Raw genomic sequence first — 288,358 nt, 5'->3', positions numbered from 1 at the left:
ATTCTCATTGTGTTAACCCACTAAAATATTGGGTTATTATTATTATTATTATTATCATTAGCAGTTAGCCTGACCTTTTCACATCATATCTCCTTGAGAATTCCACACATACAGAGTGAATTCAATGAAGAGAAAATTGTGGAAAACAGACTTCAGCTACTTGAGATAATTTCACAAGTAAAATTTCAGCCTGATGTTGGTGTAATGTAGTTCTTTGTGAAAACAATGACCAACCCTATCATTAGTGTCTGTTACGGTTAATTTTATGTGTCAAGTTAGCTAGAGCCCAGACACTTGGTTAACCACATCTGGATGTTCCTATGAAGGTATTTTTTAGATGAGATTAATATTTAAATCAGTACATTTTGAGTAAAGCAAATTACCGTCCGTAATGTGGGTGGGCCCCATCCAATCAGTTGAAGGAATTAAGAAAAAGAATGACCTACCCTGAAGAAATGGGAATTCCATTATACTGCCTTTGGACTAAATTTGCAGCATCAACTCTTCCCTGGATCTCTAGCCTGCTTGTCCAACCTTGCAAATTTTTGACTCATAATCATGTGAACCAAATCCTTATAATTTCTCTCTCTCTCTCTCTCCCTCCCTCCCCCCACTCCACCCCACATACTCAGAGTCTGGATGCCTGTGTGTGTGTGTTTCTGTGTGTATATTTTAAAATAGACAGGTCCTAACAGAGATCAAATGTGAAAAAACATACCATTGCCAATTAGCCAATGTCAAGAAAAATGGCATCCTAGGTTCATTTTGGAATTAATACACTTCTCACAGAAATATGTTTAGATGTTCTTTATGAGTCCTGCTACTGTTTATTGTATCTAAGTTTATCCCATATTTTCAATTACAATTATAAACAATGAGTTAAAACTGAAAAAGGCTGACTCCAGAAGGTTCAAACAGAAAAGCACATGCACATGAATTAAGAGCAATATACCTTTTTTTTCTTTGAAAATTATTTACTGGGTGCTTGCTTCAGCAGCACATATACTGAAATGATACAGAGAAAATTAGCATGTTATCTGTGCAATGATGACACAAAAATAACTTATTGGACATCTTCTCATATTGAGCAATGTGGAAAGCTTGAATAACATAAAGCTTGTAGAAACATGGTTCCTGCCTATGGTAAGTCAGATTTTCAAAAAATATTAGGAACAATTCTTCCTAACCTTCACGTTCTTTTACTATGTAATTCTGATATTCCTCCTACTGGAAGGCAGAGTCTATGTCTCCTCCTCTTGAATCTGGATGACCTTCTGCCTCAACAAATATAGTAGGTCAGAAGTAATATAATGGGATTTTCAAGAAAAGAGCATAACAATGCTATGTTCTTCTGCCTTGCTCTCTTGGGACACTTGCTTTGTGGGAAGCCAGATGCCATGCAAGCAGTCCAACAACTGTTAAGATTTCTGTACTGAACCCAAACTAATTCACAGGAAAGGAAGATGGCAGCAGAGTAGGGGGACCCTAGACTCCACATAAATACAACCAGATAACTATCAAATCATCCTAAATATCCCAGAAATTGACCTGAAGGCTGGATGAACAAACTCCACAACTAAAGGTACAGAAAAGGCCATATCAAAGATGGGAGGAAATGTGGATAACTGGTTTGGGAGAGAAATGGATTGTGGCTGCCACAGTAGACAGGGACCATGGTCACAAGGAAGTGCACAAGGAAAACGAACCCCCATAGCAATTGAATTGGAAAGTGATAGGGGCCAAATTTCATGAGTTCTTGCAACCAGTGGGGCTAAAAGCGTGGAGTTCTAAGGTCAGCAGGCTTGGCTCAGGGAGAGCCCAAAGCATTGGGGCTGCTCTTGGAGAGAAGGCAGAGCAAATAGCCCACAGACCTACACTATATAAACGGCAATCTGAAGAACACCCAGGGAACACAGCAGAGAGGTTATTTGCTCATCTTAGAGTGTGTCCCAGAAAGGCAGCATGCACAAAGACTCCTCCAGAAACAAAGGAACCGGCAGGTGCCATTTCATTTCCCCCTTCCCTCCGCATAAGCACAGGGCCACTTACAGGAACCAATGCGGCACCATTCACTTGCTACCAAAACTTGTTTATACCAAGCCCTGCCCCCACTGATCTCCAGTGGAACTGTTCCTCTCAGCAATCTTGCCTCAGTCCCAGCATAGTGGCCCTCTCCCACAGAAGACCAGCCCAAACCTCAGTCTACAATGTTTCCCAACCCAAGAGTTTTTCAGGGATTTGGGTGTAGCAGCAGAGGTGACAGGTCTCAATTCACAAGCAGACCAAAGCATACCTAGTTAAAACTCACATTCAGGACAGGGACCAAACAGAGTCCACAATAGGCAAAGAAAACCTCTGTAGACAACTGGCCTGAAGGATAAAGCAGCCAGAACAAAGAGCAGAGCACACACAGCAGCACATACTGGAGATAACTCCTGAAGCACCAGGCCCTGGGGAGCAGGGGGTACTACACTACTGGGCACTACAGGACCTCTTCTTCATAAAGACAGTATGCTCAAGAAGAGGAGTTGTAGCTAACTTTCCTAACTCAAAAGCAGGCACAGATATTTAGACAAAAGAAGACAGAAGAATTTGCCCCAAATGAAAGAACAGAGCAAGGAGCACCTGGGTGGCTCAGTCAGTTAAGCGTCTGACTTTGGCTCAGGTCATGATCTCATAGCTTGTGAGTTCGAGCCCCATATCGGGCTCTGTGCTGACAGCTCGGAGCCTGGAGCCTGCTTCAGATTCTGTGTCTCCCTCTCTCTCTCTGCCCCTCCCCTACTCACACTCTGTCTCTCTCTCTCTCTCAAAAAATAAATAAACATTAAAAAATTAAAAAAAAAAAAAAAAGAAAGAAAGAAAGAACAGGGCAAGGTCACAGCCAGGGATCTAAGTGAACTAGATATAAGTAACATGCCTGATAGAGAATTTAAACTAATCATAGAGATACTCACTGTATTTGAGAAAAGAATTGAAGACATCAGTGAGACCATTATTATAGAGATAAGGAATAACATATCAGAGATAAAGGGCTCAATAAATGGAATGAGAAACACAGTTGATGGAATAAACAGCAGGCTAGAAGAAGCAGAGGAAGGAATTGGTGACCTAGAAGACAGAGTAATGGAAAGTAATCAACATGAACAAAAGAGAGGGAAAACTTAAACTATGCAAAATAAAATAGACTTAAGGAACTAAGTGACTCTATCCAGTATAATAACACTCACATTATAGGAGTCCCAGAAGAAGTGAGTGAAAAGGGGACAGAAAATTAATTGGAAGAGATAAGAGCTGAAAATGTCCATAAAGGGAACAGATATCCACATCCAGGAGGAACATAGAACCCCTAACAAAAATCAACAAAAGCAGATCCACACCCAGACATATTATAACTAAAATGGCAAGCTGTAGTGATAAAGAAAAAATATTAAAAGCAGCAAGACAGGGGCACATGGGTGGCTCATTTGGTTGAGCCAATTCTTGATTTCATCTCAGGTCATGATCCCAGGGTCTTGGGATGGAGCCCCATGTTGGGTTCCATGCTGTGTAAAGCCTGCTTAAGACTCTCTCTCTCTCCCTCTGCCCTTCTTCCTGTCTCTCTCTCTCTCTCTCTCAAATAAAAATAAATATTTTTTTTAAAAAGCAGCAAGACCAAAACAAACAAACAAACAAACAAAAAAGACAGTTACATATGAGGGAAACCACATAAGACTATCAGGAGATTTTTCAGCAAACTTTCCAAGCCATAAGTGAATGGCATGATATATTAGAAGTGCTGAATAGTAAAAATCTGCAGCCAAGAATACTCTAGCCAGCAAGGCTACCATTCAGAATAGAAAGAGAGTTAAAAGGTTTCTCAAACAAAAACTAGAGGAGTTCATGACCACTAAACCACCCCTGCAAGAAATTAAAGACTCTTTGAATGGAAAGGAAAGAACAAAGGGGAGGTATAAAGGTAGGAAACACAAAAGCAGTAAAAATGAAAAGTTTTGTAAAATATTAGTCAAGGAAATCACAAAATAAAAGGATGTAAAAGATGACAACATATACCTAAAACATGGGAAGTAGACAAGTAAAGAATGGTTTCAAAATCAAATGCCTATCAATATAGACTGCTATATACAGAAGATGTTATACACAAACCTAATGGTAACCACAAATCAAAAACTCTTAATAAACTTGCAAAGAATAAAGAGAAAGAAATCCAAATATATCACTGAAGAAAATGAGCAAACCATGAAAGAGTGAAATACAAGAAAGAATCAAGCGAAATCTTCCGAAACAACCACAAAACAGGTAATAAAATAGCAATAAAACCATATCTGGTATCTGAAAGTAAATGAACTAAACACTCCTACTAAAAGACATAGGGTGAAAGAATGGAAAAAGAAAAAAAAATAGGACTCATTTATATACTGCTTATAAGACACTCATTTTAGACCTAAAGACAACTGCAGACTGAAAGTAAGGGGATAGAGAAACATTTATCATGAAAATGGATATCAAAGGAAAGTCCAAGTAGCAATACTTATATTGGACAAAATAAACTTTAAAACAAAGACTGTAACAAGAGATAAAGAAAGACATTATACAATAATAAAGGGGATAATCCAACAAAAAGATATAACAACTGTGAATATTTATGCACCCAACATGAGAGCACACAAATACATAAAATAGTTAATAACAAACATAAAGGAACTAATTGATAATAATACAATAATAGTAATGGACTTTAACACCCCACTTATGTCAATAGACAGATCATCTAAAGAGAAAATCAACAAGATAACAATGGTTTTGAATGACACACTGGACCAGTTGGACTTAACAGATATATTCAGAGAATTCCATCACCAAACAGCAGAATACACATTCCTTTCAAGTGCACATGGAACACTTTCCAGAAAAGATCACACATTAGGCCACAAAACAAGCCTCAACAAATTCATACCATGAAGATCAAAATCATCCCATGCATCTTTTCTGACCAGAACACTATGAAACTAGAAGTCAACCACAAGAAAAATTCTGGAAATGCCACAAACACATGGGGCAGGGGTTTAAATAACCCACTACTAAACTAAGAATGAGTCAACCAGAGAATCACAAAAGAAATTAAAAATTAAATGTAAACAGATGAAAATGAAAAGACAATGGTTCAAACCCTTTGGGACACAGCAAAAGCAGTTCTAAAAGGGAAATTTAGAGTAATACAGGCCTACCTCAAGAAGCAAGAAAATCTCAAATAAACAACCTAATTTTAAACCTAAAGGAGCTATAAAAAGAACAATAAACAAAATCTAAAACCAGCAGAAGGAAGTAAATAATAAAGATTAGAGTATACATAAATGATACAGAAACTAAAAAAATTGAATTAAATTTAAAAAAATAGAACAGACCAATGAAACCAGGAGCGGTTCTGTGAAAAAAGTCAATAAAACTGATAAACCTCTAGCTAGATTTGTCAAGGAAAAAAAAGAGAAGGAACCCAAATAAATAAAATCACTTACAAGAGAGGACAAATAATAACAAACACCACAGAAATGTAATTATAAGAGAATATTATGGAAACCTATATGCCAACAAATTGGAAACCTAGAAGAAATGGATAAATTTCTAGAAATATGTAACTTACCAAAACTGAAACATGAAGAAATACAAAATTTGAACAGAATTATTACCAGCAAAAAAATTGAATAGGTAATCAAAAAATTCCCAATAAATAGAAGTCCAGGCCCAGATGCACAGGTGAATTCTACCAAACATTTAAAGAATAATTAATACCTATTCTGTTCAAACTATTCCAAAAACAGAAGAGGAAGGAAAACTTCCAAATTCATTCCAGGGGCCAGTGTTATCCTGATATCAAAACCAGATAAAGATGTCACAAAAAAAATAGAAATACAGGCCAATATCTCTGATGAACATAGATGTAAAACCTTCAACAAAATACTAGCAAAGCAAATCCAACAATACATTAAAAAAATAATTCACTATAATCAAGTGGGATATATTTCTGTGTTGTAAAGGTGGTTCAATATTCACATATTCACAAATCAATCAACATAATACATCATATCAATAAAAGAAAGTGTAAGAATATCATATGATCATTTCAATAGATGCAGAAAAGGCATTTGACAAAGTACAACATCCATTCATGATAAAGACTCTCAACAACAACAAAAAAAACCCTCAACAAAGTAAGTTTAGAGGGAACATGCCTCAACAAATAAATATATATGAAAAACCCCAGCTAATACCATCTTTAATGGGGAAAAACCAAGAGCTTTTTCCTGAAGTCAGGAACAAGAAAATGATGTCCATTCTTACCAGTTTTATTCAAAATCGTATTGGAGGTCCTGGCCACAGCAATCAGACAACAATAACAAATAAAAGGTATCCAAATCAGTAAGGAAGAAGTAAAACTTTCACTATTTGCAAATGACATAATGCTGTATATAGAAAACCTGAAAGACTACACCAAAAAACTGTTAGAACTGATAAATGAATTCAGTAAAGTCACAGGATACAAAATCAATCTGCAGAAATGTGTTGCATTTTCTTTTTTTTTAAGTTTATTTATTTTGAGAGAGAGAAAGAGAGAGCATAAGCAGGGGAAGAGCAGAGAGGAGAGACAGAATCCCAAGCAGGCTTTGCACCATCAACACAGAGCCCGATGTGGGGCTCAATTTGTGAACCATGAGACCATGACCTGAGCTGAGATCAAGAGTCAGACACTTGACCAACTGTGCTACCTAGGCACCACATGTGTTGCATTTCTATACACTAATAATGAAGCAGCAGAAAGAGAAATTAAGAAAACAGTACGATTTATAATTACACTAAAAGTAATAACACATCTAGGAATAAACCTAACCAAAGAGGTGAAAGACTTATACTCTAAAAACTGTAAAACACTGATGAAAAAAATTGAAGGTGACACAAAGAAAGGGAAAGACATTCCATGCACATGGACTGGAAGAACAAACCTTCTTAAAATGTCTATACTGCCCAAAGAAATCTACACATTTAATATAATCACTATCAAAATACCAACAGCAGGGGCACCAGGGTGGCTCAGTAGGTTAAGCACCCGACTTCAGCTCAGGTCATGATCTCACAGTTGATGCGTTCGAAACCTGTGTCAGGCTCTGTGCTGACAGCTCAGAGGCTGGAGCATGCTTCAGAATCTCTCTCTCTCTCTCTCTCTCTCTCTCTCTCTCTCTCTCTCTCTCTCTCCCTCTTCCCTGCTCACACTCTGCCTCTCTCTCTCTCTCTCAAAAATAAACATTAAAAAACATTTTTAAAAAAATACCAATGGCATTTTTCACAGAACAAACAATCCTAAAATTTGTGTGGAACCACAAAAGACCTTGAATAAACTAAGCAATCTTAAAAAAGAAAAGCAAAGTTGGAGGAAAACTTCAAGTTATATTATAAAGCTATAGTCATCAAAAGAGTATGGCATTGGCACAAAAATAGATCAATGGAACAGAATACAAAATCCAGAAATAAACCACAACTATATTGTCAATTAATCTCAACAAGGAGAAAAGAATATCTATGAGAAAAAGACCATCTCTTCAACACATGGTGTTGGGAAAACTGGACAGCAACATGCAAAAGATTGAAACTGGTCCACTTTTTACACTATACACAAAAATAAACTCAAATTGTATTAAAGACCTAAATGAGGCTTGGAAATATAAAAATCCTAGAAGAGAGCACAAGCAGTAACTTCTCTGACATCAGCCATAACAAATTTTTCTCTAGGTATGTTCTCTCAGGCAAGGGAAACAAACGCAAAAATAAACAATTGGGCTACATTAAAATAAAAAGCTTCTGTACAGCAAAGGAAATAGTCAACAAAACTAAAAGGCACCCTACAGAATGTGATAAGATATTTGAAAATGACATATCTGATAAAGGGTTAGTGTCCAAAATATATAAAGAACTTATAAAACTTAACAACCAAAAAACAACCCAATTAAAAATGGGCAAAAGACATGAATAGACATGAAAAGTTACTCAACATCACTCATCAAGAAAATGCAAATCAAAACTGCAATAAACTATCACCTCACACCTGTCAGAATGACTAAAATTAACAACACAAGGAACAACAGATATTGGCATGGATGTGGAGAAAGGGAAACATACTCTTGGTGGGAATGCAAACTGGTGCAGCCACTCTGGAAAACAGTACAGAGAGTTATCAAACTCTCTTATAGAGAGTTTCTTATAGAGGAATTTATACAGGTTCCTCAAAAAGTTAAAAATAGAACACCCTATGATCCAGTACTCATACTCCTGGGTATTTACCCAAAGAATACAAAAACACTAATTCAAAGTGACACATGTACCCAATGTTTACAGCAGCATTATTTACAATAACAAACATACAAAAGCATCTCAAGTGTCCAGCAATTGATGAATAAAGAAGAGTTGGCATGAAAACTGCCAATCTTGCCACGTCCAATGACACGGATGGAGCTAGAGAGTATAATGCTAAGCGAAATAAGTTAGTCAAAGACAAATACCTTATGACTTCACTCATGTGTGGAATTTAAGAAACAAAACACGGGGGCGGGGGGGAAGAGAGAGGGAGCCAAAACAAGAAATAGACACTTAACTGTAGAGAACAAAGTGACAGCTTTCAGAGGCGGGGGTTGGGGGATAGATTAAAGGTACTGGAGATTAAAGAGTGCACTTGTCATGATAAGCATCAGGTGATGTATGGAATTATTGAATCACTATATTGTATACCTAAAACTAATATTAACACTGCATGTTAAACTAACTGGAATTAAAATAAACACTAAAAAAAGAAAACTAATTCACATGGACAGACCACATAGAGAGATCCTAAGAATATATGGAGAAAGAAAGAGAGAGACCTAAACAGCTCTCAGATCTTCCAGTCCCCTGTGTTTCAATTCCATCCACTGACTGACTAAACCATGTGAGAGACTGTTATGGACTGAATTATGACCCACACAAAATTCACATGTTGAAGCCCTAACCCCCAGAGTGACTATATATGGAGACAGGACAGTTAAGCAGGTAAATAAGGTTAAGTGAGGTCATAAAAGTGGGGCTTAAGCCAATAACCGGTATCCTTATAAGTAAGGAGGAGATACCAGAGATCTCTCTCTTTTCACCTCTGCACAGAGGAAAGGCCGTGTGAGAACACAGTGAGAAGTCAGCTGACTGAAAGCCAGGAACAGAGACCTCACAAGAAACCAACTCTGTGGGCATCCTGATCTTGAACTTCTTGGTTATGGTGGTCTGAGCATACTAATAGAGAGACTTTGAGTCACAACCATACAGTCAAGCCCTCTCCAAATTCCTGACCCACAAAAACTATGAGAGGTAATAAAATGGTGATCCTCATTTTAAGTCATTAAATTTTGGTGTTCTCTGTTATACAAAACAGATACTTGAGACATTGCCCTTGAGGCACTCATAAGGAAGATAAAATAAGTAATTATATATCAAAATGCTATATTAATTATGTATCAAATTCTATGAGCTAGGAAGTAAGCAGACAGAGAGCAGAAGGTTTTTTGAACTGAAAATTTTTAAATATTAAATAATTGACCAGAAGTAGACCTAGGATGAAGACCGTTTAGGTGGGTTCAAACTGGGAGAAAGGAGGTATCACTGAAGGATATTATCAATGAGGTATGCTATGAATTGAACTATATCCCCCAAATTTCATATGTTGAAGCCCTAACCACCCCCATGTAACTATATCTGAGACAGGGCCATTAAGGAAGTGACTAAGGTTAAATGAGGTCCCTGATGCAGTAAAACTGGTGCCCTTATAACAAGAGGAAGAAACAACATAGTTCTCAGAAAAATGGCCCTCATTGGAACTTGACCATCCTGGAACCCTGATATAGCACTTCCAGCTTCCAGGACTGTGAGAAAATAAACTTCTTTTGTTTAAGCCTCCCAGTCTATGGCATTTTGTTATGGCAGGCTGAGCTTACTATTACAGGTGACTTCACACTTTTTTTTCAGAACTTAATTAGCTTGAGTATCAAACCCTTAGTAAATATGGAGAAAAATAAAAATATGTTTATCATTTGTCTGATCCACATATTAGTCTATAAGCAACTTTAAGACAGGAGTTACATTCACTGAGGTACATCCCAGCACCTAGATCATGACCTGTATCTGAGTCATAGTAATTGCTGAAAGAATGGAGAAAGGGAGAGGAGTTATAAAACTAAAATCTTTCAGTGATATAGAACCTAATACCATCCAGCAGAATATCTAAAATAACCCAGAGAAAGAAACCTTCCTGAGAGAATAAGTGGAACATACCAATTAATGGAATGGAACTTGCCAAAATGGAGAAAACATCTATGAAGCTCTGGGTTAACCAGTGTCAGCAGTATTCAGTCTACAAAAGGCTGGTTTGGTTTTTTGCCTGGGCTTTAACCCACTCATTCTCAAAACTTTCTTCCTACTCATTATGCCCCAATAATTTTTCAGTGCTGGTATAACTGTCTATTGTGACCAGTCTGGGGTGCATGACCTCTTGCTAATCCCCACCTTGTTTTGCAACCTCCAAAAGCTCTTTCTCTGCTGATTTCAGACTCCCCTGAACTCACTGTTCAATTCTTAAATGTTAATCCACATCTAGTTTTGGACACTTTTAAATGAAAAGAGTGTAAATAAATGTGCACCTCACACGCATCACTTTTAAGAAGTCTAAAACTTTTAAAAGGCCAACTACATGCAAAATAATCATTGAGAAGAAAAGGCCATTTACTGTGTACTTAATGAGTGCAGAGCAGGAAGTGAAAGATAAGCAGAAAGAGAAATTTCAGTCCCAGATCTCTCAGTGTAACATTTTTCTTTGTCTTTGTGATTGTAAGCACTCATTTATAAGTGGATTCTTTATAGTAAACTTACTCTAGACCAAATTTTCACCTGGCCTTTTTACTGTAATCAAGTATCAAGGTGGGAAGACAGACTAGGCTCTCTCCTAATGCCCCTGGCTCATGCTCCTTTGATTCCATAACTCTGGGCCAGATTTGGGCTTGCCAGTTTGACTGCCTCTCAGATTTCACTGGGGGAAACAAACTGAACTAGGAGTTCAGCTTCCTTGACACTGAATATTACTTTGTAGTGGCTTCCTATTTAATCTTCGATAAAACTTGAGCTGTCATTACTCTACAGTTTCCCCCAAAGGAGTTACTTTTTACTGAGATAGGACTAGATTTCCAAATTTGCTTTTAATACAGACACATATTTCCTACTGGATCTCTTCTTAGATCTCTGAAGTAGTAAAACCTATTGGAAAGTGGAGTATGTACGAGGGATATGTATTTATTTCTGAATATGACCCAATTCCAAATATGTCATAAGAGTTGAGCCCTATGTTGAAGAATAAGCTAGTATTTTTCAGTGTCCTAACTATAAACCATATAACAACTTGCGGTACAGGTAAACCCTGAAAGAAAATAGGATTGAATCATGGATGATGAGCTGTGAAATCATTACTTCCTAGCCAGAAGGCAAGGCCCTGAGTTTTGGGTTAAAATAGGTGACATCTGTCTTATTATATCTTCCATGACTATGTGAAGACATGGGAGAGCAGAAGCATTCTGACTGAAACTTATCCTCAAAGTGAACTTCAAATACAACTAGACAACAGAGGCCATAAATATCGATTGATTGGTCTGAATTAAGAAAGCATGCAATTGGCTCAAAAGGAAAAGAATTTCTCTTAAACAACTGTACTAGATATAACTACAAAGTAATTTTTAAATTTCCACAAAGCACACACTGAAATCAATCTCTTTACTTAGCAAGTTAAATGTTGCACCATCTAATTCATATGTAACATTTAGAATTTTCTAAAGCTTACAGAGCATAAAATAACGTATAGTGTTATCTAATAGCTGGAATAATGATTATTTCAAAGTAGTTCCGAACATAAATATTTTAACATGCAACCCACTCAGTGCTGCTTCAGGTTTATAATTATTTTTGTTATTGAGAAGTTTGAAAATAGAATTGTCATGAATTTTTGTTTACACCCCTAATGCAGCTAGATTTTAGCTACTAGAAAAAACAATTTCTGGGCTCTTATGACTCTCCATGGGTTTAGTCTGTGTCTGTCAAGTACTGATGTGCTAATTTGACGGTGGATCCTTCGCCAGTTTGTTATCCCAGACTTCACGTTTACCTTGGCTTCATTTGGACTTCTTAATGCACTCCGCTAGTGTTGGGGTACTCTAGCATTTCTCTGCAACTTACATGGCAATGCTAACTCATGCCACATCCTCACTTTGCATCCTATATTCCCTGACAACCTGTGAAGAATGAGTGAGTCTTCACTGGGTGATTGCTTTGTGAAGAAAAATGAATAATTTACCTGATAATCATGGTCACCTATCAGACTATGCATTTTTTCCTAATAAGTGATTTTGCTATGTTTGTTTAAACCTTATGCTGAATTTTTCATGAGCTGGATGAGTGCTTTCCAGCATCTGTTTATAAGGTCGACTAACATTTTTTGGTATGAAATGAAACCTTGGAAGATGAGAACAGAAAAACTGCATGTTTAAAAAGATATATTACCTTTCACAATGGGGGCTCTCTGTGCTTGAGTTACAAGGTCTCCAGAGGTTTCAGAGTGATTTCATGATTTTCAAATCTTGCATTCAAATGATTACATGTTACACAGCATATTGTGTCATCTGCACACTGCTTAAAGACCAATTTGTACTTAATATTTTGAAAGACAGGAATCATAGGAGCTGAGTACTTATATCCAAGTATTCTTGATGAGTAATATCTAAAGGTCTGAACACTAAAAGCTCCTATTTAAAAACTAACTTTAAACCTTACCAAAGAAGTTCATATGTCTGTTTGAGAATATTAGAGGCATAAAAGAGTATTTTATTCACTGAGTGGTAACTACTGAGGAAATGGAAGATTAAGGAGGAGAATACACTGTATAGAGCAGAGAATTTTAAATAATTAACTTATAAAATAATTGGCTTTCAATTTATGCATTTCCAAGGAAGTTTTAAGCTTGAAAAAAAAATTATCTGCATAGTAATTTGCAGTTTCAAATGTTTTTAAATGATTATCATGTTTAATGTATTTATAAATAATTAGAAATCCAAATATTTAACTTATTTAAAAAATATATTCAAGCTAAAATACCTTTAACTTTTAGAAGCTCAGCAGAAACAACGAAGGTAAATGCATTTAGTTCTTTAGTTCACATGTAAATGAGAGTTATATTTGGTAAATTTATTTTGTTTTTGATGTATGATAATCTTTTGGCTTTTTTCATCAAAAAAAATAGAGGATCTAGTGGCACTCAAGTAATTCTATTGCTATTGAGTTATTGACTAAAATGTGAACACATAAAGAGAAGAGAAACCCCTCATTTAAATTTGTATTACCAATGACTAGCAAAGTGTTTGGCATATATCAGGCACATAATTAACTGTGGCATGAATATCTGACAATGGCAAATAGATAGAAATATACAATCTTTCCAATACAAATGGAACAGCAAAATGATAATTTAAGAATAAAGTTGTGGCTGAATAGACACTTTTCCAAAGACATCCAGATGGCTAACACATATATGAAAAGATGCTCAACATCACTCATCATCAGGGAAATACAAATCAAAACCACAGTGAGATACCAACTCAAACCTGTCAGAATGGCTAAAATTAACAAATCAGGAAACAACAGATGTTGGTGAGGATGCGGAGAAAGAGGAACACTTTTGCACTGCTGGTGGAAATGCAAACTGGTGCAACCACTCTGGAAGACAGTATGGAGGTCCCTCAAAAAATTAAAAATAGAACTATCCTGTAACCCAGCAACTGCACTTCTAGGTATTTATCCAAAGGATACAGGAGTACTGATTCAAAGGGGCACATGCACCCCAATGTTTATGGCAACAATATTGACAATAGCCAAATTATGGAAAGAGCCCAAATGTCCATTGACTGATAATGGATAAAGAAGATGCAGTATATGTATACAATGGAATATTCTCAGCAATCAGAAAGAATGAAATCTTGCCATTTTCAGCAACATAGATGGAACTAGAGTATATTATGCTAAGCAAAATAATTCAGTCAGAGAAAGATAAATATCATGCTTTCACTCATATGTGGAATTTCAGAAACAAAACAGATGAACATAAGGAAAGGGAAGGAAAAGTAAGATAAAAACAGAGAGGGAGACAAACCATAAGAGACTATTAAATACAGAGAACAAACTGAGAATTGCTGGCGGGGTGTTGAGTGGGCTAAATAGGTGATGGGAATTAAGGAGGGCACTTGTTGGGTTGAGCACTGGGTGTTATATGTAAGTGAAGAATCATTAAATTCTATTCCTGAAATCATTACTACACTATATGTTAACTAACTTGGATTTAAATTTTAAAAAATAGATAAATTTAAAGAGAAAAAAAGAATAAGGTTGTGACAAGGCTTAGTGCAAAATGGATTGGATTTCAAAAAAATGTGGGTGAAACTTAATACAAATAATAATGACCTCAATTTAAAACTAAACTCTTAGCAAAAATTTTATAATTTAGCTTAGAAAATAAAAAATACATAACATTTGCATAGCGTTTCATAATTTAGTAAACAAGTATATATTATCTTATTTGCTCCTCTTTTCCTGGCATTTGGATATTAATACTGTATTTTATTTATTCTCTTTATTTGAAGGATAGCAGAGATACATGAAAGTGCATAAATTAGACCTCTCACTCTAGTGTACAGTATGAGGGTTTTTTACATATATATGGCCCTGAGTAATCACACCAAACTCAAAATATAAAATATTTCCAGATCCCATAAGCTTTCTACTATTCTTTATTTATTATCACTGATTAGTTTTGCCTGTTCTCATACTTCATACAGATAGAACCAGAGAATAAATGTATCTTTGTGCCTGACTACTTTCTGTCAGTAGAGTACCTATAAATTTCACCCATATTATAGCATATATCGGAGTTGGTTATTTTTTATTGCTGCAGAGCATTTCATTATACAAATATACCTATATTTATTTATCCATTCTCCTGTTAATATTTTTGCTAGTATTAATAAAACTGTGAACATTTTGAGTACTACTTTTATATGTACTCATTTGTCTTTTATATGTAACTGGGAGTGGAATTATTTGGCCATAAAATTTTCCAAAGTGGTTATATAATTTTATGCTGCTATCAGCAACATATGTTCCATTTGCTCCATATGCTTGTCAACACTTCATATTGTCAGTCTTTTTAATTTTAACCATCAGGTGGGTATGTAGTAGTATTTCATTGTGGATTATTTTCATTTTAAAAACAAAAACAAAAAAACTAAATTCAGAGCAATTACATGGCTTACCTAATTACATATATAGTATAAGCTATGACCCCCAAGCTTGGTTTCCAGATTCTATATTCATTGTTTTGCTTCTTCTATTACACAATGCTAGTGTTCTTCCTTCCTTTCCCCTTTTTCTTTGGTCTTGTCTTTGTAGTTTTTGTTACGAAAAATTTCAAACATAGAGAAAAGTAGAGGAGAGTGTATGTAACTTAGATTTAACAATTGTTTACACTTTGCTATATTCATGTATTTTTTGCTAAAAACTTAAAATAAATTGCATATATCATGACATTTTATCCCTAAATATTTCATTATATGTTTCTAAAATATAAGGATATTTTCTTACATCAAATGAAAGTTTTAGCTCAACTCAAACAATTAACAAAAAGCCCCTAATATTATCTAACAACTAGTCCTCAAATTATCCAATTATTATAAGAATACCTTTTACAGCTGTTTTGTTCAAAATAAGATTCAATCAAGACTATGCATTCACTTGCTACCATTCTGTGATATTTACAATAATTCAAGTGCAAGTTTCATTCTTCTGCTTCTTCTTTTGCTTCTTATTATTATTTGGTAAAGTGTAATATTAAGCCTATATAAGGATTTTTCTCTTCCAACTAAAGTCTAAGTATTATAGAACATGGCATAGCTAAACATTCTCTTATATATTTATCATTTATTAAAACTATATGATGTGTGCAGACACCAGGTACAGCGTAAAAGAATGGACATTACACCAATATATCAAAAACTGTATCTTAAAAAAAATACCCCAGCATGCTCAAGTAAAAGAATATGAAGAATGCGATAGATATGGAGGAAAGAATTAGTAAATTAAAGAAGCAATCTTGGTCTTTGTTCTTTAAAGGATTCCTATTAACTTACACAGCTTTTTTCTCACATATAATTTCCATTCTCAGTAGGAATTGATTAACCTTTTATTGCTACTATTATTACTAATGGGTGGAATACAAGATGAAAGGAGTCTGTATCCATTCTGAATAGAAAATCAAACGAAGCACACACACCATTCTCAATGCAACACTGTGTTAGATTTGTCTTGTTGCTCCAATTAAAATTTGAGTTTGTTTAAATATTCATGGCATATCTAGAGCAAATATGTGCAATAGATGTTTACTGTATTTTTTGGTATCTATTTCCTATAAAAGCATGGGCCACTAAAAACGCCAAAAAGAACAGCCTAGATACTCATAAAACAGCACAGGCCTGACCAGCTGATTTAAGACTGCTGCGGCTTTTTACCCCCACTAGTCTTTACTATTCAATTACTTTTGGATTATTTATATTTACACAACTCTTACCTTAAAAAGGAAAAAAAAATCAGGGATTCCTACTTGCTGGATACATTTTTTCTGCATTTGGAAGAGAAAAATGAAAATTTCTTCTTAAGGAATTGATCCTGGCTCTCTTCTCTTTCTCCCAACGACACATCTGCCAGTTATCTCTGTCTAGTCCGTATAGTATTGCCAATTTCAGTTTCCTCAACATTTGCTCTTTTCTAGAGACTGTACCAGGAGCAGAACATGAGCCACCTTGCCAACCAGCCAGAGGAAGTGAGTGCTCAGCTGAGGGTCTTGAGAAGCAGGCCTTGACTTTCATGCAGCTCAGTTCTTGATATTAATACAGGGAATGCCAGTCAGACCCATACTCCAAGTTACTCCAAGAGCTGAAGACAAGTCCAAAACGCAATTGTTTTGCTCACAAGTCAGTCACTGATTCTCCACTGGTATGGAGATAAAGTCTACAAAACCAAACGCTTGTTACTAAGACTTCTGTAGCAATAACTTAAATCCAATTTTACAAAAAAAAAAAAAAAAAAAAAAGCAATCAAAACACACCACTTCAGAATCAATAGCTTTTTTCTGAAGCTACAGTAACAAATATGTTTGACTCAGATGCATAAATTTGGTAGGCTGGAACACTAATTACATTTCAACTTGCTCTAATAGAATTTCAAAAAAACAATTAAAAAATACGTCCCCTGAAATCAACACTGGACAGCTGTTAGAATAGAGTCTTGAGGTAACAAGAAATCTATTTATCCTTTCGCCCGTTTTGAGGGGTGTGTGGAATTATACCGGCAGCAGCAACCGTCGCTTAGAAGACAGTCCCATTTCTTCCCCTGCACGAACCACAAAGTGAAACAGAAGAGGAGTGCTACCTCCACAGAGAACCTTTTGGCCGCTTCAAGCCCACTTTGCTCGGCGGCGAGGGACTCCAGAACGCCTGCGCAGTACCCAGCAGCCGTTGAGCCCGCGCTTCAGAGACTGGTTCTCCCACATTTCCGGTGTCCCGGCGTGAGGTTTTCGTAGGACTGATGGCACAGCTGCTCCGGATAGGAAGCATTTTGCTTTGGGTTTCGAGTCCTTACTAGCCTACCGCCGTCATTTTTATTTCTTCTGAAACTGACACCAGCAAGGCAGAGAAAGGACTCGTCAAACACCCCGGAGAGATCCCATTGAGTCCTCCCTGGATAGGCAAGTCACCTAAGCTGTTTTCTGCATTCTTTCCGCTTTTTACCAGAACTGTGAGTTATGTTGGGAGAAAAAAACAAAAAACAAAAACCTCTCACAAAAAGTTATGAATAGCTGAACCAAAGGTTTGAAGCATATAGATGTGTTTTTCCTTTTTCCAGAGTGATAATATTTTTTATCATCGAAGTTACTATTATGTTCCTGTTGATTTATGAAATGTGTGCCAAAGCAAAGCTTTGGTTCTTGCCAGAATTTTAAAAATGAGCACTGGATGCCTGATCCTTTTGGAAAAATAAACCATAGAGAAACCATAGCGGAAAACACGGTATCTAGAAATAGAAAGTGTATTCAACTATTTTAAGTGTCGGAGTAGCCCGAAGCAGTTTGGCTTGTGATGCAATGAGAAAGTAGATTAGAGAAACATCTTTTAAACTTTAGTTTTGTCTCTCCCTGCTATCAGTTTGGAATTGGGCCTACATTCTCACTACAGAATTCAGGGAGAATGATAACATGTTGATGAAGCTGTCCATCAGAATAACATGAAGGCTGTGCAAAATTTCTCCTTGCTTAAAATGTTGATTAAAACAACCATTAGAATTGACAGTCTGGGCACTAAATCCTCTGCCCCTCCATATGTAAACAAACGCCTGGGACTTTCAGGTTACAAAACTAAAAGGACAATCTCCTCCCAATGTCATTTATTTCAAGAAAAACCCTCATCTCAGGAGATGCTTAATGGAAGGATAAATGGCAAAGATTACCCATTGCTTTGGGGGAACCTAGTGCTTCTGTCCTAAGGTTTCTCACTCCTTTATCCTTGATTTCACTAGGAGGGGAACACATTAGGGGGCCTTTGCACTTCCTCAATACATTTCATGATATACAAAAGCCATTATCTCCAAGTAGATAGGAGGACACAGGCCAACGTTGTACTGAGTACAATTATCTCAAATATTACAATCTTAAAAACATACACTCTGAAATAGAACTCGTAGAACAGATGGCCTGAGTGTCTTAAGTCAAGTTCCTCAGAAGCAGAACCTGAGGTTAAAATTCTTGTCAAACAATTATCAGAAGACACTGATAGAAGAGTTGGGGAAGTAACAAGGGCATAGTATCAGACAAAGTACTATAGATATTGTAGCTTCAGTCTGATCCTTTAAAAGTTACCACACCTCCTCCTCTTCCTGATTCAAGGCAAAGTAATGAACTTTTACACTCACATTGTTTATGGGGTAGAAGAGAGAGGGAAGAGGCAATTTTCAGGTTTTCTGGCTCTCCATAGATGTTCTCTGTAAAAGAGCTGTGGGTACTAGCTGTTGGAAAAGAAAACACACCAAATACTACAGGATCTGAGTGGAGCACTGACATTAGCAACTTAAATCTTCCAATTGTACCATTCAGATTCACTTGCATCTCACATTAAATTTACTCCATCCTGTTATGGATTGAATTATTTTTCAGAGTCCAACCACTTGAATAGGGCAAGATAAAGAATTGTTAATTATAGGGGATTAGGGTATCAAAGGATTGGCTAGTAGGAAGCAAAAGAATTCTAAATAAGCTAAGAATGCCAAAAATAAGGAAAAGCCACTACCCCCAAGACTGAGACAGAGCCCCAAAGTAAAATCTATTTAATATAAATTCATGAGTATTTGGGAGAGGATAAGGAAGAACTAGACATATTTTAAAAATGTTAAAGTTCTTGTTTTGTTAAAAGAAATATAAACTTCTAAATAGGCAAGAAAGTAGAAAAACATAGGAAGAATGGGATCAATAAAAAAAACATAAACATTTGGGTTCTCTCCATAGTTTCACTATTGATAATGCTGCTATAAACACTGGGGTGCATGTACCCCATTGAATCTTTGTTTTTGTATACTTTAGGTAAATACCTAATAGTGCAATTGCTAAATCATAGGGTACTTCTATTTTTAGTTTTTTGAGGAAACTTCATACTGTTCCCAGAGTCGCTGCATCAGTTTGCATTCCCAGCAACAGCCACTGAATTCTACTCCTGGAACCAGTATCACACTGTGTGTTAACTAACTAAAATTAAAAAAAAAAAAAAAATTAGGCGCACCTGGATGGCTCAGTCGGTTAAGCATCTGACTTTGGCTCAGGTCATGATCTCATGGTTCATGGGTTTGAGCCCCACGTCCAGCTCTGTGTTGACAGCTCAAAGCCTAGAGCCTTCTTTGGATTCTGTGTCTCCCTCTGTCTCTGCCCCTCCCTTGCTCACTCTCTCTCTCTCTCAAAATAAATACTAAAAAAATTTTTCTTTAATTAAAAGTGTGCAAATGTATAATCATTGTTAATTTACATTGATTTAAAGTTAAAAGCTCAGGCTGTCAGACTATAATTTTTAAAAATCTGGCTACATGCTATTTACAAAAGATATTGTTAAAACATAGAATATGCAAAGGTTGAAAGCTAAAGAATGAGAAAGTATCTAGAACAAAGGAACCAAATGATGTTGCTCTACTGACTTTATACAAAACAATTTTTTTAATGTTTATTTATTTTTGAGAGAGAGAAAGACAAAGCATGAATAGGGAAGGGGCAGAGAGAGAAGGAGACACAGAATCTGAAGCAGGTGCCAAGCTCTGAGCTCACAGCACAGAGCCCAATGTGGGGCCCAGCTCTTGAACCACAAGATCGTGACCTGAGCTGAAGTCCAATGCTTAACTGACTAAGCCACCCAGGTGCCCCACACATAACAATTTTAATTAAAACTTTGTTAGAGTCTCTAAATAGTACTTTTAGAAGATTTAATTCACCAAGATACTATAAAGCTATTCTAAATAAGCAGGCATAAAATACAATGCCCTCAAAATATATAAAGCAACAATTGAAATATAAGAGGAAATTTTAAAATCCATCATCAAGACAGGTGATTTCAACATAGCTCTAAATCACTGCTATGTCATAAAAAGATATATAAGGAAATTAAAAATGCATTTGTAAAAATTACATTTGTAATACATTTTGTATAGACATATACAAGTGCATATCGCATTCTTGAATGAGAATTGAAGTAGAAGTTAAGAACAAAAAAGATGAGTTTTTAAAAATATCTATATATTTGGGGGCATCTGGGTAGCTCAGTCGGTTAAGCAATTCCACTCATGGTTTCAATTCCGGTCATGATCTCATGATTCATGGGTTCGAGTCTCACATTGGACTCTAAGCTGGCAACACAAACCTGTTTGGGATTCTCTCTCCCTCTCTCTGTGCCCCTATCCTGCTTGCTCTCTATCTCTCTCAAAAATAAATATTTAAGGGGCTCCTGGGTGGCTCAGTCAGTTAAGCTTCCAACTTCGGCCCAGGTCATGATCTCAGTCTGTGAGTTGGAGCACCACATTGGGCTCTGTGCTGGCAGCTCAGAGCCTAGAGCCTGCTTCAGATTCTGTGTCTCCCTCTCTCCCTGCCTGTCCCCACTTGTGCTCTGTCTCTCTCTCTCAAAAATAAATAACCATTGGAGGCATGGGGAGGATGGTGGTGTAGGAGGACGCTGGGCTTACCTCGTCCTGCCGATCACTTAGATTCCACCCACATCTGCCTACATAATCCAGAAAACCACCAGAAGACTAGCAGAATGGACTCTCCAGAGCCAAGCATAGACAAGAGGCCCACGGAAGAGGGTAGGAAGGGCAGAGAAGCAGTGCATGCTACACGGATTGGTGGGAGGGAGCCGGGGTGGCAGAGGGGCAGCCCGCCAGGCAAGGCAGAGCCCCTTGAAAAAGCAGAGGGGCCAGAGTCCGTGAGTTCTGACTTAACATCTGGAATGTTAAAAATCAACAGAGCTCTGCTCAGAGAGCAGGAAGACGAGAGGACACCCAGAGGGAGAGTTGTTGAGCCTCGGAAGACAGAGCTCAGCCCAGCTGGGGAACAAAGGCACTGGCAAGTGCCATCTCCCTCTCCCATCCCCCAGCAGAAATTCCAAAGGGAACCAGTGCCCATCACTGAACTTGCTTGCACCATGCAAACACCCAACATTGTGCTTCTGTGGATCCATCCCTCTGACAGGTCTACCTGCCTCCCTGTGCTGCAGGGCCACTCTTGCAGGGGACCACCCACAGCAAAGTGAGCTGAGCCTGCCCCTCCCGCCCCTGTGCACCTTGCGGATCCACCCTGGCTAATACATCAGATCCCATCAGAGCAGCACCACAAGCCTGGCAGTGTGCGAGTAGTCCAGACAGGGGCCACACCACTCCACAGTGAGTCCTGCCCCTGGGAGAGGGGAAGATAAGGTACACACCAGTCTGACTGTGGCCCCAGCAGTGGGTTGGGGACAGACATTGGGTGTGACTGCGGCCCCGCCCACCAACACAAGTTACTCCAGACAGCACAGGGGAAGTGCCCTGCAGTTTGGAGCTACTGCAGGAACTACCCAAAATGATGAAATGGAAGAATTCTCCTCAGAAGAAACTCCAGGAAGTAGTGACAGCTAAAGAATTGATCAAAACCGATTTAAGCAATATAACAGAACAAGAATTTAGAATAATAGTCATAAAATTAATCACTGGGCTTGAAAAAGGTATAGAGAACAGCAGAGAATCTATTGCTACAGAGATCAAGGGACAAAGAAATAGTCATGAGGAGCTAAAAAATGTTATAAATGAGGTGCAAAATAAAATGGAGGCGACCACAGCTCGGATTGAAGAGGCAGAGGAGAGAATAGGGGAATTAGAAATGAAATTATGGAAAAAGAGGAAGCTGAGAAAAAGAGAGATAAAAAAAATCTAGGAGTATGAGGGGAGATTTGAGAACTAAGTGATGCAATCAAACGGAACAATATCCGTATAATAGGAATTCCAGAAGAGGAAGAGAGAGAGAAAGGGGCTGAAGGTGTACTTGAACAAATAATAGCTGAGAACTTCCCTGATCTGGGGAAAGAAAAAGGCATGGAAATCCAAAGGCACAGAGAACTCCCTTCAGACGTAACTTGAATTGATCTTCTGCACTACATATCATAGTGAAACTGGCAAAATACAAGGATAAAGAGAAAATTCTGAAAGCAGGTAGGGATAAACAGGCTCTAACTTACAAAGGGAGACCCATAAGACTAGTGGCAGACCTATCTACTGAAACTTGGCAGGCCAGAAAGGAATGGCAGGAAATCTTCAATGTGATGAACAGAAAAAATATGCAGCAGAGAATCCTTTATCCAGCATGTCTGTCATTCAGAATAAGAGAGATAAAGGTCTTCCCAAACAAAAAAAAATTGAAGGAATTCATTACCACTAAACCAGCCCTACAAGAGATCCTAAGGGGGATTCTGTGAGTGAAATGTTGCAAGGACCACAAACGACCAGAGACATCACTACAAGCATGAAACCTACAGACATCACAATGACTCTAAACCCATATATTTCAATAACACTTAATGTAAATGGACTAAATGCTCCAACCAAAAGACATAGGGTATCAGAATGAATAAAAATACAAGACCCATCTATCTGCTGTCTACAAGAGACTCATTTTAGACCTGAGAACACCTTCAGATTGAAAGTGAGGGGATGGAAAACTATCTATCATGCTACTGGAAGTCAAAAGAAAGCTGGAGTAGCCATACTTATATCAGACAAACTAGACTTTAAATTAAAGGCTGTTACAAGAGATGAAGAAGGGCATTACATAATAATTACAGGGTCTATCCATCAGGAAGAGCTAACAATTATAAATGTCTATATGCCAAATACGGGAGCCCCAAATATATAAAATAAAACAATCACAAACATAAGCAACCTTATTGATAAGAATGTGGTAATTGCAGGGGACTTTAATACTCCACTTACAACAATGGATAGATCATCTAGATACAGGATCAATAAAGAAACCAGGGCCCTGAATGATACATTGGATCAGATGGACTTGACAGATATATTTAGAACTCTGCATCCCAAAGAATATACTTTCTTCTTGCGTGCACATGGAACATTCTCCAAGATAGATCACATACTGAGTCACAAAACAGCCCTTCATAGGTATAGAAGAATTGAGATCATACCATGCATACTTTCAGACCACAATGCTATGAAAATTGAAATCAACCATAGGAAAAAGCCTGGAAAACCTCCAAAAGCATGGAGGTTAAAGAACACCCTACTAAAGAATGAATGGGCCAACCAGGCAATTAGAGAAGAAATTAAAAAATGTATGGAAACAAATGAAAATGAAACTACAACAATCCCAACACTTTGGGATGCAGCGAAGGCAATCCTGAGAGGAAAATACATTGCAATCCAGGCCTATCTCAAGAAACAAGAAAAATCCCAAATACGAAATCTAACAGCACACCTAAAGGAAATAGAAGCAAAACAGCAAAGATACCCCAAACCCCGCAGAAGAAGAGAAATAATAAAGATCAGAGCAGAAATAATTCTAGAATCTAAAAAAAAACTGTAGAGCAGATCAACGAAACCAAGAGTTGGTTTTTTGAAAAAACAAAATTGATAACCTCTAGCCAAGCTTCTCAAAAAGAAAAGGGAGATAACACAAATAGATAAAATCATGAATGAAAATGGAATTATTACAACCAATCCCTCAGAAATACAACCAATTATCAGGGAATACTATAAAAAATTATATGCCAACGAACTGGACAACCTAGAAGAAATGAACAAATTCCTAAGCACCCACATACTTCCAAAACTCAAACAGGAAGAAATAGAAACCTTGAACAGACCCATAACCAGCAAAGAAATGGAATCGGTTCTCAAAAATCTCCCAACAAATAAGAGTCCGGGGCCAGATGGCTTCCCTGGGGTATTCTACCAGACATTTAAAGCAGAGATAATACCTATCCTTCTCAAGCTGTTCCAAAAAATAGAAAGGGAAGAAAAACTTCCAGACTCATTCTATGAAGCCATCATTACTTTGATTCCCAAACCAGACAGAGACCCAGCAAAAAAAGAGAACTACAGGCCAATATCCCTGATGAATATGGATGCAAAAATTCTCAATAAGATACTAGCAAATCGAATTCAACAGCATTTAAAAAGAATTACTCACCATGATCAAGTGGGATTCATTCCTGGGATGCAGGGCTGGTTCAACATTTGCAAATCAATCAACGTTATACATCACAATAAAAGAAAAGAACCATATGATCCTGTCAATCGATGCAGAAAAAGAATGTGACAAAATTCAGCATCTTTCTTAATAAAAACCCTCGAGGAAGTCGGGATAGAAGGAACATACCTAACATCATAAAAGCCATTTATGAAAAGCCCACAGCTAACATCATCCTCAATGGGGAAAAACAGAGCTTTTTCCCTGAGATCAGGAACACGACAGGGATGTCCACTCTCACCGCTGTTGTTTAACATAGTGTTGGAAGTTCTAGCATCAGCAATCAGACAACAAAGGAAATCAAAGGCATCAAAATTGGCAAAGATGAAGTCAAGCTTTCACTTTTTGCAGATGACATGATATTATACATGGAAAACCTGATAGACTCCACCAAAAGTCTGCTAGAACTGATACATGAATTCAGCAAAGTCTCAGGATACAAAATCAATGTACAGAAATCAGTTGCATTCTTATACACTAACAATGAAGCAACAGAAAGACAAATAAAGAAACGGATCCCATTCACAAGTGCACCAAGAAGCATAAAATACCTACGAATAAACCTAAGTAAATTTATAAAAGATCTGTATGCTGAAAACTATAGAAAGCTTATGAAGGAAATTGAAGAAGATACAAAGAAATGGGAAAACATTCCGTGTTCATGGATTAGAAGAATAAATATTGTTAAAATATCAATACTACCCAAAGCTATCTACACATTCAATGCAATCCCAATCAAAATTGCACCAGCATTCTTCTCAAAGCTAGAACAAGCAATCCTAAAATTTGTAAAGAACCACAAAAGACCCTGAATAGCCAAAGTAATATTGAGGAAGAAGACCAAAGTGTGAGGCATCACACTCCCAAACTTTAGACTTTACTACAAAGCTGTAATCTTCAAGACAGCATGCTATTGACACAAAAACATAGACCAATGGAATAGAATAGAAACCCCAGAATTAGACCCACAAAAGTATGGCCAACTAATCTTTGACAAAGCAGGAAAGAATATCCAATGGAAAAAAGAGAGTCTCTTTAACAAATGGTGCTGGGAGAACTGGACAGCAACATGCAGAAGGATGAAACTAGACCACTTTCTTACACCATTCACAAAAATAAACTCAAAATGGATAAAGGACCTGAATGTGAGACAGGAAACCATCAAAACCCTAGAGGAGAAAGCAGGAAAAAACCTCTCTGACCTCAGCCGCAGCAATTTCTTACTCAACACATCCCCAAAGGCAAGGAAATTAAAAGCAAAAATGAACTACTCGGACCTTATGAAGATAAAAACTTCTGCACTGCAAAGGAAACAATCAACAAAACTAAAAGGCAACCAACGGAAAGGGAAAATATATTTGCAAATGACATATTGGACAAAGGGCTAGTATCCAAAATCTATAAAGAATTCACCAAACTCCACACCCAAAAAACAAATAATCCAGCGAAGAAATGGGCAGAAAACTAGAATAGACACTTCTCTAAAGAAGATATCCAGATGGCCAACAGGCACATGAAAACATGCTCAACGTCGCTCCTTATCAGGGAAATACAAATCAAAACCACACTCAGATACAACCTCATGCCTGTCAGAGTGGCTAAAATGAACAAATCAGGAAACTATAGATGCTGGAGAGGATGTGGAGAAACGGGAACCCTCTTGCACTGTTGTTGGGAATGCAAACTGGTGCAGCCGCTCTGGAAAAGTGTGGAGTTTCCTCAAAAAATTAAAACGAGATCTACCCTATGACCCAGCAATAGCATTGATAGGAATTTACCCAAGAGATACAGGAGTGCTGATGCATAGGGGCACTTATACCCCAATGTTTATAGCAGCAGTTTCAACAATAGCCAAATTTTGGAAAGAGCCTAAATGTCCATCAACTGATGAATGGATAAAGAAATTGTGGTTTATATACACAATGGAATACTACTTGGCAATGAGAAAGAATGAAATATGGACTTTTGTAGCCACGCGGATGGAACTGGAGAGTGTTATGCTAAGTGAAATAAGTCATACAGAGAAAGACAAATACCATAGGTTTTCACTCTTATGTGGACCCCGAGAAACTTAACAGAAGACCATGGGGGAGGGGAAGGAAAAAAAATATTAGAGAGGGAGGGAGCCAAAACATAAGAGAATCTTAAAAACTGAGAACAAATTGAGGGTTGATGGGGGGTGGAGGGAGGCGGGGTGGGTGATGGATATTGAGGAGGGCACCGGTTGGGATAAGCACTGGGTGTTTATGGAAAGCAATTTGACAATAAAATTCATATTAAATAAACAAACAAACAAACATTAAAAAATAATAAATAAATATTTTTAAAATTAAAATAAATTTTTTAAATTTATTTTAAAAAACAAATATTATATATTTGAAAGATTATAACAACTTTTAAACAACTCAGTAACCAAACTATCATAATGTAAATTTTTAAATCCATAGAAGTAAGTGATAATAAATACTTAGAAACTAAATCTTTAAAGATGCAATGACAAATAACCTGCAAGGAAAGATTTTAGCCTTAAATGTACATTTTAAATAAGAAGTTCTGAAAACTAATAAGTAAAATCCTTCACTTAACACTTAATAAAATAAAAATAGAATAAATCCAAATAAAATAGAAGGAAAGGATATAGTTAAGAGCACATTAAAAAAATTGAAAATAAAGATGCAATGGAGATCAACAAAATCTAAAGTTTGTTCTTTGAAAAGAGTAATACACAGCTAAATATCTGGTAAAATCTCATGAAAAAACAAAACAAAACAAAACAAAACAAAGACAGAGAAGGTACTGGTAAATAGCATTTGAATGTAAAAAGGGAACATGACTATAGAAATAGATTTTTGTTTGTTTGTTTGTTTGTTTAGAGAGAGCAAGCAGAGAAGGGGCAAAGAAAGAGAGTCAGAAACCCAAGCAGGCTTCATGCTGTTAGCAAAGGCCCAGACCAGGGCTCAAAGTCATCAATCATGAGATCATGATCTGAGCTGAAGCCAAGAGTCCAATGCCTAACCAACTGATCCATCCAGGCACCCCAGATTTTTTAAAGACAGAGCTAACTTTATGCTAATATAGTTAAATACTTAAATTTAAATGGATCTATTTCTTTAAAAAATATAACTTAACAACTTAGAAAAGAAATAATAAAAAGCCTGAGTAGTCCTATAAACATTTTTTGTTAAAAGCAGTCATTAAAAATTTTCCCACAAAGAAAATGCCCAAGGGGCGCCTGGGTGACTCAGTCAGTTAAGTGTCCAACTTCAGCTCAGGTCATGATCTCACGGTCCGTGGGTTCGAGCCCGGCGTCAGGCTCTGTGCTGACACTTCAGAGCCTGGAGCCTACTTCAATTCTGTGTCTCCTTCTCTCTCTGCCCCTACCCTGCTTGTGTTCTCTGTCTCTCATAAATGAATACATGTTAAAAAATTAAAAAAAAAAAAGAAAATGCCCAAGTTTTAGAGGCAATTCCACCAAATTTTCAAAAAAAGACCATTTCAATGTTGTATACACTTTTCAAAAAAAACAGATAAACACAAACACTTCCACTTATTTAATTAATCCAGAATAATCTTAATACAAAATTGAGAAAGCCCATTATAAGAAAGAAAAATTCCTGGCCAATCTTTCACAAAATCACAAACAATATATTGGCAAACCAAGTTCTGATACTAATTAAAGGAATAATATGTTATAACCAAGTAGGATTTATTCCAGAAATTCAAGAATGGTTTAATATTCAAAAATAAATCAACGTAATTCATCATATATACAGAATTGGGGGGGGGAGAATGACAAAATCATATCAATTGGTGAAGAAGAACTTGATAAAATGAAACATGTTTCTGGGGAAATATGACTTCTTCAACGTGAAAAAAATGTATCTATAAAATTCTATAAATATTTTACTAAATAGTGAAAGGTTAAAAAGTTTCCCTTTATAATTTGAAGAAAGACAAGGATCTCTACTCTTCCATGTTTTATTCAACATTATACTAGATATAGCAAATTTTACTACATGTTCTAGCTAGGGTGTAAGAATAAATAAAAAGTGTGAAGATTGGAAAATTAAAAACGAAATTTCAGTTCTAATCATATCAAAGGTGACTGTGTATAAAGGAAATCCAAAAGAATACATAAATAGTGTAGATTGCTGGATAGATAATTGCTTTGCATAAATAATTTGCATTTCTACATACCAGCAGCAAACAAAATTAAACTTAAAAAATTTCAGGTAGCATGAAAATATTAACTAACTAGAAATAAATATATTAAAAGTTGTGTGAAACCTTGAGCAGAAAGCAATAAAAACTACTGAGATTTTTTAAAAATAAATCCTAGAGAAATGGAGTGATTGGAAGACTCCATATTATGAGATGTCAGTTCTTTCCAAATTAATCTATCCATTCAATCCATGCCAAACAGAGCTTTATCAATTTTCATTTTATGCCTGGGAAAGGAACTGATAAACTGATCCTCAAATTTGTATCTAAATGCAAAGAATTAAAAATAGCCAAGAAACTCTTAAACAAAGTGACCTAAAATGACTTGTTGGACTCTATATCAAGCTTATTAAAATATAATAATTACATCAGTATGGCATTGGTGTATGAATGAACAAACATACAGCAGGATCAAATAGGGATCGCAGGAACAGACCTCAAACAGATTTAACACTTGATAATTCACAAAAATGTTACATTAGAGCGCAATAATTTCTATGTATCAGTAATAAGATAAGCAACCCAAATGTAAACAACCAAAGGGCAAGAGACTTTAAACCCATAATTTACAAAAGAGCATATCCAAACAGCCAGTAAATCTATGAAAAGGTTTCCAGACTCAATAGTAACCAGAGAGATACAAATTGATACCGCGATATACTATTCACATGAACTACTCACATTCCACCCTATCTCCCTTAATGAATACAGCTATAAAACCTTGGCAGAATGCATGGAACAGCTGTTTGAAGACAGACAATTAAATATCAGAGGATTGCAGAAGACCAAAATTAAAAGTGCCAGTGAATTGTCTGTGAGTTTGACATTTTATTCTTCTAGTATTCCCTGACTTGAACTCAAAGCACTGGTGACCCAAAAAAATGTCCTAAGGTCAGAGAATCCCTTTACTTCTGCCTCCAGGAGCTAGAAAGGGAACTTCTAATACTCACAAAGAGAGAGCATTTTGTTTGTTTAGGGTTTTTTTTTCTCTTTCATCTCTCTGTTGTCTGTCACCCCAGCCCCCCCGGAATTTCCATGGTGATGGTGGTGATGGTGGCAATGACTGGTAAGGAAAACCCACAGGAAACAAAATTTGGTAATGGGAAACCCTACAGTTGGTAAAGCTGGGGTTTTAAGAAGGTGAGGCCAACCCCCATTGCCTTCTGTCTTAACATCACTTTGACCTAGATGTGAGGAGACTTGAGTAATTATGTAGCAGAGAGAGTAGTTAAACCCCAGATTTCTAGTGAAAGGATGAGAAAGTTTTTGACCACTTATATAGCAAATGTAGTAGCAATTAGTAAACTGTGTGACAACATTGCAAAAAGGATGGGAGGAATTGGAAATATACAGTTGTAAATTTATATGGTAAACATTTATACTTCTTATGTGAAGCAATATAAATATAAATTGGAAGATAGGTCATATTAAAGATAAAAGATAGGTATATATATTGGCAATATATTGGCAAACATATATATACATACATAATATACATAAAACTACTGTTATGTTACATATAGTGACATAACTATAGTTACATATTTACATACGCATATATAACTAGACAGATCGATAGATATAATAATATAACGATAGCAAAGATAATAAAGCCTGGAAAATATTCAATTAATGAAAAGTAAGCAGAAAAACAGGTTAAAACAAACAACAGAAGAAATAGAAAAAGCTAGAAAGGTGATAGATTCTCATCTAATCATATCAATAATTTCATTAAATATAAAAGATTTAAACACCAATTAAAAAGAAAGATTGTATAAAAAGCAAGACTACATGCTGTTAACAAGTAACCCACTTTAAATAAAAGACATAGATAAAGTTAAAATAGAATAAGATATGCCATTCAAACGGGTATCAAAAGGTAGCTGGTATATCTATAGTAATAAAAGACAAGGTAGACTTGAGAACAAAGAATGTTACCAGGGAAGGGGCATCTGGTGGTTCAGTCAGTTAAGTGTCTAACTTTGGCTCAGGTCATGATCTTGTGGTTTGTGAGTTTGAGCCCTGCATCAGACTCTGTGCTGACAGCCTGGAGCCTGGAGACTGCTTTGGATTCTGTGTCTCCTTCTCTCTCTGTTCCACTTCCGCTCACACTCTGTCTTTCTCTCTCTTAAAAATAAATAAATATTTTAAAAAATCTTTTTAATTAAAAAAAAAAAAAAAGAATGTTACCAGGGATAAAGTTGGGATATTTTATGCACATAGTGGACTAATTCACAAAGAAGACTTAAAAATCCTAAATGTGTATGCATCTAACAACAGAGCTTCAAAATGCATGAAGCAAAAGCTAATAGAATTAGAAGCAGAAATAAAGGAATCTACAAGTATAAAGATTTTATGATTCTATCTCAGTAATTTACAAGACAAGTAAACAGAAAATCAGTGTATTAGTAAAATTAGTTAGACCTGAACAGGAATATGAACCAACTTAACTTAATTAATATTTATATTATAGTCCACCAGCAACATCAGAATATACAATCATAAAGTGTACATGAAACAATCACCAAATAGCCCTCAAATGGGCTTAATAGATTTTTAAATGATTAATATCATTTAGAAGTTATTCTCTGATCATATAAATTTAAACCAGGAATTAATAACCATAATATATCTGGAAAATCTCCAAATATTTGGAAATTAAATAGTATACTTCTAATTAACTCCAGGGTCAAAAAGGAAGTAAAAAGGAAATTAGAAAATGCTATTTCTATTTCTTGAGCTGAGTGATGGTTACAGGGAGTTTCACTTTGTGAAATTCACAAGCTGCACATTTTACTTTGTGTACTTTTCTGTATATGTGTTATATTTCTCGAAAAAATAAAATTTGAAGTGGGATAGACAAATTCTTAGAAAAATAAAACTTAGCAAAACAGAGCCAAGAAGAAATAAAAAGGAAGTTGGAGCAAGACTGCAGCTGCAGTAGGCAGCCTACTTGGGTAAATTCCACAAGCCCCTACAAAATCAAATTAATTAAGATGGCAAAGAAAAAAAAAATCCACATACAAGAGGTACAACAAACTAAAAGACAGGTTACTTCCGCAGACCCCAAAATCTAAGTCGGTGTGACAAAACAGTAATAGCACGATATGTGTGATATCAAAGTGCCCAAGAAGAAGCAAAGATAAAGCAAAAAGACCTGTGAGAATCCCAGAATCTGAATTGTTAGCAGGTATTTGCCTCTAAGGCAGAGTCGTACTCAACATAGAAAGCCCAGGAGGCCAATCTGAGAGAGTAGACAAATCTATAACAGAACTCATGGGTAAGAGTGAGAGGAAACACAAAATTCAGGTGCTGCTGGAGTGATACAGGCCATGGGAACTTTTAAAATTAGCCAACGGAAGCTGTCTTCCAGGATAAAGCCCTATAAAGAGGAGAATTTACTCAGATAATCTAAATTGAACAAGACAGGGACACACTGGCTAAGAAATAGGACAGATGGTAAAGATAAAAATGGGGAGGAAGATCAGAGGGGACATAAAAAGGTCATATTTTTGTACATCTCAGAATAACCTCAAAAAGGGGAACCCTAGAGCTTAAGCTAGGAGTGTCTCTGGGCCTGCCGCACTTGCCTACTAAGAATTCCAGAAAATCCATTTTACTGAGACTTCAGCAACAGAAAAGGGTGGTAGTCAAATCTGAACAGTTATCTGACAATGTTATTTAAACCCTCTCTTTTGTGAAGACTAGAAAAATCCTTATTGAACCAAGACCTTTATTAAGTGGTAAAAATTTATTGTGTTATAAGATTATATATATGTGAGAGACTAAGATGATGTGTTGTGTGGACCTCTTTTGCATCATTGTGTTCAACTTTTGGCAAAAAAAAAGTATACTAATATATACACAAAGCTCAGAGAGGTGGAATTTTTGCCTGTTGGTTTCTTATAGTTAAAATGCATCACTGGGTCAGTAAAGTATCTTAACACATTTAAGAAGACTTTTAGTAATAGCAGAGAAGATAGAAGATGTTTGCACAGTGATGGATGACAACATAAACCTAGATCTATTAAATTCAAGAGCTTGCATCATTAATGTCAGTAATTATTTCAAGCAGTAACTGCCCAGAGGAAAAGTGGTCTGTGCCACTACAGAAAACAACATAGCAATAGCTTTTGGCCATTGTACAGATTTACAGCTCTACAAAAACTCATTAATTTGGACTTTTCTATTCTTCCTTCAAACACCTATGGTGAGTATAATGAAATTGGACTAAATAGTCAAAAGAAAGAGGTACACACTTTTTGCAGCTATAGGTAAAGTTCAGGTTCCAATCAAACATGAAGGCTTCTGACTATGTTTCCAGCTGGGCCCTAACTGAGTTTCCATTTTTTCAGGCTCAAGTTCTGAAATTTTCAGCTTACGTTTTGTTTTCCTTTTAGATTTTGTTGGTTGTGCAGATTTATTTTAAAAAATTGTATTTCTTTTTGTTAATTGTATAAATATGAGTCTATCTGATGTGGTTGTAGGCATTGGTGCAACTGCCAAAAAAATTCTGTCGAAGTAGAAGTCTGAGACAATTATATACACTCAGATATTAAAAAGCATGTTCAAAATATTTAATATGTTATTAAAAGTATAGAATCACCAGTGACATGTCAACTAGGAAACACACATGATTCTATTAAGAAATATATTAAATCCAATGATAAAAATTCTTAAATAAAGACTCATTGCTCAGGTTTTGGTAAATTATTAAATTGCTCTTTGTAAAAGTTTCACTTCTAATTTTTCTTTGAGATGCTAAAAGGAAAACCTCTTGTTTCAAATAAAAAAAAAAAAAACATGAAAGCCAAATCTTTTGTGTTGGACTACCAAAGTAGTCTCATCTAATCTCACCCACACTCATTATGCCCCTACTCATTTGACTACCATTTCTCTGTTTCCAATATAAAGTATCTTCCTGTCACATTATCTAAATCGCATCTCAAATCCCATCAAAATGATAGAAAATAGGTTAAAAATATTTAAATCCAAGGCAAAGGCTACTTCTGGTACAGTCAGCAGTTATGGAGGGTGAAGGAATTGGAACAGAGAATTGGGGCAGAAATCAAGGTTGAGTACTTTCTGAAGACATGTAACATTATATTTCGGAAGAGTTAGGGCTCCAGGGTCAGGGGTTGGGAGGTAAAGTCAGTCAACTTGTTTGTTTCATACATGCACAAAGTAAAATCTGCCAGTGGATGAACTTAATACATATTTGTTGAACAAATTAATAAATGAATGCAGAAAGATTACTCCTATTATTTACCAGCCATGAGGAAAATCAATGGACTGAATTGTAATCCTTAGCAATTAGCTCCAGACCCACAGTTAGAGAAATTTCAACTTCACCCACTCTTCAATGAAACTAGAACAATCAGGAGAAAATCCCCAGCAACAATCTTTTCCAAGGGTTCACACCATCAATATCAATTCACTATTGTTCCTTCTACTCCCCAGCCTCAGCCATTACTGTGATAGCGGTTTATGACTCCTCTCCAGTTGCACCTGATTATTCAGTGTCATAGGTGCTACCCTCCATGTCTGACTCATCCCCTGGGAACCATAGCTCCTTCCACCTCAACAGAGAAATTTCTCTGTGTGACACTGATTTCACTCACCACAGATGATTAATTTCTCAGTGATTAAATTCCTTTGTTCCACCCAAAGTAGTTGTATTCTTTTAGGAAGTTATAGCACATTTCTCAAGGACCAGGCTGAGGAGGTATTTGTGTGACACACCCCTGCCTCCCACATTTAGACTCATTCAATAGTGTCTTGAGAGGCCACAGGTCATCGAGAGTCTATTGAAACTTGAGCTGTGCAGAGCTGCCCTGGTCTTGGCCAAATGCTATTACTCAAGAGCCATATTCCTGATACATGTATCCCCCAGTCTTCAGAAGTTTGCATTATGCCATTAATCTTTTACAAAAGACCTACATTAGTACCTATTTTCATTAATAGAAAGAAATCTGGAGGATTTTTGCTTTTACAAAAAAAGGTGAAAAGTGAAAAAAGCATTCAACGTTTTTTTTGCAGTGAGCAGTTGTAGAGGCAGTGTACCCCAAGAAGTGAGAGTGGCTCCTCAAAAGTTCCTTCTCCAAAAACTACACTCAGCATCTCAGCATCCAGACATGGGTTTTGACTGTGTCTGTAAGTATCTGTGCTTTATCTCAATTTTTTTTTCTTTTGTGCCCCTATTAGCAAGATGTCTCCTATGGTGTCAGAAAAGCCTGAGAAGGTCTGCCTATTTTGGGGGTCTGGGAATGCTTACAATTTTTTCCACATAAACTAATGGTAATTTCTTCTTCAATCTATGCCATTTTGGCTTTGAAAGTTTTCATGAGAACACTCTCCTTTTAGATAGCAAGGGAAACCTGTATTTGCACACATGATCGTAGTTCTAGTCTTTCCTTCATTGTCTCTTCAAACTGCCTAGGGAATGTTTTGCACAAAATACTTCACTGGCCTGCTAAGACCCAGATATCCTGAAATGAATGGCCCTCAAAAGTAAGCTAAATAGTCATCATTACTATTGTCTACTCAAGGTATTTAGAAGTTTCGCATTTGAAGAGCATGCTAACTACACTATTTTGTTAATCACTAAAACTATTTTAACATCACCTTTTTTTTTACTCTTGGAGAGCAATCGGGTATAATATTATGAACATAAAGTTATTAGACTGGCTTATTCACATGAAGATATATCACCTTTCTTTTTAGTCATACCATATTATTTTGACCTCAAACCCCTCATTGCCTTCCTTTGCCTCATATATCTTAATTTTTTCATCATGTTCCGAAGGTTAAGACTTGTCAAGCAAAACTGATCTGATCATTCTTAGTGGTTTCATACCAGTCAGTCAAAATGGGAATTTTTATGATTTAAAAAGTTGCAAGAATTTCTATAATAGTGAAAATTGAGTCAAAAAAATAAGAGTTGATGCTGTGAATTTTGTGTTTTTTAAAAATTTTTAGCTCCACTGCTAAAGTCTTTTTTTCTTTTTCATGTTTTTTTCCCATACACATCAGTATCCCTGCACCCTCCACAGCATTCATACTAACAATCTCATTTCTATCTCACTATATTTTTCTTTGGGCTTCTGTAACAGTTTATACACACACATGCGCGCGCGCGCGCACACACACACACACACACATTTTGTTTAACAAAAAAAAATAGTCTCATACACATATTTTTGTGTATCTTGTTTTTTGCATTCAAAAGTACTTCATGAAAATCCTTCAGGTTAGCTGATAGAGCTCTAAGTCATTGGCTTTAATGGCACATATGTGGAGGTACCATGATTTAGTCACCCCTTTTGTTATTGATGGGCATCCGTATTGTTTCCAGTTTTTCATCATTAAAAACGCTACATAAATATCCTCAAACCAGTATCTTTCATATGGGTGCCTTTATTTCTGTGGTAGTTACCTCGCAAGAGAAGGATTGCTGGGTCTTAAGGTATATGGATTTTTAATTTTAACAGATCTTGCCAGATTGCTTTCAAACACCGTTTCTCTGCCAACTACACACAAAAGTATTGCTCTAGAAGGTCTGACTTCTTTTAAAATATAAAATTTTAAATTTCTATCCTAATAAATTTCAAATGTTCGATACTTTAAAAGGATGAATTATTGTTGATAACTAATATTGCTTTTCATTAAACACTGTTCAATGCAATTTTTTATGAACCCAAGCACTGTAGTTTCTCAGTTTTCCAACCTTATCTGCACTAGCAATGTTGCCATCAAATTAAAAACAACAAAGAAACCTAAACAGATGGCCTTTCCTACTATTTTCCTGGATACTTAATACCCTTAAAACTCAATTTACTGACAATGTTACTGTAATGGTTTCAATTCTTGCTTTTGCAGTGTTCAAGTAAAGAATTAGCTCTCCTCCCTCTCTGTGCTAAAAATAGTTTCACTGTTGATTAGGGATTTTGTTTAAACTGAAATTAAAGAGAATAGGAATAAGATGAAATGAAGCTACATAATAACATCTCAGTCATAATGGATTCTCAGTATAAGGAATTTGAATAGGCAGCAGTTTTTCACTGTTGTCCATATTCAAAGGCAAACTGTTTTAAGACAGTCTTTCTCAATTGATACCTGGTTATCATTTTTGAAGTGTTGAATACATACTAAATACTGAATAATTATGATTATAGGCCAGATTCAAAAATAGTTCAGACTTGTTTCAGTGATATATCTGTAGGAAAAAGTAGGTCAAAACTATTGTATTCTCACAAATTATCTTAAAAGAATGTTTTATTTATACTGAAAGGTATATGTCTGTTTATACAGTAGTTTAAGTTTCCACTGACAACACAATAAACATATCATTTCCATCAATATTTCACATTACTTATAATTCTCACCAAGAGTCCTTTTAATGAGAAACACAAAGGTAATTCATATTTAGTGCCTTGTATGGCCATAGCCCTTGCTGATTTATAATCACATTTAATAAGTTTTGTTTTTTAACATGCCAGTGGATATGGGTAGGAGATCATCTGAGTTAAGCTTCAGTAACATGGCACAAAATATTAGAACCAAAGCTTAGACTACGATGATCCCAAGAATTTAGTTGGTTAGTACTTTTATTTTACACCAGAAGAAATGAGACCCACAAACATTCAGATGTACGATGACATGATTAGTCATTCATGGTACTGAGACTGAAATATACATTATTAACAATTCCGTCCTAGTGTTCTTGACTGCACCATGTAATACGATTAAATTTGAAAGAGATTAAAGTTAGGTAAAGCTCTACACTATAGAATATAGAACAGGGGTATCAGAAAGGATCAAAGCAGTTGGTACCCTAAGGAAATGGGCAAATGATGGAGAAGCGATACTATAACACACTTCCTAAGCAACAGCTTTCCCAGGGCCTTCGTCCATACAGCCTTTAAAAGCAGCATTAAACCCATTGTCAAGATCCCCTCACAAGTAAAAACAATGGAATTTAAATAAAAGCTAGAACAAACAATCCTAAAATTTATATGGAACCACAAAAGACCCCAAATAGCCAAAGTAATGTTGAAAAAGAAAACCAAACTGGGAGGCATCACTATCCCGGACTTTAGCCTCTACTACAAAGCTGTAATCATCAAGACAGTATGGTATTGGCACAAAAACAGACCACAGACCAATGGTAAAGAATAGAGAACCCAGAATTGGACCCCAAATGTATGGCCAATTAATCTTTCACAAAAGCAGGAAAAGAGTACCCAAAGAAAAAAAAGACAGACTCTTTAGCAAATGGTGCTGGAAGAACTGGACAGCAACATGCAGAAAATGGAACTGGACCACTTTTTTATACCATACACAAAAATAAACTCAGAATGGAGGAAAGATCTAAATGTGAGACAGGAAACCATCAATACTCTAGAGGAGAAAACAGGCAACAACCTCTTTGACCTCAGCTACAGCAACTTCTTACTCAACACATCTTCGAAGGCAAGGGAAATGAACTCTTGGGACCTCATCAAGATAAAAACCTTCCACACTGCAAAGGAAACAATCAACCAAACCAACAGGCAACCAAAGGAATGGGAGAAGATATTTGCAAATGACAAATTGTTAGCATCCAAAACCTATAAAGGACTTGCCAAACTCAACACCTGAAAAACAAATAATCCAGTGACAAATGGGCAGAAGATATGAACAGATGTTTTTCCAAAGAAGACATCCAGATGGCTAACAGACACATGAAAAGATGCTCAACATCACTCATCATCAGGGAAATACAAATCAAAACCACACTGAGATACCACCTCACTCTGGTCAGAGTGGCTAGAATTAACAACTCAGGAAACAACAGATGTTGGTGAGGAAGTGGAGAAACGGGAAACCTCTTGCACTGTTGGTGGGAATGCAATCTGGAAAACACTGTGGACTTTCCTCAAAAAATTAAAACTAGAACTACCCTACAACCCAGCAACAGCATTACAAGGAATTCATCCAAAGGATTCAGGAATGCTGATTCATAGGGGCACATGTACCCCAACGTTTCTAGCAGTGCTTTCAATAACCAAATCATGAAAAGAGCCCAAATGTCCATCAACTGATGAATGGATAAAGAAGATGTGGTTTATATATACAAGGAATACTACTCAGCAATGAGAAATAATGAAATCCTGTCATTTGCAACAATGTGGGTGGAACTGGAGGGTATTATGCTAAGTGAAATAAGTCAGAGAAAGACAGGTATCATATGTTTTCACTCATCTGTGGAACTTGAGAAACTTAAAGGAAGACCGGGGGGAAGGGAAGGGGAAAATAATAGTTTCAAACAGAGAGGGAGGCAAACCCATAAGAGACTCTTAAATACAGAGAACTGAGGGTTAATGGGGGATGGTGGGGGGGGGGGAATGGGTGATGGGCACTGAGGAGGGCACTTGTTGGGATGAGCACTGGGTGTTGTATATAAGCGATGAATCATGGGAATCTACCCCTGAAACCAAGGGCACACTGTATACAATGTATGTTAGCTAACTTGGCAATTATATTTAAAAAAACCAACATAAATAAAGTAAAAAAAAATACAACAGTATGGATGGTAGACTTTCAAGGTTATATCCTTTCATCTGCTTTCTACGGCTGTGTTATCACAGTCAAGAGGATTCTGTACAGTGCTTTATTTTAGCTTTCCTCTCATTAAGGACTCATAAACTTAATTACTTAATATTCCTTAAGAAACACAGCTTGAAATAATTACTTCATTAGAAAAATTTAGCAGTGTTCATTCTCTCTTGAATAGATTCTTGTTTTAGAGTTGCTGAAGGTTTTATTTGTCCTTTTATTCTGAATGCAAACCTCTTCACCTTCACGTCTCTTGTAGAATTGCATTTCAAATACCATTTAAGGAGAAATAAAAAAAAAAAATCCTGCTCTAAGTCATTTTCAAGGATGCCCATTATTAGCATAAATCACAGCTTAAAAAGTTCTAGAGATAGTACCAATTGGTAAATAACTATAAGATATATGGTAAATTATAGAAGAAAGAATAGAAAAATATGATTTTAAAGAAATTGTTTTCAGCATAGCATTTCAGGCATAATGTATTAATATATTTAATAAAATTTGTTGAATAAAAGGTGATTGCTAAGCTAGAAATTCTTTAAAGTCTTTAAAGAGAATTTGAAATAAAGCAAATTAGACTTAAATTAGTTACCAGAATATTCAAAGATATTTGTTTTAAGTTTCAAGATTAATTAGTAGATCATGTTCCTCTTCTGTTGAAAATTCTTCAGTATTACTCATAACCTGCAGGAGAAAATGTGAGTTGTTTGGCCAGTCAAGTTTACCTTCCAGTATTTTCCCTTAAATAAAACCTCCACGCTAGCCACAAGGTTTTACTAAGACTCCTTCATTGCTTCTTATTAATATTTATTTATTATTTATTTAGAGAAAGCATGCATGAGCAGGGGAGGGGCAGAGAAAGAGGGAGCAGCAGAATCCCAAGCAGGCTCTGTGCTGACAGCACAGGGCTTGAACTCATGAACCGTGAGATCCTGACCTGAGCCGAATCAAGAGTCAGACACTTAACTGACTAAGCCACCCAGGGCCCCTCATTCATTGCTTCTTATAGTCTTAGTCTGCTCAGGCTATTCTCAATATGTCCTTTGCTGCTTCTGCTGCTGTTTTGCTTTATTCCTATTGTTCTGGATGAAAATCCTGCTTTCTCTATGGTCACTCAGCTCAAGGTAATATGTCCTTCCTCTGAATTTTACTATCACAATTGCTCTCAAAACTGTTCACGGTTTACAAAATATGTACTTGTATGCTCATCTTTTCTTGTATAAGTTTTATCACTCTATCATAAGCTCTTTGAGGGTAGAAATTCTCATATTTGGTGTCTTAACAGAATAGACTTTTTTTTTTTTTAATTTTTTTTTTTTTTTAACGTTTGTTTATTTTTGAGACAGAGAGAGACAGAGCATGAACGGGGGAGGGTCAGAGAGAGGGAGACACAGAATCTGAAACAGGCTCCAGGCTCTGAGCTGTCAGCACAGAGCCCGACGCGGGGCTTGAACTCACGGACCGCGAGATCATGACCTGAGCCGAAGTCGGCTGCTTAACCGACTGAGCCACCCAGGCGCCCCCAGAATAGACTCTTAAATACTTGTTACCAGCTTAAAATTTTTTTCACTATCAAGTGATCATATATATATATGTTAGGCAAATAAATATGATTTCTATGTGCAGCATGTTTATGAGTTTAAATATTGATATTTATGAATTACATATATAATTGATAAATTATATATATATCAATATATATATATAGATGTTAAGAGATTATATTTGAGTGGTAGAGTTGTTGCAAAGATGAAATGTGCATACAAGTACTTTATAAACAATAATCACTATATAAAAGCAGACAGTATTTTTGATAATTTTCCTTGGAGTTATTCTTTCAATAATAATATTAGGTGTATTCTGTGTATGCAGCTAGAACTCTACTCAGTGACTTCTATTTCCTCTATGTTTGTTTTTTGTTTGTTTTGTTTTTGTTTTCTGCACTTAGCTCTTTCAAGAGAATGGGGTTTCTGAAATTCTAATGAGCCCAAGGCTGAGATACTGCTCAAGTGTCTGAGCCCTGGTTCACCTTTCTTCCTCAAGGTGGGGATGTAGCCTTAAGATGGACATTTGGTCAAGGACCAGCAGAACCAAATTCTGTAAATATTTCTTTAACCAGGGGAACATGAATAGTTTGAGCATGCTCTTTCTGAATGATGAGTTTCAAGAATAAAATAATGGTAACAAAAAAAATTGATCTTTTTTTGAATCATACACCACACTGCAAATTCCCTGGAAGATAAGCTTCCCTTGTTATTGACTTAGGGGCCAGGAGAACCTTGCTAAATATGCAGCCATCTGCTCCTGTTCAAAATGGCCTCTTTGCTTCTGCTAATATTTTACGTCCTTGGCTAAATAAGCCAGAAATTTAATCTAATCTTATCTTACCTATGTGTGTGTGTATTAGTGTTGTCTTCAACTTGAACATTCAAGTGCCTTTGCTCATTTCTATTAATTTTCTAGTCAGTTTTATGTTTATTGTATACAATAGCTTGGGAATACTTTCCAATGTACAGATCACTCTAAGTGTCAAAATTTAAGGTAGAATTAGGTTATATATGCTAAAAATTATCACATAGAATAATATACAAAATATATAACTGTGATCAAATTTGAGCTCACTGATGAGATTGGTACCCTAATGGGTATCTTCAGATGTCCCGGTCTTCATCTACAGAAACAAGCTTTCCTTGATAGTACACATATCTGCTAGTCAAATGATACCTATTGTGTCCAACAGTGTTACTAATTGCTAAACATATCAATTAAGTGCATGATAAAATCTCTTAATTGTATTAGTGCTAGACAATATACTTAGATTCTCAATATGAGATCTAATAAAGCACTATGAAATTAGGAACATGCCTATCGAGGCACATCAAAAATTATTCAGAAAGGGGGACAGAAATGGGGAAACTTCACAGGGTACTTAATGCTATATATGGTAATAAGCAGCCACATGATTTCAGTCATGTAATGCAAGACTGATTTCTTCCTCAGCTCACAGTCCAATGTGGGTTGGTAGGGAGGTTTTGCTTTTCACAAATTCAAGCATCCAGGCTCCAGGGACACCAGGAAAGAGAACAGAAAGCTCATTGGTAAGGCACATCTACTACTTTATGCCTTGGCCTGCTCACTTATCATTAGTTAAGCTGATTAAATGCCCTGCAATATACTTAGCCAAGGAAGAGGAAACATTGTTGAACATTAACCAGTCTCTGCTGTGCCCATAATCCATTCTAATACTTTTTTCAGGCCAAAATAATTTCATGATAGTAAGCAAAATATTAATTTGAAAAATATGCTCTTACGAAAGTTAAAAGAAAATGTAGGCAGTTATGTTGACATAACATGGAGATCATTTAACCAAAAAAGCAAAGCATTTTGATTTCCATTATCTGATGATTTCTAATGAAACTGTAGTTAATTATATTTGATGTTGTGAGAGAAGGGATTTTAGAGATGCTTGTAAAAAGATGAACTTTAGCATTTTAAGAAAAGGCTAAATATAAATGTGTTATTTAACAAAGAACAAATGATACTTATTCTCATAGCAGATCAAAGCCATCTAAACCCTCGATTAGATAAGATTTTAACAGCCAACATTTTAATAACTGTCTACCCCAATGTATCTCAAATGCACTCTATTAGCAAACATGACAGTCCAATTATTTCCATGGTGCTTAGCAATTCATGGTGGCCTATTGCCAACAGTAGAATATGGAGTGGGAAACATGCCAAGGAAGTTAACTGATTTTAAAGGCTAAAATATTGCTAGTGCTGAAAATTCAAGGTTTATGTGAGGCTAACTGCCCTGACCCTGTTTAATTTAAACTCATTAGATAAGTAGGTGCCAATGTATTTACTTAAGTAATAACTCTTAATATTCTGCTGAAAAAAACAAGTAGGTAAGTCAATTTTGCTACAAAGAACATGTTGGTGAAATTTTGTCACATAGAACCTTTTATTTATCACTGGAGAATGTAAAACAATTCAAAAATATATTGCTAACCTATTATACATTGATCTGTCTATATCACAAAATCTAAAGTATGAAAAAGTTCACCTGTCAAAACAGGAAGGAAAAATGAGGAAACTGAATAAACTACAAAAATATGTCTAATATTGGATTGTACAGGATTTTTCTGTAATTTTATAACCAGTAAGGAAACCATAAAATAGGAAAATATAATCTGTTACTCTTGGAAAAGTCTGAATCAAAGAGAAATTATAACCACACCTGAGTGTCTGATCCACAGTAGGAATTTAATAAAGATATACTGAGTGACTGAATAAATGAATGAATGAATGAATGAAGGAATGAATTATTATAATGCAGTTGAAAGAGGTCTGAACTTGGAAGTCACAATGGCTAGGTTCCATGCTATGCAATCACCAGTTAGCCTAACAAGAACAAATAATAATAGCTATAATTTATTGAAGTCTTGCTAAGGAGTTGTTAAAAACATGCATTAGATCATAATCCTATGACATAGCTACTACTATTATGCTCATTTTACCAAGAAGTAAAGTGAAGTACAGAGGAATTAAATAACCTGATAACAGAGCCAGGATCTAAATTCAGACAGTGTGCCTGCTGAATTCTCAATTTTATCCACTGCATTATATTTCTCCTCTATATAATCTAGGGATCACTTCTGTACTTTGAGTCATAGCTTCATTGATGAATTAAAGGTTTTGGATTAGATGTCCTCTAGCATCTTCTGTATATCTAGATAGTTTACTCCAAAGTGGATTTGGACTCATATATGCAATTAGTACTCTAAGCCAGAGTTGGCAAAAATTTCCTATAAAGGGCTAGATAATAAACATTTTAAGTTTTGTGGACCACACATACTGTCACAGTTATTCAACTCTACCACTGTAAAAAAGCAATAGACAATACACAAAAAAAATGAGCAGTGTTCCCGTAAAACTTTAACAGAAAGAGGGTATAGTTTTTTGGCCCATGTCTAAACCATCATATATAATAAAGAAATAGTGAGGATAGTTTTAACAAGAGTAATTTAGAAATATTCAACATCATTGTGCTAGGAGACATCCTGACATACAAGATGTTCAAGTCTTCTGCCATCATAACTACATCATTTAGGACATATGACTATCTGATGGTTTTTAGAAAGACAGACTATACAGATCCAAACACCAAATTTACCTGTCAGTTTTTATAAATAAAAGCATACATGGTATATTTAAAAAAGATATTTCCAAATAATGGTTAGATTTCTAGACTATGTCACACAAGCCTATCAGATGCATATTATAGCCAAAATAATACCAGTATGCAATGATACACTCACACATGCATTCACACACACACAGAAGGAAAACTTACACGTTTTAGTTATAATCATTGCTAAATAGAATTTAGTAAACTATTATTTTCATTAAAAATACATTCCATAGCAAACAGTCAGTAGAAAAAATATTTGTACCAAGAATATAAGTTATTTCCTCCCTGCTTTACCTATTAAAAGAGCTGAGGGGGAAATGTGGTCTAAGGTTTCAAAATATGTTCCTTCTGTATCATTGTGATAATTCAAAACAACTATGATATTTCATTCAGCAAATAATCTGATATTCTGCTCTTGTGCCTAGCACTAGGCCAGAATTTCTGAGAGAGAAGAATTAACCTTTGCCCCTTTTTGAAACAAACTTCATTTTGGGGAGATGACATTGCCAAACAAAAGTGTTTACTACTGATACATTTGTTGAATGATATGCTGGCATTAAATAATCAGAGTGAAAATAAACAATTCAAAATAATAAGAAATAGCATGTAAGACTATGTAATTATTTACAAGAGGATGGTTAAGAAATCTTTTATAATTTAAGAGGAATGCTTTGGATTAGAGTGACTCAGTAAAGTTTTGTGGTTTATTGATTGTAGTAAGGTTCTTATACTAAAGACAAAGTGGTGTAGGGGCATCTGGGTGGCTCAGCCGGTTGAGTTTCCGACTCTTGATTTTGGCTCAGGTCATGATCCTAGGGTCACATGCTCAGATGTGCTGCATATGTGCTGACAGTGCAGAGCCTGCTTGGGATTCTCTCTCTCCCTCTTTCTCTGCTCCTCACCTGCTCATGCACATGTTCTCTCTCTCAAAATAAATATTTAAAAAGAATAGATATTTTGAAAAGCTATGTACCTATTAGAGAAATTAAACATTTTGTAAAAACTCCTATCACAAAGAAAATTTCAGGCTTCCCTGGGAAGTTCTACCAAACACTGAAGGAGAAAATATAATATTGTCTATATACAAGCTACTAGAAAATAGATGAACACTTCTCATTTTATGAAGCTAGTATTACGATGATAGCAAAATCAGAAGACAAAAACTATAGACCAATGTCCCTTAAGAACACAGACATAAAAATTCCTAATAAAATTTTAGCAAATCAAATCTGACAATACATAAAAATGATAAAATATTATGACCAAGTAGAGTTGATCTTAGGAATGCAAGGTTGGTTTAACATTAGAAAATATTGGCAAGTTACCATATCAACAGACCAAAAAAGGGGGAAACTCAAAGATTACTTTCATATAAAATATTTGATAAAATTATTTTCTAACAGAAATTCTATTCCTGTAACTCTCAGTAAAATAGGAATAGAAAGGATCTTCCTCAGCTTGTTTAAGGCATCCACAAGTAACCTATAGTTGCTAATGTTGAAACTCTTCCATTAAAATGGATTTGTCAATTTCTCTTTGCAGTATTTTTTTTAATGTTTATTTATTTTTGAGAGAGAGACAGCAGGGGACGGGCAGACAGAGGGAGACACAGAATCTGAAGCATACTCCAGGCTCTGAGCTGTCAGCACAGAGCGTGACATGGGGCTCTCACTCACAGACTGTGAGATCATGACCTGAGCCGAAGCCGGACGCTTAACCGACGGAGCCACCCAGGCACCCCTGCAGTATTTATCTTTTGAAAAGCAGATTTATTGACATGAAATTTATAATAAAATTCATAAATTTCAAAGTACTTTTAAAAATATAGTCATGTAGCTATCACTACAATCATAACATAGAGGCCCCTCTGCTCTATGCAGAAAATCCCCTTTCTTCCTACCCACCCCCAGCCCTGGGCCTCTGGAAACCACTAACATCCTGTCACTATAGAGATGCCTTTTCTACCATTTCATGCACACGGAATCCTACATGTAACCTTTCGTGTGCATCAGTAGGTGGATACTCTTCAAGGCTGAGTTGTGTTCCATTTCATGGAATGAACTACACTTGTTTATTCACCAGTGGAGGTCTGAGTTGTTTCCAGTTTGGGACTATGATGAATAAAAGCTATATTATTCATGCATGCCTTTATATGGACACACCTTTTCTTTGGAGGAATACCCAAAAGGAATATTGCTGAGTCACAAAGTTAAGTGTGTGCTTAACTTCATTTAAAAAAGAAAGAGAAAACAAAACCCCCAAACTTCCAAATGGCTGTTGCAGTTTTTATTCCTATGAGAAATTCAGCATGTTTTTCTTTTTCTACTGCATCATTTTCACCCACATATAAAAATGCTTCCATTTCCCATCTTAAAAAAGTCTTTTGACCCCCGGCCTCCTCCATATTCTCTTTCCCTGCTCAGCAGTGCTCCTGGAAGGACCAGTCTCCAGTCTTTCCTCTCAGCATCATTTAAACCCACTCCAAACAAACCTCACTACTCCATCAAAACTGCTTATCAAAGTCACCAAATCCAGAGGTCATTTCTTACTTATCTTTAAAAGTGCATTTTCAGCTTAAAATTATTCATCTCTCCATAAAGACTGTGGACTCTGAGTAGAGGTGCTGTTAGTTCATTTATCCTATCCTGAATATTAAAAATATTTCATTGGGGCACCTGGGTGTCTCAATCAGTTAAGCATCTGACTTTGGCTCAAGTCTTGATCTCATGGTTCTTGAGTTTGAGCCCTGCGTTGGGCTCTGTGCTGACAGCTTGGAGCCTAGGGCCTGCTTCAGATTCTGTTTCTCCTTGTCTCTTTGCTGCTCCCCCGCTCACGGTCTCTCTCTCTCTCTCTCTCTCAAAAACAAATGTTAAAAAAAAATCAACCTAGAACCCACAATTTAATAATCACAAATTTGGGTAGAATTTTGTTAAGTTTAGATTAATTTCTGAGATTTATTTTACTATCACAGATTCCTCAGATGCCTGTGTATCATAAGGAGGCATAACTACAGAGATGAAATGTTGGAAACAGATATTCAAAGATTTATATATGAGCACTTACATTTTTCACAAATTTGTTTTCATTGTATGATAAAATATAGTTTCTTAAAATGAATCCTGTAAGTGTACAAGGTACCTGTTCACAAAGGAGAAATAAAGTTTGTCCTAAGGACTTATACTTTAAATAATTAAAAAGGGGCAAGGTGGGGCAGTATTTTTTTTCTATTCTAAAGAGTATTGTTAAACTAATAGGTACAAAAATAATTTACAGTGGTAGCTACACATACTAACATATTTTACATTTTATTTCACTGAATTGGTAGGTCATTGTTCATAAGACATTTCTTTAACAAATGAAAACAAAAGCTTTCCAGTTGGAACTGAGTTCACCTTTCTAAAATGTAACTGTTATTATCAAGATCTTCAGTTTCCAATCAAAATCACCAATGAATATTATAAAACTAAGTCATAGTTCCTTCTCCATTTGTATTTCTAATTACCATGTAAGAATTTTTTAAAAAAGAAATAAAGCTGCAATTTCTTAGTATCAGTAACAGTAACTCAGGAACAGAGTGGGTAGAAATGAAACCATAAACATTTTGTGAAACCATAAGCATTCTGTGAAACAGTTTTTCAAAATTAACTTTGAAAGCAGACAAAGCTTGGTATTTTGGGTAACCTAGAACTCTCTTACTTAACTCCTATCAACCACAGCTAAAGGGAGTAATATGTCAAATTAACTTGTTCAATTTTCTTTTCTCAACTTTTTCAATGCCCTTTAGGAAGACCATTACCGAGCAGCTATTGTTAGCATTTACAGCATAAAACCTAGTTCTGGAAGGTTGATAATGCAATATCCTAAATATCACAAAACTGAAAACTGTACAGTGCCAGTTGTTTCATGATACAAAAGGAAAAATGAGTTTGTGGATGAGCCATTTTCGGTTTAAAAAAAAAAAAAAGCTTGAGAACAGTCTTAATGGTTGATTTATATTTAAATATAAGCAATGCAAACAAAATGACTACTACCTATAATTAAAAAAAAACTTGTTAAAATCGCTAACTGAAAAATACTTTTGTGTATTCTTTCATATAATAAATGTGACAATTAGAGGAAAATAGACCTTTCCATATTGTATTAATAATCTCATTGGAGCAAAGCCTTCCATTTAAATAAAACATCGTGTTAGTCATTGAAAATAATTTAGAAATTATTCTCCTTAATGTTATGTTCAGTACAAATAAAATTTATCACTAAAAAAATGCGTAACAAATGCTTATCAGTATGAAATAACCAATCTATCTTTTAAATGAACCATGTAGAGACATCTCACATGAAAAATTATAACTTGATATAGGTATCACAAGCAATTCCTAGAAACACAATTATGTCTGAGGACAATAGTTTTCTTAGCATTTGCCATGATAAATATCATTTATTTCCCCCACATGTTAAATAAATAGTTGTGGCTTTGTCTATTTTTCCTTTATATGTGAAGACAAGATATCAAGAAAACAACTGTCTTCCTTGTTTCTATGGACTCTCTCTCTGGCTAGTCAAACAATTATTTACAATATTGCCACTTCATTCAAAACTCATTGGAAAAAATATTTTAATCTTCTGGTGAAGGAAGAGATGTAGGTTGGGACTAGCTTTTAAATACAAAGAACTAGAAGTAAATTAGATCTGACTCTAAAATCACCCTCAAAACAAAAAACTTACAAAAAAGAATTTACTTCATGTGACAAATTGAGCTATATCTACTTGAATATATTATTATATTCAAAAAGTCTCAGCATTGATTGACAATATACATATTCACAAAGCATATGCTGTTATAGACACAGAAAACGATTGTTTCCTTTAAACAGATATAAAACGTGGCATTCAACTGTGTGTGCCACCATCTATGTGCTCTGCACTCTAACATTGCGCATGTCCCTCAGCACCACTGGTCGGTAGTTTTGTTCCAAAATCTCCATGTATTCAAAGTAATCACTCACTCGAAACCCATGCAGTGCTTCTTCCTGTCAAAAAATACAGAGAGAAGTTAATTCTCATGCGTAAAGAAACACATTCTAAGTTAATGAATTTAAATAGTTGACTTTTTTTAAAGCTACAGACAGGGTTTTATGTTGCTAGTAAATTGTAATTGCTTTTTATGTAGTAGGCTGTGTATGTATGTGATAGCAAGAAATCATGTCCCTATGAAACAAGGTTGTCTGTGTTTAAAACCAAATATGCTTTACAGCTAAGAAAATATAAGATAAACTCTTAGTTAATGAAATCTTCCCAGTATTTTGGATAGTTTCAATTACAGAATGATTGTTCACATTTTTAGTTAGTAAAGACCCTAAAGCTTATCAAAGGATACTATAATGTTGTAAGAAATATCTTGTTCTACAGCTATGAAGGTTCATAAAACCTTCAATAGTCTGTAACTCATAATGTTGGTACTATGCATGTCTATGCTAATTCTGAATTTAATGGTTAGTGTCCCAAATGAGGCACTCAAGAATAAATTAAAACAATATGAATATTAATTTAGAATCTTAGAGACTTTTAGAGAATTGTGTCTATTTCTTTTAGCATTTCCAAATACTAGCTATGCAGTACCTACCCTTCAAAATAAAACAAAAATTCTGAAGAAAAATCATACCTGATTCAATGTAATAAGTATCATGTTCAGAATTTTGGAGATTATTTTAAAAACTGGACAATTCATGCCTTCCTAGACATTACAGTTTAAAGGTAAAAGTTACTAACAAAAACCAAAAGCAATTTAAAAAGAGTAAGAGATAATATATTATCATATACCAGAAATTGTGTTATAGACAGTTTACAGATGAGACACAGGAATGTATAACACCTAGAAAAACATCACATATGCAATTTTCAATAAGAATACTTGTAAAGGCCTCCCTCAGATGTCACTGTTCACTCCTAAGTAATAGTTCACAGCTTACAAATAACTTGGGAGAAGTTATACTAATTTTACCATGCATCACCTAAAATATGGGCAATCTGGAGGAATAGCTGGTACATTAAAAAATTTATTACTTATCTACAAGTCTGGTGTTATATCTTTTTTTTTTAATGTTTTATTTATTTTTTGAGAGAGAGAGAAAGAGTGAATGAGCTGGGGAGGGGCAGGGAGGGGGAGGGGTACAGAGGATCCAAATTGGGCTCTGTGCTGACAGCCTGAAAGCAGCAAGCCCGATGCGGGGCTCAAACTCACAAACCGTGAGATCATGACCTGAGCTGAAGTCAGCTGCTCCATCATCCAATGGGCCACCCAGGTGCCCCCACATGTCTGATGTTATATATAAAAGAACTAAATGATGTTAAGTTGTATGCAAAGCTTTACACCATTAAGGGTAGAGTTAATACCTTCCAACATAAAAATCTGAACTCTATTCAATTAACACAAATAACTGTAATGTTATCTATTCTCTTATTTCTTCATTAACTCATTCATTCTCATTGTATGTCAAGTTCTTGGTCATATCTTGAAGACACAAAGATGTCTGCAGGCCCCTGTCCTAAAACATTAACAGCTGAAGTGTATATTGTCTCCAGTTTTATGTATAAGCAACTCAAAGTGAAGATGTTCATCTTATGAATAGCAGAAACACTAGGTTTTTGTAATTTCTCTATAAAAAAATATTTCACTTTGTTCTTTGGGGAAAATAGGATTGAAGTAATGCCATTCTTACTGTTCTAGAATTCACTTTAAATAGTTACTGTTGTAGTCACAGAACTATTTATGGATTTATCCATTCTCTTAATTCAAATTATGTGTGATTTGGTACTGATCAACTCATTAAAACTATATCTCAGCTGGTGAGAAATTATAGTAATGTGTTAATCTTACCAGATAAAGGCCTCAATGCCAGAAAAATTGCTTTAGTGTATATTCATGATTTTTAAAAGAATGTCTATTGTTCATCAACTAAATCACAACAGAGGATGAAAGCATTTGAACAATAGCTCTAATAATTCTTTTCTGGGCAAACCTAAGCAAAATATATTGAACATCTTTTAATTATTGTTTCACTTAATTTATAAATAAAAACTACCTATGGAGAACCATAGCTATCACTTGTTTTAAATATATTTTTTCCTTAGAATGTTTTCCAAATTATGGTTTCAATTTTGGACAATAATTTTAAAATAAAGAGAAAATATCCTGATAACTACATTGAAGAGACACCTTTAATGCAAACTGGTGCAGCCACTCTGAAAAACAGTACGAAAGTTCTTCAGAAATTTAAAAATAGAGGGGCATCTGGGTACCTCAGAAGTTAGGAGCCCAACTCGATTTTGGCTCAGGTCATGATCTCACGGTTCCTGAGTTTGAGCCCCACGTCAGGCACTGCGCTGACAGTGCAGAGCCTGTATGGAATTTTCGCTCTCTCTCCCTCTCTCTCTGTTCTCTTCCTGCTCGTGTGTGCAAGTGCACTTTCTCTCAAAATAAACTTTAAAAAAAAAAGTTGAAAATAGAACTACCCTATGATCCAGCAATGCACTACTAGGTATTTACCAAGGGATACAACAATACTTATTCAAGGGGACGCATACACCCCAATGTTTATAGCAGCATTATCAACAATAGCTAAATAATGGAAAAAACCCCAATGTCCACCGACTGATGAATGGATAAAGAAGATGTGGTATACACACACACACACACACTAGAATATTACTCAGCTATCAAAAAGAATGAAGTCTTACCATTTGCAACAACATGGATGGAACTAGAGAGTATTATGCTAAGTAAAATAAGTCCGAGAAAGACAAATACCATACGATTTCACTCATATATGAAACTTAAGAAACAAAACCGATGAGCATAGAAGAGGAGAAAGAGGGAGGCAAACCATTAAACAGACTCTGAACTATAGAGAACAAACAGGGTTGTTGGAAAGAAGGTAGGGGGAGTGGGCTAAATGGGTCATGGCTATTATGGAAGGGCCTTGTGATGAATCACTAAATTCTATTCTTGAAACTAATATTACACTGTAAACTAATTGGAATTTAAATAAAAACTTGAAGCAAAAAATGGCAAATAATTCTTATATCGAGGTCATATTTTATAAGAGAAAAATCAAATATTCATTTTAAAAGAATGTTTTTAAATTATGTAGTTCATTATTTAAAATTCACAATTTATAACTCTGAAGAAAATCTTCAGAATCTCCAAATCTACTTTCTGTGTTCAGAGTGGCATATTTTTCATTTTATTCTAAATGTTCTCTAATGACCTTTTTACTGGATAACTTTACTTTGCAATTACAACCATCTAGACTGCCAGTTTATCAAACTATAACAGACCATTTCTTCAGAACACTGCTTTATCATTTTGTTTATGGACTTAAGTACATGGGACTCTGTATAAAAATATGAATCTCCTTATTCTTTTTTTTTTTTTTTGTAATCTCTATCTCCAACATGGGGCTCAAATTCATGACCCCAAGATCAAAAGTCACATGTTCTACTAACTGAGCCAGCCAGGCACCCCTGAATTCCCTAATTCTTTAAATAGGTAGACATATGTAATTATATCTGGCAACACTATGCCTTTTTATATAGACAATGCACTACTTCTTCAAGAAAAGCATTTTTTTTTTAAATTAGGTTACTTCTGAAGTGGTTTACATATTGGTTAGAAGTTCATTTTGAGCAAACTGCATTTTCTTTTTTGTACCTAATGGCTTTTCAACCAGTATGCCTTCAATGATTATCTCTCTTATTTCTGGGTTTCAAATGTTGAGTCATCAAAAAGCATTAAAAATTACTATTCTAAACCACAGTGTTTCATGTGCATTCAATATTACATGATATGGCATATCCACAGCTTGCCTCTCATTTGCATATAGAACTCTGTTTTCTTTTACTAATGAGAACATTTAATTAGAAGGTCCACTGAATTTAAAGTTTTTTAAAAAGGTAACCAGATTAGTCAATGAGAGACAACTTGATATACTAGAAAGAGCACAAGATTTTGATTCAGACCAAAAAAATGGTTCAAACTCCCCTGTAGTAGTTACTAGATATATACACCTGGGGAAGTTTACTGACACTTTAACCTTCAATTTCTCATGTGTAAATGTAGCACATGAACTCTTTAGCATGAACTATAAAACCTTGTATGATCTGGGTCCTGATGCCTAACTACCTCACCTTGTTCTAGCCACGGTAGTATCTCAACACTTTCTAAGTGGACCAAACTCATTTCTCCCTCTAAGCTTCTGCCCTTGCCTTTTTTCTCATTTAGAACAATTTTGTCCAGAAGTTGCTTTTCCTTGCCTCATTAAAGTCTCTGTTTCTGCTCTCAGAGTAGGCTTTGCTGGACTCTTTATCCAATAGCACCTCTGACTTCCCTTACCATGTTTAAGTTCCTTAAATTAAGATTTATCAATACCTAAAATATTGTATATTTATTTAAATATCTACCAGTAGACTGTAAGGTCAATGTGGGTAGGGATATGACCTGTTTTGTGACTATAATGCCTGGGACACAGCTCTTGTACAATAGTTGAATAAGTCAATGAGTGAATTAACAATGCGTATAAATTCCTTTGCCCTAGTGCTTGGCATTCAATAAGCACTCAAGGTGTTAATGGTCATAATAGGAACATCTTTGTTAACTGACGGTCTCTAAAATGGCTAAGATAGATTTTCTTGATTGCACTGCAAATCTATAATGTGAAACATCAATGATTATTGACTCCAGTCTGTTTTTCTTTTTTAATATGAAATTTATTTTCAGATTGGTTTCCATATAACACCCAGTGCTCATCCCAACAGGTGCCCTCCTCAACGACCATCACCCACCCTCCTCTCCCTCCCACCCCCCCATCAACCCTCAGTTATTCTCAGTTTTTAAGAGTCTCTTATGGTTTGGCTCTCTCCCTAACTTTTTTTTTTTCATTCCCCTCCCCCATGGTCTTCTGTTAAGTTTCTCAGGATCCACATAAGAGTGAAAACATATGGTATCTGTCTTTCTCTGTATGACTTATTTCACGTAGCATAACACTCTCCATCCAGTTCTATCTACGTTGCTACAAAAGGCCAGATTTCATTCTTTCTCATTGCCAAGTAGTACTCCACTGTTTTCAACCCCTTGACAAAAAAAATAAGGGAACAATCCACTTACGATATTATATTACAGTCTTTTCTTGCAACTTCTCAGGAATATGCCTATTATGGAAATCAAGCTATACCTATCCTTTCAAGCATTACTTGTACCAGCAAAGGTTTCCAAAAATAATTTCCAGCAGAAATGTTTTTAGAGCTACTGCAAGCCCTGTAAATTTGGAATCTGAATCAAAGATAAGGCTTTCAGGGTGTTAAATAGATACAAAGTACAAAAAGATCAAGTGTACTTACTTACATCTTACTAAGTAAGAAGTAAGAAGCATCAAATTATATTGTAAGAGTCACATGTGAGAAGGGGTTTTGTGAACTTAGTTCCACTTTTTACCTTTGCTAGAGATGGCTTCTTGTGTGTTGTGTTTGACCTATCATGAAAAAGGAGCTTCTTTCTCGGTTAAAGTGATAGAAAAATAACCAATCTGCAAGTAATGCTTTTTTTCTAGTACGCTTCTCCTGGGGTGCTTGGTACAATTCGAAATTCCTAAGCCCCAAAGCCCCAAAACTTCTGAATCTCTGGTTTTGGCATCCTGTATTCAAGTTTCAAAGGTGACATTTTTACATATCCTAGAAGTGTCAAGCTATTTGAGGTTTTATACTAAAACGTGACAACTCAAGCCTGTTGTGAAAATTGTTTTGGTAGGCCTGGGGAAGAGTCTAGATGTGTCAGTTTCAATAAACATACTAACGATCCTCAGGATCAGGGGAGTGTATATAGCATGTGTGGTTCTGGACAGAATGAGGCTCTTAAATATTCACTATAGTGTGTGATTCTTAAAATTTTTAACTCAGGGGCACCTGGTTGCCTCAGTCGGTTAAGCTTCCAACTTTGGCTCAGGTCATGATCTCACAGTTCGTGACTTCAAGCCCCGCGTCAGGCTCTATGCTGACAGTACCAAGCCTGCTCTGGATTCTCTGTCTCCCTCTCCTACTGCCCCTTCCCTACTTGTACTCTCTCTCTCTCTCTCAAATAAATAAATAAATAAACATTAAATTTTTTTTTTTCAGCTGAGGGGTACATGGGGATATGTGATGACTAGAGAGATGATCCTATCTTGGCTGGGTAAATGAGAGATTAGGCTTTGACCAGATACAATGTAAGAGAATGTTCCTGACATAGCTCTGAAGTACATGCCAGGTAATCTATGATATACTAAGATGTCTAAGTGCCTAGAGAAGAGAAAAATGGGAGCAAAATATATATTCTAACTGTAGACTCAGGAAAAAGGCCTATTTCCTTTGTTCTCTATACATCTTTTTCTTCAGTTAATAAGAGCAACAGGGGTGCCTGGGTGGCTCAGTTGGCTAAGCAACTTGGTTCAGGTCTTAGGGTGGCTCTTTAACTTGGCTCAGGTCATGATCTCATGACCCTGAGATAGAGCCCCGGCATTGTACGTCATGCTGGCTGTAGGGCCTGCTTAAGATTCTCTCTCTGCGCCTCCCCCACTCACACTCACTTGTGCACTCTCTCTCTCAGGAAAAGAAAAAGAAAAAAAAAAGAATAGGAGAAGGATGGGACAGGGATGTAGAAATTCAAATAACTGCTAACTTTTTTTTAAAGCACTTGCTATGTGGCAATGTTCTAGAAGTATTTTACAGATATCATCTAATTACTCCATGTAATAGGTATTATTTCACAGTTAATTATACGGATGAGAAAACCGTGGCACAAAGAGGTTAAGCAACGTGCCCAAGCTTACAGAGTGACAGAGCCAGAATTTGAACGCGGGCAGACTCGAATGATATAAGAACAACGAAAAACACATATCTGCAAACCACTGTTGACATAAAACTGAACATGTTTTATCTATTCCCTCAGATGGTGAATTATTTTTAGTACCATGTATACTTTTGTCTGTTAAAAGCTTAGCAATTCATGTGATGTTTCTGTCTGATCTCCATTCCTTACCCTGTCAACATGATCTGGTAACAGCTGCAAGAACAACAAAAACAAAATTCCTCTTGACAATTTACTGATTGGATTGAAATTAATCTGATTTTTTCATAATTATAAATTGATTTTGCCATAACATGCAGGATTTAGTTGAAGCATTCTAATTAAGTATTTTGAGCCTTCACAGCCTGATTTTCACTGGAAGGCAATCTTTTCCCAGCCTGGCATTTCAGTGAAGTTTTCCCCAAGTCGAATTCAATTGAATTCACAAACTAAACCAAGATTACTGCCAGCCTATTATCGCTAGAGAGAAATGCAATATAGCCAGTTGGCTGAAACAGTGAGTCTTCTAAACTACTATTAAACTCTTTCTAAACCGGCTTGCTTGCGTGAGTGAGAGAGATGACTCCACTTAAACAAACAAACAAACAAAACTTTACACTTCCAAGCTCACTGGAATATTTGAGAGCACTATACTTATCTTTCTGGGTGATGTTTTTCTTTCTAGTAAGTGTGATGCCTACAGATTTCCTGAACCTTTATCTGTCACAGATATCTGTCACAAGGACTAAGCTCTTCAGCATACCTTCAGAAGTTGCTTTTTAGCTCAGTAATGATCTATCAATTGCCACAGTGTGGGGATAACGCACTTATTATACATAATATATAATAACGCTGCCCTATTATCAACCTACATATTTGTTGTGTCTACAAAGATGTTGTGAAAAACTCAGAAAATACCTTGCTAATAACAACTTATATTCATGCCATTCATTAATCATTTAGTGGTTTAGTCAAAAAAGGAAAAATAAAGTGTTTGGGTTTTTTATTTTATTTTTTGGTTTTGTTTTTTAAGTAAATCAGGCCTGACTACGCTCACCACCTGGTCTAAGAAATTCCAAGTCATCTTTTTAATACACTGATCATGACGAATTGCTCAGTGGGCTATCAGAAAAGTAGGCAATGAGTCTAGACTCTCAATTACCTAATTTAAGATCTGGAGCCTAAACCAAATTAATACAAATGGGTTGATATTGTCTCAACACTATCTGCTTCAGACAGATCATTATTATTCCTAAAGCGATGCTTCTATCATGTCACTTTCTGTCAATAATTAACCAGGAAAAAACTGCATATTTTCAATCTTCTGGAACCGTCTAGTACCTGAAGTTTTCAGGATAACTAATAATAGTTGAAAACACGTTTGTGGTTTTTCAAAATTTTTGAAACATTCAATTGGGTCTGATTATTTGAACATTGTTTACAATGGATGCTTGTTTTATCTATTTTTATACAATGATTCAATATCCTCCTTTTAAAAAGTAGTTTTATTATAAAAGAAGTAAGGACCCATTCTTCAAAAATAAAAAAAAAAATAAAAATAAACCCACCAAATACCCTAAAAAGTAAGTCCTCTGTTCTACTTCACCTCTTCCAAAGCAATCATTTAAAAATACGTACAGTCAAGAAATAGCATGTAATCTATATAAGAATATTATTATGGCTGTGGTATATGTGGAGAATTATTAAGTTTTTTTTTTTCCACCCTTTGCACAAGTCTGAGATTTCTGGATTAGAAAGTATAATAAAACATAATTCCCCAGGTTTAATCCTTTAACTTCTACTTGAATGAGAATTTTTGAATCATAGAACTATTTTTGACTTGGGTTGTCTTCCAAGGGAAGGGAAAATTAAATCACTTTATTAACCAAAGTTTCATTATTGGTTGATACATGAATAACTAGAAAACAGTCTGTATGTATTTATATACATTGGAAACAACAGACCATAACAGGGCTTAATAGAGTAACAGGGTATGTAAATGCATATTTAAATAAACCACACTGGAATTTATCACACAAGAAAAATAACTGCTCACCAAAAGAGATCAGTGAACTTGAGATTTACTTGCTGAAAACAAAAAATAAAGTGAAGCCACAATATCAGAAAGATATTTCTCCTAATCCCTCAGATGACTGCTAACAGCAGAGCAAGAAGTAAGGTTAGTTCCGGGACAAGTGCTAAAATTAATTCTTTGCCAACATGTTATTCGTTTGGATTTAAACCAATTCAATTAAAATTTTAGTAATTTAAACAGGACTTGAGTAGTAACCTTTCTCCCCTCATTTAAAAATTCTTTAAACTGACAGCATTATCAAGCAGTAGAGAACTCAACAGAGATGAAACTGCAATAATCACCACCATCAATCAAAGAATTCGGTAATGTTTGTTATTAAATGTGAACAAAACTAAGTTCATCTTTCCCTTTATATTTTTTATTTGTTTATTCTGTCAACAGATATTTACTGGGCACCTACTATGTGCCAGGTACTGTTCAAGGCATTGAAAATACATTCATAAACAAGATGGACAAAATCGCTGTCCTTGTGGAATATGCACATTATACTGAGAAAGACTGACAAAAATATATATAAAACAATTTCAGCTATAAGAGATACCAAAGTGGGATAAGAGGTTATAGATTTACAGGTTAGAGGATATTCAAATATAAGCCCTTGGGAAAACTTCAGACTCTGAGATTCCTATGAATTGACCATGGCAGTGACAAAAGTGTCCCTTACTAAATAGGAACCCACATTTTTGTCCTCAGCATAATTCCCATTTGCTTAGCCATTCCTGTCCTCCAAATTACCTGTTGCAGATAACTTTTTTCTTTTTCTACCTAAGTTTTCATTTTACATGTACAACCACTGTCTTGGTATATTTTTTCATTAAAAACGTTCCTAAGATCATAATTCTAGTGATACATATAGAAAGTCTGTGACCTTCTGAATTCAGTATCTCTATGAAATAGAAATGCCTGATAGTTTGGCAACTTTGAATAATTGATGGCATTTATTTACAGAAAATCATTATTAAATCGAAAATAGCTCTGACAAGATCTAGTGGTAAAGAAAAATGACAAAGAATAATTAAAGAATTAATTAACATAAATATTATTTGTTGATCCAGAGAAAACCTAGCAAAGGACTAATGCAGGTCTGGGTGTGTGCATGTGTATGTGTGCTTTGTGGGAAGGTGAAGGTAGCATGGGGAGGGAAACATACTTCAAATTCAAGGAAAGATTTTAACGTAAAATGAATACAGTTGGATTCCCATGAAGAACTGCACACAGGGATGTATTTATTGAACATGTGTTTCCTAAAGTCCAGAGCTTCAAAAGTCCTATTACTGTGAGAAACAAACTGAGCAACTATATTGTATTTAAAACATTAACTTATGTAAGGTAGTGACTATTTAAAAAGAATGTTATGATGGAATAATCTTTCATGGAAACATTTTATAAAAATAGGTGAAAGTTTAAAAAATATAGAATATGAAGGTATAGGAAATTACATGAAATGCTTTTAAAATGTTTCAAACCTCTGTATTGACATAGTAGCTTGAACTTTTAGTGACCAAATAAGGTAGAAGGAATATAACAAAAAACAGTGTGTGGAGTAGCACGATGGCTAAAGGCCAAGTTTTGAATCCCAGTAGCTTAGCTACTTCACATCCCAGTCCCACTGCTTCTTACCGTGTAATCTTGGGCAGCTTACTTAAGTTGGTCCCTCAGTTTCCTCAACTCTAAAACGAGAATAATAGTACCTACTCTAAAGGTTGTTTTATTTTAAGTTTATTCAATTATTTTGAGAGACAGAGAGAGCGAGTGGGTGAGGGGCATAGAGAGAGGGAAAGAGAGAATCCCAAGTGGGCTCCACACGTGGGGCTTGAACTCACAGACTGTGAGATCATGACCTGAACTGAAACCAAGAGTCAGATGCTTAACCAACTGAGCTACCCAGCTGCCCTGCTTAAGGTTGTTTTTAGATGACTGTCTAGAAAAATATCTGATATTAAGAATCAAATTAAAGTTAGCTGTGAACTCAACCACCATGTTCCCCCTGAAGTTACTTACTTTTAGGAAAACCTGCAGATCTTGAGTCTGAGTGTGCTGCAGAATGTCTTGTTGTAAGTGTTTGAATATAGCTATACAGATATACACTTGGTAATCAGGACCAAGGAAAACACAAGTAGCGATATAATGGCAGATTTCTATCCAATCTAAATAATTCCAAAAACACTGAGTTATCCACTGTAGGCATATCTAGAAAAAAAGAAGTCAGTTCATTAGAAAGCTTATAAAACCATACTTTTTTTAAAAAAAAGCAATAACCACTAATTCATGCAAAAGCAATGAAGCGCTTGGCATCCAATCAAAATAGAAAGATATCCTGCACACAGGGATGCTTCATCTATTTGCTTAACGTGTGAGAAAACATTCATGGCCTAGGGACCCAGGACTTAGAGGTCACTGATGGTGTTCACACTGCTCACATACCTATTGCTAAATGCCTTCTTTATTCAATATAGTCCTCTTAACCACAACATCAGTCTGCTCTCTACAGATAACAAATGCTAAGAGACCATTTTAATTCAGAGATGGGAGTTTTTTTTCTACCCTACCTAATAATCACACATGTATAATTATGCAGATGACAGATTGCTAAATGTTACATTAATGCGAATGGACTCTTGCTGAATCAGAAAATAATTTAAATCAAACAGGATTATATAACATAAAAACTGGGAGCTAATGTGGAAAATAACTTAGAAGTGAGACTTTTACAAAAATCATTTATCTTACTTCTTGAATAACATTCAGATAATTTGGATTACAAAATGTATACATGCCCATTGTGGAAAAAAATACAAAATACCCCTTTAAAATAGAAAAGTTTAAAAAAACACACAATAACAATGGGTGGAATTGTGTCTTTCCCCTAAAAGCATGTCCAAATCCTTGGATTTGGAAACATTATTTGGAAACAGATTTTTACAGAGGTAACTGCGATAAAATGAGGTCACTAGGGTGAGCCCTATTCCAGTATGACTGGTATCAGTTAGAAAGGGAAAATTTGAACACAGAAATAGACATAGAGGGAAGATGAAAAGGCACACATGGGGAATGTCCTACGAAGACAAGAGGACTGGAGTGATGCATTTACAAGCCAAAAACCATCTGAGGTTACCAGAAATTAGGAGAGAGGCATCAAACAGTTCTTTCCCTAGGGCCTTCAGAGGGTACACAGTCTTGGTAACAATTTTTTTCTTTCAAGTTTATTTACCTTGAGAGAGAGAAAAAGAGAGAGGAACAGAGAGAATCCCAAACAAACCCCATGCTGTCAGCATAGAGCCTGACATGGGACTTGATTTTGGGAACCTTGAGATCATGACCTGAGCCCAAATCAGGAGAGTCAGACTAATTCCCCAACTGAGCCACCCAGGTGCCCTGTTAACACTTTTATTCTGGACGGCTGGCCTCCAAAACTGTGAGTCAATAAATTTCTGTTGTTTTAAGCCACCAGTTCATGCTATTTTAATACTATAGTCCTAGGAAACTAAGATACTTTCCAATATTTTAATTTTCATTTATGGTCTACAAATTACCATTGAGGGAAAATTTCCTTTATTGAACCTACTTTTCTTTTTGGAGGTGGGGAGCAGGGAATGGCAACAAATATAATGGCTTCTCTCAATTTATCATAGATGTAAAAAACAAAGGTAAACAAATTTTCCTTTGTTCTACTGTTTTGTCCTTTTAAAAATATATTCTTGAATAGTTTCTAAAACTTATTTTTAGATCTGATACAGTTTCGAGGAGTGGTTGATTCTACCTTAAGTGCCTTTAACATGGTGTATTAGTCTGCTCAGGCTGCCATAATATAAAGTGTCACAGACCAGGTGACTTAAATAAAAGAAATGTCTCTTCTCACAGTTCTGAAGTCTAGGATCAAAGGGTTGGCAGGGCTACATCTCTCTCCTTGGGTTGGAGATGGCGGTCTTCTATGTTTTCATATGGTCTTCCCTCTGGGTATCTGTGTCCAAATTTCCTCATCAAAGGACAGTGGACAAATTGGATTGTGGCCTACCCTAATGTACCTAATTTTCATGTAATTACTCCTTTAAAAATCCTATCTCCAAATACAGTCATTCTGAGGGTAGTGGTGGTAAAGATTTCAATTTATGAATTTCAGGGTTGGGTAATACCATACCAGATGGTATTATTGAATTTTTGTTTTCCATATGCCTATTTCCTTATGTCAACCATTGACATCTTAATTTCAGATATTATGGGCATATCTTTTCATTTCATTTTCCACTCATATTTCCTATTATTGATAATACTGACTATAGATCCCCAAGCATTTTTTCTTTTTTTTTAATGTTTATTCATTTTTGAGAGAGGGAGAGAGAGAAAGGGAGAGAGAGACAGAGAGAGCAAGCGAGCGCACGAGCAGTGGAGGGGCAGAGAGAGAAGGAGACACGGAATCCGAAGCAGGTTCCAGGCTCTGAGCTGTCAGCATAGAGCCCGACGTGGGGTTTGAACTCACAAACCATGAGACATGACCTGAGCTGAAGTCGGACACCCAACCAACTGAGCCACCCAGGGGCCCCTAGATCCCCAAGTATTTTTTTCTGTTTTTTAATTGTAATTCTATTTGCAGGTATAAGATTTTGCTTTATAAATATTATGTGCTTCTTCTATTATGCTCCAAAATCTATTCACAGAGCCTATGAGTAACTCAATATTGAATTTTGTGTATGAATATTCGATATTTATGAACTGGGAGAATGTATTTAATTTCCTTTTGTCTCAACTTTCGTCTTATCACTGATAGGATTTTCCCCTCAGATCTTGACCTGGAGGGTAGCTTGGCATGCAGAGTTCATTACCAAACTTCCATTGCCCACATAGTATGGCTCTACTGAACTGGGGAGAAAATATCTCCTACTCTTACTTAACTAGACAGGTTGAAGCAGTCAGTGGTTCTTTGACTAGAAGTAATACTTTTAATTCCCTTAGTGTCCTGCTGCCAGGGTTCTGTCTCTGTTCTATGCTATAGTTATTAATGCCAAGAAACTTCTGGCCATGCTGTGTTAATAAAAATGAATCTCCAGATGAGTTAAGGAGAAACAAAGAGTCGAAACTAGTACAAATGGACCCTGCAGCCAGGGGTATTTGTCCGTCCTCTTTCTCAGTAGCCTTAGTGTTCTACTGGATGGACCGTGTGACACTACTGATCCTCAACTCATTTTGATCTTAAAACCTCACAACTCTATATGGTTCAAATATATCTGAAGCTAAAATATATATAGGGAGATACTCTTCCTTATTAGTTAAAAGAAAGTCACCCCAGAATCTGCAATCAGTTATCATACATAGTTATTAATGCAGTTCAATTTTCTGGTATTTACATACATTCAACTATTGTTTTCCGTACATTGTCTACTTTTCTTCCATTAAGCAGAGATAATGCCTATCTTTTTCTACACATGGTAAATTTAGAAGAGGGAAAAAGATTCTAACTGAAAACACTTTGAAAGTATATAAAGTGCTATTTAAATGTGATTCTATAACAAAGGTACAGATGTTTGTTATTCATTTAATATTTATCAAGTACTTAATATACAAATAAGCATTATAATTTTTAACCGAAAAAGGGACATTTACTCCCTGTTCTCATGGAGCTTACACTCAAAGGGGAGATGTACTTTTTCAATATATGTCCCTCTTCATTTGGCAGAAATTATATTTGCTATTCTGTGTACAAGATGATTCAGAATTATTAAACTGTAATACAATGCTAAAATAGTATTCCTCTAGAAGAGTGAGCAATGAGTCACAGTATTCAGTCCTTAAGCTAATAACTTCTCTATCTTTATAGGATGAAAAGGTTTGCAAATCAGCTGATGAACTAGAATTCTAAAAGGATAAAGGAAAGAGTGTGTCCAAGCAGAATGATAAATTCCTAAGACATTTTTAGTGTGGAATTTTCCAAATATACATAAAATAAAAAAAGCTATACATGAACCAGAACCATCACAGCTTCAAAATTTTTAGTGATTGGATAAGTCTCTTTAGTCCATCTCCCCCTACATGTAGGTTCCCCTTCTTTAAACTTTCTAAGAGAAAACACATAAGTTGCTATATATTATATCTGTGTTTGCTTTAAAACACACAGAAAATCTTAGTTACCAATGCCACCCATTTTTGTTTTTATCACACAAGACAAAAATAATCATAGAACACCAGCACTACCATGAGCAATATGATTACTTCAAACAGTATTACTACTGTTCTTTGCCTTTAGACAACATATCACTTGACACATACAGTCAAATTATTGTATTTAAAGTGATTCTCATGAGTTTATACCATCAAATGGGTTCTGGTGGGTTCATTTTATTCAGTTTGACTTTATATTCTCAGGGACAGAATATGTTTATTTTGTTGGTTATATACATTTATATCGTATAAAATATTTAAGTGATTCTAAGGCAAAAAACAAAAGGTTTATTCATTTCTTGATCTCATTCCTTCTCTATCCCTATAAGCAATCATTAAAAAAGGTACATTCTTTCATGTTTTGTTTTGTTTTTTTAATTTTTTTTTTAACGTTTATTTATTTTTGGGACAGAGAGAGACAGAGCATGAACTGGGGAGGGGCAGAGAGAGAGGGAGACACAGAATCAGAAGCAGGCTCCAGGCTCTGAGCCATCAGCCCAGAGCCTGATGCGGGGCTCGAACTCACGGACCGCGAGATCGTGACCTGAGCTGAAGTCGGACGCTTAACCGACTGAGCCACCCAGGCGCCCCTCTTTCATGTTTTTAATATAAGCACATGCATTTGTATCCCACTCTTTCTTACATAAATGGTAACATACTAAACACTTTCTCTTCACCTTCTTATCACTTAACCAAAGGATCCTGTATATCATTCCACCACAATATACAGAAGGATTTCTCATTTTTACAGGCATGGTATTCCACCATGGATAAGCCATAATTTTTCAACCAAGCCTCTATATCTGCATTGTTTCTAGTCTTCTGATACTATAACAGTGCTGTAACAAACACCTGTACGTATCTTCAAATTTTTGTCAGAATATCTCTGGGATAGATTTCTATAAATGAGATTGTTGGGTTAAAGGGAAAATACATACATATGTGATTTTGCTAGATACTGCTAAATTCCCTCTTATAAGTACAAACATATACTGTATTTTCAAATCTAAGCAACTGAGTTCTTAAATTCACCGAAAAATATTAGTAGTTCATAAAATGGTGTACAAAGAAAAGGAAACAAACTAATTAGGTTTGTTTTTTATTATAGACCAATGTTCCTTAAACCTAATTATACTTTAAAACATTTAAATGTGTTTTAGGCTTCAAGGAAAGTACAATACACATCAAAATGTATCATAGCCTTCCTAGGAAATTTTGCTCTTCAATCATACTTAAGCTGCTAAAGGACATTAGATAAACATAATTATTTTATCCGAGGTATATAATTCTCACTTGTATCTAGATTTGAAAAACAATCTTCAAAACATTCCATAAGAATTAAAAAAAAAAAAAAGTTTGGCTAGAGCAATTATTTGTGGATACCTGATTAAGCCAGAATAGGTATGAACTGAATGACCAAGTTTTAGGATTCAAAGACAATATTTTTAACAACTCTTCTGGACTCATTTTATTTGCCCACACCATAGAAAGAATATTAGCAAAATAAGAAAGAAAACTAATTTCAAAATCAAAAGATGTGGTTCCAAGTGAAGTCTTTGCTATCATGGTAACCTCACTAAATCAATTCACTGACTTCATTGATTCTTAATTTCTCCATCACATGAAGCAGTCAAAATTTTAAATGAGATGAGATCTGGAAATATACCTTTTACACTGCAAAGAGTTGTTATACACATACTATTTTTGTTGTACTTGTAAGTGAGATACTGTGTGAGACACTCAAAGAACTGGAAGGTAAGTCAGGTACACATGCCTTTAAGGAACTTCAACTATTAAAGAGGTAAAGGACATAAAGAACTATTCCACAAGGCAAGACATAGATTTCTATTAGAAGCATAGAAATAGCACACAAATTCATTATCTACTGATAGTTCAGCAAAAAAAGTTTCCATTTGGACAGACATAAAGGATAAGTCCTTGACATATTAAGATGTGGCACAGGGAGAAAGAAGGTACTATTTCATGTGGCAACCTTGGCAACATAAGGAGAGAGAAAGTCTGGGGATATATAGATTTATGAATAGGACTATTAACAAGAAACATTCTGATTTGCATTTGTGTAATTTTCATTTTCAAAAAACACTATGTCACAAAGTATGAAATGTTAGAATAGTTTTCTTTAATCCAGTCTTCATGATGAGAGGAGAAGAAAAAAACAGTAAATGAGAACAACCAAATGTTTTTCTAGAGTATATTCAGAGGATTATCCATGTTAGCCTACTTGCTGACACAGTACAATATAATAATGATATGCAGAATAAGGACCCCACGAAATTATAAGAGATAAATCACTAAAGATATGTGGTACTTCTTAAGCTAGGAAAGTTAAATAAGGTCCAATAATGAAAAGTGTTTTACCAAAGGATAAAATTGTTCAAAACGCTAATCAAAACGTGATTTTCTGTTCATTTAAAAAGGAAGACTATATATTTGAATTTCTATTTTCCAATCTCAGTTACTCTTAAACTCTAATCAACATATATTTCTAACTACTTTATTTTTTTTGTATTCTAGTCGAACGTGTATTTTTACTCTAGAGATACGTGTATTTTATTTAGCAACCTGCTCACAAATCCTTCATTAATCAACCAATCCCTTAGTGTCTGTAAATACACAACTTCAAAAAGCACTGCTCCTAATTACATCAAAATGAATAAGCTTTGCAATACAAAATCTATATCCAAACGATTACTTAAGCACCTATACCTATTCATTACTTAAAAGTTGTTTCATATTTTATAATTAGCAATAAAATGGCAAATTATATCAACAAAGCAATGATATATACTTAAGGCACAAAATGATTTGCTCATATAGGGAGTCATTAAAAAGGAATTTTACATTAGATAACTTAAGAAACATAACATTACTGCTTAGAAATTTTTATTAGATAAATCTGCTATATTTATGCAATTTTAAATCGATAAAGAAACACCAAAATGATAAAAAGGTATCAAATTGATACGGTGAGGCCTAAGGTATTGCACGTTTTTCCCACTGTTTGTGGCAATACATTTTAAAATTAGAAGATATATGTTAGGAACTAATAAATGAATGGAGGTATTAGACAATATATAGTATATTAATCAAGACTAGAATGGCAAAAGAATTCTCAGGAACATTTTGTTCCCTAGCTTGGATTTTTAGGAGAATAGAAAGAATAGATTACTGAGCTTATAGTAAATATTTAAGTATCTACTTCCAACCAGAATTAAACATTTTAGGATTTAAATTTCTGAAAAGTGTTTTATGTACATGCTGGGTTAGAGCACCATGGCCAAGAAAGAATATTCCTTTCCACTACATGTAATTCCTCATTATATTTAGACCTATTAACTTCAGAAAATTTAAAACTCAAGAGGCATAGTAACCACATACAAGTAAATGTAATTACATGACATAAAGGCTCTTCAAAATAAGTATAAAGGCATATTGCCGAGAACTATACTGTCTAATTAGGAAGAAAAGATTGCCAAGACAAATCCAAGGGGAATTCAAGAATGGTCTACTATTAAGAAATCTACCAATAGGTCACATAAACCCCAAGATCAAGATAATCTTAACCCTAAAGGAACCCTAAAGGAACATTTTTATTTGAATAAAAGAAATAAAATTCAATATTTTACATAAAGTAGAAGGATTCTTCCATAGTATGACAGGAAATAATTCTCTTAATGGTGAAATACTGGAGGTTTTCCTAATAATTGTTAAAGTCTAAAACAAGGAAGCAACTATATAGAATTTTCTGGGACAATTACAGAATTTAATTTAAAATGAAGCAGAAATAAAAAATTAACACAAATCTAGAAAAAAATGTACAACCTAACAATTATAGAAAATTTAATGTCTTTACTAATTATTAACAGTAATCACAAAATAAAATTAAAAAAAGATTGCAAGCTACTCTAATTAGAAATATCTGTAATATGAAATATACTATACCTATATGGAAAAAATATATGCAGCTTCAGTAAAATATAATACAAAGAAAATAAATGGAAAAATTTACTATGTTTCTAGATAGGAAGTATGAGTAAGTAAGTATGAGTAAGTAGTATGAGTACATACTCATGATAGTATGAGTAAGTAAGGACATAAACTAGAAATTACTTTGAGAAAAGTGAACATAATAGCTATCTAAATTTTATCCAGATCCAAAAGCTCAATTCAAACTAGGAAAAGTCACTTTAGAGGGCACATAAAGGAATAAACAGAAATAGTTAAATTAGCTTTTTTAGGGGGGAGTTAGGGAGTATATTATAGGTTTATTCTTACCAAATATTAAGACACAATATAAGGTAGGAGTAAGTAAAATGTAATAAATAAGATAATAGTAAATAAATAAAAACACTAATAGTAAATAAGTAATAAATTACAATAGTAAATAAAATACATAACATGAATTGAAGAGATGTGGATAGTGGAGTTACTTTTTAAGAATATACAAATCAATAAGAAACATGCTAAGACAGGTGGGCAATTAAGAAGATTCAACTATTAACAAAGCTATGGAATTATAGTCAATCTTGCTAATGTTCAAAAAACCCACAAAATTTTAAAAAGAGAATGTCACCTATTAAATTCTCTATTAGTTTTGAAAAGGCCAAATACCCAGACCTGAAGAACAGATACTTTCTTCATTTGTGTTAGAAGAGCAAAATCAAAGCAAATTGATAACATGTGTCAAGAGTCTTAAATGTGTTCACACCTTATAGTTAAGTATTTCTACCTTCTGGAACTCTCACCTAAAGATGTAATTCTAAAAGTGAAAAAGGTTTAAGCTCTAAAATGTTAAGTTTTAGCCTGATTAGAACAGTAAAGAAACAATCCACCCCTCCACCAAGGAGGGACTGCCTATGCACAAGAGGGAGATATCTGTGACTACTGTGTGTGACCACAAGACAATTCTAGGCCCTAGAAAAATCATTAAATCTTCCCAGCTCCCAAAAGCAGAAACAGAAAGCTGTGCTTTTTGTTAAGATCCAGTATCTCTTGCAAATGACATATCAGATAAAGGGTTGTCATCCAAAATTTATAAAGAACTTGTCAAACTCAGCACCTAAGAAACAAATGAGCAGGAGTGAAGAAATGGGCAAAAGACATGAACAGACACTTTTCCTAAAGACATCCAGATGGCTAACAGACACATGAATAGATGCTCAACATCACTCATCATCAGGGAAATACAAATCAAAACCACAATGAGGTATCACCTCACACCTGTCAGAATGACTAAAATGAACAACTCATGAAACAAGATGTTGGCAAGGATGTGGAGAAAGGGGAACACTTTTGCACTGCTGGTGTGAATGCAAACTGATGCAGCCACTCTGGAAAACAGTATGGAGGTTCCTCAAAAAATTAAAAAATTGAACTACCCTATAACCCAGCAATTGCACTACTAAGAATTTATCCAAATGATATAAAAATACCGATTCAAAAAGGCACATGCATCCCACTGTTTATAGCAACACTATCAACAATAGCCAAATTATGGAAAGGCCCCAAATAGCAACTGATTGATGAATGAATAAAGAAGATGTGGTATATATATGCAATGGAATATTACCCAGCAATTAAAAAGAATGAAATCTTGCCATTTGCAACAAAATGGATGGAACTAGAATGTATTATGCTAAGTGAAATAAGTCAGAGAAAGATAAATATCATATGATTTCACTCATATGTGGAATTTAAGAAACAAAACAGATGAACACAGGGGAAGGGAAGCAAAAATAAGGTAAAAATAGAGATGGAGACAAAACACATGAGACTCTTAAATACAGAGAAATGAGGGTTGCTGGCGGGGTGCTGGGTGGAGTGATGGGCATTAAGATGGGCACTTGTTGGGATGAGCACTATGTGTTATATGTAAGTGAGGAGTCACTAAATTCTATTCCTGAAACCATTACTACACTATATGTTAACTTTTTTGGATTCAAATAAAATTTTAAAAAATTTTAAAGAAGATACAGTATCTCTAATAGCAGACACCCAGTGTTAAGAATTCTTACCCTTAGTTACCTTACTTAATCCTTAGATTAGCCTTATGAAATAGATATTATCTACATTTAAAAGCCTACATGTCATAGACTTCCAGAATGCCTATGTCCTTGAATAGCTATTCAAAATCTGAATGCTAGGGATCTACTATAAAGAAAACTATATATTATAACAGACCTAGGGGGGAAAAAGTCAGTGTAGATATTTAAACATAAAGGTATGAATACTTACAAAAGTGATCTTATTAATTTAAATGTATTTCCTATATTTGGTGAGAATTTAATTTTCTTTTAAGACCCTGAGATCTGGGATTTGAAGAAACATTCTTTCCTATAGATTACCTGGGATGGTGCAAAACCAGACATGTGAAAAGCTGAAAACACAAGTGGCACCTCCACCTTCAGGAGCATTTCAATATAATGAGTGCTGCAAAAGTATATCGGATGGATGCCAGATTCTATAGTGTCAGCAGGTAGGTACCTCTGCATAAAAAAGAGACATTGAGAATTAATGAATATGCGACTAATTTAAAATAATATAACCAACTTACTTAAATCTCTTGCTTTGAGTGGCTACTTCAAAATTAATATGGTGGCATAAGTAGTTACTGCAAAGATTATAATTATGCAAGTTAAAAAGTCAGAATGTTAAACACTGTAGAAAGAATAAATCTCAATAACGGCAATGTGATATACTTTCCAAGACAAAGCAGTGAAGTTAATACTGTAATTCAATGCCTTGTGGAATGAAGGGGATGAATGTTGCATGAAAGAATAAATGTATGAGTACACGAGTAATAAAGCTTTATATTTTAAGAGTGAACGTATTTCAATATGCTTGCTATCCTTGGCTTTGGCCAATAATTCTATAACATTAAAAAATTTTAGTTTGTCAGCTCTTAGGAATATTGGCATAGCCTCCTTTTTCTAAGATAATGTTATATAACCCAAATCTGAGCTTGAGTTACTAATAACTGAAATTGGGAATTCCGTAAGAAATGTATCTCTAAAACAGAACAAGGCATAATGCATTACCATCAAAGTTTTTGGGCCAACTACCTTATATGTATGTATATAAAAATTTCTATAATAATTACATATTACATAATTTATATATTTTATATTTTACATTTACTTATATGTCCATTTATATATGTGTGGATATACACACACACATTTACAAACTTGCATTTTTGGCTATTTTTTCATGAAGTTAGTTATTTTTTTAATTTGTCTCTTAAGTAAAATGTATGCCATCATGAATGCTCTATAATATTTCAATGATTGTTATCACAAATTCAGTATCTAACCACAGCATTTTCTAAACAAAGAATAAACTTGGAGATACCATTTTGTGTCAAGAAAAACTGTTAGACTACCAAGTATATGCTATAGACTTATACTAAAAATTTATATTCTAATTAGTTCTGAAGAATACATAATTAAGAAACTTCCTGAAAGGCATTTTTATGTTCTTAGCTTTACTGGGTAACTGTAATAAAAGAAAATCCTTTTAAATGAAAACAAATCAAACTTACGTATAACAATTACACACAAGTTAAGATAAGGGTTTCTTTCAAACTTTATTGCTAAAGTGCTTTTAAGGATTTAGGTTTGAGTTATACTAAAATTTCTGATACCAGTGAGGTGGTTTATCAGTGTCATCAGCATAAATTACAATTTACCATTTCACATTGCATAAATATATATTTATAGGAATACATATGTAGAAATATGAGAGGTTCTTAGAGATACCTCACAGTACACAAGAAAACATTAATTTTATATACTGATTACTGGAGACATATTATAGCATATTAAGTGGACATCTCAGAGTCAACTTCAGATGAATGTCTAGTAAAGAAATTATCTCTTTTGAGTAAAGATAATATAAACTGAGAATTAGTATCCTTTAACTTACCTTCTTTTATGAAATACATGTGTTTTATTAATGACTATTTGTATAGTAGAATTAATGAATCTAATAAATAGCAAAATATCAACTTACACATATAATTTTCAATGCAAACATAGGTAATCATTTTCTGAATATATGCCTAATAGTAGTGTAAGAAATGTATGCATAAAAATCATTCTTATACAGTATCTCTTCTTTTTTTTTTTTTTATTTTAATTTGTTTATTTTGAGAGAGCGGGGGAGGGGAGAGAGAGAGGGAGTCACAGAATCTCCAGCATCTCTGAGCTGTCAGCACAGAGCCTGAAGTGGGGCTGGAACTCATGAACCATGAGATCATGACTGGAGCCGAGGTCGGATGAAGTCGGACGCTTAACCAACTGAGGCACCTAGGCGCCCCTATAGTATCTTTTCTATGTTGCATTGAAGACAATGTATCTGGAGTTGGTATGTTTTAGAGTCCTGTCTGATTTCAGTTTTATGGAAAGAAATGCTATTAGAGCACAATATCACTGTTATGTTAAAAATAATGTGTTACAAAATACTTTATAGATTCAAAACAAAAATGCAACTTTATAAAATTATGATTAAAAAAAGTTGACTGGTTATATTTAACAGTGTCACAATCTAAACACTAAACTAGAATAATTAAGACTAGGGGAATGCAGGAATCATTTTCAAATATTTGACATGAAAATGTATGATTAGATTCAAATTCCATACTCATTATCAAAAGATTTCTCATTTGTAAATGTAAGAGTGGAATTTTTTTAAAGTTTTTATTTAAATTCTATTTAGCTAACATATAGTGTAATATTGGTTTCAGGAATAGAATTTAGTGATTCATCACTTACATACAACACCCAGTGCTCATCACAAGTGCCCTCCTTAATACCCATCACCCATTTAGCCCCTCCCCCACCCACCTCCCTCCATCAGCCTTCAGTTTGTTCTCTAGACTTAGAAGTCTCTTATAGTTTACTTCCCTCCTTTTTCCCCCTCCCCTATGTTTTTTTCTTAAATTCCACATATGAGTGAAATCATATGGTGATTATTTTTATCTGATTGACTTATTTAGCTTAGCATAATACATTTTGGGTCCATCCACATTGTTGCAAATGGCAAGATGTTATTATTTTAGATGGCTGAGTAATATTCCATTATAGATAGATAGATAGATAGATAGATAGACAGACAGATAGAACCACATCTTCCGTCAGTCAATAGACATTTGGGCTCTTTTCATAATTTGGCTATTGTTGATAATGCTGCCATAAACATTGGGGTGCTTGTGGAATATCTAAGATTTTTAAAACTCAAATTCTGGTTAACAGAAGGAAAATAGTTTCATAGACAAAAACCAGTACATACTCTTTTGCCATTTGCTTCCACCTACTCATGTAAGCAAACTTCTCATTATGCTGAAAAACTAGAGCTAAACATTCTTATTCAGGAATTTCATATAGCTATTTCAAGCATAAAATTTTTAAATTTCAATATTTATAATGTATTCCTCCTCGATGTTTTGCTTTTATTTTCCTTATCACAAATATATACTGTAAAAACACATAATATGTGCTTTTATTTAACTCCACATACTTTCCAGCTCCCTTAACTTATCCTTGGGTGCCATGTGATTGCAATGTCCACATGCTCTATGTCATAAAAACGGTTTGTGAAGTATTAGCCTATCTTATATAGTAGATAGTTTCCTCAAGTTGGAGATCTTAATGGCAGTAAGTAAAATAAAATACAGAAATATTGGTAAATTTAGGAACACTCTTACCTCTAAACTCCAAGATCTCATGAAGCTAGTAAAATCCTTTAAAATACACTATAATACCCTCAATCAAAACTCATCACAGATTTACAAAATGTATAGTTTTTTCCTCTTGATGGAATACACTGATAATTTTGACTTATTTTCTTACACCATAATTTAACTGATTCTTTCTAACAAAGCAATAGTAAAAAATCCATTCAATAGTTCTTATTACATATATATTTTTTATAATTTACTAAATCATAAGTTTAAAATTTAATCATCCATCTAGTATCACTAATCTTTCATGCAGTTACCATTAGGTAAGACATCAAGTATTTGAGAAAATGTCAAATCTGTAGCTTCAAAGAGAATCAGTCAAAAAGCATTCAGTAGAAAACAAACATAAAATATTACAGAGCTCTCCACAAACAAGATCCCAACGAATTTAAGTGGGATTTGCCTTAAAATTTCACACACTCCTTTCAAAATAGACTAAAAAGTCTTACAGAAATATGTAGTCTTGGCAACCAAAGGAAAGCAGAGGTCAGAAGCCTGGAGAACTGCTGAAGAAATCTGAATGTTTTCTCTTTGTCCCCGCACATTATCATGAACAAAGAAGATACAAACCAGTCATGGCCAGCATAACTCCCCTGCAGGCAGACTAAAAAGCACAATTAAGGAACTTTTACAATATTTTATCTTAAAAGATGAAATATGAGAACTCCATTAATATTCATTTCCAGGATCCCTGTCAGGAAAGAGGTATTGATATTTAGCCCTCATTTTATCTTCAACCAATTTACAAGCTAATGTACTGTTTACTTACATGCTCAGTGGAGGCCAATGGCACTAGCAAATGGAGAAAAAACTATCTGCCCTGTGGCAACATTTGTTCAAATCATTAAATAGTACCCTCTCTTTCTCTGGTTTAGGTTATCTGCTAAATTACTAGCATAATCAAGTATAAAAAACCCACAAATATTTAGAATTCAGTAATGCAAATGGTTTGTACACTTTTTTTCTCCCTTCAGGTCAAAACTATTTTTGAAAAATAACCAATTCAAGCAAAATGAATGTATGTTCCATTACTATTCTAGATTTACTAAGTCTGGAATATGCTTTTCTAGATACACTAAACCTATTTTTAAAACTTTCTTGTATGTATCTGAAAATACAGCCTAATAACTTTACTCAGTTTAAGATTCAATGAAGAAGACTGAATTTAGTAGTTAATACCCAATTTAATAAAATACATATTTAAAATACAGAATAGTATCAAGGTACATGATAACAAATCAGTGATATAGGTTAAAGTATTATTTTACTATAAATGTGTTAAGGTCCCCTATGAAAGAATTATGAAAAATACATAAAGAAAGTTCAACTACTGTGAATCCACTCAAAAAAGGATATGAAGAGAAGATTTTATGGGTACTTGCTGCTGTTTCAGGAATCTCTCACAGTGCTTTAAAACCAACGTAAGATCATTTTCTGCACTGTCTTTCAACAGGTTGAGGAACTTGCCATACCTATATTAAAAACCCACAAAACATAAAAACTGAAAAATGTCAGGTCTGCATTGTAAATTCACTTTGTAAAATCTATCAAGAGCAGTCCTCTTCTTGATAGCATAAGTATGCTATACAGAACTTAGTAAAGCTTAACACTCAGTGTATGTTCCTGATAATTATTTTTGGATTAGATAATGATATTTGAATTAGATTATTGTATCTGGTAAGTGCTGACATTTTAAAGGAAAATAAAACAGTAGTGAGAGAACAGACTGTAGATACTTAGATGAAAAGAATGCAAGCATTTTTTTCCTGAACTTAATATAGAACATGTAATGTTGACAGCTTAGACTGACAGAATGTTAACACTGGAAGCAATTTTAGATTTCGTCTAGTCCAGTGGTTCTGAGGGGAGGGTACTTTCTGTCCTGGGACCACTTTGGAAATTCACGGGGGTGTTTCTGATTGCATAGTGAATGGGGGCACTACTGGTACTTGGTGAGTGGTGGCCAGGAGGTTAGACATGGGGCAGTCCTGCACAACAACTTGGAAATGGCCTGGCTGTTACTTGCATGGATGAAGAAGCTATTTGTAATTATCTGAAACCAATTCTGTATTATATAAAATCATAAGATGTTTTTTTCTGTATTTTTTATTATAAACCGAATGCAACCATGTGCACATCAGAGAAAGGAAGTACTTTCATTTCAAGCCTAAAACTTGTTCACCATTCTGGAAAGTTACTTTGCCAGTGGCAAAACTCTACTAGAGGTATTTGAAGCACCAAAATACTGTCAGTCTCTATTTACAGCTGCCAAAGTTACAATGACTATTTGGTTGACAGCTATGTCATATACTGCAGGTGTGTATAAACATTTCATTACAAAGTATTTTCCATTCACTTCTTACCAATAAGACATTGTACTGAATTTTAAAAAAAATATATGACTAGCCTGCTTATATTATCTATAGATTCCATTTCAGAATAGAAACTGGACATTACAAAATAAAAAGCAGATAGAGAGTCACAAAACAATGAATTATATGCTTTATGTGATACAAATGGATGAGCTAAAATTACTTTAATACATTTCATTATTTCATTATAGTGTTACGTATTTATGAAAACATTCTTTTTAAAAGCTTCCACATGCATCCTTTTTATACTTGATTCTAAAGATTACCCACTGAAGTAGGAGGGAACTGTCAAGATCTCCATTTAATAAGCAAGAGAGAAGACTTAGTCCTTAATTCCCAGTCTGCCATTTAGTTTGTTTTGAAAATTACAATTTGAGTACTAAAAATTCAAACTACTATAATTGGCTTATTCATTTTAACTTCTGTGTCTATCCTTAAGGTACTTTTGTACTCATCACCATAGTTTAACAATTAAAATCTACCATATTTTAGGGGCACCTGGGTGGCTCAGTCGGTTAAGTGTCTGACTCTTAGTTTTGGCTCAGGTCATGGTCTCACTGTTTTCGTGAGTTCAAGCCCCACGTTGGGCTCTGCACTGGCAGCACAAAGTCTGCTTGGGATTTTGTCTCTTCCTTTCTCTGCCCCTCCCCCACTCACACTGTTTCTCTCTCTCTCTCTCGCTCTCAAATAAACTTAAAAAAAAAAAATTACCATATTTTAGAAAATGGCATGATTGTGCTACCAAAGTGCTGATTTTTACAATACTTTTTTCTTTTTTTTTTTTTTTTGGTAAAAGCCAGGAGTCATAGAGTCTTAAATATACTGTAATTAGCCTCTGAAGTGATAATGAACCATAAATGATGTACTGGCAGAGGTAATTTAATCATATGCCAATATCCTCAAAACAAAGTTATTATTTTCTGAATGATAGACTCTGCATTTAAAGTACACAACATAGTTGGTTGTTAAATACTATTAAGCACATATCAGGTAGATAAAACAAATTCTAGAAATGAGCAAGGGAGATATTTCCCTGTAATATACCTGACAGTCATTTTAATGCCAAGCTGCTGCACAGATGAAAGACTTTCGTTCTTCACATTTGCATCAGTAGCTAAACACAAAAGAAAACTGGGTTATAAAAATGTATAAAAGTCTGCATAATAATCACAGTTTAATTGCAAATTGATGAAAGTAATATTTTTACATATTTTAATGTGAATTTTGAAAACACTGATGAATTTGTTCTCTTAAGAGCTGTCAGTTATATTTTCAAAGAAATTAATAAGAAACTTTACAAATAACTTTTCTCCTATAAAAATCATTTAAAAGCATATTAAATACAAACAACTAATTGTAGTTTTAAAGCAACCTATTTTTACTCGAATCTCAGAACACAAAAGGTGTTAACCCAAAAATGATCTAGGATATAGTACTATAATCAAGCACTGCATATATAAGATTTTGAATTACAAATATGTATAAGTATGGCTGTTTACCTCTTAAAGATTTAAGTCAAGAAGGAATAATCAGTTACTACTTATAATGTATAACAATATATGAGGGTGGAGTGAACAAGGTTCTTCCAGCAGGTGCATTTTCTTTGTGATGGAGGAGTTGTGATCTACCAAAAGTGAAGGGGCTGTCTGGACTACGGGAGAGACTGAAAATTTGGATTAGTTCTGGAGAACATTGAATTACCAAGCTAACAGTGAATGCTCAAAAGCATCACTAGGTAGCGCTAAGGGGTCTAGTTGAAACTTTCGGTTTTGGGCTGAAGAAACTGTTGCATGCATACAGACAGACACACAATATTAAGGGAACTGTCCAAAATCACATAGTTGTCAAGTGGTAAAGAGAACTAAAATCTGGGTTTCTCATACTCATATCGGTGATTTTTTTTTTCCTCCCATTACACACTGGTGCATCTCATCCTATCAATATAATCTACTTAACTTGTAGACTCATTCACTCCTTTTAATACACCCTTTTGGATAAAGTAACTTGCATTACCATGCTAGAAGCTGTGGGGGCTACAAGATAAATCATACATCATGCCCTAAAAGAACTTCCCACGTAGTGTCAGAGATAAAATTCATATATAGATAACTCTGATAAAAATGTTTTAAAGTACTAAGTGGAACAAGAATGGTACAGATAGAGAGTTATGTGAATTCAGAGAGAGAGATTAGGAAGAAGCGGCATTTAAACTGAACCTTAAAATATGGTTAGGCTTGAGATCTACAGACGTAAGGAGGAGAAACAAATTAAACATCACTGTTATCAAACATCTACTCATTGGACCAGCAATAATTCATCTTTTAACACTCTTAGAGGTAAGGTACATCTAGAAGCATCCCCTAGTTTGCCTAGGACTAGAGTGGTTTTAGCACTGAAAGTCTCATGCCCTCATAGTCCTAGCCAAACCAGAGTGGTTTATCACCTATGTAGAGTGGCAATTTTCTTTAAAAAAAAAAAAAAAAAAAGATAAAATACTAATGTGCTCTGTTAATTTCTTGACAAGCTACACCTGAGTTTTTCTTATTTAGATCAGAACACAATCTTAGCAGTATTGTTATATTTTGCCTATAATGATAGCAGTTAAGCTACTTTTTATGTATCTTAGAATTCCTCCCTATTTATAACTCTAACTTTACTAATAGATGTGCATTCTAGATGTACAGATTGTTAAGGACAGCTCTGCCCCATTTGTATAAGCCAGTAATTCTGCCTCCTTCTCTTAGACAGAAAAAAAAAAAATGAGTTTTCATTACTTGACGCCAAAAACATATATGTCACAAATTATTCTCACTCTCACAAAATGGTCAATTTTTAAAACTATTAATCATCATTCATTATGTTCACCATAATTTTAAGTTCTTAGTATTATCAATGGCATTTAAAAAGAAACCAGCCATAATTTAAGCATCATTTTTAATGTCCCCTACAATATAATCAGGTTAAATTCATTTGCACAGTGACCAGGATGTTCTTTCTGTGTCAGTACCTGAATCTAACTCCTGGTGATCCTATATTTTATTAGTAATTGTATTTCAGTTTCCCAAGTTTAAATAACATAAGACTTTAGTGCTGTAGTGTTGGTGACACTGGCTGACTTTACAAAATTCAAGAAGTTTCAGTAAAATAAATATTTTGGTTTTATATATTTTTAGAACCATGAAATAGACCTACCTCCAATCAACTATCATAATGGGAGATTATAAGATTGATTTTTTTTTATTAGTAAGCTATCAAATTTTCTTTAGGTATACCTTATATTCAAAGAAATATAATTAGATACATAGTTTAATTAGTTTTGACAAATGCATACAGGCTGTATAACCGACATCCCTCTAAGATGTAGAAAATTTCCCTCACCTACAAGTTCCTCATGCTCCCTTCCAGCCAATTCCTGCATATCCTTCTTCCCTAAACTAGCTACTATTCTGATCTCTTTCACTGTTGGTGTAGCTGTACCTAGAACATCATATAAATGGATTCACAAGTATATACCCTTTTATGTTTGTTTTTATTTCACTTAATACAGTGTTTTGAGATTCATTCCATACTGTTGCATGTTACCAAGTTTTTTTTTTAATTACAAGCAGTATTCCATTATATAAAATGCTGAAATTTGTTTATTCAATGTATATCCTGAAATTTATTTTTATTTTGGGACACACGTGTTTCTTTTTTCAGATTTTAATTTTCATGAATAAAGAGCTCTGAACATTCTTGGACAAATATGAAAGGTGAGCTATCACCTCAGGCCTATCAGAATAGCTAAAAGACAAGAAAGAAGTGTCAGCAAAAATGTGGACAAAAGGAACCTTTGTACACTATTGGTGGGAATATAAGTTGGTAGCTATGGCAGAAAACAGTAGAGAGGACTCCCCCCCAAAATTAAAAATAGACATATCATATGATCCAATAATTCCACTATTGGGTATTTACCCAAAGAAAATTAAAACATTAATTCAAAAAGATACCTGTACCTCTGTTTATTGCAGCATTATTTACAGTAGCCAAAATATGGAAGCAACCTAAGTGTCCATCAACAGATGTATGAGTAAGGAAGATGTGGTGTATATCTGTACATACGTACATACATATGCACATACACACACACACACACACACACACACACACACACACACACACACAGACACACACACACACAGGAAGATTACACAGCCATAAAAAAGGATGAGATCATGCCACAGGTGACAACATGGATGGACCTAGAGGGTATTATGTGCTAAGTGAAATAAGTCAGACTAAAACAAATACCATATGATTTCACTCATATGTGGAATCAAAAAAAAAAAAAAAAGAAAAGAAAAAATAACAAACAACAAAATCAGTCTTATAAATACAGAAAACAAACGGTGCTTGCCAGAAGAGAGGGTGTTGAAGTGTTAGGCAAAATGGGTGAAGGGGAGTGGGAGATATAAGCATCCAGTTATGGAATGAATAAATCATGGGGATAAAAGCCACAGTGTGAGAAATACAGGTGATGATACTGTAATTGCAGTGTATGGGGATAGTAGCTACACTTACAATGAACAAAACATAATGTATAAACAATCAAATCACTATGTTGTACACCTAGAATTAATGTAACATTGTATGCAAACTATACTCAAAAACAAAACAAAATGAAATAGTAAAGTTCTTCAGGCTGAAATGATACTATGAATACACAGATACACACACGTACAAGAGTACAAGATAATGTAAATATATGGGTAAATATAAAATAATTTTGCTCGTTTCTTAATTCAGTTAAAAATAATTGACTCAAGGGAAAAATAATGTGTAAAAGTAAAATGCATGGAGAAAATAGCACACAGGAATGACAAATGGAAATATGCTTTTTGTAAGGTTCTTATGTGAATAACATAATATTAATTCACGGTACACAAAAATTATCAAAATTATATATAGAAGTTTAAAATATCGATAATCATGTAAATGGACTAAAAACAATCAATGGCAGAAATTCTCAGACTGAATTAAAAACAGAAAGCAAGATACAACTATATGCTATATGTTTTAGGATGCCCTTAAACTGAAAGACATGATAAAGAATGGGAAAACATATGCTACCAATACTAATCGTAAGAAAGCTGAATGTCTACATTATTGCCAAACAAAATACACTCTAGGACAAAGAGTATTAGAGATAAGATACTTTTTCTTAAAGAATAGCATGATCAATATATCAAGAAGAAAAAGCATTACTAAGTATGTATTTACCAAATTGGAAAGCTTTACAATACATGAAGCAAAAACTAAATAATTAAAGGGACAAACAGATAAACATAAAATAATAAAGAGACAGCTCAACACTACTGTATCAGTATTTGGTACCAAAAACAGACAAAAATTTAGAAATTATCTAGAAAATCTGAACAGCATGACAGAACTAAATTGTCCTTATCAGTTATTTATAAAACACTACAACCATCAGCTCCAAAATATACATCCTTTTCATTTGTCAATGGAACATTTACTAAGACAGAACATTTATTAGGCCATAAAAAGTTTCAATAAATTAGACATAAATTAAATTATACAGAGAATATTCTCTAAATACAAAAGAACTAAAATAGAAACCAGTAACGAAAAGATATCTGGAAAATCTCCCAACACTTGAAAGTTAAGCAAAACACTGGAAATTGAGGTCAAAGAAGAACCAGCAAGCTAAATTAGAAAATATTTTCAATGTAATGATAATTAAGACCTATCTAAACATGCATTGGGAGGCAACTAAAACACTGCTTAGGGGAAATTTCAGTTCTATCTACTTATATTACAAAAGAATAAAGGTTTAAAGTCAGTGATATAAACTTCTATCACAGAAGCTAGAAAAAGAGGTGGAAATTAAACCCAAAGTCAGTAGAAAGAAGGAATAAAATATAATACAAACCAATAAAAGAGAAAATAAAGAAGTACAGAGTATATCAATAAAACCAAATTTTAGTTCTTTGAAAAGATCAATAATATTGACAAAACTCTACATGGCTTATTAAGAAAAAAAGAGAAAACACAAATTATCATTATCAAGAATAAAAGAGAAAATATCACCATAGATCTTACACACCCAAGAAGACAGCAAATCTGTGAAGAGTCTTACATTAATTAATGAAATTGAATCAATATTTAAAAAGCATACCATGAAGCAAACTCAGACCCATATGGTGTCACTTAACTAGTTAATTGTATCAAATAAGTAAATTAGTAAGAATCTTGCATACTTATAAGCACAGCATAACCATGACCCCAAAAGATGCAAAGACATTAAAGAAAACTAATGACTAATATTGCACATGAATATAAATAGAAAAAAATATTTTAAAAATATTAGCCAAATTCAGCAATATATTAAAAGAATAAAGTATCATGATTAAGAAGAGTTCATCTGAAAAATGCAAAGTTAGTTTAACATTCAAAAATCTATCAAATCCATCCTTTCCCCTAAGAATAGGAACAAGCAAATTGTATACTCCTACTTATACACTTAATTAAGTCTTGGCAAAATGTACAAAATAATTCAACGAGGTAAAAAGCTTTTCAATTAATTGTGTGGGAACTAGATATCAGGGGGAAAAAGGTGTAAACTCTTACCTCATACCATATAATGAATAACTCAAAACAGATTATAAACCTGCAGTTAAAACTATAAAGTTTTAACCATGAAGTATAGAAGACTATCTTTATGGCCTTAATGTAAACAAAGATTTTCTGAACAGAACCCTGAAAGTACTGCCCACAGAAGAAAAATTGGTAAGTTGGACTTCATCAAAATTTGACTTTATTTTTCAAATTTTTATTTAAATTCCTGTTAGTTAACATATAGTGTAATATTGGCTTCAGGAGTAAAACTTAGTGATTCATCACTTACACAGAACACACAGTGCTCAACACAAGTACCCTCCTTAATACCGAATACCCATTTAACTTATTCTCCACCTATCTCCCCTCCATCCACCCTGTTTGTTCTCTATAGTTAAGTCTCTTATGGTTTGCATCTGTTGTTTCCCCCAAGTTATTAATTTTAACCATTCTGACAGATGCAAAGTAGTATCTCATCATGGTTGATACGGATTTCCCTGATGATCAGTGATATTGAGCATCTTTTCATATGTCTGTTAGCTATCTGGATGTTTTCTTTGGAAAAAGTTCATGTCTTCTGCCTATTTCTTAACTGAAATATTTATTTTTGGGGTGCTGAGTTTGATAAATTCTTTATAGATTTTGAATACTAACCCTTTATCACATATCTCATTTGCAAATATCTTCTCCCATTCTGTAGGTTGCCTTTTAGGTTGGTGATTGTTCCTTCGCTGTGCAGAAGCTTTTTATCTTGATGAAGTTCTAATAGTTTGCATTTGCTTATGTGTCCCTTGCCTCTGGAGACATGTCTAGTAAAAAGCTGCTGCCTGTGTTCTCCTCTATGATTTTGATGGTTTCCTATCTCACATTTAGGTCTTTCATCAATTTTGTATTTATTATTGTATATGGTGAAAGAAAGTGGTCCAGTTTCATTCTTCTGCATGTTGCTCTCCAGTTGTCCCAAAACCATTTGTTGAAGTAACTGTCTTTTTCCCATTGGATGTTATATCCCACTTTGTCAAAAATTAGCTGCCCACATAGTTGTGGGTCCATTTCTGGGCTTTCTATTCTGTTACATTGATCTATGTGTCTGTTTTTGTGTGAGTACCATACTATTTTGATGACTACAGCTTTGTAATACAGTTTGAAGTCTGATGCCCCCAGCTTTGCATTTGTTTTTCAAGATTGCTTTGGCTATTCAGGGTCTTTGTGGTTCCATACAAATTTTAGGATTGTGTATTCTAGCTCTGTGAAAAATGCTGGTCTTATTGGTAGGGATTCCATTAAATGTGTGGATTGCTCTGGGCAGTATAGACATTTTAGCAATGTTTGTTCTTCCAATCCATGAGCATGGAATGTTTTTCCATTTCTGTGTCATCTTCAATTTCTTTCATAAGTGTTCTATAGTTTTCAGAGTACAGATCTTTCACTTCTTTGGTTGGGTTTACTCCTAGGTATCTTATGGGTTTTGGTGCAGTTGTACATTGGGTCAATTCCTTGATTTCTCTTTCTGCTTCTTAAAGGTGGACTTTCATTCATCAAAAGACACCATTAAGGAAATAACTAAACAGGCTACACAATGGAAGAAAATACCTGCAGTATAAATTAGATAAAGGATCATATCCATAATCTATAACCACCACCTATAACTCAAACATAAGAAGTCATGAAACCCATATAAAAATGTTGAGGTGGGTAGGAAACAAAATACTTGGATAGACATCTCAAAAGAAGAGATGTATCCAACACCATTAATCATCAGGAAAATGTAAATTAAAACCACATGGAGATACTACTGCAGACCTACTAAAATAGCTAAAATTAAGACTGAAAATACCGAGTGTTGGTAAGAATAAAGAGCAATTGGAACTGTCATACACTGTTGGTTAGAGTGTAAAATGGTACAACTATTCTGCAAAATGGTTTGGGAATTTTTCATAACATTGAACATACTTCTCTCTATGAATTCCACTTATCTGTACTTATATAAAAGACTGATTTTTATAAACTATTACCAGAACAATTTTTACTTAGACAATAATGCTTAGAATTCTAGTACATATAAAATTGGACTAAACATGAGAAATATTTATCTTCATCTACATATAGATCTGTGTGCTTATAATACTAATGTTTCTCTTTTGAAAAGTATAATACAGCTAAATATCTTAATAGTAGGAGGAGTGGACAGTGGGCTAAGGGTATACTAATAAGGAGCATTCCTGATGCTATCGAATTCTGTACATCAGGGTAACTTCTAGCAGAAGATGCTGACATCTGTATCAGTGAAGAATGGAATAGTTAAGGATCAAGGTGAGTGAGTTACCCAAAAGGACTACGATACTCCATGTTATATGAGGTTCGGGTCCTTAGTTCTTCCCCATATAAGGAAAGAATACTTCCAGAGTGATCTAGCTGTCTGCCTGAGGAGTCCTTTTACCTCTTCTGGGATTGTGTAAATAATTTCCCCGATCTATGCCTTTTCTAAAAGTTTATGATGCTGTATATTGAGTAAAAACTGAATTCTGCACATTTCAACAGATAATTGTTCCCAATTATGGCTGTTCATCAAATTTCTCTGAGCCTTTTAAAAGTAAAGATAGACAGACTCCACTCCAGACTACTGAAGGAGATTGCTGAGAGTGAATGTCCAGTCATTTGTATTTTTAAAGACCGCTACAGCTTATTCCTTGTACACTGAACTTGAGATCAACATTTAAAGGAAAAAAGGTGAAGTTTAGCTACAGTTAAAATTGGACAGGAATAGTCTACCACACAAATTTCATTTTTAAGAATGTAGTAGTTAAATAATCAAAGAGGCTTTTAAATGAGAATATGGGGGAGGGTATTAAACATACCAAAACAAACATCAAATACCCATTCTAAGAAAACACTAATAATAGAGCGCCTTGGTGGTTCAATCAGTTAAGCGTCTGAATCCTGATTTTGGCTCAGGTCATGATCTCATGGTTCGTGAGCTCAGGACCTACATCAGCTCCATCCTAACCATGGAGCCTGCTTGGGATATTCTCTCTCCCCTCTCTCTCTCTCTCTGCCTCACCCCCTACTCGCACATGTGTGTGCACGCTCTCTGGCTCTCTCTCTCTCAAGATACATAAACATTTAAAAAAAAAAAACAATAAACGAAAACAGTAATATTAAATACACATAGGTGACATTAGTGTGAATAAAACCCCATTGAAAAAAATAAAGTTTCAAAATAGGAATAAAGAAGTCAGAAAATAGTTAAATATTTACTAAATATTTTATTTACAGAGCCACTTCAATTTTAAATTTGTTTGATATATGACAACTTGACAAACAGAAATGGATCTTGGGACTACAAAAGTTCATTGAAATAATCTTTTGTTATATGCAACCTGGACTAAATACAATTTATGAAGCAATAATTAAAATCCTCAGAAATAAAACAAAATTGATGGGGTAAAATAAAATTCAATGATAAAAATATATATCTTCAGGGGATTCTGATGTATCACTGGTAACCAATGACTTATTGAAACATGCACATCTATGTGTGAGATACATAATAGGTGCTTAATAAACACTGAGTGAATGAGTAGAAAAATGAATAAATGAATGAACAAGAAATTATACTTCATATCAAATGGAGCAAGGTAGAGATGGAAATGGATATGGATTTAAAAATATTTTCTGTATATTGAAATTAAGTAACAAATGGACGATATAGTTCCTACTCCCTGGAGTCACTATGAAAAACATGTTGCAGATAAAAAAATCAACCAATGACACCTGTAGCATCATAGTTACCCTACTTAATGTCAATTCAGTCACAGTATTAACTATTTGAAATAACCAATCAATTTAATTGTAAATACAATGGTCTCAGAACAAAAAGAGTTGGAAAAATTGGCTTAATATTGACTGAAATTGCTCACTCTGGTAATGAATTATGTTCTATTTTTGGTTTGCAAGCTAGCACACAGAGCAGTAGTAGAAGATATGAAATCTATTCCGCCTGGCACTTGGCTAATGTTGTGGAAAAAATTAATTTTTAGAAGAGTAAAGAACTTCTCCACTGGAGTACATTTCCATGGTTAGAGAAGCAGTTACCGCTTTGTTGTTTACGGATTCTTCTGAAAGCCCTGCTGTATTTGTTATAAAGTCAAAGAACTCTCACCATCCAAAGGAGTCAACCAATCGGTATACTCTCTCCTACCTCCTTCCTTCCCCAGAGACAGTCTGCAGACTCTGTTGCTTCTCTTTTAACATGTGGTTGTAACTATCCATTTTATTCAATTCTTACTGACATAAAATTCAACTTCTTATGGCCAAGCTATTGTGAGTCTCAGTCTCCTAATTGGTATAATCAGCATTATTTGGGGAAAAAAAAGGAATTTTCTTTCCAGGTCTCTATGCAATGACCCTTTCCTGCAAGTCTCCCTTTCTAGTTTTTTCAGCTATAATAGCCCAGCAGGCCACACTGAGGCCACGCTTTCTGCTCCGTTATCACTTCTTCCTCTTATCCTCCATGATGGCACTAGTCAACTCGGATCACTCTTTCCACTGAAAACCTGTGGCACTTAAAACAAAACCCCTCATTTGATAATAACCCAATTTAAATACCATAATTAAAGGCACATTGCCTGAAATAAAATAGTGAGCTGGAAAATATCAGTTTTCTTTATTTTCTCTTACTAAATGCTGCAATTTACTTAATTCATGATTGTATTACTACTATTTCCCCTCTTTTGAGGACAATGTAATCCATGTTATATATTTCCTTGCAATTATCAAGTGTACTCACAAACATGCTCCCTAAAAGTAAGATAGAAAAGAGCATATTTGCTGAATGTCCAAAGAAAGTAGAAAATGTGTTTAACTATATATATTAAGGTTAAAAGTATTTTAATAGTCAAAAGGTGAAACAATGCAATATTTTCTGATTTCTTTCCAACTTTTTGATTAAAAGCATAAAGAGTAAAGTCCTAACATTAAAAATAATTACTACCTTTAAAGGAATATTTCTCATTTAAAGAAGCAATTACAGTAGGAAAAAAAATCCCCAACTCATTCCAGGGAATTAAACCAAGAAAAAATTGACATCACTTAAGATTTGGAAAGATACCTATATAGATGTACAAACTGCAATTGTGCAGAAACTTGTTCATTCCTTTTTCTTTAAGGGGATAAACGGCTAAACTAATCTGATTTTTCCAGATTTGCAAATTTTATAATGGATTGAAATCCTGAGGGAACTAACAACAGATGGATGATTGTGTTATTCTAATTTCAGCTACCTTAGGGTTTAAGCAAGCTGTCATTTTTAAAAAGACAATCAATTTCTCATTTCAAGAAACATGAAAAAAACCAATGAATATATCTATCCAGCATTTGCTTTGAAACATCTTTTATATCAAAACATGGTTTTTATTTATTTAAAGTAAATAGAGTGAAATTTTATAATAGGAAACCATTGATTCACTAGCCAAAACAATAAATGATGAAGGGTAAGGATATCTAAAGCTATGGGAAGAAAATGATGTTAGCAATAAGCTTACCCTATCATAATATATACTGTACAATCAATAAATAAGAAGCTACCTTATTTTTGGCTGTACTCTAAAACTCCAGTGGACAGCTGTTCAGCAGGAGCCTTTAAAGAATTTAAATTCACATTTGGAGTTTATCTGCCTCGATCATACATCCAAAAAAGCCAACATCTGAAATCTCCCTCAGCATAATTGAGAAATTTAATACAGGGCAATGAATGTATACGTATTGAGCAATTAGTCTTGTTAAGTATTAGATGATTTATAAAACATATCTACAGAAAATGTGACCCAACAATGTGCCAAGGATAGCTGCAGAAATTGGAGATTATACTGAAGACTAGGGAATGGCCACGCAAATCTCCATAATTACCATTTCTTGTTTCCTCTCTTAGTCACAGACATGACCATTAATCCCTGTATGTTTTCACATACATTTCCAGGCTTATTCATAAAGTTATCATTTTCTTCACAAATGGTCTTCTGCAAAATTCTCTTCACAATTCGTTTTCTTTCCTCTGTACTTCAATTGCCTGATTTTAAATGTGATGATTATGCCTACTGCAAAGTGTAGTTATTCATAGGGTTGAATAAAGAACACACATCAAGTACCTCAGCATACTACTTAGCTCATAAGAGGTGCTCAATATGTATCAATTCCCTTCATTTACCTAAATTTCTGTTTAATACTACCTTATATTTTCCTCTCATTTCTTTGTTCTCATTTCTTATGTTCTATTTCACCCCTTTGCCAAACCTGCATTAAAGGTTACTGTGTAAATAATTAGGTGTATGTTCATATGTGTATATGCAATTACCAATATATTTAGAATTGTTATACAGATGTATTTGTGTGCATACAGATAATTATGTTACAGTATATGTATTTATTTTAATAAAAATATATCAAATACTATATTAAAGATACAAAGGAGTTTGAGACCTAATGGGATAATTGAAACTAGCCACATACAACAAATATCAAAATAGTAGTTTAAAGTGAATATAATAATGAGCACAGAGGAGGAACATCTACTTAGTAAGAGGGAAGGGAACATTGTAGCTGCAACTTTACAGTTGAGTTGGACATTATCCTATGGGTGTCATGGGAAGAGGAAAGCTCATTCAGGAGGAAGAGGCAGAACAAAGGTTCAGTGACATGAATGCACGGGAGGTCTTTGATAGTGGTAATAGAGTCAGAGGGATAGGCTGGCCCAGACTGGAAGTAAATATTTTTAAGTAAATATGATGTATACTGTCTAACTTGAATAAATATTTAAATGATAATTTCTCCAGCAAACAGAGGAGTCATGCCACCGTAATGAGGAAGAGGAGCAATATCTCTTGATTATCTATTAATCATGAGTCTTTGCTACATCTCTGCTACGTTCACTATCTCTTGTTTACCAACCCTCCCATTCTGGATATTCACCTTTGGCAGATTTCACTCTACTGCATCCTTTACACAGTCACTAAAATAATCTTCCTAAAGTACAGATGAATCAAGTAAGGCTTCTGCTCAGAAATCTCAAAGGATTTAATCTATTGCCTACTAAAATTAAGACAAACTGGTTGACATAATTTATGAAGCCCCCCCCCTTCATTCTTTTAGCCATTCTTTTATTTGTCAAATATTTCTTAATACTGCCATTCTAGTTGCAGAGGATATGATAGATAAGATATGGAAACTACCCTATAGGAGTTTACTGTCACATGAAGAATTAGACATTAAGTCAGAATGTGAGAAAGATATGACAGAGATGCATATTGGCTTTGTATATGAAGCTAATGATTTAGCAATTTATATTTCCAGCTCACATTTTTCCCCTAAATGCTAGATTCAAATATCCAATCCAGTGTAAAAAAAAAATTATCTATTTAAATGTATAACAAGCATTCAAAACATAACATAAAATCAAGCTCTTCACCCTCTCTCTCAAACCTATTTCTCCCCCATCTCAGTGTATGATAATCTCATCCTTCCAGTGGTTTGGATCAATAACTTAGAGTCTTTAATTCCTTCCTTTCTCTTACATTCCATAGTCAATCTGTTACTCAATTCTGTTGGCTCTCTAATCAAAATATACCCAGAATCCAAATATTTCTATCTCCCACTGACATCCTCATCCAGACCATTACCATTTTTCAACTGCATCTTCTCAATAGCCTCCTAATCCATCTTCCTGCTTTAGTCCTTTGTCCTCCCTTCAGTCTTTTCTCAACACAGCCAGCATCATAGTGATTTTTGTGTAAATCTGAGCATGTGTTCCTATGTTCAAGATGCTACAGTGACTTTCAAAAGCCCTCTATCATCCTTCCCTGTCTGCTTTCAATACCTACAATGCTTCTCCTGTACTTGTGTTCAGACACTCATGTCTCCTTCCTGGTCACTAGCTGGAATTCTCCTCCCCTGAAAATATCTACTCATCTTGCTCCCAACTTCTGCTAGTCTGAACATGATTTAATAATGTAACCTTCGTGCCCAAACAGCACTCTGTAGCCCTCTTCCCTGCTGTGTATTTCTCATTCGCTATCATACTATTTGATATACTGAAACATTTATTTCTTTATTGTCTGTGCTCCCACCAGAAGGCAAGATTTTCTCCTTCTTTTGTTTCCTGCTGTGCTTAAATGCTTAGAAAAATTCTACTAAATACTAGAGAACGATATCCGTTTAATAAACGAATGTGTATTTGGGTGGGGGAAGGAGAAGTTGGCCGTACTAATAGTTTAGGGTTCCTGAAAAATAAATAAAAGGCAAGGAGAGAAAGACATGATGCTGGAGAGCAAGAAAAGGGAAGGATAACATAAGGCCTTAGGTTTTATGATAAGAAGCTTAGACTTTATGCAATGGTCAATGGTGATCTTCCAGGGAATACAGGAATGAATGGTTCAGATTCGCACTTCAAAGATCACTCTGAGAGCAGCACAAAGAATACCTTTGAAGAGAAATCAGATTCTAATCAACAACACCAGGAAAAGAGGCTGTTGTAATACTTGAGGCAAGAAGTAATGGTGGCCTGAACAAAGAAATCAATTAAGTAGATACACTTGAGATCTATTAAGAACACAATTAACATGGTTTGGTAATTGGGAAGAAAATGTGGACTTAAATCCACATAAAATGTGGATTTACTCAGTTTCTGGTTTAGATGGACAGTAGTACTGCCCACCAAAATAGACACTGTAGAAAAAGAGTACATATTAATAAGGTCTGATGAGGTGAGGGCCCTGTTGGACATTTCAAGTTTGAGGGCTTCCATAGCACCTCTAGGTGATATTTACCTATCAAGCAGCTGGGAGTACCACAATGAAGCTTATAGTTGATCTTTGAATGGAGGATGTGAATCAGAAGTTATCAATATATAAAGTAGGTAAAATCGTACAAACAAATGAGATCACTAGAGGACAGTGAATAGAATCAGAAGAGAAGACACTGCCTTAAAGGAAAATAACTTTTGATGGGTAGATGGGAAAAAAAAGAGCTCAGAAAGGAGTTAGAAAGTTATAAGAAAACTCACACATTTGCACAGAAGAGACTGAAAGATATCTAGATTATCCATAACACCAAGTGAGAGATTTTTTTTTTTCAACGTTTTTTTTTTTTTTGATTTATTTTTGGGACAGAGAGAGACAGAGCATGAATGGGGGAGGGGCAGAGAGAGAGGGAGACACAGAATCAGAAACAGGCTCCAGGCTCCGAGCCATCAGCCCAGAGCCTGACGCGGGGCTCGAACTCACGGACCACGAGATCGTGACCTAGCTGAAGTCAGACGCTTAACCGACTGCGCCACCCAGGCGCCCCACCAAGTGAGAGATTTTTAAGATGCAAGTTTGTGCATATTTTTAATCTAATTAGCTCTATGAAATATTATCTATTTTTTAGATAATTAAGTACTTTTCAAAATTCAAGATGTTTAAAACGTACCTGTATATTCCACTAAGGGGAAGTAGCATTCAGATGGGCTTTCAGAGAGATGAAGCACAAATTTTTCAAGCAATTCTGGTAAAGCTGTAATAAACAAGAGAATAATTAGGATATTAAAGGTTAAGAATATACATGATAATGCATCTCTAAAGTCACAGACTAGTAGATAAAAGTCATCTGAACTTCTTCACAGTTACACTCTTAAGGGGGTCCAATTCAAAACACATACCACTTTAATATTCATAACAATGTTTCCAATGTAAATTAAATTTTAATTGCTTCACTGAGAACCTATTCAATGTAAAACTGGAAAAGAATCATGTTATCTTTAGATTCTCTATGGATTACTTCAGAACTTGCTAAATGATTTCGATACAGAAAGAAAATCATCACTAATTAGGCTATAATATCTTATCATTATTCACACATACAAAAAAAAACTTATCTGAACTCCAAGACCACAGTCAAGGGACAGTTCTCCTCTTTCAAAACCAGGACATGTTAGGTGTTTTAGACACTTTGCAACTTTATATATGTTCAAGACAACTGGATCAAAAGTAAGCTTGCCAGCAACTGGGCAAAGGGTAAGATGCACTGGCAGAAAACAGGAATTTTAGGGCAATGATACTCTTCTGTATGATAAATCTCCCCCATTATACATTTGTTAAAATTTATAAAATGTACATGGCACCTGGGTGGCTCAGTTGTTCAAGCATCTGACTTCGACTCAGGTCATGATCTCATGGTTCATGAGTTTGAGCCTCGCATTAGGTTCATTGCTTTCAGTACAGAGCCGGCTTCAGATCTTCTGTCCCCCTCCCCCACCCCTCCCCCACTCACATGCGTGCGCTTTCTCTCTCTCAAAAAATAAACACTAAAAAAAATTCATAGGATGTACAAACACTAGGAATGAACCCTAATATAAACTATGTACTTTGGGAGACAATGATGTAGGTTCATTGATTGTAACAGGGGTATCGCTCTGATGTGAGATATTTATAGTGGGGAAAGTTGTGCATATATGCAGGCATAGAATGTATATGGGAATTCTGTACTTTCTGCTGAATTTTGCTGCGAATCTAAAGTTGCTCTAAAAAATAAAGTTCATATTTAAAAAAATAGGAAGAGGGGCACCTGGGTGGCTCAGTCGGTTGAGCGGCCGACTTCAGCTCAGGTCATGATCTCGCGGTCCGTGAGTTCGAGCCCCGCATTGGGCTCTGTGCTGATGGCTCAGAGCCTGGAGCCTGTTTCAAATTCTGTGTCTCCCTCTCTCTGACCCTCCCCCGTTCATGCTCTGTCTCTCTCTGTCTCAAAAATAAATAAAAACGTTTAAAAAATTTAAAAAAAAATAGGAAGAAATGCCTTTCTACTAGTGAACAGTACAGAACTGAGCAAAAAAAAAAAAAAAAGTAAGCTTTTCTCTGACAATGCCACATAGATATGCCACTGTGTTTGAATTTATTATCCTCAAAATGTATATAACCAGTTGAATTATACTTAATATAGAATCCAAATTATTTTGCTGGAAAGAAATGTATCTTTAAAGCAACTTACACGCTTATACATGTATATTTAGCAAGCAAGTTTAAGTCACCTTCAAAAAGTTTTTTTTAATGTTTATATATTTTTGAGAGAGACAGAGACAGAATGCAAGTGGGTTAGGGGCAGAAAGAGAGGGAGACACAGAATCTGAGGCATGCTCCAGGCTATGAGCTGTCAGCACAGAGCCCTGACATGGGGCTCGAACTCACGAGCTGTGAGATAATGACCAGAGCCGAAGTCAGTTGCTCAACCAACTGAGCCACCCAGGTGCCCCAAGTCACCTTTTAAACTATGTATTACATTCAGGATATTGACTCTGATTTACATTAATCAAATGGTCTCTTTTTCATATCCAAGTACATTTTAAGCACATAAGTCACAAAGAAAATTAGTGTTCAACATGTGAAAAATGTAAATCAAATAGGAATAACAACATGTGCTTTCCAATAACTGTAGCTCTGATAAGTCATGTATCACAATATTTTAATGCCTTAAGGTAAAAACAAAATTTACTGAATTCTACTCATATTATGATTTCAAATTAAAGTAAGTATTAAAAAGTATGAGAATGTAATTGTTGAGGATCAGAAAGGGCACCAGTATTGACAATTATTTGAACTTCTAGTTGTTTAAGGGTTCTATCTTCACAGGCATAAGGATAAATTCTCTCACTCACAGAAAAATCTTTCAAAGCTTTTTATCTATGAATCTATACATAAATAATAGCCCTTAGGTGAGAGCTTTCAACCTCCATGTGTTTATGTCACTTAATATTGTCTCTTGAGATTATAATTTTTTAAGAGTATCTTGATGAATTTTAGAAACAATCATTCTGAATTCAATGATACAAATAAGAGGTGAGATACACATGAGTAGCAAAGGTTATATAAAAAGTTAGTTTTAAAGTGGAAATATCCATTTAAAATTATAATCATTCTCATTTTAGCACAACCATATGTTTGCTATGTGTTATGCACACAAGTAAAATGTCTGAATTAATGAGAAAAGTCACAGCATACTGCTAAACAATTCTTTGAATCCTATGCCCCAAATCAGGGTTAGCCATCGGACAGACACCTAAACAAACTCCATGAACTGGGAAAATTCTTTATCACATCTGTGAGGGAGGTAAACACAATATGATTTGAAACTTAATAGCCACCAGACTAATTGCAGGTGTTTGCAAAGCACACTATTTTCTGGGAAGTACTGATCTTGAAATGCAAAATTATGCTATTAGATCCATACATTGAGAGCTTTTAGATAAAGTAATTCTAGACATCATATGCAAAAATGGCATTACCAAACTATCTGAAGAAGGTTCTGGATTTCTGGTTCCAATACAGTATATTCATTTTGCCCAGCAACCCTTCTGAACAGCACTAGGCACTTCCAAATATTTTGAGAGATAGGCTATAGCCATGGAATAATACTAAAAACTAATCTACACGTGGTACTTGCCTTTTCAGTGTTCTCAAGTAGCTTATATTCATTCTTTCCTCTATATTTTTTAAGAAAATTTACTTTATATAATTATAGATTCAGAAAGTTCTGAGGACAGTACAGAGATAACTTCCTTTATCCCTTCATTTAGACTAGGTCTGCTTTGACAAATTCTTCATCTGAAAATGTCTTGATTTTCTATTCCTGAAGACTATTTTCAGTGCTTGAATGTCACACTACTCCCTCTGTCCTCCATCTTTTCTGGTGAGAAATCAACAGTATTGATTTTCCCCTGTAGGTAAGATGTTGTTTCTTCTGGGGCGCCTGGGTGGCTCAGTCCGTTAAGTGTCCGATTTCATCTCAGGTCATGATTTCATCATTCATGAGTTCGAGCCCCGCGTCCAGCTCTGTGCTGACGGCTCAGAGCCTGGAACTTGCTTCGGATTCTGTGTCTCCCTCTCTCTCTCTGTCCCTCCCCTGCTCATGCTCTGTCTCTATCTTCCAAAAATAAACAAACGTTGAAAAAAATTTAAAAAAAGATGTTTCTTACCTTCTCTGCTTTCAAGATTCTTTTTGTCTTTAGTTTTTATTTTTTAAATTTATTTTAACGTTTATTTTTGAGACAGAGACAGAGCATGAAAGGGGGAGGGGCAGATAGAGAGGGAGACACAAAATCCAAAACAGGCTCCAGGCTGTCAGCACAGAGCCCGACATGGGGCTCGAACTCACGGACCACGAGATCATGACCTGAGCCGAAGTCGGACGCTTTACCGACTGAGCCACCCAGTTGCCCCTTGTCTTTAGTTTTTAAAAGTTTGACTATATTGTGTCTTGGTGTGAGTTTCTTTGGGTTTACCCTGGTTGTGGTTCTTGAATCCACAAGTTTAGGTTTCTTGAAAATTTGCAAAGTTTTAACTATATTTCTTCAAATACATTTGTAGTCCTAACCTCTTTCCAGGTCTCCAATGACATGTTAGATCTTTTGTTATGGTTCCATAAGTCTCTGGGACTCTGTTAATTTTTTTTTGTTTTTCAGTCTATTTCCTCTCTGTTAATACCTTCAAGTTTACCAATCCTTCCTTCTGTCCTTTCCAATTTATTGTTGACCAATCCATTTAGCTTTTTATTTTGGTTACAGTATTTTCATTTCTAAAATGTCCTTTTGGATTTTCTTTATTTCTTTGTTGATACTTTCTAATTTTAAATTTGCATGTGTGAGACAAAAAAAACATGTGTGGAAGGGAGGGAAGGAGGGGTGGTGGCCCTGTTACTACTGAGTGATGGTAAAAATCCTGAACTTTCGACCTGAGTCTCCTCTGATACAATCCTAGTAAGGAGCAGCAAGGGTGCCCCATTACTGCCAGGTAAGGATGGAAGTCCAGGCTATGCCCAAGTCTTGCTAGCAGGATTCTCTATGGTGGGTTCTATGGTTGGATTAAAGTGGTCACTTTCTATAAAAAGTATCTTGATAGGCTACCCCTCTCCTGCTCCTTTTGGTTAAAGAGAGTATGCTTTTATTGACCCCGCCTTTTGAGCCTATGACTTGATGGCCTTCTTAATCACTCTTTCTAGGATATACTAGGCAAAAAGAAAATTCAGAGAATTCACCTCTGAGGTGCCCACAAATATATACCACTTGTCTCTGAAAATGTAATTTCTCCAACAACAAAATATATTTTTCCCACTTTTAATTTTATAACAAATGATACAAATATGAAAACCATAAAGCATGGCTAATAAAGTGGACAATTTTAAATTATAGTTTACAAAAAAAATCTATCATATGTTTACATTAGAACCTTTTCCTTAGACTTTTATTCAAAATAATGTTCATTTAAAAATGATGATTTTTAGAAAATAAATGCACAACTATGTGAATATAAAACAAATTATTTGCTAGTTTAGGAAACATAGCCATCACCTCAAAATAAAATTCCAATTTCCTTAAGAGTAACTACATTTATTTGGCTGGATGTGGCAGAGTTTTAAAATATGTATCAATAAAAAAGTCAATCAAGTTTCCAAAAATGTAGCAGTATGGTAAATTCAGGGGAAAGCTGGTGAAACCAAGCAAATTATTACCTAGGTAAAGTCAGATCAGTATTCAATTTTGCTTACCAAGACCTCTTAGTTTAAAAAAAAGTTTTGTTGTCTCTCAGATTTTAATTTTTTTGATAGTTTATGTGCTGCCTACAATTTTACTGGTATTAGGGAGTAAGGGTCGGTGGGCATCTTCCTCCATATTCTTTCTGGCTTCCAGCTTCCTTGCATCTCAGATTTTAATTTTTGTTTTCAAGGATCCTAAGTTTCTCAGAAGTTAATGGACTTCTGGAATGAGTATTATGTATTCTAGACATGCCAGTACTAATCCACAGGAAACACAACTTCCATTAATATAATTTTCATGCAAAAAATCCCCCACAAAAATTAAACAACGTACTCACCACTTCCACTGATTATATCGGGTTTGGCCTTCATCATTTTGCAAAACTGTTTTCGGCAGTTTTCTATCCACTCAGTTTGTTTATCAGACATTTTGAAGCATAATAAAAGATTGCCAAGATCATTGTCTAATAAGAAACATAGCTATATTATGATGAGAAACACTGAAAAATAAGTATTAATGTTAAATATCTAAATAGTTACAAATTCCAGAAAAAGTATAGTATATGGCTTTCAAAAGAAAACATTTTCTGTAATTACATCTTATACGATCAATTGCTATTTATATTTATTAAATGCCCAGAAAAAATTTAAAAGCTCACAAAATGGACTGACTTATAACCATAATGCTTGAATATTCTTTTTCTTATATGAAAGTGACTCATTACTGAGTATTTGAATAGACATCAAATAACAGATGTAATAAATGTAAGATTTCATTACATATATGGACATGAACATTATACTCTTATTTCATGCACATTGATATACAATTTTATTAATTCCTTTAAAAGCAAAAAGAAAACATAAGCATAGAAAAATTTCTAGTCAATCATTTATTTCCACTTCTTGCAAAAAATTATACTGAAAGTGGATGACGCCAAAATATAACTTCTTTCTAAGCAATTTCATGAATACATGGGAACTTTCATCTAATTTTACTTTTCCATGTTAAATTTAGTTTTATTCCCATGAGATTTTTCCATCTTCCACTTTAATTTCATTCTTATGAGATTTAGCATTAGAAAACATCTATTAATAATATATTAAGTAAGGACTTTGGCATCCCTAAGAAAAGGATATACAAGTATTTATTCAAACAAACATATATAATATCTTCCCACATATATGTAGGCAAAGATTCAAGGGAAAGAAAAAAGAAGCAAAAATGTTATTTTCTGGAAGATCATGGGGGAATAGGTAGTCACATGAATTCATACCTTTTAACTTTCTTTGAAAGAGATTTTTGGGATCAAAAAGGAAAAAACCACCTTTTGAAAATAAAGGGTCAAAGGCCTGACTGCTCCTGCCCAAAGATGTGTCTGGGAACACTACCAGCACAAGTACATCTGCCTAAGCTCTATTTGGGGTGATAAATCCCACCGGGAAATAACAGTGGTCAATCTAATACCAGAGATAGTTTCAATCAACTCTTCTTTTCAAAAATAAAATAAAATAAAATTATAATAAAACAGGTCCTTATTCTTAGAGCTTTAAAAACTTAATCATCCTACCATACCAAACTGTTCTATTTTTTTCATTCAATACTTGTAAAAATATATTCAATAAATATGTATGGAGCTCCTACATACAAGATATGTATGTATCTTGGCTGCAACAATTAAGACAAAATCACTTGCCTTAATGAATACCACATGACATAAACCATATGTTTGTATGCCTGTATATATATATATATGTGTGTGTGTGTGTGTGTGTGTGTATAATACTGCAATTAAGACATATCATTCCTATGATCTAAATTGGTTTTATTTAGTCCTAAAAAAGCAGATATATATATGTCACACAGCTCCCATGGTTATGAAATCTAAAATAATATAATTAAATACATAAATCATAATTTATGTAAATATGTCCTTATTTGACATGTAGGTCACAAAAAAAGCCTTTGCATATCAAAGCTACATATTCTTTTATACAAACATGAGTATACAAGTAAACATACCAAAGATATGCATACTCACACAAATATACACATGAGTCAGAAAGAATTGTTTGTTCAAAGAATGTGTAATTCAGATACTTAGTATAAATATTCTCTTTGAATATTAAGACCAAAATAATCCTGTAACATTTCATAAATAGCCTCAATCAGAAACAATAACTAGAGAAAAATTAAAGTGATTAAATCAAAGTAAAAATGATTCTTTGAAATAAAAACTCTCAAAACCTTTAACCTAAACTCAAGAAATACCAAAGCTGATAATTTTGTTGAAAATTATGTTACTAATAACAACGTTATAATGTTAAATGTATCTTAACATGACTTAGGTAAAATACTTAATGCAACACAGCATTAAAATAAGTTTTTGTAGTTTCCATTTAGAATATCTACATAACTTACTTCCCAAGAACAAACTACCTAGAGTCTAATAGGAATCACTAGTGGCACATGACCGCAAAGACAAATGCAGTTTTTCATCTCTCTTTCCTCCTCTAGGTCTTTTCCATCCTTGTGTAATCTGTCTTCTAACTACTATCTCCTTCAAGTAGAAGATGCCCACATAGCTCTTTCATAAATTACCTGCTATTTAACAATCCTATATTATTCTTTCCCTCTTCCCTCCCTCTGTCCATTCCTTCACATTTGCTATTCTGTTTCGCTTTTCATCATCTCATTCTAAGAAAAAAAGCACAAGGCACCATAATTGTAAACAGTGCTGAAGCAGCAGATGTGGTATGCATATGGATCTACCAGTCAGTGGAAGAGCTAAAGGGTCCAGTTTACCTGGAAATTGGAATTTGGGCTGTCAGAGGGGAGGGTGGGTAATGGTTATTGAAGAGGGCACCTGTTGGGATGAGCACTGGGTGTTGTATGGAAACCAATTTGACAATAAATTTCATATTAAAAATAAAGAAACATTAAAAAAAAATTAAAAAAAAAAAAAAAGAAATCTGTTAGGACCAAAACAGCTAACATAGGCACCATTACCTGGGTGTGCTGCCACAAGGACTTCCAAATGTCTCCCTCACAATGAACTAACCTATTCAGTCACAGACAATGATTGACAACCACAGGCCTCCCCTAATTAAAAGGTGTCAATACAACCTACAGACAGGCTAACTTGAAAGTACAGCCTACACAAGGATAATTCAAGATTTTCCAACCCTCTCCCAAGTTCGCCTACCACTCTTCCTACTTTTGTGCAGAGTAAAGTGGGAAGTCCAGAGAGAGGCCAAAGGTGTTACATAAGCAAAGGCTCTTGGACATGGAGAATGAGGCAAGAGGAAATAAATCATAGGAACGGTAGTATAAGGAATACAATAACTCTAAATTAGTGATTATGTGAGTAGAGCAAATATGAATCTGGTGTTGTCCAAAAATTTCTATGTTTATAACAACACAAAAGAAACCCAGAGTTTTGTCTCTGGTCATGATATAGGTACTGGGAATAGACCTGCTGTCCTGCTGTAAACAACATGAAAAATAAAATATAATAAACAACTGTTTTCAAACATTGGCCAATAGGCTGTAGAGGACTGTTTTGCTGGAGAAAAGGGAAACTAATGTGGTGAGCTTTATAAATTTTTTTAAATTTAAACAAACAAACAAACAAACAAAATGTGGTCAGCTTTACACCTGGGCTTTCTTCTTGAAGGCAATTCCAAGATCACTATGCAGGAAGGGGGATGCCATGGAGGTCTTCCAAAGTTGAAGAGACAGAAGTCAAATTGCAGAGACAGACTGAGGAGACTAAAATTTATAGATTATAGTACTGAAAAGAGCAGAGCCAAAAACTAGAGAGATCTGTGTAAATCTTTGTCAAGCTGATTGCGAAATACTCAGCTCTGCAAATGAAGAGTGAAACCCCACAAAGTTGGGCAAAAAACAGTTGGAAACTTGTAAAATGAACAATTCCCAGAGCATACATGGTTGCTACCAGATGTCCAAGTTCCAGGGTGAAGAGTCCTTAACTACCAGGCAGTTAGTAATAGTATTAAGTTAGCAATAAAGGCAATTCTACACTCACCCTAATCAAAAAATCAAAGCCTTGAAAAGATCAAACTGATCTGTAACTTGACAGCACTCCAAAAAATGTTTAAAGAAAACCAAAATCCCGCATTCAACAGTGTGATATCAATAACGTCTCATATCTAATAAAAAAAAAAAAATCACTAACATGAGAAAAGGGAAAAATGTGGCTCAAACCAGTAGCTAAATCAACTAATAGATGGAAGAACTAAAGTGATATGATTAGCAAAGATTTTAAAGTAGCTATTTTTAAGTATTTAAAGAAAACATGAACAAAATCAAAAGCTTTGCTACAATTTAAACCAATTGTAGTTTATCAGTACTGGAATTCCACTTAGTAAAAACAGACAGCATATGGTACATGTAACAAACTGGATGAATCTCAAAACTACTATGCTGAAAAAAATTAGGCGCAAAAGTATCCTATATAATTCTATTTGTATGAACCACTAGTTATAGGAAAACTAATCCTTGGTAGCTCTTCTCAAATGGACTATGTTTTGTTCTCAAGGAGGTATTTCAGCAGTCTTTAGAGACATTTCTGATTGTCACTGATTGTACAGTGGGGAATACAGAGACAGTTCTACTGGCATCTAGTGGGTAGACCAGGGATGCTGCTAAAAATCCTACAATGCATAGGACTGCACCCTCTGGTAACAAGCAGTTACCCACCCCCAAATATTAAGAGTGCTGAGGATGAGAAATCCTAATCTACAGTAGTGGGGGGAAAATCAGTAGTTGCCTGAGACTGGGAGTAGAGAGAAGATGACTGCAAGGGACAAAGGGAACTTTTGCAGGGTCATGAAAATGTTACATATTTGATTATGGTGGTGATTATGTGTGCAAAAGTATGTCAAAATTCAAACTATTCTTAAAATGGATGCATTCTGGGGTGCCTAGTTGGTTCAGTCAGTTGAGCAGCCAACTCTAGATTTCAGCTCAGATCATCATCCCAGAGCTGTGGGACAGAGCCCCGTGTTGGACTCTGTGCTGAGCATGGGGCCTGCTTGAGAGTCTCTCTTTTCCTCTCCCTCTGCCCCTCCCCCGTGTATACACACACACACACACACACACACACACACACACGCTCTCAAAAGAAAAAAACAGATGCATTCGTTGTATATAAAAAAAATTGAGTATACTTACATACATGTATGTAAATGTTGATATAATTGAAAATGTCAGTGAGTAAAATCTTCTAAGCATATTAGTTTCACTAAAATATGAGCAATTATAGTTCCTAATTTGATATAAAGTCTGTGTTAGAACTCAATATTTCATAAGAAAGCATGTGCATATTATCAATTACATAGTTTTTAAAAAGAGGAAGATTATTACAAAATTACATGATCTTTGGGGGCAGTGAGGGAATTTTTCTTTCTCTGAAGAGCACTGTACAATTATATTTTTATGAAAAATAAAATACCTTGACCAGAAAAAAAAAACTTAATAAACCTTAATTAAGTATATGAGAATGTATAGAGGTGCCTAGGTGGCTCAGTTAGTTAAGTGCCTGACTTCAGCTCAGGCCATAATTGGGCAGTTTCTGAGTGCAAGCCCCGCATTGGGCTCTATGCTGACAGCTCAGAGCCTGCTTTGGAGTCTGTGTGTGTGTGTCTCTCTCTGCCCCTCTCCCACTCACACCCAGTGTGTCTGTCTGTCTCTCTCAAAAATAAACATTAAAAAAAAAAAGTAAATGTATGGGCATGTATAAATGATTCACTTGCAAGAACCCTAATCACAATATTAAAGTGTTTTCAAGTATATAGATTTTTAAAATCCTCATTACATCTTCTTATGAGATTCTGGCTCCTTTCTGGGTACAATCCAGTCTCCTATAATGAAATGAATATTTACTTCTTAGGGTTAAATGAGAAAAAAAATATCCTACTTCCCCATGAGGAATCCAGGTTTATATTCTATACACTAAATATAAAATTCCCTTAATGCACATTTTTATATAAAATGTGTTTATATATTTCTAACCCTACAATATTATTTTTAGAGAAATTAAAATACCATAATTTAGTTCCAGTACATTAATTACACATCTAGCTATGAAGTTCCCATAATAAACTACTGTTTTGATTTCCAAAGAAAGGTTTGGTGTGTCTAATGAGTTTATGCTCTTCTCTTTGCTCCTTCAGACTATGATTTACAGACAATGAAAAATGGGAAGAGAAAGTTAAAAAATCTGTTTTAAACTAATTCCTTACTACCATCGAGGAAAAGAGAAAAAAAAATCAAGTTTAATGTTCACCAATCACAGCTGATAATATTCCATATCTGAACTCTGAAATTCTTTGTTATGGTGAGCATAATCTTTTCATTCTCGAAGATATTATATCATTTTCCTCAAAAGATTATTATATAGAAATATTATATTGATTATAAGACTATTATGGACAACATAAAAAGAACCTCAGTTTCAAAGGGAGGAAAAATATAATTTCAGTATAAATACAGAGAAAACCTGCTATTTACACAGAAACTTTTAGTAATTCTTTCCTAGATGTAATTGTGAATGCCCACTTTATACAGATTATTTTAACAGATTGTACAAAAGAAACAAAATAAATGGAAGATTTCATAAACTAACTACCAATAGATTCCTAGGCTTAATTCAGATAGTCATCTTTGTATTATCCTAAACCTTATTTGTGTAATATTTGCTTTCCACATCTCTTTATCTTCTTCCATGTAGTTTAACATAGTCCTTTCAGTTTACTCTTATTATAATAAACAACGGAAAACTTTGGAGCCATCTTGGAGAACAAAGATGCTTAAATTCTCTATTAGTTTTCTGTATATCTCTAAATTTGGGAGTATCTAAATTCATTACACATTTTTATTCTATTTGAACTAAATGGGCTTTTAACACATGACATCCATATTTTATACAGATTATTCCTCATTGTGGAATTATCATACCACTTTTCTTTTTTTTAAATATGTGATAATCATTTACCATAAAAGAACTGGGTCATGTTTTTAAAAAATGGGGACTTAGTTTTCCCTTATCACCTGTACCTAAACTAGCAGGTGATCTGTCTCCCCTGGTTGCCACAGATGTTTGTTTCAAACACGAAGTAACAGGTACATGAAAATAAGAAGTTTTATTATTCAAAAGAAAATATTTATTCTGATTTTTAAACTAAGTATCTCAACAGCTGCAGCTCAAGATTTGCTGCATTGAAAGGAAACCATAATCTCATACTCCCAGTCTCCTCAGCAGAATGTCAAATAAACTATTTACCTTTATCTGCAGAAAATATATCTTAATTACAGGTTAGAAACAGTAAGAAAAAAGACTAAGAAAATGTCTGATCTGACATAGGCCTAAATTAGTAGTTGATAATTCATCATAAAAAATATAGACTGTATGTGCAAGACATAATACAAAAAGCTTTTAATATCATAACAAACAATATCCATCATTATGCTGCATTATATTTCATGTAGCATCATAATATTTTCAAAGTACTTTCACAGTTTTTCCTATGGGGTTCTGTTTTTAGTTGACTGGAGGAGGAATGGTAATCCTAAATCTTACTGAATTTATCAGACTAGCAATGAAGGCAATCTGGTCTACTCAACGTGTTAATTAGGTAATTTTCATTCTTTTATTAAAATATAGTTGCCATTATATTTCATCTCATTCTTCTTTTTTTTTCTCTTAAAAAGCTTATTTCTGGGGTGCCTGGGTGGCTCAGTCAGTTGAGCGTCCAACCTCAGTTCAGGCCATGATCTTGTGGTTCATGATTTCAAGCCTTGCAGTCAGGCTCTGTGCTGACAGCTCAGACCCTGGAGCTGCCTCAGATTCTGTGTCTCCCCTTCTCTCTGCTCCTACCCCACTCACACTCTGTCTCTCCCTCTTTCCCAAAAATAAACATGAAAAAAAAAAAACTGCATAAAAAAAGTGTTTTTCTACATACAATGTAGGTAGTATTCCAGTTTTGATCTATACTATTAGGATTGTATAATGGATTGTTATCCCATTTGTAAATTTAAAAAGACATGATATAATTAATCAGGGACACAGGCATGGACTTAATGTCTGAAAAGACAGAAATAATCAAAGTGTCAGCAAAAAGAAGCATCAGTGGATAAAGAATTAAACTCAATAAGGACATGAAAATTTATTAAACAAAATCAATAAAGATTAATGAGAACCATCTTGTTAAAATAAGAACATTGTTCCAACGACCAAATTACAGTATTTGTAAATTTGTAAATTTCAATGTCTTTTAATGTGAATGATCTAAAATACGAGCATGTCTTGAGAGCTAGGATAAAATATGCTGGCATCATAAGAATGTAACTACAAAACCCACGAACTTCATTACTCATTTACTGCACAATGTCTAGCTCCAGAGACAGAGAATATGGTACCCTTGTTCTTCAGTTAACACCTCTAATTCAGAAGCTTTATTAACATTTGTTTCTTTATATTGAAGAAAATACACTACAATAATTATTTTATAAGCAGTAGTCTGCAATTATAAAATGTTCAAGATAAATTTATATATAATACCCATCAAAAAGCCTTTCAATTCCCCAACATATTAGTAATACACTGCCAATGGTTTGCATTTTCATTTATGCTTTTATAAAGTACCAAACCTATGCAAATAATATACATTTAATACAGTGGCTTAGATTCATGTTTCTCACGTAAGAACAGAATATAGTCCTCACAGACATTTGATGAATACATAGAACCTAATGATCAACATATATTTTATACTGAATTCATTCAGAGCTGAAAATCTACAAACTGAAAAGCAAGTTCTAACTGGAATTCAATTTTGTATGATATCCTCCCTCCTTTCCTCATTAATTGAAGAAGGAAAAACTACTTCATGTTGGGGTGGGGGAAGATATTAGAAAGAGATTATATCTCACATATTATTTAAAATGATCGGTTTTCTCATATATGAATAATGCCATCTAAAAATATCTGAACAATCAGACCATAAAGATTTTAACATTATGTGATGTATTCCATTAAAGGGAATGATTATCACCATGGAACTTACTCTTTTATATAGTATCTGAAAGAGAATGTTGTGCCAGGCAGAAAATCAATTTCCTATCAGATAAGTAAAAATGCAGCAGAGGAAGCAGTAAAGTTAAGCTATTGAAGCTACAAAGAGATTAAATTTGAAGTAATCACAGAATAAAGGCTGTGTATTTTTTTTGGTTATTTTTTTCAATTTTGGAAAAAAATGAATGCCAACTATATATATAGCTTTTATGTGCTATAAAACCATAAACTACCACTTTGTAAATGATAAAACAACTATAATAAAGGTGTCTACCTCATGAATGATATATACAGAAGTCTAGCTCAAAGTACTTTCTAACTGCAAAGCTGTTGATGCTCTAAAAAATGAGTCCCATCAGAGATTATTCTAGGTATGAGAAAAATTTCTAAATTTACTTCAGATTAGCCTGAAAGGAATTCCCAATGTCCACTGACAAAGATGTGGAAGATAGAGTCTGATGATGGAAAAAATAAAAGGAGAAAAAATTCAATGTTAATTCATCCATTCATTAAATATACGTTTATTATTGTCTACCACCTAAGGCAGACAGCATTTTTGTCTCATAGAAATTACACTGTAGGGAGCAGTGAACAAAATACACAGCTCAAAGTAAGGTATAGTGTGGTAAGAGAAATCCACTGGGAGGCAGAGAGATGTAAGGGAAGAAGTATATTTTAGATAAGGTGGAGATAACTTCTCTGAAGAAGTAACATCCAGACTAAGCATAAAAGGTTTAGAAGGAACTGTGTGAAGAGGAGGAGTCAGTACTCCAGGAAAAGGGAACATCAACAGCAAAGGCTAGAGGCATAAACTTGACGTAGTCTAAGATGTGAAAGAAGTTCCCAAACCACTTATCTGATAAGGAATTTATATCTAGAATATATAAAGAACCTTTACAACTCAGTAATAAAAAGATAAATAATTTAAAAATAGGCAAAGGATGTGAATAGTCATTTCTCCCAGGAATATCAGTCTTCAGGGGAATGCAAATCAAAACCACAATGAAATAGCACTTCACATCCTACTGGATGGCCAGATCACAACATATGATGATGATGATGTGGAAAAATGAGAACTCTCATAACACTGTTGATGAAAAGGTAAAATGGCAAAGCTGCTTTAGAAAACAGTGAAGGTTCCTCAAACTATTAAACACAGAATTACCATAAAACTCAGCAATTCAATTTCTAGGTATATATTCTAGAGAAAAAATATATATGTTCATGCAGAAACTTGTATGTGAATGTTTACAGCAGCATTATTTATAATAGCCAAAAGGTGGAAACAGGAAGCCTGGGTGGTTCAGTAGGTTGAGCATCACTTGATTTCAGTTCAGGTTATGATCCCAGGGTCATGGAATTGAGCCCCGAGTTGGACTCCATGCTGAGTGGGGAGCCTGCTTGGGATTCATTCTCTCTCTCACTCTCCCTCTTGCCCCTCCCCACTGCTTGCACATGCTCTCTAAAAAAAAGTAAAAATTAAAAAAATTTAAACAGATTTTTAAAAGGTAGAAACAATCCAAGTGTCTATCACCAGATAAATATGTAAACAAATTGTGGTATATCCACATAATGGAGTATTAATCATAAAAAGGAACAGAGTACTTATCCATACTACAACATGAAAGAACCTTCTAGATGAACCTTGGAGACATTATGCTAAGGGAAGAAGTCAGTCACAAAATACTGCATACCACACTATTCCATTCATATGAAAAGCACAAATTAAGAAATCTCTAGAGACATAAAGGACATTAGTGGTTGCTTAGGGCTGAGAGAGGGAAGTGGGGGAAGACGGGTACTGGGTTTCTTCTTCAGGTGGTAAAAACGTTCTAAAGTTGTTTGTGGTGATGGTTGTACATATCTACTAATATACTAAAAACTACTGAACTATACACTTTCAATGGATGAATTGTATAGTATGTTAATTACATTCTGAAAGCTGTTTTTAACAAAACAAAACAAAATAAGACCCGCATGCTTATGTAGAGTATGTAGGATAATTACTATAGAGAGAAAGGCCATGAGATGACTGAAAGAGCAATGGAAAGGAAAACAATGGGAAAGTGACACATTTGTTTATACAGCTGGCTCACATTAGTTGATACTCTGTGTACTTAGAAAGCTCAAAGGAAGTTAACTTCATATTTTGGGTTGTTTTAAGGAAGGGCCTCTGGAGGGATTATATGGGTAAGAATGACTATGGAGGACTTCCTAGGACCACTCAGAAGTTCACTTAAATTAGGAGTTACTAATATTTGAGGCTTTCAATGAGTAGCCATCCAAATTTCTAAGGTCAAAGAGAAGCAATCAATGCCACATGGCCCTGATGTCAGTGGCCCTGTAAATCAGTGCTGGCTTCTACCACTGTGTTGGCCCTGTCAGGAGTACTAGAAACATATAAGCAATGACACACACAAAAAACTTACTCTCTACTTTGAAGACACCAACCCCAGCTGAGTGAATATATATACAAATGGTTTCCTGATAAAGACAGGCTTTCCACAGTAGGTATACAGAATACAGATAGAACCTAGATTGCTGATTATTTTACAATGCAGCCTGAATAAACATTATAAAAGTAACTTAAAAATGAATATAGGATGCTAGAAAGGGAAGAACAGCAAAGTCCTCACATTCAGATGTCTAATGCTTCTGATAACGAGAGTATTTTATCCAATCCCTCAAGCCATTTCTATTTCTCAGTATGAACGTACTGAATTTCACTTCTCTTTAGAGAAAGAAGTCCCATCCTGAACACACAAAAATGGAATGTAGTAGAGAAGACTAGCCACCTAGGGGTATAACAATAACTTGTAGGAGGTCTAAGTTTAGCTTAAAAAACAATCTGTTTTATCTTATGATCTGTTCCACATGGAAAGAATATTATGAGTCAATCTCCAGTCTCTTGATACACTAACCAGTACTGGCTTTTATCCATAATACAACTCTCCTTTCTCCCACTCCCCCCACTTTTTTTTTTTCATTTATTATTTTTTAATTTGAATTCAAGTTAGTTAACATAGAGTGTAGTACCGGTTTCAGGAGTAGAACCCAGTGATTCATCACTTACTTAACACCCAGTACTCACCCCAACAAGTGCTCTCCTTAACACCCATCACACATTTAGCCCATCCCCACCTACCTCCCCTCCAGAAACACTCAGTATTTTTTCTCTGTATTTAAGAGTCTCTTAAGGTTTGCCTCCCTCTCTTGTTTTCTTATTCTTCCCTTTCCCTATGTTCAACTGTTGTTTCCCAAATTTCACATATGAATGAAATCATGTTTGTCTTTCTCTGACTTATTTCGCTTAGCATAATACACTCTAGTTCCATCCACATTGTTGTGAATGCCAAGATTTCATTCTTCTTGATCACCAAGTAATATTCCATTGTGTGTGTGTGTTTTCTTAGGAAACATGTCTATTCATGTCTTCTGCCAATTTCTTCATGGATTATTTGTTTTTCAGGTGTTGAGTTTGATAAGGTCTTTATAAGTTTTGAATTACTAATCCTTTATCTGATATATCATTTTATCTTTTCCCATTCCATGGATTGCCTTTTAGTTTTGTTGTTTCTTCTGTTGTGCAGAAGCTTTTTATCTTGATGAGGTCCCAATAGTTCGTTTTGCTTTTGTTTCCCTTGCCTCCAGAGACATGTCTAGTAAGAAGTTGCTGCAACCTAGGTCAAAGAGGTTGCTGCCTGTATTCTTCTGTAGGATTCTGGTAGTTTCCTGACTCAATTTAGGTCTTTCATCCACTTTGAATTCATTTTTGTGTATGGTATAAGAAAGTGGTCCTGTTTCATTCTTCTGCATGTCACTGTCCAGTTTTCCCAGCACCATTTGCTGAAGAGACTGTCTTTTTTCCATTGGATACTCTTTCCTACTTTGTCAAAGATTAGTTGGCCATACATTTGTGGGTCCATTTCTGAGTGCTCTTCTGTTCCATTGACTTACATGTTTGTTTCTGTGCACTGTCTTGATTGCAGCTTTGTTTTTTGTTTTTGTTTTTTTCCTTTATGATTGCAGCTTTGTAATACAGCTTCCAGTTAAGAACTGTGATGCCTCCAACTTTGGTTTTCTTTTTCAACACTACTTTGGCTATTTGGGGTCTTTTGTAGTTCCATACAAATTTTAGAATTGTTTGTCTTAGCTCTGGGAAGAATGCTGGTGTTATTTTGATAGGAATTGTACTGAATGTATAGACTGCTTTGGATGAATAGATATTTTAACAATATTTGTTCTTCCAATCCGTGAGCATGGGCTGTTTCTCCATTTCTTTATATTTTCTTCAGTTTTTTTCATACGCTTTCTATAGTTTCCTATACAAATCTTTTACCTCTTTGATTAGGTTTATTCCTAGATATCTTAGAGTTTGGGGTACAATTATAAATGGGATCAATTCCTTGATTTCACTTTCTGCTGCTTCATCCTTGGTGTACAGAAATGCAACTGATTTCTGTACGTTGATTTTATATCCTGCAACTTTGCCAATTCATAATCAGTTCTAGCAGTTTTTTGGTAGAGTCTTTTGGGTTTTCCATGCAGAGTATCCTGTCAACAGGAAAGACTGAAAGTCTTCTTTCTTGCCAAATGACTAGGACTTCCAGTACTATATTAAACAACAGAGTGAGAGTGGACATCTCTGTCGCGTTCCTGACCTTAGGGGAAAGCTCCCATTGAGGAGGATATCAGCTGTGGGTCTCTTGTATATGGCCTTTATGATGTTGAGGTATGTTCCTTTTCTCCCTACCTTCATGAGGGTTTTTATCAAGAAATGATTCTGTATTTTGTCAAATGCTTTTTCTGCATCTATTAAGAGGGTCATATGGTTCTTTTATCCTTTTTTATTAATGTTGTGTATCACATTGATTGATTTGCAAATATTGAACCAGCCCTGCAGCCAGGAGTAAATCCCACTTGATCATGGTGAATAATTGTTTTAATGTACTGTTGGATTTGATTTGTTAGTATCTTGTTGAGAATTTTTTCATCCAAGTTCATCAGGGATATTGGACTATAAATTCTCCTTTCTGGTGGGGTTTTTCTCTGGCTTTGGTATCAAGGTAATGCTGGCTTCACAGAATGAGCCTGGAAGCTTTCCTTCCATTTCTATTTTTTGGAACAGCTTGAGAAGAATAGGTATTATATATCTTCTATTAAATATCTGGTAGATTTCCCCTGGAGAGCCATCTGGCCCAGGACTCTTCTGTGTTGGGAGATTTTTGATAACTGAATCAATTCCTTTGCTAGTTATGGGCCTGTTCAAATTTTGTATTTCTTCCTGTTTGAGTTTTGACAGTGTTAGTGTCTAGGAATTTGTCCATTTTATTGGCATATAATTTTTCATAGTATTCTCTAATAATTATATTTCTGTGGTATTGGTTGTAATATCTTTCATTCATGATTTTATATATTTAGGTCATCTCTCTTTTCTTTTTGGTAAGTCTGGCTAGGGGTTTACCAATTTTGTTTATTCCTTCAAAAAAACAGCTTTTAGCTTCATTGATATGTTCTGTTTTTTGTTTGTATATTGTTTATTTCTGCTCTAATCTTTAGAATTTCCCTTCTTCTGCTGACTTTGGGCTTCATTTGCTTCTCTTTTTCTAGCTCCTTTAGATGTAAGGTTAGCTTGTGTATTTGGGACCTTTCTTCCTTCTTGAGATAGGCCTGAATTGCAATGTACTTTCCACTTATCACTGCCTTTGCTATATCCCAAAGGGTTCGGACTGTCATGTTTTCATTTGCTTCCATTTTTTTAAACTTCTTCTTTAATTTCCTGGTTGACCTGTTCATTCTCTAGTAGTATGTTCTTTAATCTCCATGTATTTGAGGACTTTGCAAATTTTTTCATGTGGTTGATTTCAAGTTTCATACTGTTTTGATCTGAAAATATGAAAGGTATGATCTCCATTTTTTTGTACCTGTTGAGGGCTGATTTGTGACCCAGTATATGATCTATTCTGGAGAATGTTCTATGTACACTCAAGAATGTGTATTCTGCTACTTCAGGATGAAATGTTCTAAATATATCTGTTAAGTCCGACCAATCCAGTGTGTCATTCAAACCTATTGTTTCCTTGTTGATTTTCTGCTTAGATGATGTGTCCATTGCTGTAAGTGGGGTGCTGAAGCCGCCTACTATTATATGAGTTTATGTTTGTGACTAATTGATTTATATATTTGGATACCATCAAGTTGGGGGCACAAATATATACAACTGTTAAATCTTGATGGATGGACCCCTTAATTATTATATAATGCTCTTCTTCATTCATCTCTTGTTACAGTCTTTATTTTAAAATCTTAATTAGTGATATAAGTATGGCTACTCCAGTTATCTTTTGACATCCTTCAGCATGACTGATGGTTCTCCATCCCCTCACTTTCAATGCAGGTGTCTTTGGGTCTAAATGAGTCTTTTGTGCATAGCATATAGATGGATCTCGTTTTATCTATTCTGATATCCTATGTCTTTTGATTAGAGCAGTTAGTCCATTTATATTCAGAGTGATTATTGAGATATGGATTTAGTGCCATTGTGTTACCTGTAGAGCTGGTGTCTCTGGTGGTGTTCTCTGTTCCTCTGTAGTCTTAGTTGCTTTGCTCTTTTTTTTTTTTTCCTGCACTCAGAGTGTCCCCCTTAAAATTTCTTGTAAGGGCCAGTTTAGTGGTCACAAATTCCTTTAGTTTTTGTTTGTCTGGGAAACTCTTTCTGTCTCCTATTCTGAATGACAGCTTTGCTGGATAAAGAAGTCTTGGCTACACATTTTTCCCATTCAACATATTAAATGTTTCCTGCCGCTCCCTTCTGGCCTGCCAAATTTCAGTGGACTGGTCTTCTGCTAACATTATGTATCTATCCTTAGGTTAAGGACCTTTCGTCTTTAGCTTCTTTCAGGATTCTCTATCTTTGTATTTTGTAAGTTTCACTCTGATATGTCATGGTGTTGAGCTGTTTTTGTTGTTTGAGGAGCGTTCTCTGTGTCTCTTGGACTTGAATGCTTGTTTCCTTCCCCAGATTAGGGAAGTTCTCAGCTATAAATTGTTCAAATAAACCTTCTGCCCCTTTTTCCCCACTCTTCTTCTTATGGGGCTCCTATGATATGAATATTGTTTTGTTTTATGGAATCACTAAGTTCTCCAAGTTTCCCCTGATCTAATAATTATATCTCCCTTTTTTTCAGCTTCATTATTTTCCATAATTTTATCTTCTACATTACCTATTCTCTCCTCTGCTTTTTAAATCCTTATTGTCACTGTATCCAGTCAGTACTGCATCTCAGTTATAGCACTGTTTATTTCAGCCTGACTAGTTTTTAGGTCTTTGATCTCTGCAGCAAGGGTTTCCCTCGTGTCTTCTATGTTTTTTTCAAGCCCAGCTATTACTCTTATGAATGTTGTTCTAAATTCTTGTTCAGATATATTGCTTATATCTGTTTTGAGCCAAGTCCCTAGCTTTGATTCCTTCTTAAACCTTCTTTTGGGGAGAGTTCCTCTATCTTGTCATTTTGGGTAAGTTTCTGTTGTTTGTATGTTTTAAAAGCTTGGTGTGTTTCCTGTACCCGAGAGTGCTGCTATATTAAAAAGGGGTCATACACTGCCCAGGGCCTGGCACTTCAGGAAGTATTTTTGGTGTATGCTGTGTACACTCTGCTGTTGTGTTTTGGCTGCTCTTTCCCACTGGTCAGTCCTCCGCAGAGGGATGAGGAAAGCCCAGAGTCCCCCTACTTCTCAGCCATCTTAACTCCAACCCTCTCCTTTTTTTTTCTTCTGCACAGGTAATAGTAAGTAACTACACTAACAAACTTCTTCCTATTTGTCTAAACTCTCAGGTGACAGAGTGATGATATTCCAAGTTATTTCTACTACATGGAAGAGAATTCTTTTGTGTAAGATTATTTATATATGTTTACATATATGTGGTATACACACACATGCACATATGTGTACACATATCATGTGCATGCTTATATATATGTAATGTACATGTATATATATATATATATATATATATATATATATATATATACACACATAGATAATATTAATCACTAGCTTTTAAAGGTCTTTTACATTTTAGTATTATGACCCTAAAAACATGCACGATGAAAAATAACTGAACCAGATGATGTCTAAAGATTCTTATTTACAGATGAAGATAAATTATCTAAGAGCTAACACTAATGCCAATGAGCTAACAAGAAGCAATTTAACAGATGAGGAGATGCTAACTGTAGCAAGGAGGATAAATCTAGAAGCTGGGAGACAAATGAGAGGATGTCACCATGTGCACACAACCGAAGTGATTTTTCCCCCACAACAATGAAATGCTATCCCAAAATTTTGCAGTGTTAATGACAACTAAAACAACACCTATCAGAATAAATAAATCATTACTTTCAAATCAAAAAAGCAAAATGGGAAGTGTAAGAACTCTTGCCTTCAAAATAGCTGTCTTGAAGTGTTATAAGCTTAAACATATTTAAAACTGTACAATGTTTAATTTATTGAACTGTATTTGACCAGAAACATTACTTTCAATTTAGCTTTATACCTGTCAGAAATGCACTTGGCTCCATTTTTCTCACTGAGTTCACAGAGATATATATCCCTGTGATGTATATCCTAGGCTATCCACTGGTGCCTACATCATTTGCTCCTGCTTAACAAAAACCAGGATCACTATTACTAGGAGGAGGTATTAGTTATTGCCATTAATAATGAATAATGTCTTAGTCAAACACTTGTGTCTTAGGGATAAACAGAAAGACCATAGAAGCTGTCGTCCATTATGGTAGGGAAATACAGAATTAAGTAAAGAGATTTAAAATGGTACAACACTAAAACAGAGCACTGACAGGGTTTCAATTAGAGGAGTAATGTAATGCAATCCACATTTCAATAGCAGTATTCTGGCCACTGTATTGAGAACAGATTGAATACTTAGCAGGTTATCGCAATAAGACAGGTGAGAAATGAGGGTTGTAGTGCATGAGTGAAAGTGATTTCAGATACCCAGAGTCAAGAGCATTTGCTGACAGATTAGATGTGGGTATGAAGACAAAAAGAAGTGAAAGAATGCCTTCAGGTTTACTGCCTACAGAATTAGAAGCACAAAGTTGCCATTTCTGAAATGAGTAAGAAAACCAAAGGAACAGACTTTGAGGGAGTATCAGAAGTTTATCTCAGACTTATTAGGTTTGATGTGATTATTAACCTTCCCAGCAGAGGTGTCTAGTAGGCAGTTGCATATGAATGCAGAGTTCACAGGGCAGAGATAGGGTTAAAGATATAAATCTGATAGCCATCAGCATACTGGACAGTATTCATGAGATGAGATCTTACCAAGAGTAAGTATAGCTAGAAAAATAGGCAAGTAAGAACTGAGCCCTGGGGCACTCCTAAATTTAGAGGTTAGAGAGAAGTGAAAGATGAAAAAAAAAAAAAAGAGAGAGAGAGACAAAAGAATTTGCCAGAAACATGGGAGGAAAATCCAATCAGGTATTTTCTAGAAGCCAAGTAAAGAAAGAGTTTCAAAAGAAAGGGAGGGAGCGAATATGTTGAGTAATAATGCTAGGTCTAGTAGGATGCAGACTGATCTATGCAGTAGATTTAATCATGGTGGAATGGTAGGGGTTAAAGCCTGGTTAGCTTTGTGAGTTCAAGTGGGTTCAAGAGAGAATGAAAAGAGTTAATGGAGTAACAAGATTAGACAACTTCTTCAAAGAAATTTGCAGTAAAAAGAAATGGAAAAGTGCATTCAAAAAAATATATTTTAAATATGGCAGAATTAACAGCATGCTTGTTGGCTCATGAAAAATCTACATTGGAGAGCCATCCCAACACCCAAAACAACAGCAATAAAGGAAAAGGGAGACCTGTTAGAAACAGTATCTTTGAGAAGAGGATGGAATGTAGTGCAAGACATGGGGAAGACATGCTTTGTAATAAGCAAACTGGCAGTTTATTCATAGTAATGGAAAACCTAAACTGATATAGATGCAGCTAAGTGAGTTGGTGTATATCAGGAGCACATGGAAGCTTTTTTCTATTTCTATTTCCTCAGTAACCTTAAAAACAAAATTATCATCTGACAGGATGGATGAGGATGAGGTGAGGAAGGTTTGATGAGAGAGAAGATTTTAAAATGGTCATCCAGGAGAGTATAGACCTGGGGACACAATGTATGACTGCCTGGAAGTATGATGGGCCCACTTAAGGTTAATAACCATCTGCAGTTATCTTCTGGGCTAGACACAGATTCTGTCATGACTCCCTTTTCTAAATCACTCACAAAAGAAGAGCAGGGAGTAAAATTTTATTCCTCTGAGCACCAATTCCTAGGAATTGATGATATATCTTTTCAGGGAAGTGTCCATTTGATCTTTTTTTTTTTTTTTTTTAAATTTCTGTCTGCCTCATTCTGTTTAAAAAGATAAGGCACATTTTATTTAGGTATTATTTTTTTTTAAGTTTACTTATTTTGAGAGAGAGATGGAGAGCACGCACATGCAGGAGAGAGAGAGGGACAGAATCCCAAGCAGCTCTGTGCTGTCAGCCCAGAGCCTAACACCAGGCTCGAACCCACGAACCATGAGATCATGACCTGAGCTGAAACCAAGAGTTGGATGCTCAACCAAATGAGCCACCTAGGTGCCCCATAAGGCATATTTTTTAAATCAAACTATTTTGAAGAACCAAATTATCAAACATGACAGTCACATAATAAACTGATAATGACTGAATTTGTTGCTCCAAAAATTAATATTTGTTTCTAAGCGAAACTTAGCAAAGATAACAATGCTTTATCATAACAAGGAAAAAAATCAGGAAAAGGGTTGAGGCACCAAGAATGGATCATGTAGATCTATCATCTTATCTCCAATACCTAGGGAAGCACATGATAATTAGCACTTGAGAAAAATGTGAAATACAGAAATGAGGGGGCAAATAAGTGACGGAAAAGACTGAAAGTACAATAGGAAAGCATGAGAGTAACAGACTGAGAAAGGTTTGGGTTCACTGAAAGATGGGACTCAAAAAGTGGGAAAAGTGTTCAAAAATGGTACTCTCTCAAGAGTTTCTTCTTGAAAAATAACTTATATCACTCACACATCTCTGAAAGCAGTAGATTATGTAGCACAAAAATGAGGAAAACAAAGGCGGAATTTTGAAAGTGCATTATAAAGACAAATATTAAAAACTTTAAAAAGCTCCCTCGGGGGCGCCTGGGTGGCTCAGTCGGTTGAGCGGCCGACTTCGGCTCAGGTCATGATCTCGCGGTTCGTGAGTTCGAGCCCCGCGTCGGGCTCTGTGCTGACAGCTCGGAGCCTGGAGCCTGTTTCCGATTCTGTGTCTCCCTCTCTCTGACCCTCCCCCGTTCATGCTCTGTCTCTCTCTGTCTCAAAAATAAATAAACGTTAAAAAAATTTAAAAAATAAAAATAAAAAGCTCCCTCGTGTTCTTTCTCTTTCCCTAACTTCCCAGTAGATAGAAAACACACACACACACACACACACACACACACACACACACAAATTTTTGTCTCTACCCAATTGTGAGATATATAATGTATATCTCAAACATTGGATAGAGACAAAACAATGCATATCAATTGATGGCTTCTATTAATTGTTTTAAAGCAAGTAAATGCAGAGAAAAATAAAAGGCAAATGAAGTCTCACGCAGAAACATTTTTTCAACAATCACTCCATAAAATCTTAACTTATGTTAATCTTATACATAATGCTATTTTTTTCCAATGCAACTCTAATGGTATTAAAGGTGATAGCACTGATATAAACTTTAAAATCTCAAATTAAGTGTTTCATCATATATATTCATATCTCATCTTAGAATTCTCTAGTCTAAAACTGAATTTTCATTGCTCTCCCCATAAGCTCTTGAGCTCCACTGACCTTATGGTTGAATTTGGCTTACCAGTTGTCCTCTGGCCACGCTTGCCAAATCTTACACATCCTTTAAACTACTTCTTGTTTTACCCCCAAAACACCTATTTCACATCTTGCTTTAAACACTAATTTTCTTTGGAAGGGTATTTGGCATTTATGTTATCCTAGTAGGCTACACATTTGTCTATTTAGTTCCTATCACACTATATACCACACAATTATCTAATTACTTGAATGTATTCTCTAAAAATTCATGAATTCCTCTAAGGTAAATATTTGAACTTTTATTAAATTTATATAATTTATATTATATTTATATTTCAAGTCTTGACGACACAGAACTTATGTATGGCACACAGATACCAAAAAATATTGCTGTGCTAAATAAAGTTCTATGTATCTAGAATTTATCAAAAACCATAATTCTTTCTTTTAATAAAAAAAAAACCATTCTGTTAAGAATTATTCAGTACCATACTGATAATTTAGTAAGAAATTTACAAAGAAATAGGCATAAGTGGATCCATATATACAAGCTGAATGATAAGCAGTTATTAATCTCCTATAATAATACTTTATCTTTTTTTAAATTATAACCACAAAAGCACTAAAATAATGTGATATTAGATTGTAAACATTGTACCTAGTTTTAGATCAGCATTTTTTGTAACTTCTGACAGGTAGCAGTTTGGTAAAGGATATGATGAAAACATTGGCCAAGGATAAGGATCATCACCCTAAACAAGAAGACAGATAACTTTAGGAAGTAATATTAAATACTGAAGCTTAAGGCTTTTTGAAACTGGCTTTTGTTTCATATATACTAGAGTTGTAGCCTAACTAATCAAAAAGTGTTTGCTAATTACAACTCTATTCTCTAAAGGATATTAACTAAAATTAAATGTAGTAGAAATGACATTTACACAAGCACTAAAGACAAACATATGGTAACTTGTTCTAGCAACCAGGACCGATAATGATGGCTTTAGTATATTTTTTTTCCATGAAAGGAAAATTACAGTCTTCAGAAGAAACCTGTATTTCCTATACTGAAATCGGAAACAAACACAAAAAACAAAACTCTATCTTGTGTTGTCAATCATTTCTCTTTTTCCCAGATTGACAAAAAAAAACATACTTAAACAAACAAAACCTTCAAGAGAAAGCCAAAGTCTATGAATACTGATGGAAGGAGAGGTACTCAATATTGCTAATTAAGTACCAAACACATATTCATCTAATAAAAATTAGGTATCATGAAAAAGACATTGAATATGATGTCATAGACACAGGAAAATGACAACTTTTAATGAAACAACACAAACTAGCTCTAACGACCACCCCTTGTCATGAATATTGGTTTCATTTCAAAGTGTTTATTTGTATCCTAAAGTTTTTCTAGTAATCAAAATTCCTCTTTATCCCACTCACCTTCTGTAGTACCCTTGGTGGCAGAATTCGTTCCATAGGCCCACCAATCAAATTTATTCTAACAAGAACATGATTTCTCTCTACAGATAAGCCATCAATTATAAAATCCCTGAAAAAAAAATACCAATTTTGTTTTCTGTTTTTTTTTTTTTTTACCAATTTCATTTTCTTAATCAAATATGATTTAATTCTAATATTAAATCAGTGGAATGTAAAAAGAAAATTTTCTATAGAAAAGTCTGGAAAATGGATTATTAACAATTAGTGCTTAAAAAGAGCTTAAATTCACTTTATCTTATAGCTTTGTCATAAAGCAAAGAATTGGTGGAGATATAACTGATACAATGAAATAAATGTTATTAATAAAATATTTTCTTGTCAAATGTTACTGCATTTAAAGAAATGGAATTAAGGTCTACATTATTTCCATGATTCTATCACATTTTAATTAGGGTTCCCTTACTAGAACCCAGTGCCTTAAACTCAAAATCTAAATGTTGCTTTTGAGCAGATTCCACACTTCCTGCAGCTGTTAATATCATCCTTTTCTACCAAATCTAGGGAATCCAGTAATGTGCCTGGTCTTCTATAATTTTCCAAAACCCAGCTAGAATGGAAGCACATTTTTTTTTTTTTTTAAATCACAGACATGAGGGGCACCTGGGCGGCTCAGTCAGCTAAGTGGTCGTCTCTGGGTCTTGGTTCAGGTCATGATCTCATAGTTTGTGAGTTTGAGCCCCACATTGGGCACTGCTGACAGTGCGGAGCCTCCTTGGGATTCCCACTCTCACCTTCTCTCTCCATCCCTCCTGCATTCTCCCTCACACTCTCTCTCTCTCAAAATAAATTTAAATAAATAAATAAATAAACAGAAAACAATACCAGCTATTGAATATGTATTCAATAAATGTCAGCCAAATTGAGGTAATGAAAAATATAATAGAAAAAGATCATCAAAATATTACCATAACCTCATTTTGCAATAACCAGAATTTATGACTATGAACTAACATAATTCAGAGAATGGAGTAAAGAGTAATTCTACAAAGGACATGAAATCAAACATTTTGTTTATTGGGTCATCTTACACATGCACACTGAATTTAAAGGTGATACAACTTTATCGAACCATTAATAAAGTTAGTCTTAAAAAAAAACAAAAACAAAAAAACCTAAACTAAACAACAACTTAGAAAGCAGTACTATTCAAGACTTCCCCACGAACATCTATCACTATCTTTCTGATGGTGATGTTTCTGTTTTAATTGCTTTTTACTCTTATTTAAATCTATTGAATTCAGACAGTGGAAAAACATTAAACTATATACACAAAATTACATCTTAACAGAGCATCTGTAAAGAAAACTATTGTTAATATGTCTTAACAGGGCTTGAGCAGGGGGTGTTGTTTGTTTTTACCTGTGGCTTTCAGAGTTCTCTAAGATATTTTCTTCTTGAGCATTCAGTAACACTTCAGATACTTGATACTGAGCCTCCAATAGGAGAAGAGTGTCTAGATCACAGCATAGCACACCTAATAACCTATATAAAAAGGAAGAATAAAAGCAGATTTTATAAAATAGATCTTATAAGTTTAGAAACTACTTTCTTGGTAGGTATCTCAAAGTAACATCTACACATGGGAATACAAATTTTATAAGAAAGATCACATAGTTACTTCAAAAACATGTGTAATCATTTTGATTAGTAATCTACTACAAAAGTTTTTCTCATTGGAATATTATTTAAAGACCATAGACAATTTCTATTCTAGTTTTTTAAAATTATCTAAATCTAGGAATAGTAAGTTTTCAACTACTAATTAAAAAAGTAGATAGGGAACATTAGTAAATCCATAAAAACTACAAATTGTCACCACTTTTTATTCAGCAACTAATTACGTAAGGAATGACATAATCATTTTGCTACCAGGAAATGTTCATTAGGGTGAAGTGTCAATGGCTAATTTTATAATTCTCAGATAAAGCTGAGAACACCATATCATACTGATCTATCTCTAAATACAAATGATTTCCACTTGTCTCTCAACACTGCTAAAGTGGAAATCATGTGGCTCCTACTGTGACACAAGAGGACATACACTGCACAATCTATGAAATATTCTTGCTGAGAAAACTGAATGAACCTGAAACTAACCAACAATTATTACACTGTCAGTTTACAGGAAATATAAAAATCAGAGAAATGTTAAAAGATGACCACAAGAAGGAAACAGCAACCAAATCCAGAATTTAGAGAATCCCACACATTATTATATATTATTTCTTCAGAAAAAAAGGATATAAAAAAGGGATAAGGTAACTTAAAAATTAAAAGCAAAATATCAAGCAAATGTGAAGACTTTGTTCTGATTGTGATTCAGACAAAAACTATAAAGTGCATTTGTAGTCTCATGGGAAAATATGGGTTAGGTACTAGATGAGATCAGGGAAATGGTGCTGATTTTGTTAGATGTTAACAGTGACAAAGTAGTAATGCTTTTTTTTTATATATAAACAGACTTTATATGTTAGAGATACATAATGAATTGTTCATAGGTAAAATGGCATATCTGGAATTTGCTTTAAAGTACTTTAAGAAAAGGGGCACCTGGGTGGCTCAGTCCAGTCAGTTAAGCATCTGCCTTTGGCTCAGGTCATGATCTCATGGTTTGTGGGTTCCAGCCCTGCGTAGAGCTCTGTGTTGACAGTTCAGAGTCTGGAGCCTACTTCAGATTCTGTGTCCCCTCTCTTTCTGCCCCTCTCCAGTTTGTTCTGTGTCTCCCTGTAAGGGTTAAATTGTAGTATAGGGCTAACGCTTAGCTTGAAAGATAACAACTTTGTTCTGACACTGAAGGTCAAAAGATAACAGCCTTGCTTTTACTCTTGTAAATCATAGTTCATACTCTTGTGAATCAGGCTTTACCAATGAAGGAAACAAAAGCTCAAAAAAAGAGCATCAGAGACAAGGTCAAGGAGATCCACTGGTTGCAACTTAGCGGCAGAAAGTCTAAAATAATCACCTCATTTGATAACTGTTTCTAACTCACCTGGGAACTGTTTCTCTGTTCTGTTCCCAGATAATGATAAAACGATGTGATCGGCTTTAAAAACTCTGTACCCCGGCTGTTCGGGGCCAACACTCTTATCAAAAGTGTTGGTCACGATCGGTTGGCCTTGCCTCTCATTGTAATAAACTTTGTTGCGACTGTCACTGGTGCCCGTAGCATTATGTTTCAGGAGTCGTGTGGATGCAACACCCCTCTGTCTCTTAAAAACATATACACATTAAAAAAAAAAAAATTAAGTACTGAAGAAAGGGGCGCCTGGTTGGCTCAGTCGGTTAAGTGACCAACTTCGCTCAGGTCTGATCTCACAGTTCGTGGGTTCCAGCCTCACATCAGGCTCTGTGCTGACAGCTCAAAGCCTGGAGCCTGCTTTGGATTCTGTGTCTCCCTCTCTCTCTCTGCCCCTCCCATGCTTGTGTTCTGTCTCAAAAATAAACAGATATTTAAAAAAAAATACGATACTGAAGAAAAAAATATGTATGGGAATGGGAGAGAAATAAAACCAGATTGGAAAATAACTGATAATTGGTAAAGATGAGTAATGGGTACACGGAACTCTCATTATACTATTGCTCATTCTGCTTTCTATAGTTTTAAAAATTCTATGATAAACAAGTATATAAAAAGGATAATGTGAAGGCAATACTAGGTGGCTATGGTAATTGAGTGGTTAGGGACAATTTCTCTGAAAGGTGGCATTTGAGGTCATTCAAGAAGAAACCTTCTAATTACACATTTCTTGATTTATCTTGGAGATATTTTCAAACATAAGCATAAAACCATACTCCTAAGAACATTTACTTCAGAGTTGTGGTCATAAGTGCAAATAAAAAATTTTAAGTGTTCATTAAAAACATGAAGTTTAAATGTTTGGAATAGATTTTATGGTGATATACTATGCAGGTATTAGAACAGAGCTGCTATATATGTTTAGCTAAAGAACTGTCCCCAAGGTATGTTAAGTGAAAAAGGAGAGGCACAAAGCATTGTATACACTGGTATCATTTGAATAACAACAGAAAAGCATTTGAATGCCATTTAGAGAAATGGTCCATGTTTAGTTTATAAAAGTAAAAACATTTTTTGCTTGATAAAATGCAATGAAACCAAAACAAAAACCTTTTCAGAGTTCTACTTGAAGATTATAGTGTTAACTGGCATTTCCCCTGTCTCATCCTAGAAATAACTTCAAGGATTAAGGGGGGGGGGGGGGAAGAAAAGAACTTAACATCAAAATTTTAGCCACAAAATAATTTGAAGGACAGTCAAGGGCAGCCAAAATTGAACAAATACTGCTAAGGGAGAGAAAGAAACTGAGAAAAAAAAGTCATGGCTGACCATGACATGAAAAACACAGCAAAGTAATCCCCCTCCCACACACAAACAAAAGAATTCCTGAGTAAAAACAAATTTCTCATAATTAAGGGCATATAACATAGAGGAAAACCTTATCCTCTGTTTGCAACAGTGGAAAAGGAATACACAAGACAGCAACAAGCAGCAGGAGTATCCCTGGTCCTACTATGTTTCTTAGAAGGAGGAAGGTAGAACAAGGAGTCAGACAAATCAATGATTAATTATTGGTTATAGAGATAATTATTAATAACAAAACTAACTACCTGCATATTAAGATGGGTGGGGACAACACAAAAAAGGGACAAACACACACACCCAAAACTTAGGCCTAGCTAACTAGAAACATGACCCTGCTTTCTCATCAACATGAGCCTCCTACAAACAGCTGATAATGAAATAATTCACATCTCTCCAAAAAGAAATACCATAAGATATACACAAAGATGCTCCAAGAAAGAAGAGGAAAATAATAGGATGAACAGACGACACATACAAATACACACACACACACACACACACACACACACACACACACACACAGAGGCATTTAAGCCTCTAGGCATTAAAGACTTGAAAACTATGACCAAATGATTTTCCATGAATTAAGTTGTATAAATGTATCAGAATACATTTATACAACTTATATAATGTCAGTTATATCTCAATTTTAAAGTGTTATAGGTCAATTACCTCTTAATATAAAAAAAGTTTAATAAAAGCAATGGTCTCCAATAAACTCTGTGCACAAAGTAGAGCTGTACAAGCACAGGAAAGAAACAGCAAAACAAACAAAAAACAAAAAGAACAAAACAAAACAAAAAACCCCACAGAATTTAAAATACAAACTAGCAAAGCTGAGAAAAGAAAAAGAATAAAACTGTTATAAAAATTAAAGCACAATTGGAAACAGAAGAAACACACACAGGAAGACTTAAGAGTGTGGAAAATATAATAGAAATAAAGAGTTTAAATGATCAATTTCTTGATAAGAAAACAGAACCTGGCAGGACACATCTTTAAAGATATTAGTCAAGAGATTCTTTCTGAGACAAAAGAAGCCATGAATCTAAGAATATAAGTATAAAACATGTCCCAGGGTAAACTGAACCAGAGAAGTCAACAGGGTGACAGAGCCTAGTAAAGCTATTAGGTTTATAGAGAAAGAACCATTGGGGTATCCAGGAAAAAAGATCAAGTCACTGTAAGAAAGCGTGTGGGTGTGAGGCCGGGTGTTGTGTAGAGAGTCAAACTGGTCTCAGACTTTCCACAGCAACATTCAATACCAGCAGAACAATGGAATAACACTAGGAAGAGGTCTAACACCAGAACACATTACAAAGCTGTAGAAATTTTAAAAGTGCAGTAATGACATGTGAATTACAGACTCAATTATGTAGAGGAATTTATAATTACATCAAGAGAAGAGAGAATTTCCTGATGGACTGAATATGTGGAGCAGAAGAAAGACAGATATCAAGGATACCTCTATATATTTTGTTAAAAAATTGGAAGGATCAACTAAGTTATAAGGCTTTAAGTTATGAAGGTGGAGGGCGACACAGAGACATTTACGCTTTCTCTCGGCTACTAATCAGTGAACAGGAAATGAAACTGACCCTCAATGTCCTCTGGTTTATGTTTGAAAGAAGGGGTCCATAGGATCTGGATGTACAACGAGATGATCCATGGTGAACTAGAGCAACTCTGAAAGCAAATACATGCCAGACAGAATTCTCCTCAGTACAGAATAAGTAAATAGAAACTTTAACAAGTGATGTATCTTTTTTAAGGTCTTACAAGTACTAGCAATAATGTAAAGCTTAGCAAATTTGGCCCAGCAATAAATTAAAACAATAGCATAAGTTCATTCCAGGAAGAAAAGGACAGTTTAATATTAAAACATCTCCTGATGTAATTCATAACATCAATATGTAATAGAAAAGAACCATATAACCAGATGCTTAAAAGCTACTTAAGATTCAACATCCACTCTCTATTCCCTGCCCTCCAAAAAATTCTAAGTAAATTAAAGAAAGGTTACTTCTTTAATTTGATTTAAAAAACAGATTTATCTCAGTGCAAGAGCTAAAAGCATAAACAGGAAATGCATTCCCATTAAGGTCATGAGGAAGGCAAAATTGCCTAATATTATTTAACATTGTTCTAGGAGTTTAAGCCAAATGTAAAAAAAAAAAATGATAAAACCATCTGAAAGAAGACAATAAAACTGTTTATTTGGAAACCACTCCTCCGTGACATAAAATTCAATTTACTTAATTTTAAGAAACACTGGTTGAATACCTAAGTGTCAACTTGTTATTTGAAGTGCCCAGGATACATCACTGAACACAAGTGCACAAAACTCCCAGTCCTTATGGAAAGCAAAATGCTACATGAGGGGAAGACAATACACAAAATAAAAATTTAAACAAAACACAGCACGGATATAACTAAAGCAGATAAGTGAACAAAGAGATTTAATAAGCAGGTGATAGGGATGGATAACTATACGTGATTTTAAACAAGGTGGTTAGGAAAGACCTCACCAAGAAGGTGAAACACTTCAGTAAAGACCTGTAAGAAATGAGGAAGCAAGCCATGGAGCTATCTGGAGGAAGAGGGTTCCAGGCAAAACGTACAGCTTGAGCAAACGACCTAAGGTGAGCGCATGTCTGGCATGGTTCAAGAATGAGGTGGTCAATATAGCTGAAGTGGAATAAACAAGAGAGAAGTATAAGGAGATGAGGTCAAATTAATAAATACTAGGCATCCAGATCATATAGGACTCTGCAAGACCATTGTTAAGAGCTCCAAATTTTTCTTTTGAGAACAGTGTAGTAAGGTTTCATCCTGATAAGAGAAAGAAACCCTGTGAGTAAAGAATTGACATGATCTGATTTGTGTTTTAATGGGATCACTCTGGTTGTATACAAAATAGGCTAAAATTAGGCAGTGACACAGATATACCAGTTTTAAAAAACTACAGCAATAATTTAGATAAGATAGTGGCTTAAAACAGGGTTTTGTCAGTAAAGAATCTATTAATCAGAAGAATAGCTCTGGGATGAACAGACTCTTGGAGTGGTCCCCGAGATCCCCACCTTCCTGGTACTCATGCCCTGGAGTGATCCCCTTGAATGTAGGCAGGACCAATGACTGGCCTCTAATCAGAGAGTGTTAAAGGTGAGAGAACAGATGTGATTATATGATTATATTACATAAGACTCTATCCCTTTCTTGTTGGAGTCTCTCTCCTCAGCTGGCTTTGAAGAAGCAAGCAGCCATGCTGGGGAAAACCACGTACCACCATGTAGCCTCCAGGAGTTGAAGACAGCCTTTGAAGGACAACCTGCAGAAGCCTCTAGGCAGCAAGAAAACAAGGCCCTCGTTCCTAAGACCATGAGGAACTAAATTCCACCGACAATCTGTGTGAGTTTGGAAACAGAACCTTCCCTAATTGAGCTCACATGAGACACAGACCCAGCTGACACCTTGATTATGAGACTGTGGACAGAGGACCCAGCCAGGTATCCTAGTACTTAGACAGAAACTGGGATAATGAATGTGTGTTGTTTCAAGCCACAGAGTTTGTGGTAATACATTATAGACAAATAGAAAAAAACTCCAAGATTTATATCTAACCAACTAAAAGTATGATGTACCATTTGGTTGATATATCAAAAACAACTAGAAACAAGAGGACTCTCTCTTTCTGCCCCTCCTGAGATTCTCTCTCTCTGCCTCTTGCTCACTCCACTCTTTCCCTCTCAAAAAACAAAAAAACAAAAAAACCCCAAAACCAAAAAAAATAAAAACAAGAGGAAAAAAATTATGTGTGTATGTGTGTAAATATATGAGATACATGAATACAAGAATTATGTAGGGTGACCAGTAACAAAAAAACTAAAAATAATTTACACATAACTTACCAGTAATAACCAATTAAAACATTACCATGGAAAAGAAAATTGTGTTAACAATAGCCAAAAAAAAAAAAAAAAAAGTAGAACATAAAAGATACCAATAAGAAATGCACAGGACCCATATATGCAGAGAGCTAAAGAACATGAACAATTTTAGCCACAGTACCTATCTAGATTACAAATTAAATATTATACAGATGTGTATTCAATTCAGTTATGAAGTTAGTTTAAATGTAAATTATGCAATAATTTAATAAAAATTTAAGCTTTTTGTAAGAGTTCAACAAAACGCTTCCACTAATAACCTAAAATTTTTTTAACAGAATTATGAAATGAATGAATAATTTGTAAATACATTAAATCTCATAGACTCTTTATCAGATGCTTACCATCTTCTAAATTTGGGAGAGGTATAACATATTTAGTCTCACAACTCTGTGAGGAAGTTTATCACTGACTCCATTCCACTTATGAGGAAACAAAAGCACAGAGAGGTTAAAAGTCTTGCCTAAGATCACTCTGGCAATGTGTTCCAGAGTCCATGTTCTTTACCACAGACTGATACTGTCACATACTATAGTACATACTGGGGAACATAACATTAGGCTACAGATATTAAATTCACAAAAGATATAGAAGACCTTTTGGAAAGAATACATTTTAATGAGAGTAATTAAAGAACACTTAAACTAAATAGAGATATATACCATGTTGACAGACTGGAAAACTCAATATTATAAAGATGTCAATTAACTAATTATTGATCTATAGATTCACTCCAATGATAATTAAAATCACAATGAGCTGCTTTGTGTGACAGACTGACTATAAAAAGAAAGAAAATAAAACTAAAAGTAGCCAAGATATTTTTTGAAAAAGAATAAAGTGGAAAGAATTGCTCTATCAGTTATTATAATTTATTACAAAGCTATACTAATTAAAACACTGTGATACTTGTACAAGATGAACAAAAATCCAATTGAACAGAATCGCAAATTCAGAAACAGACCTTTACATATCCAGATACCTGTTTTGCAAAACAATGAAAAATTATGCATGCATGTATACAAATAAATATGTGGCTGACATTTCACGTGTAATAGAGTTGTTTATAATAGCCCAAAGTGGAAAACTGGAAATAACCCAAATGTCCACCAATAGCATAATATATAAACAAAACACAATATATTCATACAATGGATTATGCAGCAATGAAAATAAATTAACTGAAATACATGCAACATTAATCTTAGAAACAATGCTACACAGAAAAGGTCAGACATGATAGAATATACAGTTTATGCTACCATTAATATAAAGCTCCAAAAGCAGCAAAATTAAAATATATTGTTTAGGAATACTTGCCTATGTAGAAAAAAATATAAAGTAAACCAACAAAGTAAATTTAGCCATAAAAGTCAGAATAGTGGTTACCATTAGGGGGAATAGAGGGACTCAGGATCAAACAAAATGAATAGTGCTAATAACTTCTCTTTTTTTACTCAATGGGAATTATGTGGATATTTATTTTACAATAATTTGTTAAGTTATAGGTTTATATTTTATGCAATATTTATATTTTAATATTTTGTAAAAAATTTAAGTGTTATGCTAGGTGGGTAATGAGAAAAGTCATTATCCATAAGAAGTATAAACATGTATGGAACAAATAAACAAATCCAGAACACTAATAAGAAATGCAAACTCTAATAATTATGCACAAAGATTCTTGTAAGACTCAATAACAACTAATACCATTTACTACTCAATTATGTAATCATCTAATAAACAGATCTTAATGGCTTATTAATTATACCAGCATATGTATATGAACTAGCAGTCAGACTAAACGTGGGAAGAAAAGCCTAAGACTTTTTTTTTTAGCCTACTTTTCATATTAAGGGTAGGTTTACAAAGTGAATAGAAGTGTACAAATTATTTTATATCCACTAACCTACAAAAATGACCATAAAAACATGTCTCAAGATGTAAATATGAGGTTTATAAACAACAAACTGTCAAGTTTAATTTTTTGTTGGCCCCAACCCTAATTTCCTGAGTTATAAAAAAATAATGTTTATTTCACATATAAAACAAGCTGGTTATATCCAGAAGTATTCTGAAGAAAGTCAACAATTAGCCAAGGTAAATTCAAATTCATAGGTAAACTGGATAAAAATTTAGTGGTATATTTTCAGTTTTTTTATGAACAGAGAAAAAATATTTAAATAATTTAAAGTAGGTTTATGTAAAAATATCAACAGTAAGTTATACAGGCAAATTTCAGAACAGTGTGTGTATTTATATACACATCCGTCTCTCTCAGCATACAGTTAGAAGTAGATTGACTCTACCTACCCCAGACCCAAGCCTTCTTAGGTTAGGCATTTTTAGGTTATTTTTATTGAAATAACTTTCCGTACATCATAAGACAGACAGTAGTCAAAGACCTTAGCTATTCTTTTAACCCTGATTTCATGCAATGCTAAACAATTTTACCCATGCTATTATAGTCTTATGGCTCCCATGAGCCCAAACAGTCTAGCACCCTAGGGGATATGGGGCTGCTATTTGAAGGTGGTGAAGATACAAAAGAGTTTGTCCACAGCAAAGCTTTTGGAGGCATGACAAATGACTAAAGTGGGGAGGGATCCAGGCACCTTTAACTCTGAAAGCATTTGGATGCCTTTGGTGATATTGAGCCAACTCTACTGCCTCATTTGAGCCAGGTTTTGATGACATCCAATAACCTGACATCCCATAATCCAGGTTTCTCAGCTACTGAAGGCTAAATCCCTATCTCTGTTAGACATTTAATGCTACACACATAAGTATCATCTCTAGACAAATAATCCGGAGAAATCATACTGTCACAAGAGAAGATCTAACAAGTGAATTAAATTTTCTGTGAAGAAATAGACATCTCTAAAATACATTACTCAAATAAAATGGCCACAATTCATACACTGTATTTGAGGGAAAAAAAACAAAAAAAATATTGATGGAGAGTCTCAGGGTTTTCCCAGTCTTTTCATAACAGTGGAAAGCCAACCATGTTTTTATTGTTGATATCAAAACTCTCTGAAATACTAAACACTGGCTGTGAGCCTGTGCAACAACCTTCCCATATACATCAGAAATTGGAAGCACTGCTCAATCTTCCCAATGTTCTTGTGTTTCCCTAAGCCTTAGTGTTTGTTTATATGTAACAAAAGACATCAAGATAAAGTCTCTTTACAAGAGCCAATTAACAAACCCTATACAAATGATTTGATGCTGATTTGGCCAATGTTAACACCAGAAGCAGTCTGCTTTCACTGACATGGACAATAGTAATGCAACTATTGCATTTATTAATTTATTAATGCAATTAATTTCATCAAAACTTAGTCCAAGATCCCTTTGATTGTCCTACCATCCCTCAGGTTATCATGAAAAACTACTCTACTGATACAATGTTAAACGGACCTGCCTCAGAGGGAAGAAGTAGCTGGTACTCTAGATATTTTAGTGGAAAATAAGTGTGGCAGAGAATGATAGATCCATATAAATTGAGAGGTTTGCCATCTCAAGGAGGTTTCAGTACCAGTGGCCTAGAATGTCAAGATATCACATGTGTATTACTAAATCTTATACTATTTACTACCAAGAAAGTAACATTATGCACAATTTTAGCCTTTTTGAATTCTGGAAGCAATACCTCTGGATGTGCTGCTCTGAACTACTTATCAAGTAACCCTTAACTACCAACTTTGTGTGACCTAAAGGCTAGAATAAGATCTAAAACCCAGGATACTCCAAATCAAGAAAATGTACCACGTGAGCCTTTAGTGCAGCAGATTCAATGTTGGTCGAAGTCTTAATGGCTGATGAGATACTACACCAAGTTTCTGGCAAGGGGAAATATAAGATTTACACAAGGGCTCCTATAATTTTGGAGTCAATCCATGTTTTATTTGTTAAATAAATATTCTTACTTGATGAACATAATCCTTAGCCTCTGCCATCATGGCCACTGGGTTCATAGGCCATTTGAGTAAGCACTAGGGTAGCCAAGGAAAGAGACTGACCTATCAACAAAAGGATTATTTTTCCTCCTTTACAGAAGGAGAGATCCCCTTCAAGGTCATTAACATGAGTCAAAAATATTATCTCAGTCTGGGTATAATCTCAAAAGACCATCTATACACCTCTTCTACCAATCTTCTTAAACCAATCCTTCAATTTTTTTTTTTTTAATTTTCTCTGAGTCCCTGACCATCCAGCACAACCATTAGGTATGTCCCATAAGTTTATAAATCAGTATCTAAAGCCATATCTCCTTCTATATTAAAGAAAAAGTAACTCCCCAAGTTATATTATGTTTTGTAACTCCCCATTATATTATGAAAGTTTCCATCCCTTAGAAGTCTTGAAAAACTTCCAAACTATCATTTCTTACTAAGAAAGCACCTCCATCAGAAAGAAGAAGTAAACCAAGAAATAAGAAATTTGATCCTAGGTAAAAGAGGATCCAACTCAGAAAAGAGACAAAAGCAATTCTCAGAATGATGAAGGGAAATCCCAGAAGACTGACACATAGGGTCAAAAGATCCTCCAGGACAAAATTAAACAGAGATGTGATACAAGGAAAAAAGCTAATATATTACCTGTATCTATACCTGTAAAGTATGTATACTTTAGCTTATTATACGTTTTCACAACTATGAATAGGAAATGGCTCCTGCCCTCAAGAACATGAAAGCCTTGAGACTATAAAAACATAATTGGAAAGAATGATATTAAGGCATCTTGGCATTTACGTTTTAAAGCAGTACAATGTATGGGTCAGGTATTACATTCTCTGGAACAAGACTATCTGGGTTCAAATACCAGCTTCACTAATTACTAGCTGTGTCACCTTAAGCAAATGGCTTCACTTTTCTATAGCTCAGTGGAGTCATTTGTAGGAGACAAGGGTACCTACTTCACAGGGTTGTTATGAAATTAAGTGTTTAAATGTGAAGCCAATATCAGTACCGAGGACATAATGAGCCCTACTTAAGTGCTATGCTATGCAGTGGCAGCAGTATCTTTTTAATGATAGTCTAGGGATATATTAGTAGATATATAAAAAATGAAGCAAATGAAATCATGCAATTATTAACTTCAGGAGAAATAAAATACTAGGAAAAGTGAAATATAGTCATAGTATACTACTTGGCTCGCAAAGAAATATTTATATAGATGTAAAAATGTCATCTTTTAATAGCGACTTAATCAAGTTTGTGATACAACTACACAGCAGGGAGAGGGAAAGCATCTAAATCCTAAGCTTCTAAAATCTCTAATGACAAGATAAAATCTAAAATTTAAAAATCAAAACATAGTATAAATATGTTACTTAAAAATCTGGAGGTGATGGGCACCTGGGTGGCTCAGTTGGCTAAGTGTCCAACTCCTGACTCACGGTTCATGGGATCGAGTTCCACATTGGGCTCGTGCTGACACCACAAAGCCTGCTTGGGATTCTCTCTCAAAATAAGTAAACAAACATTTTTTTAAAAAAATATCTGGAGGTGAATACCAAAAATACCAATTCAAGGAATTGAAGGTGGCAGCATCTGAAGACAGGGACTTGGGTGTAGAGAAGAATGGGCAGAGGATTACTCTTCATTCTTAAATGATTTCCCATCCTATTTGGCTTTTTAAACAATATATCTTTATTACTTTAATAAAAATAAATTAAAAATATTTGGTAGATGTCACACAGACCATGAACAAATATCTTCTTTAGCTGCTTTGCCAAAAAAGATAAATACAGATTCTGTGCTGGAAGGGTAAAGTAAACTTTAAGCCACACAAAATCTGGACCTTTACTCAGCCCTTTCCTTTTGTTCAAATAGATAAAACAAAAACAAATACAAATACATTTGTGTTCTAAGCTCTAAATTATTTTTTTTCAGATCTTCTTACCTTATCAAATTTTATCTCTAATGTAATGAAAGTCCCTATGATTTAATTTTTTCATACAGAAAAATGTTGTGGGTAAAGAAGTTATGAAAAAAAGACTTAAATGCCAATTTGACAACACAAATGAGTTTAGCTTGCTTACATAAAAACCTGAAACAAAATTCGTCCTGGGCAAAGGATTCAGGCTTAACAATAGAAAGCTTGCATTATGGACCTCAAAACTAGAATCTTCTGAAGGGAGGGAGAAAAAAAATCAAAGTATACAAAGTATACTCAGAATTTCAGAGCAAGGATTATCAACCAGGTCACCAGACTCCTAAGATTTGCAAGATTTTGTGCTAAACATTAAGAATCAAATTGGAGCGCGTGGGTGGCTTGGTCAGTTAAGTGTCCAACTCTTGATTTCAGCTCAGGTCATGATCTCATGGTTTGTGAGTTTGAGCCCCACACTGGTCTCTGTGCTGCCAGTATAGATATTGGGATATTCTCTCTCTCCCTCTCTTCCTCCCTCCCTCCCTCTCTACCTCTTCCCTGCTAGCACGTGTGTACTATTTCTCATTTTCTCGCCCAAAATAAACTTAAAAAAGCTAAAAAAAAAATTGAATTGGTCACTGCATTCAATAGATAACAATGTATTGTTATATGCATATTGATAATATTAATTTTATATTGGTCCTATAAGTTTTATAATAGTTATATATTTTATACACATTATAAAATATAAGCATACTAAGGGCTTTTTATGCATTGGTAAAAAAAATGTTAACATGTTTGATTCTATTAAGCCAAATAATTTACAGACATCCAATTTATCACTACAACACTATACACAGATGCATCAAGTATAGTTGCTGTCCAAGAGACATCAATATATCTGTGAATCTTCACTAATAAATATAACTAGCATAACCTAGTTATAATCAAAAGACTCGTCTCTGGCCAGATTGTTCCTGTTATCAGTGTGGTCAGGAATGATGTGCATCAGCTCACACTAACCTGCTGTAAGCCTTCTGTGAGGTTCCTTGTCAATCCTGACCTGCGGATAGCCCACTATACCCTATGTGAGCCAGGATGCTAAGAGCTCTGAAGCTGAATCTTAGGCCCAACTATCAACAAGGAAGATACATTGTTTCATCTCAGATGCAAAGAAGCCTCCCAATCTAGTGTAGAAATGGGCATTTTATATCCCATTTTGCAAAACTGTATTTTGCAATATCACACACAATATATATTTCTCTTTCTCTTCATCCCTACCTCCTTCCCCTACCCATATGTGATTTGAAAACTGCAAGTTCATGATGTAAAGGTCTATAATTCCTTACCTATAAATCTTAGGGCCAAGAATCTAGAATTTTTATGGATTTAGCAACAAAATACATTATACACAGAATCTGGAATAACACTTCATAATCAAGCATATTAATACTTTTTCAGCAAAAGACTGATACTCAAATTAGGCAGGCTAAATAAAGACTAGAGAGTCTCACATAATTTCAGATAAGATTAGGTGCAGACGGAAAATAAGTTACAAAAAAATTTTAGTTTTTAAAATTTAAACTTTTTTTTCTGATTTTTAGAATTTAAAGAGATTGTGGCACTTGAAGCAAGGTGATACCAAAAGTAACATTATAATATTTATAAGTTTAGAAGAATGTGTCTCTAATGCATGGGATATAAAAATTTATTTTAAAAATCCAGCCATCTCTCAATTTCAGTCCATTTCTGGAAGTGAAAAATTGGTGTTTCTTTAATGTGAATGTTTATTTGAACTATTTGAAGGAATAAAGCAATATCTGAAATTTGGGACTAATCCCTTCACTTGTTTTGGAATTTATCTTGAATACGGCAGATCCCCCAGGTGTCTGCAAATAACCGAAATCATATCTGACCACACGAATAATTCTCTGTTCTTAATTACCACACACTTTATAAGTTACTTTCAAATATATCATAAATGTGAGCAGGTGAGCACTTGTCCAGCATATCTAGATAGTTCTGTGAAGTTTAGCCTTCGCTACCATCTTTGCTTGAAGAAATTCGAAACATGTTCTTTGTTTACCTCATGCCTGAAGTCATAAGCCTTTTCTCTCTACCCTGCCACTTTTTCCCTATTATTTCTTCCTTGAATACACTTAATCAACACATTTCATTTCTACCAACATTCTGAATACTTGCATGTATGCATCATGATAAATTCCATAAGTCAGTCATTAACTCTGTAATCAAATGCATTGGTCAAGATAAGCACAAACAGTACAAAAATCCAACACAAAAGATCTTCTGATCAGCACATAAAAACTAGCTAGCAGAAATGCAATGCCTAATTCCCTGCCTGTTGATCAAAACCAAGAAAGGGACATGGATTATACACACAACCATACCTCCAAATCTGGAGATTAAAGTTTCTGATGTGTATACAACCTTATCTGGGGAGGAGAAAGGGGGAGTTAGAGTCAGTCTGCCAATAAAACTAGGTAAGCTGAGGCTGTAGAGATCCTACTCACTCGCTCTGAGTACCAAATTCATATCTGTTTCAGAAAATGCTCTGGGATCCCCTGAAGCTAGAGGTTGGTTTGGACTTCTGTAAAGTTCAGAATATAGTTTTTGGATTTACTGAGTTTGCTGACCTTGCAGATATGTAGAGCCAAATGTTCAATAACATTGGATATACCATGAAGGGAAAGCTTCGAGATTGATACATAAATATAGGGTTATAGTCACTACAGAACGGATTGTTGAAGCCACCGAACAGAAAAAGAGGTAAAAGTACTGAAGACATACTAGAAGAGAATCCAACTGAAAAGGTAACTAGAGGAAGAGGAAAAAGAATCATCAAATACAAAGGACAAAAAGGAATCCAGAAATAAAAAGAGAACAAAGTTACAGAATTCCCAAGAAAGACCATTCATAGCAGTGCAGCACTCACTAGGAATTCAATAAATATTTTCTGAATGAACAAGTAAATGATAGGAAAAAGTGTCGCTAGTGGGTGGAATATAAAATGGCACAGAGAGATAAAGTAAAAGGAGTCATGAAAAGAGGGAAGATAGAAATACAGAGGATCCGAATATGTGCCTACTCTTTAACATAGCAAGTCTATTTTTAAGGATTTGTTGTAATGATAATTATGGACATAGAGATACTTATAAAAACATATAATTTTTAAAAAATAACCTACATGTCTAAACAGAGAAAATTGGAACTCATTGATGTATTAGATTATTCAATCTTTTAAAATTGTGCATATATGAACATTTAAAGGTATGAAATAATTTAAAATTAAGTAAAAAAGGCTTTATTGTATTAAAACAATAAAACTATTTACAAAAAACATATCCAGCTAAAAAATGAAAAATATTGGCATGAGAGGTTAGTGGTAATTATCTCTAAGAGGAAGACTAACAAGTATGGTTTTGTTTTCATTATTTTCTAGTTATTCTATATAAATGGGAATTCTTTGATTAAATAAGAATTTGAATCCATTACGGAGGTCTTTAATTATAATAGATTATCAGTTTTCTTCAAATAAACCTAAAACTAAATACTGTATGTGTGCAAGTACATGTGTATACAAAATCCAAAATGTGGATCGTTTTGTAGTCATATTACATTCTAATTTATGATATTAAGTAAAGATTGCAAGAGATAATTCTAAAATTACTTATTAGTAATGTCAATCAGATTTAAAGCTAGTTAGCATCTGGGTCACGGGGAATAAATAATTTTGTGATTTGTTGTGATAGACTATTAACACTTGTCTATGTCTGTTAAAATAACCACACTGGTTCTAAACTTAAAACTATTTTTTTTGTCTTCATGTCATCTTATAGGTCAGATTTTTTTGTCATAGAAGATGATCATGCATAAAACTGTTGTACTGCGTATACAATTTACTGTCGGTGGATAAATGTAAAATAACAAACAGCAAGTGATAAATTTTAAAGTCTGTTCTATAAATACAGATATCTCAGTTTGGTTATTTTTTTCTTTTGCTTTTTTTAAAGAAAACTAACAATAGGCCACATTAGAGTTTCAAATAAAGGAGGAATAAGTTTTAGGAGAACTATATTAACATCTCTTTAACCATATTAAATTTTAATGTGTATACTTAATGAAGAATTACTATATAAGATTTAGTTGTTAAAAATGTGCAATTCTATCGTCTAATTAAAACTTAATTTGGGGTTTCATATAAAGAAAACTATTGACACTGAATGATATAATTCTTTCTCCATGAGATACAGTTTTTATAATAAAATAAAATATTTTAGGCATGAGCATAACATTCCTCTAAGTCAAGATGGTTAAGAATGGCTGACACCTGTCAGAATGGCTGAATTGTTGGGGGGAATGTAAACTGGTCCAGCTACTTGGGAAAACAGTAGGGAGGTTCCTAGAGAATTTTAAAATGGAACTACCATATAATCTAACAATTCCATTTCTGGGTATTTATCTGAAAACAAAAACACTAATTTTATATTTATGCACCCCCATATTCACTGCAGGATTATGTACAATAGCCAAGATATGCAAACAACCTAAAGGTCTACCAATGGACAAATGGCTGAAGAAAATGTAGTATATACGCAATAGAATATTACTCAGTCATAAGAAAATGAAATCTTACCATCTGCAACAACATGGATGAAATTTGAGGGAATTACACTAAGTGAAATAAGTCAGACAGAGAAAAGAAATACTGTATGTTCTCACTTACATGTGATATCCCAAAACAACCAAACTCAAATACAGAGAACCAACTGGTAATTGCCAGAGGTGGGGAGCGGGGAATGGGGGGAAATATATAAAGAGAGTCAAAAACAAACTTTCAGTTATAAAATAAGTCATGGAGATGTAATGTATAGCATGGTGATTACAGTTAATACAGAACTGCATACTTAAAAGCTGCTAAGAGTAAATCTTGAAAGTTCTAATCACAAGAAAAATAATTCCATAACTATGTATGGCGATAAGTTTTAACTAGACTTATGTGGTGACCATTTCACAACACATACAAATAATGAAGCATATTATAACCTGAAACTAATATATGTCAATTATAACCTCAACTAAGCCTCAACTCTGGAAAAATAAATTATAGACGATAAGAACTCCAAGGTGCCTTAATTGTACATAAAAAACAATGTTCAAGAAAATAATTTGCACCCAAAATTTTCAATAAATGTACAGCTTTCTTAAATAACCCCCCCCCCAACAGATTTAGCAAATAAATGTCATGAAATAACCAAAAAGTACCTACCTATGTGGTGGACATGAAAGTCAAAGAAAACATTCCCTCAGGAAGTTTAAGTTTTAGTCAGGGGGAGAAATAAATTTGTGGGAATTACCATAAAGGCAAATAACGTGCAGAAAAAAGACAAGATGAAAGTGTGCTATAGGAAGCCATAGAGGAAATGATTCATAAAGCAAGCTCTGCCTTGAAGGAGGAGTCAAAATTTTATAAGACAACAAAAGTGAAAGCAATATTCAAGACGCAGAAAAATAGGTATACAGCCAATACACTGGGCTTGAGGGAGACAAGAAGTCTAACCTACTCAGCATTATGAGGAAAGTTGGAAAATAATGTACATAGGAAAGGTATAGATACATTATGGAGCTCCCTGAAAGCCACATAAAGGAGTCTGGAACTGCCAGATATTTAAAATGGGAAGGTGGGGAGCTTTATAAGGATGTGTTTCTTTTCTGCATTAATTACCTCACATTTTGCTTAATTATCTCAATATCTGATTCCTCATTAGGTGGTAAAGTTAAAGAGAATGAGCACCACATCTTATTTACTCATTACATCCCCTACATCTAGCATAGAGCATAATAAGCACTCAATAAATATTGACTGAGTAAATGAAGTGGAGAAGAGTAAACTAATTATAAATATTAATCTGCAGTCATATTAAAGAAGTACTGCATATCTCATGTCACTACACCAAGAAACCTAGGTTAGTTTCCTCTCCCTACTGGGTAGAGAAGAAAATAAGGTCACTGACTCAGAAAGGCAGGTTAGAAAATGGCAGAAGAAGAACATCCTCCTAACAGGTGGAGACAGGGGAGGTGGGAGGCCAATGAGAGCATCACTGTCCTCCTAGTTCATAGGCGAGAGTCAATCAATACTGTCTAAAAGTGAAATATAATGTTCAAACCACTTGAAAAGTTTTACATCATCTCTTCTCCTTAACCTCAGAGGAATTTCTGGGGAAATAACAACCCCTGGAGTGAAAAATCAGTTATTTGAAATTCAGCAATTTCTTCTGTCTCGCTAGTTTTTCTTTTCTATAAAATTCAGTTAGAATTTAAAATGGAAACTATATTATGATTCTATTTTTATAAAAGATATCTCCATATATCTATTCTTCTGTCTGTACATGCACATAAAGATGTCTAGAATAATTTTCCTCAATGCTACTTTCAGATAGCTGCAGGAGGATTAAAAGTAATGTATGAATGAACAGAGTAATGTATGGAATTGCTGAATCGCTATATTGTACACCTGAAACTAATATAATACTATATGTTACCTTCACTGGAATTAAAATTTTTAAAAATAATGTTGCTTTCAGAGTTAGGAAGAATTTCACTTTATTATAATTTAGTCTCCTGAATCAGTTAATTTCTCTATAATAAAGATAAATCATTGTTTGAAAAAGCAAAGGAAAACAGTGAAGATGACTTTCAAGAGTGAGCAACTGAATAGATGGGTAGGCCACTTAATGAGATGGAAACAGGAGATTTATTTTGTTTTGTTTGTTTTTGTGGGAGGAGATCCAAGAGTTCAGTCTTAGAAATGTTAAGTTACTAACATCTGAGAAATGTATGAATTGAGATGTTAAAAGAGTTGTATATTTGAGTCTGATAGCTCCAAATAATGGTTTAGACTAGGCCTATAAATTGTGGGGCACCTACCGACATAGGTAGGTGGATACTGTATATAAGTAGATGAACTCGGGGCAGAACAAAGAAGAAAAAAGTGCACCCACAACAAAGTCCTGAGTATTGAAAATTTCAGTGATGCTTACAGAATGCAGAAGAGAAAAAACAGCAGCCATAGGAGTGTCACAGAAGCAAAGAGAACTTACACACAGAAAGAAATGGTCCACTATATCAAACGCTGATAGTTATAATTCAAAAGAGAAAAATCCATTACATTCATCAGCATAGAAGCTACAAGCAACTTGAGAAAGATGTGCAATTCTGACAGAGTTACAGAGTCAATGTCAAATCTAAGTGGGCTGAGGAGTAAAGAGAGGTAATCAAGTGGGGACAGTTTACACAGATGTCTTGCTATATGGTGAGAGAAAGAGAAACAGGACAGTGACTTCAAAGATGTGAGGTCAAGGGAAATTTCTTTTTGAGTGTGTTCCATTATAAGATGAAGCATGTGAAGGCATGTCTGCACCCAGATACCAAAATTAGAAAAGGATAGGCTAGAAGTGAAAACAAAGAGAGGAGGAGGGCTAATCAAAGGAGCAGCCTTCTCATATATTAGTCATTTAAAACATAAGATTTATAGAATCTTGGCAAATAAAAATTCAGAAATTTACATAGAATGTGATGCTACTGAAAAGTGAAAATCCATGTGCCACTAAGCCATATATTAGCCTCATCTAAGTGCTGTGGCACACCTACAGAAAGTGTATGAAACTCACCCTTATTCAGAGGGGAAAGATGAATGGAACAAGCAACGCTAAAGGTAGAAGGCAAATATGTTAATGAGATGATCTATTAAAGGGAATAGTACAATAAAGTTGTACAACTGGAAACAAAATCACTGTAGAAAGTAAAGAAAATGATACAGGTAAGAATCCAAAAAACACACAGAAACATGAGATTTATATAGTACAAAGCTATTATCTAAATTATCACTATTGAACCACACTGACCAACGCTAAACTGAAATTAGTAGAAGAAATTATGTAACTTCAAAAGTAGGACTTAAAAATATAACCAAATAGGGGCACCTAGGTAGCTCAGTCGGTTCAGGTCATGATCATGGCTTGTGAGTTGAGTCTCACATAGGGCTCTGTGCTGAACGCTCAGAGCCTGGAGCTGCTTCGGATTCTGTGCCCCTCTCTCACTCTGTCCCTCCCCCACTCATGTTCTCTCTCTCTCTCTCTCTCTCTCTCAAGAATAAACATTAAAAAAATGTCAAAAAATACAACCAAATATAAGGAGGATGAACTCTGAAATACAATGAAACAAATATATTGTCGAAGAACCGTTAACAAGCACAAAAAATAAAATACAACATTTTCCTCAGAAAAGTGATTTGGTCATTTTCTTTGTCTTAATGCTGATGTTGTAAACAGCAAATTACTTGGCAGCATGTAGAAGACTACTGGGCTACTGAAAACATGAAGACAAAATTAAACACAATAAAACACAAAACTCCTAGAAAACAAGCACAAGTAAGGACACACTTGAAGTACTACTGCTACTACATTCACTACTAACATTTTTGTAGTGCTTGCTACATGCAAAGCACTGTAGTAAGTCCTTTTAATTTTTCTTATGTAATTATCGTAATAACTCTGTGAGGAAAAGAATATAATTTTCCTTCATTTTACTGATGGGTAACTGAGATCCCACCTCACACAACTAGCAAAGAGCAGACAGTCTGACTCCAGAGGCCATGTTGCTAACCTAACCACCACACTACAAAACTCTAGTACACTATCAACAATGCGATGACAAAGTTTCTCATGTAGAACAAAAAGAACAAAATGACTCCATTTGGTTATTGTACTCCATTTGAAGAAAACACACATTATGCAAATTAACATTTTATTCCCAGGAGCATGTTACTTCTTGGATTGCTTTTAACAGGACTTAAAAATCATTTTGTTTTTAAACAAGAACTCTAGAGAAAAATACTATTCTTTATACGTAAAAAAAAAAAAAAAAAAAAAAAAAAAAACAGAAAACATTCACTCACTGTATCAGTAACAAGAGGCCAGAATCTATATTCTATAATTACAAAACTCAGAAATACACCTGCAATGCAAAAGAAGGTTCTACTGAATAGATTTTTCTTAGTATTCTTCATCACTGCTTGCTATATGTTATATCTGATACTATACATGAAAAGTTAAAATTTAATGTGAAAATACATCTTGAGATGAAGGACACACCATTCAAAGAACTATAATAGTTACAGTTTTTTCTACCTTCTTTAAACTAAAAAGTCCAAAAATGAAGCACAGCTATTAATGGTAAAAAAAAAAAAAAAAAACAATTTGAGTATGTATTATATTATATACATGTATATATATACACACACACACCATCAGAAATTCTAATTTTAGAATATTCTAATTGCTTTATTTCTTAGGTAGATCATTCTCACTGTCTCCCTCCCTGTTGTCTAAAAAAGTGACTTTGCTAGTAGAAAGGGGAAAAAAAAAATCACAAACCTCTGAAAATAGAAAATGCCTTAAATAAAGCTGTTTTTAAAAGTGGTAATTTATAGATAGGAAAACAAATTAAAGGTCTATATATGACCAAAACGTTTACCAGAAAGATTTAAACCTCAGGAAACTGAAGTTAAGGAGTAATGGTTAACATCAAGAAGCAAAATTTGAGCCTCAAGATAAATCATGTATTTTCAAGCTTCTTTTCAAGTCTCTATTATGGAAGGAATCCCATCAAATACAATCCCAGGGAAGCCCCAGTTGACTCCTGAGTAAACTGAAAAGTCTGCAAAATGCCTCTTTTTAAAGAGGTGTTTGTAACATAAATTGAACAAAAGACATGGTAATAACACAGAACCTAAACATAGCCAAAAGCCATAATATAAAAACCTAATAGCTGTATTTATTTTATCTATGATGTTACAAATTACTTTTAGACATCCTTAAAATTAGATTATTTTAAATATTTTTTGGAAGTATATAGAATATATGCTTGACTGTTCTGCAAGATAGAAAATATATCTCAAGGGGCGCCAGGGTGGCTCAGTCAGTTAAGTGTCCCACCCTTGGATTTGGCTCAGATCTGTTTGTGATCAAGCCCCGCATCAGGCTCTGTGCTGACAGTGTAGAGCCTGCTTGGGATTCTTTCTCTCTTTCTCTCTCTGCCCCTCTCTCCCTCTCTCATGCTTGCACTATTTCACCAAATAAAAAAAAAAATTTAAAAAGAAGAAAAGAAAATGTATCTCAGGTAAAATTTAGCACCTTACCTTAGACCAAAGATGTGTGACTGTTCATAGTTGAATAAAGAACGAATCTTCGCTTCTGAATTCAAAAGTATAAGTCTATCTATAATATCCTGAAAAAGAAAGACTTGGAGTGAGAATATGCTGGACAAGTCATTTTAAAAAAAAACAAATCAACAAATATTTATTTAGATCTTTGGTTCTCAAACTTGGCTTTACATTTGATCACCTAGGTAGAAAAAAAAAAAGTTATTAAATGCCCAAGTCTCTCCCCTAGAGATTCTGAATTAATTGGTCTGGGTGTGTCTGGACATTAAGATTTGTCAAAGCTCTTGAAATGAGTCATCTAATGTTTACCCAAAGGGGAGAATCGCTAGTTTATACCCCATTCTGCTAATCTGTGAGCAACTTATGCAGCCAGCTAAATACTGATTACACTGCTGAAAATGTAAACTACTCTGAAAACCAAATACGAAATCTACAAGATTTCATGTGAAGCATGAACAGTGGGCTGCTAGTTTTATCTAGTAGCTATCTGAGATTTTGTTGATAGTCTCTCCACGTGTAAATCAGTGGTTTCCAACCCTCGTTGAACATTGGAAGCACTTAGAGAACAGTAAAAAAAAAAATTATATATAAATATACATATATAAATAATGCCCAGGCTCTACCCCAGCAAGTCACTATCCTTGGGAGTTAAGATTCTGGCATTCATATCCTTTTAAAAGATTCCCAAGTTGTTACGATGTGTAGACAGGCTTAAAATCATGATGCAAGTGCTGAGAGAATCAGATGAGCCAGGTGCCACCCGCGATCTCAAGCACTGACAATGTAAGCCTACAATATGCACAGTTTCCAGCACTCCCTAAAAGTCTTTCTTTTTATAATGCTCTGCTTTGTGTAGATCTTTGGGTTTAGGCCTAAGAAATGTATTCATAGGGGCACCTGGGTGATTCAGTCAGTTAAGTGTCTGACTTTGGCTCAGGTCATGATCTCCCAGTTCGTGGGTTTCAGCCCCGTGTCAGGCTTTGCGCTAGCAGCTCAGAGCCTGGAGCCTGTCTCGGGTTCTGTGTCTCCTTCTCTTTCTGCCCTTCCCATGCTCATGCTTTGTGTCTCTCTCGCAAAAATAAATTAAAAAAAAAAACATTAAAAAAATGTATTCATAAATAAGTACTTGTCTCTCTCATTGTTCATTTTCCTGACCAAGAAACTTGCCACCCTCCAGTATGTTCAAACTGAAGACATTTCCACGACCAGTAAGATAAAAGGAAGGTTTTGCCAGGGAGTAAAGTGATGTAATATTGACTGAAGTCTATGTGGATGATAGTGCAAATGTCATAACATCAAATAAGAGGCATGGAAATGACTTTGCAAGGATGAGGAAGTAATGAATCTCTGAAAATAACATTTGAAAAATACTAATTGAAACAGAGTAAAAACTGGATTTAGTGTCAACTTGTACAGTAAAGGTTTATACATAACACTCAGGAATGCATTTATTACCATTCTACAGATATCTAGTAAAAATATGTAAATACTAGCACAAGAGTTTACAATCAGCAAATATTAAATCAGCTGCCTAACAAGAATAAAAAGATTACTATCTTAAAATCTGTGATTTTGTCTGCTTCTTAGTTGGGCGTTCCTTGTTTCAAACATGACAGAACATGAGCTAAGTAACTCATTCATATTCCCAGCTTCATATTCAGATTTTCAATAATTTGCCCACTCTCTCCTTTTTCCTAATTTCTTCTCTGACAGTCTTGTTTAGCTACGGTGATGGAGCCATGGAGTCCTCCCTGACTTCTCAGCCACCTGGATACTATTAAGTAGTCTCTGTAGTGTACCTATGGAGAAACTTGTTTGCTATGTGTTCCTATATTTTTACTGTTTAAAATAATTTAAGAAATGATTATCACTGTTTTTATTATAGTCTTCACAGATTAATCTAGAATTACGTATCACTGGCTTTCTCTTACCTAAGAGAAGAGAATCTGCCAGTCTGTTCTATGCATAGAAGCTTCTGGAAGGTTTACTATTGATTTCTCTTCATTAGTAGGATACTAGCATAGGTGACTGAAATTTGTCCAATCATCTGAACACTAAACTCACTAAGACTTTGATAGCCAGTGACACTCCGGGACTCTATAAAGTTGTAGTTTCAAATCTTAAGTACTACATATTTTAAGAATAAAAGAGATAGAGAATGTATTATCAGCAAGCTAATGGAAGAGTAGATTGCAGTGATCTATCAACGATAATGCATTTTCAGAGAACAAATGTTACGGTAAATAATTTGTTCTTTAAAGAGGATTACATTGATGGATCACCACTTAGGGAAGAAAATTAAACTCCTGAGAAGCCTGCCTTATGGAGAACTTCAGTTTCTAAGCTCTGCAACGTGTGTCAATAAGGCAATCAGTTTTCTAAATCAAGCAGCAGCTTCCCAACAAAGAGCCAATGCAAGTAACACTTTGGACTCTCTCTCTCTCTCTCTCTCATACTCACACTCACACACACACAAAGAAGAAAAAAAGAAGAAGAAAAAAAAAAGAAAAAGGAAAACAACTCTGAAAGTCTTTAAAGGATACTGTCCAGCTGGAGAATAAGTTCAATAGGACAAACTGAGACCAAGAGTAGAAAAACAAAGGAATATCCATTCACATAAATACATACATGTTTGCCCGCTGTTTGCATGTGTCCCAATGGCCATATTTGTGTTATCTGACCCTTTTTACTTCAGAAAGAGATAAGTGAAAGAGGAGGAGGGGGCACCCGGGTGGCTCAGTCAGTCATGATCCCAGGGTTATGGGATCAAGCCCTGCATCCGGCTCTGCACTGAGCATGGAGACTGCTTAAGATTCTCTCTGCTCTCCTCTGCTCCTCCCCTGATTTCTCTATATAAAATTTAAAAAAAAAAAAAAAAAGGTGCGGGGTAGGTCGATCAAAATGTCAGTATTTCTGCACCTGCACCATTAGAAGTGGCTTGTGACTGGTTAGCCCAGGCACATCCATCAACAAAACTCAACCTGTAAGGTTCTTCCTTGGGATTTTTCAACTCAGACGGGTCTCAGTACATTCTGGCCACTATAACAGAGTACCATAGGCTGGGTGGTTTATAAACAACAGAAATTTTATTTCTTATAGTTCTGGATGCTGAGAAGTCCAAAAATCAAGGCACCAGAAGATTTTTTTTCTGGCAAGGATCCACTTTCCAGTTCACAGTCCTCTTTTCACTTTGCCCTCACATGGCAGAAGGGATGAGCAATTTCCCTGGAGTCTTTTTTTTTTTTTTTAAGGCACTAATCACCTCCGAAAGGCCCACTTCCAAATATCACATTGGGGATTAAGTTTCAAAACACGAATTTGGGGGGTATACATTCAATCTATAGCAGGGAGGTAGAGGAAAAGGCCACTCTCCTGTTTGGTGTCCTACTGAGCTAAACTGTGACTCCAACAAACGATACATCCATATCCTAATCCAAGAGTAGAAAAACAAGGAATAACTTATGACTGTTCCCTATTTGGAAAAAGTGTTTTCAGAAGTAATTAACGATTCTAAAATCATCCTAGATTAACCCAAATAGGCCTTAAGACTGTTAAAAACATCCCTATAAGAAAAAGACGAATGGAAATTTAAGGCAGAGAAAGGAGAAAGCCCTGTGAAGATGGAGGCAGAAACTGGAGTTATGTGGTAATAAGACATGAAATGCCTGGAACCAGAAGCTGGAAGAGGCAGCGAAGGCTTCTCCCCCTGGAGTCTTTGCAGGGAATGTGGCCCTATAACACCTGGACTCTAACTGTAACAGAATAAATTTCTGTTGTTTTCAGCTACACAGTGTGTGGAATTTGTTATGGCAGCCTTAGGAAACAAGGACAAGGGGAGATGGTGAAGACGTCAGTACAGAGTGACAGGTAGTCCCATGTACTCTCCAACAGAGAACACCATCTGGAGAAGAAAGCACTAATGATAATTACAGCAGACAATTATATAGCGTTTTTTTATATGCCAAGCAGTGATTTAAACTTTTATATTTCATTTAATTCTCACAACAACCTTGGGATAGGAATGTTTACTGCCCTCTTTTAACAGAAAACTAAAATTTATCTTGTCTGAAGTGACATAGCTTATAAAAGGCAGAACTGGTAATCTAATCCAGGCAGTCTGGCTTCAGAATGCAATCTTTTAACCACTACACTATGTACAGCTTTCAATAAAACCAAGATAGTGGGCGGTAACAGGGCAAGTGGACATAGAGAGACAGACAGATGTGGACCTGACTACATTCAAAGTTCTATTTCTACTTGTCCTTGTTTTTTGTTTTGTTTTTTGTACTGTGGCATAATGAAGTCCACAAGTATTTTATTTAGCATATACTGCACATCTACTCTGTGCCAAGCATTATGCCAAGTACTGCAAACATATTCTTATCATTGAAAAAAGAGCTGAAAGATCATGTACTACAACCATCCAAATGTCCTTGGATCCGATTTACATTACTTCCACCAAGAACAACTCAGGATGAGGAACTCACAGAATCCCATGGCAGTCCACCCCACTTTAGTCAGCTCCGACAATTAGCAAGTTCTTCCTTCGGTTAATTCATTGTTTACACTCCTCAGTTATGTTAAGGGAACTATAATTAGCTAATATGGATTACTCCTGTCACTTGTACTGGCATCTTTGTTTCCCAGCTATCTCTCACCTTGCAACCACACAAGCTGCAGATATTGTTTAGATCTGGAAAATTGTGAGTCAATAAATTTCCTCTTCTGCTAAAACTAATTCAAACTGAGTTTCTCAATAACCAAAGGGGTCCCACCTAATACATCATTTATTTAACTGCAAATTAAGTGATAGGAACTGAAAAGCAATCAAAGATTGTATGTGTTAGAGGGAAAGAGTATTTTGTGTCATTGACCTTTAATTTACTAAAGTACAACTTGAAAGTTGTTTGTAGGGCCTAGAATTTTGGTAGATAATTGATATGAAATCATGAGAAGTTAAGGCCTAACATCCCCAAAATATAATGAATTCCTTAAAACTAAGAAAGAGAACACAAATAGAAAAATAGTAAAAACAAATTGAAAGACCAATGAGAAGAAGTCAATGGCCATTAAGCATATGAAAAAATGTTCTGTTCATGAGAAAAACATACACTAATACTTTTCTCTTGTCAGACAAATATCTGAATGTCTGATCATATAAACTTCTTAATGAAGCTGCTAGAAAACAGTCACTACAGTATCTCATTGATGGGAAAGCAGAGGATTATTCTCCATGGATGGAAATCTAGTGATACATTCCAAAATTACAAATGAACTTACCTTTCAACCCAATGATCCCACTTCTAGAAATCTAGCCCAATGATACTAAAATAGGCAGAATTTAAGACGGCCCCAAGATTCTTAAACCTAATGCACATATTGCTGTGAAGAGATTTTTGCAGAAGTCCTTAATTGATTTTAAAATAGGAGATTATCAGGGCACCTAGGTGGCTCAGTCAGTTAAGCATCCAACTCAATTTCAGCTCAGGTCAGGGTTGTGAGATCAAGGCTTGAGTTGGGCTCTGTGAAGCCTGCTTAAGATTTTCTCTCTCTCCCTCTACCGCTCATTCACTCTCAAAAAAAAAAAAAAAAAAAAAAAAAAAGATTAACAGAGTGGCTCTGATATTATCACAGGAGCCATTTACAAGCAAAGAATTTTCTCAGGCTGGTCACAGAAAACAAAGTCAAAGAGACTCAAAGCATGAGAGGAATTTCCCACCAGGGAGGTTATTCACAGTTGAAATAGGAAGGGGGCCACAGTACAAAGCTCCAGGAACAATACCTGGTGCTCCAAGTGCCAGCAGGAAACCAGGCACTTCAGTCCTAAAACCTAAGAAACTTCCCTCTCCCCAGAATTAATTTGGAATTGAATTTTTCTCCCAGGGCCTCCAGATGAGCACTTAATCTGGCCAACACCTTGATTTCAGGTTTATAATACTCTCAGCAGAAAACCCAGGCACACAGTGCTAGACTTCTGACATGCAAAACCGTGAGCTCATAAATGGGTAGTTTTAATGTGCCAAGTTTGTAGCGATTTGTTATGCAGCAACGAAAATATATATATATACATAGGCATACTGGTAAATATAATAAATATAAACCAAGCTATTAATTGAGGCATAACTTATAATGACAAAAACTTAAAGAACCCAAGTGACCACCAGTAGATGACTGGATATATAAACCCCAGCACATCCATACACCACTGTACTATGCATTTGTTAAAAAGGGTAAGGGAAGAGCTCTATATACTTCTATATAGTAATCTAAAAGACAAAGAATTAAAAGAAACATTGTTTATAGCATACTATCTTTTGCTTAAGTCTGAACGGGAATAAAATATATTCTTTTTTAATGTAACAATTGAAGGATAAACCAAAAACTAACAAAAAGTGTTAGCTATAAGACAGTGCTATAAAATACTACTTTCTGCAATGATGGAAATGTTCTCTCTCTGTGCTACCCAATGTGGTAGGCATTGGCCATCTATGGCTAGTGGGCACTTGAAAACCTGAAGTGTTGATAGAAACGAAAGGAAAAAAGTTTCTAGCTTTATTGAGTTGTAATTAATATAAATTTAAATAGCTACACAGAACTAGTGGCTATATAGTGAAGATCAAACACATGGGGAGAAAGAACAAAGGGGATTCATACATAAGCACTTTCTATAAATATACCTTGTTATATATTGGAATCACAAACTGTAAAAGAACATTAATCATGTAATAATTGAAAAGACAAAATTAAGGCAAAAGATAAAACCACCTCTCAATTTAAAACATTCTAAAACAAATCTATCAAGTTAGTGGCATAACCGGGCATTTATTTTGATTTATTTTGATTGTAAATCCTTGGTGGCATATATTCTAAGGACAAAATTAACTGAAATGAAATGTCAATATGTATGCACTAATCTTATAACTATTATATGTACATTGTACAATAAAAGCAAGTAAGTAGTTTTGTTCATGTTATTAGTAACCAAGCTTTTTGGTAAAAGAAAAATATATGAAAAAATATTAATATAGGTTCATGATGAATTTCTCTTCTAAAAAAAATAATAAATACTGGGGCACCTGGGTGGCTCAGTCAGTTAAGCGTCCAACTCTTGATTTCAGCTCAAGTCATGATATCATGGTTCGTGAGATCGAGCCCAGTATCAGGCTCTGTGCTGACAGCATGGAGCCTGCTTGAGATTCTCTCTCTCCTTCTCTCTCTACCCCTCCCCTGCTTGTGTGCTCTCTTTCTCTCAAAATAAATAAACTTAAAAAACAAAATACTTATTCTCCTCAGCTATCCCCCAAAAGGACTAGAAATAATGACAACCCTAAACAATGAATATTTCTAGTTTCCAAGTTATAGCTTCTAACTAGCAATTCTTAATAAAAAAAAAACAACAACTCTTTGAAGATGGTGGATTCCAGGTCTGAGCTAGAAAATGTATACAATGAGCCTGGAGCATCTTATATGAGAAAGAAATATATCAAACAGGAATAAGTACAAGTCAAAAGGACTCAGCAGTCAAAGGAACATCTTGAGTGTCAAAAGCAAGATGACTGGGGCACCTGAGTAGCTCAGTCAGTTTAGCGTCTGACTCTTGATTTCAGCTCAGATCATGATTTCATAGTTTGTGGGTTCCAGCCCTGTGTCGGGAATCTCCTACTTGGGATTCTCTCTCTCCTGCTCTCTCTACCCCTCTCCTGCTTACTTTCTCTCTCACTCTCTCTCTCTCTCTCCAAGTAAATAAATAAACTGAAAAAAAAAAAAAAAAGCAATAATGACTTCACTGGATTGAAACATACATATATATATATGGTATATGTTATGGTAATTATTATATGGAAATAATAATAAAACATCCCTTTTGGAGATTACTAGAGCACCAATTCACTACTCTGAGAATATCTAAATAGTCAAGCATTTAATCTGATATTCTTATAAGAAACTTTTTTAGGTTTTCCTTTATTATACAATTCCAGTTAAATACACAAAGAATGGCAGAACTAGAATCACTATTTCATATCTCCTGGTGAAATAGTGAATCAATGCAACCCAGGACAAATAACCAGTTTTTCCAATAAATCAAGGGCATGGACACAGAACAGTTATAGAATAAAGACTTAAGAGACATAATAACTAAATACAATTTATATATTTTGTTTGGATCATGACTTGGCCAACCATAAAAAGAAAAAAAAAAGACATCTTCGATAAAAAGGAAACTTATATAGAAAAGTTATTAGATAATATTAAGGGATTATACCTAACATCTTGGATATGACTAAAGCCACAAGGGTTTACAAGGCAGTAATTCAAAAAAAGGCAAAAACAAAACAAAAAACTCAGAGGTCCTTATTAGAGATGCATACTTATTTATTTACAGATAAAATGACATTATGCCCAAAATATGCTTTATAATTCTCCAGGAAAAAAAAAACAAACAAGCAAAATGCAGGAGTAAAGGAAACTGGAGACAAATAGAGACACTGACAGAACAGTGACAAAAGCCGCAGTTTAGTGTTGAGTATATGGGAGTTCATTATATCATTTTTTTTTAAGTTTGAAAGTGTCCACAAAAGAAAGCCCATGTGCAAATACACACACACACACACACACACACACACACACACACACACACACCTCCTCAGTTTAACTTCCTAAGGTTCATGCCATGGAACTCCCAATGAGACAGATACTGAATTTAAATTATTTTAAATAAAGCCTAAGAAGAGCCAAACTCATTAAGAGTCAATAAATCATTAATTAAACAGTGAAGTTATTGAGAACCTACCATGCTCACAGTAGCAAAAGAAAAACAAAACAACCAACTTGCTAGACTTTCAGGGCAAAAGACAAAATACAGTTCCTCTTCTCATGGAACTATAAGGGGAAACAAATGCAAAAATAATTATAAAATAATGTGACATATGAGAAGACTTCACAGAAAGAGTAAAGCAGGAAAAATGAGGAGATACTATCTAGTGAAAAGGCAAGGTTATATAGCTTCCAGATTCCAGAGAAAGGAAGAAACTGTCTAAAAATCCTGGAGGTCAGAGAGTGGAAGGTGACAAGAGAAAAAAGAAGGCTTTGAGAAACAAGGAGAAACTGTATGTCATGCAAAGGAATATAACTACACATGGAGGTAAAGGGAAATCAGCAAAGATTTTAAATAGAATTACTGCATCCAGTTTTCATTTCTAAAGGATCACTTTGAAAATAAATTAGCATGAGGATAACTTACAGATTGAGACAAGAGGGGAAAAAACAGGATCACACTGAAGTAATCTAGACAAGAAATGAGGGTTTGAACTTTCTTACACCATACACAAAAATATATACAAAATGGATGAAAGACCTAAATGTGAGACAGAAAACTATCAAAATCCTACAAGGAGAAAATAGGCAGCAACCTCTTTGACCTTGGCCGCAGCAAGGGAAATAAAAGCAAAAATGAACTCTTGAGACCTCATCAAGATGAAAAGCTTCTGCACTGCAAAGAAAATAATCAACAAAACTAAAAGGCAACCAATGGAATGGGAAAAGATATTTGCCAATGACATATCAGATAAAGGGTTAGTATCAAAAATCTATAAAGAACTTAACCAAACTTTACAGCTGAATAACAAATAATCCAGTGAAGAAATGGGCAAAAGACATGAATAAACATTTCTCCAAAGAAGACATCCAGATGGCTAACAGACACATGAAAAAATGCTCAACATCACTCATCATCAGGGAAATACAGATCAAAACCACAATGAGATACCACCTCACACCAGTCAGAGTAGCTAAAATCAACAACTCAGGAAACAACAAATGTTGGTGAGGATGTGAAGAAAGGGGAAAACTTTTGCACTGTTGGTGGGAAAGCAAACTGGTATAGCCATTCTGGAAAATACCATGGAGGTTCCTTAAAAAATTAAAACTAGAACTACCCTACAACCAAGCAATTGCACTAGTAGGAATTTATCCAAAGGATACAGAGTGCTGATTTGAAGGGGCACATGCACCCCAATGTTTATAGCAGCACTATCAACAATAGCCAAATTATGGAAAGAACCCAAACGTCCATCAACTGATGAATGGATAAAGAAGATGTGGTTTGTATATACAATGGAAAACTGCTCGGCAATGAAAGAGAATGAAATCTTGCCACTTGCAATGATGTGAATGGAACTGGAGGGTATTATGCTAAGTGAAATAAGGCAGTCAGAGATAGACAGATATCATATGATTTCACTCATATGTGGAATTTGAGAAACTTAACAGATGACCATAGGGGAAGGGAAGGAAAAATAAGATAACAGAGGGAGGCAAACCCTAAAAGACTCTTAAATCCAGAGAACAAACTGAGGTTTGATGGGGGTGGAGAGGTAGGGGTAGGGTAGGAAAAATGGGTAATAGGCATTGAGGAAGACATTTGTTGGGATGAGCACTGGACATTGTATGTAAGTGATGAATCACAGGAATCTACTCCTGAAGCTAAGACTACACTGTATGTTAGCTAACTTGAGAATAAAAAAAAAAAAAAAAAAAAAAAAAAAAAAAGAAGGAAATGAGGGTCTGAGCTAAGGTGGTCTTAACATGAATAGAAAAAAGTAAACAAGATCTAGTCATTAGGAAGGAAACAATCTATAAATGGTGATTAATTACATATATAGAATGAAGTCAACAATGACTTCCAAGTTTCTAGTTCAATCACTGTGAAGATGGTGCCATATGCTGAGATAGGAAAATTGGAAATGAAATTGATTTAGGATAGAAAAAAATTATATTCAGTTATAGAAGTGGTAAGACTAAGATGCCCATGAGTTTTCAGATGTTCATTATCTGGCAGAAATCTGAGTATAGATCTGACAGCGAGGTGAGCGATATAGGTCAGAGAGCTGTCAGTAAACAACTAAAAGCCACAGTATTGGAGAAGATCAATCTGGAGGACAGAAGGCAGAGAAAGAGAATACAAAGGAAGTCTCCACAAAGGAGACTCTATAGATAAGACCATAGAAGCTGGAAGAGAAACAGAAGAAGTGCCACAGTCATAGGAGAGAGCGACACAGAACAGTGGATCAACTGTGCTGAAAGCTGCCAGGTGGTAAATTAGGTTAAAGGAAGGAAGAGGTTTCAGTGGATTAAGAACTTCTGTATTTATTCTGACTTTTGGCAGAACAATTTCAATTAAGTAGTTGAACAAGATGCCAGATTATAGTGCTTTCCAGAGTTGACAGAAGAGAAAGAAGTAGAGACTTCAAGTATAGGTAATTTTTTTAGGAGGTTTTTTTTTTTTTGGTCGGGGGGAAGGAAGGAAGGAGAAGAAAACCATAGGATAGTAGCTATAAGAAGACACAGGTCAAAGGAGATGTTCTTTGTTTTTAATAGGAGAGTTTAAACACATTTAAATGATGAGAAGTAGCTATTCTTCTACATGGTTAAAATGTAATATCCATTTGAAGAAGTAGAATAACAAAACTATTTGCAGTTAAGTGTTTTAAGACTAAAAGACAAAGCCTTCCCTAAGTGTAAAGATAATCTTTGAATGCACACTATAGATATCAATGAAAACTTGAGAACAAACATACAAGCCATTTGTTCTAGATTAAATAATGCAACTAATATGCATTTGTTTCTCCTAATTGATTTCAACAAAGGCAATAATTTTATGAATATTTAAAAAAAAAAAACTATTCACTGGACATCTATGTGCTAGATAAATGATAAGAAGGACTACGATATCCTACTTGCTCCCAGGCACTCACGGTGTAGTAAGGAAGACAAAACACCTATATTGCTCATTGTAAAACTACTTAAGAAGTGCTGAGATATAAGTAAGCACAAGATAAAATTGAAACACTTCAAGGAAAATATAAATTAAAACCTCAACAACAGAAGTACCTATCTTTATATTTTGTTCATAAAATTATCAAAAAACTCCAAGAGTACAGAAAGTTTTAAAAAATGAAAATGTTTAGGGGCGCCTGGGTAGCTCAGTCAGGTGAGTATCCAACTTCAGCTCAGGTCACGATCTCGCCGTTCATGAGTTCGAGCCCCACGTTGGGCTCTGTGAAGACAGCTCAGAGCCTGGAGCCTGCTTCAGATTCTTTGTCTCCCTCTCTCTCTGCCCCTCCCCACTCGTGCTCTGTCTCACTCTCTCTCTCAAAAATAAACATTAAAAAAAATTAAAGAAAAAAGAAAATGTTTAGGGTTAAAAGTATTCAAATGGGCAAAACTATAGAAAAAACAATAACACACATGACAAAGTGTCCACAAAATAAGATTAATAGAATTTGAGTGTTAATTAAGTCTTTATGAATACACGAATATACATTATTTTGTGTATTTAATTTATAAACTTACCCAAAGATGAGGAATTAAATATCTCTAAATGATTAAGAAAAGTTACCCATTTGGGAGTATGAATATGAAAAAAGTCTCAAATAAATATGTATATACTGCCCTCATGGGGTAGTATTATGTAGTTCATTAAAATATAAGCAAAAAATGTATTGGACCCGTTGGATATAATTTAATCCTAATTACCCTAACCAATGAGGAAGCAATACTAGTGTGACTAATAATATAAACCATACATATTTCTATTTATGCCAAGTTTCTTTCCTGGTTGGGGAGCATTAACTTTGTATTCCAGTAGGTACTGTAACTTTTGGGCAACCTAGATCAAAAATTCCATGCACAGATAATTCAGAGCTAACATTCCATGGGTAAATCAAATCAGCCTTTAAATGCCATTAAATAATGTTCCTTCTTTTTTAACTTTTTCATGTTTATTTATCTTTGAGAGAGAGGGAGAGACAGAGCATGAGTGGGGGAGGGGCAGAGAGACAGGGAGACACAGAATCTGAAGCAGCCTCCAGGCCCTGAGCTGTCAACACACAGCCCAACAGGGCTCGAACCCACGAACAGTGAGATCATGACCTGAGCTGAAGTCGGACACTTAACGGACTGAGCCACCCAGGTGCCCCAGTAACGTTCCTTTTTTTCTATCAAACTGCATTGTACTACAAATGTCATTTATAAAAGGTAAAGACTAAAAGAAAATGACTTACGATAACACATGTTGGGACTTCACGAAGAGAATATTCTGCTTTATTAGGAAGCTCTCGATTGCCTACCAGCTCATAAACAGCAGGATAAGGTAACAAGTTCACCAGTCCTAGAAAACACTAGGCAGAGAAGAGAGAAAACACAGTCATTTAAACGCTTCATTTTTTCAACCACATCCATAAAAGAGTCATAAACATAGTTTTATAGGACTATAACTGTGAGGGTTAATTTTTTTAATAAGCCTAATTAATCCACATAAATGTGAATTATATGCATGTTAAGTACCAAATAGTTAACATCAGCAATAATCTATGTGCTGATAACACATAGCAATAGTAACAGAATATACAAGAGTTGGAAAAGGTTATAAAATGTATCTCTTGAGAAGTTTTTTTTTTAATGTTTATTTAGAGAGAGAGAGAGAGAGAGAGAGAGAATGAGCACGAGTGGGGGAGGGGCAGAGAGAGAGAAGGAGACACAGAATCTGAAGCAGGCTCCAGGCTCTGAGCTGTCAGCACAGAGACCAATGAGGGGCTTGAACTCAAGGGCCGTGACATCATGACCCGAGCCAAAGCCAGACGCTCAACCAACTGAGCCACCCAAGCATCCCAATAAGTTTGGTTTTTAGGAAAAAATGAAATGATCCATCTTTCTCACTCTTTGCATTGTAATAATCAATGTGTAAGAAATACAAGAGAGTAACACTTTGGGGCTCTGAAGCAAAATGGTAAGTTCTATATATACTTGCACTCAGATCACAAGGCCATCTTTACCCTTTACATTCATTGGAAATCCAACTAATCAAAACATTATAGTTAATTTTTAAAAGTCATGGCTTTCCTATCAAAACCAGTTCATTTTCTGGTGCAATCTTAATAAATTAATCTCTCCACTAAGTTTTTAACCTCTCATTCTCATTTCGTCTTACTAAAAGCAACCTGAGTATTTGGATCCCTGCACAAAAGCATGCAGTGGTTTCCCACCACTAACCATCAAGTCTAATAAGCTCCTTAGCATGACTTTCAAGGCACCTTACTAATTGATACCTTTCTTCTCTTCACATAGTCAAAAGCCTCCTTTCCCATTATCCCTCAGCAGGAAGTCACCACTTCAGTCAGTTGAAACTTCCTGTGGTCTCCTTCAAGTGACTGCCACATATGGAAACTTTTTATCCTACCAACATGGTCCTCCTGCCCTCGCACTTACTCTGTATCCCACTTCACATCTAGAAAAATGCCACATTTTTTTCTAGAAGACTTTCTAATGAACTCTATTCACATCTAGAAGCCTTGCATTCTGCCAATTCTTGTTTCATTTGTATTGTATTAATTTACTTTTTGTAACTATTAAGTTTTCTCGTCATTTTAAAAACTTTTTTCTAGATTCAGAAAATTTGAGAATCAAATTAAGAATTTTCACTAAATCAGAACATGAGAAAATTTTAAAGAACAGTTTATCTCTCATTTAATAGATGAAAAACTTAAGGACCAGAGAAGTTAAGTGACTTGGCCAAAGACATGCAACCAGAGAGTTGGTAGCAGAACTAATCGCCATTTTCTTACTTTCATGGTTAGGTTACTCATTAAAAACCTAGTATAATCTTCAGACACTATTTAACAATGTCACCACTGCTACATAGTTCTTGTGTCAGGACTTGGAAGGTAGAGTCTCCTTTATCCCCTCCTCCACCCTTATACTAAATGCAATATTCCTTACAAATAACAGTGGTTATAGTGACTATATTTAACACAGTGAGTTTTAACAAATAGTGTTGTAGAATGAAAAATGAGCTCTTTAAAACCTTCCATTTTTTACCATGAATATTCCATAAAATGAAGATGGAATTTCTAACCATTTCTAAGAAGAACATAATCCACACATTCATTATTTAAAGCTGGTATCATTTGGATAGCAATAAAGTGATCATAAAGTAGAATAACTAAATTTAATAAACTGGTTGCCATTTACTGAATGCTTATCTAAGGAACACTATGCAAGAAGTGATCACTATAGAGGGAAAAAACTAGCATCAAGGAAAGGATGTTTAAGGAATATGTCTATCAATTATAAGTAAAATAAATGGCAGGAAAACTAGAGAGTTCATGGCCACCTATGAAACCACCTAGGAAAAATTTATTAATCACCAAGGTGTTGACTACAAAGGTGATTAAGATAGACAGACTTCATATATTTTTATTATTCATTTAATTTATAAAAAACATAAGCTAAAAAATAAACAGAAAATGCTTTATAATTTAAGCATGTAAATAATTTATGTGTCCTGAATATTAATCCAATATTTAGTTATAAATGAGTCTTATTATTTTTTTAATGTTTATTTATTCTTGAAAGAGAGAGAGAGAGAAAAAGAGAGTGAGAGAGAGAGAGAGAGAGAGAGAGAGAGAGTGTGTGTGTGTGTGTGTGTGAGCGGGGAGGGGCAGAGGGAGAGAGAGAGAGAGAGAGAGAGAGAGAGAGAGGATCTGAAGTGGGCTCTGTGCTGAGAGCAAAGAGCCCAATGTGGGGCTTAAACTCACAAATCATGAGATCACGACCTGAGCCCAGTTGGACGCTTAACTGACTGAGCCACCTAGGTGCCCTAAATGAGTCCTTCCCATCTATTATAACAATGACAGATATAAGAAACTTATTTTTTTTTCAAGAAACTCTTAAGTGCCAATTTCGACATTTATTATGGACATTTGACATTGTCCAAAAAGGCACATGGTCTTTACAGATTACGTATCAATACTATATTGAGAGTTTCTGTATTCTTTGCACATGAAGAATTCCATGGGTAAACATAAAAACTTCCCTACCTACATCTAAGAAATAAAATAATGTGGACCACACAGAATCATGAAAACTTCTGATAAGGTTTTATATAGAACTTCAGGTAAAAACAATTCAGTAATTATATTTGAACAAAACAAGCTAAACAATTTAAAAGAAACTTGAGAAGATTTCAGCAGCTTGTCTCTAGGAGAAAAATGCATTTTTCATACAATGAGCATTTTTAAAAGACATCAGCATCTTTAAAATTGTGATGGTTTAATAAGTACTTGTAGAACTCAAGAAAATATTTATAACATAATCATGAGTACCCACAGAAACATCATTAAGATATTGCTAATATCAGACATTAATTATCCTAAAATTTGTTAGCACAAAACGTTTTATTTCAAAGTCTTGAAGAAAATGAGGTTTTGTAAAATAACAGTACGTAAACAAATGGAAGGTCAAATATTTGATATATTTTGAAACTATAGCATTTTAATGTTTGTTTATTTTGAGAGAGAGTGAGCAACAGAGGGGAAGAGAGACAGGGAGAGAGAGAGTCCCAAGCAGACTGTATTGTCCACACAGAGCCCAACACAGAGACCACGAGATCTTGACCTGAGCTAAAATCAAAGAGTTGTACATCCATCCAACTTAGCCACCCAGGCATTCTGAGACTAAAGCATTTTAAAATCCAAGATCATGGGTGCCTGGGTGGCTCACTCAGTTAAACATCCGACTCTTGGCTTGGCTCAGGTCATGATCTCATGGTCTGTAGGTTCGAGCCCAACATCAGGCTCCACAGCTGGCACAGCAGAACGTGCTTGGGATACTCTCTGCCCCTCCCCTGCTTGTGCTCTGTCTCTCTCAAAATAAATAAACTTAAAAAAAAATTACCCAAGATCAAATACTTTTTTTATGAATTAAAACTCTTTCAGGTTGATAATGATCATCTATTTACTTATTAATTCAAAATATTTTAACACTAGCTGCTTATGAGCAATTATGCCACATACTACCAATAAAAATATGAATGAATAAAGAAATGGTCCCTGCCCTCAAGGGCTCACAGTGTAATACAGGACAAATATACTATTAGATCATTTAAAATGGCTCTCTAAATGATCTGATGGTGCTATACTACTGAGAGGGATGGAAGGACATTGGGAAGAGGACACTATACAGCACAGAGAAGGGAGATGAGAGCTAGGACTGCAAAGTAGCAGGCAGGTAGGCAGGAGGAGATGTGCTATGTTGATGAGCTCTACCTTCATCCTCTAGGAAAAAGAACAAAGTTTTTCCAGAAAAGTAATGGGAATTGCATTTTACCTTACAGATAGAAAGCTATGAAGGAAAATGGTTCTGAGGGCAGACAATACTGGAGGAAAAGCAATTAAGATTTGGGGTTCTAAGAATGACAGATATCAATTATACTCATTAAACCAAAAATGTATTTTTTAGGTGTCTAACAGAGAAATCAATAACAGCCAGTTTTTTGAGATGAGAGAATCAAATCATTTTCAAATAGTTTTACATCTTTCCTTCTAGTCTGTATGCCTTCTATTTTTTTTTTTTTTTTTTTTCCAGCCTTATTGTGCTAAGACCTACAATGTTAAATAAGAGTGAACTGATTTTAGGTCCAATATTTCACCATTACATGTAAGATTCATGTTTTTGAAAGACAGCATTTATAAGATGTAATTAAATCTGCTGAGTTTTTTCATAAATGGGCATTAAATTTTGTCAAATGATGTATCCACGTCTAGAGAAATCATTGTAGGAAAATTCCTTATTCTGTTAATATAGTGAATTAAAGTTCAATTTTAGAATGAGAAACCAACTTTCTGTTGCTTGGGATAAACTCCACTAGATCATAAAAATGATACTTTTATATATTAGTACACAATTCGATAATATTTTATTAATTTTACTGTAATATATTAATAATTATTAATTTAATATTAAATATTTGTGATTTTTATACATTATATTTATTTATACATAAAAATTACATATACATATACATATGTATATATTAACAGTTTGTCTCATTTATATCAATGTTATGCTGGCCTCATCACATAAGTTAGAAACTGATTCTTCCACCTCTGTTTTCTGAAAAAGTTTGTGTAAGATTGGTGTTCTTTCTCCTATAAGAGTTCCATAGAATTCACCAGTAAAACCATGTGGTTCTTTCTATGGAAAGTTTTTTGATAATGAATTTAATTTCTTTAACAGATACATAGCTATTCAGATTTTTTTATTTTATACTGGGTCACTTTTGGTAAGCATATTTAAGAAGTTTGCCAATTTTATCTTGTTTAATTCATAGCATAAAGCTGATCACAATGTTCTTTTATCTATTCCTTAATAACTGTGGGGTCTTTAGTGAAACTCTTCTTTCATTCTTGATTAATTTTCGGTCTCTCATTTTTTTGATCAGTCTAGCCAGGGGTTTATTTTTAATAATCATTTCCAAGAACCAACTTTTGGCTTTGTTACTTTTCTCGTTTGTCTTTTTTCTGTTTCATTGATTTCTGCTCAAATGTTTATTATTTCCTTTTTTCCAATGTGCTTTGGATATACTTTACTCCTTTTCTAGTTTCTTAGAGTAAAACCTTGATTTATTCATTTTAGGTATTTCTTTCTACTGTAAATATTATTACAGTTCAATATCCTTCTTAGCACCACTTCAGCTACATTCACAAATTTTATATTTTATTATTTTCTAATTTAAAATATTTCCAAATTTTCCTTCTGACTTTTTTGAGCTGTGTATTATTTAGAGGTACACTTCCAAATATTTGGATTTGGGTTTTTATAGCTTCTAGCTCAAGATTCTTAAGTTTACTGTGGCCACAGATCATACTCAGTATTATTCCAATCATTTTAAACTTATGTAGACTTGCACTCTAGCCCAGCAAGTCTCTTGGTAAGAATGCGAAGTGCCCTTGAAAAGAATAGGTGTCCTGCAGTCACTGGATATAATATTCTATAAAGAACAATTAGATCAGTTGATAATTAGTGATATTCATACCATGTACCTATCAACAAACTGAAAGATCTGTTACATCAATCACTACAAGAGGAATGTTAAAATTTTCAACTGTTACTGTGGATCTATTTCTTCCTTGTTATTTTTTTAATTTTATTTTTTATATTAGTTAATATGCAATGCAATTTTGGTTTCAGAAGTAGAATTCAGTGATTCATCACTTACATACAACGCCCAGTGCTCATCACAAGTGCCCTCCTTAATACCCACCACCCACCCCCCTCCATCAATCTTCAGTTTGTTCTCTATCATTAAGAGTCTCTTGTGGTTTGTTTCCCTTTCTTCTCTTTCCCCGCCCATTCCCATACGTTCATCTATTTTGTTTCTTAAATTCCACAAATGAGTGAAATCATATGATACTTGTCCTTCTCTGACTTATTTCACTTAGCGTAATACATTCTAGCTCCATCCAAACTCTTTCTAGGCATTACCTTGATTCCAAAACCAAAGGCCCCACAAAAAAGAACTACAGGCCACTATATCCCTGATGAACATGGATGCAAAAATTCTCAACAAGATACTAGCAAATCAAATTCAACAGTACATTAAAAGAACTATTCCTCATGACCAAGTGGGATTTATTACTGGGCTGCAGGGCTGGTTCAACAGTAACAAATCAATCAACATGATACACCACATTAATAAAAGGATAAAAGAACCATATGATCCTCTCAATAGATGCAGAAAAATTTTGACATAATAAATATATTTGACAAAATACAGCATCCATTCTTGATTAAAAAAAAAACCCTCAGCAAAGTAGGGATATATAGAACATACCTCAATAAAGTAGGGATAATGTAACATACCTCAACATCATAAAGGCCATATACAAAAGACCCACAGCTAATATCATCCTCAATGGGTAAAAACTGAGAGCCCTTCCCCTACAATAGGAACAAGACAAGGATACCCACTCTCAACATTACTATTTAATATAGTACTAGAAATCTTAGCCTCAGTAATCAGAAAACAAAAAGAAATAAAGGGTATACAAATCAGCAAGGAAGACAAACTGTCACTATTTGCAGATGACATGATACTCTATGTAGAAAACCCGAAAGACTCCACCAAAACCTTGCTAGAACTAATGCATGAATTCAGCAAAGTCGCAGGATATAAAATCAACGTGCAGATATCTGTTGCATTTCTGTGCACCAATAACGAAGCAATAAATCTAAAGAGGTAAAAACTCTGTACTCCAAAAACTGTCGAACACATATGAAAGATATTGAAGAGGACACACACAAAAAAATGAAAAAACATTCCATGCTCATGGAAGGAAGAACAAACATTCCTTAAGTTATTTTAATACTTCATATATTTTGTATCTTATTTTTAGGATCATAACTAACTTACGAATGTTATATCTACATTATAATCAAATGTTTCTTAATCTGGTATTACTTCATTTTCTTTATCTCTGACATTAAATATGGCTATTTCAGTCTTCTTTTTTTTTTAATTTTTTTTTTCAACTTTTTTTTTTTTTTTTTTTATTAATTTATTTTTGGGACAGAGAGAGACAGAGCATGAACGGGGGAGGGGCAGAGAGAGAGGGAGACACAGAATCGGAAACAGGCTCTAGGCTCCGAGCCATCAGCCCAGAGCCTGACGCGGGGCTCGAAATCACGGACCGCGAGATCGTGACCTGGCTGAAGTCGGACGCTTAACCGACTGCGCCACCCAGGCGCCCCTTTAATTTTTTTTTTTAACGTTTATTTATTTTTGAGACAGAGAGAGACAAAGCATGAATGGGGGAGGGGCAGAGAGAGAGGGAGACACAGAATCAGAAGCAGGCTCCAGGCTCTGAGCCATCAGCCCAGAGCCTGACGCGGGGCTCAAACTCAGGGACCACGAGATCGTGACCTGAGCCGAAGTCGGACGCTCAACCGACTGAGCCACCCAGGTGCCCCGTTCAGTCTTCTAATGTATAGTTTTTCCTCTCTTTTTCTATTCATTGATTGTCAACTTATCGGTATCTTTTTCTTTGTAGGGAATTTCTTAAGACCCAAATGTTTGCTGTCTCTACCTATTCTGAAAATCTTTGCATTTTAATTATTTAGTCACTCACATGTAATGGACTTATTGATTAGGGCTACTATTTTCCTATTTGTTTTCTTTTTTCCTCATCCTTTTCTGTTCCCCCATTCTTCCATCTCTGCCCTTTGGGGTTTGTTTTCTGTTTGTTTTAGAATTTTATTTTGGCTATATCTTTTTGCATATTATTTAATGGTTTTTCTAGTCAGTGCTGTCCAGTAGATCTTTCTTTCTGTGGTGATGAAAATGTTATATAATTTGAAATGGGCAACAGTCACTAGCTACATGTGGCTACTGAACATCTAAGATTAGATTAATGTATTTGAGGGACTGAATTTTTCATTTTAGTTTTAAGTAGTTTTACATAGCCACATGGTGTTATTGTCTATCATACTCCAAAACACAGCTATACAAAGGTAAGAAGTGACTCGACTGAAAATAAGTTTAGTGTACCTCATTATAAACTGAGGGCATATTAATGTTTTCTATAATTTAAAAGACAGTAAAATTAAACCCCAAAAGAAAGCAGAATCCTTAGGGAATAATATTTGTAACTACAAACTAAGCACTAAGGATGTTTGTTTGCTAGGAGCTATTTCTACATCTTTCAGTTCATAGTTTATAAGAGTATACAATTTTTTTTCACAGAAATTAACCATTAGTTTATACTGACATTTCTATTTCAAAGTACAATAAATTGAATCAAATCCCAACCTTAAATTTGAAATATAAATATTTTCTAGGTATTAAAAATTAATGTGTTCCACTTCATGTAAAATTTAAGAACCTTAAAGTCACATAGATTCACATACCATTATACCATTTGCTTACCTCATGTGGTAGAGCTGTCATATATGTTACCTCTAAGTAAGTATAAAATAAATCCCACTATATGGCATTGTTTTCTTTTAAAGAGTCCTATGTACTAACAAGAAATTAAAAGAAAAACAACAGGCTTTTATACTCACTCACCCGCTTGCAATTTCTTTTTAATGTGAAAATTCAAATACCCAACTGGTATCCTTGTCCTTCAACCTGAAGAAATTCCTTTAGTGTTAAATAAAACACAGGTATGCTGTAAAATACTTTCTTAGCCTTTAAAAGTTTATTTCACTTTTAACCTTGAATATTTTTGCTGGATATAGAATTCTAGGTTGACTGGGCTTTCCCCTTTCATCAAAGATATTCTATTATCTTCTGGCCTCCACAGTTTGCAATGAGACACCCACAAACTTTTTTGTTGTTCCCTGTATGATTTTCTATGGCTTCTTTCAAGATTTTCTCTTTCTCTTTAGTTTTCAGCAGTTTGTATGTCTATAAGTGGGCCTTGCTGTGGTTTCCATTGTATTTTCATTCTTTGCATATTCTTCCTTGAGATTCACTAAGTTTCTTGATCTTTAAGTTTACATTTTTTAAGACGTTTAGAAATTCAGCTTTTGTTCAAATATTTTTCTATCACACTTTCATTCTCCTCCATTTGATACACCAACCAAACATATTAAATTTTTGGATAAGGTCTCACAAAAATTACTTCAAATAAAAGGTATTTACTTCTAGAATTTAAGTTTTTATTTATTTTGAGAGAGACAAAGACAGCATGGGTTGGGGAGGGGGAGAGAAAGAGGGAGGGGGAGGGGGAGGGGGAGGGGGAGGGGGAGGGGGAGGGGGAGGGGGAGGGGGAGGGGGGAGAGGGAGAGGGAGAGGGAGAGGGAGAGGGAGAGGGAGAGGGAGAGGGAGAGGGAGAGGGAGAGGGAATCTCAAGCAGGCTCTGAGCTGCCAGTACAGGGCCTAAAGCAGGGCTAGAACTCACAAAACCATGAGATCATGACCTAAGCTGAAACCAAGAATCAGACGCTTAACTGACTGAGCCACCCAGGCACCCCAGATCTAGAATTTCTATCTGGTTCTTTTATATAGTTTCTATTTCTCTATTATAATTTCCAATTTGTTCATTTATTACAAGCATATTTTCCTTTACATGCTACTTATAACAACTTCTTCAAAGTCCTTGATAAATAATTTCAGTTTAATCATCATTCCTAATCTTCTACTAGATGCCTTTTTCTGGGTAAGAATCACATTTCTCTTATTCTTCATATGTCTAGTAATTATGGATGATATCCAATATACTATGAAAGGTATATTCCCCAACGCTGATTTTAATTTAGCAGTTAACATGGCAAATTCAAACTCTAAACTGTAACCTCTGTGGTAAGATTATCTGATATCAGTGAAGTCCAAGTTCAGGAGACAGACTTAACATCTGGACCGTATGAACACAGAGTTTAGGTGCCCCCTAGGTACTTCTCTACTTTCCAGAGACCTCCTTCCATTTTCCAGCTTCTCTTCTGCTTCTCTTCTGCTAAACCTTCTCTTCTGCTTTTTCAAACTTGTTAGAGTATGGATTTCTATCTGTGGAGCACCAACTGGTACCTGCCCTCAAGCAAAAGTCTGTTAAATCCAGAATTTCAAACAGTATCAATCTTTTCATCTACATAGTGACTCACCTCCATCTTTTCCCCTCTATTTAGCCATTCCAGTACTTTTAACTAGTTGATTTTTTAAGCCATTTTTCCTGAGTTTATGTTTCTACCGGAAAGAACTAGCCTACCATTATAGAAAGTAGAACTTCATTTTTTAAGATTATTTTATGACATCCACTGAAACTTTCCCAGGCTCCCATAAAGTCAAAGACAGGAATCATCGAATAACCTCAGTGAAATTCGCAAACATGTCAACTATATAAAAGCCACTGAATTATAATAGAACATTGTATAGGTGCTTCAGAATTTCTTTTTTGGCACATTTCTCTAAAGGATAGCATCTTTTCTTCACCCACCCCTGCTTCAAATAATCCTGAAAATTTTCTATTAGATTTAAACCAAAGGGCAAAAGCTTACTTATCTTTTTTTGCTTTGGTTGATTGGTTTGTTTCAGGGTTTTTTGAGAGAGTTTGTTTTTTCATAGCATGTCTGGTATATATCACTCTTTATTAAGAGAAAAATGACAGTAAAAATAATTGTGAAAGGAAAACATCCTTGAAAAATATAACTCCCATGGAACACTGGTAGTTCTAGCCACTTATTTTGAAACAAAAATTAGAAATGAAAAAAAGAAGAAGAGAAACTGGAGAAGCTGGTGATTGTAACCGAATATAGATAAAGTCTAGATGAAGTAATTTCTGAGAGAGATACTCAAATCATTTCTTACCTTTTGACAGCTCCGGTCAATAGGATCCACTGGAGTAGATCTGGGATGGGTTACTCTAACATCATCTCTTCCACATTCCAGATTGGTCCATAATTCAGTTATAAGTGCATTAATAAACCCTGAGAAGAATTATATACATATTTACAGTATACAATTTCTTGGAATTATGGAAGAAAGATATAATTATCCCTCTGACAAGATTGGTTCTCGCTGACAAAAGACACATACTTACATCTTCTGTAAGAAATAACCTTTAAACTTAGTAGAAATTATATCTCCTGTTGTTAATTATACCTGTATGATACCTCATTATCCTAAAACTATATAATGACTAAATTCTGAGACACCTAAATTTCCCTAAAGAACTGAATTTTGAGTCTCTGGATTTATCACTTGGCCAATAACGTCTCACCATGCTTTTCTGAAAAATAAGGTTTACCCTTTACTCTTTGAGTGAGAAAGGCAGCTGAAAGGTGGTATGTGTTTGTACGTATATGTGTATGTTGTGTATCAGGAGGCAGGGTAGGCACTTAAAAGAGTTTAAGTGTGTTCCTTATTCTAATATAACTGTTTTTATAATTCCTATGCTTAAAACAATTCTTCATTTCACACAATTTTGGCTCAATACAGTCTAAATTCTGAATCAGTTACTATATATCTAAATGAAAGTGATTATTAAGGCTGATTATTATTTTATGAAGAATCAAATTACATTTTAAAAAAGTATAAAACAGAACACCTAATCATAAAATCAGTAAATTCATAATAACATTAGAACAGAAAGGTTCCTCTGGTATAACAGGAGAAAAAAAAAAGCTCTGAAATCAAGAATATCAGGGATCAAATTACAAATATGCAGGCTTAGTAGTCGTGTCCTTAGATTTGTTCAACTTCTTAGAGCATCAGGTCCCCTGTTGGAAAACTGAAACAGTGCTATATTCGAGGGTTGCCATGAAGTATAAATGGGACAATACATATGAAGTTCCTAACATAGTACCCTAAGAGATCATAGGAATTCAAGCAATGTTAATCTTCCTTCCTTTGTCCTGTAAAATTATTGCAATTAATCCTCTCACGGGAAGCTTGACAGTATTGGGCTCAGAAGCTTAATGACTTGACCAACAGGGAAATCTGAGATTGTACCTCCAAATGCTTCCATTAATATGCCCCTGGGTATAGCAATATGTTAGATTTTACACTAAGTGGAAGAAAAAATAAGTCGTTCAGTTTAGGACAACTTCTTCCAAGAAGCATGTTTCATAATACAAGTACTCCAAATTAGCTTAGCCGAAAAGTTTTTAAGATATATTATAGTAAAATATTTTCACTTAAGGAAAGGACCAATTATGGTCAGTGATGTTCTAGTTCATCAACACTAAACTTTGAAAAATATAACCATAACATCTCTATTAGAAGTTATGTCTTGTCTCTCTGGTCTAGGGTTCAGATAGCCTTAAGGTATATTAAATTCCCAATGTTTAAACTCTTAAAAATTCAATCCATTGTAGATAATACATGCTGACTGCAAATACAGTGGTCAAAGTGGTGAAAACTAAGCTTTCAAGGGCAAAAGAGAAAGAAGAAGAATAAGGAAATAGTATGTATGTATGATAATTATTGTGGTTGTGTATATTTTGATGCATATACAGGCCACTAAAACTGAGCATTAAGAAATCATGTAAGATTTAAGAGGGAAAAAAAAAATCTTGTAAGATTCAACTGTACTGAAAGAGGATTTATAAGATGAAGACAATTGCTTAAGCATCAAGTACTTCTCAGCTTAATTCATTATGTTCCATTGTTCTGAGGAAAAGAGAACAAGGCTGTGTATATATACTTCAAGGGAAAAAAAATCCCATTGCAATTTCATGGAAGAGAAAAGATAAAGGAAACCCTGTAACTTTCCCTTACCTAAGGCCAAACCTGCGAAAAAGAACTTTATAGAGTAAATATCCTGAGAGCTGATCATGCCAGTTAAATTTTCTATTGGCTTACTCATTTTATTTAAAATTATTAACATTCTGATTAAAAGAAAAAACCTACCTGAACTGTGTAGTGCCACTGCACCTGCTGCTGTTGATGACACTTGTGTAACCAAAACTCCGTAGCCAAACTTTTTATGCCTGCTGATCTAACAAAATAAATAAGGAACAATGAAAAGCAGGAAAACAAAAAATGCTAATATTTTATTTATATGTTACATGTAGGTTACTGATTCTTCTTGTTAGAATACTAGACATTCTTTTAAGTAAACATAATGAGCAGCAAAACAAACTCAGACACCCTGTCAATGAGTTAATATTTTGGGGGTTCTCATTTCAGATAGAGGTTCTGGTCCCAGCCATAAAATTAAGTAGCGTTTTGCTTTGAACAAGTCACTTCCCTCTCTAGGTTAAAACAAAGGACTTTGACCACGATGAAGATTAACATTCCTTCCAAATTTAAATGCTGTTATTTTATTCCTTAGGTCAGTCCCTCAATAATAAATTTCCTCGCATATAAATCTGTATTGACTGTCAGCCAAACTATACTCTTAATTAAAAAAAAAAAAAAAAAAACTTAAAAAAAATAATATCTTCTCAATGGCAATCATTTTTAGAGGAAATGTGTTTTTTTTTCCCTAAAGTAATTATATATATATTAAACACACAAAGAATACTGATCATTAACATACAAGTTTATAAATAGTGTTGTAGAAAACACTGGACAATTTGCATGTCACAAAGAGTACTATACGTGTATTCCTGGTAAAGTACACAAGGATCACTCCTGGCAGAAAACAATACGGAAATAACAGAAAATAAACAGTGTTCCTCCTTAGATCTTAGCTAAGACCAGGTTGGCTAATAAAATGGTTGATATCTAAACAAAGTTAACCATTCACAATTTGTATTTTTTCAACATTTCATTAAAAGAATTGATTTTTTTAAAAAAGGACCTGTTTTAATCAAATTTTTAAGATATAAACTGTGCATTCAGTCTTGAAGGCAAAAAAAAAAAAAAAAAAAAAGTAGACAGGGAACTAAAAGCCCATGGGAAAGAATTAGATTGGATTTTCTATTCATGTCTCCATTTGTTTGCCTTCCTTTTCCATTTTTATTACTCATAGTTTCCACTTTCCTTGAACCTGCCATACATTAGTTTTGTAGTTAGATGACAGAGAGGTACAAAAATATGAATGGCTATTTTTTTTCCCACTCTCCTGCCATAATAACTAAATAAATACCTTACTGATCAATCAACCCCATTGACCCTGCTGACTTAGATATCAGCAGCCACAGGGGCTTCCTAGACTCACACTAAGTACTGAAAAGGAAGAGGCAAAGAAAAACTTCATAGAAGTTAGAGATGCTTTACTAAGACTCAGCTTTCATGAAACACAAATTTGAGTTCGAGTCTTACTGCTGTAAGTAGATGTGAGAGCATATGCAGATCAGTTAACAAGCCTGGGTCTCTACTTTCTCTTCAGCAAAATTAAGGAAATGGCCTAGTGGCTTTCTTACAAGATATTGGAGAATTTAAATTTTCAAAAAATTTCTTGAATAGCATAAAGCACCATTAAACTACGGTATTATATTACAAGGTTGTAAGTTACTGAGGTTCAGGGAACAGTGTCTTCTATTATAACAACCAGTGTGGTACAAAGACTAGGGTTTTTTTTTATATTCATAAATGTTAAAACAGAGACATCTATTCCTAGCTGTATTATCACAATAGCAATAGTTGTGTATGCACAGTCTCAAGCATCTGATAAGAAAAGTGTCTTTGAATTGCTTCAATATTTTCAAAAATGTAAAAAAACAAAACAAAACAAATGGCTAACTAGTACACAAGGTGATTCAAACTCACCAACAGAGAAATTCAAATTAAAATGACCATATATGTAAACTTAAAAATCCTGAGAAACTTCAGGATTTACTGTAGTCTGAATGTTTGTGTCACCTCCAAATTTCGTATGTTGAAATCCTAACCTCCAAAGGTGAGATAGTAAATGGGACCTTGATTTGGTCATAAGGTGGAGAGAACTCATGAATGGGATTAGTGCTGTTATGAAAAAGATCCCAGAGAGCTCCCGAGCCTGTATCCATGTGAGGATACAATGAGGCATCTGTGACCAGAGAGGGCCCTCCTCTGACCACATTGGCATCCTGATCATGGACTTCCAGCCTCCAGAACTGAGCAGTAAATTTCTGTTTATAAACCACCCAGTCTATGGTATTTTAACAGCCCAAATGGACTAAGACAACATTCTACAAGATATATACATATCCCAGGATATTACACATATTAAAAACATTAGCATGGAAGTCTGGGGTAGAGGAATACACACAGGGTGAAATGGAACTGTGAACCAGAAATGACAGGGAATAAAATTAATTAAGACAACATCTTGCATGGGCAAATGACAGCAGTATGCCATAAACTGAGGCATGTAAATAAGTTCTCTATACTAGAGGTCCATTTAAATAATAATTAAAAACACATCTGCCCATATAAACCTTATGTCAAACTGATGAACTAATGCTCATAGGTTTTATTTGTGAGGAATGGTCAGGACCGTCTCTCAAAAACTACTTACCTTCACAGGCAAAAACTCTTAAGTTTTTTGTTTTTATAGACTTAAACAAAAGCAGGGAATTAGAACTGAAGAACAAATAAAATCGTATTTACAACCTGGTAACCTAGTAACATCAATATACAACAGCTGTGAGAGACAAAGAAGACACTTTTAAAAGCATACATATAATCCTAAAAAGCCCAAAAGTTCAGGAATGTTTACACCATCACAGCAAAAAGCTGAATACACCTTAATGGACTTAAGAGAAAGGGCTAAATTATACTGTACATTTTATTTAACAGTATCTAAAAATTAATCTACAAATATTTTTCTTTTTAATGTGAGGACCAAATTCTTACTAACGTGTACATTTAGACCCAATAGTGAATTTCCTCCTCCTGAAATTCCACCCAGCTTTAGTACAACCAGATGTTTGTTATATTTATAACACATCTGGATGGTTAACTATATTTTTCAATTCCATCTGGTTGTTTCCCATCCTGTAAACATATCCATAGATACCAACATCAATTCTAATGCTTTCCTGAAATAATATCAAGTTAAATATTACAATGCTATATGGTTTTTTAATTGAGGTTTAATAACCTCTTCACTCAGAGAAGACAGAATGATGTTCTTAATAGCTTTTACAGCAAGAAAAATTCTTTTTGCCTCTAGCAGATGGTAATTCATACCTGTAATTTTTTTGTATATCGTTTGAACATAAATGTCAGACATTCGTTGATGGCACCTGTTCTTTGAAGAAATAGTAGTCCTTTGGGAGTGGCAGCAAAATTTAGTAAATCATCTAACAAATTCTCTTCCCAAGCCATACTGAAAACAAGCAAAAGAAAGGTATGCATTTCTTTATTATACTCAAAACTAAAAGAAAATATTTCAGCTTAATGTTGTTGATAAACTTAAAGAGTACATATTGAGGACTAAGTATTCAATATTTTTTAAAAAACAGATTAAAAAAAGTATGCTTTCCTTGACAATAATGACTTTTATTGTATTTTCTGCCCAATAATTTTCTTTCACTTTAATTAAATATTAACTGCATGTGTCAGCATTTTTTTACATCTAGATTCTCTCATCTGTGCTTTAAATTCTTTCTCTTCTCTTCTTGTAATTCTGCTGGGCTGGGAGTCCCCAGGCCCCAACTCTCCATTATTTTCATACTTTTTATTTTTTTTTCAAGTATGTACATATGTATGTATCTATGTATGTATTTACTTAGAGACAGTGCAAATAGGGGAAGGGCAGAGAGAAAGGGAGAGAATTCCAAGCAGGCTCTGTCCTGCCATCACAGAACCTAATGTGGGGCTTGAAGCCATGAAACCACGAGATCATGACCTGAGCCGAAACCAAGAGTCAGACACTTGACCAACTAAGTCACCCTGCCTCCCCTATATTTTCTTTTCATTACAGAGTATCTGTCCTCTAACTTTCTAAAGCATATCAGGCATAGTATCTTTATTTTAATAGGTTTTTCATTTTACTTTTGGAGAATAACATTGTTTTTTTCTCAAAACACTTTTAAAAGGAAGGCCAGTAACATTCTCCCCAGAAAAAGTTTGAAACATTCAGAAGACACAGTTAAACAGGGGAGCCAGAGCTAGAAATATGGAAACATAGGAGGGGAAATGAGCACTTCATTTGAAGTACCAGAAAGAGAAAATGTACTCCCTACTGGATATTCCTAGTTGTCTAGAAAGAAACTTTGTATATAAAAATAGACCAAAAATTAATTATTGACATGTATAGTAAAACAGTGCATCTGTAGAAGTGTGCCATTTACCCACCAAGGAAGTTTCAGAAGTCTGTTTTGAAAATGATTGTAAAATAACTTGAAATCCAGGACTTTTCTAATCAAAAAGAGAGTAAGTCCGTGTTTTGACACACATCCCTCTGCACCAATCACAGAGTAGTGGCCAAAGATTCAACCATGTTTAAATAACAAATTCCATCATGGACAGAAACACACAGAAGTGAGGCTCTAATTTTAAGGTAAATGCAGGCAATGGAAACTAAATTTAGTACCAGTAAGATACATAGGACTAGAGGAGTCACACATCAGATACAAGACCAGTGCTAGGCTCACTGCTTAAGACCTACGACTGGGTGAGACTAATAGAAATAATATATATTTAACTCAAGTAAAGTATAATTTACATACTTAAAAATATTATATGTAACAAAACACTTATGTATGTATAACAAGGTCTAAAAGTGGGGCTTTTGACAGAAGCTTTTGTCCCAGAAGCCTAGGACAACAGGAAGACACAGACAAAGCCTCATTTCTAGAAATGAGCATATGATCAATTTATATTCTAGTTCTTCAGTTGTAGCTATACTATCCATATCATCAGTGACAGGAGCCTCAAAATACCAATACAAAATGTATTTAAAACATGACAGTAAAAGAGAAAAACCATAAAACTGCTTGGCAGGGAGAAATGAACATAGAAATATAAGTGGGAAGAAACAATAAGTGAGGAGGAGAAAGAAAATAGGGAAGGAGACAAACGAAAAGACTGAAAAATGAACTCCCAATCAAACTTTAAGAGAGATCTAAAGCTTATCACAATACCCTCCAGTTCCATCCACATTGTTGCAAATGGCAAGAGGTCATTATTTTTCGTTGCTGACTAGTATTCCACCGTATGTATGTATGTATGTATGTATACATACATAACATGCTGTATGTGTGTATACACACACACACACACACACACACACACACACACACACACACACACATCTTTAACCATTCATCAGTTGAGAGTATTGTGCTAAGCAAAATAAGTCAATCAGAGAAAGATATATGATTTCACTCATACGTGCAAGTTGAGAAACTTAACACAGGAACATAGGGGAAGGGAAATAAAAATAAGATAAAAACAGAGAGAGGTAAAACATAAGAGATTCTTAAATACAGAGAAAAAACTGAGGGTTGATGGGGGTGGGGATTTGGGGATGGGTGGGTTAAATGGGTGATGGACATTAAAGAGGGCACTTTTTGGGATGGGTGTTGTATGTAAGAGATGAATAACTGGGCTCTACTCTCCTGAAGCCTAGAGTACACTGTATGTTAACTAACTTGAGAATTTAAAAAAAGATATCTAAAGCTAAGAGCTAGCAGAATTGACACTTATCAAATGAATCCATTCCAGCTGAAATAATTTTCAGAAATGACTAAAATAAATTTATTGATACTCAAGGGAAGTTTTTAAAATGTTTCTGTTAAAACTGAAGCAAAAAGCAAAAGGGAAATAAAAACAAGTACATTTTTTTAAAAAGAACCATTGGAAATTTTGGAAATAAGAAGCATAGCCACTTATGAGTCACAGTCAAAGAATTATTGAATTGGATAGTAGATAGGTAGGAAATGTTTAAGAAAACAGATGACAAACAGAATAAAGACTGAAAGGCCTCAAAACACATCTAATAAAATCAGTAAAAGAGAAACAAAGGGATATACGAAAAGATACTAAGAATTTTCTAGATTTGAGGAAAGACACCAGTCCAGTCTATAGATTGAAAGAACATTCAAAGTACCAAACAGGATAAACTCAAATCACACAAATGACAAACATCCAACACACACACACAGACAAAAGCAAAAAACAAACAAAAACCACAATCAAATTAAAAGATAGGAGAAAGGATATGACCTATAAGAGAAATGTGATTATACTAACAGATTTTTTCAGTTACTACTTATTCCAAAAGAAAATGGAGTAATAGCTTCAAATACTGATGAGAAATAATTGTGTATCAAAAATTTTATACCCAGATAAACTATAAACTACCCTTTAAGAGGGGCAGTTTAGATAGGAGTGGGTTGCATGGATTGGAGGGGAAATGGTCAATTTCAGACATAAAGAGAAGACTAGTTTACTTCTCTCAAACCCTTAAAGAACAATTAAAGGAAAACTATTTGGAAACTTACTATGGGGGAAAATGTGAGCCTATGAGAAAGAATGAGCTACAAGTTTCAACAAACAGCAAAAAACAGTAAATGTCTATAAATTTAATAACTGACTGAAAAGAAAAATTAGGTGCTTCAAATAAGAAAACAAAGTAAGGTTTTTTAAGCAAAGACAGATTTGGGTTTTAAATGACCCTGTACTGTATCACAAAATCTCACCCAACATAAAAGGATACTTATCATGCAATCCAGGTCCTCTGAAAATATAAATTAATTAGAAGTCAACAGTTAAAAAAATATATTAGTAAAAATAACTGTTTGGAAACAACTGTATTGAAAACATTTCATGGGTTAAATAGTAAAATCAAAATAGAAAGTTTTTAAAATATTTAAAAGAGCTTAATATGAAAGTACTACATATCAAAATATATTAAAATTAGCATGGCTGAGGTGCATTGCTTCTTTCAACATCCATTCTCATTCCCCTTTTCATTTACTTTCCTGTACTACAGAAGTGAGGAAAGGAGAGAAGATGCAAACAGCATTAGTAAAACCCAAACCTGGTCTTTGCATAAACTAATACAATAAAATAGTCAAGGGAGGAAAACAGCCATAAAAATACTAAGACTCAAAAAATAAATAATTACAGCTAAAGAATTTTTTAATCATACAAGAATATTTCAAACGAGTTAAAAAATGTATATGTTTAGATAAGAAAAAGTCATTTTTTAGGAAAATATCAAAAGTCTCTCAAGCACAAAAAAACCTGAATAACCATTAGCCATTAAAGAAATTGTAAATTTTTTTAACGTTTGTTTATTTTCGAAAGAGAGTGTATGTGAGGGAGGGGCATAGAGAGAAGGAGACACAGAATCTGAAGCAGGATCCAGGCTCTGAGCTGTCAGCATAGAGCCCAACATGGGGCTCGAACTAGTGAACTGGAAGATAATGACCCGAGCCAAAGTCAGATGCCTAACCAACTCAGCCACCCAGGTGCCCCAAAAGAAAGTGCATTTTAAAGTCTACCTTGACTCCCACCCCTCCAAAAAACTTAACAGAGGCGAAAAACTTAGAGAGTGCATCCCATAATTTTGAAAAATTACAGAAAACTGACATAATTTTATCTTTTCTGCCAAGATCTTAACATTTAATTTTCTTTCACTTATAGAGAAGATATGGTTTGAAATGGAAAAATCAAGCCACTGAATGTGTTTGTTGGTACTGAGATAAGGGCAATGGCAAAAAATACAGTTTTGTTAGCTTATGAGAACTTGTTTCTTTGAATGGTTAGATATTATAGAGGGTTAGACACTTTCATGGATATTGAGTTTCAGGTGTTTATTTCTTTGGATCATGGGCGGAGTTTTACAGATCAAAGACACCCCCCTTACTTCACCCTCAAGTTTTCTAACTCTTGATGATTGGTTGGGGCAGATTGGGCACCTTGTTTTCCCTCTAATTATATTCTTCTCTATGGTCACACTAACAATGATCCCACATAGTTTGCAATCACTGCACTCCCTACTATCAACCAAAATAGCATGGTAGAAATTTCAGTTGGGATTACAATCCAAAGCCTAAATTTAAAAGACATCAATCCCCTATGATGACTATATAAATGTTGCTAATCTTCTCTGCAGTATTGTAAGCATCAATAAATAGAAAAATGGAGGGGGAATCTCCAAAATATGCTTGTCAGAAAGTATAAGCTCAAAATACCTAACATTAGTCTGTCAAAGGTTCAAAAATAAGAATTTTACCAACTTACTGTTAATTTTACCTTTATCATATCAATCTTACTGTTGGTGTCATTATTTAGAAACTAGTCGGGGCGCCTGGATGGCGCAGTCGGTTAAGCGTCCGACTTCAGCCAGGTCACGATCTCGCAGTCCGTGAGTTCGAGCCCCGCGTCAGGCTCTGGGCTGATGGCTCGGAGCCTGGAGCCTGTTTCCGATTCTGTGTCTCCCTCTCTCTCTGCCCCTCCCCCGTTCATGGTCTGTCTCTCTCTGTCCCAAAAATAAATAAAAAACGTTGAAAAAAAAAAATTAAAAAAAAAAAAAAAAAAAAAAGAAACTAGTGTCTAAGAGTAGAAGTGTTATTTATTCAGATTCAAAAAAGGTATAAAGAATAGGAGGAGATATTTGCAAATGATATTTCTGATAAAGGTTTAGTATCCAAAATATATAAAGAATGTATACAGCACCAAAAAACCAAATATTCCAGTTAAAAAATGAACAGAAAACATGAACAGACATTTCATCAAAGACATACAGATGGCCAACCAACACATGAAAAGACATTCAACATCACTCATCAGGGAAATGCAAATCAAAACCACAATGAAATATCACCTCACACCTGTGAGAATGGCTAAAATGAAAGATTCCACTACTGGGTATTTAACAAAGAACACAGAAACACTAATATGAAAAGATATGCACCCCTATGTTATCTGCAGCATTATTTACAATAGCCAAACATGGAAGCAAAATGTCCATCAACAGATGAACAGATAAAGTGATACACACACACACACACACACACACACACACAAAATGGAATAGTACTCAGCCATAAAAGACAACGAAATCTTGCCACTGGAAACCACATGGATGGATCTACAAAGTATGATGTTAAGTGAAATATGTCAGCTGGAAAAAACAAATACCACACAATTTCACCCATATGTGGAATTTAAGAAACAAAAAAAATGAACAAAGACAAAAAAGAGACAAACCAAAAAAGACTCTTAACTACAGAGAACAAACAGATGGTTACCAGAGGGTAGGAACATGTGGGGACAGGCTAAATAGGTGACGAGTTTAAGAGTGTGCTTATGATGAGCACTGAGTAATAATATGGAATTGTTGGATCACTATATTGTACACGTGAAACTAACTTAACACTCACTGTATATTAATTATACTGGAATTAAAATAAAAGAAACATTATCAGGAATCTATGTACTGACACTAGAACAGTCTAATTAACTGGTCCACATGGTTTTACACTCCAATTTTAGCAAACTACGAAGGAACAAATAATGTCTATCTCCAACTTTTCAATTAACACAAAAGAACAAAATACATTCAATTCTATGAGGTAATTTAATTTTGCTGACAAAAATGAAAATCAACAGTTCTGACTCTCTATTATCAAAAAGTCTATTAAATCTTATTTCTAAGACATTAGAATCATACACTGTAGGAACCTCCTTTTCCTCCAGAATCAAGTTTCTACATTGAGCACACATTCCCCATTTTAACATTGCTTGCCTCTTACCACCTAATCACTTAGTCTCCATGGAAGAAGGGACTCAGGAGATCTGGAGAATGTCCTAAGCACACCTGGTTAAGTAATGCCTCTCTCCCAGTCTACTGTGTGATCCAGCTAGGTAGCTTCCTGTAGGAAGCACACATTCTGCTCTGTTCTACTGTGTAGTTAAGTCTGTTCTTTGTTAAGCTCTGCCTCAGAGGGAAGCCTATGACTGTCCACTAACCATTGTGACAGAAGGGTAAATCAAATTCTTGAGCTCTTAGAAAGCCTGTATATATTCAATGTTTTGATCTGTTTGACTTCTTTATCTCTATTACTTGGTTGACAGCTCAGGAAAGAAGTGTGGCATATAATTTATTAGCTCTTTCACACTCTAACTTCAGAATCTAAAAATACTACGGAGAGTAAAATGTATTGACTATTAATTACGTTCCCTCTTCTTAGCCTATTTGACCATACTATTTCTTCCATCTGAAATAACATTTTCCCCCTTTTTAGTCAGGTTAGTATCTATTCTCTTTAACTTACTTTAACAACTTCTTCCAAAAAGATTTCCCTCACAAGTTGCCTCCCAATAAACCCTTCATGACCCCATCATATAAATTTAGTATACCATATTGCCACATTGTATTTATTTGTATTCTACCCTACACAATAAGCTCTTAAGATATAGGTATCCTCAGAAGTCCAAGCCCTTGGTCTAGCACATGGCTGAATGAATCAAAGGAAGATGAGAAATCAGAGGAGACCTCAAAGAAAACATCTAAAAACTACCTCAAAAACTGCAGAAATGTTTTTCTCTCCACACACAAAAAAATGGCAATTAAGTTTATGACAACAATCAGAAAAAAAATTATAGCTAATTTTTAGGAAATTAGCTATTTGTTGAACAATTACATTGTTAAGGAAATTTAAAAAAGGCTTTTTGTTAGACTTCTTTAGTTAAAACTATGCCTATCCAAAAAAAATGTTGATTTATTTTTTCTTAAGAATATCCCTAAACGTTCTATTATCTGTTTAGAGCATGCCAACAACTAAGAAGAGAATGCAAATATATTAGTCATCAGATACTAACTAAAAAAATTTTTTTCCCATCACTAATTTGACTCCATGTCCTATTGGTATTTGTGAAGATACATGGAGATATCTAAATTAAAAATTAGTATAAATACTGAATTAAATAATTTCCTTATGCCAAAATGTAATTAAAATGCATTCCCACACATTCTGAAAAATCATAATTTAAATATAAATAGACTTTGCTGGCATTTGAAATCACCTTATTCCTATGGAACTCCCTAGTTAGCTTTCCAAAATTTAGTATTTGATAATTCTCTGTATTTTCTGGAAACATTATAACAGATCCAGTTTCTTAACCCAAAATGTAAAGACAGGATGAAGCAAGTATAATAAATATTGCTAGATGTAAGGTACAAGTAAGGTACAAGTATCTCCAAAAGTTCCCCGTAGGTGTAATTTTCCTCAATCCTATATGTATATGGTCACCTTCCTATAAAGTCCTTTTTTTTTTTTTTTCTAGTTTTTATTTACATTCCAGTTAATTAACACATAGTGTAATATTAGTTTCAGGTATATTTTTGCTACAATGTTTAATTATATTCTCATTTTTTAATTATTTCAGCAAATGTAGAAAAACAGATAAGTTTATTCAATTGTGCTTACAGGTTTTGGGATTCCTGGCTTACTGAAGAAACAGATTCCAAGCACTTTACTGGAGTAGTTCTTTCTGATTGCAAACTTGTCTAAAATATAACAGATTAATTTACATTATTTATTGATTACTCGTAAGATCTCATGATACGTTTTTATAGTTGATCCTTAATGTAACTAAAATTAAATCACCTTCAAATTTTAAGCTATTTGGCTTTTAACTAAATGTTATGTAAAATATTTTATAAATGAAGCATATAAATGTGAGGAAAAAAGGCTTATTAGTCCACTGATACATACTACATTTGACTCTTGCAACATTATCTCCAGTGTCCATAACAAAACCCCAGCTGGCTATAAAAGTTGCTCAGAAACAGCTTCTAAAGGATGTCATTTTATGCAAATATAATTTATCTAAAGGCTCTCCTGCAAGAAAAGACTTTGAAATGTAGTTAGGTCCTAGAACTTTGTCTTAGTGGGAGATGAGGTACAGGCATCCTGTACCAAATTAGAAAGCATTCTGTTCCCTAAAGTACTGTGATACTAAAGAAGGCATATTTGTGCCAGTAAAAGATTTTAACTGCATTATGATAATACTATAGTGACTATATTTGAAGTAAAGATTTTCAGGGGGGAGGAAAAGCTTAAAAATTCTTACCTTCTTCCATGCTTTTGCTATAGACTCATGCAAACTATAAGGAATTAACACCTGTAAGCCTTCACATGTACCATATATTTGACGACACACAGAAATAAAAGCTCCTTTAACCACAGGCAACATTTCCGAACCAGAAAAAATAGAAATGTCTTCATCAAGAAGTTTTTTCGAAAACTGGGCAATTATATGAGCACCTGTAGAACTAAAACATGATACTAAAGTTATTCCAAGGTTATAAATCATCACCTCATCAAGTACTACCAAAAAAGTCGAATTGTATCATAAACTTTGCATTTGCTTGGCTTCCCATTTAGTCCTCTAGCTTTTCTTGGACATGTCAATATTCCTGTTCCCACCTATGTACAGATAGGTGTCTAATAATTAGCAGTTTCAGGAGACTAGAAGGAAAGAACATACAGATAGGAAAAAGCAAAACTATACACTTAACAGGTTATAGACACCATGGGTCCCGGGCCATATGGAACTTCACTTGATTATAGTGAAAACAAAATCCTGAGTTCCCCTGCCATTAATAGGATGTAGCTCCTGTATTTCAGAATCTCAGACACATTAATAGTAATAACAGATAAGGAAAACATAGTAAATGTTTAATATGCCAAGTACTGTTCTAAATATTTCAAATGTATTAATCCATTTAATCCTCACAATAACCCTATAAACTATACTCTTCATTTTTTAAACAGATAAACAAATAAAGTTAAGGCTTACAGGAATTAAATAACTTGAACAATACCACAAGGCTTGTCAGAGGTAGAGCCAGGCCTCAAACCCAGGATATCTAGCTCCACAGCAGCACACGTTTAGTCTTTCTAGCTTTAGGATAGGGCCTTCCATGTACCCCTCCATACATCTTTAACAGTTACTAACATTTTGCCAGTCTTGTTTTATATATCCTGACCTCCCCCTCTGCCCACCTCTACTGAAATATTATATGCTACATCCCAGACATCATTTTACCTAGCGTACATCTTTAACTGATAAAGGTTTCTATGTTATGTGCCAATACCCCACCAAACTATGATTCTTTAATCCATCTGATAGTCCACCCATATCAAGATTTTCCTAATTGTCGTAAGGTTGTCCTTATAACAGGTTTGTATAAATCAAAATTCAAACAAGTTTCATGCAGTGCATGAGGTTATTGTATTATTTAGGCTCCCTCTTTCTTTTTTTTTTTTTTTTTTTTTTTTACCTATGCCAATGATTTGGAGAAATGAAGTTATTTTTCCTATCCATACTATTATTTGGATAACTGCTTCCTTATGGTGTTATTTAATGTGTTCCTCTACTCCCCCATAATTTCCGTAAGTTGATAATTATATCTAGAGGCTTAAGGTTCAATTTCTTTTTTTCCCGGAAAAAATAACTTTATAGGTGGTTGCTACTGTGTACCTCCGACTGCATCATGAGACACATATTGTTGTCCTAATTTTGGTGGTGCTAAAAATCAACTGGTCAGATGGTAGAAGCCTAAGCTCTCCAGTAGGAAGTCCTCCTCTCATCAAGCCATTCACCTAATGGTTTTAGCATCAATTCAGGATAATTTCCTAAATGAACTATTTCATTAGGAATTACCAAATGGTGATTTCTAATTATCTTGCATTTATTAACTAAAAGCTTTCTATGAAGAATTTTATCTTCAGTAACTTAATAGTTATATTAAAATACAATTGGTACAAGAAAGAATAAAAAAACACATCTGAAATTTTTTTAATCAATTTACAAAAGGAGTTGGTGTCCTCACAACTTCAATGGGTAATTGACGAGGTTTTCTTTAATTTTAGTATGTTTTTTAAAACTATGTTTGTATGCTTTATGTATGTTAACCATTGAAGTAACTATTTTTTTAATTCTTAAATTATCCATCTTCAATCAGTAGGAGGCCCCTTCTGGTAGCTTGGGGTACTTTTGACACAACATCTTTAGTCTTAGATAATTTCCTTACTTTCTAGAATGGTAAGATATCCCAGGATCACCTCGCACATTTCCCAACCCAACCCAGAAACAACTACCTTCAAGGATCCCTTCCTCCTTTTGTGGTTGGGGGGGCGGGGGGTGGGGGGGAACCTTAGATATTTAGAGACCACAGTCTGCTAAGGGGTTATCATTACTTCTAGCCTGTCAGTGCTAAGAAAAGTATAATTTATGGGGTGACTGGGTGGCTCAGTTGAGCATCCAACTTCGGCTCAGGTCATGATCTCACAGGTCATGGGTTCAAGCCCCACGTTGAGCTCTGGGCTGACAGCTCAGAGGCTGGAGCCTGCTTCTGACTCGGTCTCCCTCTCTCTCTGCCCCTCCCCTGCTCACACACTGTCTCCCTCTTTCTCTCAAAAATAAGTAAATATCAAAAAAAAATTTTTTTAAGAATAATTTAAGAGAAATATTTATTTCCATTATGAATTTAAATTTCAATTAATATATTTTATATTTACATAAATTTAATTTTATATATAATTTTATATATAAATTTAAATATAAATTTAATTTTAATTTAACATATATTAAATTAATATATGTTATTTTATAAATATAAATTTAATATCATATTTTTGTTGAAATTCTAGTTTCTTATGATGCTAATTACTTATTTGCTTTATTTAGAATATGGGCATAATAGTTTCAGAATATATTAAAGGCAGATTAAGATTATTTTTGTGATTTTTTTTTTAACCCTATATATCCCACTAGAAATGTTCAAATCAGGTCATTTTGAAGTAATTTTTTGCATGGGTAGGTAACTAACTTGATTGGTAGTTAAATGCTCTTATTTCCATTTGTTTTAATTTTTTCAAAATTTGAACTCTTCTTTTTGACTTTTACATTTAGCATATAAATCAGATACATGATTCCAAAGTCAAATCTAGGTCCAATCAAGGTACATGTCTTACCTTTCTACCTCCCCATCCACATGCTTTTCTCCCTTCCTCGAAAACTATTACTTTTCAGTTTACCCTTTCATCGCTCCTTTTGAAAAATATCAACAAATATGTTTTTGTTTATTCATATTCTATTCATATAAAAGGTAGCATTCTATAAACATTCTTTTGTTTTGTCTGTTCACTTAACATATTCTGAAGACAACTCCACAGCAATACATAAAAAATTCCATGTTCCCACTGCAGAGCTAAGTGTTCCTTTGTGCAAACATAATTTAATCAACCAGTCTCTTGTTACTGGACATTTGAGACGATTCCAGTCTTTGGCCAATATAAATAATAATATCAGAAACAACCACTGAACAATGGGGAGTCAGAAGAAATGGACATTTTATGTCTTACCTGTTTAACTTCAATTAAGGAAAACTTTTTAAAAAATGTAGAAATCCTAATGACTGGGAAAAAACTAATTATATAATTAAATGTCTATATAGCAAAAAAAGACAAAAATCAAAACAAAAAAACTGAAATAGAGAAGTGATGGACAATAAAAAGAAACTTTAGAACTCGTGACAAAAGGTTAGTCTTTCTCATTTTACAAAAGAATTGTTATCTGTATAGAAAAATACTTCCAGTTGAGTATGGCAGATTGAACACCTACACTCACATCTGCACCCTCTTAAAATACTAAAATGCAAAATAAACAGAATTTTCAGAAGGCTTTTATAGCTGTCAAGAAGAAAAGAAAGGATATGATAGTAACAATTTTTTATACTCTAGAATGTGAAAAAAACAAGAAGTAATTCAGGACCTGGAAAAACTGAATGATCAGCCACAATACAGAAAACAGAACACAATTTATTTCATCAAACCTCTCAAAAAACTCAAATTGTTGGAACCAAGCATCTCTGGAGTTGGAGACAGAAGTGAGACTGAAAACAGAAGAAATGCCTGAAAGTCAACTTAAAAAGAAGTTCACCCAGGGGCACCTGGATGGCTCAGTCAGTTGGGCGTCCAGCTCTTTATTTCAGCTCAGGTCATGATCTCACAGTTCATGAGATTGAGCCCGTGTCAGTTTCTGTGCTGGCCATAAAGAGCTGGCATGGGAGAGCTCTCTCTCCTCCTCTCTCTGCCCCTCCCTCACTCTCTCTCAAATAAATAAACTTACTTTTTAAAAAAGTACCATGGAGCTATCAAAAATAGTGTTTCATTCATCATCTAGGAAGATGCTCATGGTTACACATAGGAAAACTGAATAATGTATATGACATTTTTATGAAGAGAAACAAAAATTCTAGTTATGAATGTACGTTTTATACATCATTATTATAAGTGCAGAGAAGGTCTAAAAGCATAACAAAAATACCATTGGTTAAGCCAGAGATGGAACTGAGCGAGGGTAGCTTTTTCCATTGTGTACTTTTGTGTGGTTTGACTGGAATCAATCATGGGTGGTCTTAGAAGTCTGAAAAAGTACAAGGAGCAAAAACATCCCATATGGGATGAATCCTCCTATTCTCATTTTGAAGTTATTGACATCAGGCCTACTCTGCCTGTATAGTCCACAATCCTGGTTACTACTAGAATCTGGAGATCATCTACTACGTTGTTAGTGGCTCATCAGAATCTAACTACCTAGAATAGTTACCCTGATTTTCATTATTACGGATTGCATAACCTTTTGGAAACTTTGAATTAGATTGAGACAATATGCTAAAAATTCCACAAATTTAAAGCATAGACATGTACCTTTTTTCTCCAGGAGAGTTCATATTTTCTCCATAAAGAAGTAAGGTAAGTCCTTCTTCTATAGATGCTATTCTTGCCAATATATCAGCTATGTGAATTAAAGCGGTTTCAGAGCAATTTGGAGCAGTCTGTACATTAAAAAGATAACAAATCATAATTTTATGACATGTTAATACATCACAAACTAAAACTCAAGGGGGGTAGTGTAGTCTAACAAAGTTATATTACCACAACAAAAAGAGAGTTAATGATTGTTTGGTTGTGAATTATGTCTGAATTAAATGTGTCATTAGATTATATTCACTTAGCACAGTTGATAAGACAAATAAATACAGGCTTTTTACCCGAACCAGTTATTGTTTATGAACACAGTTGAGGGACCTGCTGTTCCCATTACAGTTTTATATATAATTCTATTTGACAGATGCAGTAGCTCCTCTATTTCCACTTTGCTCTTTACTTCCCACTCACTGGATTCCTGAATATCTAAACTAATTTTTTTATATATGGTTTCTAACAAACTGCCATCATTTCTAAGGAACATCACCCCTTCCTGCAACTGGCTGGGTCATAAATTATAGGTCTGAGTAAGGACAAGCAATTCATGGGATGGCCAATAGTGAATGATGTCATCTAATGAGGAAAACATGGCCTGAACCAATCATATTTCTTCACTTTTAATTGTAAATAGAAATACTAAAAATATCTTTGCAAATTAGTACAAGGCAAATACTAGAGTCATATTAATGCTGGAGCCCATCTGGAAGTCTAAGTCTACTAAAATTCTGTTCTCTCTGGGGCCGACCTACTTGTCTGTACCTGCACAGCTGCCAATACACATATTCTCTATAAGAAATCTGAGTATCTAAACATTGCAACCAACATATCCTAATAAATTCAGTGAGTTAGCTTAACTAAGGAGTCAGGTATATTCACCTGAATATTTCATAATTATATTAGGCATTATTATACTATCTCTTACTTTCATATTAAGTATCTTTCTTAAAACAACTTCTCTGCCTGGAATACTTTCCTTCTCTCATACATACACCTTCTTTTAAAGAAAAATAAAATTTTTTTTTAAGTAATCTGTCTACCCAACATGGGGCTCAAATTTACAACCCTGAACTCTACTTACTGAATCAGTCAGGCACCCCCCTTACATACACCTTCTTAAACCTTTCTGCTCCTCATTCAGTATTTTAACAGTTTGTCTTTCCTATTAGAGTACACTCCTTCAAAGAAAGGTATAGGTCTTAATCTCTTCTATATTTCAAACACCTAGCACAAGCCAGTGATACAGTACTGGCTCAATGAGTGATGCTGAATGTTTTAATGTTAAATACAGAATGTCTACCATGTGCCAGAGGGCTGTTTCTTACTCTCAAGAATAATTCCAATGTAAGTACAGAAGTACATAACATGAGAATATAAGAGAAAGAAAGCTTTTCCAGGGAGAACTAGAAGTTTTAGGAGAAAAAAAAAAATAAACTATGGTCTGAAGAAAGGAAGACCACCTAGACCACTACTTTCCAGGGCAAGGGGAAAGCATACAAACATAGGGAAATATTGAAACCTTGTTCAAAAAATGCAAATAATCTCTTATAACTAAAATACATGGGAAAAAATAGGTAGGACACAACAGAAAACTTGACTAATGTCTAGTTAGACAGTCTGAAATGTATCTAGCAAGGAACAAGCAGGAAAACACCGTGACAGTCTTAGTGGCAATACAGAGGACAGGCTAGAAAGGTGAAAGACTAGAAAAAAAATTAGAAAATTATTTCAGTATTCCAAGCAAGGAATTATCAGAGCTTAAACAAAATCAGTAGCAGCAGGGATTAAAAGACATACATGGATTTTAGAGATATGTAGGAAAACAAGTCTTTAGGGCTTAATTACCAATGGAATGAAAAAAATGAGGAAGGAGTCTAGATATATAGCAGTCCTACTTACCATGCAGGGAAATGCAAGGAAGCTTAAAAAAACTGAGCAAGAACAAAAAAAAAAAAAAAAAAAAAAAAAAAAAGAGAGAGAGAGAGAGAGAGAGAGAGAGAAGTGACAAGCCAAAAACTAATTTTTTGAAAATGTGAGTTTGATTTTCACATGGAATAATTCAAAAAAGGTGTTCAACAGGCATCTAAAGACAAATCTGGAGCTGAAGAGATCTAAATTTAGAAGTTAACAGGGGCTCCAGGGTGGCTCAGTCAGTTAAGCTTCTGACTCCTAATTTCAGCTCAGATCATGATCTTAAGGTTTGTGAAATCGAGCCCCACGTTGGGCTCCACGTTGTCAGCATGGAGCCTGATTGGGATTCTCTCTCTCCTTCCCTCTCTGCCCCTCCCCTGCTCACATGCATATGCTCTTTCTCAAAAATAAACCTTTTTAAAAGAAAAAAAAAAAGTTAACTATGCATCTAATCATCAGAATTGGAGGAAATCACCTAGGAAAAGTGTAGTGAGAGAAAAGAAAGTGAACCAGATTCTGACTCACTGAAGACAGCAGAGACCTAGAAGAGGAGCCCTCAGAGGTGACAGAGAAGGAATCATTAGAAAGACAGGGATAAGAGTAATATATAGGACTTTAGGAAAGCCAGGTCAACAATTCTAGAAGTGGTCTACTGTGTTAATAATAATAGGTAAATAACAGTCTGAAAAGTGGTCAGTAATTAGTTACAGGTTTAAGAAGTTATGAGCAACTGCAATCAAAGTAGCATCAATGATGTAGTGGAGGTAAGATCATAATACGATGTTTGGAAACATGATGGAATAGAGGGAGCCAGGATAACAATGGCAGTCCAACATAATTAAAAGCTATTGTTAAAGAGACCAGATATTAGGTGGTAGCTAAAGACGTGCACTGATGATCAAGAGTTTTTCTCATCCCAACTATGAGACAGATTCAGGCATATTTATAGGGAAAGGAAAGAAGCCAAAGGAAAATAAAAAGTTGAAGATATATGAAAGCAAAGACAAACAAAAACTCTGACACAAAATCCAAAAGCACATTTCTCAGCTCTGGTATATGGTTTATATTTCATATTACTATTGCTATTATTTATTAAATTATTATATTATATACATTAAACTGTATTAGGAATTCTACTGGTTGTTCTCTATTTATCTTCCTAAGGCTGACCATAAAAATCAAAATTCTATCCCCTTAATTTCCTAGAATCCCATACTTTGTATCACATTCACATAAGTGTTTAATGTTTTCTGAATGAACAATGAAGAATGAATACATAGATGGGTAAACAGTTCCCAGCCACTGAGGGGTGGGCAAAGGAGATGAAAACAGTAAAAACACTACAAAACACAGACCTAGAAGGGCAAAACCTTTAGCCTATTAAGATTTAAGTCATTCTCCCCAAAACTTAAGTCACAGAAGTGGACATATAGCAGTATTGGTAGTGATACCAATTCTGCCACCTGTTAAATGTGTAAATTTAAAATTACTCTGACCTTGAGTAATTTACTTCTTTCAGCCTCAGTTGTAAGCACTAAATTATATAACATAAAGAAACAGTCCATACAAAATGTAAAGAGATATGAACATCCCAGTTCTGAACATGTAGAAGTTTTTTTTCTAAAATATTATTTCTTCATATAAAACAGAGCTGACTCTTCAGAAAAATAATCTAAAGGCTATAAAATTACTATCAAAACAAAACATTCACAAGATTTACTAATTTTACAAGACAAATAGCTTAATAACTTCTCTCAATCCTTATAATCAGATCTAGGCCTGACTAGAAAAAAATTAAGATGTTATATGTATTTTCCCCCTACACTGTCAATAATGAATAAATCAACTATGTAAACTATGATTTAATAGTAAATAAAAATTTATGTCAGCATAAAAGCATATAGGGAAAGATGATATAATAAATATTTCAAATACATGAAATTTAGAAATAAAGTCCCACTGAATATTCCCTAATACCCATTTAAGAGACCCTTTTTAGTAAATACCAACCTTAGTTCCTTTCATTAAGTTATGAATAGGCTGAAGAAGTGCCTCAACCACAGTGTTGTTATACAAGCATTCAATTGCACATTCTTTCTGATCACAGAGGATCTGAAGAACTTCAGTCACCATACTTGCAGGAGAGTAATTATCTGATAAAATAATAGTTCTTTTAGAAATTAGAACTTTAAACATTAAGAACTTAATATAGTTTATTTATGAGTTAGCCATTGCTATTCCAAAAAGATCAACATCAAAGTTAAATAGTTAAAAACAAACAAACAATTACCCAACTCAATGCCCAAAGGATTGCCAAATCATAGCCTGAAACCTAGGGGAAGATCAATTAGCTTAATATATCCTCAAGTTAATTTTAAAGAAGTGAATGACAAATCTGAATTCTGAGAAACAACAGAAGATCATCTGCTATTTGACATTAAATCACTGCTTAATAGTAAGGATGTGGTATGAAACAAATTTACAACTTTGCTCCTCCCAGCAAACATTTACTTGTATTCACTTTTTCTTTTTCTTAAAATATGCATTGAAGTGTTCATCCTGGTAGAAAATTAGAGTAAAACATAATCACCAAAAATGCAAGAAGGGGAGAAAATTCCTCAAATACTAATATACTACTACTTATATATATTACCATAAAACCAGTGAAATGAATGAGCACTGTAAAGATTCTCCTTTAAAATATGTACAAAAAAAATACAAATACATATAAATCTAACAAATGGAATAGTCACTAAAGTGAGTATGATATTTTTTGGTTTCATAAATCAATATATTTTCAGGTTATTTGACCTAATATGCTCACAAAATACTGTTTTACAAGAAAGTAAGGAACCAAAAGTTAACGGCATAAGATTTTAAGACAGAATATTAAAAGTAACACCAAAATTCTTAATTTATGTTACAATATTCTTTACTCCCTGAACACACTAAGACTTCAAGTCAACACTTGACAAAAAGAAATGAAAAGTGATCTTTTTCAATCAGTTCCAGACCCTGTTTGCAATGAGAGATATTACTGATGAGCATACAGACATTTACTCATTCATTCATTCTTTCATCTACTTACCAGTGCCTACTATGTGTCAGACATTGTGCTAGGCACTGTAGACATGCATAACTAAGACAAAAAATAGAAAAAAAAAAGTCCACTAGATGGTAAATCAAGCCACTGACAAGTAATTATAAGAAGGAACATTTTTAACATAAAAGAAACACAGTATGTTGTAGGAGCACTAAGCAGGGGGACCTAAGCTACATCTTTATAACACGGAAATGCTATAAAGGCAGAAAGAAGTTTGAGAGCCACTGTTAAGACTAATAAGCTGGTATAACTGCATAAATGAAACATACTAATTAATTAGTAGCTGCATTTAGCACTAACATATATGGCCAAGATTTGTTTTCCCTTTGATTAACTTGAACTCAGAATTTTGCCAGCATTTCTACGGTAACTTCCAGGCTTAGAACATTGACTAAGAGTCATTTTATTGAAAAATGAAGTTTTTGTTTTTGCTCTATTCTTTAATAAGAGAAGATCTGAAGTTTTAAATGTGACCTAAAACAAGCAGGCTGATCAAAACATCAGAAAAGTATACAGGACAGAAAACAGCAAAGAAGAACACATTAGTACCTATCAAGCAAACTTCCTTTAATAGCATTTCTTAAGAATGACATTAAAATTCTCAGCAAAATTGATTCTACATAAGAAGGAAATAAATTAGGAATATCTTAAAACATCAATAAACAAAATTAGATTTCATGGTTTACTCCAGGATCAATGCGATTTGTTATGAATAATACTGCATCTTAGGAAACCTCTTTACCAAACTAGGTCAGTCACTCAAAACATCTAGACAACAGAATATTACGTATTTTTAGATATTTCTATTACTCTATTTAAAATAGAAGCAGAATTACCTAGATGTGCAGCAGATGTCATCTTTGGACAACTTGGTGAGTAATAGATAAGTTGGGTAAACAAAACCACAAGATCTGTAAGGGATACTAAATCTTCAAAAAGGAGAAAGAAAAAGATTATTTTCTAGTATATATTTACAACTTAAAAAAATTTAACTGAGTTTCCCATCCTCCTGAACTTTCAGAGATTGTGGTAAAATCAGTGAGAAGTGGGCTAGAACACAAGACAGAAGACTCCAGAAAAACAAACTGCCTAATCTGTTTTGTCTAATGGCAAGTTAAAAGATGGCAAGGAAAATAATACAGTAGGTGCTATGTGAAGTTTTACCATTGATGTTGGACCAGTCACTTAATATACACCTACCACAGGAAGATCTATCGATCTGATCAGGACTATGAATTTATTAGGAATGATAAAATTCAGCTTAATGTGTTAGTCCAGCCAACTTATCTATATAGAACTGTGAAACAGGTGTCAAACTTTTTCTAGTAAATATTTTAGGCTTAGTGGCCAAAGTGTTTCTGGTTCTGTTACAAATATGAAATTCTGATGTTGTAGCACTAAAGTAGCCACAGATAATCTGCAAATGAACAATTATGGTAATTTTCCAATAAGACTTTGCATCAAAATTTTAATTTTATTTCACAGGTCACAAAATATTCTTGTAAGAATATAGAAACCATTCTTAGATCATGAGCCATACAAAACAGTACCAGACTTGGCCCGTGGGCTGTAATTCACCAAGCCCTGATGCAGAATCGTTACCTAAAGATTCTAGTGAACACACACGTAAAACTTAAATGCTGACATACACTAATACAGTAGAATAGAGCTCTCAAAACTGAATTTTGAGATGGCCTGTGACATTTGATAGGCCAAAAAGTCAATGTTAAAAGTCAACATAAAGTGCTAAATTATAGATGACAGACATATAAACTTCAGTTAAATACCTACAATAACATCACAGATTGTTTATTAATCTATTTCTGTAAAGTTCAATAATAACCCATAAAAATGGCAGCTCTTATCTTGAAAGTCCATTCTGTAAGTGCTCATTTATGCCTCGAGTTACACGTCCACAGAATATACAAGTACATAAAACAGTTTCTGTCAAGGAGCTCACAGCCAGCATAACCAAGGAGAAAAACTTAAGTAAAACAACTAGAGAACAGTACAGAAGTGTTCAAAGTGAAGATACTCCGTAACAGAATTGGCAAACAATAGCATTTATGGCCTAATTTTATAAGGCTTGCAAGCTAAAAATGTTTTGTTTTGTTTTACACTTTTCAAGGTACGTAAAGTGTGTCAAGGATCCCCAAACCATGCCCAGATTCAGTGATTTGCTAGGAGGACTCAATATATAGTTGTACTGCCAGCTACAATTTATCACAACAAAAGGATACAAAGCAAAAATGCATGAGGTGAAGTCCAAAACAAACCAGGTGCAAACATACAAGGGTCTTCTCCCAGTGGAGTCACACAAAATACACTTAATTCTTCCAACAACAAACTGTGACAACACATGTGAAATGCTGGCTACCAACAAGCTCCCTAGAGACTCAGTGCCCAAGCTTTCCACGGGGGCTGATGACGTAAGCACCTTCTGCGTAGCACATACCAGGATTCCAGACTCCCAGAATGAAAGCAAATATTCAGCATGAACTATACTATGTGTGCAAAGCGTTTACGTAGGCACAGTGGACTACTCTTAACAGTTCTGGGAACAGTGAGAAATCCAAGTTCCCACATGCGAGCTAGAGTGAAACCTTGCAAGAAGGCCTTCCTAAGGATAGAGTCTCAGGCATGCTGTGATCATTATTTTGCACAAATGAGCAAGTGTATAAACAAATATACAGGATATTCAACAAAGACAGTATGTGGCTCACAAAACCAAAAATACTTGCTATCTGGCACATTATAGAAAAAGTTTGCTGATCTCTCGACTATATTCCTAGTATAAAGTTTTAAAGGAGGCAAAATAATAGCATGTGCTGAAGTTGATGGAGAAAACTTTAAAAATAGGGCTTAGGGTAACATAGTAATATATTAAATGGTACAGGGCTTTGCAGTTTATAGAACAGTATTGTGGAGGTGCCTGGGTGGCTCAGTCAGTTGAGTGCCTGACTCTTGGTTTCAGCTCAGGTCTTGATTCCCCAGGTGGTGGGATCGAGCCCTGCATTGGGCTCTGTGCTGAGCATGGAGCCTGCTTGGGATATTCCCTCCCTCCCTGCTCCTCTCCTCTCCCCAATTTGTGCTCATGCTTACTCGCTGTCTCTAAAATAAAACAAAACCACAAATACAGTATTCTGAAAACTCATCTCTGACCATCACAAAAATTGTATGAGCTCAGCATCACTGATATTATTCCATTTTTATAGAGTAAAAAAACAATGGTTATATGATTTTCCCCAAAGGTCACAGCCAGTTTATAAGAGAACTATAATTTAAATGACGTCTTCTAGTTCTGAATCCAGATCTGGATTGTTCAGTACATCTAGGATTTTGAAAGACAGGGGGAAATAAGGGAAGCAATAAAGGCTGAATAGAAAAAACTATAATGTAAGGAAAAGCACATACTGAAAAAAGGAATTGTAACACTTAAAGGTGTACAAGCCATCAGTAGACTAAAAACCATGTTGCTACACACCCTAGAAGACACCATGCAAAATCTCCAAAGTTCAGCAATTCATAGCTCAACCACCTTACCAGCTAAACATATTTGTTTCTCCTAATTGTACATACCTTTTCTATTCTTCAGCTTTATAGGAAATAGCCGTCTGCCTTGTGTATAGATCAATAATCTTCCTAAAAGGCACAGTGAGTGAATGAAATAAATATATTGTAATTCTTGTCCTGAGTAGTAGAAGGTTTTCTGTTTGTTCCCTTAAAAGAGAAGCAAACAAATACATTTATTTTAATGTATTTTTTAGATAGTACCTATCTTCATTCCCTTCTGAACATTAAACAGGGTTGCAGTCTATAATGAAGACTCTGATGGTATAAAAAAAAAAAAAAAAAGTTAATTATCTTTCCTAAGATCCTATAACACCTAAATCTCTGCAGAAAAGCATTCATCACAAATTTAAGCTCAGGAAAGTGTAACATGCATACAGTGTTCATTCCAAAATAGCATAGGATTGTCAGAGTTATCACCTGTTATCAAGAGGAACTTCAAAAATAAGAAAGGGAGAAAGTCATTAGAAAATATCACTGTTTAAATTCTACCAATTAAAAGTTAATACTATGAAGATTATTTATAACCATGTTAGTAAATAAAATTAGAATCTGTAAAATATATACACCTAAAATATATCATTCATTCATTCATTCATTCATCCATCCACACACTCAAGATCTCCTCAGTATCTGTCTTATATAAGACCTCGAACTATCTGATGTCAAAGAACAGTAAGAAACATGAAACTGGGCTTCCAATTCAGAGTACGGCAAATAGTCTAGTATGACCAGAGCTTGAGGAGGACAAGTGGCAGAGACAAGAGGCTAGCTGGTAGCAGGGGCAGATCACAGAGGACTAAGCTGCAGAAGGAATATGGGTTTTATTATAGAGGCAACTGAAATGATATTAAAGGGTTGTAAGCATGAAAGTAATCAAATATGCATGTGAAAAACTAACCCTGATGATAGCATAAAAGATAGATAGAAGAAGGTAAAGGCGTGAAATAAAACTAAAAACATCATGAGCAAAAGCATCAACAACAAAAATGGAGAAGAGCAGAAAGATAAATGTACAGAAAATTAAATCAATAGGTAGGCCTTATACAGAACTACATGTGGACTGTGAAATAACAACAAAATCTTCAAGTTACTAACTCAACATCTGTGTAGACAGTGAATTTTTATTCTATTTAGGTAATTCTAAAGGGGAAAAGAGGGAGAAACCAGTAAAGATACAGAAGAAAGTGATTTTAGTCCTTGACATTTTAACATTAAAGTGCCCATGGAGCACCCAGAGATATTATAAGTATGATATAAGCATATGAATTTGAAATTCAGAAAAGTGGTGGACTGAAATATCAGGGTCATCATACACGTATGTAGTACTTGAAACCATGATCCCCCAAGAGAGAACAGGTAGACTAAGAGGAGGAAAACAAGAGCAAAGGGCGAGTGCTCAGAGCACCTGGGTGGCTCAGTTGGTTAAGCATCCGACTTTGGCTCAAGTCATGAACTCAAGGTTCGTGGATTCGAGCCCCATGTTGGGCTCTGTGCTGACAGCTCAGAGCCTGGAGCCTGCTTTGGATTCTGTCTCCCTCTCTCTCTGTTCCTCCCTCGCTCTCTCTCAAAAGTGAATAAACATTTAAAAAAAAAAAAAAAAAAAAGCAAAGGGCAAAACCCTTGTGGGTACAAACATACCAAAAAAAAGAGGATTTCCAGTGAAATTATGATTCCTCACAACGATGAAAATATAAGAAAGAATGGTTGAAAAGTAAATAGGAGGTAAAGAAATGGGGCTTGGATATATTTAGGATACTTAGAAGAGTTTTCTCTGCAGGGAAGCAGGGAAGTAAGATACAGGTGAACTGGTTCAGGTTTCTATTTGAAAGATACATAAGCAGGTTCAGAGCATGCAGGGGAAGGTACCAACAAAAAGGGAGACACAATAACAAGCGAAGCAATGTCCCCTTTCTAAAACAGGAACAAAACCCCAAAGAACATCAGAGAGGAACAAAATCAAGAACAAAGATCAATCTGGAAAAGAATACTTCTTCAGTGCAGCCCAAAGAAAGGGAATATTGATAAGGACATATAAACATGCATTGTATGCTTAGAAGAAGGACATCTGGGGAATTCATCTCTGTAAAGTTCTGCTTTTCTTAGTGAAGTGGGATGCAAGGTCTCCTCTTGAGAGAAAAGTAGGCCAGAGCAGAGCAGGGCCCATGCTAAAACTGGCGAAAGCTTGCAATAACTATTATGGACACTGCAGAAAGAAAATCTAAGAGGATGCAATAAACATAGTAGCTATGGTTAGAAACGTATGTATGTGCACTAATTATATCACTAATGCTGTCTGCTCAATTTCCTGAAGACCAAAGATGAAAGACAGAACTGATCTAAAGACAAACAACTGCAGACAAGAAACTCAGAGAAAGAGCAAGGATTTTGAAAGCAATGGTGGGGGCAGGCGAGACATGAAGCATCCCAGGTCTTCACTAGATAGGGAAGAGAGTAAATTCATGGTGTCCTGGTAGATAGTAGGGAGAGAAAAAAAAAAAAAAGCCCTAAAGTATTTTAATACCAAGAAATTTTTTAAATACATAAATTTAAAAGGAGAGAGGTTTATATAAACTTATCTTTTTCCTTCTCTTGAAGAATAAATTCTAGCTCCTGTACTTCCTCCTCTAGTACAAAATGCTAGTTTTTGAAACCCACTAATTACAGGTCTTTGACCATTTTTTCTTGCTTGAGTTATAGAATTTACCTGAAGATAAAAAAATAAGATCTTCATATTCTCAGAGTACTATTTGCTTAGAGAAGCGACATAAGAGAATGATAAAAGATTAACAGAAGTATATAGACACTGGTATGCAGAAAAATCTTACTATAAAAGAATATTCATTTTATTCCTGAGATGAGGTTCAATAGAGCAATTAAGGCCAGATTATGAAACATCTAGGGTATTTTAACTTTTTAAATTATTTTTATTTTTGTAATTTACATCCAAATTAGTTAGCATTTAGTGCAACAATGATTTCAGGAGTAGATTCCTTAATGCCTCTTACCCATGTAGCCCATCCTCCCCTCCCACAACCCCTCCAGTAACCCTCTGTTCTCCATATTTAAGAGTCTCTTATGTTTTGTCCCCTTCCCAGTTTTTCTATTATTTTTGCTTCCCTTCCTTTATGTTCATCTGTTCTGTGTCTTAAAGTCCTCATATGAGTGAAGTCTTATAATGTTGGTCTTTCTCTAATTTTGCTTAGCATAATACACATCTAGGGTATTTTATAGCTCGGACAGAGGATAAGCAGAGAGGAATCACAGGGTGGGTTATCTAATAATAAAACAATATTTTACAGAAATGTTCCTCCTCCTAAAATGCATAAGGACAAATAAATGACTACTATACCAGAGGAAAGAATAAGCAGTATATTATTGCAGTGTAACAGACTAGGACATATACTCTAGTATAAGTTGAAGAACTTCAGATGTAAGAAGAACGATAACAGCTCCACATTGGAAATTAAAATTATCATTGTGATGTAGTTTTTAAATTTGTGAAAATATTTTATATTAGCAGCAGTGGTCTGATTTACTATGCTACTAACCATTAAAAATAAGTTACTAAGCTACTAAGCTAAGAGGTCATTTTTAAAAGTATGTAACAGAAAAAAACAATACTTACCCCAATGCTTTGAATGACCCAAAATCTCATCGATTTTCATGGCCTCACACAACTCAAAGTACTGAACACACTGCTGAACTGCTGTAGTTATCTAATAAAATAATAACTTATTAATTCTAGAAATTTGTAGCCCCCAATTTCAAGTAGTAAAAAAAAAAAAAAAGTTAATCAAGGTTATAAAAATATGCTGAGAAAAATATTTAACAAAAGTATTTAAAATAATACTTTTCCAGTCCACAGAAGCTCAACTTCCCCACTTACATTTTAAGTATGGCATCATTCCAGAAAACACCAAAAATACTTGAAGACCAACAATATTGCTATAATGTCAGTGTAAATGGACAAAGATAGATACATACTTCATAGTGAGAGATGCAAAAGTTCTGTGACCATAACTTTAAGAACGCTCTTGCCAATACCCCTTACAGGTATTGCCTTCGAGACTTGTCTTCCTATCACACCAGCAAAATATGAACTAGATCAAGCCTTCACTTCCATCTCGGATACCAACACTGATGAAAACTGATAAAGATAAAGCTTATAATTCAAAGAACAATGACAACAGAAAATGATTTCCAGCCTGTACTGTACCCAGTCATTCTCCTAGGAGTCTCCATTCTACCTCCTTCTCCCATTCTCCCCACATAGACTTTTTCAAATCCCCTCCCCTTTCCCCTGGATGTACCCACTTCCAGTACATGTCCTCTCATTCTAGTTCTCAAAATGGAGGCCACCATGAGATAAGGAGTAATAATTGTTACACTGGCAATAAAGAGATTGTTGATGACCCTGAAAAGATCAGTTTCATGAGAGTTTGGGGAATAAGCCAAACTGTAATGGAAAAAAAAAAAAAAAAAAAAACCAACAAAGTAGAGGCAGTTAGTATAACTTTCATCTTCAGGAAGGCTGGCTGTAAAGAAGGAATAAAAAAAATACAGCAACGTTTGGTGTACAAATTAGAGTCAACACTGAATTCTTTTTCAAGTTAGAAGGGCGTGATCATGCTTAGATGTTATTGGAAGAAGCCAGCAGAGAAGAAGAGTTTGACTATACAGGAGAGACAGAGGAGAGTGGATAGAAAAAAAGTATCTAAGAGACAAGCAGACAGAACCTAAGGGGAAGGAAGGATTAAGTTTTCAATGGGAAAAAAGATGAAGATTGTGTGGACAGAGGCAAGTTCATAGTTGTGGTGTCAATGAATTCATGGATTCCCCAGTCTCATTTGCATGGCCTCAGTTTTATGCAGAAAGGAGTTAATATGGCAGGACTTCCATTGTAAGAAATGCCTGCTTGCAAAGTTGGACCCTGACTCCATCTGGGAGGTTATCTCAAGAGGAAATTCCAAGAACTGATAAGAAGGGCTCTCTGTACCTAAATAGTGTGTACAAACAATGAGATTTATGCTCAATACCTGCTTTCCTTCTGGGAGTCTGAAATCCTGGTATATGCCAGGCAGAAGATACCTACATGATCAATCCCCAATTTAAAAAAAAGGGGTTGGGGGCAGAGTCTTTAATGAGTGTCTCTGGAGGACATTTCACATGAGCTATTATAATGATGCTGGAGGAATTAAGTGGAGTCACATCAGGACTCCACTGTGGGGGACAGAGCAAGAACTCTTGCAAGCTTAAGGTTGGTATCCTCCAGACTTCACCCAAAGCTCCTTTTCCCTATGTCAACTTCTTTGCATACTTTTTCTGTTACAATCATAGCTGAGAGTACAACTATACGTTGAGTCCTACTAGTCCTCCAGCAAATCATCAAATCTGAGGGGTGGTCTTGCGGACCTCCTCCGATATCTATCTGTCTTATCTAAATCAAACTTTAGAGATCCAGATCAAAATGAAACTGCCTCTTGAAAATCTCGATCTCAAACTTGTATAAGATGTAAAGTTTTACCTTTCCCCAAATTCTTCCTATTTTCCTCCTCCTGTGTTACTTCTCTCAATGAATGATATTAATCACTCAATGAAGTCCTTACCCATCCCCTATTTTAAAAACCAAGTCCTCTAAACGCTATATTCTAAAAATAACAGTACTTGGGGTGCCTGGTGGCTCAGTCAGTTAAGCATCTGACTCTTGATTTCAGCTCGGGTCACGATCTCATGGTTCCTGAGTTTGAGCCCTGCATCGGGCTCTGGGCTCACAGCATGTAGCTTGCTTGGGATTCTTTTGTCTCCCTCTTTCTGCCCCTCTTCCTCCTCTTCCTGCCCCTCTTCCTCCTCTTCCTGCCCCTCTTCCTCCCCTCCTCCTCCTCTTCCTCCTTCTCCCTCTCTCTCAAAAATAAATGTAAAAAAATAAATAAATAAAAATAAAAATAATAGTACTCCCGAGTCCATATATTTAACCCAATTCATGCTGCCACAGCCTAAACTCACGTTTCATTCATCTTTTGCTTGGATGAATCCTCTTCGTCTTTTTGCTTCAACATTTCTCTATCTTCATCTAGCACCTTCAACCCATTTTCAAAATTTTCCAAAGCCCTAATATAATGTCACTTGAGTACTTAACCTATCAATGGCTCTAATATAAAAGCCTCTAATATAAAAGCCAATCTCCTAAATTTGACATATTATATAGAAAAACTAAGATCAGACATTAGTTTCATTCTTCTTGGATACCTCCATCCCAGCCATACACACATGCACAAACACAGAAATACATCTACCTTTGTAAAACTCAGTCACCAAAAGTCAATTCAACATATGACCAATGACCAACTAATCAAAAGCAAATGCACTCAAAACCTCACTAAATCAACACAGTTAAAACTGAAACACTGTGAACAGACATTTACAACAAAATCAACACTTGTACTTCTAAAAGGAAAACGACTAAAGATTTCCCTTATATAGGTCTATTTTTATGGAATTACACACTGCCCCAGGCATGAGTACATCAACTGTCACAGTCCCAATTTAAAATATCCAAGCGATTTTCAAACAACATCATTACTTAAATTAGCATTCAGAGAACCAACTTTCAGGAAGTTTCCTGTGTCCAGTCACAAAATATGTAGAGTTTCTAAATGTGCTTTGTGTTTTCCTAAGCCTAAGCCTTTAAACATGCTATTCTGCCGCCCTGACATATTTTCCTGCCACAACCTTAACCACACCCCTTCTCTTTTCCAGGATAACACCTACTCATTAAGAACAAAAATTTCCACATAATCCTAGTAAAAAGCTGATTGTTCCACAAATAATAAACATCATAACCGAATTTAAATTTATTTAGCAAACTGATGACAAATCTATATAACCCATGATAACAGGTATCTGGAATAACAAATTTAAAACCTTGTAAATCAATACATGTCAACACATCTGAAAAATATATTTCTGAAATCCAACCCATCAGTGTTAGCCCCTTGCTGCTGCAAAATGAGCTAACAACAAGAGACACACTCCAGGAAATACGTTTGTAGAAGCCAGTAGTCAGTCAGCAACAATCTCACCTGAGCTGCCATCCTTCCACTGCTGGCATGAACTACTCTCACCTCTGAAAGTCTACCAATTTCTGAGTTCTAAGCTTTCCCCAAAACCTTGGAAGATTAAAAATCTGCTTTGCCTAACTTAAGCAATAAATTTGGCTTTATGTGTTATTTCAGATATTCAACAGCAGTCTTAATCCTTGACAATTCTAGTGCTTCCATGCAGATTACCTTGAAGGCTCACACTTGGTGGCATTCTACGGGATCCCCAGATAAAGAATGTTCACTGGGCCCCCCCGAGTCCCAAACTCTGATAGTCCTTCAGATCTATGACTATGTGAGTTGGCCTCAACAATCTGAGCTCAGACTTGCTTCATTGAGTATTCATTGCTAAATTATTTGTTATCTTAAGATTTATGATGTAAGTCTTTATAGAAAGTAGCTTTTGTTTTGCAGGGGCACCATTTGGTAAATATTTATGCTATTAACCAGCTTATTCTTCTATGTTTGCTTTACTTTTGTTATTTGCACAGTCTTAACTCCTGTTTTATTTTGGTTTATCTTGCATCTACTGAATATACAAAAGACTGTTCCATAGAGAACAGAAGCAGGGATAGTCTAAGAAGTCTCTAATCCAGTGAATCAAATCCAAGCCAGCCCTGAGATTCCTGGCTACCAGCAACAAATTCATGCAAAAGCAACTAGTCAAATTGCCTTGGGAATCCTACAAAAATTTCAAAAGGATACTCCAACTTGTCAATTCATGTAACTGGTCATATATAGTTCTCACTAGCTTCTGCTTTATCAGAACCTGAGACATCATTCATAAACTTTTGGGCAAAAGTGTGTTTCATGTTTGTCTAAATTTAAGCTTCAACCTCCTTCTGATAGAACTCCTACTTCCTGGATGAACTTATTCTTACAATCCTAGCTCTTACACAGACCCTGGTAAACAGGAACAACCAAAAATGACTTACAACAATACCAGTATGAGTAATTTCTGACATGACAAAATAAATACTTCAGAGCAGCTCTAAAATAGGAGACAAAAGAGCAAAACCTAGTCAGTTTCCTCAGCTGATAACTCAAAATATAATCTCCAGGATGGTCTTTCAAAAAGGCTATTTAGTTCACTTCCATTCAAACCTTCAGAAATCCATCCTCCCAGCACCCATCCCTACCCAGCTTTATCTTCACCACCCACTTCTGTTCCTTCCCCTTTCCCCTTGCTTCTTAAATATTGCACCTTTTATTATTTAGAAAAAGGTAACAAAACAAAAAAAGGAACATGCTCAGGAGAGAAAACAACCACATTATATAATATCCCCTTTAAACTGAAGCAGAAAGCAAATTTATAGTAGGAAAATTTAAACAATAGTCTTAAGAGTCAAATTGAGGGTATAAAGAATGATTTTCCTAAACTCTAGGAAAACAAAAATTTGCTGTAAAATTCAGGATTTTATTTGATACTTATTCTCCTGTACTATCAAACACATACCAGCCTTAATTGCTAAACCATAAGATGGAGGGAGGTTAAAAAACAGGGTACATGAAAAACCCAGGGAGAATTTAAATAACCTGTCAATATTTTTTAAATGACTTTGAGAGAGCAAGAAAAAAAGGAAATACACTATATAAAGCCATTTCAAAAGCTATGCACTTCAGGGTAGACTGGACAAAGAATAAAGATATTAAAAATAAAAGATTAAATATTTGTGCTGATAGACCAAATGTTTTTCAACTAGTTCGTGACTTTACAATGCTATGGAAATAAAGTTCTCAATTTCCTCAGCTCTTAAAAATCAACAGCACATACATAAATTGTGTTGTCTAACACTACCTACTTAAAATTTCATAAACGTCATAAATATAGAATAGAATAGAATTACATCAAGTGGCCTCTAACCATGTATTAGTTCCAGATTACAATTAAGGTTAAAAATACCCAGCTTCTCGGGTTCCTGAAATTCATTCCAAGTTTTCAGTAGCCACATATATCTAGTGGCCACTCTACTGGACAATGCAGATATTCCACTGTTGTAAAAAATGTTATCAGAGTGCACAGAGGAGAAGCTAAAGGAAATGCTTTAGCAGGACATCGTGCTAAGCAGGCTGCTGTGACTCAAGTCCTCACGCAAGGAACTCTTACAAAGCAAAAGGAAAATGCATGGAGTGGTCTTAAAGTTTCCACTGTAGATGTCCAAAATCTGATCCTCGATTCTGAAAAGTGGAGATAGATCTTGTATCCATTTTCCCCAAGGTTTCCTTTCAAAAGTTGGGCCATGTTTGCTTTAAAACTTACACACACACACACTCACACACACACTCACACACACACTCACACACACACAGTCTTTACATATTTTGTAGGTTCAGGAAAGTTTTTAAAAGAATAAGAGGTTTAAGTCGGAATCTCATGCAAGTTTGACCAATTGTGTACAAGAAATACTTGATTCAGTTGATAAAACGAAAGTTGTTTATAATAAAGTAACTATTTTCAGACTAAAAATTGATTATGGTATAATTAACTCTTAAAAATCTGTTCCTTATTTGAAAAGTTAATCTATAAGAAACATTTGCAATATTTCCACCCAAGCCCCTATGACAGCAACAATGAGTTATAGGGAGAGGGGAATCATTGGGTTTTCCCCCTTTCTCTATTTTAACAAGATCAGTTTGGCATATCTTTATGCTTTAACAAGATCATATGGCAACAAATTTTCATTTAAAATGGGGATGGGAGGAAAAGGAGATGTGGAAGGATTTTATTTCAAGTCATTAAACGTTTTTAAACACTTATTACCTCTACAAATAAACTCCTGTTCTATTCAACATCCCTCTCTCTCCCTTCTGAAACTCAATTCTCTTGATTCTCAAACACAAAACAAGTTTTCTTTTTTCATTTTATGCTCTGCTGCATTCACCCAGAAATTCACAACTCTAGGACCATTTCCCTTCTCCTGACTTTTAAACTCAAGATTCTAACTACATAAATCATATTTATCATTTCGAAGTCCTATTAGAACTTTTAAAGTATTTTAATAAATTTCACATTTCATGTTTGTTATTAGACTTGATTTATTTTCAAAGTCTTTACACATTATTCCACTGATAGCAATAAATGTGGAACATTTTGCTAATATATTTTATAGTTTTAGTTTTTATTTGATGTAACTTGAATTAATTTTTGTAAATGCAAAAGCACGTATCATTCTGAGTTTTTAATACAACTTTCAGTCCAGAGCATGGGTATATTTTATAGAACTAACTCCCCTACAAATACCTGACCTGAATTAAGTCACAATACTTAAAAATAGGGCTTGTTTCAACTTGCTTGTTAGCATCCCAATTTACGACATAATTATGTATTTCCTAAATGTTATCCTATTATTCAATTCTATACTTTTATCCTTTTATATGTCACAAAATGGTAGTTTAAAAAAAAATCACATAAAACAGGAATTGTTTCAGGGTGTCAGGGTGGCTCATTCGGCTAAGCATCCAACTCTTGATTTCAGCTCAGGTCATGATCTCATGGTTCATGGGTTCGAGCCCCGTGTCATGCTATGCACGGACAGCATGGAGACTGCTTGGGATTCTCTCTCCCTCTGTCTCTGGCCCTCCCCAGCTCACACACACATGCATGCTCTCTCTCGTAATAAACAAACATTTATAAAAAGGGGGGGGATTATTTCATCATCCAAGATAAATTATCAATCAACTTTGCACATTCAACTTATTACATCATGTATCTTTTTGTGATATTATTTCTCAACATAAGGACAGAAACAGACTTACCAAAGATTTATATTTCTTTTCAAGAAGTCTTAGTACTGCAGTTCTGCTATAATATGCATGCTAAAATTAGGAGAAAATGATATTTAATATTCAAGCTATACCACTCAAAGTCTATTTTTCCCCGAATCATTTCCAATAACATGAATTACCAATAACAGTTTGAAATTATTGTAATCAGTACAAAATAGGTTTTTCTATGTACAAAGGATTATGAGCATAGCAATTACCAGAATGCAAATGGTATGAAAAGAACCGTAGATCATTTATTGACAGACAAGTAGAAAAATATTCTATCCCTCAACTGCAACCAGTTTCCATGTTGTTACTTTAAAACCATTATCAACACACATATCAGAAGGAAAGGAAAGACACAAAAGCCGGGGTGAGGAAGATCACAACCGTCACAATGAAGGATACTGTACTATCTACATATGCAGAAATTTGCCAAGCTTGAAATGCTCTGAAGCAATAGTATCTTAATCACTTTCTGCCAATCATGTATTTTAAATAATTCAAAGTGCCAAAAAAATAATTATCTCCTTAGAACTAAATATAGTGGGATTAAAACATACTTTTTATGCTTTCCACAAAGGAGAGAATATGTTATTAAATTATATTAAATATAATATAAATTATATTTTTTAAAATTTATTGTCAAGTTAGCTAACATACAGTGTATACAGTGTGCTCTCGGTTTTGGGGTTAGATTCCTGTGATTCATCCCTTACGTACAACACCCAGTGCTCACCCCAACAAGTGTCCTCATCAATGCCCATCACCCATTTCCTCCCTCCCCCACCCCCGCAATCAACCCTCAGTTTGTTCTCCACATTCAAGAGTCTCTTATGATTCGCCTCCCTCTCTGTTTGAAATTATTTTTTCCCCTTCCCTTCCCCCACTGTCTTCTGTTAAGTTTCTCAAGTTCCACATATGAGTGAAAACATATCTTTCTCTGACTGAATTATTTCCCTTAGCTTAATACTATCCAGTTCCATCCACGTTGTTGCAAATGACAGGATTTCATTTTTTCTCATTGCCAAGTAGTATCCCATCATATATATAAACCAAATCTTCTCTATCCACTCATTAGTTGATGGACATTTGGGCTCTTTCCATAATTTGGCTATTGTTGAAAGCACTGCTATAAACATTGGGGTACATGTGCCCCTATGAATCAGCACTCCTACTTTTGACTAAGTTCTGAAAAGAAATCCTCATAGTGCATCCCTTAGACCAGAGTCACTACACTACATTCCCAGGCCAAGTTCAGCTGCCACCTGATTTGGTACATAAAAGTTTTATTGGAATAGTTACATCCATTCATTTATATATTGCCTAAGGATGCTTTGGGGTTACAACAGAATTGAATAGGTGCAGGGACAGTACAGTCCACAAAACCAAAAATTTATTGTCTGTCCCTTTAGAAAGTCTGCCAACCTCTGACTTAGATGAGTGGAGGATAATGTAATGAATTTTCATTAATACTAGAACACAGGAGCTAATTTTTATATATATATATATAATTTTCTGTTGGTTAGTGTTTCTGTGATCTGCTGCATACTCTTGAGAATCAAGTACTGACAATAAAATATGTTAAGTGAAAAAATGTATTAACAGAATAAGATTTGTTAAAGATCTAAACCAATAAATTTAAAAGTGTATATAATGTAACTACATAAACCAAAATCTTAATAGTTATCCCTGTGTTGTAGAAATTCAATATGTGCTTTTACATATTTTGTATACTTTCTATAATAAAGGTATAATTTGATAACTAAAAATTAAGAATAAAGTGTCAGATGTAAGGCATAAAGGGTTCAAGTTAATTAAATTGAGCAAACACTTATCAAAGACATACTTTATAAGCCAGGTAAGGGCTAAGCTCTGGACAGAACTGTTTGGGTTAATTGCATTACACAGTTTACATAACAAAAGGCAAAACAAAAATAAAAATTAGCCATCAACTAAGTAATGTGCAACTTGTATGGAGCAGTAAATAAACATGTTGCTCCTCATCATGGCAAGTCGCGGCCCCATCCCTTTCCCTTCACCACAGCAACAAATACATAATGCCTGGCAGACAAACTTAGAGGGACAAAGATGTGAGAATAATAAGCCAACACTGCTGCAGCTACTGCCAGACAGACAACTCATTCCACAGCAGATGAGGGAGGTAACAGTACAAGGATCTTTAAAATTAATTTCAGTTGCAGAATAGTGATGAGCTCCACTGGAAATCACCAGCATTCAGGCATTAAACATTCTCCAAATTGCAGGTTCAGGAGGAAGCAAATGAAAGGAGGTATGTCTGAAAATATCCTAAGTCAGAGAACAATGAACACTGAACTCATGTTCTACCACATCTGCTTAAAAAATCTGAAGTTTTTAGACTAAAAAAAGAACAGATTTTAGATAGGTCATTCAGGTTAAAAGAGTCAAATGAATTATCATTTAAAATCCTATTTTGGCTCTGTCACTTTCTAGGTAAACAATCTTAAATTACTTCTCCATACTTCAGTTGCCACATCTGTAAAATGGGGTAGTAATACCATATATCTCACAAATTGTTATAAGAGTTAAGTGAGTTAACATGTAAAAGTGATTAGAACTCTTATAAATAGTAAAAACTGGAATGTTAGTTATTCTTTGACACAATACAGCAATGCACTAAAAAGTAGACATATTCCATTTTTCCTTACCATCCACTTTTTGAACCACACAGCTTTGGTATCAACCAATGCAAAAAAGTAGATCGGATCCAAAATCTTTTGTGAGACAAGATGGCCCTGATCATGTTTAACGGATAATAAGGACAAAGTATTCTCCACAATCTCTTCCATATACCTTAAAGTTTGGGAATAAAACAGTTTTAGAAAAAAAAACAAATGCTATTACACACACACACACACACACACACACACACAGGGTGATATATTTTCTATTCATGGAATAATAAAGTGAAAATTTTTAGAAAAAAACTTTTTCTTATGTTTTAGCAAATGGGATTCACACCCAATTTTTTTCCTGTTTTTTAAAAAACTTTTGTTTCTACTTCAACACTGGCTCTCCAAACTTAACTTTCCTTTTTAGACTCAACAGTTGGCTCTTACAACCTTATTAAAACTTTTAGAACTGAAAGGAAAAAATTTAAAGAACACTTAAGGAACTTGTCCAAAGTAGCAAAGACTAATAATAAAAGAATTGGAAACAAGGCTATATCATCCTCATTCAGATTTTTTGTAATAAATAAATGGTGTAAAATGGTATTTGCAAAGAGCCATTCATATAGCTAAGCACAAAATATGAAAAGCTAAACTTTATTAATCCCTCCCCAATTACATAAGTCAATTAAGACTGTCTCTATTCTTTCTCCTTGTAATGCACAAGGGACAGTAACACTCCTATATTTCATATTGACATAAATTAGGGGACTTACTTTTCTGGGTGACGAATCCAGAAAGATGGAGCCTCTTTCTGATATTCATTTAGAAGACGAACCTGAAAAGCAGTATGTAACAATTCTCAAAAAATTAGAATTCTTAAATATAGAACTATTTAAACAAAAATAAAAGCATATAGCAAGTGAATACCTTTTTAAGTAAGCAGATCACATTAGGATTACTTATATCTATACCAGTTGACAGAGTAGGAATATGATTTTCTCTAGAAAGAAAGTATAACTTCAAATATTTAGCTGAAAAGAAAAATTAAAAATATATTAATCATCATGCATTTGCAGTGTTTTCTGAAAAGTTATTTCCTATCCACTTTCTTAAGCACAAATAAAGGAAAATGCCTTTTAAAAAATCGAATAAACATACCTAAGCTTGTATAAATTTCCTTGGTCATATGTAATGGTGAAAGAGTAAATGTCTGTGCATAGAATTTTAAAATCCGGTCCTATGAAAATGAAAAGATTTGTATCAGAGATTCTTATAATAGAATGGAGATGAAAAAAACACTTTTCACACAGTGAAAAACTTAGAAAATAAATAGAAACCTTTCAGAAATCTGAGTAGGAATGTACCTTTAAGTAAAAACACAATCTTATGTTGGTCAGTAAAAAGTAAAATACATGGATGGAGAAAGAGTGAGGTTTGATAGAGTAAGGTACAATGTTCAGACAACAGCAGGAGTACTAAATGGTTAAAGACAACAACAACAACAATCACAACAACAACCATTCTCCTTTCCAAATCCAACATTTGCTGGTTTGTTTTTTTTTTTTTTTTAATTGCTTACATGGGTAGTTTCAGTAATTAGACATTTAGGACTCTGATATTTTGCCTATCTCCAAGAAAAGTATTATTTAACACATTTTCAAAATATACATTAGAACTTAAAGTAGAAATTATCACAAGGTAAATGAATTAAATGATAATAGATGTAGCTAGAAAAGTACTTGGCCCTAGTAGGTACTTTAAAATAATAGCTATCATTTTAATTATGCCAACTTTAATACTGTGATGAAATTAATCCTAATAGTGAAATTCAATGTCCCATTACATAAAAACATAAAATTTCCTCAAGTGTTCTAGTCTGGGGGTGGGAGGGATGGGGGGGAATGACCTTGCCTATATCAAATGTTAGGATAATTTACTTTTTTAAAAAAAAGGTTACCCAAATGACTAAAGTCTCTAATAGCCCAAAGGAATTCCTACTGAACACAGGATATTAAATACTTTGGAAAGTTTATTTTTATAATTGCAGCAACTGATAAGTATCTGTCACACTTTTAAAACACTATAGGCTTCACTAAATTACATGGAAGAGTCCTTTAGAGTAGGAAATGAAGAAACAGAATCAAAGAATCCAATCAAGAGTTTGGATCAAGCATAAATTCAAAATGAAAAGAATGCCATGCCTTACTTTCTACTCCAAAATGACTGGTTCTATTACCATCTCCCCTCTATAACAACTTCTTCCAATTTTAAGTATCGACAACACTCTTGTGAATAATCTGTAATAGCTAAACAAAACCACTTATATTGACCCATTAGGATATTCATGGTTTATAAAATTATTATGTAATTTTTTAAATAATTAAAGGAAATTTGCCTGACCACTATTCTTTGTTAAGAAAAAATACACAGAAATTAACAATTTCATTTCCTTTTAGAAAGCCTTGAAATGTTAAAAGTGACCCTGAAAAGTCTTTTTCCCTTCTGAAGTTCTTGGATCATTGAATTTTTACAGAAGTCTGCATCATCTAGTGTCAGTAAAGCTGAACTACATCTGGGTATTAGGTAATTGGAACACGTTTTCCCCCCTTATAAAAATCAACAAACCACTTCTGTTTCCAAACCACTCCTGTTTACCAGTATAATTATATCTTCATTGATGGAAGAGTATGATTTTCAACAGATAAATGTATTGAGTTTTTTTTTTTTTTAATAACTGCTTACTGTCCCACTCCTCTAGTAGAATGTAAGTTCTATGAAGGCGGAGACTAATGTCTTGGTCAGTGTGTTTCCAGCATCTAGATTAGAATGCTGCACATTGTTGGTAATCAATATGTATCTGTTGAACAGCTAGTACATTTTAACCCTTATGCTAATATCTTTAATTTTGTACAAAACACCATAATAATTTTAAAGCAAAATTTTTCTTCACTGATACATCAATTAAGAAAAAGACCCTCTAAACCTACTTTGCATTTAAATGTGATATGGGATATAGCCGGATTTTTTAAGATTTTATTATTTTTTTAAGTAATCTCTACACCCAGTGTGGGCCTCGAACTTACCACCCCAAGATCAAGAGTTGCATGCTATACTGACTTAGCCAGCCAAGTGCCCTTAGCAGAATTTTTTAAGTCACATTATCGATATTACCAATAGAACTATACTTTTTAATATGATCTTACTCATGTAATAGCATTTCTGAGAAGTTATAGGAGAATCATTTTTTACATTCAACCATTTCTCTGACTTCATAATTTTATAATTTTTGGAATTTTCTATATTTGCTTTATGATTCATCTCAATTGTCTTCTAAACTTGGCTTTAGTTTTCTTTTCTTTTTAAGCAATTAAGCAATCTCTAAATAAACACTTAAATCCATAAGAAAAATGCTTATGATTCAGTTAGGATAAATTCTGATCATTTTAAATGCAAATTTTCATATGTCATCAATTCTTTCAAAAATGCTTTAAATAATCTTTTAAAATATTTTTCTTAACTCAAAAACAAGACACAAATTGGATATCCCTTTATGAGATAAAACAAAATGCACAAGGTACCTATATTATTATTTGGCAGTGAAATGTGACAGTGATCATTCTAATCATAAAAGAGTTAAGTCAATGCTTTAAAGAAAATCTTCACAACTCAAAAGCTGGAAATGAAATTCCTTGAGTATTAGAGCTACTATTAAAATAGTAATTCCATTTGCTTACAGAATGGTGGGAAAACAAATTTTTAAAAGATTATTTCTATAGAGAGCACCCAGATAGGTGGCTGAGCCAGTTAAGCGCCTGACTTTGGCTCAGGTCATGATCTCTGTGATTTGTGAGTTCAGGCCCACACGGAACTGCCAGTGCAGAGGCTGCTTGGGATTCTCTCCCTCCCTCTCTCTCACTGCACCTCTCCCACTTGCACACACTCGCACTCTTTCTCTCTCCATATAAATAAACTTTAAAAATGTATATGTTTCTATAAGCATTTCCTTACACTAAACACAGGATCAGGATCTGAAAGAGACATTGTCAGTTTTTCACAGAGAGTGGTCCAATTTTCACAATTCAGTACATCAGATGGCGGAGCTGAACATAACATTTGCAAGGCTTCATATCTCACCTATAATTTAAAAGACTTTTATTAATACCCAGCCACTGGAACACTACCAATACTCCAAATATTAAAAATCGAAAAGCAGTCTTATCTAGATAATTGTTTTAAAGAGCCAACTACTGAAAAATCAAAGGTTCTTTTACAAAACAATTTTGAGAACTGGTTTTTTTAAACTAAGTGTTAAACAGGAAAAAAATAGGTTGTTAATTTTACATAAAGCAAAAATTAAAACATAACTGTGTGAGATTCTAGGTCCTATATCTAAGTGAATGAAGAATGGTGGCCGAATCTGAATCATCAGGGCAAGGTTTTCCAATGGCCTTGTTCCACAGACTTCCCTTACTAAAAGTAGACACCCATAGGTGGTCCTATAATTTGGGGGCCTTAATTTAAAAATAGCCTAATATGCCCCTAGTGAAGCATCCCCATTCCAGAATATAGGAACAATTCTCACAAAACAATTTGGACTAGTTTTTGATGCTGTACCACATTTTCCGACCTTCAAACCACTGAGATAGAAAGCAATGTAATGCAAAACTGAATTTCTGTATTGTCACAAAAAGCTTACTTCTTAATCATTCTTCTCAAATATTAATCAGAGTTCCTTCAAAACAGTATGACCCAAAGGACAACAGTGGAAAATAGCCCTTCTCCAATCAGAAATGGAACATGGCTTCTGCCCCACCACTCTCCAATTAGTGAATAATAACTCACTGATTCCAACCCATTCCTCAAAATCTGGTTCTTTCCCCTGCTGAAATAAGTGAAATCTAGTGGTTTAAAAAAGGGGAAGAGGGAGGGGCAGGAGGGAGCAGTAGGGGCCAAGCTTAGGAAACCAGACCCTTTAAATCAGGGTATCAAGTTTTACGTGAAAAAGAATATACACGCACTTAAAAGTGTCTATATATTCATATGAAAGAACTCCTAAATACAACTGTATTTGTAATAGGGATTGGGGGACTTAGGAATGATTTCAGAAACTTTAATTTTTCCTTTTCAGTTAATTTTTAGGACAAAATCCCATTAAGAATTTACTACTAGAGGCACGTGGGTGACTCAGTCGGTTGAGCATCCGACTTCGGCTCAGGTCATGATCTCATGGTCTGTGAGTTCGAGCCCTGCGTCGGGCTCCATGCTGACAGCTCGGAGCCTGGAGCCTGCTTTGGATTCTGTGTCTCCCTCTCACTCTGCCCCTCCCCTGCTCATGTTCTGTCTCTCTCTCTGTCAAAAATACACAAACATTTAAAAAAAAATTTTTTTAAAGAACTTACTACTAGCAGAAGCATAATAAATGTTTCTGAACAAGTATAAATTTCCAAGTAATCCACTTAAACTGAAGACAATAAGATGTTATAGAAAAGTTGAGACTCATTTCTAATATCTTTTGAAACATTTACTAGGAATCTAGAAACTAAACCAGAGGTGAAATGCTAAAAATTATTATGTGATTAAAAAAAAAAAACATCAGTGGGAGTAAATCCTAACTATTCATTTAGTTTAATATGAAAAGTTGACTATTTTCTATTTCATACTGACTTAACAAAATAATACTTGATAAATAGTAATTTATATAGTCTTAAAATATAAACAGGCACAATTCAATAGAACTGCTTCTTAAAAATCCCTTTTCCGGGGCACCTGGGTGGCTCAGTTGGTTGAGTGTCCGACTTCAGTTCAGGTCATGATCTCACGGTCTGTGGGTTTGAGCCCCATGTAGGGCTCTGTGCTGACAGCTCAGAGCCTAGAGCTTGCTTCCAATTCTGTCTCTCCCTCTCCCTGCCCCTCCCCCACTTTCAGTCTCCCTCTCTCTCTCAAAAACTAAACATTAAAATCCTTTTTCTAATCAATGAACACGTGTGAAAGTTGCTCACATTTTCTAGAAGTAGAAGGAACATTAAATGAAGATAGTTTTTCCTCAAAGAAATCACTAAAATATTACACACAAAGCAACAGTGAAAGAACAATTTGGGGGACAACTACTTATAACTTTATCCCTTTAAAACTGAAACTAGATGTAAAAATTTCCTCCTACAAACCATGAAAATTCTCTGAGAGCCTCCCTTACTCTGTGACCTCTTATTTCAAGACTGGAAAGTCTAGCAGGGTTATCAGTCTAGGAGCATCATGATAATAAACACTTATCCTCAAGAGAAACAGTCTAGCTGAGACTGAATATATTATATATATTATATATCTGACTAAACTTGATAGCTACCCTTTAAACTTACCTCTTTAGGTTGCCCAGGCTCCAACTGGTCTAAAATCAATTGTAATTTTCCTTGACAAAATTTGTAACTCTGTAACACAATTGACAAAACATTCATTTAGTAGACTTTTAGAAGTACTGCTATAAATTATTTTTTAATATAACTCCAAGCACAAAATGCATTCTGAGCAAGAAAAGGGGGTGATCTATTCTGACTTGGCAGAAAACTTGGAATTTGTTTCCCAAGGCATTTAAATGGGAACTGAATGTCTCAGGAGAACAGTGTACTACACGTATCTGAAAATTATTATTTGCTGAGCAACTTCAATGTGTAGAACATAAGATTCAAAAGATGTAAAGCCAAGATGTTTTGTGCCCAGAAATGTGAAATGAATGAAACAGTAAGATAAAACAAGAAGGCACTGCTAGTACCCTAGGCATAGCTACAATGCTGCTTGAATATTTTGGTTCCTTTGCTTTCCTGTACTTTCCTTAAGCCTTTCTCCAGGCCTCCTTTTTGGTGAAAAATTCCTGAGGTAAAAGTCTCCATCTAGAAAAAAGTTTATAATAGACCATAAGCTATGTTGGAAAAGGAAAGGGTCTTTTTCTTGATGAAGGCAGTTTAAATATGACTAATACCTAAAATAATCATCTAAAAATAAAACTGCCATTAAAATTATAGCTGTCATTTATTATCTTTTATGTAACAAGCCCTATATGATATAAATTCACAATGACTGAAACAGGAGAAATATGAAAACCAAGGTTGAATAACTTTTCCAAGTCCAAAGTTATCAGAACTCAGATTCCCATCCACATTTTTGCTATCTATACTCTTTCTCTTCCAGTTAGGTACATCATGATGACTCAAATTTTTATCAGTTACTTCATCTCCAAAGTTATATATAATTATCCTTTCAACATCTCCACTTGAATGTCTAATAAGCATCTCAAACTTAACATGTCCAAGACAGAATATTTTATTCCAAACCTGCTCCTTCCTGAAACTTCTCCATCCTCCTAAACCAGATTTTGTACTTAGATCAAAACTAGGAGTCGGGGCACCTGGGTGGCTCAGTGGGTTGAGCAACCGACTCTTGATTTCAGCTCAGGTCATGATCCCAGAGCCATGGGATCATGCCCCGCATAGGGCTCTACACTTAGTGTGGAGCCTGCTTAAGATTCTCTCTCTTTCCCTCTGTCTCCCTCTGCCCCTCTCCCCAACTCATGCTCAGGCTCTTTCTATACAATTAAAAAAAAAAATGTATGTTAAAAATAGGAATCAATCTTGGCTCTTCACTTTCTCACTTCCTATATCCAATATTATTAAGTTCCAAAAGATAATCCCCAAGTTTCACAAACCTTAACACCAACTACCCCACACAACTCCCCTGCTAAAACCTTAAATCAAAGCACCATCGACTCTAGCCTAGACCACTTCAGTTCATCCTAACCAGTCTCCTTGCTTTGACTCATCCCATCCTACGCCACACCACCATCCCTTCTCTAGCAACAGTCAGATGGAGCTTTTCAAAGTTATACATCAAATCCATTAATCTCCCTTATTTCAACCTCACAAAAAGACCTCTCACATTATTCAGAATATAGGGAATTTACTTACATGATCTGGGCCCCTGATTCTTTAATACACGGTTATACAATTCTTCCCTCTGCCAGTCAGGCTTCAGTCTCACTGGCCTTTTTTCTCCATTTCTGGAAGATGCCATCCATGCTCACTTTAGCCTAAGAACCTTTACCAAAGTGAGTCTTCCCACAATGCTACATGGTCCCTAACAATACAGGGTACATAACCACTTTATTAAAAAAAAAAAAAAACCGTAACAGACCAATACTTCATTTCTTAAAGAGGTTGCTGAGTTTTCTTCCTTTCTAAAAGTATATAGTTCAGCTGTGAAGAACTCTGATACATGCTTTTTAAAAGCACTATATATTAAATAGATCTTTAATTTTGAATTTTTGTATTACAATTAAAATACTAAAATTTATGAATAATAATTACCAATGATAAACGTTAAGTATATGAATGTAGCAGTCTCACCAAATGAAAAAAAGATAACATAGAATATCTAAAATAGTATTTATATAAGCGTAAGTGCTAATATGCATTTGTGATACATAATGCATATATGTACTTTCAACAGTATATATACACATGCGTATAAGTGTCTAAAATATATGTAAAGTATATGTGTATATATATACTCATTCTACTCTATTGCTAGAAAAACTCCCCCCCCCTTCACCTAGCCCTTTTGCCTCTCTTATAAACTTTATTTCTTCTGATCTGTCTACTTCCATCATGACTTTTACCAGATTATCTATGTCTAAAATGTCTTGCTGTCCAACTTACTAAAAAGAACTACAATTTCAAGGACATGAATCTTAATTGGATAGATGAAGTTTAAACCCCAGCTCAAACTAGTTATATGACTCTGGAGTCTTAAACCTCATCCTCAGTTTTCACATCTACCTCCCAGCATCACTGTAAGAATTAAATGGGAAAATTGTAAAGTCTTTTGCTTTATTGTTATAAAATTTTTAACCGAAGTAAATTTCCTGTTTCTCAAGAAATTTTTTTTGAAAAATTTTTAATGTTTATTTATTTTTGAGAGACAGAGCACAAGCAGGGAAGGGGCAGAGAGAGAGGGAGACACAGAATCCAAAGCAGGCCCCAGGCTCTGAGCTGTCCACACAGAAGCTGATGCAGGGCTCGAACCCACAAACTGTGAGATCGTGACCGAAGTCAGATGCTAAACCACTGAGTCCCCCAGGTGCCCCTCTCAGGAAATTTTCTATGAAAAAATATAAAATAACTGACTCTACCTACCAACTACCTACTCAAGATCAAAAAATCTAAAGATATATTTCATTGATTTTCATAGATTCCCATTCTAATCTAGTCCCTTTTTCAATATAGAGGCATGCTCTACAACAACCCTGATAAATGGGGAGCCAGACATTTTTTGAACATTCTCAACTACAGTGAGTTCATATTTGGGGAAGCAACCAATATTATGTCAAAGTAGCAGTCAAAAAGGGTAATTACATAGACCTTAACAAAATTCATTTACTTAAATGCTCTCCATGACAAAGCCTTTGTTTCCAATCTTCTGTGCAATACTCCAAACAAGCAACCCTTAGTCTCTGAAAATGGTTTTGCCTTTTATTTAACAAAATGATTAAGGCTAATCAACATGATGATCCCTCAAAGTACCTCCTCTTTCCCCCAATATTATTCTGTGGTGAGTTAGCCAAATTAAAAGATCTTTTCTTAGCCCTCATGATAGACTTCCCTCTTGCAGCAAATTACCATCACTTCCACCTTGAAATTCATCCCCCTCCTTAAATTCCCTCTAGCCTTCATTACAGCTAGTTACCATCACTTCCACCTTGAAATTCACCCCACCCCCACCCCCGCAAGTTCCTACCCAGTGCATTGTGGTTTGGCGCCTTCTGGTCTGTCCCACCTTTTGGTTTCTCCTGGCCCTCTGAAACTGTTTTTCCTAGGGTCTCGCCTATTTTAGGTGGCTTCCATAGGAATTAAACAGAGATGACTCATACTGTGTTATCCCCAACTTTTCTTGAGTCCTGCATTTTCAACACTTGTTACACCATTGAGATACCTTACTGGTACTTGAAATTCAAAATCTTTAAAAATAAATGAAAGTGAACTTCCATATTCTTCTCCACACCTAAACCTCCTTTCTAATCCCAGGCATGGTTTATGACACCCCATGGTCTTGTAGCCACTTTGGCTTGAAATCATAGCAAGACTTTTGACTCTATACCCACTCTGCACTACCCTCCTGCCCAAAACACTTGAATAACCAAGTTTAATGATCCTATGTCTGTAATTCTCACATCAGTCACTATTTATTCCTACAAAGCCTCCATAGTTCAGGCCTTCTTCAGCTTTCTTACCCATTCATGCCCTTCTGCACATAACTCAAGTAAATCTCCCGAACACATTTTTCTGTTCAGAAACTTAAAATGATTTCCTTTTACTTACAAAACAATCCAGTTTATCCTTTGAATGCATTCATTTATTCCTTAAATATTTATTTGGCATCTACTATGTTTCAGATACCTATTATGTACCAGGCACTTGAATTTTATAGCTAGGAGCAATAATTAAGATCTAATCCTTGCTCCATAATTTGGCCTTAACCTACCCTTTCCATTTACTCCTCACAAACTCTTTGTTTAAACTCTTCACATAAACTACAGGTTCCCCAATACGCCATTCTTTGTTGATTGAGAGCTTTTGTCCATTCCCTTGTCTAAAATACTTTCCTCTATTGCTCTGATATTCTTAGTTACAAGGATTCTTCTTTAGATTTCCTAGGACACATTATTTCTACCTTACAACTCTGTTATTTGTGTACATATCCTCTTCATCTCAAGTAAGCTCCTTGAAGACATAATGTGTATATAATTAATCTTTTCACTTTTGCAGTGCCTATTACAAAATATTACACAAAGTATATGCTCAATACATATTTGTTGGGTTGAAGTCCCTCAATTCTACCATACTTGCCTTTTCTCCCAGGTTATAATACAAATTCAAAAAGCACAGACTTGGGGCACCTGGCTGACTCAAAGGGTGGAGTGTGCAACTCTCCATCTTGGGGTTGTGGGTTCAAGCCCCGCATTGAGTGTAGAGATTGCTTAAAAATAATAAAATCTTGGGGCACCTGGGTGGCTTAACTGGTTAAGCATCTGGCTCTTTGACTCAGCACAGGTCATGATCTCGATTCATGAGTTTGAGCCCTAAGTCGGGCTCTGTACTAACAGCTCAAAGCCTGCTTAGGATCATTTCTCTCCCCTCTCTGCCCCTCTCCCACTCATTCTCTCCCCCCTCCCCTTTCTTTCTCAAAATAAATAAATTTAAAAAGAAATAAAACAAAAAAATAAAATCTTTTTTTTAAAAAAAAAGCATAGACTTTAATAGTTATTTGATTGGAGCTGCCTCATCAATTTACTACCCCTTTATCACTTAATTATGAATTCTGTTAATTATCTTAAATATAGTACATACTGGGGCACCTGGGTGGCTCAGTCAGTTAAGTGTCCAACTTCAGCTCAGGTCATGATCTCGCAGTTTGTGGGTTCAAGTCCCAAGTCCGGCTTTGTGCTGACAGCTCAGAGCCCGGAACCTGCTCCAGATTCCGTGTCTCCCTCTCTCTCTCTCTCTCTCTCTCTCTCTGTCCTTCCCTGCTTGCACTCTGTCTCTGTCTCTCTCAAAAATAAACATTTAAAAATTTTTGGAAAAAAAAGAAAAAAACATAGTATATACTACTCTTTAAAAATGCTATTTAAGCAATGAAAACTTTTGTTACACTGGACATCAGAATGAGCCTAATATTTGCCTTAAAGGTTACCCTTTTGTTTTTTTAAGGTAGCTGTGTGTTATTGTGCATCAGTGAATGAACATCAATTGCGATAGCAACCAACTAATAACTTTGTTAACTGGAGCAAAGTAGATAGTGTGTCCCATTTAATACCAATTTGTTAAGATTTTTCAGCTGTTGCAGATATTTCTTAGATTGAAAATTCCTGGGGTGAGTAGTATCGGCCCACTTGATTTGTAGAGCAACATATCTGTTGGCAGTATCAATATGGGTAGACACCTTCCAAAAGGAAGTTTCTTCCCCAACATATTTACATATGTTAAAGCATAAACTACACAATCATTTCTGGCACAGTCTAAGGAGAAAGAGCAAGAAATAAGATCGATAATCTAAGATTTGGTCCTCTGTATAATCATATAGATCCTAATTAAAGGTATTTATATGCTAAAATAAGATTGGGATAGATTTCTTTCAATTGAAATTTACTAAAGATTGCAAAAATTAATCATTCTGTAATTTTTTTGCTAACAGTTATAATTAATTACAACATATACTAAAGAATATTCACATTATTCAATGACTACACTTAAATAAAATCAAACTACCCTCAAAATTAATGTACCCTAGAAGTCTCCAAATGTTTGGCTTGTAAACTGTATAAACCACTAAAATACAAGCAAAGACAGACAACATTACTGTGGTCTGAACAATATAACTATTGGAAATAAGAAATATATAACTATCAAACCTAATGATATTTCAGGCTTTAATATGTCTAAATGCACAATTTCTCTATTTTTAATTTTAAAAGTCACCCAATGATGATAAATAGGACAACAGCAAACATTTAGTTCTTATGCCAGGTTGTGCTGAAAATGCTTTACATACATTAAGTCCACAAAGCAAACCTATAAGGTAGGTTCTATTACTATCTCCACTGTAACAGATAAGAAAACCGAGGCACCGAGAGAAGAAACCAAGGTCTACAATTCATCAATGGCAGAGCAAAACTTTATTTCAGACTGGTTTGTCTCCAAGATTCAGAATGACTTAGTTTCCTATAGAATAGCTTTTTCAAATTTTAGTGCTTCTAAAACTTTTTAAATTATGCGCCTGCCTTTCATTATGCTTTAAATATGGAGCAAAGTTACTAATTCAAAACAAAAGCAATGCTTTAAAAACATTTCCAAGTGAAAAATGTTCCTTAATTTCCTATGTTTTATGGTTTAACAAAAACAGCTTTCACTTTAAAAGTGCTGCCATTGAGAGGTAATAACAAAAATCTATTAATATTTTAAAGTATAAAGAAACTTTAGATATTCATCAAGAAGATACTTAGCACTGTTAATCAAAGAAATTAGTTTTTCTGGTGTCAGACTGTCTCAAGAGATAACTATTAGGCAAGCAAGCAAGTTCACACCTGCACCTGCCCAAACCTCCCCAGCAATCCACCTGCCTCCAACCTAAAATGAAGCAGCTGCATTATCAATGCTACCATCTTCCTGTTCTCTAGTTTCAGCTACCTTTCCCTTTCATTTCTGCTTTTAAGACTTTAGGCTCCTATCTTTTTCTGCTTATAAAACAAGAATAATCAAAATCTTATGAATTGAGGGCAACTAGAGATGGAAGAACTTGTGAAGTGCAGTTTGGGCTGTGTATTTCCTCCTGTTCTCTGGCTGATGTTGCTGAAAAAGAGGAGTCTTACAAGACTCCGTAGCATGAAATCCTCAAAAGCAGAATTCCTCACCAAAAAGAGCACTGTAAAAGCTTTGAAGACTGTAGGAGAGGCCAGAAAATGGGTTGAACTCAAAATACTCTAAGGTTTGAGAAGTCCGGATAAAACATACATTAGGGTCCTTGAAAGCAAATACTCTCAAAGACAGAAGAGAGACCATCCACCCAATAAAGGGAAAAAGCTACACAAAAAATCTTACTGGAAAAATTCAAAGCCTAGCACAAGATGGAGTTCAGACTGTTCCCAGGAGGTGGTTCAAGCACAAAGTTGAAGGAATAGTATCTCCTTTTCTATGAATTAAAAAACAGGAAAGACCAGCCCTGGCCTTTGTGTAAGAGGTGAAGACAGGTGAACTAGCAGGGATAGAGGCCCTAATACAGTAGTTTCCTATTGCCGATTTAAAAATTACCATAATCTTAGGGACTCAAAAGAACAATGCATTTATTATCTTACAGTTCTGGAAGTCACAAATCTAAAACACATCAGCAGGGTTGTGTTGCTTCTGGAGGCTCTGGGGCAGAATTCATTTCCTTACCTTTTCCAGCCTCTAAAGATTGCCTGCAGTTTTCCTTAGCTCATAGGCTTCCTTCTATCCTCAAAGCCAACAACCACCTCACTCCAGCCTCTATTTCAACCCACACAGTACCTTCCCTGACTCTGACCCTCCTGAGGCTCTCCTATACAGATGGCTGTGATTGATTATATTTGACTCTCCTTGATGAGGATAGTCTTCCCAGCTGAAGATCCTTAATTTAATCACATTAACAAAGACCCTTGGGCCATGTAAGCTAATATATTCACAGGTTTGGGGGATTCAGACGTGGATATCTTCAAGGGGTCCTTTAAACTGCCTACCATAGATACCAAGGATGGGTTTCAAACACAGCCTGTCTTGAAAGCAAATAAACAGTAAATGCCTTAAGTAGGTTCACATTATGCAAGGGCAACAGGTTAATGCTATCCTAAACTCACCTCCTCCACACAGTGTACACCTTGAGGTTCCTTTGGAACATAATTAAATAGTTTGCACACTATAAAACAGCAAAATGCCTGTGTTGTACCACACTGAATATGGTTAAGAAAGAAGAAAACAAAACAACTGCACTAGAAAAGGACATGACTTTTAAAAGCTTAATGTATATTAGAGGTAATCCGCTTCCTTCTCAGCTGTAGAAAATGACCCAGAAAAGCTCAGTTAGAAACCATACAGGACCACAGCTGAGACACTGTCTATTTTAGTATGTCTCTGAATGGCATCCACTTCAGCACATCCTTTAAGACATGAAAGCTAACATATATAGAGCAGCAGCAACAGTTCTAAGGACTTGATACACATTAACTCTGTTAACAGTCTCAACAACCATATGAGGTTAAGTGGTATTATCGTTCCCATTTTACAAATGAGAAACACTATGGCACAGGGAAGTTAAGACATTTGTCCAGGGTCACACAGCTAGTAAGTGGTGGAACCAAGATTTGAACTCAAGCAGTCTCCAGGTAGTATAAGCATGGAACAAAGACTTTAGAGGCTGAGAAACCAGGCTTAAATTCACAGTTCACTCCTAACTAGCAATATGAGTTTGGGCAAATTACTTACCTATAACCTTGCCTTTTTTTCCTGTAAAGTTGACTAGTAACACCTATAGTAAAGACAAAGTCAAGTACAGGGACCAATATATGGCAGAAATCTCAATAACAGACAGCTAGTATTATTATTTCTATCTTTCCAACATTACCTTGCTTCTTTCAAGGTTTTCATTACCTTACTTTTTTCAAGGTTTAATCACAATACCAAATCTTTTCAGTGCTCTGTTCAAAATTATAATAAAAACCAATCTCTCTATTTTTTAATATTCTCAAACATACATTAATAGTGTCCAAGGCCAACCATGTCCAAAGATTTTCAATAATAGGTCAGAAATCCATATATAACCAGGCTGCAATTTTAAAAATAATAACAATGAAATAAAGCCTACTCTTCGCAAACTAGAAATTTTCTACTAGTATCAAAACAGCATGGGAATGCAAGCTGGTGCAGCCACTCTGGAAAACAGTACAGAGGTTCCTCAAAAAACTAAAAATAGAACTACCCTATGACCCAGCAATTGCACTACTAGGCATCTATCCGAGGGATACAGGTGTGCTGTTTCAAAGGGACACATGCACCCCCATGTTTATAGCAGCACTATCAACAATAGCCAAAGTATGGAAAGAGCCCAAATGTCCATCGATGGGTGAATGGATAAAAAGATGTGGTGTATATACATATATATATATATATATATATATATATATGTATATACACATATACCCACACACACACACAATGGAGTATTACTCGGCAATCAAAAAGAATGAAATCTTGACATTTGCAACTACGTGGATGGAACTGGAGGGTATTATGCTAAGTGAAATTAGTCAGAGAAAGACAAATATCATATAACTTCACTCACATGAAAACTTTAAGAGACAAAACAGATGACCATAAGGCAAGGGAAACAAAAATAATATAAAAACAGGGAGGGGGACAAAACAGAAGAGACTTATAAATATGGAGAACAAACTGAGGGTTACTGGAGGGGATGTGGGAGGGGGGATGGGCTAAATGGGTAAGGGGCACTAAGGAATCTACTCCTGAAATCATTGTTGCACTATATGCTAACTAATTTGGATGTAAGTTAAAAAAAAAAATAAAATGAAATTATCAAATGAAAAAACAAACAAAAAACCAACAGCAGCATCAGAATTGTTTACTCAATGTTATTCACAGAACAATTCAGATTTTTCTAAGTCCAGAGCAAATAATTTATCAATTTGGAAAGCATTATTACCAACATCAGTATTTATTGGAATGAATGACTGATATATCTTCGGACACCTTTTCAACCCTGAACATATTAATTCAGCCTCTCTTTAGTAATTTACACGTAAGAGAGTCTCCTTTCACTAAGCAAAAGCATACCCACACATCTCCTAGAGTTCTGCCAAACTAAAAGAGCTGTCAGGGTAGTTGTGGCATTCATATCTTTTTTCCAAAAGTCCAGGGATCCCATGCCTTGTTGGTGGACACAGTTCACTTTCAACTCAATTAGAGCTTTCTGAAATAAAGTCATACTCATGGGGCAAACACTTGAAAATGCAGTTATACCCTGTGGACATCCCAAAAGAAGCCATATAAACTTAAAGTCTGATTTGTTCCCAAGAATAAAACCTGAACAAAATAAAAAACAAGAACATCTTTAGAAAGTATGACCCCATTTCTACCAAAGCTTTGAATTTCTTCAAAAACCTACAATTCTAGGACTGGAAATAATTTAGTCTGAACACCTGGACTTCTTAGAACAAATTAAAGATATTCCATTTTATTTTTCTTTCATTGTTCAATTCCAATGTAAACAGATGGTTCATTAAATCAGTAAGAAAGTATGATCCTGTGAGCCCCCAGAGTCCTAAAGTTGGGTTTTCCTATGCTTTTTAATTCCAGAAAGTCCTTGATCTGAAGAAGCAGTTCCATAAACCTACTGAAATAAAACAAAACTAAAATCCCTATAACCCAGTTTCTTCCAAAGAGTACGTCAACAAGGAAATATTAAGGGCTACAATGTGAAGAAAATTCATAATCTTTGCCATTTCCTCCATCATATCAAGAAAACAAACTTGAGGGGCACCTGGGTGGCTCAGTCCATTAAACGTCCGACATTGGCTCAGGTCATGATCTCACAGTTCGTGGGTTTGAGCCTTGTGCATCAGGCTGTGGTGCGCTGATAGGTCAGAGCCTGGGGCCTGCTTTGAATTCTGTGTCCCCCTGTCTCTCTGCCTCTCCCCAACTTATGTTCTCTCTGTCTCAAAAATAAGTAAATAAACTTAAAAAACTAATTAATTAATTAAAAATCTTTAAAAATAAAGAAAACAAACTTGACTTGTAAAATTCAAAACTTAGCACAATCTCTCCTTAGCAGAGCAACTTTTAAGTTCTGCCTTAACTACTTCCAAACATTTTTCCTCCATAAGTGCAGTCTCAACTGTGACCAATATACATACTTTTTCACATTTCACCCCAACTCCCCAAATCCCTTTTTGGCATATAGTTAGGATCTGTTATAGCTATATCCCAACATTAGCACTAATTAGGTGAAAATGTTTCATTAGAAATATCAGGTAGGATTCACAGAAAGGTCAGACCGACTCTACCTGGCCTGAAAGTTTTTGTGGGGAAGTTCATGGTACATGCATAAGGCTTTATTCTAACTAGTTTCCTTTGTCTTCTATTAGGTCTAGTCTAACCAGTGGCCTTTCTGCTAGCTTTGCTCTAGCCAAGTGACAAGGATTCCGATAACCTGGAAAGAGAAAATGTAAAACCTCAAATCTCTTGATGCCAAAAAGAAGCTCATGTTTTAAAACTAACAATTTAGAGCAACTTTCATCTCAGAAGATAAGGGAAATGTTTTATCTCTATATCTTATCTATAATGTAGTTAAACTTTGATTAATAAAAATCAATTGGGAATAAGATGTTTTGTTTAAACCTTAAGCAGATCTTTCAAATGTTATTTTTTGAATCCAAAATCAATTAGTTTATTTCCATACCTCATTAAGATTTGTCTTAGATATAATGTAATCAATCACTGAACATATAATTCTAGAAGATGTTATTTCATGTACTAAATCTTTAAGGTTAGATAAATATATTTTTAAGATTTTAAGATTTTTAAGATTAATTATTTAAGATTAGATAAATCTTAAAACTGGAAAGCGGAAAAAAATCTAGCTAACAAAAAATGTATTGAAGCTACTGATTATTAAATATCATTTCAAGGGGCACCTGGGTGGTTCAGTCGGTTGAGCGTCCGACCTCGGCTCAGGTCATGATCTCACAGCTCATGAGTTCGAGCCCCGCATCGGGCTCCGTGCTGATAGCTCGGAGCCTGGAGCCCACTTCGGATTCTGTATCTCCCTCTCTCTGTCCCTAACCCACTCGCATTCTGTCTCTGTCTCTCTCAAAAATAAACATTAAATAAATAAATAATCATTTCAAGACATAAATGCAAAACAAAACAACACACCTGATTGAAAGATGAATCACTATCAGAGCAATTGTCTGTGCAGTAACTGTTGCTCTTCTCCTTCTGGATTTTTTTCTGACTCTCTTGACTTCGTACCTCATCTTCTTCAAACTTGTTAATCATAGATTCCACCACTACCATCATGATGTTCTTCAGGGAATGCATCATTTCTTTGTATCTTTAAATTCAAAGCAGTCTTGGTAAGAAAAAGACTATTAGCACAAATTAAAACACTCAGCTCAATTAAACTATCTTATTATTTTTTCTGTAAAGTCCCTTTAAAAGCACAATTCTAAAGAAAAAAAATGCAAGTCAGTTTTTCTTAAGGAACAAATGGCACAACAATTCATACAACAGAAATAAAAATTAATAGGAAATCTAAAACATGTGTTATTCCCCAGGTTTCTTCATCTGATTACATGGACCAAGGTAGTAAAATTAACAGAATCTAAGGCAAGATGTTCCAATGGTATGGATACCAGTAATTAGCAACAGTCAACTGTTATTATCATACTATCAAAACAGTCTATTTTACATGTCACTTTTATTCCTTGTTTTATTTCTACCTCTTTCTCTATTTTCCTCCCTTCCTCTATTTTCTTTCTTTCCCTTTTCCCTGTCTATACTTTATATCTATAGGCACCTATAGCCACCATTGAGGCCTAAATAAGAGTTAAGCTATCAGTGGGCCCTTCAAAACAGAGACTAAAAAACCCACTGTCAGTAATGTTAAAAAAGGGATTCCTGAAATAGGTAAGAGTTTGAAATGGATGGCTTCTAAATCCCTTTTAGCTCCATGGGTCTGAAAATCTCAGAAAGAACTTATAAATAAATTTCTCTACTTATTAAGTGCAAACTCTCAAGCATCCACATTAATATTAGATTGAGATGCCCAAAACCCTAGAAATAGAATTTTAGAGCTAGATGAAACTATAAAAAAAAAATCTAATCTAACCCTTTATTTACAAATGAGGAATATGTGACCTGGACCATTGAAATTTCTACATTTAAAACAAAAAAGCCATAAATATTTAAGTAAACATAGTGAATACAATACTAAATTTGCAATCAGAAAACCTGGATTACAATCCTGATGACTTTACATACCAGATTTGTCATCCCAGGTAAGTTTCATTTTCCTCAGTTATAAAATGTGACAAAAAGAATACAATCTAGCTGACCTATTTCACTTAGCTGTAGCAAAACATAAGAGTATGTATCTGAAAGTTCTTTGTAAATATAAAGTATGATACATATATTTATCATTTATCATTTAATAATGAAAATACTTGAGGAAAATAGGCACAGAAACTTCCTCTTTCTTTATATTTCTGGTATATGGGTCATTGTAACTCCACAAATCAAAGGAAGAATAGGTGAGTTATTCTTATATTAAAGGATAAAACCATGCTGGGGGATTTGGATAGAAGACTAAGATTTTAAAGTTTAAAGGAGTTTTACGATCTATTTTAAATTATGATACAAATTACATATTATTCTATACATATTACAAATTATGTAATACAAATTACATAATTCTATACATAACTTAAAATATATTCTCATACATTTAATGATTTAGCAACATAATTTATGTAATATATAACTAGAAGCAAATTTAATATAATACATAGTTATAGATGTATAGATTTTCAAAGCACCAGAAACAGTGAGAAAACACAAAAATATTAAATTAGATGGTAATAATTAGAAACAATATAGGAAGAAAACATGTACAGAAGAGAACTGTTACAGAGGTAAGAAAGAGTCCAGGGAAGATCCAAGTTTGAGGTAAGAGGATACAAAGAGCAAGAAAGAATCCTAAGACACTCATTAGACTAATTGGCAAAGTAGCTATAGGATAACAGAGAAGAGGCTCCAGCTTTCTCCTCTACACATTCTCAGCAGCAAGAAATAGGGACACATAACAATGCCCTGGGAGCAATCAAGACCTATCCATCAAAAGCTGCTCTCTTCTTCCACAGTAAGTGGATTATAGCTGGACACAAGTCTAAACTACAGTCCCCAGACTCCTTTGCAGTTAGGTATAGCCATGTAAACAAGAGAAGTCCTGTCCCCTTAAAAATTACAATATGGTAATTTAATGAAGACATATAAAAGTAAAATCTCAATGATGTATAAGGTAAGATTATGGGTAAGTAAAATCCACAGAAAATCTTTAAGTTTCATTTTAGACATGTTTCCTCCAGACCTGTTTGAAAATACCAACATGAATTCTGCAAGAAGTATCAGCAAACTGTCCAGAGAAAAAAATAAGAATAATTCTTTTCTTTTTATTGTTTTTAAAAATTTTAAGTAATCTCTCCACCAACATGGGGCTCGAACTCACAACCAAGAACTAGAATCACATGCTCTACCAACTGAGCCAGCCAGGCACCCCAAGAATAATAATTCTTAAAATTTAAACATCAAAAACAAACAAAAAAGCTAGAGAGCCAGACCCTAAATATCAAATGAACTATATACTTAAATAGTAGCCACTGCCATTTTGAAAAAGCCAAAGAAAAACAAACACAGGATGGACTATGAACACTATTAAGAAGCCTCATCAATACTCCAAGAAGTAAAAATAAGAAAAAGTTCTAAGAGGTAATGAATAAAAACCACATCAATTAACCCTGAAAATTTTACATGGTGAGTAGTTCTTACATATATGAGGAACCGATGATAGACCCTACAAATGAATTCTTTATTCTATAAAACTCTATTTAAAAAATAAATATCGGGGCACCTGGGTGGCTCAGTTGGTTGACTGTCTGACTCTTGGTTTTCAGCTCAGATCATGATCCCGGGGTCGTAGGACTGAGCCCTGCGTAGGGCTCTGCACTAAGCATGGAGCCTGCTTAATATTCTCTCATTCTCTCTCTCTCTCTCTCTCTCTCTCTCTCTCTCTCTCCCTCTCCCTCTCCCTCTCCCTCTCTCCCATTTGTGCTCTCTCTCAAATAAAAATAAATATCAAAATGTTTAAGAAAATAATCTGTAATTATTACAGTAAAAATGCTGTTAATAAAAGTACTGTTGACTAATCATTAGTCCTAGGTAATTTCTGAAGAATCTCTCACACACACACACACATACACAAGAAAGAAAAGAAAAGAGAGGAAGGAAGGAAGGAAGGAAGGAAGGAAGGAAGGAAGGAAGGAAGGAAAGGAGGAAAGAAAGAAAGAAAGAAAGAAAGAAAGAAAGAAAGAAAGAAAATAATACTCTGCACAACTGAAAATCTTTCATCTATGGTTCACAAAGCAGAAGACAAACATTCATTAAGATATTTAACATCTTTATGAGGTAATTATTATTGTTTTAATTTTTACACATGGATGAACTAAAACACAAGAAAATTAAATGACTTACCCAGAGATAAAAAAATAATTTCCTAATAGTCCCATATAAAACTTTGCTTTTAATATGAAAATTCTTTCATTCTCTAATAAAATATTTTAATACTCCTTTTAGAATAAGTTTTATAGTACTAACAGAAATAGATTATTAGAAATTATATTATCCAAAAATGAAGATGACTCTAGTGTTTGTTTTTTCTGCAAATCAAGAATTAGGAAATCTTGATCTGAATGGCTTTTACTTAATATATCTTAGTGCTTTGAACTTTATTAATTTATTGATAGGCATACACTGTTGCTTTGTTCAATAACAGATTTGTTTAGGTAATATAATCAGTTGTCACAAAGAGAAAGAGGTCCTGTCCAATGTCATAAAGAGTTTAACTATTTAAAAATAAATCATATTTAATGCTTTAAAATACAATAGGTAACATAAGCTCAAGTACATAATACAGTTTTTGTAATACTGGAAAGATGAGCCACATTCTAAGCTTCCATATCTGCCTTCAAACCGCAATAGGAAGTAAGGCCCAGCATGGAGAGAAACCAGATTGCCAACAGCTCCTAGACACATCACATACATCCAAGCCCAGAGACTAGAATTAACAAAGCAAATGTCATATGTCCAAAGCATTACCAAAAATAAATTTGTGGGATCCAAATTTAAAAGATTTTACTATGTATAAAAATTCCATAAAATTTTTATTACAATAAAAAAAATCATTGCCATCTAGCTTCAGAAGGCAATTTTTAATATTACCTAATACACTAGTTACCCTAAGAATTAAAAGCTAAAGAACAGAGCTACAACAAGTATGAATTACGGAGAAACTAGAAGGGGTACCTGGCTGGCCCAGTCAGAAGAGCATCCAACTCTTAATCTTGGGGATGGGCCCCACATTGGTGTAGAGATTACTTAAATAAATAAAACTTAAAAAAATTTTTTTTAAAAGGAAAACCAGAAAACTATTTGTCCATGCTGCCCTTCATAGCCCCAAAGTCTTCTGTTGTGTCACATTTCATGCTAGGGGTAAAGAAAAAAAACAGACCTTCAAATTGTCAATCATATGCCAAGGACTGAAACACTAAAATGTGGAATATCCAAGTAGCTGAGCTTACATATGAGAAGGAAACCCTAAACCATCTTTCATCTCAGTGACTGTTCTGTATTAAATTGCACTTTGAGTAAGAGTTAGGCATTTTGTCATGCTACCCACTACTCAAGAACCCAGAGTGCCTCCCTAATGCCTTTATATCATCCCAGTTACTACTCTATATTAAAATGTACTTTGAGAGTTAGACATTTTGTCATGCTGCCCCCTTCTCAAGAACCCAGAGTGCCTCCTTAATGTCTTTGGTAACCATTTGGCTTCCATTTAAGGTTTCCATTCACCTGGCCAACTTTGAGCCTCACGACCTTTTTAGTCAAAAAGCCATTTCTTTTGGGGGGGGGGGGGGGTTGTTTTTGGTTTTGTTTTTTAAAGTTTATTTATTTTGAGACAGAGACAGAGACAGAGACAGAGACAGAGACAGAGAAAGAGAAAGAGAAAGAGAAAGAGAAAGAGAGAGAGAGAGAGAGAGAGAGCATGTTCGGGAATGGGAGTGGAGCAGAGTGAGAGAGAGACAGAATCCCAAGCAGGCTCTTTACTGTCAGCTCAGTGGCTGAATCAGGACTCGAACTCACAAACCACGAGATCATGACCTGAGCTGAAATCAAGAGTTGGGCTCTTAACCAAGTGAGCCACCCAGGCACCCGAAAAGGCATGGTTTTCAAAACACCAAATCGAACAGAAACTATATGGTTCTCATTCTCTGTCAGAGCAGAAAGGCAGGCAAGCAAGGAACAATACACATGGAGAGCATTAGGGCTGAAGGTCAGACATGTATATACCACACAAATCCTACCCTGAGGAATCTATAATAGATTAGCAGGGAGTCAATAACACAAGTAACTAGAAAAAAAAAAAAAAAACTAGAAAAAAATATGTATGAATTCTTACAGGGCAACATATACCAAAAAGTGGTCCTAAAAGGGAAGTGAGAGAAAGACAAGCTCTACACTGGCCTCCAATATCACACAACTGTACCTCTCTAAGCAAATCACTGAATTTGCCTCTCTGGGCCTGTAAATTAAGGACCTTAGAACAAATAATTTCCAAGGTATTTTCTAGCACTGATATCTTAAAGTTTTATGGAGTTAAAATTGATTTAACAAAAACTGAGCTCATAAGTGACTAACGTACTTTTTTTAGTTTTTCCATGACTACTGTCCAGCTATGCTGCATGACCCCTTATTCAAGGGTTTGTCTCTAGTATCCGTCCTCCCCCTCTTCCACGTAGTATTAGTTTAAAACTCCTCAAGTTTTCACTGTGGGCACATGGTCATCAGTTAGGTATTAAACTTCCCAGTCTCTGTTATAGGTAAGTTGGGCACATGACCATGTTTTAGCCAGTAGAAAGTGAGTAAATAAAGAATCTTGCTTTCTACCCTCCCTTCTCTTGTCCAGGCTGAAATCCTGTTGTGGAGTTAGTGTGGCTGCTCCAACTATGCAGATGAAGGCAATATTCAAGAACAGAGATTGGTAAAATACATATTCTGGACCTAAACTAACCTACCACTTGTTTTTGTAAAGTTTTATTAGAACATACACACACTCTTATTTACATAGTGTCTATGGTTGTATTATTACTGCAACAGCTTGCAAAGCCTAAAATATTTATTATACAGCCTTTTACAGAAAAAGTTGACTAGCTCCTATCCCAGATATGATGGAACAATAGAATAGAAAGAACCTGGGGTCCCTGGATAAAGTCATTCAGAAAATCCACCTACCTTTGCTGCATTCATGTACTTCTAAACTGTTATATAAGAGGAAAAAAAAAGTGCTTTCTTTGAGCCACTGCATTTTGGTGTCTATTTGTGATAACTGTTTAGTATATTCTAACTAACATCCTCTTCCTCCATATTTCCATGTGATCTTTTGCATATATCATGGCACTTACCATCCTGTATTGAAATTACCTATTTCAAATTTATTTTTCAGTCTAATGTTAGACTCCTAAAAACACTATGGATTATTTGGGGGTAGGAGGCATCTTATTTAACAGTATAGCCCCAAGATTTAAAACCTAACATACAGTAGTTACTTATTAAATGCATGTGATATATAATAAGGGAAAAGAAAAAATAATTTACTGCTAAAGTCAGAATTATGTCAAACATCAATAACATAAAATTGATTATAATGGCAAGAAACAATATCATTAATTCATCCAACAAGTACCTATTATATACCTAACATTTGCTGGGCATTTTCAAGGCATTATGGACACAGAAATAGAAAAAATAAAATTATCTACTTTTTGAGAGTTTACATTCTAGTGGGGAGACAATGAAAATGAGCATAAAATAAGCAAATACATATATTATCCCATATTAATCAGTGACGAAAAGTTAAGAAGAAAAAAAAGCAAGGTAAGAAAGAGAAAAAGTAAAAAGGGAAAGGCCATTGTTTTATATAGAGAGATCAGGGAAGGCCTCTCTGGTAAGGAGACATGGAACTGAGACCTTAAAAAAGTAAAGGAGAATTAGAAACAAGCCAAGGATATTCCCTCCCACCACTGCTTTTCAACATCCTATGGGAAGTCCTAGCTAATGAAATAAGACAAGAAAAGTAAAAAGGAAGCAAGATTGGAAAGGAAGAAATAAAACAGTGTTTGTAGATGCCATGATCATCTATGCAGAAAACCTGAAAAAACTGACAATAAAATTCCTAGAATCAAACAATTATAGCAAAGTTGCAGGATACAAATTTAATATGCAAAAATCAATCACTTCTCTGTATACCATCAATGAACAAGTAGAATTGGGAATTTAAAACATACTATTTACATTAGTACCCCAAAAATGAAACACTTCGGTATAAACCCAACAAAATATATATAAGTTCAGTATAAATAAAACTATAAATTTCAATTGAAAGAAATCAAAGAAGAACTAAATAAACTGAGAAATAGTCCATGTTCATAGATTAGGACAATACAATATTGTCAGGATGTAAATTCTTCTCAACTTCATCTATAAATCCAATGCAATCCCAATCAAAATCCCAGGAAGTTATTTAGTGAATATAAACAAACTGATTCTAAAGCTTATACAAAGAGGCAAAAAAAGAAAAAACAGAATAGCTAGCACAATACTGAAGGAGAAGAATGAAGATGGAGAACTAACACTACTCAACTTCAAGACTTGACTTTGAAACTATAAACCTAAGTAATCATACAGTGCAGTATTCACAAAAGAAAAGATAAGTAAATCTGTGGAACAGAGTAAGAGCCCAGAAGTACCCTTAAATATAATCAACTGATCATTGACAAAGGAGCAAAAGCAATAAAATAAAACAAAAATAGTCTTTTTAACAAATGGTGCTGGAACAACTGGACACCCACACACCAAAAAATCAATCTAGACATGTGCCTTACACCCTTCATAAAAATTAACTCATAATGGATCACAGACTTAAATGTAAAACACAAAACTATGAAGTTCTTAGAAGATAACATAGAAGGAAGTCTCAATGACCCTAGGTTTGGTGATGGCATTTTAGACATGACACCAAAGGCATGATCCATGAAATAGGTAACTGATAAGCTATACTTAATTAAAATGAAAATTAATATCTGCTCTGCAAAAGACACTGTCAAGATAATGCAAAGACAAGCTACAGACTTGGAGGAAATACTTGCAAACAACTTACTGATAAAGGACTATTATCTAAAGTACACACACACACACACACACACACCTCTTAAAACTCAACAATAAGATAACAATCTGATTAAAAAATGGGCCAAAGATCTTAACAGACATTTCACCAAAGAAGATATATAGATGACAAAATAAGTATATGAAAAGATACTCCACATCTTATGTCATCAGGGAAACACAAACTAAAACAACGAGATATTACTACACTACTATTAGATAACTACTATTATAACACCCAAAATCTGGAACATGGATATCAAATGCTGGTGAGTAAGTAAAGCAACAAGAAACCTCATACAACGTTGGGGGAATACAAAAGGGTACAACCGCTTTGGAAGACAATTTTTTTTTTTTAATTTTTTTTTTTTTTACGTTTATTTTTTTTAACGTTTTTTTAACGTTTTTTAACGTTTATTTATTTTTGAGACAGAGAGAGACAGAGCATGAATGGGGGAGGGGCAGAGAGAGAGAGGGAGACACAGAATCGGAAGCAGGCTCCAGGCTCTGAGCCATCAGCCCAGAGCCCGACGCGGGGCTCGAACTCACGGACCGTGAGATCGTGACCTGAGCTGAAGTCGGACGCTTAACCGACTGAGCCACCCAGGCGCCCCGGAAGACAATTTTATAGTTTCTTACAAAACTATACATACCTACCACATGACCAACAATCATGTTCCTTGGTATTTACCAAAGGAGTTGAAAACATATGCCCACATAAAAACCTGCACACAATGTTTATTGTAGCTGTATTCATAACTGCCAAAATCTGGAAGCAACCAAGGTGTCTGATACATCCAGACAATGGAGTATTACTTAGTGCTAGATATGAATAAGCTATCAAGCCATGAAAAGACATGGAGGAAACTTAAATGCATATTATTAAGCAAAAGAAGCCAATCTGAAAGGCTAAATAATATGTGTTTCCAACTATATTATATTCTGGAAAAGGCAAAACTGCGCAGACAATAAAAGGATCAGTGGTTGCCAGGGATTTGGAGGGGGAAGAATGAAGAGGCAGAGCATAGAGGATTTTAGGGCGGTGAAATTACTGTGCGTAATCCTATAATTGTGGATACATGTCGTTATAAATTTGTACAATTCCACAGAATATACAACACTAAGACTAAGCCCTAATGTAAACCATCCCCCTAAGGGAGGGCTTTGCTTAGCTATTTGAGAAAGAACAAGACCAGGGTGGCTGGAGCAGTGTGAGAGGGAATATGGTAAGAAATGAGGAAGGAGAGGGAACAGAAGGCTCATGTTTGGGGCTTCTGGGCTACACTCTGAATTTTACTTTGAATGAGATGAGAAGCCTTCACAGAATGCTGAGTGGACTCAAGTGGCAGGATCTGACTGATTGTTTTAAAGCATCATCCTAGCTGCTATGAAGGACATGGGTTAGGGGTGCTTTCAAAATGCCCTGCTGAGAGAAAATTGCTTTCAAGTATTATTGTGAACATACTCACTCTTTAGATTCCTGGGTTCTTTTAGTAACATGCTGTACAACTGTGTCATAGCCAGATTCTTCATCCTGATTCTGATTAGACATCCATTTTTCCATTTCTTCTTCAATCATGGACCCCAAAGTGTTATATATATGCTGTCTAAGATATTTCACAAATTCATAGCTAAAAAAAAATTTAAAAAACAAATGCAGTCAATATCATGAACTCACTTATTAACCATATCCAGAAGAAAATGTTAGCACAGAAAGATTTATGAAATACTCAGATTTCTTACCTTGAACCAGGATTAAATTTTTCATCCCAAATCATCAAGCCAATCTAGAATTATGTTGTTTTTTTCTGGGACATTGGCATTTTCCACACCCCATGCCCACTCACTCTATCAATCCACCTACTCATAGACACTTGTTAACATTTCCTACACATCCCTTGGCTTCATCACTTCCTCTTTTTTTTTTCTTTCCATTTCTATTGATCAGTGCAAAAGCACATCACCTCACGCAGACATTACTACAGCAGTCTTCTTGCTTGTCTTCTTTCACCCTCTTCCCTCTCGTATTTATCCTGAACACTGTAGGCATCTTGGTCCTCAAAAGTCATGGATCTCATTATTTCTGAGTTAGAGTCATTTCACTCATACCCAATAAATATTTCTTGTATTTAAAACTAATTATTGGCTATTTTCCAAATACAACTTCCTTGGCTTGGCATTTAAATACCTAATTAATCAAGCCCCTTAATTACTGCATCTCCACTTACATGAGGCCACACTCAGTTTTCTCCACAAACCATCAAACATGTTGATTTGCATATAAGCAAGGAGGGACTTTTAAGTGACTACCATGTGTTAGACACTGCGCTAAGCACTTTATTAATATTGCTTTATTTACCACATGAGATAGGTAAATAGATGAGGACACAGACTGAAAAGTTAAAAAGCCTTATCAAATTCACCAACTAGTAATTCAGGTCAACCTTACTCCAAAACCAGTATTATCCCCACAACCCCACACTCTCCCCAAGATGCAAAAATTCCAAAACTATTTAAGAAATAAAATAAGAGGTTCTATAGTGTTCAACTGAAACTGGAAAGGAAAATAAATAAATGTAATACTCATATTTTTACTAATTTTTGTATTATTTACATTTCTTCCCTTTAGAGAGGTAAATCTATTACATTTTATTTTCTCAAAATAATAATTGGCATATTAAACTTAAAAATAAAATTTACTTAAAAGTTTAAGTTATTCATTGAAATTACTTTTAAATGTTTAATATTTACATTCAACGTTTAGCTAGTAACTTTTCTTTTTCTTAAGTTTATTTACTTATTTTCAGAGAGGAGGGAGAGAGAGAGAGAGAGAGAGTGCAGAGTGTGGGAGGAGCAGAGAGAGAGAGAGAGAGAGAGAGAGAATCCCACGCAGGCTCTGCACTGCCAGTGCAGAGCCAGATGTGGGGCTTGAACTCACAAACAGTGAAATCTCGACCTGAGCCAAAATCAAGATCAGATGCTTAACCGAGTGAGCCACCCAAGTGCCCTTAGCTAGTAACTTCTAAGCTTTAGGAAAATAGCTATTAAGAACAGAAGAGATAAACAAAGTGATTTTGTAAACATAATGACCTGCAGTGTTAGACCAAAATGGCAAACACAAAGTTTCAGAAATACTCCAAGAAAAACAAAACCCAAAACTTACTGAATCACATGTCCTAAAAATAGCCTCTAATAATTATTCATGCAATTTTGAAGTTTTTGCCTCTTCTGGGGAGTCATCATTGCCTTACATCACTTGGAAGACCTTCCCTTATACAAGCATAACTTCCTATCCATTTTAAATGCTAACTTATTTTTTGGCTTGTATATTTGTAATTATAAGCCAAATATTTGCATATTCTGTACAAAATGGTAAAGACTTATATAAGCAAGAATTCAAAGATTAAGGTTTCAAGAGAATCTTTTAAAGATATTCTTAATTTTTTTAACATTTGACAGTCCCTAAACTGCCTCCACAACTAGCTCTGAGACTAAAGTTGACAGATGTGCATGTGATCTGAAGAGCAAAAAATACGTGTGTTCTCCACCACAACTATTCCACCACCACAAACCTTCTAAAGAATCAGAATATCTGAAATTCCAATACCATAAATGTATCACTGCTGTCTTGAAAATGTCCTTGTAGGGGTGTCTGGCTGTCTCAGTCAGTGGACCATGCAACTCTTGATCTCAGGATTTTTAGTTTGAGCCCCACATTGAGTATAGAGATTACTTAAAAATCAAATCTTAAAAAAATAAAATAAAAAAAATAAAATGTCCTTGTAAATGAAAAAGGATCCAGGAATAAAGAATCTCTTGAGCCCAATCAGTCTGAGCTCACAGCCAGCCAGAGAAAATTGAATGTGGAACAAAGTGTAAAAAGATAAACAGTCCCTAAAAACAATCTTGATCCTCCTCATAATCCTGCCCTAGGCTAATCAGACACACCAGTTTTCCTTCACATCTCTAAGACACTCAGTGGGAAACAAAACATGGGGCAAGCTGGAGTTAATTCTCTGAAACTAAAGGAACGGCCTCTCTGAAGATGAATTCTACATCTCACCATCAACATTTACTACAGAAAAGTGAATTATTCCTTAGTTTTATCAGTCCCATTTCTCTGCCACAAATCAAGCAATTAGGAGAAATGAATATTTAACTAATATAAATTTTGTGCTTGCTTTGTTTAAAGCCCAAACTGTAAGCAAGCAGGTTATGATATTTTCATAACTAAGGCAGTGAGGAAATACAAGGAAAGCCCATTAATACAATGTATTCAAGAAAGTTAACAGAATACCAGTCTAAAATAAGACACATCAAAAACAAAAACAAAACAAAACCTCCCACTATTTATCACCATCTATATGATATAGCAAATATGCTGACAAAAAGTTTAAACCTCCTTTTTGGGAACTTGAATAACCACATACTTTTTTTAAATGACATCACTTTTATCTGTGGCCACAGTAGTATCTCCCAGAAGACTCCATTCAAAATATTTCAAGGTTTTGGTTCATCTTCCAAATTAAATGAACCCAAGAACCCCCAAATTAAATATTGCCTAATGGGTTATTGCTCTTTTAAGAAAAAAAAAAAAATCTCCAGGGAAGATAAGGAGCATGGGAGCTCCTATCATGGGAGCACTACCAGGCTGCCTATAGCCCTTTGGATGCTCTACTAACTCAAAGATTATTGGAAAACTCTCAAGCTTCCAATCTTAAATTAGTAAATAGTCATTTCTGCAAGTAGACCTTTCTACTCTGGGTAAGAAAAATCCAAGTCTTCAAATTCTCACGTGACAATTCATTTTGTGTTGGTTCTTTTACTATCTGAATTCATGGCAATACCCCATAAAATCCTACGAGGAATACTATTCTTCTGTAGTAGTGCCCAGGATAGAGAATTATTATTGCTATGGGCTGGGAGATACTATAACACTTAATATATTTAATTATTATGTACTTAATCATAAAATTAAGTACTATGTTGCTTTCACTGTAATCCTCGTAGTATTGGTGCCATCCAGTTGCTCTTATGAAGTCTTCATCTAATCTAAAAGATTGATGATAACCACAGCTTTTTAAATCAACCCATTGCATCACTTTTAGAAATTATTCTGGTGTAGCTATATTCATATTTTGTATAAAAGCAAAAGCCCTGGATGCACAAGAGACTTTCGAAAGGTCCCATACTTATAACAGGGATTGCAAACTCAGCGTCACTGGGGGTAGACAGGTAAACTAAAGCCAGCCACGTGTAAGAGAGAAAAGGAAGAGGTGGTGGTGAAATAAAAGGATGTGTCTCAGCTAAAAGGAAGAGCTTCCACATGGCTTTAGCCACTTACTGCCATTTAGGACTATTACAGCCTGATGTGGATTTTTCAATGTTTTAATAGAAGCCAGAAAACTACCTTATGTGCTATCTCCCAATTTTTAAATGTTACTATTTTTTAAAACCAAGCCAAAGAAACACATCCGTAGACCCAATATGGCCTGCAGAATGCCAGTTTGACCTTTCACCATCCATTCATACAAGTATTATAAACAACATAAAATCCTTACCACTAAAGATACTGGTGAATCATCTCTATGTTTAAAATTTCTATTTAAGAAATGTAAAACTTCCCTCAAAAAAAAAAAAAAATGTACATACTTAATAACTTATGTTAGAAGATCCTTACTAGGCTTAATTAAAGCAATTCTGCTACAGTTTAAGTCCTTTCCTCAGAATTAGTTTTAGCAAACTCCTTTAACATTTTCAGATTAATATACTCTAATTGCACAGGAAAGACCAAGACTACAATATTATGGGAATAATACCTCTTTGCCATGGACTACAATAAATACAACTTCCATTCATTTGTATTTTAACTGAAGTCTATTAATATTTCTTTCTTGGTCATTTTAAAATATTCTAGGGAGTGCCTGGATGGCTCAATTAAGCGTCCAACTTTAGCTCAGGTAATGATCTCAGTTCAGGAGTTCAAGTCCCACATCAGGCTCTCTGCTGTCAGCACAGAGCCTGCTTCAAGTCCCCTGTCCCCCTTTATCTCCCCCTCTCCAGCCTGTGTGTGCTCTCTCTCAAAAATAAATAAACATTAAAAAAATAATTTAAATTTTCTAATAACAAAGTTTCTTCTTTTTTAAAGGACATGATCTATACAATTAGTAAATAATTTTATCTTTAGAACTCTACAAATCCCTTTGTTTCAGGCTTAAGTTCTAAATCTTACACTGGTCAATCTTGTAACCTTAGACAAAACACATGACCTTGCTAAATGTCAGTTCCCACTACATAATAATAATGATAATCCCAATGCAAAAACTGTTGTCTATTACACATAGCTATACTTTGACACTTTTCAAACCAAATGTACTATACATGTTTGACTAACCTTATTTGTTACCATAAAAGTAATTTAATGAGAAAAAATAAACATTTGGTTTCAAAGACGCTATCACCAAGTGAATGCAAAGTATCTTTTTCCAAATATTCCTCAAAGAAGGACATTAAAAACCTGAGTCAGGCATTTGCTACTAAGGAAAAATATGTTTACCTCACTACATTTCAGAAGCAGCTCAACTAAAATAGACAGCAATGAACCTCATCACTTTGCTTTACTACTGGCAAATATGAAATTTTTTACATTTATGTCAGAAAATTTACAAAGTTGAGTAAAAGAACATTCACTTTTTTCCATTTTGTTCTCCAGCTTTATTACCTAGATTTTTCCAAGAAAACTTAATTATTTCTTTCATGATGAATTTCTGACATGTTCAAAATGTCTATACCAAAATATGCACTGATACACAGATTACTATTACAACATAAGAACATAAAAACACTAGTACAAGTTTGTTTTTGTTTCAAGACATCATTCTCTTAGTTATTTAAATAAGCAAGAAATTTTTCAACCATATATAGAAAAAATTATCGGTATTGGTATGTTTTAAAAAGAGACTTTATTAGAGTAAGTTATGAATTATAACGCTGATATTTGGAATTCTTATTTCAGAATCAAAAGATTTATTATATAACCAACCTAACTTTATATATCATATTAGTATATAAAAGATTATGTAATAGAGGGGCGCCTGGGTGGCTCAGTCGGTTAAGTGTCTGACTTCGGCTCAGGTCATGATCTCACAGTTTGTGAGTTCGAGCCCCACGTCGGGCTCTGTGCTGACAGCTCGGAGCCTGGAGCCTGCTTCGGATTCTGTGTCTCCCCCTCTCTCTGCCCCCTCCCCTGCTTGTGCTCTGTCTCTCAAAAATAAATAAATGTTAAAAAAAATTTTTTTTAAAGGTTATGCAATAGAACGAACAAGCTTTACATCACGTACAAACTTTTAGGTCAAAGAATAGGCTTCTGAGTCATGATAAACAATTACTAGAAATGCATTCATTAATTATGGAGACACGCATGTAATTCTTAGTCATTTCTCTATACATGGATATCACTTTACACAATGGAGGTTTTCTTGAAGGTACCATTTAAATGGATTTCACAGATTTAAAAAATCAGTGGTACATTCTTCTATAAAACAAAAAATAAACCTAAATCAACAAATTATTACTGTGTTCCCTCTGTATCAAACCAAAAATATACTGGATGTGAGGGTTACAAAACTGAGCATTTGCATTAGAGACTCTTATAATCATCACAGTTGATAATTACTAAAATAAATACATACACACACACACACACACACACACACACACACCACAATTCTTGTGTAAATGCAAGTAAATATGCTCTAACTCTGTGGTTCTCAACCCTGGCTGCACGTTACAATTCTGCACGTTCTCAACCCTAGAGAGCTTTTTGAAAATCACTACGGCCCAGACTCTACCACTCCCCCTCTGCCAAGCTGCTCAGGAAATTTTGATTCATTCATGATGAGGCCCAAGCATCAGTATTTTTTTACATGGGGCCCACCTGATTCTAGCGTAGCCAAGAGTGAAAACCAGGGCCAGTTTGGTTTCTGGGAATCTACACAACACATGCACACATAATGACAGCAATATCCTCATCCCTACCTCTCCTCCCCTCCCACAGCCCTCAAATCCTTGCTGCCACTTTCAAAGACAGAGAGGGAAAGTTTGGATATTTTAAAGAATTTGTACAGTTTAAGGTAGAAAAATAGAAGATGCTATACAAAGCAGAGATAGTAGTTTAGGGAAGCTGCCCACTGGGGCAAACCCCCAGATAGGGCTATACTGTTTACATGATGGTTTTCCCCAAGTGACTGCAATTTCTCCCACTTTAATTTTTTATAGTACCTAATTCCATCATGTATGGACTCAACTGTCTTAAATATCTTCATACAAAAATACAATAGCCTAAAGACACCAGTTCCCCCATAAGTCTCTTTAATAAAATTGTCCTTGTCAATACCAGGACAACGTTGGGTGGATTTAAGAAACCAATGTTCTGATAGTAGAGAAGGGAAGGGAGATAATTCTGAAGTAGGAAACACTTTTGGAAGCAATACATACCTAAGTGACTTAACGTACAATGTCAAGGAGAGTTAGGTCAGTGAAAACAAAGACCAAGTATAACTGTACTAACTGACCTTTAATACCCGACTGAATTGTGAGAGTCTATGAAAATACCAAAGACAAGCAAGTCCTCCTCTTTTTCTCTCCTACATAAAGAGTTCCTTCCTCCTAAGGCACAGATCTCAGGTTAATGCAGCTAACACATGACTTTTAGCATCTATGCTTTTAAGACTACAAGCTACTTAAAATACTTTTAGGATTATATGGAGAACAAACAGAGGGTTACTGGAGGGTTTGTGAGAGGGGGGATGGGCTAAATGGGTAAGGGGCATTAAGGAATCTACTCCTGAAATCATTGTTGCACTATACACTAACTTAGATGTAAATTCAAATAAATAAATAAATAAATAAATAGATGCAAAAAAAAAAAAAAAAGAAAAGAAAACTTTGAGGATTATAAAGCTTACTTTTAAAACTACAAACTAGTTATAATTTGAGAGTGTCTGGATTTTTTTAGGTAGGCCAAAAGTAAATCTCTTTAGTAAACAGTGAACATTAAGTATGAATGGTAATCAGCAGGCATTTAATCTAATGCACTGCTGAAAAGCAAATTACTTTATTACAACAGTCATTAAACTACTAAGAGGAACAACAATGACCTAACTTAAACTTGAAAAGCATTCTAAAATTGAAGCAGCTAAAGCAATACAGGTAAACATTTACATTGAAGAAAAAAAGAAAAAAAGAAAAAAAGCTGCATATTAATGAGCTAACCATTCATCACAAAAGTTTTAAAAATTTTTCCAAGAAAAGAAATAAACAGCAGAAATTTTAAAACCATAAAACATATAATAATACAAAGGAGGAACAAAGCCAATAGCTGGTTCTTTTAAAAGACTAAAAGAAACCCCTAGAAGAACAGAAGAGGGAAGGCACAAATCAAAGAGAAGAATAAAAAGGGGGATATATAGCTATAGATGTTAAAAATATTTAAAAACTACAGGATTTTAATGAAAAACTTTTTACCAATGAATTTGAAAATCTAGACAAAATGCACAAATGCCGAGAATATGATCCTAGCAAAAACTGACATAATAATTTACAAAGTATTTAAACAACTGCTTGTATGTGAAATAAAAACCAGAAATGAAACCCCAAACCTAATGCTTCATGTGGATTCGTGTGAGGTGAACTTGTATTACAGGAGTTTATAAAACATTATTAATTAAACCTTAATTTGAGAAAATTGCAATTATTCCATAGTCTATTGTTTAAGTAATAAATCAATAGTTAACCAATAAAAGCTGTTCTGTAATGTCTCCCAAAATAAATATGATCACAAATAACAGCTATTTGTAGTGGATTTAATTAAGAAATAAACAGGAAAATCATGGAAATACGAAGAAACTTTATGTATAACCATAAATACCAATGAAATCAGTAACTATATTAACAAGAATTCCTTACTTTTGAAAACTCCCTTGAGAATCTGGTGAAAACTATAAATACTCCCCCTATAAAACTGCAAGTAAAAACAAACTTTTACATTAAAGGGCTCAAAAACCCAATTATGCGCATAAAGGAAATGAGTACGAGTTCCAGATAAATAGAATTTCAGAGTCAGTAAAGGTAACATAAAAAAATTTTTTTTTAAACATCTCTGTGAGATCAAAATGAAATACAACCACTGAATTTAAAATACTACTACCAATAATAATTAATTGGGTTCCTGCAAGAAAACGTTTCAATGGAGAGGATTAATTTAAATTAAATGAACCAAAACAAAAAAAAAGGTCTCTAAAGAAACGTAACCTTCAAGATTGATCTCAAGTGGTACCTCTCTCATTAAACTATTTCTACTGCTCGCAAACCCAGAGTACTCTGTAGCTCTTCTACAGCACTTATATTTTTGACATGTATCACAGACATTTGAGTATGTGCCTTATCCCTTCATAGGAACTTAAACTATTCGATAGGAAGTTAACAATCTAACGTCAGTATTCCTACAGTGCTCAGAATGGGGAATTGGGGCAGCCACTGAAATACCAGATCAGCCAAGGAACAGAGATCTTGAGAACTCATTGCTTTAAGCCAATGTGACAGGCACAGTGACAAGAATCCTTTGAAATAACAGAATTCCTCTTAGAAAAACATGAACAATTTTCAATTATTGTTACTGTGTTGCCCATGAGGAAAAACGAAGAATTAGGATATGTTGGTTGTGGCAGCAGAAACACAAAGGAGACAGAAGCTTTGGAAAGTAAGTAAAGAATAAAGAATACATAAATTCGATATTTGTGTAAATAAACGAAAAAAAAATGAACCTCAAACTTGGGCGCTATGTTAACAACAATAATCAAATGAACATTCTTTAACTACACTTTGACCCTTTCTGGATCAGCTGGTTTGTTTGCTTAAGACATCAAAAGCTATTTTACTTGTGAAAATTTTCATCAGTTTCCTCCAGATGTAAGAGGATTTCCTCGGCGCACTCCAGAGAGGGGGCACCCGTGATCTTCTCTTTTACGCTCTGGAACAACTGCCTCAGCATCGTCTGCATCACCACCTCGTCCTCGCCAGAGAAATGGGCCATCCTCTGCAAGAATCAAACACCCACGCCCATTACTCCAGGTCGGCGCCAATGCCGCGCACTGCGCACGCGCGCTCCCACCCCACCCAGGCCAGTGCGCTACGCCGTTCCCCGGGAGACCGCGGCAAGCGCTTGGGGGTGGGTCCTCGGCTGCCTGCGCGTCTTTCCGGGAACAAGTCACCTTACTTTAGGGAAGCACGGGTCCTCAAGGACCCCCCTTATGTACTTGTCGTTGCCGGCCTTCCGTACGAACAGAGTTCAAGTTGTCACCGCTAACCGCAAAAAAGACAGCCCGGAAGGTTTTGATGGGTGGGCCTGACGGCGGGACGTCTGCGGTACGTGTGACGTCATCACGTTGACGTGACTTCCTGAGTGGGAGGGAGTGCCCCTTGGAGACCTGCCCGGCGGCTAAGTGAAGTTTCAGGTGTGCTCGCTGTCCCTCACCATGTGCTTGTAGAAGGGAGGGAATGGAGAACGAAGAGTCAGAATTCAGTAAAAGTGAAACTGAAAGTAGCTTGAAAAGTTTTTAACTACGTGAATGGTTGTTTTTCTCTAACAGCCAACATCTGTTGACTCCTACTCCTTAACCAAGCACCTTGCTAGGAACTATGAGAAGATGCCCTCATAATCAGACAGACACACCCCAAAAAATCAACGTTTACACCGTTAAGTGTGATTAAGTGTTAACGTTAGAGAAATGCTCCAGGTAGGTGTTGTGGAAACCAATCCCCTTTTAACCCAATAGAAGAGGCAAGGAAAGAAGCGAAGAAAGAGGCATTAACATTCAGGTGCTCGAGTTGGTAGGCTGGAAGGAGGAGGTGAAGAGGCTACAGAAGCAAATCGGCCACAATTGAAAGGGTCATATTTGGCACGTTTACAGGAGAGAGATTAATCTTGGAAGTAGCAGGACACAGTTGGATTCCATAGTGACACCATGAGATATGTATATGAGGATCACTGTGCAGGAAGAGGCAGTGTATTATAATAATAGACCTTCATCCAGTTTCCAACCCAGATAAATCCTCAGACCATGGTCATGTACAAGCTAAGGAGCCAACCAACAAAGTTTAGAATCAGATCCTGGTGTCTATGGAATAGTCAGTCCCAAGCCATTGATGGGTGGTTTAATGTAGATAAATTCTACTTTATCTGGCTTAAATTTTACTCTCCTGGTAACATCCAATATTCTTCACATGTTAGCCAGGATCAGTGATTCCTTTGATGTCTATGCTGTTACTTCCAAGAGTAGAAGTATGATATATCCTTGCCAACTCTGACAGCATGTTTCTTAGTAAAATGAATGCTTAATCTTGATTGTCTCACTACTACATTAGGAAAGAAACATACTAGCAGAGTAAACAAACTGTATTTGTCAGTGAAGCTATCTAGTATTATATGTGCATGTGTATGTGTGTGCACATTCGTAGAATCACGAGCAATGCAACCAGTTCCATGTTCAGATTAACACAGATGAGTTGTACTGGCACCTCAAACATCAAGATTAACATAGCTATTAGTCGTGGGATTTTTCTGAAATGTAAGCTATTACTGTTAAAATTCAGAGCAAAAAAAATAATAGCTTTATTTTATTTAGTTGTTGCATTCCTAGAAAATTCAGTGTGTTAAAACTGTGCCAAATATTTTTATATAAATGGAATTAGTTCCTACACTCAAATACATATCAAGAGTTTTTTCATCTACTTTGCATGTCCAGCAGGATCATTGAAAGTCATAAGGAACCAGAACAATTCTTTTGTGTGGGACATTGTCCTGTGTGTAATTCCAGATGTTCAACATCCATAGCTCACACTACAAATGCCAGTAAGTACCATCTAATCATGTGATAACAAAATGTCCCCACATATTTATAAAATGCCTTCTTGGGAAACAGGGATGATTTGAACCACAGATTGAGAACCACTGTTCCAAAGGATATAACTTAGGAGAAAGAAAAACAACCTTAATAGAATACCTGAGATGCAAGAAGGAAAGATAGCCAAACAGCAAATGAGCATAGTAATGTATTTAAGCAAATCTCAATAAATATTGTCTGTGTAAAATAATAATAATCTATAATATTCTAATTTGTGAATGTATAAATTCATAGCCCTAAAATACTGTAAACAACCATGTATAAGGAGGAAGTGTAATGATAGGTTGAAGTATTCTGAAATTCTTATATTTTTCTTTTTTTTTAATGTTTACTTATTTTTGAGAGAGAGAGAGAGAGAGCAAGGGAGGGGCAGAGAGAAAGGGGACAGAGGATCTGAAGCGAGCTCCGTGCTGAGAGCAAAGACTCCGATGTGCAGCTCAAACTCATGAACCAAGAGATCATGATCTGAGCCAAGGAAACTTAACCAACTGAGCCACCCGGGTGCCCTTATATTCTTCTAAATGGAGTTTAAGATATTGAACTTGGTCATATGGGCATGGTAAAATTTCAAATGTAACCATTATAAAATTAGAAATATAGAATTTAAATTCAAAAAATGGAAGGAAAAAATGAAATAAGTAGAGAAAAGCAGAAGCCTCAATCAATTAAAAAAAGTCAAGAAAGAAAACAGAAGCATAAGAAAAATAGGAAAAATTAAAATGTACAAAGAAAAATGATAGAAAAAGTCCAAAATACTGATACATTTAAATAAACTTAGCCCTTCTCTTATAGGAACTGTCAAACTGGATTTTAAAATAACTATATGCTATTTATCAAAACCCTAAAAACAGAAAAGTTAGAACCAAAAAGGTGGGGAAATATAAACCAGATGAATATTATCTAAAAGAAAGCTGTTGAAGCTGTATTTGTGTCAGCAAAAATACAACTTAAGAAAAAGATGTTAGGGACATAGCATGACACTTCACAAACATTATTTAGTTCAATGGAAGATAAAATTTTGAACTTTAAGTAAGCAAAATTCTTAATCTCTCCAAGAGTCTTTAATATTTTCCAGAGAAGGTTTCTGCACGTGTCCTTATAAAATATCCTTGAATAGGAAGCACTTCGAAATTGAATACCTAAGATCTATTTTTTAGGTTTGGTTTTTCAGATTGTTAAGGAACAAAGAAAACACAATTGCTTCAGCAAAGTTTGCATGTATGAAGAACTGAAATATCATTTGTTATTGTTAAAGATGGAAAAACCTCTCAAGGTATCAAAAAACGGTTGTAGCAAACTAATTACCTTGTTGTCCATACTATAATAACCCTATCATTTTTATGACTCAGTTTGTCTCTTTCTTTATCATCTCTGCTTCTACTGCTTCTGACCATCTTTCTTAAAGCCACCTGCATTAAAATTCCCTAAGACTCTACAGGATGCCTTGATGCACAGCCCTTTAAAACAAAGCATTTATTCCTTCATATCCTTGGAGCATTGACTGCTAATATTTTACATCTGAGTCCCTTTTCAGGCATTGCCCTGGAAAAAGGAAGTGGTCATGCTCAAAGTTATGCTCTCTACTTGAGGAAGGCTCATGTATGATGACTGGTCACTGTGGTATCTAATGGGCCATCCTTTTTGTCTCAATTGGAACAACTCTGAAGCATCCCAGTCTCAAAACTCCTCAGATGATTCCTGAAGCCTCTGTTCTGAGGGGATTACAGTTGAACTTATTTCTAATTTTGCCTCCTAAACTTCTACCAGATATTGTCTCCAAGAATACACACTAATAAATCTACTACATAAAAATCTCAGATTCTTGGAGTCTGTTTCCAAAGGAATGCTATCAACTACAGAACCTAACTTGATCAATTAGATATTATCCCATTATCCAATACATATTGTTCCTAATAGAATGAGTTTCTGATGATGGCATAAACTGCTGGTCTTCCTTGTACCTGTGGAATTTTGCCAAGGCACTGATGTTGTTCCAAACATACATGGCCACAGTAGCAATGTTAATTACCTAAAACATGGTTTTTATATGTTTGCTTTAACTAGACTATGGGCATAGAAGGTACTTTAACTAGACTGTGGGCATAGAAAGTGCTTAGAACTCATGGACTTGCAATAAGATAAAAGACTAACCGAGGCCTGCAATTTGAGGACAGTGTTCAGTAACTACAGAGTATTAATATCATTGTTGCCCATTTCCACAGCTCTGAATTGAATATTTTCATAGAACTTGGTCAGATTCAACTTATATAGTCTAATAAGAAAGTAAAGTATTTCAAATTTTCTAAGTCTTGAAATTGGTTCTTTTTTCCTCCGGACAATAAATCAGAGTGAAATGAGAATATAAACTTCTAACATCATTATTAAAGCCTTCTCTATATCTGGGATTTCCCATTTCAGAGTGGACTTTGCTTTTCCCCAGAGGGATATTGTCATTTGATATGAAAACCAAAGTCTTACTGATGAAAAATTCTTCCAAAAGTCTCACATGGCATTTGGCCATTTACCCAAAGTGTAAGTGTTTTAGAATGAGGATATTCTCCAATGTCTGGATAAAGAATTTGAATTAGTATAGGTATCTATTTTTCCCTTTATACAAAGTTCATGTACTGATCCCACCTAACTTGGCCTAAGGAATATTCTGATTTGGCTTCTGAGCTATAGCCCTATCCTGTCTATCAATTCTTCTTTTAACAGTATGTGAGCAAGACAAGAAGCTCACTCTTCTGAAAGCAAGGTTACAATACATTCACTCTCAAGTATAACTGAATTTTGCTTTTGAAGATTTGATTTAATACAGCTTTTAAGTACTTTACTCAACTCTGTGTTTTAAGAGCATATTACCAGCCCACAGCCAGAAGTCTTTTTATATAAGAATGGTAGATGAGTGGGGCACTTGGGTGGCTCAGTCGGTAAAGTGTCCGACTTTGGCTCAGGTCATGATCTCATGGTTCGTGAGTTTGAGCCCTGCGTCGGGTTCTGTGCTGACAGCTCAGAGCCTGGAGCCTGCTTCGGATTCTATGTCTCCCTCTCTCTCTCTTCCCCTCCCCTGTTCACACTCTGTCTCTCCCTTTCTCTAAAAATAAACATAAAAATTAAAAAAAAAAGGTAGATGAATTACTCTAAGTCATTCCTATAAATATATGGCATATGTTTATAGGAATCGTACCTGTTAATAGAGTAACATGCAGTCATTTTCAGACTTGGTCTCAAACTTCAAAGTCCACGTATGTCTTGTATTTAGGTTACAATATAAGCCACTGTAAAGAAATGGGGGGGAGCAAAAATATAGTAGTGAAACAAAGAAAGAAAGAAAGAAAGAAAGAAAGAAAGAAAGAAAGAAAGAAAGAAAGAAAGAAAGGAAAGAAAGAAAGAAAGAAAGAAAGAAAGAAAGAAAGAAAGAAAAGAAAGAAAAGAAGGAAGGAAGGAAGGAAGGAAGGACGGAAGGAAGGAAGGAAGGCAGGCTTATTTACCTCTTACGTTGCTATCTAAATATAGTAGTTCCCAGGCTAGTAGAGCAGCTTTGACATCATCAACAAGAATTTTTCATCTTTGGACCCAAGGTGGCTTCTCTACCTTCATGACCACACCTGTTTCTCAGCCAGTAGAGAAGAGAAACGGGCAAGGGCATCACCAGAAAGTGTCATAAATCACTTCTATTTACATCTCATTAGCCAAGATTCAGTTACATGAACACTGGTAGCTGCGGCAAAGCTAAGAAATGAAGTCTTGGCCTGGATAAGAAAAACTAGGATCTTCAGTTACAAAGAGAAGAAAGGAGAATGGGTGTTGGTGGATAGCTAGCAGTCTCTGCCACATATTGCTATGGTAATACTGTCCTGACTTTCCAAGTTGTATACATTTTTAGTAAAGGGATAAATCAGTCATGATTCAGGTCAGGAAACAGAAAACCACTCTAGGTATTTTAAGAAACGCAGGTATTTAGGAGTTTACAAAAATACTAGAAAGGCAAGAGAAGACTTTAATCTGAGACTCCAGAAATTCTTAGAGCACTACAAAACTGAGCCTGCAATAGAAATATTACTTCTGAGCTACCATGGAACTATTGAATTTGTGAACACAAAGTGACAGCCAAATTCAGGGATAGGAGACGTAAGTCTGGAAGCCTCTGCAATCAGCAGAAATATCCATCTAATCCCAGAGCCATTTACTGGGCCCTCAAATATGGCCACCATCTCCAATGAAGTTGTTTCAAACACATAGGAAGCTGGAGATAAGATCATGAAATACTACTACAGAAAATGTCACATTTCTAAGACCATGTTTACCACCGTATATATAACCGAGACAAGACATAAAACATCTACCTTCCAATTTGTGCAAGTGCACTTAATTGCCGAACCTAACGCACCTCCAGAACACAAGGTGCAAAGGAGTCTAAAAATGTCATTGATAGTGCAACAACTTTTATAGAATAGAAAGGCACAGTAGGAATGTGGGTTTGAAGATGATCAAGTCAATCTACAGTACCCACTACTGTGGCAAATAACACCATATATTCTGGAAAAGAAGTTGATCAGCCATGGACACTGCTGATCAAGAACCCAGTTTAAACTTCCACAACTGACTGACTGCTTGAATATTTTTTGTACTTATTCAACTAGTCAGATTCTGCCTATAAGTCATAAACTTTCACCTTTGACATTGATGTCTCATCTTCTTACATACCTATAACTACCTACTTTTAAAAATTATTTTAGGGGCACCTGGGTGGCTCAGTCGGTTAAGTGTCCGACTTGGGCTCAGGTCATGATCTCGTGGTTTGTGAGTTCGAGTCCCGCGTCAGGCTCTGTGCTGACAGCTCAGAGCCTGAAGCCTGCTTCAGATTCTGTGTCTCCCTCTCTCTGCCCCTCCCCTGCTTATGCTCTTTCTCTCTCTGTCTCAAAAAATAAATAAATAATTTTTAAAAATTATTTTAGAGTATGCTAAACAAATAATGCATTATATCATTCATAGAGTATTCATAATTCTTTGCTTTTATTGGTTTTAGAGTTCAGCATATAATTTCATGTTCATAGACATGTTTAAAACCAAGAAATATTAAGCTAATATAGTGAAAATAAGGTCAGTCAGTTCTGACTGGTACTGTTCTGTCAATAAAAGCATTTCTTTCAAATAAATGTATAATCCTAAAAGAAAGAATACTAAAAACCAAATGAAATGTAACTTATTACTACATAGTACTATTTATAGTTTTATATAAGAATGAGAGCTATTACATATTTCTAAGGTTCTTTTTGTTATACCAAACACTATTTTAAACAATTCAAACAATCCTTAATTGGTGTGTTTATATAGTATAACTGAAAGCTCAAACCCAAATAGTTATAAAATGATATTACTTGATACCCAACTTGAACTAGTAATTAATTTCAAGGTTCATGCATTCTCTGATTAGTCCAGGTATACCAGTGCTCATTTGGGAAACAAGTTTGAGGAATCTTTGTGTAATTAATTCTCAAAAATATACAGTCATCTAGATTATTAGAGACCAAGATTGTATGGAATATCACAAGAGTAAAACTTTATCCTACAGATAATGGCTCCATTGAAATTTTTTTAGCAAAGATAATATAATTGATACATTTTTTTTTTTTTTTTACTGTCTAAAATCCTATACCCTGTCACAAATTTGGGGGAAGTAGCCGATTGTGCCTCTCATTAAAAAATAAAAATCCAGGGGCACCTGGGTGGCTCAGTCGGTTAAGCGTCCGACTTTGGCTCAGGTCATGATCTCACAGTTTGTGAGTTCGAGCCCCGCATCAGGCTCTGTGCTGACAGGTCAGAGCCTGGAGCCTGCTTCAGATTCTGTGTCTCCCTCTCTCTCTGCCCCTACCCCGCTTGTGCTTTCTCTCTCAAAAATAAATAAACATTAAAAAAAATTTTTTTAATCCTTTTTTAAAGTTGATATATTATTGACGTATAACATTGTATTCACTTTATGTGTCTCTCATTACTGAAGCCACATGAGGAAGATGCTCCCTTTCTCAACCCCAAACAGACATAGGCAGGTGACACAGCCTGAACCAATCAGTGCTAAAATGTGTATTTTGTTGGTAATACATGGAGGAGCATCTGGGTGGCTCAGTCAGTTAAGCAGTTAAGCACCTGACTCTTGATTTTGGCTCAGGTCATGATCTCACCATTCTTCAGATGGAGCCCTGTGTCAGGCTCTGCACTGTCAGCACAGGGCTTGCTTGGGATTCTCTCTCCCCCTCTCTCTCTGCACCTTTCCTGCTCACTCTCTGCCCCTCTCCTGCTCACTCTGTCTCTCTCAAAATAAATAAATAAATATTAAAAAGATACAGTGGAAAAGCTTGCTATCTTCTCTGCCTACCTCTCCTAATCATAGGTTGCTACAGGGATTTTTTTTAAATTACGCAACATGCACATATCACAAATGATATTTCAAATGACAAAAAGTAAGTGGGAAACCATGGGAAAGAAAGATCAAAACTAAAACATTGATCATAAAGCATCAAATACATTAGTAGAATAACCATTGTCAGTTTCTAACTTATAAAAACCATCTCACCTCAAGATGGCAGTAATATGCAATGACTATTACACAAATTTTAATAACAAAAAGTTTTATTGAAATTCCAAGACCCACAGTATATAATCAAATGCAAAATAAATATTAACTAGCCATCCAGCTAAATTTTACATCACTGTAAACTTTTAATAGGATTGCTAATCCTTAATATTGCTTTCCTTTGAGATTTTTTAAAGTGCAAAGAATAGCCAATAATGTTACAATCAAGAAGTAATTTATAAAGTACTTCTCTGAATATTAAAAAATTCAAATTAGTGATATAATAAAATATTAAACTGAAGAAATTAAAATGTTATGTAATAATGAGTAATAGGACATAAGAAAAAAATCTACAGCAACACTGGCAATCAAAATAATTGCGAGCTTGGGGAACCTGGGTGGCTCAGTAGGCTAAGTGTCTGACTTTGGTTCAGGTCATGATCTCACAGTTTGTGAGTTTGAGCCCCACATGGGACTCTGTGCTGACATCTCAGAGCCTGGAGACTGCTTTAGATTCTGTGTCTCCCTCTCTCTCTGCCCTTCCTCTGCTAGCACTCTCTCTCTCTCTTTCCCTCTCTCAAAAATATATAAACCTTAAAAAAAACTTTTTTTTAATTGTGAGCTAAAACAAGGTAACCACCTTAAATCTATAAAATTAGCATAGTTTTAGAGCTTACACATATTTAGCATTTAGTAATATGCAATGAGATGATTACTCTTTTATGGTAATCTTTTATAGTAATCTCTTTTATTAGTATAAAAAGGCAAAATCTTCTTGGAAACGAAACTGGCAATATGTACCAAGAACCTTTTTTAAATGTTTACTTATTTATTTTGAGAAAGAGAGAGAACGAGAGTGTATGTGTGTGCATGTGCATGCGTGCAGGGGAGGAGCAGAGTGAGAGGGAGAGAGAGAATCCCAAGCAGGCTCCATGCTCAGTGTGGAGATGGACACAGGGCTCAATCTCAAGACTGTAACATCATGACCTGAGCCAAATCAAGAGTCAGACGCTTAACTGACTGAGCTATCCAGGCACACAGTAGCAAGAACTTTTGAATCAGTAATTCCATTTCTAGGAATCTACTCCAAGAATCAGAGATGTAGTTGATGGTTTTATTATAAGGATGTTTACAGACAAGTTATTTGTGTTCTTAAGAAATAGGAAAAAACCCTAAATATTTCATAATATGCTGAAGGTTAAATAAATTACCGTGCAGCCATATGTTATTAATGTCAGCCATTTTAAAAAAATGTGTCCTGGGGCCCCTTGGTGGCTCAGTCAGTTGAGCATTGGACTTCGGCTCAGGTCATGATCTTGTGGTTCATGAGTTTGAGCCCCGCATCGGGCTCTGTGCTGACAGCTCAGAGCCTGGAGCCTGCTTCAGATTCTGTGTCTCCCTCTCTCTCTGCTCCTCCCCCACTCACACTGTGTCTCTGTCTCTCTCTCAAAAATAAATAAAACATTAAAAAAAATAAAATAAGTGTCTGTGAATGTTTAATAACAGGGGAAATGCTGACATTTTAAGTGGAAAAGTTTGAACCTAAAATATATATATTCACTCAATATTTATTGTCTAAAATGTGCAATGCATATTATGTCCTAGGCAATACATACACACTTATTTGACAATTATGAGTGAAAATTTCCTCTACCATTATTGTGATATTAGTATATATAATGCTAGACCTAACAAAACTTTAGTACAGGAATAGTAGAAGTACACTAAATCCTGATGCACAATAGAAGAAAGAAGCCAATGTATTATCTCTAACATTGATAAGTTGGTAAAATAATGGCATGGTTGTGTTTTACTGAATCAATGAGAAAATTATCAGGACAATTAAAAACAAACATTTGAATATGGTTGCCTCTGAGAAGTTGAAACTGGAATGGACTTGGCGCAGCAATGAGGTGGAAAGGCTTGCTTTTGGTTATAAGTCCCACTATACTATTTGATTTTTATTAATGTATATTTATACTTTCATTTTATAAACAGAATGCCCTTTTAAAAGTCAGTGGTACTTGGACCCCAATAAATAGTAATCCCCTTTCCCACCCAAGACCAGAACTGAGAGGTACACATAGGGGTCAAATAGCTAGGGATAAAATATCAACTTAATTAAAAGTTTAATTGAAGGGGGCACCTGGCTGGCTCAATCGGTAGAGCATGTGACTCTTGATCTTGGGGTTGTGAGTTCAACCCCCATGTTGGATCTAGAGATTACTTAAAAATAAAAGTTTTTAGGGATGCCTGGGTGGCTCAGTTGGTTAAGCATCCAACTTCGGCTCAGGTCATGATCTCACGGTTTGTGGGTTCTAGCCCTGCTTTGGGCTGTGTGCTGACAGTCAGAGCCTGGATCCTGCTTCTTATTCTTTGTCTCCTTCCCTCTACACCTTACCCACTCATGCTCGCTCTCTCTCTCTCTCTCTCTTTCTCTCAAAAAAAAAAAAAAGAAATTGCAAAATTAAATAAAAAAAGAAGAAGAAGAGTGGAATGAGTCAGAAGATAGAGTTCATCACACTCAGGCATCTGTACCTACAGAGACTTAATGATCCATGACTTTAAAATACCAAGTATACTATGATGACTCTCTAGCTTTTATCTCCAGCCCTGACATTTCACTTGAACTGTGGATTCTTATATACAACTGCCCATTGAACATTTCCATTCAGGTAGATAACTGTACTCTCACAATTTAACATTTCCAAATCCAACATTTGAAGATGCTCTGCCTCTCTTACTTCCTGAGTCTCTCCCCCATCTGAGTAAGTGACCCACCCTCATTTTCAGTTGCTCAGCCTAAAATTTTGAAATCATCCTTGACTCCTTTATTTGGTTACGTACCATAGTCAGGATATCAGGAAATGCTGCCAACTCCACTATCAAGCAAGTCCACAATCTGTCCACTTCTTACCATGTCCAGTGACACCATCCCAAGCCAAGACACCATCAATTCCCTCTCTGATTTCATCTCCATCTTGTTCGCCTCCATCCTCCCCTAGTCACTCTGATACCTACAGGCTTTCGTGCTATTCTTTTTTTTTTTTTTTTAACGTTTATTTTTGAGACAGAGAGAGACAGAGAATGAACAGGGGAGGGTCAGAGAGAGAGGGAGACACAGAATCCGAAGCAGGCTCCAGGCTCCGAGCTGTCAGCACAGAGCCCGACACGGGGCTCGAACTCACGGACCGAGAGATCATGACCTGAGCTGAAGTCGGATGCTTAACCGACTGAGCCACCCAGGTGCCCCTCTTTCGTGCTATTCTTAAAATACATTAAGCATTCTCTTATCTAAGGCCATTATGTTTTGGTTCCCCCTGGCTAGAATACACTTCCTTTCAAATACGCGTGTAGCTGATTCTTTCACTTGCTTTTAGCTCTCTGCCCAAATATCAATAAAAACAGATAGATATCAGTAAAAAAAGATCTTTTACTGGCTACCTTATATTAAAATAATAAATTTAATACTCTTTCGCAGTCATTTTCACAAAGTTCTCTCCACTTTTTACAAAATCTGATTATTTCCTGAGCAGTGAATGATCATGCAAAAACTTTTCAATTCTCTCCTCTAAAAACTTTAATATTGATTTTTATACTCCTCCTTGGAATGTCATAGCTCTTTTACATTGGTGCCTGTATAGAAACGTCCGGTTTAACATCCAACTCCATTTTTCTATGTTATGCTTCTCTCACTGGAACTTTAGCTCTATAGAAGAAGAGACTTGATGTAAGTCTCCAGTACCCATAATACGGCCTGGCACATAACTTTCTGGAATATTTGTTCAATGAATGAATTAATTAATTAGTGAACATAGAAGAGAAGTGAGGAAATAATTTGGATAATGGTAAAGAGAAATATCAGAATAGCAGAACTGATTGATAGTCTGGAGTGAGACCCCAGTCTCCATCTTCCAAGAGATCAATTAGACAGATATCCATAAACAAAAACAGCTGTGGGGAAGTTCTGGTGTCCACTTTAGCAACATAGTGAAACAAAGAAAAACTGGGAATAACTACTCTAGAAGAAAAAGAAGACAGCCTTGTTTTTGCCAGCATCATCCCATCCTCTAAGCTAGCATTGCTTAGTGCTAAGAGGAAATTTCCCAGCTAGTAGGAGTTCCCCTTACCAGGAAAGGAAAAGGAGGGTGAGCATCTAGCCTCCCTAGCCTCTGGGAGCACCACATGAAGGTCCTGTTTAGGCTTCCCCTCTCCCAGGCCCACAAAAAGCTGAGACATATAGAAACTAGAGACACAGCCTGGCACAAGAAAGAAAAGCAGGGGCTACCAGTAGTAGCCACACAGTGGGAGACACTGGTTCGCAGTGACCTGTTCTGCAGACTACGACAGCAGATTTCACTACTGAAGAAACTAATAGCACTGCTGCCATGGAGGACCCTTTGCAGTTTTCATTAGCTTTTGTCCCACAGGCATTTGTATTCACTAATGCCAGCACCCCCCCCCCCCCCCCCCCCCGCCGCTAGAGCCTGGAAACCACACTCACATCTAACCCAGGCCTCTGTAGCTGCCCTACCACAAGATGATGGCCTAGACCCCTGCAGCTGACTTCTACCACCTTACGCGCTTTGGGGGCTAGTCCATCCAGCTGTGCACTTGTTCATTGCCAACCTGATACCTGTCATTAGCACACAGTGCACACAGCACTGCAGTGCACATGCCCAAGGGAGACTATACGGACATGGGAGAGCACTCCAATAGCCAGGGTCCCCACAACTGTTTGTGGGCCCAGATCAGGCCCTGTCTTCTGTCACCAGCCTGCACTACTGTACTTCAATGCCTACTCTCACCACTCTACTTCAACATACTACTGGAAGTTCTAACTGGAGCAATGAAACAAGAAAAAGAAATGGAAGGCATTCAAATTGGAAAGGCAGTAAAATTGTCTTTGTTTGCTGATGATATGATCTTTTATATCTAGAAAATTCTAAAGACTCCACTTTTGGTAGACTGTTAGAACTAATGAAGAAATTCAGTAAAGTTGCAAGCTATAAAATCAATATATAGAAGTTAGTTGTGTTCTTATACACTAACAATAAAACATCTGAAAAAGCAATAAAGAAAAAAATCCCATTCACAATACCATCAAAAACAATTAATTAGGGATAAGTTTAAGCACACAAGTAAAAAATCTGTACACTGAAAACTGTAAGACTTGGATGAAAAAAAATTGAAGACACAAGCAAATGGAAAGATACTCCATGTTCATGGATCAAAAGAATAGCCAAAGCAGTCATAAAAGAATGAATAAAGCTGAAGGCATAACACTTCCTGATTTCAAATTATATTACAAACATACAGTAATCAAAACAACATGGTACTAGCATAAAAATAGACAACATAGACCCGAGGAACAGAATCAAGAGCCTGGAAATAAACCCTTACGATACAGTCAACTAATATTTGGCAAAGGAGGCAAGAATACTCAATGGAGAAAAAAAATAGTCTCTCCAAAAAAATGGCATTGGGAAAACTTAGAGTGATTTTTCTGAGATCTGAAGGAAACTGACAGATTTCCTAATTTTTTAAACTATGTCAAAAGTTTCTTTTAGCTTTTTTTGGATTTTTGTTGTAGAGTTTGGGGAAAAATTAATGACAGTTATATAAAAGTCCAAACCTCCCCAAAATGAGGCAGTTATTAACTCCAAAAGGAAGTGTAACCATTGCACAATTAATGTCTCAGAAGTGAGCCATATGTGCACAGTAATAATACATAACTAGAGTCATAATGTGAAAACTGAAAGTTGATTTCACCAGAAATTATGATGTAAATATGGTAGATGAATGGATGGCAGTTGGTAAAAGGCAGTTAAATCCCCTGCTTTCACAGTAGGAAATCAATTTATAATGCTAAAATTTATAGAATGAGAAATAGGAATTTGAACAAAAGTTTTAGGAATATAGAAGTAAATTCTAAAAGAAGCTGACAGTTGAAAGTGGTTTATTCAGGAGAGAAGTTGTTTGGGAGTGAGGAGGAAATGAAGCAGTGGTCTACTTGCTACTTTTCATTAGAAGCCCTGTGTTACTATTTGGCTTTTAAATTATGTATATGTTTCACTTTGAAACATAAAAAATATGTTTGTGTAAGTGTATGACATATTTGCTACAAGTACAGAAATTCACCAAAAGTAGATCAAGTGAAAACACACAAAGGCAACAGGGAAATTTCAAGCAAACAAATTTAGGACCCAAAGCCAGCTTTCAAAGTCTGGTCATTACTGCATAAGTTTTTTACTCTGTAGGACCACAAAGATCCTTCTCTCTACTTAGATTTATGTATTTGCTCCATTTTCCTCCTTGCAGATTGTTCTTAATTTCTCCTCTTCTTGCCTTATGACTTCTGCTTGCTGTTTGCTCAGGCTCTCCAAAGAGCCAGTTCTGGCACTGACTTCACAAGAAGAATCCAGTTGGCACGTTTTCGAAAACAATGTTTGGTCTGTGTCCCTTGGTTCAAATTCTAAACATTAGACTGAATGATTAGGTCTAGATTCGGATTGTCTACCTATGATGGGATCACATGATATAAATATGACCACCCAAGTCCATCACTTCAACAAGAGCCCTGAGATGGATACAATTTCAAAGAAGGGGCCACTATTGGAAAGTTATATAGACATACCTAGTCACCCAATCTGATTCCATGCTTACCAAACTATCTGCCAATTATTTTATACCTTGAAGTTTACCTACGGGAGAAACCAAGGCACTGGACTTTGTGACTTATATTTCTCTTTGAGAATTAATAAGTTGACTTCAACAATATAAGCAAGGAGAGAAGGAGAGAAGATAGATAGGGTATGTCTACAAAGAGGAAAAATTTTTAAATATACACCTGGAAGTACGGATAAAGAAAGAGAACTAGAAAAATACTTGACTTGCCATTCTTCAGGTTTGGTGCTTCATTATGAATTTCTTTCCAGGAGATTCTCCTGTGGCCTGTAGATATATGACATTTTTACTTGATCCACTTTGAATGAATTTCTAGTTTTTCAAATGGGGCTCATTGACAAAAAAAAAATTAAAAATGTTAAAGCCTGAAACATTGTGTCAGACCCGAAAGTCAGACTGCAGTAAATTGTCCACGGCTGGGCTGTCTTACAAGGTTTCTTGGTAGTCAGCCAACTTTAACTAACCTTCCTTGAGTCAATAATATTTATGGATTTGCTTATCCAAACAAAATATATTTAATAAAAAGCCTAAAGTAATATTTTTACTTGTGCAAAGAAACCTATATAAACCCTAAAGATTTTAATTAGCAGTAAAATATGAAATGTCGTCACTGAGTCTTTTTTCCTCAACTTTTTTTTTTTTTTTTTTTACTCCAAGAAGTGGTAGGAAGTGCATGGAAGTGGTTTGAGTAAAACTGTGACAAACCTAGCATTTTTAAATTTTACATACCACAAAGATAGTTATAGAATCCAAAATCTTAGTACCTTTAATATGTCATAGGTGTCATACTGGCTTCCTGTGTAGTTTTCTCTGAAGTGTGTTTACACTTTATTTCAAATGTCAAAACATAGACACAACAATGATGTTCATTGATTCCCACCATAACTGCAATTGACTGCAGTAGACATAAAAGAAAGAATGATTGCATGGTATTGTAAGTTCTTGCATTCAAGAAATCTAAAACACATGGCATGTGGATGGAAAAAGGGGGCTTTTAAGAGACAAAATACAATGTTATTCACTTACGGAAAAATCAAGACCCCCGCAAAAAATACTAAAAAAAAAAATACCTAAACTCACTAGTTTTAAATGTTTTTTTTTAAGAAAGAAAGCAAGCATAAAGTGAAATAAAATTTGTTCCCTCAAATGATTCTACCTAATGTTGCATAATTATTCAACCAATACTTCATTAGTTTTTCTCAATTAGGTTGGGGAAGAATGTTAATAATTCATAATATCTTTGATAGAGTCTTTAAAATTCTCTACCTTGTCCAATAACCAGTCATATGGAAATATTTCACCTTCCAAGTTAGTAAACAAATGGAAAAGAAAAACATATTTTATGTGTTCTTCTGTTGCTTGTTAGTTAACCTATGTCTACCAAAAGTCTGGTCCTACTTTTTGATATCAAGGTAGTGCTTATTCATGGTAAAAATTTTAACGTTTGTTATTTCTTTTTCAACCACATTAGATAGACCTAAAGGAGGATTAGAATCCCAGTGAAGAAAGTACTCTGCTGTCAGCTACTTCATGGCATAGTTCAAAACAGGGCAGACACTCTCAGGAACCTGTGAGTAAACAGTAAATGGTGACCAGCATCCTGCCCCCATTACTCCATATCTTGCCATTTAATTTTCTGCAAAAACAAAACACATAATTTATCTTGGCAATTGAGAACTTGCAATTGCTTCTCTCTACCTTATGTTGAATTCTTTGTTTCTCTTGGCCTTAAATATTACTGAAGAATAATTTCACATGGGTACAAAAAACAGCCAATAGAAAATTTTTTACTTGTATCCTGTGTACACTTTTATGGTAAGGGCCATAATGTATCACAAAGTATATTCTGCACATGTCTTCAGAAGTTGCTAAATGTCAGTAACAGGAATTAAGGATAACCCTGCAGAATGAGTCTTAACATTATCTTAAAACCAGGCTAAAGGGATCAGAATTTTCTCTAAATCACTTGGATTTTATAATAGTGCTTAAACGAGAATTTGTCTTCCCACTCAACAACGTTAATTTTTTTCTGGGCCAACCTCTCACAGTTAAAGCACTACTTATATACTCACTATGCAAAATTGTTAAAATGTAGTTGTGATGGAAACAGAAGTTTATGCAGTGAAAAATTAAATGATTAATTTTTTCCCAACGGTCTAACACTTAGATCTACTTTAAACTATTTTCTACAGCAAAAAAAAAGGCAAGATAAATATATATTTTTTGACACCTAGCTGTTAAGGCTTTGAATAAAGTGTGATAATGTACAGCAAAAGTCAGATATGAGGTTAATGTTCAAAAGAGTGTCACTATTAATTGTGTAATTCTTTATTATTTTTAAGTTTTTATTTTAATTCCAGTTAAACATACAGTGCTAGATTAGCTTCGGGTACAGCTAATATTGTATTAGCTGTACAAGATGGTGATTCAAAAATTTCATAATTAACCCAGTGCTCATCACGACAAGTGCATTCCTTCATCTTCATTACCTATTTAACCCACACCCCATCCCTCTGGTAACCATCAGTTTGTTCTCTATAATTGAGTCTGTTTCTTGAGTTGTCTCTAATTTTTTTCCCTTTGCCTCTTTTTCTCAAATCCCACATTTGAGTGAAATCATATGGTATTTGTGTTTCTCTGACTTACTTCTCTTAGCATTATACTAACTCCATCCATGTAATTGCAAATGGCAAGATTTCATTCTTTTTTATGGTTGAGTAATATTTCATCATATATATAGCTATCTTTATCCATTCATCAGTCAAATGGACACTTGGCTGCTTCCATATCTTGGCTATTGTAAATAATGCTGTTATAATCATAGAGGTGCATGTATCCCTCTGAATTAGTGCTCTTGTATTCTTTCAGTAAATACCTAGTAGTATGACTGCTAGATCATAAAGTAATTCTTTTTTTAACTTTTTGAGGAACCTCCATACTGTTTTCCACAGTGGCTGTACCAGTTTGCATACTCACCAACAGTGCATGAGGTTTACTTTTTCTCCACATCCTTGCCAACACCTATGGTTTCTTGTACAGTTGATTTTAGCCATTCTGACAGGTTTAAGGTGATATCTCATTATAGTTTTGATTTGTATTTCCCTGATAAGTGATGATAATCATCTTTTCATATGTCTGTTGGTGATTGTGTACTGTTTTATTTCAGAAGATCAATGTATTTCAGGAAAATGCCTCCCTATGAATAACAACATAGATCAGAACTTTCTTCTAAATATCCAAACCAATGCTCTGAGAGACTGTACTTGATTCTTCAATAAGCTGTTTGTAAATATGAACCAAACTAAGTATCAGTTCATCCCTAGGATGAAATACCTAGACTTGTTACATGAAACATATTTTCAACTATTGGTTTATCTTCATTTGAACCTCAAACCATTTTTCAAATTATTATACCATCTGTAACATATTTGAAAAATTATTCCTAACCTAAAAGCTGATTTGGGGGCGTATTTAGGCAGTAAGTAGTATAAAGCAATCAAACATTTTATCACTTGGTAATAACTTCATCTTCTATCGAATTATCCACTCCTGATTCTACTTTCTCGTGATGAAAGAACATATCAGCAATAAGCTATATCAGAGACACTGGAAAATAAATAAGATTTATTGAACTGAGTACTATTCAGTGTTGCTGTTCTGACCGTCCTTTTTTCTTTCTTGTTCGATAGAATGTTTCAAATTAGCAGAAATTCTTCCTTACTGAATTTAAAGAATCATTTGACAATGCTTTAAGTTCCCCATTCTCTCATTTTTGTTTCAACAAAATAAGATATAAAATGATCAGAGGTTGGGGTGCCCGGGTCGCTCAGCTAGTTGACCATCTGACTCTTAATTTTGGCTCAGGTCATGATCCCAGGGTCATGGGATTGAGCCCAGCCTCAGGCTCTGCACTATGTGGAGCCTGTGTAAGATTCTCTCTCTCTCCCTCTGCTCCTCTCCCCTGCTTGTGCACTCTCTGTCAAAATAAGTAAAGTTTTTTTTAATAAATAATGATAAAAATAAATAAATAAAATGATCGGAGATTCAAAAAGTGATTCAAAGATTCAAAAAGGATAACTCTGCTAAATATTCTGATGCAACAGAATTTTATGATTATTTTTAACTTTTGGAAAGAAAGGATACTATCCAAAACACATGCTTAATTATACCACCACTAATATGTAACTACTTTAAGGTGTAATGAATTATTACTTTTTAATTAAAATTAATTGATCTTTATTTTTTCTAAAAATAGACTTCAGTCTTACAAAGCTTCCCATATGTCTAAAGAAGAATGATTTGCGCTGATAGCTACTTTTTCATAGTTATCTTGCCAGGTGAATGTAAACACAAGCAATGGTTGAAAATAAATTCTAAAAATTTACATAAATGTATGTCCATATTATCATAACTTCTAATTTTTTCCTGTTTTACAACTCCATTTTTTGCAGAAAAAATATTAAAATACTTTCATATCCTCTTTCTTTCCTTGCCCACTGTAAATAATTCTCTTTTGCCTCTTAAATTCTTGGTTTTTTTTTGTGCAGATCAGGGTACCAGGTGAGGGAAGAATTGAAAGGAGTTTGGGCTAGTTAAATTGCTTTAGTTGGAAATGACAGAGTTGATTACAGAAGAAAAATATGGAAAAGGGAGAAATAAAGAAAAGGAGGGCAAGAAAGTTAAGGATCACTCTAAGGGGATATTTGGAGGAGTTCTGAAGATTACAGTTTAGGGCAATCTGCTCTAACATGTGGTGCAGGACTCTAGAAAGATAAGTGGAAAAAAAGGATTTAAAGAAATTCTGTTGTGTATTATTACTGAAAGGTTTTTTTTTACATCTTTGGAGAAGACATTGGTAAATTAAGTTGCTTTCCAAATATTTAGGGATGTTGTAATATGATTTTTATTTCTATGTTTGTTTTCTATATATACCATGTTCAGGATGATTTCAGAGTGAGAGCTATCAGATCCAGCTTTACATGGATTATAATTTAGATTATGCATTACTGCTCCACTAGTGGTAGATACTCAATCTGTAATTTCAAAGAAAATTAGTCTTATTTTTCAATTTCTTCCAAGTTTTGCTATGAGCTGTAACATATTAAGCCAGATGATTAGGAAGTCTATATATTCTGTAGCTCCTATTTAGTTATAAGTACCAAATAGTTCATGAGTAATATTTAAAACCACACAAGTTAAAACTGATTATGGCATGATATATCCATAATAATGCATTACTAACATTTATTAAATGATTACTCTGTTCCAGGCTTTGTTCCAAGCAGCTGACATCATTAATTAATTTGAAATGTTCACTACAACTCTATGATGTAGAAGTAGGTTTTCCTATTCCTATTTCCTATTCCTATTCCTATTCCTATTCCTATTCCTATTCCTATTCCTATTCCTATTCCTATTTTTCCAAAGAGGAAAAGATAAATAACATGCTCAGAGTCACACAACACCATTTGGTAGTTAGTAAGGCTGGATTCAAAACCAACCTTTGGGTATTTGAGTGGTCTGTTGGTTGAGTGTCCGACTCTTGATGTCAACTCAAGTCATGATCCCTGGATCATGGGATTGAGCCCTGCACCAAGCTCTGCACTGAGCACTGAGCATGGAGCCTGATTAAGATTCTCTCTCTCTTCCCCCCCCCCCGTCCCTCTCTCTCTCTCTGTCTCTCTCTCTCTCCCCCTCTGCCACTCTCCCCTGCTTGTGCTTCTCTTTCTCTAAAATTAAAGCAACAACAACACATTCTAGTTCCAGAGCCTGCCTTCTTTTTTTTAAATTTTTAAAAATCTTTATTTATTTTTGAGAGAGAGACAGAGTGTGAGCAGGGGAGGAGCAGAGAGAGAGGGAGACACAGAACCAAAGCAGGCCCCAGGCCCTGAGCTGTCAGCACAGAGCCCAATGCGGGGCTTGAACTCATGAACTGTGAGATCATGACCTGAACAGAAGTCAGACGCTCAACCAACTGAACCACCCAAGCACTCCCAGAGCCTGCCTTCTTAACCTCTGTATTATACTATCTCTTTAATCAAGGTTTATATTTCATCTATAAACTGTACAACATATTACTGGTAATCACTCAGATTGGAAAAAATGGAATATAAAGGCTTTTCATAATCAATAACAAAGGATACATAAGGAAATCATTTTCACACTATGAATTTCAAAACAATCTTATTCTCAATAATATAAATTATGTGCTTTGTACTGTATTTTGCTTATGTTCTACCCTAATCCACGCATCTACCTGGCTTTCTGGATAGAACTGCCATTGTTACCACTACTGACTAATGCACACATAAATCTTGGTGTGACTTACTTAAGAAAAAGAAAAGCAAAGTCACTTTTTTTTGCATGTTTTTCTTAAGTGAGAGAAAAAGTAGTGTGTCAGGTTGTTTCATATTTATAAGGGAAAATATGACTAAGGGCTTCTAGGAACACTAGAGTCTGCTCAGGTATGGTACAGAAGGATAGAAGCTGTCTGCAGAGAAAGGTGATAAACTATGTATTATATATTGTAATTTATTTAACACACACCATATATATTTGGCAAAACTGATAAACACAAATCCTATTGTTGAATCTGGGTTGCTTCCTGAGAAAAGTTATATTATACTTCTTCATTGTTGCTCTAGGGACATAATAGGGTTGATAGATGTAAACCTTAGAGGTGCAGATAATCAGTTAAAATTCACTGTCATCTTAAAGAGAAATGCGTGTCACGGGAATGTGGAAATGGTCCCAGGAGGGCACTAATAGGGTCAGTATATGGACAAATATATCCAATGATCACCATGGTAACAACCCTGACAGGTCACACATGGAGTAATCTTTCCTTCATTATCTGAAATGATAATTCTCCTGGGGATGTCTTGTACTGAGGCATTACCAGGATTATCTCTGTAGGTGTTGAAATAAAATTACTACTTCTATAGGGAATTGCCTAGAAAATGACTTTCTCATGGAACAATCTAACTCACTTCAAAATATGGTATTTACAGGACTATTTTGAGACTAGTGAGAGCATTAGTAACCATTTTAAAAGAATCTTCCCAGAATCACCTAGATAGACTAGGCTGATTTCCCAACTATCCTACTGAGCACTTCCAGAGGACTCCTCAAATGTTGAATTTAAAACCCAGGAACTTTCAACATTTGGATGAGTCCATCCACAAAGCTGTTTGTGATTCTGACAATATTTTGTGGGATTTTTTGGTAAGTGATCTTTTTAGAGTGGAGAGATGAATGCCTTATGGGACACCCTCAAAAAAATCTCATTTGGGGAACTCAAAATATCTGCCACCACCATGTAATGATTTTTTTCCTTCCACATGAGAAGTAGGTGAGATTAATGGACTATGATTTTTGTCTGTTGTTCTTACTCAAAGAACTCTCAAGTTCCATGGCCCCATCCTAGTAAATAAGGCACTAACTCTGCTGGGGAAGAGAGTTTCTGGCAATGTGTAAATCCTAAGCTCAAAGCACCTTTATTGAGGCATCAGTCCAGTTTTTTCTGTTTCTATGAAGGATAAGGAGGAGCTTGGCTTCAGTGCCCCATATGAGGCCTGAGGATTATGAGTAGGTCTCACCATAGGCATATGTTTTCTTCCCTGGAGAAGGTAATAAAAGGGATTAGAACACCTTTACCCCTTCTGACATTAAACCAGTCCTGCTGGTAAAGGCTCTGCTCTAGGTGTTGAGCAAGCCATTTGTTATTCACTCCCATCTCTGAAAACTCCAAACCATGAAAAATTAAAGAATCCCACCTCTGGGGCACCTGGGTGGCTCAGTTAGTTGAGTGTCTGACTCTTAATTTTGGCTCAATTCATGACCTCACAGTTCATGATTTCGAGCCCCACATTGGGCTCTATACTGACAGCAGGGAGCCTGCTTGGAATCATCTCTCTCCCTCTCTCTGCGCCTCCCCCATGTATGTGCATGCTCTCTGTCTCTCTCAAAATAAATAAACACCAACAACAAAAAAGAATCCCACCTTTAAGCAGAGGGCAGGAACAGTGCAAACAATATCTCGATATGCTTATCACTGTGTTTGAGATAGAATAAAGGAACAATGAAAGTTTTTGGCTGATGCCTGTATTTTGAGGACTTTATTATTATTTTTCTCTTTGTGATATAACTGTTTGAACAAGAAGACCAACCCCAAATGGGCGTGTCTCTATTTTTGACAAGCCCTAGAACTGTACAGAAACCAGGTGACTAAAATTCTCCAAACATTGACCCCATGCAAATATAGATCTGGGGCGCCTGGGTGGCTCAGTCGGTTAAGCATATGACTCTTGATTTCAGCTCAGGTCATGATCTCATGGTTCGTGAGTTTGAGCCCTGTTGGGCTCTGTGCTGAGCATGGAGCCTGCTTGGGATTCTCTTTCTCCCTTTCTCTCTGCCCCTTCCCTTCTCTCTCTCTCTCTCTCTCTCTCTCTCAAAATAAATAAATAACTTAAAAATAGTATAGATCTGAGATATGATAAACAAACAAATAAACAAAAATTAACAAACTGAAAAGCAAGTGTAGAGGATCAGGCAAAAATGTGCTGACCTAATAACTCTAGAACTATCTGGAGTCTATCAGACTAAAGGCAAAAGAATCTGTACATAAGGACAATACTTAGTTGATAATTTTTTTTTTCTCCACGGCAGTGTAGGTTAGCAATTCTAATACTGCTATTCATGTGTGTTAGAACTGAAAAACTAAGATGGCAGATAGTAGGAGCCAGGTATCTCACCATTGGAGTGAGGTTTACAGATAAACAAGTGGAGGCGGTTAGAAGGATCCATGTGGTAAAGGATTAAAGCTGGAGACATCAGTATGAATTCAGGTTTAATTAAATATGGATTCAGATGGTTACATATAGAAATATTTATAGATGTATGTATGTATATACACAGGTTAGTGTATATATATATATATATATATATATATATATATATATATATATATGTATTTCCTTGCTCTATCAGCTAAGGGGGTCTAGAAGCAATGATGCTTCAAAAGCAGAGAGCACATCTAGCAGGTAGATCTGGTCTGGGATCATTCTCCAGTTAAAAAAAGAAAAGAAAAAAAGAGGGATCCTTGGATAAAGAGCTGTTCCTGGGATTGGTGCAGGAAATACACAACATGAACTAGATCATCTTGTAGTGTTAGAAAGTAAGGAAGTGCTCAAAATAAAGCAACAACTCACAATGATGGGGATATGTCAAAGAGACATGGAAGCAAACTGAAGGAGCTCCCAATGAACAAAACTGGTACAATACAAGCAACAATATACAGCAGCATTGGATTAAAAGTCCATATAAAATAAATGCCTATGAGTCCATACTAATGGAAACTAATGATTGAATAAATAAATGGAGAAGAGACAAACCTCTCATACGGAAGAATTATAAATAATTTATGTAGATACTCTACTTTTGAGGAAATACAGCATAACTCCTACTCCTTAAGCGTGGGTTATGTATAGACAGTGACTTCTTTCCACAAATTACAATATGGGAAAGAAGAAGAAAAAGACTAACTTTGCAGTGAAGAAACCTAAAAAACAATACCTCAGCCAGGCAATCAACGTTAACATCAATAGTTTAAGTCATGTTGACAGTACATGCCCTTGATATGAGGCAATGAAAACAGCACTTTATCCCTGTAGTCTTCCTCTCAAAGCCCACAATGCTAGTCTAACTAGTAAGAAAATATCAGGAAAAAAAAAAAAAAATGAGAGACATCCTACAAAATACCTAACCAATACTCTTCACAACTAAATGCAATGTGGTATTCTGAATGAGACCCTGAAACAGTTAAAGGACATTTGGTAAAAACTAAGAAAATCTGAATGAAGACTTTATATATTTGTATAGACTTTGGTGAATGGTAATGTATCAATATTGGTTCATTAATTATAATAAATGTACCATACTAATTTAAGATGTTGATATTAGGGAAAACTGGGTGAAAAGTATATGGCAATTGTCTTGTACTAACTTTGCAATTTTCCTGTAAATCTAAAACTCTCCTTAAAAAAAAAATGAAGTTTATTAGGAAAAAAAGTACACATCTCACTGTGTGTGTCTAGTTTAATTTATGGTCCTTTTGCAAGCACTGGCAGCCTTCTCTGATTTAACGTGTTTTTTTGTTTTTTGGGGTTTTTTTTTTTTTAGTGTTTATTTATTTTTGAGAGAGAGAGACAGAGCGTGAGCAGGAGAGGGGTAGAGAAAGAGACCCAGAATCCAAAGCAGGCTTCATGCTCTGAGCTGTCAGAACAGAGCCTGACGCGGGGCTCAAACTGACGAACCCCGAGATTGTGACCTGAGCTGAAGTCAGACACCTAACCAAATAAACCACCCAGGCACCCCTAAAAAATACATCATTTTCTGTTTTGATGAAGTATATGATCAGTATCTACAATTGTAGATATGAGAATGTGTAGTCTGTTGAGCATAAGTTTCTACCTATAAATCTAAAGCTTATTTATATTAGTTTATGTGCACCCAGTTCTGTCAAATAATTCAATTCAAAAAAATATATTTTTGTCATTTCTAGTTTCTGTTTTGTATATTTCATTGATAATATTATTTAGTGCATATGTTTTTGTTTGCTTTATCATTATATAGCTTAATGCATTTGCCTAGAATTTTCACTTGATCTTGTTTTCTTGTTTTAATTTTGCCACATTTGCTTTCTTTTGGTTTTTATTTGCCTGGTATAATTTTGCCTGGGGCCTTGTTTTAAACAATTTCCCTTCTCTTTGTTTGAAATAAGTTTTGCTAGATTTTTTTTTTTCACCCAAGCTGACAATTCCCTGGTTTTTAATCGTGAAAGTCGGTAGTTTCACAGGTCATTTTTTATTGCTTTGCCTTATTTTGTGGCATGTTTACTCTTTATTTTCCCCCTAATTTCTTTTCCTTTCACTGACATGAGCAGTTATCTTTTCATTCTCTTTTTTCTTCTTTCTTCACTAATAAGGTCTACTATACTTACCAGTTCTGTTTTTTACCTTCCCATTCCTAACAAGCATAATTAAACTATGTTTCTCTATTATTACATTAAAATAAAATATCAGTTATCTCTTTCACCTTACATGGCTACTTCCTCCATAACAAGATGAAAACTTTTAAATTAATTTATATTCACTCAGTTTAGCCATTGCCCTGAATAAAACCTTTAGCATATTTTACTCTTCCACCCAGCCTACCCCAGTCACAATTTTATTTTTCTCTAATTTAGCCTCCTGGGTTGCAGGCTATAACTGGAGTTTCTCTCACCATTTGTCTCTTATGTTTCAAAAGTTCTTACTTCATGAGTTTATTACAAATTCCTAAGCAATATTACTAATTTCTTAAGATTTGTAACTCTATATAAGATTCATCACTCCCCCCCCTTATTTTTTTCTTTGTCTTTTCCTATTTTGAAAGCTCTCTTGTGATTTATCATTTGTTAGAATACTTCCTAAAGTATTTTTGTTAGGGTACATAACTGTATGCTTTCTGAATCCTTACCAGCTCAAAATGCCCTTCATTTGTTGCCACAGGTGCAATGGAGAATGACTTCTTCAATGGCACTTTTTTCCTTTCAATAGACTGTTGTCATTAGTGTGCTGTGTGCTAGTTTCTAATATTACACATCAGAAGCCTGATATTAGTTGTTAATCTCTTTTTTCTTTCTAGAAAGATCTTCCTTTGTTCTTGTAATGCAGAATATCATCATGCCATGCTCTTTTTAACACAGCTTAGTGTAGTCTTTCATCAGTAAAAACAAAATTTTTATTTAAGTTTCTATTTATTACTTCTCCACTTATTCCTTTCTCTCTCTCTGGAACTCCAATTTTATTTTGTTCTGACTCTTGAAACTGTCCTCTAAGCCTTTTCTCTTATCCTCATGATTTCCATCTCTCTATGTGTTTTTGTTTTTCGGGTTTTTTTAATGTTATTTTTTTTTTACTTAATCTCTCAAACTACTAATTTTTTAATGTTTATTTATATTTGGAGAGAGAGAGAGCACGCCCGAGCACCTCCAGACTCTGAGCTGTCAGCACAGAGCCCGACTCAGGGCTCAAACCCGGGAGCCATGAGATCATGACCTAAGCTGAAGTCGGACGCTTAACTGACTGAGCCACCCCACCCGGGCACCCCACCCACTACTAATTTATCAGCAGGAACCATTCTTTTGTTTTCAGTTAGTCTAGTGAGACTTTTTTTTAAATATGATTCACAACTCTAGAAAATTGTGTGTGTGTGTCCTATCATTTTGTCCTTATTTGCTTTCTTTTTAAAGGTTCATTCTGCCTCTTCCATTACTTTTAGTTCAATGAGAGCCATCGGGTTTTATCTCGGTCTTCACCTTTGTGATCACTGAATCTACTTAACAATTAGCACTTCCCCTTTATTTGATCCTCCTCAGCTGTTCAGCCATCTGTTAGGCTCCTTCAAACAGAAAAACAAACAAACAAAAAAAAAAAACTAGCAATTAATAAAAGGTACAGCAGTTTGTTGGTTTCTTCATCTTTTCTGACAAGCCAGGTTTTTTGTTTGTTTTAATGCTAGCTCTCTTCTGAGGCAGAAGAAAGGGCACCTTTGCTGTCTGGTCTCTTTCAAACACAGGGACGGTGAACAAATCAGCCCAGTGGTTGTTTCCAAGATTGCTGGGTTCAGCTTATTTCCTTCCAGGCCCATAGGCCATTGGAAACATAGCCTTCCTCAAGAGAATTCACAACTTTGCTTGAAATACTGGACTTTACACCAAGCCTTGAAGAGATATGGGCCATCTCTTCAGGCCAGATATGGGCTGCCTTCCTCAGCTCTTGCCTAACACTAAGAAGAATGAATTCCTCACCTAAACTCTCTGGACAGTCCTGCACCTCTGAAGCATAGGTGTGACTGAAGAAGGAACTGACAAGTGATCCCATTAAGAAACCTCTCCCCTTGGGGCGCCTGGGTGGCTCGGTAGGTTAAGCATCTGACTTTGGCTCATGTCATGATCTCGCAGTCCATGAGTTTGAGCCCCGCATCGGGCTCTGTGCTGACAGCTCAGAGCCTGGAGCCTGTTTCAGATTCTGTGTCTCCCTCTCTCTCTGACCCTCCCCCATTCATGCTCTCTCTCTCTGTCTCAAAAATAAATAAACGTTAGAAAAAAAAAATTAAAAAAAAAAAAAAGAAGCCTCTCCCCTCAAACCCACCAACAATCACAACCTTGCCAATGTAATTTATCTGAGAGACTCTGGACCAATATCTGACATCCGGGTGTCCTACAGCCCTGATCTACCTGCCTGGAAGTCTCTTTCCCCACTTATCTTACTTTCTTCAGCTTTCTGATCAAATGTGACTTCCCAGAGGGGCCTTCCCTGTTCACTCTATGTAAAATAGCAAAAACTCATTCCTCTGTCCTCTTAACCTATTTTATTTTTCTTTGTAGCAGTCACCTTATTTTTCTTATTATCTGTCTCTGTCTACTAGAATATAAACTCGGTAAGAGCAAGGTTTTTCCTATTTGTTATTGCTGTATTCTCATCACCTAAAACAATGCCTAAAATAGTATAGTTGCTCAAAACATACATGTTGAATAAAGAAATAAATGAGATTCTCATACAAACAGTGGCCTCAGGGGTGCCTGGGTGGCTCAGCTGGTTAAGCGTCTGACTCTTGGTTTCAGTTCAGATCATGATCTCACAGTTTGTGAGTTTGAGCACCACATCAAGCTCTGTGGTGAAAGCGTGGAGTCTGCTTGAAATTTCTCTCACCTCTCTCTCTGCCCCTCCCCACTTGCTCTCTCTCTCTCTCTCTCTCTCTCTCAAAAAATAAATAAATAAACATTAAAAAAAATAAAAGATAAAATAAAATCTGCTTTGCTATAACTTAAAACACACACACACACACAGTGACCTCCAATGCATCTTCTTGACTTGGTAAACTCACAGATCTGATTGTTTTATTATTCCATAGGTAGAGTAGGTAATGAGAAACAAAATCCAGAATATGTGCTCAAGCTACTTTCTCTATCTGAATACTCCCACCACGAACAATATGAGTTTTTTTAACCAATCACTTTTAATTCCGAATAGATAAAATAAATTTGTGTGAACTCCTAGTCAGTGACACACTGAACACATGATTCTATCTCTGTTCCCTTTTTAAGCCACACTAAACTGATAATAAAGAATTTTTAAAAGCATAAACTCACAAAAGGGAGAATAGATGCAAAGCTAATAGCTATATTACTTTATAAGTTATAGCAAGCAAATAGATAAGTAGGAAATGACTCAGCAGACCTCAGAAAAATTAATCTTAAACTAGCAGTGTGGGAAACTAAGAGCCAAGAGAAGAACCTGGTTTAAGTCACAGAATTGCCTCAAAGCTCACAGATCAGCAATCACAGATACCACTAGAAATGATCCCAGCTACAACTTAGGGATATATTCTCGGAAGAAATAAACAGAGGACCCTAGACTTGGAAACCAGTGTTGAGGAAGGAAAAAGCATACTCAAAACAAAGATATTACATAAATACTTTCACACTCAAGGCTACCAGACACAGACACCTAGAAAGTCACCCTTTTTGCCAGAAATGAATAGTCTTCTCTCGGAACTGGACCAGCCCCAAAAGAGAGAACAAACTTCTCAGACAGATCCTACAATTAAACTCACAGTCCTTATGCTATGTTGTTCTATTGCCAGGTTAGCTAAGTTGGGAGCTACATTTCCCCTTCCCTGTGTGGTTCTGAGTTAGAATTGGCCAGGAGAAAAACTTGGATGAAATTTGAGGATGAAAGTTAAGCAGTGGTCATTACTCTCTGAATAATCACAGCTAAATATCATGCCAGAAAGTACAAAGTTCCTGATCAGTTCTGTGAGGTGCTCGGGTCACTAGGGGGCCACCAAATGTGGGGCATCCCAATTGGTGGAAGCCAGCAGCACGAGCTGTGTAAGAATTCATCCAAGGCAGAACAAAAGAGATAGAAGTTTACTGAATATACCACAAGGGAACAGCTGGCAGGACAGCAAAGGAGAGATTGTCTATGAGGAAGCAGTGGTGAGGGACCACAGAGGACAGAATGAAGGAGTATGGAGACATATGGAATTTTCCATTTTTTGGTAATCTTAGGAACTGTGCCTGGTTGTAATTGGCCAGTAGGGCCTAAGGCTGTTTTAAGGTGGGTTGCTGATGAGCCTGTTTGCAGCTCATTGGTCTCTGTGGGCCCTTTTGCCTTGTTCAAGTTTCTATTGCTCAAGCATGTTGCCTAAAACCATCCTCTATAGATTCCAGCTTGTCTCTCCTTTCCTTAACTCCATGTCTAGCACTTCTCAGCTGTAGGCCCTGGTAACAAATAGCATTCCTAGGCTTACTACCAGACACCTGGCAGCAAACCTACAGAAACAGTCCAGAGGTAATAGTTTCCCACAGGCCTTTTTTTGAGTTCCTAGTCGTAGTCTCGCTCTGATGGCTGGATGTGCGTGGTTTCCTAGATTCCCCTACAAATCCCAACTTCTCTGTGTTTCTCAGTGCCTGAAGAAGAACGTGCTAGTGACTTCCCTGATCCACCAGTCCTTCATTTCCAGGACCCCCTTATAGTCCACTACTATAGCTCCTCCCACAATTATTTAGGTCCAGTCCCTACAACAAATCTCTCAACATTTAGAGACTTAAGAGTTCATAAGCCCCAGACATGTGCTCAGTTTCCAGTCAGCTTTGCAATTCTATGCTCTTATTTACCTGACCAAGGATCTGGGAAAAACCTCTAATAGGAAGGCTTCTAATAGGAAAGACTTAAAACAAACAGAAAAAAAAAAAAATTATAGCAAACAGAGGGAAAAAAAAAACCCTCCTTTCCCAAAATACTATTATAAATCTCCTTTGAGAGAAAAGAGATAATATTGCAGACACAGAACAGGACTATATTATAAACAACTATTCAGACAGGGAATTAGAAATATGACAGTAAAATTTATTTTAAAAAACTCATCAGAAGAACTGAAAAAATAATATTGAAGCCATCCTTAGAAGGTAAAACAAAAAATAAATTGATAAAGATTGGGATGCATGGGTGGCTCAGTCTGTTAAGCATCTGACTTCAGCTCAGGTCACGATCTCACAGTTCATGTGAGTTCACGAATTCAAGTCCCACACTGGGTGAGCACAAGCCCCACTTCAGGTGAGGTCACCCTCCTGCAGGCCCTTTCACCCTCACTTCATTGCCAATCACAAGTCCTAATTACACCTGTGCTTCTGACCAACTGGCTATAGAATGGAGGTTCCAAAGACTCCCTCTTTGAGTATGATTAATTTGCTAGAGCAGCTCAGAGAACTCAGAGAAATATTTTTTCTTACTAGATTAACAGTTTTTGTTTTTTTTTAAAGGACATAATTCTGGAACAGCCAGGTGGAGATGCATAGGAGGACATATGGGGAAAGGGCAAGGACCTTCCATGATCTTTCTGGGCATGCCACTCTCCCTGCATTGACATGTCTTCACCAACCCAGAAGCTCTCTGAACCCTGTCCTTTGGAGTTTTAAGTGGCTTCACTATCTAGGCATGATTGATAAAATCATTGGCCATTGATGATTGATTCAACCTTCAGATCCTCTCCCCTTGTGGGGGTGGAGGTTCAGGGGAGGGGGTGCTGAAAGTTCCATCTCTCTTATCACATGGTTGGCTCCAGTGGTGACCAGGGCCACCTTAGAGCTTTCCAAACATTATCTCATTAACATAACAAAGGACACCTTGATGGCTCTCTTCCCAGGAAATTCCAAGGGTTTTAGAAGCTCTGTGCTAGAAACAGGAATATGAATACAGTAAAACCTGGGATTGCAAGTAACTTGCTCTGCAAGTGTTCTGCAAGATGAGCAAACATTTCCAATAAGTTTTTTTTTTTAATTTTTTTAAATGTTTTTATTTATTTTTGAGACAGAGAGAGACAGAGCATGAGCAGGTGAGGGGCAGAGAGAGAGACACACACAGAATCTGAAGTAGGCTCCAGGCTCTGAGCTGTCAGCACAGAGCCCGATGCGGGGCTCCAACCATGAACTGTGAGATCATGACCTGAGCCGAAGTCGGGGGTAGGTTAACCGACTGAGCCACCCAGGTGCCCCTCCAATAAGTTTTAACTTGATAAATGTGCAATGTTTTGCAATACGAGTAGTACATGACACTGAACATCACATGATCACAATTGAGCCAATGGTTCTTCTCTCTCTCTCTCTCTCTCTCTCTGCGGGATTGTGGGTGATTGTCTCCCATGTTCAGATGCTCCATCTCAGGCAAAGGTGTTTGGCAGAAATCAGTTATTTTTCAGAACACTGGAAGGTGCCCACAACTGGCACTAGTGTAGTTTTTGTCACTTCAAAGCACCTATGGACAGTCCTTTGCTTTTCCATACAAGAGTAAGCTTAGGAATGTTTTGCTTCATTCTAGGTCATTGGATAGGTACCTTGTTAAAGTTGCATGAAAAGAAAAAGACCTGGGGCACCTGGGTGGCTCAGGAAGTTAAGCTACCCCCGACTTTGGCTTAGGTCATGATCTCACAGTTCATGAGTTAGAGCCCCGCATAGGGCTCTGTGCTGACAGCTCAGAGCCTAGAGCCTGCTTCGAATTCTGTGTCTCCCTCTCTCTCTGGTCTTCCCCCACTCATGCTCTGTTTCTCTCTCCTTCAAAAATAAATAAAAATATTTATTAAAAAAAAAAAAGAAAAAGACTCCATTAAGCCAATAGATAGCAGTGATTCCGTTAATGATAGTGAAAGTCATCCTACACAATAACCCTCCTCTCTCTTGTCTCCCTCACACCAGCCCTGAAGGTTTCCAAAGGTAAGTGCAAGTTAATTTGTTCATTTTTCTTTATATTTTGCATTTTCTTTATTATTTTGTATTATATTACAGTATTGTGATCATTTTTATATGACTATTTTTGGGTTGTGGAACAAACTATCTTGAGTTTCTATTATTTCTTATGAGGAAATTCTCTTTGATAGACAAGTGCTTTGGATTACAAGCATGTTTCTGGAATGAATTATGCTCGCAAAACAAGGTTTTACTGTATATATTTCAAATCATGAGAGGAATTAAACCAATAAGAATACATGAGACAGAACAAATAAGAAAAGTGAAGAGAATTCCTAGGTAATACTGAAAGGGAGTAAAGATGTACCAGAAAGAGAAGGCATATGGCATGTTCAAAAGAATGAAACCAAGAATATGTGAAGGTTTGTGCATCAACTCTTCTCTCCACAGTGAACAGATAACGTTTTGAAAATAATGGAACCATTGCTTTTGTTGATAAGATCTAGAATGCTGATAATGTATGACAGAGACTGAATGATATGTCAGTGAATAAATGACCTAGGTTAACATGAATCATTATATTAGAGCAAAAGATGTCTGATTCCTGCAGAGTGCAATGTCTAAAACACATACACACACAATCTGTGCAAATGAAGATGAATGATGATGAATCACTGTTGATGAATTGATGCCCAAATATAGATGTACATAGAATATCTTCAAAAGTTGGAAATCATAAGAAGCTGGTAATAGTGCTTGCAACTCTGAGGGTGGAAAATCAGTTGACTGGGAGAAAGGAATGTGAGAAAGACTTTTTGTAACCAGGTCACAGGAGTGCAGGAGCTCCAGGGGTCCCAAACAGACTAGGTTGGGCCACTTGATACTGACAAAAATCCAAAGGCAGAGAATATGAGTGGTAGTGAAACAAAAGAGGAATTTATTTCAGTGGGGCCAACACCAGGAAGATAGAGGACTAACATCTCAAAGTCTGTCTCCAAAGTGCCAAAAGTACTTCTAGACTTGTGTGAGGAAAATGTGGGACAAAGGTCTACTGTTTCATTCAACTGGGCAGTAAAGGTCAAGTCCATCATTGTCTTGGGGTCAATCATGTGGGATCTTCCTGTCTCAGGGCAGTCCCTATTGCTTGAGGGAGTAGTTTTGGTTTCATTAGGGATTGCTTTGTCTGCTGGGTTTTCTGCCTGAATTAAGAAATAATCTGGAAAGAAGAACTTAATCAGTTAGAAAGCATAGACTAAGGTGAACATGGGGGTAGCTGAAGACTTCTTTCATTTTCTTGGTTAGCATTTTGTTGCTTCTGAATTTTGGACCATGCACGTATTACCTGTTTCAAGAATCAAAATAACATACACCACACACACACACACACACACACACACACACACACACACACACAAGAAAAATAATGGCTTCAGCCTTCTCAATAGCCAGTAGAGGATAAAAGGCAATGGAATAATGCCTTCAAAATTCTAATTCTAAAATTCTAATTCCACTTCTAATTTTCACTTAGAACGTACGTATTGTGTTACGTATGGAATTATTACCTAGGATACCATAAATAGTCAAACTATCAAGAATGAGAATAAAATAAAGATATTTAGGTATTTTCTAGCATAAAAGATCTCAAAATTTACTTCCTGGGTACCATTTCTCAGGAACCTACTAGAAAATATATTTCAACAATTGAACAGATGAACCTAGAAAGACAAAGATGAGGTTATGTAAAATAGAAAATCCAGCTTGGGAGAGAGACAAAGGGAATCCTCAGGTGAAGGGTGATCCCAGGATCACCTGGGAAGCAAGCCTAGTCAATATCCAATCCAATTAGAGCTGGTCAGAGACTTCAGAAACCTCCAAGACAGATTGCTTCCCAAAGGGGCTAGAGCCTCCAGTGCATCGGAAAATCCTGAGAGGAATTTTAGAAAACTGGTTTGTGCCCCTCCTGGTCCTGCTTGCTCTCTGAGGAATTCTTTGCCATTCTCCTGCTTTACTCCATATCTCAAGAGGGATGACCCCTGAAGATTCTCTTTCCCAGGCCTCTATGTTACCATGTGTCTTAGTCTATTCAGGCTGCAATAGCAAGATAACACAGACTGGGTGGTTTATAAACAGAAGACATTTATTTCTCACAGTTCTGCAGGCTAGAACTTTAAGAGCAGGGTGATAGCATCATTCAATGAGGGCCCTTTAGGGGGGCCATAAACTTCTCTATCTTCACATGGCAGAAGGGACAATGAAGCTCTCTTGGACTTCTTTTATAAGGGTATTAATTTCATTCATGAGGTCTCCAGCCCCATGGCATACCCACTTTCCAAAGCACCCCCCTCTGCTAATATCATCACATAGAGAACTAGGATTTTAACATATGAATGGTATAAGGACAAGAACGTTCAGACCATAGCAACAAGCTTATGACTGAAGCCACTGGTGACAGTTTAAAGGAAAGGAAAGAAAAATCAGATGACTTATTTTCTTCCTTCTCTATTTTGGGCAGCTTCTTTAGCAATATTGGTGTTTCCTTTTTGGTTCCAGATCTCCCTGGACATGGAAGCCATGGCTTTAGACCCTGTGGTGCAGCAATACCACCTTTTTTTTTCTCTCTAGCCTAGAGGTGCTAGTAACTTACTGCTGTTGCTAATTTTTTTAGTTACTTCACTGCGCTCTTTTAGCTTCTCAGCTTCTTCCTGCATTCCAATCCCATGCATTACACTCCCTTTATTGTACTGAATGTGGTTTCTTTTTTTCCTGATGAAACTTAGACTGATAAATGGCTGAATTACAAAGAAGTACCTAGAACTGAGAAAAACAATAAAGCAAAATAATTGCTAGCAGAGAAAACAAGTTCTGTGGAAAGGGAAGGTGCTCTTATTTTACTATATGACTCAGCTCATCTTTATTTAAAGGTCTAAATAATGCAAATAATGAATGTTAATCAAAAAAATATTAGGTGCACATTTAATAACCCAAACCCTCCAATCTGATAGATCAGATCATAGGATTTCTCCCACATAGAGAAAAAATTTTTTCTCCTACCTATAATGGCTAGGATGTCTTGCAGTCTTGTTGTAGAAGGAGAATATGATATGGAAGAAGTAAAAGGGAAGCCCTTCCCTTTCAGTATGGGGGTGGGGTGTGTCAAAAAGAAAGAAGAGGGAGAGAGGAAATGTGGGAAGCAAAACACGTGGATCCTGATCTATCTACCTTCTCTAATCTCTTTTCCAGAGAAGCCAAGTAACTTGGGTAAATTTCAAACGCAGGAGACCTGTTTCTTCTCTATCTTTGGAACTCTGAAAGGAGACCCACCTCCCAGAACCAGAAGCAGACCATGCCAAGTAAACTTGGCCGCAACTCTGAATTCTAGCTGGGAGCTTGTCAGGAGTGGCTGCTGTGTAAGGATGAGGGCTCTCAGAGCTGGAGATTGAAGAACAGAACACTCTGACTGGAGTTTGGAAGTTTAGACAGCACTAAGGAGTGCCAAGCTGGGACAAAGTCAATGTGGAGAGAATACCAGGTCCTCACTAAGTTAAGGATCAAGAGAAAATGAGCTCATTGCCACAATTGTCAGCACTGGATTTAAGCAGTGGGCACAGCCCAGAAGTGAAACAAACCAGCCAGCGCACTCCTAAGGACCAGGCTGAAGCCAAAGAGAGCCTGTTTCCCTCAATTCTTTGAATGTCCTAAGTCCAACAACACCTTTTCCCTCCAGAAGGCTGCTATTTGGAAGGAACCTAAACCAGAAGCAGAATCCTGAAAAAACCTGAATAATGCAAGATGAACTGGGCTATTCCTTGAAGAGAAAAATTAAATTATAGGACCCTACTGCTTCAAGTTGATGTGGGTTAAAATTAGTTTATATAGTTTTTTTTTTTCTCACTACCTAGGAGACGTAAAACTCTTTTGCTTTGCACATCTGAGTTGTAGTGGAGTCAGTTTGCCACCTCACAATACAGAAGTTTAGCTGCAGACGTGAAGATGTCATTCACGAGAAGACTGAATGAAGCACACACAGTTTAAATGTCCTTGCCAAAGCTAAAGCTGAAAAAAAGAAGGACAATTTTTTTGTTTATTTTTGGGAGAAGGAGAGACAGAGCATGAGCAGGATAGAGCAGAGAGAGAGAGAGACACACACACACACACATACACACACACACACACACACACACACACACACACACACACAGAATCCAAAGCAGCCTCCAGGCTCTGAGCTGTCAGCACAGCCCAACACAGAGCTCGAACTCATAAACCGAACTCACCACAAGATCATGACCAGAGCCAAAGTCAGACGCTTAACCAACTGAGCCACTTAGGCGCCCCCAAAGAAGGGCAATTTTAACTATACTTGACCTTAGTAAAAAAAAAAAAAAAAAAAAAGAACAAAAACAAACAAACAAAAAAAACCCAAACTGGCCCTCTTTAACAAATACAAGTATCTTGATTTCTCAGCAGGGGCTCTTATTCCTACATTGACTGTCACTACTTTTCATTCCCCATCCCCAACTTCTAGTTAATATGCAGCTCTTTATTCTTCTCATGGTCCTGCTCAGGACCATGTGTTTGATGTTAATTACAGATACAGTTTCCTTTAAAAAATTTCAGTTACAGATAACTTTAAAAATTTTTATGTTTTTATAGCAGGCCACCTATGAAAACAAGTCAAAGAGGACCCCAAAGTCACTGACAGATTCTGATCAGATGTTTTTTGTCAAGAATGGAATATAGGAAGGAGAAAAATCCAAACCACAGTCCCACTTGGAGAGTTGTATTAATAGTGACACTACCTTCCCAGCTTAAGTTTAATAATGACAATACAACTCTGGTGAAAATATAAGTGAAGAATATATCGGTTGACAAGAGAATATTTTCAACAAGAATGATTACTCGGACTGTTGACAACTGCTTCAATGTATGGATGGTCAAAACAGAAAAGTAGTTATTATGATATATGAGGATTCTGAACATAAGGCATCCCCCTCCCTCTCTACCACTTCCCTTCATTTTACAATGAGAAGTTGCTCCTGGGCATCAAAGACCTAACCACTTTTAACTGTTACTCTTTCTGTGTTTTGAAGTAATTTGATTCCTACTCAGTGCAGACCTTCAACAAAACTGTGCAGTCTTAAGATAATACTTGGTAATTTATAGCCTTCTGTTAGATACATTCTTTCCTGTTATTCTCATGATACTCTCTATGATAGATGATACAGATGAGAAACTGTGGTTCAGAGAATTAAAGTGATTTCTCCAAGGTCACGTAACTGGAACGTGAGGAGCTGGGATTCAAAACAGAGTCTTCGAACTGCAAATCCTTTTCCACATGGATTCATTCCTGGATTTATGTGATTTACAACAAGACAATGACTCCTTACCCTTGACTCTGCCCTAGCGAATTATTCATACTTTTCCTTATCATCAAAAAGTAGTTTGTCAAGAATCACTGTCAAAAACTCTTAATCCGATGAACTGTATTGCCCTTCCAAATTTAACTCTATACCAAATTATGCATAGACTGAGATTCCTTGGCCTTCAGGCTTGAGATTTTGAAATTTTTTGTAGTGCCTAACAGACCTTTTTGATTCGTCACATTTAGTCACATCAATCATATCACCTCAAAGAACACATTGTAAAGAAAATAATGTAATGTGATTGATGTGAACAGATGTGACACAGGACAATTAAGTTGAAGTTTAAGGACCCGAGGAGAAAAACACCTGATGCTCTATAAGGTTCACTAAACAAAGACTCCATTGCTAACAGTATAAATACAATTTATAGGCTTTGTTTTCTCAAGTGGGAGAGAGAAGAAATACAATATATGTAAATAGTATAATGTGTGTTTATCCACCATGCATGGGCAGAAAATTTCCTCTGAGTTCCTGAAATCTAATATTTCCTATTGCATTCCAGAGCCAAGTCTAATTTAGCAATGCTAATCCACAGGGAAAACGCTAATGTTTTAAGAAATAAATTATTTATCATTATTATACATATGGATGAGAGCATTTCAAAACAATTCAATATATTCTTTTAAGAAAAATAAAGGTTTTTTAATGGATTTGAGATGTAAATGATATTTTATTGGGAATAGTTTTAAAGCATTTTAGATGGTGAATCCTTAAAAGAGATTTTCATTATTACCAAATGTTGTGATCATTCCTGGGATTTTTTTCCCCATTATATATCAAGAGATGTGATGTTTGTATATTTAAGTATCTTGATGGAGAGAATAATAATTTATAATCAACTCTGTGTTTTTAAAGCATTTATCTTTATTGTCCCTTTTTGTTTCTCCCTTTCCTATCTCTATTACTCTTTCTGTCTTGCCTTCCTCTCTTTCTCTTTTATTTTCTCAATTATTTCTTTTACAAAAGGAATCCCTAGGATTTCAGTGCCTGGCTCTCAGGTGCTGTACTTCTGGCTGCTTCCTGGGAAGCCTGTAGCACAGATGAAACTATCCTGACAAAGCGTTCCATGTAAAGGTAGTTTGTGACCTTGGCCATGTAACTGAATTCCTATGCCTGAGGTTTCTTATCTTTATACTTGACATAATTACAGCTATAGATCTGATGCAGTAATTTGTCGGAATTAAATTAGGCAATTCTAAAATGCTTAACAAATTTAGCAGTCATCATAGATGCTCAATGTTCGTTTCTTTTCTTGATTAGTTAAGGGATTGACAGTTTAATCTTTTTATTGCAGCTACTGTTTTATCTCCCAATTTTGTATCTTATTTCTCTTCATTAATGCCCAAGAAATGAGGTAAAGATGAAAGCTGCAGGCTTCTACTCCTCTCTCCCTTCTCTAATTTAATGTAAGCACATATCATGAAGCATTCATCATGGTGCCATACCCCATGAGAACTGAAGACAAATAAAATAATTTATGGAGGTGAAAACTGAGGGAAGGAGTGGAGAGGCATTATAATTAGGAGAGAAAACATATGGCGTCCCAGAGCCATCACAGTAATCCCAAACGGTTAAGCTCTTAGCCTCTCCTCCCAAGAAGAACTTACTTTAGCCACAAAGGCAGGCTTTCCATGTCCAAACTTTCCTACCTGTGCTACTGCACATTCTATTGTTTTTATCTGTAGTGTCCTTTTCTCTTTACCTATCAAAATTCACAAACCATCTCAGATGTTATCTGCTATGGGAGACTTTCCCTTCTTCTGCCAGATGAGATTAATCACTGTCCCTCCCTCTGGCTCCACAGCTTGCTTGTAGCACTACTACAGTCTCCCCCACAAAACTTCTTGAAGATGAAATCTTGCCTTACTATTTAGCCCTAACAAGAAAATTCAGTAAATT

The 288,358-nt window shown here is 35.2% G+C and overlaps 1 protein-coding gene and 1 pseudogene across 4 annotated transcripts; one reads left to right on the top strand and one right to left on the bottom strand.

Moving 5' to 3' along the window:
* Positions 1 to 981: 981 nt before the first annotated feature.
* On the top strand, positions 982 to 1,082 carry LOC128777892 (U6 spliceosomal RNA; annotated as a pseudogene).
* A 47,173-nt stretch (positions 1,083 to 48,255) lies between these two features.
* TBC1D32 (TBC1 domain family member 32) lies at positions 48,256 to 248,442 on the bottom strand. Of its 4 annotated transcripts, none has more exons than XM_019418223.2 (34): positions 248,296 to 248,442; positions 247,963 to 248,120; positions 238,495 to 238,656; positions 228,902 to 229,079; positions 216,755 to 216,823; positions 214,407 to 214,532; positions 211,557 to 211,635; positions 211,326 to 211,429; positions 211,172 to 211,233; positions 210,435 to 210,579; positions 207,736 to 207,795; positions 200,508 to 200,598; positions 196,889 to 197,029; positions 194,146 to 194,238; positions 192,217 to 192,359; positions 188,239 to 188,366; positions 183,593 to 183,794; positions 182,947 to 183,026; positions 174,749 to 174,887; positions 171,539 to 171,626; positions 169,496 to 169,614; positions 158,418 to 158,534; positions 145,333 to 145,421; positions 122,265 to 122,387; positions 120,846 to 120,954; positions 120,058 to 120,151; positions 98,740 to 98,865; positions 93,311 to 93,394; positions 78,275 to 78,344; positions 76,215 to 76,330; positions 75,308 to 75,462; positions 71,464 to 71,604; positions 60,947 to 61,135; positions 48,256 to 50,005 (listed from the first exon to the last, which is right to left on the bottom strand). In XM_019418223.2, the coding sequence occupies exons 2-34, from the start codon at positions 248,115 to 248,117 to the stop codon at positions 49,886 to 49,888; spliced, it is 3,897 nt and encodes a 1,298-aa protein (XP_019273768.2). In that variant the 5' UTR covers positions 248,118 to 248,120; positions 248,296 to 248,442; the 3' UTR covers positions 48,256 to 49,885. The 4 variants fall into 4 exon arrangements, with proteins under 4 accessions (XP_019273768.2, XP_019273767.2, XP_019273770.2 ...); XM_019418222.2 differs by having other exon boundaries at positions 248,301 to 248,442; XM_019418225.2 differs by lacking the exon at positions 71,464 to 71,604 and having other exon boundaries at positions 248,301 to 248,442.
* Between the last annotated feature and the right edge of the window lie 39,916 nt (positions 248,443 to 288,358).

Source organism: Panthera pardus, unplaced genomic scaffold, assembly GCF_024362965.1.
Source record: "Panthera pardus isolate Hobbes unplaced genomic scaffold, ASM2436296v1 HiC_scaffold_17, whole genome shotgun sequence".
NCBI classification, from domain to species: domain Eukaryota; kingdom Metazoa; phylum Chordata; class Mammalia; order Carnivora; family Felidae; genus Panthera; species Panthera pardus.
This window is presented reverse-complemented; position numbering and strand designations above follow the sequence as displayed.

Bases quoted from the DNA above. Each gene is read 5' to 3' on its own strand.
- TBC1D32 (XM_019418223.2), bottom strand. From the start codon at position 248,117: ATGGCCCATTTCTCTGGCGAGGACGAGGTGGTGATGCAGACGATGCTG. The intron at 194,239-196,888 runs GTATGTACAATT...TCCTTTTTGAAG, and splicing joins AAAGCTGAAGAATAGAAAAG to ATTTAGTATCCCTTACAGAT. The intron at 192,360-194,145 runs GTAATTCTGCTT...TTATTTTATCAG, and splicing joins GACATCTGCTGCACATCTAG to ATAATTACTCTCCTGCAAGT.